Source organism: Salmo trutta, chromosome 19 (assembly GCF_901001165.1).
Source record: "Salmo trutta chromosome 19, fSalTru1.1, whole genome shotgun sequence".
In the NCBI taxonomy this organism is placed as follows: Eukaryota; Metazoa; Chordata; class Actinopteri; order Salmoniformes; family Salmonidae; genus Salmo; species Salmo trutta.
The window spans coordinates 18,364,449-18,652,806 of record NC_042975.1 but is presented as its reverse complement, the minus strand read 5'-3'; the positions used below and the strand labels follow the sequence as shown (position 1 = coordinate 18,652,806).

The 288,358-nt window shown below is 42.7% G+C and overlaps 7 protein-coding genes, 1 long non-coding RNA gene and 1 pseudogene across 19 annotated transcripts; 8 read left to right on the top strand and 1 right to left on the bottom strand.

Moving 5' to 3' along the window:
- The first annotated feature begins 9,474 nt into the window (after positions 1-9,474).
- On the top strand, positions 9,475-17,755 carry LOC115154093 (hepatocyte cell adhesion molecule). The gene is made up of 7 exons (XM_029699969.1): positions 9,475-9,719; positions 13,698-14,042; positions 14,628-14,909; positions 15,630-15,723; positions 16,090-16,184; positions 16,296-16,366; positions 16,628-17,755. Exons 1-7 carry the CDS (start codon positions 9,632-9,634, stop codon positions 16,970-16,972), a joined length of 1,320 nt encoding a protein of 439 aa, XP_029555829.1. The 5' UTR covers positions 9,475-9,631; the 3' UTR covers positions 16,973-17,755.
- LOC115154094 (uncharacterized) lies at positions 15,251-20,516 on the bottom strand. Of its 2 annotated transcripts, none has more exons than XR_003867817.1 (3): positions 20,418-20,516; positions 18,237-18,522; positions 15,251-15,790 (listed from the first exon to the last, which is right to left on the bottom strand). It is a non-coding gene; the product is annotated as an uncharacterized LOC115154094 (long non-coding RNA). The 2 variants fall into 2 exon arrangements; XR_003867816.1 differs by having other exon boundaries at positions 18,432-18,522.
- A 54-nt stretch (positions 20,517-20,570) lies between these two features.
- Positions 20,571-30,688, top strand: ccdc15 (coiled-coil domain containing 15). Its single transcript, XM_029699967.1, has 10 exons — positions 20,571-20,996; positions 21,085-21,234; positions 21,556-21,744; positions 22,435-22,551; positions 23,207-23,356; positions 23,728-23,847; positions 25,377-25,480; positions 27,395-27,589; positions 28,136-28,284; positions 29,682-30,688. The coding sequence occupies exons 1-10, from the start codon at positions 20,814-20,816 to the stop codon at positions 29,864-29,866; spliced, it is 1,542 nt and encodes a 513-aa protein (XP_029555827.1). The 5' UTR covers positions 20,571-20,813; the 3' UTR covers positions 29,867-30,688.
- Positions 30,689-32,800: 2,112 nt separating this feature from the next.
- LOC115154091 (glucose-6-phosphate exchanger SLC37A2-like) lies at positions 32,801-57,888 on the top strand. Of its 2 annotated transcripts, none has more exons than XM_029699966.1 (18): positions 32,801-33,476; positions 34,639-34,720; positions 36,156-36,246; positions 36,413-36,491; positions 36,582-36,717; positions 37,827-37,903; positions 38,272-38,438; positions 38,887-38,924; positions 39,287-39,400; positions 39,670-39,760; positions 39,929-39,991; positions 46,303-46,388; positions 46,922-46,970; positions 47,297-47,370; positions 47,753-47,831; positions 48,221-48,318; positions 49,310-49,374; positions 55,582-57,888. In XM_029699966.1, the coding sequence occupies exons 1-18, from the start codon at positions 33,421-33,423 to the stop codon at positions 55,595-55,597; spliced, it is 1,461 nt and encodes a 486-aa protein (XP_029555826.1). In that variant the 5' UTR covers positions 32,801-33,420; the 3' UTR covers positions 55,598-57,888. The 2 variants fall into 2 exon arrangements, with proteins under 2 accessions (XP_029555826.1, XP_029555825.1); XM_029699965.1 differs by having other exon boundaries at positions 32,802-33,476; positions 39,257-39,400.
- A 1,523-nt stretch (positions 57,889-59,411) lies between these two features.
- pde9ab (phosphodiesterase 9ab) lies at positions 59,412-75,647 on the top strand. 7 transcript variants are annotated; one of them, XM_029699961.1, is made up of 19 exons: positions 59,412-60,228; positions 60,702-60,797; positions 61,699-61,769; positions 62,316-62,393; positions 63,769-63,812; positions 63,928-63,982; positions 64,286-64,356; positions 64,529-64,616; positions 65,391-65,472; positions 65,558-65,632; positions 65,853-65,939; positions 66,118-66,222; positions 66,352-66,434; positions 69,905-70,061; positions 70,881-70,994; positions 71,205-71,309; positions 71,906-72,034; positions 72,693-72,788; positions 73,459-75,647. In XM_029699961.1, exons 2-19 carry the CDS (start codon positions 60,729-60,731, stop codon positions 73,507-73,509), a joined length of 1,560 nt encoding a protein of 519 aa, XP_029555821.1. In that variant the 5' UTR covers positions 59,412-60,228; positions 60,702-60,728; the 3' UTR covers positions 73,510-75,647. The 7 variants fall into 7 exon arrangements, with proteins under 7 accessions (XP_029555821.1, XP_029555819.1, XP_029555820.1 ...); XM_029699959.1 differs by having other exon boundaries at positions 60,679-60,797; XM_029699960.1 differs by having other exon boundaries at positions 59,412-60,232.
- An 18,242-nt stretch (positions 75,648-93,889) lies between these two features.
- LOC115155076 (out at first protein homolog) lies at positions 93,890-106,904 on the top strand (annotated as a pseudogene).
- Positions 106,905-115,508: 8,604 nt separating this feature from the next.
- pou2f3 (POU class 2 homeobox 3) lies at positions 115,509-128,209 on the top strand. Of its 2 annotated transcripts, XM_029699956.1 has the most exons (13): positions 115,509-115,664; positions 116,049-116,105; positions 120,094-120,128; positions 121,617-121,718; positions 122,065-122,176; positions 122,420-122,508; positions 122,880-123,056; positions 123,881-124,022; positions 125,742-125,875; positions 126,320-126,484; positions 126,752-126,791; positions 127,186-127,297; positions 127,539-128,209. In XM_029699956.1, the coding sequence occupies exons 2-13, from the start codon at positions 116,057-116,059 to the stop codon at positions 127,579-127,581; spliced, it is 1,200 nt and encodes a 399-aa protein (XP_029555816.1). In that variant the 5' UTR covers positions 115,509-115,664; positions 116,049-116,056; the 3' UTR covers positions 127,582-128,209. The 2 variants fall into 2 exon arrangements, with proteins under 2 accessions (XP_029555816.1, XP_029555815.1); XM_029699955.1 differs by lacking the exon at positions 115,509-115,664 and having other exon boundaries at positions 115,943-116,105.
- A 2,502-nt stretch (positions 128,210-130,711) lies between these two features.
- Positions 130,712-132,387, top strand: tlcd5b (TLC domain containing 5b). The gene is made up of 3 exons (XM_029699954.1): positions 130,712-130,822; positions 131,256-131,453; positions 131,591-132,387. The coding sequence occupies exons 2-3, from the start codon at positions 131,264-131,266 to the stop codon at positions 132,121-132,123; spliced, it is 723 nt and encodes a 240-aa protein (XP_029555814.1). The 5' UTR covers positions 130,712-130,822; positions 131,256-131,263; the 3' UTR covers positions 132,124-132,387.
- Positions 132,388-135,695: 3,308 nt separating this feature from the next.
- On the top strand, positions 135,696-238,399 carry arhgef12b (Rho guanine nucleotide exchange factor (GEF) 12b). 3 transcript variants are annotated; one of them, XM_029699952.1, is made up of 41 exons: positions 135,696-136,797; positions 178,806-178,826; positions 179,556-179,650; positions 186,929-186,988; positions 189,504-189,602; positions 191,994-192,043; positions 196,260-196,317; positions 196,653-196,852; positions 198,834-198,911; positions 201,765-201,884; positions 202,405-202,527; positions 202,817-202,942; positions 203,108-203,206; positions 203,353-203,463; positions 203,742-203,840; positions 204,286-204,328; positions 204,500-204,605; positions 205,285-205,422; positions 211,608-211,640; positions 213,298-213,412; positions 213,862-213,967; positions 214,871-215,104; positions 216,173-216,323; positions 221,545-221,580; positions 222,347-222,504; positions 223,323-223,469; positions 223,682-223,767; positions 224,008-224,133; positions 224,312-224,426; positions 226,096-226,196; positions 228,357-228,434; positions 228,606-228,681; positions 229,162-229,329; positions 230,069-230,156; positions 232,819-232,893; positions 233,039-233,133; positions 233,379-233,687; positions 233,853-234,170; positions 234,484-234,713; positions 235,863-235,935; positions 236,436-238,399. In XM_029699952.1, exons 1-41 carry the CDS (start codon positions 136,766-136,768, stop codon positions 236,444-236,446), a joined length of 4,587 nt encoding a protein of 1,528 aa, XP_029555812.1. In that variant the 5' UTR covers positions 135,696-136,765; the 3' UTR covers positions 236,447-238,399. The 3 variants fall into 3 exon arrangements, with proteins under 3 accessions (XP_029555812.1, XP_029555811.1, XP_029555813.1); XM_029699951.1 differs by having other exon boundaries at positions 233,853-234,224; XM_029699953.1 differs by lacking the exon at positions 186,929-186,988 and having other exon boundaries at positions 135,697-136,797; positions 233,853-234,224.
- Positions 238,400-288,358: the final 49,959 nt, after the last annotated feature.

Here is a 288,358-nt window from a genome sequence, read left to right as displayed (position 1 = left end):
GTGTGGATGGGACGTCATATAACGGGAACATCTAGCAATCCAAACGTGTGTTTGAATCTCATCACGGACAACTTTCACATTTGAACTAATTCGAAACTTTTCAACTACTTGCTACTTTTAAGCTACTTTGCAACTTCTTAGCATGTTAGCATACCCTTCCTCTAACCTTAACCCTTTTAGCAAGCCCTTCACCTAACTCCTCATTTTAACCCTAACCCCTATCTAACGTTAGCCAGCTAGCTTACGTTAGTGCCACAACAAATTGAAATTCATAACATATCATAAGTTTAGCAAATTTGTAACATATTGTACATTTGCAAATTCGTAACATATCATACATTCACATTTTTTTTTACATTTTAGTCATTTAGCAGACGCTCTTATCCAGAGCGACTTACAGTAGTGAATGCATACATTTCACACAATTTCATACATTTTTATTTTATTTTTTTCCTGTGCTGGCCCCCCGTGGGAAGCGAACCCACAACCCTGGTGTTGCAAACACCATGCTCTACCAACTGAGCTACAGGGAAGGCCAAAATGGATGATGGACATCCATCCACAAATTAATACATATCATACGAAACGTAACATATCATACTAAATGGTGTGTCTCAGATTTACATACAGAATAATACAAAATGCCCTGAGACCAGTTTGGTGCCAGAGGGGATAGATGGAGACAACCAAATAGAGTAACCCAGAGGTCATATTACACCCATCTATTTGTGAAATTTCAATTAATCTACCGAAGGTAAACTGCTAACAAAAATACCTATTGGATAAAGTATATCTCAATATAAGAATATGTTGATATCAATGAGGTGACTTTGCTGAATGATTTTATTTGATAAGGGGGAGGGGGTCTGCTCTTTTAATTACATTTAGTTAGCAGTTTTATAGTGTCAGAAGGATGATGAAAGGTGACGTAATAGGTGTTTGTGGAACACCCAATGATACCCCCTGCGCCTTACAATCAGTTTCTGCATCAGTGATTGATCAGTGAGAACAGTTGAGGCCCTTGCAGCTCCTAAGGAGAGAGAAACTGCAATATTAACACTTCTATACTTCCTCTGCCACCTCTGATCTTAATCTGTACTGCCATAATCATTTAGAGTTCTTAATGCAATGAGTACTTAAAGTGACATTAAAAGTTTGTCAGATGTTTTCAGACCTCTAATGTCATGGGACATGGTTTCATCTTGACATTACTTTACTTTTGAGGTGTGAAAAGATGGCGCAAACTTCCATTTATGAGTGAAATGTCCCTTTAAGGTAACCAAATAAAACAAGATTTTTTTTAACCTATATTATTCAGCAAATAAATGCCAATTTACCATGCTATCAATCCCCCTTCCATTCATCAAGAATGCTGTTGTCTGTTTTTAGTGAGAATGGATGTGGGGGCTAACAGAAGTGCTCTTCTTTATACAGATGATGGGCAAGTTGAGTTCCAAAATGTAAATGAGAACATCCAAAACAACAAAGGATGTTGTCCAAGCTGTTTAAAGGCAGTCAACTTAGTGAACGCAAACTTTTGACCCACTGGAATTGTGATACAGGGAATTATAATTGAAATAATCTGTCTGTAAACAATTGTTGGAAGAATTACTTGTCATGCACAAAGTAGATGTCCTAACTGACTTGCCAAAACTATAGTTTGTTAACAAGAAATTTGTGGAGTGGTTGAAAACGAGTTTTAATGACTCCAACCTAAGTGTATATAAACTTCCGACTTCCACTGTGAATCAGTACATGCATAATCGTATTTGCCATCACTTTTGAGAACAGTGTTTTCCCGCTAATTGATTGGATATTGGAACATCCACATTTAGGACAAGTTGACCAATATAATAGGTCAACTTTTATATGATGGGGTATAGTAGATTGACATACTGTAGGCTAGTGCTTTTGCTGTTAGTTAGGCTTACTCATCTTTTTGGCTGACGAAAAGTAGGCTAAATGTGGACAGTTCTAACATCAATATGCGCCTCGGAATTTGATAACAGATGCGGATGCGTCTACCTTCATTCACTTGTAGCCTACTTCTTAGCTGAAATGCCTGTGAGAAGGACCCCATCACGTGACTGGGCATTGGCTACATCTGAGAGAGCCATGTGAGTGAGAGGTGCTTCGGAGCAAGGCAGCCGGGAGAAGGGAATTATAATCTGCCTATTATACACTGCTCAAAAAATAAAGGGAACACTTAAACAACACAATGTAACTCCAAGTCAATTACACTTCTGTGAAATCAAACTGTCCACTTAGGAAGCAACACTGATTGACAATACATTTCACATGCTGTTGTGCAAATGGAATAGACAACAGGTGGAAATTATATGCGATTAGCAAGACACCCCCAATAAAGGAGTGGTTCTGCAGGTGGGGACCACAGACCACTTCTCAGTTCCTATGCTTCCTGGCTGATGTTTTGGTCACTTTTGAATGCTGGCGGTGCTTTCACTCTAGTGGTAGCATGAGACAGAGTCTACAACCCACACAAGTGGCTCAGGTAGTGCAGCTCATCCAGGATGGCACATCAATGTGAGCTGTGGCAAGAAGGTTTGCTGTGTCTGTCAGCGTAGTGTCCAGAGCATGGAGGCGCTACCAGGAGACAGGCCAGTACATCAGGAGACGTGGAGGAGGCCGTAGGAGGGCAACAACCCAGCAGCAGGACCGCTACCTCCGCCTTTGTGCAAGGAGGAGCAGGAGAAGCACTGCCAGAACCCTGCAAAATGACCTCCAGCAGGCCACAAATGTGCATGTGTCTGCTCAAACGGTCAGAAACAAACTCCATGAGGGTGGTATGAGGGCCCGACGTCCACAGGTGGGGGTTGTGCTTACAGCCCAACACCGTGCAGGACGTTTGGCATTTGCCAGAGAACACCAAGATTGGCAAATTCACCACCGGCGCCCTGTGCTCTTCACAGATGAAAGCAGGTTCACACTGAGCACATGTGACAGACATGACAGAGTCTGGAGACGCCGTGGAGAACGTTCTGCTGCCTGCAACATCCTCCTGCATTACCGGTTTGGCGGTGGGTCAGTCATGGTGTGGGGTGGCATTTCGTTGGGGGGCCGCACAGCCCTCCATGTGCTCGCCAGAGGTAGCCTGACTGCCATTAGGTACCGAGATGAGATCCTCAGACCCCTTGTGAGACCATATGCTGGTGCGGTTGGCCCTGGGTTCCACCTAATGCTAGACCTCATGTGGCTGGAGTGTGTCAGCAGTTCCTGCAAGAGGAAGGCATTGATGCTATGGACTGGCCCGCCCGTTCCCCAGACCTGAATCCAATTGAGCACATCTGGGACATCATGTCTTGCTCCATCCACCAACTTTGCACCACAGACTGTCCAGGAGTTGGCGGATGCTTTAGTCCAGGACTGGGAGGAGATCCCTCAGGAGACCATCCGCCACCTCATCAGGAGCATGCCCAGGCGTTGTAAGGAGGTCATACAGGCACGTGGAGGCCACACACACTACTGAGCCTCATTTTGACTTGTATTAAGGACATTACATCAAAGTTGGATCAGCCTGTAGTGTGGTTTTCCACTTTATTTTTGAGTGTGACTCTAAATCCAGACCTCCATGGGTTGATAAATTGGATTTCCATTGATTATTTTTGTGTGATTTTGTTGTCAGCAGATTCAATTATGTAAAGAAAAAAGTATTAAATAAGATTATTTCTTTCATTCAGATCTAGGATGTGTTGTTTAAGTGTTCCCTTTATTTTTTTGAGCAGTATATTTAGCCCAAGGGCACATCAGCCACTTTGGCCGCAAAAGGCATGTTTTTTTTTAGGCGGCATTACAGCTACACAAGGATGCCGCCGGGAAATTTGAGGCATGGTGAGATTATTATCAAGTGCTTGTCAAATTGTGAATATGTCAAGTCTACTCCTGCTCCCCCTCTCCAGCACTCGATGTACTACGCACACCTGGCAATCATCATGAGGCACATCTGAACTTCATCACTCCCTAATTACTTCCCCTTTATCTAGCACTCCGTTGTTTTAGGTAGTATTGTTTCCTGTTTTCATGTTTAGACAGTACTCCTGTTTTTGTATTCACTCCATGTTCGTTCCTGTGCAACCAGAGGGAAATAAATTCTAGATCACCTGTACTCCACACACAGAGACACGTACAAAGCTCTCCCTCGCCCTCCATTTGGTAAATCCGACCACAACTCTAACCTCCTGATTCCTACTTACAAGCAAAAATTAAAGCAGGAAGCACGGGTGACTCGGTTAATAAAAAAGTGGTCAGCTGAAGCAGATGCTAAACTACAGGAATGTTTTGCTATCACAGACTGGAACATGTTCTGGGATTCTTCCGATGGCATTGAGGAGTACACCACATCAGTTACTGGCTTTATCAATAAGTGCATCAAGGACGTCGTCCCCACAGTGACTGTACGTACATACCCCAACCAGAAGCCATGGATTACAGGCAACATTCGCACTAAGCTAAAGGGTAGAGCAGCCGCTTTCAAGGTGCGGGACTCTAACCTGGAAGCTTACAAGAAATCCTGCTATGCCCTGCGACAAACCATCAAACAGGCAAAGCGTCAATACAGGGCTAAGATTGAATCATACTACATCAGCTCCGACGCTTGTCTTATGTGGCAGGGCTTGCAAACTATTAAAGACTACAAAGGGAAGCACAGCCGTGAGCAGCCCAGTGACACGAGCCTCCAGATGAGCTAAATCACTTCTATGCTCGCTTCGAGGCAAGCAACACTGAGGCATGCATGAGAGCATCAGCTGTTCCGGACGATTGTGTGACCACGCTCTCCGTAGCCGACGTGAATAAGACCTTTAAACAGGTCAATATACACAAGGCTGCGGGGCCAGACGGATTACCCGGACGTGTGCTCCGGGCATGTGCTGACCAACTGGCAGGTGACTTCAATGACATTTTCAACATCTCCCTGATTGAGTCTGTAATACCAACATGTTTCAAGCAGATCACCATAGTCCCTGTGCCCAAGAACACAAAGGCAACCTGCCTAAATGACTACAGACCCGTAGCACTCACGTCCGTAGCCATGAAGTGCTTTGAAAGGTTGGTAATGGTTCACATCAACACCATTATCCCAGAAACCCTAGACCCACTCCAATTTGCATACAGCCCAAACAGATCCACAGATGATACAATCTCTATTGCACTCCACACTGCCCTTTCCCACCTGGACAAAAGGAACACTTATGTGAGAATGCTATTCATTGACTACAGCTCAGCGTTCAACACCATAGTACCCTCAAAGCTCATCACTAAGCTAAGGATCCTGGGACTAAACACCTCCCTCTGCAACTGGGTCCTGGACTTCCTGATGGGCCGCCTCCAGGTGGTGAGGGTAGGTAGCAACACATCTGCCACACTGATCCTCAACACTAGAGCTCCCCAGGGGTGTGTGCTCAGTCCCCTCCTGTACTCCCTGTTCACCCACGACTGCATGGCCAGGCATGACTCCAACACCATCATTAAGTTTGCAGATGACACAACAGTGATAGGCCTCATCACCGACAACAACGAGACAGCCTATAGGGAGGAGGTCAGAGACCTTGTCGGGTGGTGCCAGAATAACAACCTATCCCTCAACGTAACCACGACTAAGGAGATGATTGTGGACTACAGGAAAAGGAGGACCGAGCACGCCCACATTCTCCTCGACGGGCCTGTAGTGGAGCATGTTGAAAGCTTCAAGCTCCTTGGTGCCCACATCAACAACAAACTAGAATGGTCCAAACACACCAAGACAGTCGTGAAGAGGGTATGACAAAACCTATTCCCCCTCAGGAAATTAAAAAGTTTTGGCATGGGTCCTGAGATCCTCAAAACGTTCTACAGCTGCAACATCGAGAGCATCCTGACTGGTTGACGAGGGAAGGCGGGTGTGCGTGATGGATGGCAGGAGTGTGTGATGCAGGGCAACCTGGCCTCAAGCGCCAGGGGGAGGGAAGAGCGGGAGCAGACGTGACAGTATCCCACCCCCTCTTGGGGCGCCACCCGGCGTCCCACCTGGGCAAATCAGCCGAGACATGGGCAAGCCGGTTGGGGCCTGGAAGCCCGACGAACCGGCAGGAGCGTGAGAGCCTGGCGAGCCGGCTGAGGCATGGGAGCCTGAAGATCCGGCTGAGGCAAGATGCCTGTTGATCCCCCTGCAGAGAGGGAGACCTCTCCGGTGGAGAGTTACGTGGGAGCCGCCGAGCCAACCGAGGCAAGGAAACCTCTCGAGCCAGCCAGGGCGTGGAAGCCCGAAGGGCTGGCTTAGGCACCCCCGGTTCTATTGGCGCCGGAATCAACATCAACGTCACCAACAAAACAAAAGACAAAAAAATGTAAACTCATGGACCGGCTGGGCGAACATGAACTGACGATCCGGCTGAGGCCCAACGTGGCATGGGCGCAATCCGAGCCAACCGGGGCAAAGAAACCTCTCGAGCCAGCTAGGGCGTGGAAGCCCGACCAGCTGGCTAGGCACCCCCGGTTCCAACAGGTGGTGACCCAGAGCCGATGCCACCATACCAACCGGAACGCCAGTACTCCCCGATGCTTCATATGTATGGTGGCTGCATTCTGTCACATAAGTTGACGCTGGAGAGACGAAGCAGCTACGGGGAGTAAAACATTTAATAAATAACGGACATGGAACGAGACAGGAACAGCGTCAGCAAACTATTACTAAAGACAATAACAATACAATGCAGCCACGGGGAACAGAGCTGGGGAACTGACAAATATAGGGGAGGAAATAAACAGGTGATAAGTGAGTCCAGGTGAGTCCAATAACGCTGATGCACGTGACGAGGGAAGGCAGGTGTGCATGATGCAGGGCAACCTGGCGCCCTCAAGTGCCAGGGGTAGGGAAGAGCGGGAGCAGACATGACACTTAGAATGTATTAAAAATCCAAACATTTATCCCAACATTTGTATCACAATGAAACTGCATTAATAACTCTAAATTAAGCATATAGGACCAGTTTCTTTGTTAACCGATCAACACACAATAGCCGCATGTGCGCACTTCCTTTGAAATCATTTTGAGAAAATATACTTCATGCTATAAAATTATTGTAAAATAATGCCACGGAATTCTAAGCAATTATTATCTGCTAAATGAACTACTGAAGCCCACAGCCAAATGGCATAGCCATATCAGGTCCTAACATAAGCATTACATGGGCTTGCTCCTACCTATCTTTCCGATTTGGTCCTGCCGTACATACCTACACGTACGCTACGGTCACAAGACGCAGGCCTCCTTACTGTCCCTAGAATTTCTAAGCAAACAGCTGGAGGCAGGGCTTTCTCCTATAGAGCTCAATTTTTATGGAATGGTCTGCCTACCCATGTGAGAGACGCAGACTCGGTCTCAACCTTTAAGTCTTTATTGAAGACTCAACTCTTCAGTAGGTCCTTGAGTGTAGTCTGGCCCAAGAGTGTGAAGGTGAACAGAAAGGCACTGGAACAACGAACCACCCTTGCTGTTTCTGCCTGGCCGGTTCCCCTCTCTCCACTGGGATTCTCTGCCTCTAACCCTATTACAGGGGCTGAGTCACTGGCTTACTGGTGCTCTTCCATGCCGTCCCTAGGAGGGGTGCGTCACTTGAGTGGGTTGAGTCACTGACGTGATCTTCCTGTCCGGGTTGGCGCCCCCCCTTGGGTTGTGCCGTGGTGGAGATCTTTGTGGGCAAGTGTAGGTTGGTTAATACTCGGCCTTGTCTCAGGATGGTAAGTTGGTGGTTGAAGGTATCCCTCTAGTGGTGTGGGGGCTGTGTTTTGGCAAAGTGGGTGGGGTTATATCCTGCCTGTTTGGCCCTGTCTGGGGGTATCGTCGGATGGGGCCACAGTGTCTCCCGACCCCTCCTGTCTCAGCCTCCAGTATTTATGCTGCAGTAGTTTATGTGTCGGGGGGCTAGGGTCAGTCTGTTATATCTGGAGTATTTCTCCTGTCTTATCCAGTGTCCTGTGTGAATTTAAGTATGCTCTCGTTTATTCTCTCTCTCTTTCTTTCTCTCTCTCGGAGGACCTGAGCCCTAGGACCATGCCTTAGGACTACCTGGCCTGATGACTCCTTGCTGTCCCCAGTCCACCTGGCCATGCTGCTGTTCCAGTTTCAACTGTTCTGCCTGCGGCTATGGAAACCTGACCTTTTCACCAGACGTGCTACCTGTCCCAGACCTGCTGTTTTCAACTCTCTAGAGACAGCAGGAGTGGTAGAGATACTCTGAATGATCGGCTATGACAAGCCAACTGATATTTACTCCTGAGGTGATGACCTGTTGCACCCTCGACAACCACTGTGATTATTATTATATGACCCTGCTGGTCATCTATGAACATTTGAACATCTTGGCCATGTTCTGTTATAATCTCCACCCGGCACAGCCAGAAGAGGACTGGCCACCCCTCATAGCCTGATTCCTCTCCAGGTTTCTTCCTAGGTTCTTTCTAGGGAGTTTTTCCTAGCCACCGTGCTTCTACACCTGCATTGCTTGCTGTTGGGGTTTTAGGCTGGGTTTCTGTACAGCACTTTGAGATATCAGCTGATGTAATAAGAGCTTTATAAATAAATTTGATTTGATAAGGACAACTCATAGTATGCTATTCTGTTGTTCTGAAATAGATTACATTTCCTTCATATCCTGTTTCTTTAGACCTTTCTAAAATAAATAATGGATTTATTGTGATGGTGTAGGACATATTAAATTCATTTAATAGACTTTTTTTTAAATGTAGATGTTCCAAAGGTCTGCATCAGTGGCTTGTAGGCTATGCGTGGAAGCCAGGAGATGCTAAATGTGTTTGTGCTAATTAACGGTCAATTACAGTGAGACAGGCAGTTATCTTCTTGACAATCACAGGCTGACAAAACTTCATGACTGCCACAGCCCTAACCCTATTCCCTTTATAGTGCACTACTTTTTACCAAGGCCCAAATAGCACTATAGGGGAAAGGATGCCACTTAAGATGCAGACCTTACTCAGCAGGACCATTAGAGAAGGGCCCTCCTCTCTATGCCCCTAATACTGAGAACAGAGGAACAACAAGTGGCTTCAGACTGAGGCAAAGTATAAGCGTTCAGTGGCCAGCGTAAAACCTGAATAGCCTAGGTCTTGCCATGGCATTGTCAGCTCATTTTGGCCATTTCCATTCCAGAAGTGTATTTGAATAAGCTTAAGTGACGTTCTAAAGGGACATTCATGTATTCATTGCTGCACTTGGAATTTCACTCATGCTTAGAAGCTTACTATGCACGTTTTAAAAGTAGTCTAACTACAAATCCAGAATTGTGCAGAAAATTAACAAGATGTGTGCTTTATTTTTGGTACAATTGTTCTACTAAACACACACACACACACACACACACACACACACACACACACACACACACACACACACACACACACACACACACACACACACACACACACACACACACACACACACACACACACACACACACACACACACACACACTGCTGTTGTGTTGCTTTGTTGTGCAGTGCACCCAGTCCTAGTGGAGCCCTGCCTTGGAGGAATGTCTGTGTGCTCTCTCGGGGGACGTGCCCAGAGTGGACAAATCATGCTAATTGTCTGGGAGAGAAACAGAGCGTTAGACCCAAGATGAAGGCAGAGAGGGAGGATCTCTCCAAAGCCATAGCCGCTCCTCAACTTTTGCTGCTCTGGTGTCTTCTTGTCTCACCTCAGTCAGGTAAGGGAAACTTTCCCGTTTTTGGAAAACACATCTGTGCTGACTTAAAGGAATGTGTAGTGTTCACTTGCAAGGCTAAGACAATGTGGGTAGGAAGTATTTAGAGTGGAGTGGGCAAGTGTAAGTTGGTTTATGCATGTTTTCTGACTGACGTATTTGTTTGGCTGATAAGTTGGACACATACATTTTTGTGTTTTTCTTGTCCTACTAAATTATGCCTACTTTTGCTTGTAAATTTGTTCATGTAAATTCATCTATTCAATAAAAAAAGATGACTGTCAATCATTCAACAGCCCCTAATAAGACCCCTATTATGAATTTAAATGTCTCAGAATATTTATTGAATTAATTTGATTAGCATATATGCATAGGTACCATATAAATTACAAAAACAATTATATAAAACACAATTTCCACGTCAAACAAGCAAATAAACATTTCCTTGTTGTGTACTATATTCTGTGCTTATATTCTGAAAAAAACTTTATTTAAAACATTCAAACTGACTGCACAATGCCACACAGTATGTATTTTTATTACTATTGCTCAATTACTAGAAAGAAAATGAAACTCTGATGACACTCATAAAACTATACATACTCTGTGGATTTAAAAATAGATTGATGAAGATATATTATTTGGCAGAAAGCAGTCACAATGGGACCCAGATTCAATCCTGGAGTAAAATGTACTTTCAATGGACATTGAAAGTACATTGAGAACGGTTTTTAGTCCAGGACTGCTTAATCTGGGTTTGGGAAACCGGCAAATAGGGTTTAGACTTTAGAGAGTATAGGTGTTCGTTCTGTACAAAAAGCTGTTTAGTTCATATCAATGGTAATTGATCTCTGTAGAGCCCATGTGGAACCTATGCTACTCAGATGTCTTCCGGTTGGTTCAGCAGGTTAGCCAAAGCCCTCCACCAGTATTCACGGTGATGTCATTGAACCAAACTGCTCTGTGAGAATGGCACAATCAGAGGATTCTCCAAGATGAGAGGATCATGGTTAGAAGACAGATGTTGGTTGGTATGAGGTTGGAGAAGGACCTGAGCTCAGGCTATTGAGGTGTGACCTAGATACATAAATGGAAAGCTATACGACGAATTGATCATTTTGTACATATATAATTCTAATTGTATATGAGATATAGCAAAAAGGTGTGCAGACTCAAACATAGAAACATGATACTTGGTACTTTTAGAGGTGCGATTGTGTCATGTCATTGCGGTTGTGTTGTCATCAGCAGAATCACTGGGGCCCTCTGTCTTCGGGCTCAGCCAATCGGGGAGCTTGTGTTGCTCTGAGGCCTCTTTTCATGGGCTGCCAGGAAGGAAATTGGTCCAAACAATCCCCCCTTTTGTCAGCTCATCACAGCCATCCAAGAGGACTGCAAGCCGTTACCACGGCGATGCAGTGCTGCCACGCAGGCTCCATGCAGCACACTCTGCCCCGGCGGAGGAGGGGGCCCGGTGCCTACAGTCAAGTCATCAGCAGCCTGCCGCCCACAACAACAGCCAGCAGAGCTAGTTAGAGTCCATTGGCTCTCACTATAAGCCCGCTCTGATCACATACTGTAGGCCATCAAAAAGAAACCTCTGGTCAATCAACTCTGAAAGAATTTCTGCAAAATCTGTTGGCCATAAGTTAAACGGTTTGAGATATGCCTTGTAGTGAACTTATTGAACTAGCTAAGGGGCTAAGAGAAATCTTAGCATAACCCAGACAATGACCTGTTAACAATGTCATGCCTTCTAGCCACAAATGCTTGAATAGAAGCATGTCACTTAATCAAGGACGGTTTAGACACGACTGGGATGGTGGTATTGGTGGTGTAGAGATTGTGGACAGTCCAATATTTTTCTGAATACTAACCTTCACAGTGTAATGGAATTGGAAAGGTCCACAGAAGGCTGCTGAGGGGAGGACGACTCATAATACTGTCTGGAATAGACCGAATGGAATTGCATCAATGTCACAATCGTCTAAAGGAGTAGACCAAGGCGCAGCGTACTTAGCGTTCCACATGTTTAATAAATATGAAACTCACCAAAACAATACAGATGAAAACGAAGAGTGACGTTCTGGGCTGCTCACAGGCAGCTACACAAACACAAGATCCCACAAAGCACAGGTGGGAAAAGGCTGCCTAAGTATGATTCCTAATCAGAGACAACAATGGACAGCTGCCTCTGATTAGGAACCATACTCGGCCCAAAACAAAGAAATACAAAAACATAGAAAAAGGAACATAGAACACCCACCCTAGTCACACCCTGGCCTAACCAAAATAGAGAACAAAACCAGTACCCCCCCCAAAGGTGCGGACTCCGGACGCAAAACCTGACTCTAAAGGGGAGGGTCTGGGTGGGCCTTCCTTACGGCGGCGGCTCTGGTGCAAGACGTGGACCCCGCTCCACCTTCGGCTTGGCCCACTTAGGTGGCGCCTCTGGAGTGGGGACCCTCGCCGCTGACCCAGGACAGGCGGGCGACTCTGGCAGCTCCGGACAGGCGGGCGAATCTGGCAGCTCCGGACAGGCGGGACTTTCCGTAGGCCTGGCTCTGGGCGCAGGCACAGGACTCACCAGGCTGGGGAGACTTGCAGGAGGCCTGGCTCTGGGAGCAGGCACAGGATAGACCGGGTCCTGGAGACTCACTGGAGGTCTGGAGCGCACGGCCTGCACAACCCGTCCTGGCTCGATGCCCACTCTAGCATGGCACTTGCGGGGGGCTGGCCTATAGCGCACCGGGCTATGAGCGCGCACTGGAGACACCGTGCGCTTCACAGCATAACACGGTGCCTGACCAGTACCACGCTGCTTCCGGTAAGCACGGGGAGCTGGCTCAGGTCTCCAACCTGACTCTGCCACACTCCCCGTGTGCCCCGCCCCGGGCTTCCTTGCCAGCCGTGTTCCCTCATACCGTTGGTCCTTTTCTCCTGCTGCCTCCGCTCTTCTGAGTGCCTCTACCTGTTCCCATGGGAGGCGATCCCTTCCGACCAGAATCTCTTCCCAAGTGTAGGATCCCTTGCCGTCCAGGATGTCCTCCCATGTCCAGTCCTTTCTCTCCCTGGCCCAGGATCCTTGCTCCTCCTGGGCACGCTGCTTGGTCCTTCTTTGGTGGGATCTTCTGTCACGATCGTCTAAAGGAGTAGACCAAGGCACAGCATACTTAGAGTCCCACATGTTTAATAAATATGAAACTCACCAAAACAATACAGATGAAAACGAAGCGTGACATTCTGGGCTGCTCACAGGCAGCTACACAAACACAAGATCCCACAAAGCACAGGTGGGAAAAGGCTGCCTAAGTATGATTCCTAATCAGAGATAACGATAGACAGCTGCCTCTGATTAGGAACCATACTTGGCCCAAAACAAAGAAATACAAAAACATAGAAAAAGGAACATAGAACGCCCACCCTAGTCACACCCTGGCCTAACCAAAATAGAGAAGAAAACCCTCTCTATGGCCAGGGCGTGACAATCAAACACTTGGAAACCATGTGTTTGATGTATTTGATACCATTCCAGTAATTCCACTCCAGCCATTACAACGAGCCAGTCTTCCCCAATTAAGGCGCCACCAACCTCTGAGGGAAGTGGGCCAAGTGTCCTTGGGTACACGATCTGGGTAAAGCTTGTTTGTTGGATATGAAATGGCTATCATTTCAATCTGTGAGGTGACAGAGGGTCCCTGGTTCGAGCCCAGGTTAGGGCGAGAAAAGGGATGGAAGCAACACTGTTACACTAGGCCTATTTAAAAGACACTTGTAGCAAGCTGAAATGGCATTGCAGATAGGATACACCTGTACCCCATTGCAATGTAATGCATGTATCAGTTTATCCATGTCACACATGCGTGTAAGTGGTGGAACACGTTCCATTCGTATGAACTGAGACGTGTATAGAATAGAAATCTGCTAAATATACAGTATAACCTGAATAAATAGACTCTGTTCCATCTCCTCTGGGTCCAGGAAGTGTCAAGGGGGTCAACATCACCAGCCCTGGCTCTCTGATCCGGGGCACGTTGGGCGGGGAGGCACTCCTCTCTGTTCGCTACAGCAGCTCCAGCCCCGACGCGCCAGTCATCAAGTGGCAGCTGAAGAGGGACGACAAGCCCGTCACCGTGGTCCAGTCCATCGGCACCGAGATCATTGGGAACCTGAGGCCCGAGTACCGGGACCGCATCCTGGTGTTTGAGAATGGCACCCTCCTACTCCACAACCTCAAACTCTCTGATGAGGGCACCTATGAAGTGGAGATCTCCATCACGGATGATACTTTCACCGGAGAGGGGAGTATCGACCTGACTGTGGATGGTATGTGGTCCATAGTGTAAGCAAGAGCCTATCTCCTGATTCTGTAGCGCGAGGCAGCTTGATGTACAAGTAAACCCCTTGGACAGGATACTAGTCTATCACAGGGTCTTATCCCCCAATCCATCTCCGTAATGCAGAGATACATTGGGTTCAATTTTTAGAGTCTTTGGTATGACTTGACCCCCCAACCTTCCAATCTCAGGGAAGGCACTCGATCCACAAGGCAATTGAGATGGTTGATGCATATTTTAGTATAAGTTTACTTGTCCTTTATGACATGACCTGCTTGTAGGAACTGCTGGGATTGTCTGTGATAAAACCAAAAGATTTTTTTCCTTTTTGTTTATACAGTATTTCTCACACATTTGTATGACTGTAACATCGGATGAATTGTCAAAGAAAGTGCAGGGGACAATGGTCCAAAACATGTTGTTCTTGTAAAGTCATTGTTGCAATGAGGGTCACCTGAGAAGTTGTTAATGTACACCTGAGCAAATTTCTTAACCCATCATATCAGTATAACCTTTGACCCAGAAGGAAGAGACATGTCTTGACGTGTCTGACTACTATAATTATTCTCCATAGAGCCCATATCCAGACCTTACGTCCACATGGAGGTGTCCTCAGTACTGGAGCTCAGCGAGCACTTCACCCTCAACTGCTCCCATGACAACGGAACCAATGCCAAGTACAGCTGGCAGAAAGGAGGGAAACTGTTGACCAATGAGACGCGTCTGCAGCTGTCACCTGACCAGAAGCTCTTGACCATTGTGCGGGTGCTGATGGTGGATGATGACATCTACGGATGCGCGGTGGAGAACCCTATTGGGAGCATGAAGAGCCTGCCCATCAAACTCACTGTCTACAGTAGGCTACACAGTGGCACTATAGGCTTGAACCAGTGGCAATTCAAAGTCACAATCTTTAATCCGGTTTTAGGTCAAATGGCAACGTTGCCACATGCTTTGCTATAAAATTGAGGGATGAGGCTGGATAACTCCTGTAATAATCTCTGGCTATTTAACCCATGATATAGGCAACTTTAGAAAGTACTCACTAAATCAATTGAAATAATTTTCATAATGTCACCTCAGAGTGCTTTTCCCTTATAGTCCTACTTGTCACTGGTTCAAGCCTAGGGCGCACAACAAATACTTCACTGAAAAGCAAGTCCTTGTATGTGAGAGAAGGGGTGAAAAAAAGGCAAATGCAAGCAATAGATCGTTTTTATTTTACTAACTGTAGCCTAATGTACCAGCAGCAAAAAGATAATGAGTGGGAGGGAAGTTGATCACTGGCCATACATCCAGTACATGACTACATCACAGAGACATGAGTGTATGCGTAGGAGGACGGGGGAGGAAGTACATGCTGTAATTCTGCTTGAACATATTGTTAAGTAGTTCTACTGTGCTGTTTGTTTTCCTATGTGGATGCGTCCCAAATAGCACCCTATTCTCTATATAGTGCACTACTTTTGAACAGAGCCTCGGTGGCCCTGGTCAAAAGTGAACACTAAATATGGAAAAGGGTGCCATTTGGGACAAAGCCTATGACCCTGCTACCCTCCTGACCCTCCCCCAACAGGGAGGAGTTCCCTCTACATCATTCTCTCCACCGGGGGTATTTTCCTCCTTATCACCTTGGTTACGGTGTGCGCCTGCTGGGGGCCGTCCAAGAAGTAAGAACCAAACACACTTTTGTCTCACTCTCTACATGTTTCTGGATGCTTCGGTCTGTTCATGGTCCTATGGGTTGGGAATACAGCAAGAAGATTAGTAACATGGCAGAAGCATATTGATAGTCAAGTTCATTAATGAAATCCAGTTAACTTGATAATAATTATTGAATTATACAATTTAGTCAAATTTGTATTAAAATAATAATTACTATTTTATAGTACAATAATTGTACTGATATACTGTAGTGTTAAATAGACAAAATGCTAAATTTGACATGAACAATGTTGTTTTGAACAGTTTTATACTGTATAATTTAAGCACACAGTTGATTCTCACATACAGTATATTGTATGTTTATTGTGCAGAGAGCGGCAGAAACAGCAAATGAAGCCCAGAGGTTTGGCAGGACTGCCAAGGCATTTAATAGAACACCCTGATTATTCCCCAATCAATCATGCAGGTAAGGAACCTAATAATTACTTGTATTTATATTTCCTATTTATTCATAAGAATTATAAATTGTTGTGCTACACCAAAGGTCTTCATCCAATGAATGTTTCATCCTGTACAGTTGACGTTGTACCAAAAATGATGACTGAACATGAACGCAAGAATCCAGTGGCACTCTACATCCTCAAAGAGGTACCTCTTTTTAAATAACAAAAAAGCTGTCATCAGTATCTGACTCAAAACATAGCTAATAATACATTTGAATTTAATAAATCAATAAAAAGCCCAGAGACACTGTGGGGACTTGTAGGTTTTTATTTCTCAACCCTCATTCAGGTGTTAAGATGACTACAATATCTCAATGTAGAAAAAAATACAGCCAGTATGTATTGTTTGGAACCTGTTCAGAGCATTGTGTGTGTCTGAGTATTGACTTGGTTTCCCTCGTTGTAGGATTTCCCTCAGGGCGACCATGACTCACCCGGCAACATGGGCCTTGGCCTCTCCTCTGAACCACCCAGCAGCCCCCCCGGCTACAGCAGCTCCCTGTCTCCCTCCTCACGCTCCCCTGAACCCCCCGCCCACTCCTCTCGCAGGTACCCCCGCACCCCGATCAGCTCCCCCCCTTCGCATCACAACAAGGTGCAGGGCAAGTCTTCCACCCCCTCCCCACCCTGCACTCGAAGCTTTGGGTGCATGTTCCGCGCCCCAGTGGGCATACTGCCTGCCAGTCAGTTGGAAGAGCCCGCCCCCACACTGGAGAGCAAAGGTACCACTCTACAAGTCCTGGAGGGATGAAGTGTGTGCAGACTTATGTTTCAGCCCAGCAATAAGACATCTGGTCTAAATTGAAAACCGTGACTAGTTGAAAAAGGATCGTATTCATTAGTCACCAAAGGGAACAAAATGGCCTGAAACAGGGATGGACTAACTGGAATTTTCCAATAAGAAACATTCATTTTCTTTTTTCTTTGCAAAAAGTTATTTTGAGTGCCCTAATGAATATGGCACTGGTGTGGTGAAGCTGGGCCAGAGAAAAAGCTGCCACAGTGTGTCTCCTGTTGTCTACCCCTGGTCAACATGCTCTTCCCCCCTCCATGCCTTGGTGCTGTAGAGAGACATGTTTACATGGTGACTGTATGTATATATGTAAATAGATTTTATATGACGTTATAGTGCAATAATGTTTGTCTCAGAACCCAACACAGCACTTAATCATCTCAATAGGTTTGTCAATACACTGTCATCCTCCACAACTGTATGGGTCAGGTTTAGGTTTTAAGCTATGACACGTTAGTTAGCCTATTGTTTTTTCTTCAATTCTATTATGTCCTATTCTTAAGACCTGATCAAATGTATAAAACCTCTCTTTAAAGATACCCATTTATCCATATATTGGTACATTTTGTATTGTGTGGATGTTTGTAATTTAATTAATCATTTTCTTTGTTATTGGGTATCATAGCTGAATAATCATTCAATGTTTTTCCTTTGTATAGATTCATAGAATTATTAAGAAAATCAAAGGATACATTGTACATATCAGCAGAGATGTTCATTAAAGACGTGATGAGGAGGAAATATTGGTTGTCATTTATACATTTGTCTCACTCAAAGTTAAACTTTAGTGAATGTTTGAATGTTTCAAACACTTTATCCTCAATATTGTCAGTTTGCATCTTCAGGTGAGCATGCATTTTTGCCATTTATCTATGCAGAAATTAATTGGAAAAATAAGTTAGTGTAGCAGATGGCAATCTGTGAAACTCACTCCTTAGCCTGAAGTGCCTCCACTTGCGCTGCTGAATAGCTACTTTTTCAGTGGTGTGACTATATAAGACCCTTTGAGAGGGCGGTTACGTGTGATAGTGAGGCAGAGGTCCTGGGTTCGAGCCTCGGTATGAGTGAATCAGGAGGAAGCTGTACCCGCTAAACAAGCAGCGTGATGTCTTTTACAATGGTGCCGTGTTCCGGATCATCAGTTGGGCTCAGCTCAATGATGGGGTCGCTGTGGAGTGGGTTTGGGGGGTGAATGTAGCAGATGGCGATGTGTGATACTCACTCTTCAGCCAAAATGTCTCCACTTGTGCTGCCGAATAGCTAGCTTTTAGGTGGCGCAACAGGGTAAGATGCTAATGGAGGGTGGTCAGGGGTGTTAGCAAGGCAGAGGGCCTGGGTTCGAGCCTTGGTATGAGCGGAATCAGGAGGAAACGGTACTCGCTAAGCAAGCAGTGTGACTTCCTTAACATTAGCTTACGTGGGACTTCTTCAGACAGTGGTAGGCTGCACCCATCGTTGTCGACATCAATGCAATCTCTTCATCTCTCTCCACAGAGAATGTTTGTGCCCTGCAATAAAACAGAGGGGACATACTTTCAACAACGTACAGTACAAGCTTTATGTAATTGGTTCCTTTTTGTCAAATGCTCCTCATTCTGTTCTCACACACACACAGATAATTTGTTTGCTGATTCACAGTCATAGGACAATAGTACGCCTGTTCAGTGACCACTACAGCTGTGTAGTTGAGTCATGGAGAAGAAAGAAAGTGATTATTCTGCCTATCCCAACATCTACACTACCGTTCAAAAGTTTGGGGTCACTTAGAAATGTCCTTGTTTTTGAAAGAAAAGCAACTTGTTTTGTCCATTAAAATAACATCAAATTGATCACAATTACAGTGTAGACATTGTTAATGTTGTAAATGACTATTGTAGCTGGAAACGGCTTTTTAAAGGAATATCTACATAGGTGTACAGAGGCCCATTATCAGCATCCATCACCCCTGTGTTCCAGTGGCACGTTGTGTTAGCTAATCCATGTCTGTGTTCTTTTGCCCATCTTATTATTTTATTTTTATTGGTCAGTCTGAGATATGGCTTTTTCTTTGCAACTCTGCCTAGAAGGCCAGCATCCCAGTCGGCTCTTCACTGTTGACGTTGAGACTGGTGTTTTCCGGGTACTATTTAATGAAGCTGCCAGTTGAGGACTTGTGAGGCGTCTATTTCTCAAACTAGACACACTAATGTACTTGTCCTCTTGCTCAGTTGTGCATCAGGGCCTCCCACTCATCTTTCTATTCTGGTTAGGGCCAGTTTGCACTGTTCTGTGAAGGGAGTAGTACACAGCGTTGTACAAGATCTTCAGTTTCTTGGCTATTTCTCGCATGGAATAGCCTTCATTTCTCAGAACAAGAATAGACTGACGAGTTTCAGAAGAAAGTTCTTTGTTTCTGGCCATTTTGAGCCTGTAATCGAACCCACAAATGCTGATGCTCGATACTCAACTAGTCTAAAGAAGGCCAGTTTTATTGGTTCTTTAATCAGAACAACAGTTTTCAGCTGTGCTAACATAATTGCAAAAGGGTTTTCTAATGATCAATAAACCTTTTAAAACAATAAACTTGGATTAGCTAACACAACGTGCCATTGGAACACAGGAGTGATGGTTGCAGATAACGGGTCTCTTTACGCCTATGTAGATATTCCATAAAAAATGTGCCGTTTCCAGCTACAATAGTCATTTACAACATTAACAATGTCTACGCTGTATTTCTGATCAATTTGATGTTATTTTAATGGACATAAAATGTATACATTGGAGAGTAAAGACATTACAAAATTTGTCCACAGAACAGGGAAAGATTATTACATGCCTGTTGTTACGTGTTAACGTGTTGTTACTATGTTTTCTCACTCGAAAACTATGTCACTGTGTGCTTGGACTTTTCAGTGGGCCTAAATCAAACGGCCTATTTCCATAGATGGAAATTAGTTTATGTAATGTATTAGTATCTGACCAGTGCAGAGAGAGTAACACAGCTTAAGACTGTTGCGCAGAGCAGACCGTCTATGGTCACGACAGGTACACCAAAAGCTGGGCCTTGGGTACTGGCACATGCACTGCTTACATTCCCGCTCTCTCGGGAAAAGTGTCTTCACACACATAGGCAGCTGCGACAGCAGGTGAGAAGGTCGACTCGAGCCGTGGACCCAGCAGTGCAGACGAGCACAAGGTCAGCGATGTGTGTGTTCAAGCTTTGTCAATGGTTTATAACCTAATCAAAAGCCTGGCCTTTAGTCGTAACGGCAATATGTTGTCCACCACTATTTTGCTGCTTTATTACCACGTATCAAATAATTGCACCTCTTTTAATCGTGGAGGGCAGGGAATAGACAGGGAGAGGTTGAATACATCTGTTCAACAGATTCTAACAGCCTAAATATAATTTTAATCAACTCACTTTCATGCCTAGGGTGCTTCTGAGTATGAGGTTTTGAGCAGGCTAGACTGCGCATGTTTGAGTCAAACTACATTTTGATGGACACCTGGTACGACCATTCAGATCTCTCTAATCCAGAAGAAACCCAAATAAATGAAGTGGGCGGACCAAAAGTGGTCGCACTGTTATTACGTCACCAACAACAAGAAGCGTCTACTGTGGCAGTTGAGAAGCCAAACACTTTAGCATTTAAGAAAGGTTATGTTCACAGATACTAACAAATAATGTATAGCTTTCCAGACAATTAATACTAATTCCAAAGCTGTTGCACATCGTGAAACGTATTAGGTTGGTTGAAGAAGTAGCTAGCTAACGTTAACTCAGAAGTTAGCAAACGTTGCCTAGATAGCTAGCAACATGCCCTCTATTATCAATCCTAAAGTAAAGGGCACAACCAAAGTTTCAATTAGTGGGATAACAGTACATGCTCAAAGCAAACATTGTCATCGAAATAATGTATTGGCCGAGAGGAATCAGGCAGTTGCACCTGTGGGCGCCTGGGTGGAGAGTGGACAAGACTGCCAGGATGAGCATCCAAATGTAAGTGTAGCCGTACATCAGTTATTGTACTTGAACAGGTAGCTAGTTAGCATATTTACCTGTTGACTTATTCTTTCGTATGAGTCAGGTTCGTGCCCTGCTAACTGAGGAGCTACAGATGGAGATTCAACGGGAGAAAGAGGAGAGTCTTCGCCGTTTTCAGGGAGAAGTGCGCCGCCGCGTGGCACAACAGGCTCAAATCCGCAAGAAGTGGCAGCTTCAGAAGTCATGCGAGATGGTGACTAGGCTATATAATGTGGATAATTAACATATTGTATTACAATTGCTGTTCATGATGGAAGACAGTTAGTAGGCCAACATCATTATAAAAACAACAAAGCAATACAAATGGAAACAATACAGTTATCTTGGTTTCCAAGTATTGTAGCTAGCAACTGCATATGTAAATGACATGGACTATGGGTAAATGAGCACCACCTCTATCAAGAATGTCACAGGCTAGTGACACAAACTTGGGTATGCCATGCAGAGTCCTCAAACTCCTCATTTAATGACAGCATATTAGCCAGTTTAAAGCCTGCGTTGTTTGTCTTTACAGGCAGAGCAGGAGGGGAGAGTGTTCCAGCAGTCCAGCGATGCAGCGCAGAGATTGACCCCCAGGAAGAATCTGTTCCCCTACTCCCCACAGAGAGAGCTAGCCATCTGCAGCCCCAACTCCCGCTGGGTTCGAGCACAGGACCATGAGAGCAGCGACAGAGAAAACAGGACAGATCAGCAAACGCATCAGGTGGCTAAATTTATCTGTGATGATTGACATCTTCTCCAGAGCATCTTCTATTCTATGCATTAAATGGAAGTAAGAAAAACGACCACATATCTCGATCATTGCAAGGGAAAAAAACTTCTAAATACCAGTAGCCTTGCAAAATCTGTGCTTGTTACAGTAAAGGAAAAGCAAGTAGTATTCATTTAAAAAAAAAATAATAATCTGTTAAAAAAAACATTGAATGAAGCCACACAAGCACTGAGTGATATTGTTATTGATTCGCATCTATATCTAACGTGTGTCTATAGCTGCGTTTACACCGGCCTTTTGACCAATCAGATCAGATCTTTGGGGCAAAAGATTAGAATTGGGAAGCCTGTGTAAACACAACCTATGTCCATCATTGATCTCTGCAACAAAGGCTGCATTTACACAGGCATCCCAATTCTGATCTTTTTGCCACTAATTGGTCTTTTGACCAATTAGATCCTTTGCCTATAATTGGGCAAAAGATCAGAATTGGGGTGCCTGTGTAAACGCTGCCATATAAACCTAGGCTACCTACCTGTTTATCCTCAATAATGCCAACGGATTATTTAAACAGATGTTGAAGCCATTCTGCTCATATTAAGTCAGTGACATTGCCATTACTTCTGTCGTTAGCGCTATAGATAAAATAGGTAATCATATGGGTTGGTTCTGGTATTTCAGCTCAGCAAAGTCATGAGGCAGGTCAGACACAGACTGGCAGCCTGTCAGACGGTCCGTGATGGAGAAGTGATGTCAGAGCTCCCTGGGGGAATATGGAAGGTGTCTCCTATCAGAGATGTGAGTTTGTTTATACTGCCCCTTTCTAACAGACCAAAGTCAATTTTTACAAAAATGTCAGATAACCATAGAATTAGAATTAATTTATTCTACCTCTTATAGATTTGGCCAGCAGCATACTACCCTGCATCCCACTGCTGGCTTGCCACTGAAGCTAAGCAGGGTTTGTCCTGGTCTGTCCCTGGATGGGAGACCAGATGCTTCTGGAAGTGGTATTGGAGGGCTAGTATGAGGGACTCTTTCCTCTGGTCTAAAAAAATATATATATCCCAATGCCCCAGGGCAGTGATTGGGGACTTTGCCCTCTGTGGTCACTAAAGATCCCATGGCACTTATCGTAAGGGTGTTAACCCCGGTGTCCTGGCTAAATTCCCAATCTGTCTCCATACTGTACCATCATGGCTACCTAATCGTCCCCAGCTTCCAATTGGCTCATTCATCCCCCCTCTCCCCTGTAACTATTCCCCAAGTCTTTGCTGCAAATGAGAATGTGTTCTCAGTCAACTTACCTGGTAAAATAAAAATAAAATTTCATTCTGTTTCTTTGGCTATAACTTTATCATTTGGAACTCTCAATTGCAGGAATACTGTCTTTTCTGTAAAATTTGTCAACATTTTAGTACAAGGAATTATTGTGCTTTCTAACTCAAAACAGAAACCTGTATATCGGGTGACAAGAGAAGAAGAGGGTCATGAAGAGGAGGAGGAAGATATTCCTTTGATTGGGCAACATGACTTCCCTCTTCAGAACTTTGATCCTCACGAGGGTCACAGGATCAAGACTGTCACCTTTGACAACAATCCGGTCTGTCACCACAAGTGTTCTCTTTTTGATACTTCTCCAATTTCCAAACACTCCCATTTCCCCAAACCCCACACAGTCAATAGTCCTGTGACTCACATGCTTATCCTAACATTCCTTTAGTCAGGCTATAGCAAATTGTTTGTTTATCAATCTATATAGTTACCTTTCTAACTCCAACTAAACTACCCTAAAGGTTTAATCTTACATAATGCACAACGAAAGGTGCTCAACTCTTACTAAGTTCTGTAAATTATTCTTTGGGTGCTTTTGTCCAGGAGTCACCTGACTTTTATGAAAAAGACTGCTTTAAGGCCAAAACACATCTATTGTGACAGCTAATAATCAATCTTTCATACCTGTGTTTATTGCAGGTCTGTCAGAGGCTCTTTAGTGAGCCTTATCCTGAAGGTCATGGTAATGAGTTTAGTAGTGACCATAGAGCTACTCAAGTGCTGTGGCCCCAAGAAGACCAGGAGGAACTGAAGAGACAGGTGATTAAGGCCAGTTAGAACTACATTATAGGGTTTTAGTGTTTATGAATATACACCCTGGCCTTAGACGGCTATTAAATAAACTTTATCACTGACCATATTTACACACAGCCCTCCACCAAATCCCCCCTTTAGAGATCAACTAACACTGTATGACACATAATGATTCATGCAGCACGGTGGCCCAGTGTATTTTCAGCCCAAAAAGTACCACATATTTTCAAGACACTTTCAGCTAGTTAGCATTTAGTAAAATACACTACATGGCCAACAGTATGTGGACACCACTTCAAATGAATGTATTCAGCTATTTCAGCCACACCCCCTTGCTGACAGGTGTATAAAATCGAGCACACCGCCATGCAATCTCCATAGACAAACATTGGCTGTTGTTTGGATACCACCTTTCCAACAAGTCAGCCCTGAAGCTGCCCGGTCAACTGTAAGTGCTGTTATTGTGAGGTGGAAGCGTCTTGGAGCAACAACGGCTCAGCCACGAAATGGTAGGCCACACAAGCTTACAGAACCGCCGAGTGCTGAAGCACGTAGCACGTAAACATGGTCTGTCCTCGGTTGAAACACCCACTAACACGTTCCAAACTAACCCTGGAAGCAACGTCAACACAAGAACTGTTCGTTGGGAGCTTCATGAAATGGGTTTCCATGGCTGAGGAGCCGCACTCAAGCCTAAGATCACCATGCACAATGCCAAGCGTCAGCTGGAGTGGTGTAAATCACTCCGCCATTGGACTCTGGAGCAGTGGAAATGCGTTCTTTGGAGTGATGAATCGAATCACGCTTCACCATCTGGCAGTCCGACGGACGAATCTGGGTTTGGTGAATTCCAGGAGAACGCTACCTGCCCGAATGCATAGTGTCAACTGTAAAGTTTGGTGGGTGAGGAATATTGGTCGGGTTGTTTTTCATAGTTCAGGCTAGACCCCTTTAGTTCCAGAGAAGGGGAATCTTAACGCTACAGCACACAATGACATTCTAGACGATTCTGTGCTTCCATTTTTGGGGCAACAGTTTGGGGAAGGCCCTTCCCTGTTTCAGCATGACAATGCCCCCGTGCACAAAGCGAGGTCCATACAGAAATGGTTTGTCGAGATCGGTGTAGAAGAACTTGACTGGCCTGCACAGAGCCCTGACCTTTGGGATGAATTGGAACGCCGACTGCAAGTCAGACCTATTCACCCATCATCAGTGCCCGACCTCACTATTGCTCTTGTGGCTGAATGGAAGCAGGTCCCCGCAGCAATATTCCAACATCTAGTGGAAAGCCTTCCCAGAAGAGTGGAGGCTGTTATAGCAGCAAAGGGGGGACCAGCTCCATATGATTTTAGAATGAGATGTTCGACGAGCATACTTTTGGTCATGTAGTGAATTTGCTTTAAACTTTGGTCTCGGCTTTAATCGCATTAATGTGCTGGAACATTATTTTTCTCCATATGCACATTTTATAAAGAAATATACCCCTTGACACCATAAAACAACTTTACCTTAACTCTAACAATGTTTGTTTGTAGGGTCAGTCTCAGTTTCTGATGTACCGACGCCTATTCATGGACATTGAGAGAGAACAAGTGAAGGAGCATCAGAGACATAGGAAGCACCTGAGGAGAATCGGAAGGTGACTCGGCACAACCACAATAAACAAATGTAGTTCCCCCTCTGGATATACTGATTTTCAAAAAATTTCACTATTAGTAAACTGTGCTGTCACATTTGCATTCATATCAGGGTTGGGGTACATCTCATTTCAATGCAGTCAATTGAGATATTAAACTGAAATTCTAAATTTCCCTAGTTTTTCTCATTTGAATTTGTGTTCTTGTTGAATTGACTAATTTAAATGGAATGTAACCCAACCCTGATTCATTCTGTACCAGTCAAAAGTTTGGACACACCTACTCATTCAAGGGTTTTTTTTTTTTTTTTACTATTTTCTACATTGTAGAATAATAGTGAAGACCTCAAAACTATGAAATAACACATATGGAGTCGTGTAGTAACCAAAAAAGTGTTAAACAAATCAAATATATTTTATATTCTTCAAAGTTGCCACCCTTTGCCTTGATAACATCTTTGCACACGCTTGGCATTCTCTCAACCAGCTTCACCTGGAATCCTTTTCCAACAGTCTTCATGGAGTTCCGACATATAGTGAGCACATATGCTGAGCATTTCTTTGCTGCTTTTCCTTCACCCTGCAGCCCAAATCATCTCAATTGGGTTGTGGTCAGGTGATTGTGGAGGCCAGGTCATATGCTGCAGCACTCCATCACTCTCCTTCTTGGTCAAATAGCCCTTACACAGCATGGAGGTGTGTTGGGTCATTGTCCTGTTGAAAAACAATTGATAGTCCCACTAAGCGCAAACCAGATGGGATGGCGTATCGCTGCAAAATGCTGTGGTAGCCATGATGGTTAAGTGTGGCTTGAATTCTAAATAAACCACTGACAGTGTCACCGGCAAAGCACCATCACACCTCCTCCTCCATGCTTCACAGTGGAAACCACACATGCGGAGATCATCCATTCACCTGCTCTGTGTCTCACAAAGACACGGCAGTTGGAACCAAAAATCTCAGATTTGGACTCATCAGACCAAAGGACAGATTTCCACCGGTCTAATGTCCATTGCTCGTGTTTCTTGGCCCAATCAAGTCTCTTCTTCTTTTGGTGTCCTTTAGTAGGGGTTTCTTTGCAGCAATTCGTCCACGAAGGCCTGATTCATGCAGTCTCTGAACAGTTGATGTTGAGATGTGTCTGTTACGTGAACTCTGAAGCATTTATTTGGGCTGCATTTTCTAAGGCTTGTAACTCTAATGAACTTGTCCTCTGCAGCAAAGGTAACTCTGGGTCTTCCTTTCCTGTGGCGGTGCTCATGAGAGCCAGTTTCATCATAGCACTTGATGGTTTTTGCGAATGCACTTGAAGAAACTTGCAAAGTTCTTGAAATTGTCTACATTGACTGACCTTCATGTCTTAAAGTAATGATGGACTGTCGTTTCTCTTTGCTTATTTAAGCTGTTCTTGCCATAATATGGACTTGGTCTTTTGTATACCAACCCTACCTTGTCACAACACAATTGATTGGCTCAAACGTATTAACTTTCAACAACGCACACCTGTTAATTGAAATGCATTCCAGGTGACTACCTCCATGACGCTGGTTGAGAGAATGCCAAGAGTGTGCAAAGCTCTCAAGACAAAGGGTGGCTACTTTGAAGAATCTCAAATATAAAATATATTTTGATTTGTTTACTACATGATTCCATATGTGTTATTTCATAGTTTTGATGTCTTCACTATTATTATACAATGTAGAAAACGGTAAAAAAAATAAAAAACCCTTGAATGAGTAGGTGTGTCCAAACTTTTGACTGGTACTTTATAAACATTCATACTCCTTCAACATGGTCTCTTCAATGTAATGGATAAAATGTGTTGTTCTTAACAATGCAGACAGTGGCATTACATCCCATTGCAAAATAAGAACACATTTTAATGTAGTTTTGTCTGAATTTCCTTTTCAACTGTAGGATAAAAGCAGAAAAGGAACAGAAGAGGTTGGATGAGGAGAGGAAGTTGGAGAGACTGCGGCAGCTCGAGGAGGATAGACTGGAAATGGCTGAGAGGAAATTTCTAATTCTGGAGCGACTGAGGCTTGAGGAAGAGGAGAGGGCAGAGGTGTTAGAGAAGAAAGAGAGAGCAAAGAAAGATAAAGAAGCCACAAGGTAACTTTATTAATCAATACAATCTGAAATTAAATGGACTTAGATACAGCCCAGAAGGTTTTTGATAATTGTACAGTATCTGACATAGAATGGTCAATCTTCTGCCAATATATATATATATATATATATATATATATAATTGTTTTGTCCTTGAGCAACACATCATGTGCTCTACTCCTCCAAAAGTCACATTGGGAAATATGAAAGACCTTATTCTTTCTAGAAAATACCAGTGTAAAAAATTAAATTCTGATGTTTGCTCGTGATAATCATGGCAACCAATGTTTTTATACTTTAGATAACACATCTACATTCTAACCTTCTCCTGACCCCACTCCTAGACTGGAAAGCATGCTGAATGATTAATCTCCTTTGAAAGTACTTTTTAGTCCTGGAATAATCTTGGTCCAGGAAACTGGCCCTAAATATGTTTGTGCTGGTCAACTAGAGAATAAGGCCCTGTGTCCCAGCCTGTGTTATTGTGTGACACGTTGGGTACTTTGACAGAAAATGGAACAATACACATTGTTTTGTGTCTTGTGGTAGGTACATCGAGGCTCTGAGAGCTCAGATGAAGGAGAGGATAGTTCTGGAGAATACAGAGCTCCCTCCTCTCTGTTGCTGCGGAGACAGTTTCTGGGACTCCCATCCTGACACCTGCGCAAACAACTGTGTCTTCTACAACAACCCTAAAGGTACAAACGGTACCAAATGTCTCAACCACAAGCCAATAGGCTACCTCCAAAAGAACAGTATGGTATTTATTTGACCTGCTGCATGCCAAGATGGGTGACTTGCACCCTTGATGTATGTTTACGATATAGAGGATGTATCATTTCCCATATAATATTTTCATCAATTATTCAGTGGTTCCTAACATCAATGTTAGGAATGTTCACTTTTTAGTTTCTGGTAGTAACATGCCTCGAGGAGTAATTAACGCAACTCTGTCAAGGTCCCTCAACATGAAGCTACTGACGTTTATCAGTTACCCAATATAATTACCTCCTGTTCATTCAACATATCAAATTCCTTCCATATTTTCCCCGTTTTTGATTCTTCCCTATTTTGATTCTTCCATTATTTTGATTATTTCCTATTTTCCCTATTCTAGTCTACCTGGGTCATGTTCATTAGGGCACGCAATATAATAAAAAATGTACAAAGCTTTGTAACAAGATTGTAAATGGTCATGGTCAAAACATGTAGATTCACTGGTTGCAAAGATGGGGAGAGGTCTAGGCATAATAAAGAGATGCTCTGCTTTGTTGACACCACACTCCAAAAAGCAAGTTCTGCAGGCTCTAACCAGGGGTCTGATTATTGTCCAGTCGTGTGATCCAGTGCTGCAAGGAAAGACCTAGTTAAGCTGCAGCTGGCCCAGAACAGAGCGGCACATTTTGCTCTTTAATTATAATCAGAGAGCTGATATAAATACTATGCATGCCAATCTCTCTTGACTAAGAGTTGAGGAGAGACTGACTGCATCACTTCTTCTTTTTATAAGAAACAATGTGTTGAAAATCCCAAGTTGTTTACATAGTCAACTTACACACAGCTCTGACACACACACTTATCCCACCAGACATGCCACCAGGGGTCTTTTCATAGTCCCCAAATCCAGAACAAATTCAAGAAAACGCACAGTATTATATAGAGGCCTTATTGCATGGAACTTCCTTCCATCTCATATTGCTCAAATAAACAGCAAACCTGGTTTAAAAAATCAGATAAAGCAACATCTCGTGGCACAACGCCTCTCCCCTATTTGACCAAGAGTTTTTACGTGTGCCTTTTAAAAAATGTATGTAGTTCTGTTCTTGTCTAATGATGTTCTGTATTTTGTCATTCTGTATTATGTTTCATGTTTTGTGTGGACCCCAGGAAGAGTAGCTGCTGCTTTTGCAAGAGCTAATGGGGATCCTAATAAAATACCAAATACCAAAATGATAATTAGGGTTTCTTATTGGGCTAGTCCATTTTTCAGTCAGTTCTCTTACGTTTGGTTCCTGATGAACATGACCCAAAGGTTCAGAATGATGTGTTATGAATGGGATGGATGTGTTAATGATTGTGTTTGTCTTTCATCCAGCCTATGTCCAGGCTCTGCGGTCTGCTCTGTTGAGCTGTGATCTGAAGGACAGGAGCCACTCCACTCACCAGCGAGCCTCGGCTCGCCGGATTGCCTCCATGCACGCCCTTTCACCCAGGAAGGAAACCACAGCTCACAGGAAGTTAGCCACCTTGCAAAGGAACAAAAAAAAAGAGGACATTTGAATTTCAGCCCTCTGTTTTTAAAAAAAAAATCAATAATGACCTTTAAACGGTACCATGAAAGGACATGTCGTTTTGTCATGCTATTGATTTTAAATCAAACCTTGCCGTCTCACTCTCGAATACTTATCAGTTGTAATTCCTTGAAACGTGATGTCCTTTGTTTTGTATGGTTTTATTTTAATTATCTGTCTTTAGTTATGTTAAAGATGTACACTTGGTTTTACGCTATGCTTAATTGCTGAAAAATTGCTGATTTAAAACCTGACATTTTATCTTTTGAACCTCGGGATGATGCTTCAGTGGTGTTTGTTAGTCCTATAATATATTTTGGATGCAGCAGTGGGCATAATCACTGGTAGTGTCCTAATCCTTCCTATGACAGTATATATTATTCCATTCCTATGGAAAAGTGGGGGATGAAAATGGCAGCTGGTTTCATTTCCTATAAAATGGGGAAAGAGTGATTCTTGTCCTAGGCAACAGACCTATGATTCTTTTAAAATGTTTTATATCAATGTATTATTAATGTGTTACTCATTGCATTGTTTGGGTGATTTGTTACGGTTTCCTATTACGGTAAGATGTATTTATTTTTTAGTGTTCACCAAAACTGAATGAATGTATGATATATGATAAATGCTCATGTTTATTAATGAAAAAATTAGAAGCTAAACTTGTAGGATACAGTGCATTTGAGAAGTATTCAGACCCCTTGACTTTTTTCAAATTTTGTTACATTAAGGCCTTACTTTTTGTTACGTTACAAAGCAAAAAAGGTAGATTTCTTTTGCAATAACATTTTTTATGGAAATATTACATTTACATAAGTATTCAGACCCATTACTCAGTACTTTGTTTTGCAGCGATTACAGCCTCGAGTGACAAGCTTGACACACCTGTATTTGGGGAGTTTCTCCCATTCTTCTCTACAGATCTTCTCAAGCTCAGTCAGGTTGGATGGGGAGCTTCGCTTCACAGCTATTTTCAGGTCTCTCCAGAGATGTTCGATCGGGTTCAAATCCGGGTTCTGTCTGGGCCACTCAAGGACATTCAGAGACTTTTTCAGAAGTCACTCCTGCGTTGTCTTGGCTGTGTGCTTAGGGTCATTGTCCTGTTTGCAGGTGAACCTTTGCCCCAGTCTGAGGTCCTGAGCGCTCTGGAGCAGGTTTTCATCAAGGATCTCTCTGTACATTGCTCCATTCATCTTTCCTTCAATCTTGTTTCTCATAGTCTGAGAGTCCTTTAGGTGCCTTTTGGCAAACTCCAAGCGGGCTGTCATGCCTTTTACTGAGGAGTGACTTCAGTCTGGCAACTCTACCATAAAGGTCTGATTGGTGGAGTGCTGCAGAGATGGTTGCCCTTCTGGAAGGTTCTCCCATCTCCACAGAGGGACTCTGAAGCTCTGTCAGAGTGAGTAACCATCGGGTTCTTGGTCACCTCCCTGACCAAATCCGTTCTCCCCCGATTGCTCAGTTTGGGCAGGTTGCCAGCTCTAGGAAGAGTTGGTAGTACCAAACTTCATCCATTTAAGAATGATGGAGGCCTCTGTGTTCTTGGGGACCTTCAATGCTGCACAAATGTTTTGTACCCTTCCCCAGATCTGTGCCTCGACACAGTCCTGTCTCGGAGCTATACGGACAATTCCTTCGACCTCATGGCTTGGTTTTTGCTCTGACATGCACTGTCAACTGTGGGACCTTACATAGACAGGTGTGAGCCTTTCCAAACCATGTCCAATCAATTGAATTTACCACAGTTTGACTCCAAGTTGTAGAAACATCTCAAGGATGATCAATGGAAACAGGATGCACCTGAGCTCAATTTCGAGTTATAGCAAAGGGTCTGAATACTTATGTAAATAAGGCATTTCTGTTTTTTTTTTTTATATATACATTTGCCAAAATTTCTAAACACTTTATTTCTTGGTCATATTGGGGTATTGTTTGTAGATTGGTGAGGGGAAAAAATATATTTAATCAATTTCAGAATGAGGCTGTAATGTAACAATGTGGAAAAAGTCAAGGGGTCTGAATACTTTCCAAAAACTCCAAGGCATTCTTACCAGAAGATAAAAGCGAGTCTAACATCAATGCCACAACTAAGCCTGGTAAACGAGATCACATTAGCTATTGCTATTAGAGAGTGCACAGATTCTTCTGCTTTTTCACAAATTGCCTATGTGTGTAGTTCTACTTTGATGGTTAAGACGGCTAATAATTAAATGTTTTCTCTACACTTTATTTGAAATTCTGGTGTGTTTTTCCACTCTCTCTGTAACACAGTTCATAAACTCTAATCATGAGACTCATCATGACCACCCTCAAGGTGTTTGTGCATCAGTACCCTTTTCACAAACTGTAATAAATAATTTATTTTCACACTGTCCTTTTCAGCATAGCATATCTAGTTAGTTGTACAACTGAATGCGTTCAACCGAAAAGTGTTTTACGCATTTAATCCAACACCTCTGAAATCAGAGATGCCTTAATCGACATCATGTCATCCGCGGCCGGGGAGCAGGTGTTGTTAGGGGGGATAACTGCCTTGCTCAAGGGCAGAACGGCTGATTTTTTTTTTTTTCCACCTTGCCGGTGTTGTGCCGAAAATCTCCCCCAACATGACCCAAGAAACGTTTCAATTTGTAATTTTACAGAATACATATAAAAATATAGCAATTTTTACGTATTTTCATTTTCTGCTGTAAGTAGGTTATAACACATCAAGGAAGACAAACCATACTTCTCTGCTACTTGAAGAGTTAATGGACGAGATTGTTTTTTTTCATAGCCCGGTGCCCCGGGTGAGTGGAGATTACATTTCATGTACAATAGAATGGACTGAACAATACAAACTCTGCCCACCCAAGGCACCGGGCCACGTAAAACGAGCTCTCCCATTCAGTCATCGCTCCTTTAATTCTGTGACGTCAGACACGGGAATCACATGTCTACACACTTCGGAATATAGATTTTGTTGAGGCGTTTTGCCTAAGCTTGGAAAACATTAGGGAAGGACCGCCTTCCAACTATTATGGACACATTCTGTTAACATATTTCCATGTGCAACGGTAGAGAAGTGCATAGAGTATTTATAGGAACCGGCTTTTATAACGCTATCAGCGGACTCGAGCAAGTATGGAAATCGATGGGAATTCATTGTTTGTGGAGATTCACCCACATCATCATGAAGTAAGAATAGCAAAGCGACTGAAACGTTTTTGATCAGTGCTCGGAGTGTTTTTATTCTTTATCTTTTAAATTAATACATTTTAAATAAAAGAAAAATCGGTGTGTTTTTAATCAAAGACAATTGGAATTTTTTTTAAGCGAGACCCTGTGAGAAAAGAAGCTGTCCCATGTAACGAAACGTAATGGTTTAAGTTTGTTTTTAGCTAGTTTTAGAGATTTTTTTGTAGTCCTAGTTTTTGTACAAATACTATATCATCAATTGGGTGTATATAAGGCGCCCGATATAACTTTTGAAGCCATGTCTGAGAGAGAATTGTAAGCGGTTTTAACAAGTTTTACGAAGTTGTTTAGACTACTACACCAAAGATGAGGTCTTTGGCTCCCGGCATTAGACTGATCACGTCCTTCTCAAGAGACAGCTGGTAAGTTGACACTGTCTTTGAATTATATTGTGACACCCTTTATGTAAACAAAACTAAATGCATTGCATTTTACAGTATGTACTTTGTTGATGGGGGAGGGGAAACGGCGGTTTTGTCCTTAATCAGCTAGATATCAGTGATTGGCGAGAGATTTGGTGTCATTCTATCTATGCATTACTGACATACTGACATTCTAGAATGTTAGGAATTAGTCAACCATCTAGATTTGATTTGAGTGTTTCATTAGGTATAGTTAAACCCCATATTCAAATATGGATTTGCAAAAAGAAGCATTGACAATCATAGAATGTTACATGCAATCATCCTAGGTGAAGGCTCTTGGATTTGGTAGGCTGTTGGATTTCTGTAACTATTCTGCAATCAACAAAACGTTCTGCATTATTCCTGTCACTGATCTAGTATGCTCAAAGGGTTAAAGGTCACAGCAGGCTTTGTCTCAGGCACTACACTTCCTCCTGAATGGCTGAGTCTGAAATGGCACCCAATTCCCTATGTAGTGTACCAATTTTGACCACAGCACATGGTCAAAAGTAGGACACTAATATGGTGTAATTTGAGACGCATTCTATGTGTTGTGTACAATTAGCCTGGGGATGAGGAGGTTACACCAGGTTTTAAGTGAGGTGTTAACTGAATCTAACTCGTGGTAAAACCTGCCTTTCCACTCCAGGAAAAGTAAACAGTCAGTACAGAGCATGCACCGTGTGTGGGTTGTAGCTAGCTGCCTTCCTGTGCAGTGTGCACCTAGTGTCATGAGGCAGCCAGGTCCCTGTACTGCTCCCAGCACTGAAGAACTATTCTGAATACCCTGTTTTGTTTCCATGTCAGGTTCCCACAAAAAAAGCTAATGTGTACTGTCTACTGTACAGACAAGTCCATGTGAACGATGGTTTTGTGTTCTCCTCAGAACCCTCTCCAGGATGGTAGTTTGAAGCCTGCCTCTTGGTCTCTCTCCCCTCTCCCTCCCTCCTGGTCCTATGATGCTAACATCCCTGGAGACTTCTAGTCTAGACCATGTGAAAGAGACTGTCCTAAAAACTGTAGAGGGTGTGCTTTGACTTACAAACAGGACGAAGTTCATGGCATGATATTTGCTTTGGATAACATCAGAATGAGCTCTTCTTCTACTCTCTCTGTCCAGGTACCGAGGTTTCACCCTCTTCCTCACCTTCCTCTTCTATACCAGCTACCATCTCTCCCGGAAACCCATCAGCATCGTTAAGGTGATACACTGACTCCACAAACCTGTATTAAACGTTATTGAAATGTATGGCCACACTGTTCAGCTTTTTATTGTAACATCTTTAGGTGTTCTAGGCCACAAAGTCCCTAGAACACTCGAGCCACACTACAATAGTTAACACTATATACTGAACAAAAATATAAAAGCAACATGTAAAGTGTTGGTATCATGTTTCATGACCTGAAATAAAAGATCACAGAAATTTTCCATAAACACAAAGTTTATTTCTGTTGTGCACAAATTTGTTTACATCCCTGTTAGTGAGCATTTCTCCTTTGCCAAGATAATCAATCCACCTGACAGGTGTGGCATATCAAGAAGCTGATTAAACAGCATGATCATTACACAGGTGCATCTTGTGCTCGGGTCAATCTAAAATGTGCAGTTTTGCCACAGATGTCTCAAGTTTTGAGGGAGCATGCAATTGGCATGCTGACTGTATGAATGTCCACCAGAGCTGTTGCTAGGGCATTTAATGTTAATTTCTCTACCATAAGCCGCCTCCATCATCATTTTAGAGAATTTGTCAGTACTTCTAACCGGCCTCACAACCATGCCAGTCGCATCCGGCTTCTTTATCTGTGGGATCGTGAGACCTGACGAAAATTTCTGTCTGTAATAAAGCCCTTTTGTGGGGAAAAGCTCATTCTGACTGGCTGGGCTTTTATTTAACCATTATTTTACCAGGTAAGTTAACTGAGAACACATTCTCATTTACAGCAACACTCTGGGGAATAGTTACAGGATGAATGAGCCAATTGTAAGCTGGGGATGATTAGGTGGCTGTGATGGTATGAGGGCCAGATTGGGAATTTAGCCAGGACACCAGGTTATCACCCCTACTCTTACGATAAGTGCCATGGGATCTTTAATGACCTCAGAGACTCAGGACACCCGTTTAACATCCCATTTGAAAGACAGCACCCTACACCGGGAAGTGTCCCCAATCACTGCCCTGGGGCATTGGGATATGTTTTAGACCAGAGGAAAGAGTGCCTCCTACTGGCCCTCCAACACCACTTCCAGCAGCATCTGGTCTCCCATCCAGGGACTAACCAGGACCAACCCTGCTTAGCTTCAGAAGCAAGCCAGCAGTGGGATGTAGGGTGGTATGCTGCTGGCCATGCTGGGTCTATGCCCACCCATGGCTGTGCCTTTGCCAAGTCATGTGAAATCCATGTATTAGGGTCTAATTAATTTATTTCAATTTACTGATTTCCTTATATGAACTGTAACTCAGTCAAATATTTGAAATTGTTGTGTTTATGTTCAGTATAGTTTGTGAGAAAGGGATTTCATAGTTGTTTTTCTTTCGAGACGTTTAGTTCTTTGCCATCTTTATGCAGGTTGTCTTAAAGGCTGAGTGTTTTGTGTCCATGTGTGTAATCTCTGCTTATTGCTCCATGTATGTACAGAGTCAGCTGCACAGAAATTGTTCCACCCTCATTCGACCTCCAAACCTCAATGGAACTGACAATGAAACCTGGTGTGACTGGGCGCCCTTTGGTGAGTCCTCTGCTTGACTCGAGTTCTTTGTTCATTTTAAGAAGAAATAGAAATTCTTCCAAAGTTTTCCGAGTGCTTACAAAACTAATATCTAGAAAGCACATGTCAGTAGAATGGGACAGCAGATTTCATTTGGATATTTTCGGTGTCCTCTTGTTCTGTCCAGACAAGGACAACTACCAGACACTGTTTGGAGCCGTGGACAACTCCTTCCTGGTTGCTTATGCCATTGGCATGTTTTTCAGGTAGGCAGAATGATGTATTTGATTGTGTTTTGTATATGTGTGTTAACTCACTACAAGCAGTTGACCAGATGATGTTGTGCGGTTTGACAGTGGGATATTTGGAGAGCGTGTGCCCCTGCGCTACTACTTGACCATCGGTATGCTTCTCAGTGGTCTCTTCACGTGTCTGTTTGGCCTGGGCTTCTACTTGAACATCCACTCAATATGGTACTACGCCTTCGTCCAGGTACGGGTTAAATCTCCTCCAAAACCATTCAGTCATTTGCTCACACTCTGCAGCATAGTTACCAATTTTTTTATTTATTATATATACTTTTTTTTGCCATACACTACAATCCCTACCCTGACTGGAGTAAACTAACAGGTAACAATACTTCTACTGCTACTTACAGCCAGAGGTGTGGACTCGAGTCACATGACTTGGACTCGAGTCAGATTCGAGTCACAAATATGATGACTTGCAACTCGTCTTTGACTTTAACACCAATGACTCGTGACTTGACTTGGATTTGAGCCTTATGACTCGACCGGACTTGATACCCTCCCTAAGCCCAAATATAAAAAATGATGCTATTAAAAAAAGTGTGCAGCGCATCAACTCTTCATTTAACGGATTACAGTTTGAATCGGACAGCAGCCAATAAAATTGTGCCAGCTGAGAAAAAGTTGTGTGGCAGTGCAGTTGGCGGGTGAATTCAGATGGAGCCCTTGGAAAAATGATACCCAAAATTATTATTTTCCAATATAAAGATGACGCTGTATCAACAAAAAAACGGATTGCAACTTATAAAACATGCGGGAATAAAATTACAGACGGAGGCGCAACAATTTCCAACTTTTTTCAACATTTGAAGCTGCACAAAGAACGGTAAGTCGTGGCTAATATAACCGACAGCTATATAATTTATAACTTTACTAGTGTATCATGTAGACTAACGTAATGTTAAATCAATGAGCCTCCACACAGTCAGTCAGTGCGAGAACGTGATCATTGCACCCAAGATTGAGCTACAACTGGCTAGGCATTTCTTATTGCACAAGTCCAGGTAGCCCCTCTCTGTTTCAGTATCATATGACAGCGATAGTGTGAGGGAGGCTGAGAGAGGGTTTCAATGCCAGTACTTTTCTCAAGGCTGTTTGTGAGAATGTAATGTAGGAAACCAGCCCACCCCCTTTATTTATATTTGTATCTCTTTCTTTCTCTCTTTCTCATTGGGATACAAAAAGTATCTCTATCTCCCTCTCTTTTTCTCTCATTGGGTCGGGTGTAGGGACATATTTAATGTTGAAATAACAGAGAATTTGAAGAACTCAATCTCCCTCTTACTTTCATAGGCAATGAATGGACTGGTGCAGACGACGGGCTGGCCTGCAGTGGTGGCCTGCGTTGGGAACTGGTTCGGAAAAGGGAAGTGAGTGAGACATATCCTTACTGTAGACTGGTTCAGCAATGCTGACTACGCAGTATCAGTACCCTCTCTTGCATCTCGTGCAGGGTTTTTATCTGTTGCTCACGGTCAGTCACATGATGTGAATGTAAAAACAACTGTCCGATCAGCGCCTTTGGTTGAGCAGGTTTGATTGTAATGAGATTTTGGACATTCAAAATAGGAACAATTTACAGGCGTCCAGTTCCTAATTCAGCATTTGAATGCCAAAAGCTGTCCTCAGTATTTAGTAAGCTGTCTCACTGTTCAACGTCAAGATGTACAATGTTTCTCAAGGTAAATCCACCTCTCATTTCCATCCTATCTGTATGTGTCTGTCCCTCTCCCTCCAGACGAGGGTTCATCATGGGCGTCTGGAACTCCCACACCTCGGTAGGCAACATCCTGGGCTCGCTCATCGCTGGCGTCTTCGTATCCTCGGCCTGGGGCATGTCCTTCATCGTGCCTGGCATCATCATCGCCTCCACTGGCGTTCTCTGCTTCTTCTTCCTGGTGGAGAGTGAGTCTGACCTCTTGGCCCGTATTCTTAAAGCGTCTCAGAGTAGGATTGCTGATCTAGAAGTTTTGCCTTTTAGATTATAATGAATTGACAGAGGGGACCTGATCCTAGATCAGAGTTCCTACTTTGAGACGCTTTATGGATATGCCCAGACCTTGTTCAAAACATGCCAATAGTGCTGACTGTAATCCATTACAACCTATTGAAGCTTGATAGATCATAGTCAAAATGTTCATTGCCACTATAAAGTTATTATGGAGGATACATTTTTATTAAGCTAGTTTGAAAAAGGATCATGTTGTATTTATCAGAGTTTTCACTGCAGGCATTTCATCTTAAACCTAGACTGTTAACATTAAGACAAAATGTAAAATGAGAGTTGGCTTGTCCCAAGACTGTATTTTGACATGAAAATGTATTTGTGAGCAAAACTTTTTTTCTGTCACAGAACCAGAAGATGTCGGTTGCAGCCCTCCGCAACACCATGTAAGTACAACCAAAGAACACATTAAGTAATTGGTGCCCTTAGTAGTACAGAGAAGGGCTGCCTTGCTAAAGGCCACAAGGGCAGTGGGTGTAGGTTGCACCTGAGATATGATGCCTGGCCTGCTTCACTAACCTCTAGGCTACCAACTATGCCCAGTTTTTGACCTTATTTTTGGTTTGTGATGACCACCGTTTTGTCATTACATCATTTTCCTTTGTAAGAGTTGATATTATAGAGTAATAAAAGAAATGTCAGACTGATCTACTCAACCTTAAAACAGTCAATAGTTGCAGCCCTGGTTAGAACCATGCTAATTGCTGTGTATGGACAGGAGGACAATGAGAAGGAGCCTCTCTTACAGAACTCATCCAGTAATGAGATCTTCAGCAGTCCTGGCCAGTCCAACTCTATCTCTTCTGAGCCGGCAGAGGAGCACACCAAGGCCATCAGCTTCTGTGGGGCCCTCAGGATACCTGTGAGTGGGGATCACAATCTACTTGAATTTCAAGCCGTTTCAGTTGCTGAATCTCATCAAATGTTACACAAGTATTCCTCTGGCAAAACAGACACAGGCAATCAACATAATAATGGGTTGTATTTTATGTCACTGCTCCTAAGCCTTGAATTCCTGTTTCACCTCTGTTGTGACTCATTGTTGGTAATTACTCTCCAAACCCACATGAATGTTGTTGACTGTTGTTATGACAGTGGCTATGACTGTGTAATATGTGTGTTATCTTACAGGGCGTGATGGAGTTCTCTCTCTGTCTGCTGTTCGCTAAGCTCGTTAGCTACACCTTCCTCTACTGGCTTCCTCTCTACATTGCTAACGTTGGTACGTACGCAGTTTAGTTCCTGTTTGTTTACTGTTGTCATTTCACCTGAGGGTTCAAATGCTAACAATGTTTATAAGCTGATAATGATTTGCTTTGCATTGTGAGATGCGCTGTCAATTAATTTTGCATACTGTGTCACTTAAAATTCCCAATGTTTATTTCCTCAGCCCATTTTGACCCCAAGGAAGCTGGGGACATGTCAACACTATTTGATGTAGGAGGGATTGTTGGTAAGCCTTAACAGTTTTTTGGCGGACCTTATATGGCATTATCTAACCTTTTTTATAGCCCAAAAGTCTGTAAGATCATATGAGGAACCAGGAAGCTCTTCTCTGATTACCTTGATGTTTTGTATGCACTGTAGTTATAAGTGGTTTCTGCAGTCATAACAAGTAATGTCTGCAGTCATAACAAAACAGGCATAACAAGTAATGTCTGCAGTCATAACAAAACAGGCATAACAAGTAATGTCTGCAGTCATAACAAAACAGGCAAAACAAGTAATGTCTGCAGTCATAACAACACAGGCATAACAAGTAATGTCTGCAGTCATAACAAAACAGGCATAACAAGTAATGTCTGCAGTCATAACAAAACAGGCAAAACAAGTCATGTCTGCAGTCATAACAAAACAGGCAAAGCAAGTGATTTCTGCAGTCATAACAAAACAGGCATAACAAGTGATTTCTGCAGTCATAACAAAACAGGCATAACAAGTGATTTCTGCAGTCATAACAAAACAGGCATAACAAGTGATTTCTGCAGTCATAACAAAACAGGCAAAACAAGTGATTTCTGCAGTCATAACAAAACAGACCATATACAGTGCCTTGGAAAAGTATTCATACCCTTTGGATTTCTTCCGTTTATTGTGTTACAAAGTGGGATACAAATGGATTTAGTTGCATTTTTTTGTCAACAATCTACTCAAAATACTCTGTCAAAGTGGAACAATTCTAACATTATTCTAACAGAAAAATTTGACTCACTATGTGTGAAATATTAGGGGTTAACATGATTTTGGAATGACTAACCCTTCCTCTGTCCCCCATACTTACAGTTGAAGTCGGAAGTTTACATACACTTAGGTTGGAGTCATTAAAACTCGTTTTTCAACCACTCCACAAATTTCTTGTTAACAAACTATAGTTTTGGCAAGCCGGTTAGGACATCTACACTGCTCAAAAAAATAAAGGGAACACTTAAACAACACATCCTAGATCTGAATGAAAGAAATAATCTTATTAAATACTTTTTTCTTTACATAGTTGAATGTGCTGACAACAAAATCACACAAAAATAATCAATGGAAATCCAATTTATCAACCCATGGAGGTCTGGATTTGGAGTCACACTCAAAATTAAAGTGGAAAACCACACTACAGGCTGATCCAACTTTGATGTAATGTCCTTAAAACAAGTCAAAATGAGGCTCAGTAGTGTGTGTGGCCTCCACGTGCCTGTATGACCTCCCTACAACGCCTGGGCATGCTCCTGATGAGGTGGTGGATGGCCTCCTGAGGGATCTCCTCCCAGACCTGGACTAAAGCATCCGCCAACTCCTGGACAGTCTGTGGTGCAATGTGGCGTTGGTGGATGGAGCGAGACATGATGTCCCAGATGTGCTCAATTGGATTCAGGTCTGGGGAACGGGCGGGTCAGTCCATAGCATCAATGCCTTCCTCTTGCAGGAACTGCTGACACACTCCAGCCACATGAGGTCTAGCATTGTCTTGCATTAGGAGGAACCCAGGGCCAACCGCACCAGCATATGGTCTCACAAGGGGTCTGAGGATCTCATCTTGGTACCTAATGGCAGTCAGGCTACCTCTGGCGAGCACATGGAGGGCTGTGTGGCCCCCCAAAGAAATGCCACCCCACACCATGACTGACCCACCGCCAAACCGGTCATGCTGGAGGATGTTGCAGGCAGCAGAACGTTCTCCACGGCATCTCCAGACTCTGTCACGTTTGTCACGTCTGCTCAGTGTGAACCTGCTTTCATCTGTGAAGAGCACAGGGCGCCAGTGGCGAATTTGCCAATCTTGGTGTTCTCTGGCAAATGCCAAACGTCCTGCACGGTGTTGGGCTGTAAGCACAACCCCCACCTGTGGACGTCGGGCCCTCATACAACCCTCATGGAGTCTGTTTCTGACCGTTTGAGCAGACACATGCACATTTGTGGTCTGCTGGAGGTAATTTTGCAGGGCTCTGGCAGTGCTCCTCCTGCTCCTCCTTGCACAAAGGCAGAGGTAGCGGTCCTGCTGCTGGGTTGTTGCCCTCCTACGGCCTCCTCCACGTCTCCTGATGTACTGGCCTGTCTCCTGGTAGCGCCTCCATGCTCTGGACAGTACACTGACAGACACAGCAAACCTTCTTGCCACAGCTCGCATTGATGTGCCATCCTGGATGAGCTGCACTACCTGAGCCACTTGTGTGGGTTGTAGACTCTGTCTCATGCTACCACTAGAGTGAAAGCACCGCCAGCATTCAAAAGTGATCAAAACATCAGCCAGGAAGCATAGGAACTGAGAAGTGGTCTGTGGTCACCACCTGCTGAACCACTCCTTTATTGGGGGTGTCTTGCTTATTGCCTATAATTTCCACCTGTTGTCTATTCCATTTGCACAACAGCATGTGAAATTTATTGTCAATCAGTGTTGCTTCCTAAGTGGACAGTTTGATTTCACAGAAGTGTGATTGACTTGGAGTTACATTGTGTTGTTTAAGTGTTCCCTTTATTTTTTTGAGCAGTATACTTTGTGCATGACACAAGTAATTTTTTCAACAATTGTTTACAGACAGATAATTTCACTTATAATTCCTTTTTCAATTCCAGTGGGACAGAAGTTTACATACACTAAGTTGACTGTGCCTTTAAACAGCTTGGAAAATTCCAGAAAATGATGTCATGGCTTTAGAAGCTTCTGATAGGCTAATTGACATCATTTCTGTCAATTGGAGGTGTACCTGTGGATGTATTTCAAGGCCTACCTTCAAAATCAGTGCCTCTTTGCTTGACATCATGGGAAAATCAAATCAACCAAGACTTTAGAAAACAAATTGTAGACCTCCACAAGTCTGGTTCATCCTTGGGAGCAATTTCCAAATGCCTGAAGGTACCACGTTCATCTGTACAAACAATAGTACGCAAGTATGAACACCATGGGACCACGCAGCTGTCATTCCGCTTAGGAAGGAGACGCATTCTCTCTCCTAGAGATGAGTGTACTTTGGTGCGAAAAGTGCAAATCAATCCGAGAACAACATTAAAGGACCTTGTGAAGATGCTTGAGGAAACAGGTACAAAAGTATCTATATCCATAGTAAAAGGAGTCCTATATCGATATAACCTGAAAGGCCACTCGGCAAGGAAGAAGCCACTGCTCCAAAACCGCCATGAAAAAGCCAGACTACGGTTTGCAACTGCACATGGGGACAAAGATCGTACTTTTTGGAGAAATGTCTTCTGTTCTGATGAAACAAAAATGTAACTGTTTGGCCATAATGACCGTCGTTATGTTTGGAGGAAAAAGGGGGAGGCTTGCAGGCCGAAGAACGCCATCCCAACCGTGAAGCACAGGGGTGGCAGCATCATTTTGAGGGGTTGCTTTGCTGCAGGAGGGACTGGTGCACTTCACAAAATAGATGGCATCATGAGAAGGAAAATTATGTGGATATATTGAAGCAACATCTCAAGACATCAGTCAGGAAGTTAAAGCTTGGTTGCAAATGGGTCTTCCAAATGGAAAATGCGCCCAAGCATACTTCCAAAGTTGTGGCAAAATGGCTTAAGGACAACAAAGTCAAGGTATTGGCGTGGCCATCACAAATCCCTGACTTCTATAGACAATTTGTGGGCAGAACTGAAAAAGCGTGTGAGAGCAAGGAGGCCTACAAACCTGACTCAGTTACACCAGCCCTATCAGGAGGAATGGGCCAAAATTCACACAACTTATTGTGGGTATGTAAACTTCTGACCCACTGGGAATGTGATGAATGAAATTAAAAGCTGAAATAAATAATTATCTCTACTATTATTCTGACATTTCACATTCTTCAAATAAAGTGGTGATCCTAACTGACCTAAACAGGGCATTCTTACATGGATTAAATGTCAGGAATTGTGAAAAACTGAGTTTAAAAGAATTTGGCTAAGGTGTATGTAAACTTCCGACTTGAACTGTACTACATATGTAAGGTCCCTCAGTCAAGTATTGAATTTCAAGCACAGGTTCAAAAACAAAGACCAGGGAGCTTTTCGAATGCCTCATGAAAAAGGGCAGTGATTGGTAGATGGGTAACAATATGGCCAAGTTAATAAATATGCTGTGGATTATGTATTAAACTACCCAGACACATCAAAGATACAGTCGTCTTTCTGAACTGAGCTGCAGGACAGGAATGAAACTGCTCAGGGATGTTACCATGAGGTCATTGGGGATGTTAAGAGCTAGAGTTCAATGGCTGTGATGAGATAACTGAGGATGGATCAACAACATTGAATTGACTCAACAATAATGACCTAAAAAGGAAAATACAAATTACAGAATTAAAAAAATTACAAAACAATCTTGTATGCAACAAGGCACTAAATTAATAATGCTAAAAAACACAAAGGAATACACTTTTTAGCCTAATTCAAAGCCTTATGTTTGGGGGAAATCCAACACATCACTGAGTAACTGCCTCCTTATTGTCAAGCATGGTGGTGGCTGCATCATGGTATAGGTACGCTTGACATCGGCATATACCGGGTAATTTTTCAGGATAAAAAGAAACGGGATGGAGCTAAGCACAGGCAAAATCCTAGAGGAGAACCTGGTTAGTCTGCTTTCCAACACACTGGGAGAGGAATTCCCCTTTCAGCAGGACAATAACTTACCACACAAGGCCAAATCTACACTGGAGTTGCTTACCAAGAAGACCGTGAATGTTCCTGAAAATCTATGGAAAGTCTTAAAACTGTCTCTCTAGCCATGATCCCCAACATCTTGTCAGAGCTTGGATATTGCACAATCCAGGGGTAAAGCTAAGAGCTTTACACACAAGACGCATAGCTGTAATCGCAGACAAAGGTGTTTTAAAAAAATATATACATACATACATACATACATACATACATACATACATACATACATACTTCTTTCCCTCACTGTATGTATGTATGTATGTATGTATTTATTTGATCCCCTGCTGATTTTGTACGTTTGCCCACTGACAAAGAAATGATCAGTCTATAAATTTAATGGTAGGTTTATTTGAACAGTGAGAGACAGAATAACAACAAAAAAATCCAGAAAAACTCATGTCAAAAATGTTATAAATTGATTTGCATTTTAATGAGGGAAATAAGTATTTGACCCCCTCTCAATCAGAAAGATTTCTGGCTCCCAGGTGTCTTTTATACAGGTAACGAGCTGAGATTAGGAGCACACTCTTAAAGGGAGTGCTCCTAATCTCAGCTTGTTACCTGTATAAAAGACACCTGTCCACAGAAGTAATCAATCAATCAGATTCCAAACTCTCCACCATGGCCAAGACCAAAGAGCTCTCCAAGGATGTCAGGGACAAGATTGTAGACCTACACAAGGCTGGAATGGGCTACAAGACCATCGCCAAGCAGCTTGGTGAGAAGGTGACAACAGTTGGTGCGATTATTCGCAAATGGAAGAAACACAATAGAACTGCCAATCTCCCTCGGCCTGGGGCTCCATGCAAGATCTCACCTCGTGGAGTTGCAATGATCATGAGAACGGTGAGGAATCAGCCCAGAACTACACGGGAGGATCTTATCAATGATCTCAAGGCAGCTGGGACCATAGTCACCAAGAAAACAACTGGTAACACACTACGTCGTGAAGGACTGAAATCCTGCAGCGCCCGCAAGGTCCCCCTGCTCAAGAAAGCACATATACATGCCCGTCTGAAGTTTGCCAATGAACATCTGAATGATTCAGAGGACAACTGGTGAAAGTGTTGTGGTCAGATGAGACCAAAATGGAGCTCTTTGGCATGAACTCAACTCGCCGTGTTTGGTGGAGGAGGAATGCTGCCTATGACCCCAAGAATACCATCCCCACCGTTTTTCTGCTAAGGGGACAGGACAACTTCACCGCATCAAAGGGACGATGGACGGGGCCATGCACCGTTAAATCTTGGGTGAGAACCTCCTTCCCTCAGCCAGGGCATTGAAAATGGGTCGTGGATGGGTATTCCAGCTTGACAATGTTGTTATTCTGTCTCTCACTGTTCAAATAAACCTACCATTAAAATTATTGACTGATCACTTCTTTGTCAGTGGGCAAACGTACAAAATCAGCAGGGGATCAAATTATTTTTTCCCTCACTGTGTAGTAGTCTGCCAGAAGAGTTCTCATTAGAATTGGTCAGTTAATGGCTCCTACTGTATGGTGTCAGACCACTTTCCATAGTATTGATCATCAATGTAGCTCCCTAAATCCCATGGATGAATATTTTCAGATTATGTAGGACTGCTGTCTCCCCCTGTGTGTTAAGGGTGTGTGCTGTGTTTCTGCAGGGGGCATCGTGGCTGGACTGGTGTCGGACCAAACTGGGGGAAGAGCCTCTACCTGCTGTGTCATGTTAATCCTGGCTGCCCCTATGGTGAGTGTGCATTCACACATCACTGGCTTTTAACCATGTGTAACACCATGGCCATTTATAGTGTGTCTTTAGTATAGTACACTTATGACTCCTTAAATTGTAAATGTGGCATTCAAGGGAAATCTGTACATTCCAAACTTTAGAAAACCGGTGCTGGGCAAAATATACTGTAGATAAGGAAAGGCCTGCACAAATGCCTGAATCACAAATGTGGACTAGACACTTTATATTCACTTATGAAAAGAGGCAATTCTCTATGTCAAAGTTTTGATCACACAATCAGATATATGCAATGTAAATATGACTGCATGATGGAAACAGAAAAAGGAATTTGGCATTGAACGTCACTCGCTGCCCAAGCCTGAAAAACATTTTATGTTAGTCCGTGAGCTCCTTTACAGTAATGTGTCAATCCGTTTTTCAGCATAGCTCAATGTTTTCCTTTGGGTCTGCATGTGGGTTAGCAAATCCTTCAAGAGTGATACATTTTACCCACGATCCAGTCTAAATGTTTGTTTTTGTTTCTTTTTTAGCTGTTCCTGTACAACCACATTGGACAGTATAGCCTAGCGACCACAATCGGTAAGCGTTAAGTTATTATGTATGAAATTTGACTTTGAAGCCATGGAGCTATTTTGGTTTCAACGCCTCTTACTGAAAACTACATAAATTCTCCAATTTAACACATTGTACATTGTACTTTACTGTGTGTAGGTTGTGTGTTTGTAGCCTGTGGATTTCACATTTACGCTTTGTCATTTGGCAGACGCTTATCTACGACTTGCAATCAGTGCAACCAACATAACCACAATATCACTATGAAAAGCTTGTTAAAAATAGCCTTTGTCTGCTAGCTAGTGTACTGTACATGCCTGATCCACTTGTTTCTGTTTTCCTCTGCCTTGTAGGAATGCTGTTGGTGTGCGGAGCCCTGGTGAACGGTCCCTACGCCCTCATCACCACCGCTGTTTCTGCTGACCTGGTAAGCACATCCATCCCAGACTGCACTGCTGCATGCCTTTCTCACATGAAGTCCTCAGCTCTCCCGAAGTCACACAGAGGAGATAAGCCCATCATTGCCCCCTCTCACCCCAAATTCCCCATGTTCCCTGTTAGTCCAAGATACTGTTTAATGCGTCTTTCCTCGATTCCTTGCATTCTTGCATTCTATCTCCCTCGCCTCTTTCTCAAACCGTATTGGAGAAGAAGATCCGAAGGTCCCTCCCATCAGACCTTCACCTTCCATGCGTTTTGAGAAGAGGCGGAGGAGAGAGAACGCAAGGAATTGAGGAGAGACACATTTGGAAAAAGCCCAAGTCTTTTATGCTGAATGTTGATTCAAAATGAGGGTTTTCCTTTCATAGGGGACGCATGAGAGCCTGAGAGGAAATTCTAGAGCGTTGTCAACGGTCACTGCAATTATTGACGGCACGGGGTCAATAGGTATGTGGGGAATTTCTAGGACACACACGGGGTTTGGTACTCTTTGATCTTGTTTTTAGATTTGATGCTTGTAATGGTAGCTAGTAATGGGTTGGTGGTGCTAAGATGCCTTTGTGTGCCTGTGTCAATGCATGAAGGAAGGTTTTTATTTTAGGTCGCCTATGTTTTGAGAGATTAACTTCAATGCTCAGTCATTGTAGTGTTATGTGACAATTACAAATTGTATACAGTTTATGTACAAGGTCCATACAAAACTATTTTCCATTGTAAATCATGTAGTGTTCTAAAGGCAGACTTTGTATGATTGTTGTCCCAAATCAGATTGTATGTCCAGTCCTGGTTTCAGGTGCTTGGGTTCCCCTGACTCTTATTTTCTGACTGTCCTCTAGGTGCCGCCCTAGGTCCTCTGTTAGCAGGGCTGATCTCTCCGACGGGATGGAACAATGTCTTTTTCATGCTGGTCACTGCTGATATCCTCGCCTGTTTGGTTAGTTTTTAATCTTTGTTTTTATTAACATGTTTTATAAATCACTGCAATATTTTTGTCACATGTTCAAAGAAGGTGCTACACCTGTGGATTGTGTACAAAATGAATGAAACCCTTGATACCAAATGATACATGGCCAAAAGTATGTGGACACCCCTTCAAATTAGTGGATTCGTCTATTTCAGCCACGTGTATAAAATCGAGCACACAGCCATGCAATCTCCAGAGACAAACATTTGCAGTAGAATGGCTCGTACTGAAGAGCTCAGTGACTTTCAACGTGGCACCGTCATGGGATGCCACCTTTCCAACAAGTCAGTTTGTCAAATTTCTGCCCTGAAAGAGCAGAAACTGTAATTGCTGTTATTGTGAAGTGGAAATGTCAGGGAGCAACAACAGCTCAGCCACAAAGTGATAGACCACACAAGCTCACAGAACAGGACCGCCGAGTACTGAAGCATGTAGCGTTTAAAAATCGTCTATCCTCGGTTGCAACACTTCTACCGAATTCCAAACTGCCTCTGGAAGCAACGTCAGCACAATAACTGTTCATTGGGAGCTTCATGAGATGGGTTTCCATGGCCGAGCAGCCTCACACAAGCCTAAGATCACCATGTGTAAAGCCAAGCGTAGTCTGGAGTGGGGTAAAGCTCGCTGCCATTGGTCGCTGGAGCAGTGGAAACACGTTCTCTAGAGTGATGAAAGTTTCACCATCTGGCAGTCCGACGGACGAATTTGGGTTTGACAGATGCCAGGAGAACGCTAACTGCCCAAATGCATAGTGCCAACTGTAAAGTTTGATGGAGGAATAATGGTCCGGGACTGTTTTTTAAATTATGTTTTATATGTATGTATGTATGTATGTATGTATGTATGTATGTGTGTGTGTGTATATGTGTGTGTGTGTGTGTGTGTGTGTGTGTATATGTATGTGTGTAAAAACACGTATTTTAGTAAGCTGTGTTGAGTGTGCTGTCTCCCTGTTTTCCAGCTGCTGTCCAGGCTGGTGTATAAGGAGGTGAGGGGCTGGTGTGGACACAGCCCCAGACATAGAGGGTAAGCCGCTCACAACTACACCGCTGGGAATCATATAACCAATCAGGAAACCCAAAGCTGGTTTCCTTTTCTTATGATAAAGAGGCTGCTAAGTGCAATAAGTCATGTTAGTCATAAAATCATACCCATTTTATCCAAGAAGTGAACAAATACTGGCTACTTCACTTAAAAGGGGCAAAATGCAATTGAACTTGAGTGTGGACTAAAATGACTATTCCTTTAAATACAGGTCAAAGCCACAAATAGAGCTACTCCACAGGGAGTAGCATTAGCCTTTCCCTAGAGGTTAAGGGTGCTCATTATTCTACTCCAAAGTGGCCTCCAGGCTGCTGATTAATTAGCTAGCTTTAAGGGAAAAATCGCAATTGCACCTCAGGCTATTTTAAAAAATCAGAAGTTGTCATTCACGATTAACCTGGGACCTTGATTGCGTCTTGAGAGTTCAATATTTCCACCAGGTTCCCATAGGATTTGAGATGTGGTTGTCTTTAAATGGATGACTAGAGTTGGTGTTATTAGACACTGGATCAAATTTTATATATAGAAATGTCTTTGTTTTCCATGGAAAAATAGTCAAGACGTTGACAACGTTATAAATAATTTTAATTGAAATAATAATTCTGTCCTTCAAACTTTGCTTTCGTCAAGGAATCCTCCATTTGCAGCAATTACAGCCTTGCAGACCTTTTGGCATTCTAGTTGTCAATTTATTGAGGTCATCTGAAGAGATTTCACCCCATGCTTGCTGGAGCATGTCCCACAAGTTGGATTGGGTTGATGGGCACTTCTTACGTACCATACGGTCAAGCTGCTCCCACAACAGCTCAATAGAGTTGAGATCTGGTGACTGTGCTGGCCACTTCATTATAGATAGAATACCAGCTGACTGCTTCTACCCTAAATATTTCTTGCATAGTTTGGAGCTGTTCTTTGTAGGAGGAAATTGGCTCAAATTAAGCGCTGTCCACAGGGTATGGCATGGCGTTGAACAATTGAGTGATACCCTTCCTTCTTCAAGATCCCTTCTACCCTGTACAAATTTCCCACTTTACCACCACCAAAGCACCCCCAGACCATCACATTGCCTCCACCATGCTTGACAGATGGTGTCAAGCACTCTTCCAGCATCTTTTCATTTTTTCTGCGTCTCACGATTGTTTTTCTTTGTGATTCGAACACCTGTCCATAACTTTTTTTCCAATCTTCCTCTGTCCAGTGTCTGTGTTCTTTTGCCCATCTAGTCTTTCATTTTTATTGGCCAGTCTGAGATATGGCTTTTTCTTTGCAACTCTGCCTAGAAGGCCAGCATCCCAGAGTCGCCTCTTCACTGTTGACGTTGAGACTGGGGTTTTGCGGGTACTATTTAATGAAGCTGCCAGTTGAGGACTTGTGAGGTGTCTGTTTCTCAAACTAGAGACACTAATGTACTTGTCCTCTTGCTCAGTAGTGCACCGGGGCCTCTCACTCTTTTTATTTTGGTTAGAGACAGTTTGTGCTGTTCTGTGCGTTGTACGAGAGCGTTGTACAAGATCTTCAGTTTCTTGGCAATTTCTCGCATGGAATAGACAATTTCTCAGAACAAGAATAGACTAATGAGTTTCAGAAGAAAGTTATTTCTTTCTGGCCATTTTGAGCCTGTAATCAAACCCACAAATGCTTATTCTCCAGATACTCAACTAGTCTAAAGAAGGCCAGTTTTATTGCTCCTTTAATCAGCACAAACATTTTCAGCTGTGCTAACATAATTGCAAAAGGGTTTTCTAATGATCAATTAGCCTAAAAATGATAAACTTGGATTAGCTAACACATCGTGCCATTGGAACACAGGAGTGATGGTTGCTGATAATGGGCCTCTGTACGCCTATGTAGATATTCCATTAAAAAAATCTGCTGTTTCCAGCTACAATAGTCATTTACAACATTAACAATGTCTACACTGTATTTCTGATCAATTTTATGTTATTTTAATGGACAAAAAAAATACTTTTCAACAACAGGGACATTTCTAAGTGATCCCAAACTTATGAATGTGTGTGTGTGTGTGTGTGTGTGTGTGTGTGTGTGTAAACTCAGCAAAAAAAGAAAAGTCCTCTCACTTTCAACTGCGTTTATTTTCAGCAAACTTATCATGTGTAAATATTTGTATGAACATGACAAGATTCAACAACTGAGACATAAACTGAACAAGTTCCACAGACATGTGACTAACAGAAATGGAATAATGTGTCCCTGAACAAAGGGGGGGTCAAAATCAAAAGAAACAGTCAGTATCTGGTATGGCCACCAGCTGCATTAAGTACTGCAGTGCATCTCCTCCTCATGAACTGCACCAGATTTGCCAGTTCTTGCTGTGAGATGTTACTCCACTCTTCCACCAAGGCACCTGCAAGTTCCTGGACATTTCTGGGGGGAATTGGCCCACGCTCTCACCCTCCGATCCAACAGTTCCCAGACGCGCTCAATGGGATTGAGTTCCGGGCTCTTCGCTGGCCATGGCAGAACACTGACATTCCTGTCTTGCAGGAAATCACGCACAGAATGAGCAGTATGGCTGGTGGCATTGTCATGCTGGAGGATCATGTCAGGATGAGCCTGCAGGAAGGGTACCACATGAGGGAGGAGGATGTCTTCCCTGTAACACACAGTGTTGAGATTGCCTGCAATGACAACAAGCTCAGTCAGATGATGCTGTGACACACCGCCCCAGACCATGACGGACCCTCCACCTCCAAATCGATCCTGCTCCAGAGTACAGGCCTCGGTGTAACGCTCATTCCTTCCACGTTAAACACGAATCCGGCCATCATCCCTGTTGAGACAAAACCGTGACTCGTCAGTGAAGGGCACTTTTTGCCTGTCCTGTCTGGTTCAGCGACGGTGGTTGTGTGCCCATAGGCGACGCTGTTGCCGGTGATGTCTGGTGAGGACCTGCCTTACAACAGGCCTACAAGCCCTCAGTCCAGTCTCTCTCAGCCTATTGCGGACAGTCTAAGCACTGATGGAGGGATTGTGCATTCCTGGTGTAACTCGGGCAGTTGTTGTTGCCATCCTGTACCTGTCCCACAGGTGTGATGTTCGGATGTACCGATCCTGTGCAGGTGTTACACGTGGTCTGCCACTGTGAGGACAATCAGCTGTCCAGCCTGTCTCCCTGTAGCGCTGTCTTAGGCGTGTCACAGTACAGACATTGCAATTTATTGCCCTGGCCAAAGCTGCAGTCCTCATGTCTCCTTGTAGCATGCCTAAGGCACGTTCACGCAGATGAGCAGGGACCCTGAGCATCTTTTTCTTTTGGTGTTTTTCAGAGTCAGTAGAAAGGCCTCTTTTGTGTCCTAGGTTTTTAGAACTGTGACCTTAATTGCCTAACATCTGTAAGCTGTTAGTGTCAACGACCGTTCCACAGGTGAATGTTCATTAATGGTTCATTGAACATTGAACATGCATGGGAAACAGTGTTTTAAACCCTTTACAATGAAGATCTGTGAAGTTATTTGGATTTTTATGAATTATCTTTGAAAGACAGGGTCCTGAAAAAGGGATTTTAATTTTTTTGCTGTGTGTGTGTGTGTAGTTTTAAATGTATTTTATTCATCACATGCTTGGTTAACAACAGGTGTAGACTAACAGTGACATGCTTACATATAGGCCTTTCACAACAATGCAGAGAAAAAGAAAATTGAGAAATAATAGAAATGTAAATAATCCTAATAATAAATACAAAATGAGTAAAGAAACACTAGGAGCCAGTGCCGAGTCGATGTGCAGGGGTACGAAGTAATTGAGGTAGATATTGTATGTGCATATAGATAGGGGTGAAGTGACATAATAAACTGTATCAGCAGCGTATGTGATGAGTAAAAGAAGTTGGTGCAAAAAGGCTCAATGTAGATAGTCCGGGAAGCTATTGCATTAAAACCTCTTAAGGATTCCACCCTTTTTTCAATTTTCGCCTAAAATGACATACCTAAATCCTACTGCCTGTAGCTCAGGACCTGAAGCAAGGATATGCATATTCTTGATACCATTTGAAAGGAAACACTTTGAAGTTTGTGGAAATTAATGTAGGAGAATATAACACATTAGATCTGGTAAAGATGATAAAAATAATTGTAATACAAATAATTGTACCATCTTTGAAATGCAAGAGAAAGAGATATATTATTCCAGCCCAGTTGCAATTTAGATTTAGCAATGTATGTGCAAAGTTTTAGACTGATCCAATGAACCATTGCATATCTGTTCAAAATGTATCAAGACTGCCGAAATGTGCCTAATTGGTTTATTAATACGTTTAGGTTCATAATTGTGCACTGTCCTCAAACAACAGCATGGTAGTCTTTCAATGTAATTGCTACTGTAAATTGGACAGTACACTTAGATTAACAAGAATGTAAGCTTTCTGCCCATATCAGATATGTCTATGTCCTTGGAAATGTTCATGTTACTTACAACCTCATGCTAATCACATTAGCCTATGTTAGCTTAACACCGATCCTGTAGAGGTTTTAAGTACCTGGCTATGTTTTCAAAGGGCCAAAAAGATACATAGCTTCCTCAAAAAGACACACAGCTTCAATTTCTCAGGCACCAATTTTGCTAGGGCTGTCTGGGAGTGGTCTGAGTGGTGAGGGGAACACTGGATACTAGCTAATGGAATTTAGAATGCACTTCCTTATTGTTTTATTAACAAATTTACCACCTGGTGAGGTCACCAGGCAGGCCAAAACTCCATCACACCAAAACAGGCTGACATTTCAGGCAGTGTTTTTGAACAGCTCTTACACTAAATAAATAAAAAGAACACAGAAAATCTAGTTTTTGGCTGTTCCAAACTGACCCTCACATCCTGTGAAATAATGCTGCTTTCAAATAAAGCAAGACTCCATCCCCAACAACAATTGTGCACCTCATGGCTCTATGCTGCCCCACATTTATTCCACCCCCCAAACTAACTCGATAGCATTAGCCTCTCTCCAGCAAAATTGTGAATAGGCTAGGTACCAATGTTGACTTGTTAATTTTATCAATCAATCAAATGTATTTTTAAAGCCCTTCTTACATCAGCTGATGTCACGAAGTGCTGTACAGAAACACACAGGACACCGGATAAGGCAGGAGAAATACTCCAGATATAACAGACTGACCCTAGCCCCCCGACACAAACTATTGCAGCATAAATACTGGAGGCGGGAGGGGTCGGGAGACACTGTGGCCCCGTCCGACGATACTCCCGGACAGGGCCAAACAGGCAGGATATAATCCCACCCACTTTGCCAAAGCACAGCCCCCACACCACTAGAGGGATATCTCCAACTACCAACTTACCATCCTGAGACAAGGCCGAGTATAGCCCTTGAAAATCTCCCCCATGGCACAACTCAAAGGGTGGCGCCAACCCGGACAGGAAGATCACGTCAGTGACTCAACCCACTCAAGTGACGCACCCCTCCTAGAGAAGGCATGGAAGAGCACCAGTAAGCCAGTGACTCAGCCCCTGTAATAGGGTTTGAGGCAGAGAATCCCAGTGGAGAGAGGGTAACTGGCCAGGCAGAGACAGCAAGGGTAGTTTGTTGCTCCAGTGCCTTTTCGTTCACCTTCACACTCCTGGGCCAGACTACACTCAATCATAGGACCTACTGAAGAGATGAGTCTTCAATAAAGACTTGAAGGTTGAGACCGAGTCTGCGACTCTCACATGGGTAGGCAGACCATTCCATAAAAATGGAGCTCTATAGGAGAAAGCCCTGCCTCCAGCTGTTTGCTTAGAAATTCTAGGGACAGTAAGGAGGCCTGCGTCTTGTGACCGTAGCGTACGTGTAGGTATGTACGGCAGGACCAAATCGGAAAGATAGGTAGGAGCAAGCCAATGTAATGCTTTGTAGGTTAGCAGTAAAACCTTGAAATCAGCCCTTGCCTTAACAGGAAGCCAGTGTAGGGAGGCTAGAACTGGAGTAATATGATAAAAAATGTTGGTTCTCGTCAAGATTCTAGCAGCTGTGTTTAGCACTAACTGAAGTTTATTTATTTCTTTATTCAGGTAGCCAGATATACTCAGTTGAAGATTCTGTGGTTCCTTCACCGCCAGTCCTCAAATATGAAATGACATCGAATTAATCAGATCCAATGATCTGGTGCCTATGTTAATGACCGGAATAGGTTTGCATTCGGTCCATTCTGAAATAGGCTAATCTAACCTTGTGTTGGCAGGTTCAAAGAAATCTGAGTGGCCGCCTGGGACAAGAGACCGTATCACACCTGCGAGGAAGGGCGCAGGAAAAATGACCCAGTAATAATCCCTGAGGCACACCATGATTCATACGGTACTGGTCCTTTCATCCTTCAGCCTTAATGGATCCAGACCTCATCACCAGCGGATGAAAGGAGCTGAAAAAGGAGGAAGGGGCCATTGATATTCTGGGACCATCTGACAGAGAGAACATGTCCCTTCTTCAAGTGACCGCAAAGCTCTTTCTCTTTTAAACCCAAAAAATACACTTTAAAATTTTTTTTTTTATAGACTGTCTCTCTTATAGCCCCTCGGTGCTGTGTGCATCTTTCATGTTTTATCATTATAATTCTGTGCACGCTGTGCCTTTCCCCAATCTCCTCTCCAGTTGACATCACATACCAGTATTGGGCAAGTTGAATTCGGGGGAGCTCATTTTGCACAGCCGGGGGATGCCAAACTACATAAGCAGTAAAGGAGGAGTTTGCAAATGCAATCCAGGGCTGTGGAGGTGAATGTCATCACCAACAAAAACACAACAGATTAGGAAACATTTGCTGACCGATCAAAACATTTCTCAGACGGCACCATCACATTATTCCATTTGTCTCTGATGCAAATGGTTGTTGAAATGTTTATTGATCAATGATTAGAAGTTAGTTTGTATCCACCATGTGCACTCCGTTGTTTTGTTTTTGACTCCACCCCTCCTAGCCGGCCTCGTCGTGAATTTTGAGCAGGGTGTGTGATGATACTGATGGTTTGTCAGGGCTAATAGTTTTTACGGTTGTGGCTAGATAGAGTTCAAACTTCTTTGGCCCACAACCCCTTTAGATTTTTTTTTAACACCATCATTGATGTTTTTCCCCCCCCAGTTTGATTTAGTTAGCACCAAGTTTTTTTCACTCTGTTCTAATGAGTCCTGCGTGGCTTGTGGGCATTGTAGAGGAAAACATAGGTGTTCCTGAGAGTCTTATCTTTATGTGATGGGGTCATAATATTTTGTTGCTTAAACCATTAAAAAGATAGAGCCACATTTGTAGGAAGAAAACAGAAACCGCTCTGTTTATTACAACTAAAACTTGCAGCTTCTATGAACTAAGCAGGATTTCAGACTTCTCTTTCGACCCCTCATTGGGAAACGGTGGGCTAGATGGAGTTCAGCTACAGAGAGAAGTTTCTGTACATAGCAGGTTAGGATAATTCATTTAACAGCTTAGGAGAATGAAGTTAAGGTTAGGGAAAGGGTTGGGCTTAGCTAAAATGCAACGATTGTCAAAAACTGTTGTCCTCGACGTGACATGTAGATGGAGCTGTACTCCATCTAGTCACAATCGTAGGAACCATCTATCTCAACAAACCATCAGTATCATAACAGGGGCTTTTGACTTTTGCCGTCGGGCTCCTAAATTGCAAGTTGAGCGCCAACTCCTCCCACGCGACCAACAGCCAGGGGACCGGGCCATGCAAAACGAGCTCACCCAATGTTTTCACGTGTGACTTTGATTGTAAATGTATCCCTTTCAGTGGCACGCTACCTACTCTCCTATATATTTATTTGGCAGAAAAGTTAAATGTAATTTGGCTCTAAAACATTTAATATCAAATCCAAGATGCTGGAGTATAGAGCTGAATTTAAAAGTTTTAGCTCCATTGGCCTAGTAAATACCTAGGGGACCAGTGTCCACAAAAGGTTTTCTTTTTTTTCAATGAATTGGTGTTTCATTCTTTGTAGATATTTATTTTTTGTTGACATTTTAGTCATTTAGAAGACACTCTTATCCAGAGTGACTTACAGTAGTGAGTACATACATTTTCATACTTTTTTTGTACTGGTCCCCGATGGGAATCAAACCAACAACCCTGGCATTGCAAGCACCATCCTCTACCAACTGAGCATCCTCGCCAGTGGCCCATGTTATTAAGGTGATAATTGTACTTCAGGGACCCTCTGTTGCTTTGTTGTAGTCAGAGGCGTTGTTAGGGGGGGCGTAATCTTTTTTAATATAATTGAGGAGGGATGCAGATAGTTGTAGTGCCCCAAATAAAGTCAGATGTTATGCCATGCATAAGCTATGTAGAGGGCAGGCTGTATTATGTTACATGACTAATATTCCAAGTACATTTAGAAAAAATGTAAATGATGAGGTGTAGTGTATGTACATCAGATGTCTGATTTAAGCTGAATAAATCTGAGCATGACCAACTGTATTTCATTTCCTTAAAAGGGCATGTTTTACTTTTATTTATATACACTGCTCAAAAAAATAAAGGGAACACTTAAACAACACAATGTAACTCCAAGTCAATCACACTTCTGTGAAATCAAACTGTCCACTTAGGAAGCAACACTGATTGACAATAAATTTCACATGCTGTTGTGCAAATGGAATCGACAACAGGTGGAAATTATAGGCAATTAGCAAGACACCCCCAATAAAGGAGTGGTTCTGCAGGTGGGGACCACAGACCACTTCTCAGTTCCTATGCTTCCTGGCTGATGTTTTGGTCATTTTTGAATGCTGGCGGTGCTTTCACTCTAGTGGTAGCATGAGACGGAGTCTACAACCCACACAAGTGGCTCAGGTAGTGCAGCTCATCCAGGATGGCACATCAATGCGAGCTGTGGCAAGAAGGTTTGCTGTGTCTGTCAGCGTAGTGTCCAGAGCATGGAGGCGCTACCAGGAGACAGGCCAGTACATCAGGAGATGTGGAGGAGGCCGTAGGAGGGCAACAACCCAGCAGCAGGACCGCTACCTCCGCCTTTGTGCAAGGAGGAGCAGGAGAAGCACTGCCAGAGCCCTGCAAAATGACCTCCAGCAGGCCACAAATGTGCATGTGTCTGCTCAAACGGTCAGAAACAGACTCCATGAGGGTGGTATGAGGGCCCGACGTCCACAGGTGGGGGTTGTGCTTACAGCCCAACACCGTGCAGGACGTTTGGCATTTGCCAGAGAACACCAAGATTGGCAAATTCGCCACTGGTGCCCTGTGCTCTTCACAGATGAAAGCAGGTTCACACTGAGCACGTGACAGACGTGACAGAGTCTGGAGACGCCGTGGAGAACGTTCTGCTGCCTGCAACATCCTCCAGCATGACCGGTTTGGCGGTGGGTCAGTCATGGTGTGGGGTGGCATTTCTTTGGGGGGCCACACAGCCCTCCATGTGCTCGCCAGAGGTAGCCTGACTGCCATTAGGTACCGAGATGAGATCCTCAGACCCCTTGTGAGACCATATGCTGGTGCGGTTGGCCCTGGGTTCCTCCTAATGCAAGACAATGCTAGACCTCATGTGGCTGGAGTGTGTCAGCAGTTCCTGCAAGAGGAAGGCATTGATGCTATGGACTGACCCGCCCGTTCCCCAGACCTGAATCCAATTGAGCACATCTGGGACATCATGTCTCGCTCTATCCACCAACGCCACATTGCACCACAGACTGTCCAGGAGTTGGCGGATGCTTTAGTCCAGGTCTGGGAGGAGATCCCTCAGGAGGCCATCCACCACCTCATCAGGAGCATGCCCAGGCGTTGTAGGGAGGTCATACAGGCACGTGGAGGCCACACACACTACTGAGCCTCATTTTGACTTGTTTTAAGGACATTACATCAAAGTTGGATCAGCCTGTAGTGTGGTTTTCCACTTTAATTTTGAGTGTGACTCCAAATCCAGACCTCCATGGGTTGATAAATTGGATTTCCATTGATTATTTTTGTGTGATTTTGTTGTCAGCACATTCAACTATGTAAAGAAAAAAGTATTTAATAAGATTATTTCTTTCATTCAGATCTAGGATGTGTTGTTTAAGTGTTCCCTTTATTTTTTTGAGCAGTGTATATATATATATTTCTTATATATATATATTTCGTATTTCATGTAATGTGGAAAATTGGTAACGGCACAGAAACGGCTCATACTCGCTTATCTAAATCCCATATCCCTCCAAATCATATATTCTGGTACCACATCACCCATGTCTGCATTGCATACCAAAAGGTACCCTATTCCCTTTATAGTGCACTACTTTTGACCAGGGCCCATGGGACTCGTCAAAAGTAGTGTACAATATAGGTAAAAGGGTACCATTTGGGACGCACACATACTTCTAACACCATCTGGACCTTTCATTTCCACGACCCTAAGTGAACTATTAATTAATCAGAACAAGCCCACTTTGTTAATGATGTATGACGTGCACCATTCACCATTCAAATCTGAGGTAACCCCTTGAATAGGCATTACCTAATGAGACCATCAAAGCTAAACACATGCACATGATGTCAATGTTTGATTCTATTCCACCAACATGGTTGCATCACAAGTGTTTCCTTGATTCCTCTTTCTCCTCGAACTGTGTTGGAGGCGAGGAATCAATTAAATACTATTGAGATTTTACCACCATTATCTGAATTCAGAGTTTCCTGAAAGGAGTGGATGATGTGAGAGGGTCAGGGGATAGTCTACTTTGCCGTAGTAACGGTACCTTGGCAACTGCAGAGTTAATGGGTGATATTTAAGGGCTGGTGGCGGATCCCTCCCCCAGGTTTCAGACAGGTTGTATCCTTCGCTTTCTGGATCTGCCGCATATCAACAGGCAGGAGAGGTTTGCTTCTGACAGTGACTGACTCAAGTATGTAAGTCTAGTTTCATTAGATTCTTTGCAAGATGAATTAGCATTGAGATATTTTTTTACTTTATATTATTTTTTTTGCTACAGGAGTGTGTTTATATTTCAATGTGTTATGTAGCAACTGGTTGACAGGAAAATTATAGTATTTATCTATATTCGTCTATTAATTTATTGAAAGTATATGCAATTAATATTTTAAAATGATGATCAATAAGGTTACTTTTACTTGCTTTTCATGGTAATGATCCAGCATGAATGTAATACATGGAATGAATAAATAGCTGCTCTGAATTAATTTCATCCTAGACATCAACATTTGTATTTCCTTCTGTACCTGCATACTTATTCTCAACCCCACGGTACACCACAATGATATGAAATGTAGACAGGTGAGCGTGGTACCAACGATCCACATGAGTAAAGTACAACTGTCATTTGTGCCTTTCCCAGTTCCCATTTCATTTTTTTCACAGAGACGAGGAGCGAGGGACAAGGTCACTATGGGTACCAGCTCCTCCTCATACTCCCCCAAGACGGTCTACCTAGATGTGGATGGGAAAATGCAGAAGGTGAGTGAGACCAGAGATCTGTATATAATGACAAGATGCTCATATTCCAAAGGCGGGAAGGCAGGCGACAAGCTTAGGTCCAAAATAAGCCCATAGAAACACATTGGGCTTATTTTTTACAGATTTTGGCAAGAGTGAAACCTTTTGCCTCTTCCTCTCTGGTGAGACTGAGTGACACAACTTATGATCCTGGTACACCAGCTGCCATTATCAGTTCATTACAGCTGATATAATGCAAATAATATCAACAACAATGACATGCATGTTTTTAAGGAATTATATAACACTTTATAAGGAGGAGCTTTAAGTAGTGTAACTGAATCATAGGTATTGAAGGGATGGATGCTTGAGGTATTTCAATTATATTCATTTGCAATTGTCATGAGTGAGGATGGAAAGAAAGTTGAAGGAAAATGTGTTTTATGTTTGACGTTGATTGCATTAGCAAACATTTAGATACAGTAAATTACATTGTAGTAAATGTGAAGTAGTTTGATGGCTAGAGCTTACAACTCAAACCACTTGAACTCTCTGCCTTACATGTGACCACCTTGTGTTCATCTCCTGTGAAAGTATGGGGGCTTTGGTCAGGTCAAGAGGTGCCGAGATAAGACAGGTGATTCACAGGTGGTTGTGACACAAAGGCAGGTGTAACACCTGGAGTGAACATGCTCTCATCATTATTGATATTCATTCTATTGATTTCAGTTGTTAGGAGTTCATGGTTATAAGGATAATCATTACTTGAGTAGTATTATTTATCTTCAGTATCCCTGAAATACTTTGTATGTGCAAATACAGTACCAAGACACTATTAAGTATGACGATCGGCAGTTTGATCTACATCAGTACTATTTGTATCGATATATTGTATCTTTAATGTTCTTGCCTCTGTTTTTAGGTGATTTTCAGTCGATACTGCAGCCCCTGTGACATCCGAGAACTGCTGTGTTCTTCCTCTAACATAGCCAGGTCAGTGGCACCTCACTGCCCTTTTTCACTCAAACACATACACGTGTTTGCTACAGCAGGAGCCAGTTTGCTACAGCAGGAAAATAATCATGCAGCAACAGAAAATGTGGATTATAATTAATGGACATTTTTTTGGGGTTGATACATTTTTTGTAAGGGGAAATCAAGTCTAAAATTTCAAAGTGGAAATTACAAATGTCAGAAGCCTATTTAATCCTCAAAAACATTACAAGTTTTACATTTCCTGTATTGCAGGAAAGTTCTCCTGCATCAGGGTGCTCAAATTAAGATCCTACATCTGTACACTCTTATGTCCTGCACTTATCAACAACGTTAAATCAATATGCCAACTGTCTAACATTACTTACTATTCTAAAACTCTTGAGTTTGCTTTATGGATCTCCTCGCCTTTGAAGCTTGCATTGTCTGTCCTCAGCTTCAAAGCGTTTTTTTACTTACCATTTCCCTTTTCCCCACTTAACATGATGCAGCATACAATACTTTTATGTATTTAATAATTTGTGTAATACTTTGATTTGTCCTCAGAAATACTGCTATAAGTCTGGTGAACTCAGAGGGAGCGCTGATCTCCATTGATCCCACAATGCCTACCAACACCCCAAAGTAATGACATGTGTTTTTGGAAACACTGTATTTTTTACAGTCCGCTGTTTGACCTGGTATTTATTCAGACAATACATTGTGAATAGGTAATAAGCTTATATTAGTCATTGGTTTGGTGTAGACATAGTAGCAGAAAGTATACATTATTACCATATAATTTCCTACAATATATACACTACAGTGCAAAAGTTTGGGGTCACTTAGAAATGTCCTTGTTTTGAAAGAAAGGTTTGAGAAACAGGTGCCTCACAAGTCCTCAACTGGCAGATTCATTAAATAGTACCCGCAAAACACCAGTCTCAACGTCAACAGTGAAGAGGCGACTCCGGGATGCTGGCCTTCTAGACAGAGTTCCTGTGTCTGTGTTCTTTTGCCCATCTTAATCTTTTCTTTTTATTGGCCAGTCTGAGATGGCTTTTTCTTTGCAACTCTGCCTAGAAGGCCAGCATCCCGGAGTCGCCTCTTCACCGTTGATGTTGAGACTGGTGTTTTGCGGGTACTATTTAATGAAGCTGCCAGTTGAGGACTTGTGAGGCGTCTGTTTCTCAAACTAGACACTCTAATGTACTTGTCCTCTTGCTTGCTCAGTTGTGCACCGGGGCCTCCAACTCCTCTTTCTATTCTGGTTAGAGCCAGTTTGCGCTGTTCTGTGAAGGGAGTAGTACACAGCGTTGTACAAGATCTTTAGTTTCTTGGCAATTTCTCGCATGGAATAGCCTTCATTTCTCAGAACAAGAATAGACTGACGAGTTTCTGAAGAAAGTTCTTTGTTTCTGGTCATTTTGAGCCTGTAATTGAACCCACAAATACTGACGCTCCAGATACTCAACTAGTCTAAAGAAGGCCAGTTTTATTGCTTCTTTAATCAGAACAACAGTTTTCAGCTGCGCTAACATAATTGCAGAAGGGTTTTCTAATGATAAATTAGCCTTTTAAAATGATACATTTGGATTAGCTAACACAATGTGCCATTGGAACACAGGAGTGATGGTTGCTGATAATGGGCCTCTGTACACCTATGTATATATTCCATAAAAAAAGTGGTGTTTCCAGCTACAATAGTCATTTGCAACATTAACAATGTCTACACTGTATTTCTGATCAATTTGATGTTATTTTAATGGACAAAAAAATTTGCTTTTTTTTCCACAAACAAGGACATTTCTAAGTGACCCCAAACTTTTGAACGGTAGTGTATATTTTTTCAAATGTAAAAACCAAAATATTAGCTGGAACAATACTTTAAAATAATATTGTGACACTGTTGGTAAATGTTTTTCCAGATGGTTCAAACTAAATCACTTTAATTGGAGGGTGGGATACTAGCTGGTGGTTACTGAAATCTGCCATCTGTTGTTGTTTTGTCTCATCGCAGCTCCCAGTACAAAGTAATGCCTCAGTCGACTGGTCAGGTGGGAGGTACGCTACAATACGAAGCATTTGTGAATTCTATCATTTTCACAGTCACATACAGTAATGGTAAATAGATAATACACAAGTCAGAACCACCGATACATATTTTTCCTCCTTTCAGACAAAGAAGACATGTTCCAGAATGTTTTGTCTCAGGTGGCAGAGCAATTTAGCAGGTGATATACAAGTATTACATTTTTTATATTTTAGTCATTTAGCAGATACTCTTATCCAGAGTGTTTTGTTTAGTTTAGTTAATTTGATTAATTTAGAAATGATATCTGAGAAAATATCTGTGGCCATCGCACCAATTTCTGGTTTTGTCTCTCTTTTCATTCATCTGTTCAGTCTAATGTGTTGATTTGATTGATTTTACTTGTAAGTAAAAAAAAATAATACATACGTGTCCACTGTTGCCTAGGCTCACACAGATTTCTGCTCAATTAAAGGAGTTATGTTTTCCACCATTTCCGTTTCAGGGCTTTTAGAATCAATGAGTTGAAGACAGAGGTGACCAATAGGCTTGCTATGTTGGAGAAGAGAGTGGAGTGTGAGTGATGGCGTTACTGTATTAACGTTGGCACCACTGGCTTTAGTTTGTGAGAATATTCACACCTACACTGTATATACTTTTATAAGCATTATAAAAATGGAATATATAAAAATAATATCAGTTTTGTTGTGAAATATTTATTACTGTATACATTGACTCTCTGTTGCAGTAGAGGGGCTTAAAATGGTGGAGATTGAGAAGTGCAAGAACGACCTGAGGAAATTACGGGATGAGATGACCTCAAAGGGAGGAGGAAGGTCAGACAACTGCAAATAAACCAAATTATCATATCAGATAGTAGTAATAATAATAATGAATTAAACAGAATCCAGTGGAATATGTCTACATTTACAACATTGAAGTTTAAAAGGTCAATGTTGGTGAGGTCAATGTTGAAAAGATTATATAGAAGACACTCTTTAATCCATGTTGATACATTCAAAAGGCCTTTTAAGGGCCCAAAGTAACATATTGTTCAGTACATTTCCCTTTAAGGGGCCATCTGCAATTGCTACATCCATTTTTGGATTGTTAAATTAATGATATCCATTGATTCTTGAAGAATATAACTTATAAATGCCTCATGAGCTAAGTTCAACTGTCCTACCCTATCAGATCCCAAAATATAAGCATGTTTTAATACCTTTTTTGTAAACAATGTAATTGTAAACAAACACTGTATAGCCTCAAAACATGGTTCAAACGATAATTGTTTCCTCGGGGATAGTCAGCTTTGTCTATGAATTTGAGTGGTTACCATTCTCCAGCCCAATCCTCAGCTCTTTCCAAAACAGAGGCGGGGTAGACGCTTTTGTTATTCTTTGAACTGCAGACTGTCTCATTAATACTGTATGTGTAGTCTATTATGATTAAAATAAGAGCCTCTTAAAATTGACTAAGCCATATGTTGCCCTTAAATCAGTGTTGATTGAAGGCCCATTACATGAAAGAACCTTGAATATGTTCTTATATATTCTTAACTTCTAGGCTACCACCCTTCTGTTTTCCCCAATATTGCTTCTTATTATTAGAGTGACTTGTGGTTGCAAATATAGCTTCACAGAGGACGGCAAGAAACTGTCCCCAAGACGAGACGTTCCAAATTACCCAAAGGTAAACAGTTGAAGCATAATAACCAGTACACCTTTTGTTAATGCTGAATAAATGACTTACATTACTCTTTGCACTATGTCTACAGTACACTCTATCCCAGGAGACCATAGAAGCTCTGAAGAAACCTACATTTGACGTTTGGCATTGGGAGCACAATGAGGTTGGGGATATTTCATGTAGTCTAATTTGGGCAAATATGCATTGCATGTATGTATGAATGATAGATGTATTTTTATCTGACAAATGATTATTCTTGCTTTGATACTTTTTCCAAGGCAATCTATAAAGATAGCTAATCACTGTCTTAGTCCCAATTGCTCTGTGTAGTATTAAACATATTCTGATAGTACTCATTACTGTATCATGTTTCCAATGTGGAGATGTTAAGCTGTCTGGAGTACATGTATCATGATCTGGGCCTGGTGAAGGAGTTTAATATGAACCCCATCACACTGAAACGATGGCTGGTGAGTTAGATCCACACTTGTGAAACCCCTATCTTTACCCAAGTAGTCATTAGCCTCGATTTCCATTCTTTATCTCATGAAAGAAAAAATATACACTTATGAGCTGATTCAAAATATGCACACTATTAAAAAAGGCTTGATTTCTTGTTTGTAAGATGTTTGTTGCTTTGTGTTTCAGCTGGGAATCCAGGAGAATTACCGCAACAACCCGTTCCATAATTTCCGCCACTGCTTCTGTGTCAGTCAGATGATGTATGGAATGATTCACCTGTGCAACTTACAAGTGAGAACACACCTCATATTGTGTGTGTGTGTGTGTGTGTGTGTGTGTGTGTGTGTGTGTGTGTGTGTGTGTGTGTGTGTGTGTGTGTGTGTGTGTGTGTGTCACTCTGACTCTAGCTGTGTTTCTCAGGAGAGGCTCACCATGACTGACATGTGCATCCTCATGACAGCTGCCGTGTGTCACGACCTAGATCACCCAGGCTACAACAACACGTAGGTCACATTACATATACCTTTATATATATATATATATACAGTTGAAGTCGAAAGTTTACATACACTTAGGTTGGAGTCATTAAAACTAGTTTTTCAACCACTGGCTTTAGAAGCTTCTGATAGGCTAATTGACATAATTTGAGTCAATTGGAGGTGTACCTGTGGATGTATTTCAAGGCCTACCTTCCAACTCAGTGCCTCTTTGCTTGACATCATGGGGAAATCAAAAGAAATCAGCCAAGATCTCAGAAAAAATGTTGACCTCCACAAGTCTGGTTCATCCTTGGGAGCAATTTCCAAACGCCTGAGGTACCACGTTCATCTGTACAAACAATAGTACCCAAGTAGAAACACCATGGGACCATGGAGCCGTCATACCGCTCAGGAAGGAGATGCATTCTGTCTCCTGGAGATGAACGCACTTTGGTTATGAAAAGTGCAAATCAATCCCAGAACAACAGCAAAGGAAGTTGTGAATATGCTGGAGGAAACGGATACAAAAGTATCTATATCAACAGTAAAACGAGTCCTATATCGACATAACCTGAAAGACCTCTCAACAAGGAAGAAGCCACTGCTCCAAAACCACCATAAAAAAACAGACTACGGTTTGCAACTGCACAAGGGGACAAAGATCGTACTTTTTGGAGAACTGTCCTCTGGTCTGATGAAACAGAAATATAACTGTTTGGCCATAAAGACCATCGTTATGTTTGGAGGAAAAAGGGGGAGGCTTGCAAACCGAAGAACACCATCCCAACTGTGAAGCATGGGGGTGGCAGCATCATGTTGTGGGGGTGCTTTGCTGCAGGAGGGACTGGTGCACTTCACAAAATAGATGGCATCATGAGGTAGGACAATTATCAGTCAGGGAGTTAAAGCTTGGTCGCAAATGGGTCTTCCAAATGGACCATGACCCCAAGCATACTTCCAAAGTTGTGGCAAAATGGCTTAAGGACAACATAGTCAAGGTATCTGAGAGGCCATCACAAGCCCTGACCTCAATCCTTTAGAAAATTTGTGGGCAGAACTGAAAAAGCGTGTGAGAGTGTAACAGTGTAGGTTCCGTCCCTCTCTTCGCCCCAACCCGGGCTCGAACCAGGGACCCTTGCACACATCAAGAACTGACACCAACGAAGCATTGTTACCCATCACGCCACAAAAGCCACGGCCCTTGCAACGCAAGGGGAAACCCTACTTCAAGTCTCAGAGCGAGTGACGTCACTGATTGAAACGCTATTAGCGCGCACCACCGCTAACTAACTAGCCATTTCACATCGGTTACACTCACCCCCCTTTTGACCTCCTCCTTTTCCGCAGCAACCAATGATCCGGGTCACGGCACCAATGTAACAGTGTAGGTTCCGTCCCTCTCTTCGCCCCAACCTGGGCTCGAACCAGGGACCCTTGCACACATCAAGAACTGACACCCACGAAGCATCGTTACCCATCGCGCCACAAAAGCCGCGGCCCTTGCAACGCAAGGGGAAACCCTACTTCAAATCTCAGAGCGAGTGACGTCACTGATTGAAACGCTATTAGCGCGCACCACCGCTAACTAACTAGCCATTTCACATGGGTTACAAGAGCAAGGAGGCCTACAAACCTTACTCAGTTACACCAGCTCTGTCAGGAGGAATGGGCCAGAATTCACCCAGCTGATTGTGGGAAGCTTGTGGAAGGTTACCTGAAACGTTTGACCCAAGTTAAACAATTTAAAGGTATGTAAACTTCTGACCCACTGGGAATGTGATGAAAGAAATAAATGCTGAAATAAATAATTCACTCTACTATTATTCTGACATTTCACATTCTTAAAATAAAGTGGCGATCCTAACTGACCTAAGACAGGGAATTTTTACTAGGATTATATGTCAGGAATTGTGAAAAACGGAGTAAAATTTTTTGGGCTAGGGAGTATGTTAACTTCCGACTTCAACTGTATGTATGTATGTATGTATGTATGTATGTATGTATGTATGTATGTATGTATGTATGTATGTATGTATGTATGTATGTATGTATGTATACACACACACACACACACACACACATTTTTTGGTTACTACATGTACTAGTAACCAAAAAATTGTTAAACAAATCAAAATATATTTGAGATTCTTCAAGTACCCACCCTTCGCCTTGATGCCAGCTTTGAACACTCTTGGCATTCTCTCAACCAGCTTCATGATGTTGTCACCTGGAATGCATTTCAATTAACAGGTGTGCCTTGTTTAAAAGTTCATTTGTGGAATTTCTTTCCTTCTTAATGCGTTTGAGCCAATCAGTTGTGTTGTGAGAAGGTAGGGGTGGTATACAGAAGATAGCCCTATTTGGTCAACGACCAAGTCCATATAATGGCAACATCAGCTCAAATAAGCAAAGACAAACGTCAGTCCATCATTACTTTAAGACATGAAGGTCAGTCAATTCGGAAAATGTGCAGTCGCAAAAACCACCAAGTTCTATGATGAAACTGGCTCTCATGAGGACCACCAAAGGAAAGGAAAACCCTGAGTTACCTCTGCTGCAGAGGATAAGTTCTTGGATAAGTTCTTCATTTTTGCAAATGTATAAAAAAATCCATACAGAAATATCTAATTTACATAAGTATTCACAACCCTGAGTCAAAACATGTTAGAGTCACCTTTGGCAGCAATTACAGCTGTGAGTCTGTCTATATTTGCACATTTATTCTTTTTTAATTTCTTGAATTATGTCGAGGCTCAGATCTGGGGAAGGGTGCCAGAAAATGTCTGCAACATTGAAGGTCCCCAAGAACGCAGTGGCCTCCATCATTCTTAAATGGAAGAAGTTTGGAACCACCAAGACTCTTCCAAGAGCTGGCAGCCCGGTCAAACTGAGAAATCAGGGGAAAAGGGCCTTCTTCAGGGAGGTGACCAAGAATCCGATGGTCACTCTGACAGAGCTCTAGAGTTCCTCTGTGGAGATGGAAGAACCTTCCAGGAGGACAACCATCTCTGCAGCACTCCACCAATCAGGCCTTTATGGTAGAGTGGCCAGACGGAAGCCACTCCTCAGAAAAAGGCACATGACAGCCCGCTTGAAGTTTGTCAAAAGGCACCTAAAGACTCTGACTATGAGAAATAAGATTCTCGGGTCTGACGAACTCTTTGGCCTGAATGTCAAGCGCCATGCTGTGGGGATGTTTTTCAGCGGCTGGGACTGGGAGACTAGTCAGGATAGAGGCAAAGATGAACGGAGCAAAGTGCAGAAAGATCCTGGATGAAAACTTACCCCAGAGTGCTCAGGACCTCAAACTGGAGCGAAGGTTCACCTAACAGGACAACGATCCTAAGCACACAGTCAAGACAACGCAGGAGTGGCTTCGGGACAAGTCTCTGAATGTCCTTGAATGGCCCAGCTAGAGCCCAGACTTGAAACCGATTTAACATATCTGGAGAGACCTGAAAATTCTTGTGTGCTAATGCTATGTCCTGTGACAGGTACCAGATAAACGCTCACACAGAGCTGGCGGTGCGCTACAACGACATCTCACCCTTGGAGAACCACCACTGTGCCGTGGCCTTCCAGATCATCTCCATGCCAGAGTGTAACATCTTCGCCAACATAGAAACGGAGGCCTTCAAACACCTCAGACAGGTGAGGCACCAGGTTTCTTACAGCAATTTGAATAACAAAGCATTTGTGAAGTAGCATGTATTATAGTTTAGAAGCTAAAAATGGGGTTTAGTCATGTTAGGTTAAATATACACTGAGTGAACAAAACATTAGGAACACCTTCCTATTATTGAGTTGTACCCCCTTTTGCACTCAGAACAGCCTCAATTCATCAGGCATGGACTGTTCAAGTTGTTGAAAGCATTCCACAGGGATGCTGGCCCATGTTGACTCCAATGCTTCCCACAGTTGTGTCATGTTGGCTGGATGTCCTTTGGGTGGTGGATCATTCTTGATACACACTGGAAACGGTGGAGCATGAAAACCCCAGCCACGTTGCACTTCTTGACACACTCAAACCAGTGCACATGGCATCTACTACCATACCCCGTTCAAAGGCACTTAAATCTTTTGTCTTGCATTCACCCTCTGAATAGCACACATACACAATCCTTGTCTCAATTGTCTCAAGGCTTAAAAATCCTTCTTTAACCTGTCTCCTCCCCTTCCTCTATACTGATTTGTAGTGGATTTAACAAGTGACTTCACTAAGTGATCATAGCTTTCATCTGGATTCACCTGGTCAGTCTATGTCATGGAAAGAGCAGGTGTTCCTAATGTTTTGTACACTCAGTGTATAGCCTACCATGAATAGAAACCAACATTATTGTAAAATAAATGGTATTACACATCACCACCTAAACATAGGGATAGTTTCGCACAGAGGATGGCTTTGGTTTGTGATTTTGGCCAGGATTGGTTTCTAGTATAGTATAATGATATTATTTGCGACCTTGGCAGGCTATCATCACTCTCATCTTAGCCACAGATATGGCCAGACACGGTGAGATACTGGACTCCTTCAAGCAGAACGTGGACAACTTTGACTTCACCAACCAAAAGCATGTGACATGTGTATGTATGCATTATTTACGTAAGGTTGTCACGGTTGATATACAGCATGTGTCAAATATATTGCACAGACTTTGGGGGAAGCCCAAACCCAGGTCTAGCAATGGACAACCCAGCACCTTAACCTTAATGCCAAGACGTCTGAACCTCTTTACAAGGTTGTTAGGTGTTACATCCGTTATGTTTGAGGATTGTTGTTGCGTCTCTGTGCAGCTAAAGCTGGTGCTGATCAAGTGCTGTGACATCTCCAATGAGGTGAGACCCACGGAGGTGGCCGAGCCCTGGCTAGACTGCCTGCTGGAGGAATACTTTATGCAGGTGAGTTACTGCTTTTTTGAAAATGATTGTCAATTAACTCACCATTATTTTAAATAATAACCGTAATTGTGAAGAAAAAGTATAGTCTTGACTAATCTCGGACACAGAACAAAAATTGTGCAAATTAAGTTCTGGGGGGAGACAAAACTAGCAAAGTCTCCACCCCTCCAAATGAAAACTCTCAGCCATTTTCGGGCAAATCTATGGGCCAAATGTCCCCTCCCTTCCAAAATGTGAGAGCCTGTGCAATTCAGATTTGTCCAAATGATTAGTGAGAAAACAGTTGTGTACCGGAACAAAGTTCTCATTAGTCGTTGAATCCCACAGTCTATTGACAGATGCTACTACCATTTATGGTACATGTATTTGTCCACGAGAGATGTCCACGAGTCTTGACCAACCTTCAATGTTGCAAGGAAGTATTTTCACCTTAAAGATATTTACATTTCTCATCTCATGAAATCACACAAATCCTTGGTTTAAGGCAAACTATATATGCATTTTCCAATGGGTGTGGGGAGGTGTGCCCCTTTCTTTCCAATGAGGAAAGAAGCAAATGTTCTGTATAGGCTTTCATTATCTGTTTTTGTGTTCAGAGTGACAGAGAGAAATCTGAGGGTCTCCCAGTAGCTTCGTTCATGGATCGGGACAAAGTGACCAAACCCACCGCTCAGATCGGCTTCATCAAATTTGTCCTCATTCCCATGTTTGAGACTGTTATGAAGGTGTGTTTCTGTTTCCGAGTGAGCCTGTGACTGAGATCCAGAGTGAGATTCAACAACCCAAAATGTCTGCCAACAAAAATGTATGCTATAACACTGTGGGGGGGTTTCCTGGACAGGGGTTCAAACTTTAGAACCCAGTTCCTACATTTGAATATAAAACTAGATTTTATCAAACAAAACTATGCTACATTTTATCTCTGGGACCTCAGGATGACAAATCAGAGCAAGATTACTGAATGTAAGTACATTATTTACCTTCAGAGGTGAATGTATCAAACCAGTTGCCGTGATACAAGTTTTTTGTTGTTGTTGTGCACTCTCCTCAAACAATAGCATAGTATTTTTTCACTGTAATAGCAACTGTAAATTGGACAGTACAGTTAGATTAACAAGAATTTAAGCTTTCTGCCCATGTAAGACATGTCTATGTCCTAGGAAATGTTCTTGTTAGTTACAACATCATGCTAATCACATTAGCGCACATTAGCTCAACCGTCCTGAATAGGTGTTAATCTATGGATGTAAATCAGTGGCGGCAGGTGACAAAAAAAATGTAGGATAATGGATGAAAACTATTTTGGGACAAAAAGCTAATGGGATGACAATCTTTCATGTTCTGAGCCACTCTTAAATGACTACATCTAAATGTGTGTCCTAGCTCTTCCCCCAGATTGAGGAGATTATGGTGCAGCCTTTGCGGGATTCTCGAGACCACTATGAAGAACTTAAACAGATTGACGATGCCATGACTGAGGTAAAACCCTTCTCCTCACACCTTGTTGACCTCAAAAATTGAGGTCAATCTCATTTGCATTGTATGTTCAAAATAAATGGAACAAACATGGAATACATTATGGCTGACTCATTATACAGACTCTTGAGGAAAAAAAACAATAGAGAACATGGGCTTTTGTAGTTAAAATTGTGTGTTTAATTATTTTCCTGAATTGACTGAAGTTAAGCTGAATGTGTCATGCCCATTAAAAATGGGGGCCCTTTTTTAATTTGTTTGCTGAAAAGATCAAATAAATGTTTCTTCAATGCATAATTAACTCAAAGATATCGAATTTGGCCATCAGTTCCTCCTTGAAAAAATTAAGTGCATGACACCTCATCATTGCTTTCCTTTTATTGTGTGTAGATGCGGTATGTCCTGTTACAAGGCACTACTACAGCAGGGTAGTACTGATAATAACTAGCTCAGGGGTGAAGTTTCCCCTATGTGCAGATCGAGACTCAGCTTCCTCAATCCTAACCTTAGCACTAGTGAGGAAACTTTTAAACTGACCCAAGATCAGCGTCTAGGGGTAACTTCACCCAATAACTGTGGCCTTGGTCCTTAGACTATCTACCAGCTTTATTACTCTATAAAATCCCTCCGCCGCCGTCTTGTGTTAACATAAAGGTGTCTTTTGTTCTACAAGGCACAGAAGAAAAAAACTGAGAGCAAGTCATTAGGAGGAAAGAAGAAATAAACTTTTCCTGCAAACTCATTGGTGCCTTGTAAGTTTAAACGTTAGATAGATGTGACGTGCCCTCCTCTTTCACTCTCTGACCAAACTTTATCCCACTAATGATGTAGTTTACATTTATCCCAATATGAACAGGATATTTAGAGGGGACCTGATCCTAAATGAACACTTCTACTCTGAGACATGCAGCCCATGTAGCATTGGTAGGCCCTAGACTGGCTTCAATAGTAAGTGTCATGTGCCATCTAGTGGTCATACCAGTGTTACCATACGGTTTATTAGGCTTCAGATTAAATAAATGTATGAACTTCACAGGCTGGTGAAAGTGCACAGGGATTTTGATGCTGCTTTCCAAGAAATATCGAGGGTCTTATTCTGCTGACATGATGATCGATGCTTGACTCCTGTTTGACAAATAAACATTCTCGCTCTTATCCATAATAATCTTGTCATGTAAACGCAGGTGCCAAGACCAGAGTAGGCACGTTTGCTATTTAACGGAACAGTTTTTTTGACAAAACTATCGGTAGAGTTTCAAAACACAATGGAAACACATTGAACTTCAGGTTTTTATTCGGCACATGAAAACTTAAGCAAAAAAATGGCTTTTTGTGTCACCACGGAAAGCCAAAACCCCTGTTCATGCAAACCTGGTGATTAGAAGGTCCTGTGTAGATTGTATTTTCAACCAGAAACTATCAGGAAATAACACTGATATATGTTTCCAATGAGGAAACTGTGTTTGATTAATCAGCTGTTGTACAATATGATACAAAACACACGAAAAAATGTAATTTGGACTGCACTGGGCCTTTAAATCAACTCATATTACATAGCAGTATTGCCGATTTATCATATGATTGATATTGTTATGACATTCTATAAAAGGTAAAGCTTTTATACTAACTATTTTAGAATGCATATTGACATGGCTGTTCTATTGTAGAGAAGTGTGTGTGTAATAGGTCCACCTCACCCCACCCCTCTCTTTTGAAACCTAGTTCTGTGTGACCTTTGGTACTATCTCCAGCAGATGCATTTTATGCAATCTTTTCCTCTTATCCTGTTCTCCTCATTTGACCCTTGACCTGATGTAGAAATAATCCAGGATCACAACTCTGGAGGCTGATATCTGTTGTGTCCCAATCATGTACTTTCCTCCTCCTTGAATTGCATGTGTTGATATGTCAGCGGTGGCTGGTGTCAGTTTAAATCGAAGGACATGTTCACTGTAATGGCTAACATTGCATTCAAGCCATTGCTATGAGCCGTCCTCCCTTTACCAGCCTCCACTGTTAAACGTATTATATGTATATTAATCTGCCTTTGAATAAGATCCCATTGATGGATGGCTATGTAGATAATGCCTCACTTTACAATGTAGATCTTCTGTTGTTTATAATGATAGTCTTATCACACAATGACCCTCGTTCCCAATTAACTGGTTATGCCCACCTCTATGTTTTCTGGCTTTAGAGACCTCGGATGGTGTTTCCATTCTGAGGGGGAAGCAAGGCGTCTGCCTGAGCAACCGTCTTGGCTTGGTTTTGGCCATAGAAAGGGAGACTCATCCCCTAATACCACAACTTCCTGTAGTTATATAGTTATGTAGCCAGCCCAGGCAAGTAGGGTGAAGAAAAATACAAATTAACCAATCAGCACTTTCCCTCTCTCCTTAGCCACTCCCAACATAAAGTGAGAAGAGGAGAGAAGACGGCAGTGATATTGTTTGGCCTTAGGGGTGGCAAAACTGGTGCTGGTTTTGTTTCTTCTTGTTATTTTTGCACAAGGTTTTCTTTTGGTAGAGAAGGATGAAACATTTAGGGACAAATATGAAGAGATTGTGTCTTCTAAATTAGTATGTGAGGTAGGTTAAATCATAGTATTTATAATATAGATAGTATTTACATAGGGCTTTTCATTGTATGGGGCTAACGTACTGTACCTCAGCCACCTTATGGGCATTTTAAAGACAAAGTTAGAGATTAGGGACATATAGCAGGTCGGCAGTATTTTAACCGGTTTTGTAGAAATCACTACATGATTTACAGTGAAAGGACAAATACATTTCTACCAGTATATATTTTGACACGTGCATGTATGACTTTGCATATCAAATAAAATAGCAAGATGTGTCTTTATTTTAATGTTACTTTTAGATACACTTGCATCTCCTGAGAAACTGGAGAGGTCAGTGTGTGACAGCTATTACACTAAAATGTATTTCTCCACCTGCTGGTTATTTGGGACACCTTTTCCTTTCTGAGACCTACTGAGACTTTTTTGTCACACTAGTTTTCCTCTTTAAAAGAAGTCATCCATCATCATTATCAACCTGGTCTCTCATACATACTGTACACACAAACACCAAGAAGCAACAGCCAGCTAAAAACAGTCACAATGCGGAGTGATACAACATCACAACTTTATATATCAGGGATCAGCAACTAGATTAAGCTGCAGGATGTTTTTTTTCTTGAGAGATGTTCAGGGGGCCAGAACATAATTACAAATAATTATATAGACTGCAAATTGACCGCAAGAAGCCCAAACAATATAATATTTGACTAAAACATCATTTCAAACCTTGCTTAAATTTGAATACCATCACATAAATCCAATCAAAATCAAATTAAATGGTATTTGTCACATGCTTTGTAAACAACAGGTGTAGACTAACAATGCACAAAGAAAGTAAAATAGAGAAATAAAAAATAACACTAAATAGTAAAAGTTATAAGAATATACAATGAGTAACGATAACTTGGCTTTACACTAGTGTTTTCATGATACCAACCTTGTATTAACGATACAATACCAGGCCAAAGAAATAATACACTTAATACACTTAATAATATGCTATGAGTAATGATTACTTCGCTATATCTCTTTATTTTGCGTATGAATACTTCGTAACAGATTTCCAAAATTAAAATGGCTGGTAGTTGATTTGCTGGTGTTTTTAGTCTTTTATGTCCAACAATTAATTATTGTTTTTTTAAACCCTTTATTTATTTTATTGTATTTTTTGCACAGAAAACTTGGGGTGCCACATAAAATTACCCGCTAGTTGGGGAATCCTGCTCTATATGATGATGATAATTGCACTACTATGAAGAATCTGTGAAACAGATTTCAGGTTGTTCTGTCGCCATCCTGGTTGGCCTTGCTGACCTCGTCGATGTGGAAGACTGAGCCATTGAAGGCGGAAGCCAGGCGCTGGGCCTGGCGGTGCAGTATCTTCTTCGCCTTGCTGTCAGCACCAAGATGACCGGCTCTGAGGGCTGGGCCGTCTGGAGGTGCCTCCCCAGGTGGATCGTAATCCTCAGAGCGCTGGCTGGGGAACACCTTTGTCACACTCTCCATCTCCCTGAGTAAGTCGTCTCGCTGCCAGGAAGGCCAGCAGAAGCCCCAGCAAGGATCAACGCTCGCACATTATCTATGGAAAAACCAGAAACGGGCAGATAAGATATTTGACCATCATTCCATACACCTAAAGCTGAGTTCACAGAGACCATCTGAGTAAATCTAGGACAATCTCAACTAGCTGGTTTAGATTTTGGAACACTGAAACCTGTTCACAGACAAAATCCAAAACTGATCAATCCACATGTTCAATCTTTCTAAACTAAGAAAATCTCAGTTTTAGAACTTTGAAACTGGATTGTGTCAGATTTTCTGTTTTTGTTTTACCATTTCTCAGATGGTCTTCCTTGTTCACCACCGCAACCACCCAAGCCATAGACTGTTCCCTCTGCTTCTGCACAGCAAACGGTGCATCAAGTCTGACACCAAAAGGCTCCTGAACAGTTTATATCCCTAAGCCATAAGACTGCTAAATAGCTAACACAATAGCTTACAAAATGGCTACACGGACCGAGTTTACCCGAATTTTGCAGTCTCTATGCACATTCAAAGGGCCCTACACACTTACACACTGACACTCCAACACCCATACAATCACTCACTCCATCATTTCCTCACACACATATAATATGCACATACATATATACACATACATATATACTTACTGTACACACACCCACTCGCATACAGTTGAAGTCGGAAGTTTACATACACTTTAGCCTAATACATTTAAACTCAGTTTTTCACAATTCCTGGCATTTAATCCAAAAAATGTCCCTGTTTTAGGTCAGTTAGGATCACCACTTTATTTTAACAATGTGAAATGTCAGAATAATATTAGAGAGAATGATTTATTTCAGGTTTTATTTCTTTCATCACATTCCCAGTGGGTCAAACGTTTACATACACTCAATTAGTATTTGGTAGCATTGCCTTTAAATTCTTGAACTTAGGTCAAATGTTTCGGGTAGCCTTCCACAAGCTTCCCATAATAAGTTGGGTGAATTTTGGCCCATTCCTCCTGACAGAGCTGGTGTAACTGAGTCAGGTTTGTAGGCCCCCTTGCTCGCACACACTTTTTCAGTTCTGCCCACAAATTTTCGATGTGATTGAGGTCAGGGCTTTGTGATGGCCACTCCAATACCTTGAATTTGTTGTCCTTGAGCCATTTTGCCACAACTTTGGAAGTATGCATTTTCCATTTGGAAGACCCATTTGTGACCAAGCTTTTACTTCCTGACTGATGTCTTGAGATGTTGCTTCAATATAGCCACATAAGTTTCCTTCCTCCATGATGCCATCTATTTTGTGAAGTGCACCAACCCTCTGCAGCAAAGCACCCCCACAACATGATGCTGCCACCCTCGTGCTTCACGGTTGGGATGGTTTTCTTCGGTTTGCAAGCTTCCCCCTTTTTCCTCCAAACATAGCTATGGTCATTATGGCCAAACAGTTCTATTTTTGTTTCATCAGACCAGAGGACATTTCTCCAAAAAGTACGATCTTTGTCCCCATGTGCAGTTGCAAACCGTAGTCTGGCTTTTTTATGGCGGTTTTGGAGCAGTGGCTTCTTCCTTGCTGAGCGGCCTTTCAGGTTATGTCGATATAGGACTTGTTTTACTGTGGATATAGATACTTTGTACCTGTTTCCTCCAGCATCTTCACAAGGTCCTTTGCTGTTGTTCTGTGATTGAGTTGCACTTTTCGCACCAAAGTGCGTTCATCTCCAGGAGACAGAGATGCTCCTTCCTGAGTGGTATGATGGCTGCGTGGTCCCATGGTGTTTATACTTCTGTACTATTGTTTGTACAGATGCAAGTGGTACCTTCAGACATTTGGAAATTGCTCCCAAGGATGAACCAGACTTGTGGAGGTCTACAATTTTTTTTCTGAGGTCTTGGCTGATTTCTTTGATTTCCCCATGATGTCAAGCAAAGAGGTGCTGAGTTTGAAGGTAGGCCTTGAAATACATCTACAGGTTTGACTCAAATGATGTCAATTATCCTATCAGAAGCTTCTAAAGCCATGACATAATTGTGGAATTTTCTAAGCTGTTTAAAGGCACAGTCAACTTAGTGTATGTAAACTTATGACCCATTGGAATTGTGATCCAGGGAGTTATAAGTGAAATAATCTCTCTGTAAATAATTGTTGGAAAAATGACTTGTGTCATGCACAAAGTAGATGTTCTAACCGACTTGCCAAAACTATTGTTTGTTAACAATACATTTGTGGAGTGGTTGAAAAACGAGTTTTAATGACTCCAACCTAAGTGTATGTAAACTTCCGACTTCACCTGTACAATCATCATATACGCTGCTGCTACTCTGTTTATCATAAATCCTGATGCCGAGTTACCCCTATACATACATACACTATATACACAAAAGTATGTGGACACCCCTACAAATTCTTCTATTTCAGCCACACCCGTTGCTGACAGGTGTATAAAATTGAGCACATAGCTTTGCAATCTCCATAGAAAAAAAAGGGCAGTAGAATGTCCTTACTGAAGAGTTCAGTGACTTTCAACGTCATAGGATGCCACATTTTGTCCAATTTCTGCCCTGCTAGAGCTTCCCCGGTCAACTGTAAGTGATGTTATTGTGAAGTGAAAATACCTAGGAGCAACAATGGCTCAGCTGCGAGGTAGTAAGCCACACAAAGTCACAGAACGGGACCGGCGTGTGCTGAAGCGCATGGCACATAAAAATTGTCTGTCCTTGGTTGGAACAATCACTACTGAGTTCCAAACTGCCTCTGGAAGCAATGTCAGCACAATAACTGTTCGTCGGGAGCTTCATGTAATGGGTTCCCATGGCCAAGCAGTCGCACACAAGCTGGAGTGGTGTAAAGCTTGCTACCATTGGACTCTGGAGCAGTGGAATCGCATTCTTTTTTATTTTTTTTTATTTCACCTTTATTTAACCAGGTAGGAAAGTTGAGAACAAGTTCTCATTTACAATTGTGACATGGCCAAGATAAAGCAAAGCAGTTCGACACATACAACAACACAGAGTTACACATGGAGTAAAACAAACATAGTCAATAATACAGTAGAAAAATAAGTCTATATACAATGTGAGCAAATAAGGTGAGATAAGGAAGGTAAAGGCAAAATAGGCCATGGTGGCAAAGTAAATACATTATACCAAGTAAAACACTGGAATGGTAGATTTGAAGTGGAAGAAAGTGCAAAGTAGAAATATACTGCTCAAAAAAATAAAGGGAACACTAAAATAACACATCCTAGATCTGAATGAATGAAATAATCTTATTAAATACTTTTTTCTTTACATAGTTGAATGTGCTGACAACAAAATCACACAAAAATAATCAATGGAAATCCAATTTATCAACCCATGGAGGTCTGGATTTGGAGTCACACTCAAAATTAAAGTGGAAAACCACACTACAGGCTGATCCAACTTTGATGTAATGTCCTTAAAACAAGTCAAAATGAGGCTCAGTAGTGTCCACGTGCCTGTATGACCTCCCTACAACGCCTGGGCATGCTCCTGATGAGGTGGCGGATGGTCTCCTGAGGGATCTCCTCCCAGACCTGGACTAAAGCATCCGCCAACTCCTGGACAGTCTGTGGTGCAACGTGGCGTTGGTGGATGGAGCGAGACATGATGTCCCAGATGTGCTCAATTGGATTCAGGTCTGGGGAACGGGCGGGCCAGTCCATATCATCAATGCCTTCCTCTTGCAGGAACTGCTGACACACTCTAGCCACATGAGGTCTAGCATTGTCTTGCATTAGGAGGAACCCAGGGCCAACCGCCCCACATATGGTCTCACAAGGGGTCTGAGGATCTCATCTCGGTACCTAATGGCAGTCAGGCTACCTCTGACGAGCACATGGAGGGCTGTGTGGCCCCCCAAAGAAATGCCACCCCACACCATGACTGACCCACCGCCAAACCGGTCATGCTGGAGGATGTTGCAGGCAGCAGAACGTTCTCCACGGCGTCTCCAGACTCTGTCACGTCTGTCACGTGCTCAGTGTGAACCTGCTTTCATCTGTGAAGAGCACAGGGCGCCAGTGGCGAATTTGCCAATCTTGGTGTTCTCTGGCAAATGCCAAACGTCCTGCACGGTGTTGGGCTGTAAGCACAACCCCCACCTGTGGATGTTGGGCCCTCATACCACCCTCATGGTGTCTGTTTCTGACCGTTTGAGCAGACACATGCACATTTGTGGCCTGCTGGAGGTCATTTTGCAGGGCTCTGGCAGTGCTCCTCCTGCTCCTCCTTGCACAAAGGCGGAGGTAGCGGTCCTGCTGCTTGGTTGTTGCCCTCCTACGGCCTCCTCCACATCTCCTGATGTACTGGCCTGTCTCCTGGTAGCGCCTCCATGCTCTGGACACTACGCTGACAGACACAGCAAACCTTCTTGCCATAGCTTCCATTGATGTGCCATCCTGGATGAGCTGCACTACCTGAGCCACTTGTGTGGGTTGTAGACTCCGTCTCATGCTACGACTAGAGTGAAAGCGCCGCCAGCAATCAAAAGTGACCAAAACATTAGCCAGGGAGCATAGGAACAGAGAAGTGGTCTGTGGTCACCACCTGCAGAACCACTCCTTTATTTGGGGTGTCTTGCTAATTGCCTATAATTTCCACCTGTTGTCTATTCCATTTGCACAACAGCATGTGAAATTTATTGTCAATCAGTGTTGCTTCCTAAGTGGACAGTTTGATTTCACAGAAGTGTGATTGACTTGGAGTTACATTGTGTTGTTTAAGTGTTGAGCAGTGTAGAAATAATGGGGTGCAAAGGAGCAAAATAAATAAATAAATACAGTAGGGGAAGAGGTAGTTGTTTAGGCTAAATTATAGATGGGCTATGTGCAGTGATCTGTGAGCTGCTCTGACAGTTGGTGCTTAAAGCTAGTGAGGAAGATAAGTGTTTCCAGTTTCAGAGAATTTTGTAGTTCGTTCCAGTCATTGGCAGCAGAGAACTGGAAGGAGAGACGGCCAAAGGAGGAATTGGCTTTGGGTGTGACCAGAGAGATATACCTGCTGGAGCGCGTGCTACAGGTGGGTGCTGCTATGGTGACCGGTGAGCTGAGATATGGGGGGACTTTACCTAGCAGGGTCTTGTAGATGACCTGGAGCCAGTGGGTTTGGCAACGAGTATGAAGCGAAGGCCTGCCAACGAGAGCGTACAGGTCGCAGTGGTGTGTAGTATATGGGGCTTTGGTGACAAAACAGATGGCACTGTGATAGACTGCATCCAGTTTATTGAGTAGGGTATTGGAGGCTATTTTGTAAATGACATCGCCGAAGTCGAGGATCGGTAGGATGGTCAGTTTTACGAGGGTATGTTTGGCAGCAGGAGTGATGGATGCTTTGTTGTGAAATAGGAAGCCAATTCTAGATTTAACTTTGGATTGGAGATGTTTGATGTGAGTCTGGAAGGAGAGTTTACAGTCTAACCAGACACCTAGGTATTTGTAGTTGTCCACATATTCTAAGTCAGAACCATCCAGAGTAGTGATGCTGGACGGGCGGGCAGGTGTGGGCAGCGATCGGTTGAAGAGCATGCATTTAGTTTTACTTATATTTAAGAGCAGTTGGAGGCCACGGAAGGAGAGTTGTATGGCATTGAAGCTCGTCTGGAGGGTTGTTAACACAATGTCCAAAGAAGGGTCAGAAGTATACAGAATGGTATCGTCTGCATAGAGGTGGATCAGAGACTCACCAGCAGCAAGAGCGACATCATTGATGTATACAGAGAAAAGAGTTTGCCCAAGAATTGAACCTTGTGGCACCCCCATAGAGACTGCCAGAGGCCCAGACAACAGGCCATCCGATTTGACACGTTGAACTCTATCAGAGAAGTAGTTGGAGAACCAGGCAAGGCAATCATTTCAGAAACCAAGGCTCTGGAGTGATGAATCACGCTTCACCATCTGGCAGCCCGACTGACAAATCTGCGTTTGCGGATGCCAGGAGAACGCTATCTGCCCGAATGCATTGTGCCAACTATGAAGTTTGGTAGAGGAAAAATAATGGTCTGGGGCTGTTTCCATGGTTTGAGATAGGCCCCTTAGTTCCAGTGAAGGGAAATCTTAACGCTACAGCATACAATCACATTCTAGACAATTCTGTGCTTCCAACTTTGTGGCAACAGTTCGGGTACGCTTTTTCCTGTCTCAGCATGATAATGCCCCCGTGCACAAAGCGAGGTCCATACAGAAATGGTTTGTCGAGATCGGTGTGGAAGAACTTGATTAGCCTGCACAGTGCCCTGACCTCAACCCCATCAAACACTTTTGGGATTAATTGGAACGCCGCCTGCGAGCCTGGCCTAATCTCCCAACATCAGTGCCCAACCTCATGTAATGCTTTTGTGGCTGAATGGAAGCAAGTCCCCGCAGCAATGTTCCAACATCTAGTGTAAAGCCTTCCTAGAAGAGTGGAGGCTGATATAGCAGCGAAGGGGGACCAACTCCATATTAATGCCCATGATTTTGGAATGAGATGTTTGACGATCAGGTGTCTGTATACTTTTGGTAATGTAGTGTATCTACCTTTATCGATCCAGTATCCCAGCACATTGTAAATATGGTACTGGAACTGACCCTGCATACAGTATGCCTACTTACTTTATCGTGTTCTTATATCTTGTGTGTTTTTTGTTCTACCTTGTTATTTTTAGTATTACATTGTTATTGAATACTGCATTGTTGTGGTTAGAGCTAGCAAGAAAGGCATTTCACTGTACTTGTGCATGTGACATTAAAACTAGAATTCTACTGTGGAAATTTACACTGCACATTTTATGAATGGAAAACTCAAGTTATCGTATTCATTTTTTGTTTTCAATTTGTGTAATCCATTAATTCTAACTCTAAATTCTAACTCTAAATAAAGCTTGTTTTTTTGTGACCAATTTTGTATTATTAGACTTTCCGTCAAGTGTGCAGGTACAGTACATGATTATTGGATTTTATCATCAATGTAACTTATCATCAGCATAAACATCATCGTTTCCTTAATCATTCATTATACAAGTTATACTGCTTTAATTGTATAAAGGCCTAGAGGTTGCAGAAAACAATCCATGTTCATGTTAAAGAATCCATAAGAAACCATAGTAACTACCTGGTAATAAGCAGGCTATGAAAGAGAAAGAGAAAAAGAAAGAAGAGAAAGAAAGAGGAGGCCAGAAGTTTCAAATTGCTAAAAGCTATTCTGATCCATATTCATCCTCTTGGGAATCCCTTTCATTAGAGATTCCTCAACCTTCTTTCTATGGTTTTCATATTTCAATTTTGACTATATTGCATAAGAGGCATATTATTTTGGCATTGAACTTTTGCCCATTTCCTCCCTGCTTGACAAGTGAGAAGCCAAGCAGTCGCTTGACTGAACCATGATGGGGGTTTGGATGTCTCAACTCTCTGACTTGATTTACGACTCAAATTCCACTCAGTTCAGCATCGCACATACGGAAGGTAAAACGTCTACAGTAAAATGTCCTCATAACTTCTCTCTCCCCATCTCTTTCACTTCTACCTCTACCCTTAAAACTGACTCTAAAAGAAGATTGAGGAAATTAAGTAACCTACTGCAAGCTCACAGACACAGTATCAGGTTACTTTCAGCAAAACCCCCTGGATAGCTAATCTGTTTGGTCAACAAAGCAGTGACAAATCACTCCTCAATCCTTCTGCTCACCTCCCTTGAAATACCACACTACCTGAAATTAAATGTATTTCAACTGCAATATAAATAACAGTTTTGTCACAATTAAAAAAGCAAATGCTTGAACTCTCCAATGAGTTCAGGGAATTTGAGTAGCCGTGTCTCTGTTACGCTCAGCCAAATATTGATGACTGAAGTTCAGATCAGGTGACACATTCTTGTTGTTCCCTTATTTGGGAATGGTGTTCCCCCAATGAAGTGTGTGTGTGTGTGTGTGTGTGTGTGTGTGTGTGTGTGTGTGTGTGTGTGTGTGTGTGTGTGTGCCCATTTGATGGGAAGTTTTGAAAGATTTCAAAAAGGTAATAGATAGTATAATCAAATAAAATATTGTTTGTCACATGCTTTGTAAACAACAGGTGTAGACTAACAATGAAATGCGTATTTACTGGCCCTGCCAAACAATGCAGAGAGAAAAAGAATAAAAAGATAATACCTTCATTGTAGAATAATCAAACAAATTGAGATATTTACCAATGTACTTACAAAGTTTGCAAGATCATTGCATTTTAAACTCAATGAGGAAAATGTTGTGATGCAATAAAAGTATTTAAAAAATGAAAGACTAACAATCACTCTTCACATCTGCTGCGGTCGATAGCTGATGTACGGTGAACGTACTGGAACCAAATAGTTGCTTTGCATCACCCAGGTGCCAAGACTAACTGAAAAATAGGTAGCAAAATTATCACTGGTCAGTTACCCCAATACAATACATTTCTTTAAAAAAAAGACTGGTTTATTGAGAACACACCGGGAAAAACAACCTCTTCCAATTCAAGGCCTCGCTGCTAACCTAGCAAATTTGCAGTCTACTGCACTCAAGGCTTGCCTAGCCTCCATCAGAGGAGAGACCCAGAGAGCCCGTACATGGAAAATTAATGTTGGATTTTTAAAAAAAATGCAATGAATACAACATGCTGACAAAAACACGCACAGCTTCTACGATGCTGTCAAGTCCTTCAAAGAAAAAACATAAACCCGGTGAGATCCGTAGATGGACCCACACTCATCAAAGAAAAACATCTGATATTAAAAAGATGGGCTGAGCGCTTCAGTACCCTTCTCAAAAAGAGAAATTCAACAGAGCACTCAAAAAGCTGCCCAACAATCCCTACTGTCCATCAACTGGACTCTCCCCCCTGTTTCTCTGAGGTTCTACAGACCATTAATGGTCTTAAAAAAAACAAAAGCCCAGGCCCAGACGGACTCCCTGCTGAGATCTACAAGCATGCAGGATACCTCCTCCCTCACTTGCCGCCTTCACCTACTCGACAAACACCATCTGGTCTTCTTAAGCCATACCTCAGGAGTGGAAGGATACCAACATTGTCACCATTTTCAAATGAAAGGTGCAAAACAGACTGTGGAAAAAGCAGAGGAGTCTCTCGTCTCAGTTGCTGGCAAAGCATGTCATCCTGTTCCTCACCGTAGTCACTCTCAATCAATTAATCAAATGTATTTGTAAACGCCCTTTTTACATCAGCAGATGCTAAGCTACAGGACTGTTTTGCTAGCACAGACTGGAATATGTTCTGGGACTCCACCAATGGAATTGAGGAGAACAGGACATCTGTTATTGGCTTCATAAATAAGTGCATTGATGATGTCGTCCCCACAATGACCATACGTACATACCCCAACCAGAAGCCATGGATTACAGGCAGCATCTGCACTGAGCAAAAGGCTAGAGCTGCCGCTTTCATGGAGCGAGACTCTAACCCGGAAGCTTATAAGAAATCCCGCTATGCCCCCAAACGAACCAGCAAAGCGTCAATACAGGACTTAGATCGAGTCGTACTACACTGGCTCTGACCCTCGTCGGATGTGGCAGGGCCTGCAAACCATTACAGAGTACAAAGGGAAGCACAGCCAACAGCTGTCCAGTGACACGAGCCTACCAGATGAGCTAAACTACCTTTATGCTCGCTTCGAGGCAAATAACACTGAAACATGCATGATAGCACCAGCTGTACCGGAAGACTGTGTGATCACGCTCTTCGCAGCCAATGTGAGTAAGACCTTTAGACAGGTTAACATTCACAAGGCCGCAGGGCCAGACGGATTACCAGGACGTGTACTGCGAGCATGCACTGACCAACTAGCAAGTGTCTTCACTGACATTTTCAACCTCTCCCGGTCCGAGTCTGTAATACCAACATGTTTTAAGCAGACCACCATTGTGCCTGTGCCCAAGAACACTATGGTAACCTGCCTAAATGACTACCGACCCGTAGCACTCAAAACTGTAGCCATGAAGTGCTTTGAAAGGCTGGTCATGGCTCACATCAACACCATCATCCCAGAAACCCTAGACCCACTCCAATTTGCATACCGCCCAAACAGATACACAGATGATGCTATTGCATGATGCTATTGCATGATGCTATTGCACTCCACACTGCCCTTTCCCACCTGGACAAAAGGATCACCTATGTGAGAACGCTATTCATTGACTACAGCTCAGCGTTCAACACCATAGTGCCCTCAAAGCTCATCAATAAGCTAAGGACCCTGGGATTAAACACCTCCCTCTGCAACTGGATCCTGGACTTCCCCAGGTGGTAAGGGTAGGTAACAACACATCCGCCACGCTGATCCTAAACACAGGGGCCTCTCAGGGGTGCTTGCTCAGCCCCTCCTGTACTCCCTGTTCACTCATGACTGCACGGCTAGGCACGACACCAACACCATCATTAAATTAGCAGATGACACAACAGTGGCAGGCCTGATCACCGACAACAACGAGACAGCCTATAGGGAGGAGGTCAGAGACCTGGCCGTGTGGTGCCAGGACAACAACCTCTCCCTCAACGTGATCAAGTCAAAGGAGATGATTGTGGACTATAGAAAAAAGAGGACCGAGCACACCCCCATTCTCATCGACGGGGCTGCAGTGGATCAGGTTGAGAGCTTCAAGTTCCTTGGTGTCCACATCACCAACAAACTGACATGGTCGAAGCACACCATGACAATCGTGAAGCGGGCATGACAAAACCTATTCGCCCTCAGGAAACTGAAAAGATTTGGCATGGGTCCTCAGATCCTCAAAAGGTTCTACAGCTACACCATCGAGAGCATCCTGACTGGTTGCATCACTGCCTGGTATGGCAACTGCTCGGCCTCTGACCGCAAGGCACGACAGAGGGTAGTGCGAACGGCCCAGTACATCACTGGGGCCAAGCTTCCTGCGATCCAGGACCTCTATACCAGGCCGTGTCAGAGGAAGACCCTAAAAATTGTCAAAGACTCCAGCCACCCTAGTCATGAACTGTTTTATCTGCTACCGCATGGAAAGCGGTACCGGAACACCAAATCTAGGTCCAAGAGGCTTCTAAACAGCTTCTACCCCCAAGCCATAAGACTCCTGAACATCTAGTCAAATGGCTACCCAGACCATTTTCATTGCCCCCCCCCCCCCCTTTACACCATCGCTACTCTCTGTTGTCTTCTATGCATTGTCACTTTAATAACTCTATCTACATGTACATACTACCTCAACTAACCGGTGCCCCTGCACATTGACTCTGTATCCGTACCCCCCTGCATATAGTCTCACTATTGTTATTTTATTGCTGCTCTTTAATTACTTGTTACTCAGCTCGTGCACAGGCAGCAGCAGGCCAGCAGCAATTTCAGCATATTGCAAATCATTGTTGGCTGACTGCAGCAGCAGTAGTATGGGTTCGACGAGCCAAACCCAATGAATATAGTTGTTCACGAATGTTTTATCTTGAACAGAACTTACAACATCAATCAACATGTCTCAATCAAAATTGTACAGCTAGAAGAACAGAAAAGATTGGGAATCTGTACCTGAACAAATGTCAAATCATATTTTTCACTGAGATGGCCAGTCAATTTGTGTAACGTTATTATGTATTCTACGTAATTACGCAGTTTTACGTTATCACGCAATGACATCACAACGTCATTTAGCAACTTTTAGCAACAAATCAACCTGCCTCTGGCAATTTACCCTGAAAATTAGTTGGCAACACTGGTTAGATGTCAATGTCATCACTCAGCATAATGCCTTTCCCTCAGTCAGAGCCTGCAGAATAGCACAGAGAAAATATGAATATTTTGAACTTCTTCCGAAAGAGTGGCAAAAAAAGCAAGCAGGTTGAGGAAGCAGTGAATGAGGTGGAGAGGGCAGAACAGACAGAAAGTCAAAGTGCGGCAACAGCAGTAGAGTTAGCCACAGGTTTGTGGAAGGTTGGTGGTAGCTAGCCTCCCTCAGCATAAGGGTTGGCTAATGCTTCTAACTCAAGGCCATCAGACTGTTAAACAGCCATCACTAACATTGAGTGGCTGCTGCCAACATACTGACTCAACTCCAGCCACTTTAATAATGGAAAAATGTATGTAATCAATTTATCACTAGCCACTTTATATAATGTTTACATACCCTACATTACTCATCCCATATGTATATACTGTACGCTATCCCATCTACTGCAGCTTGCCATCTTGATGTAATTAAATGTATCACTAGCCACTTTAAACAATGCCACTTTATATAATGTTCTCATACCCTACATTACTCATCTCATATGTATATACTGTACTCTATACCATCTACTGCATCTTGCCATCTTGATGTAAGGTATCACTAGCCACTTTAAACAATGCCGCTTTATATGTTTCATTACTCATCTCATATGTATATACTGTACTCTTACCATCTACTGCATCTTGCCTATGCCGTTCGGCCATCACTCATTAATATATTTTTATGTACATATTCGTAATCATTCCTTTACACTTGTGTGTATAAGGTAGTTGTTGTGGAATTGTTAGGTTATATTAATTGTTAGATATTACTGCATGGTCGGAACTAGAAGCACAAGCATTTCGCTACACTTGCATTAACATCTGCTAACCATGTGTATGTGACAAATACATTTGATTTGATTTGATGCTAATAAGTGAGCGTTAGCGATCAGCATCCTTAATCTATTTGGTGTCAGTGAGAGTTATTTAACAGTATATTAAGTGAATGGGCAAGCTAAAGATGTTGATATAAGTCATGATATTAGGAAAAGTGTTTCCAGCGAGTGTATTTGATGGGGTTCATTTCTGTAGCTAGCTTGGCTGGCTAGCCACTTTGGTATCTACTGGCAGGCTAGCTAGCTGAGACTGAAGAGATGAGAACGTTTTTCTGACTGAAGCACATCTTCTGACAGTGACACAATGCCGCCTGTGGACTGACGCTGAACTTTACTACACCATTATATATAACCCTGTTTAAAATTAGCAATGATGAGGTGGTAGAACTGACAAAATGAAATGAGTCATAGAGGTCTTATAACCTATTCCATTGTACAGGTAAACATGTTTGGCTCATGTCTGATATTTTCATTTAGGCTATGTATCTTTTTGTAAAATATATATATACACTGCTCAAAAAAATAAAGGGAACACTTAAACAACACAATGTAACTCCAAGTCAATCACACTTCTGTGAATTCAAACTGTCCACTTAGGAAGCAACACTGATTGACAATAAATTTCACATGCTGTTGTGCAAATGGAATAGACAACAGGTGGAAATTATAGGCAATTAGCACTCCCAATAAAGGAGTGGTTCTGCAGGTGGGGACCACAGACCACTTCTCAGTTCCTATGCTTCCTGGCTGATGTTTTGGTCACTTTTGAATGCTGGCGGTGCTTTCACTCTAGTGGTAGCATGAGACGGAGTCTACAACCCACACAAGTGGCTCAGGTAGTGCAGCTCATCCAGGATGGCACATCAATGCGAGCTGTGGCAAGAAGGTTTGCTGTGTCTGTCAGCGTAGTGTCCAGAGCATGGAGGCACTACCAGGAGACAGGCCAGTACATCAGGAGACGTGGAGGAGGCCGTAGGAGGGCAACAACCCAGCAGCAGGACCGCTACCTCCGCCTTTGTGCAAGGAGGAGCAGGAGGAGTGGGTCAGTCATGGTGTGGGGTGGCATTTCTTTTGGGGGCCGCACAGCCCTCCATGTGCTCGCCAGAGGTAGCCTGACTGCCATTAGGTACCGAGATGAGATCCTCAGACCCCTTGTGAGACCCTATGCTGGTGCGGTTGGCCCTGGGTTCCTCCTATTGCAAGACAATGCTAGACCTCATGTGGTTGGAGTGTGTCAGCAGTTCCTGCAAGAGGAAAGCATTGATGCTATGGACTGGCCCGCCCGTTCCCCAGACCTGAATCCAATTGAGCACATCTGGGACATCATGTCTCGCTCCATCCACCAACGCCACGTTGCACCACAGACTGTCCAGGAGTTGGCGGATGCTTTAGTCCAGGTCTGGGAGGTGATCCCTCAGGAGACCATCCGCCACCTCATCAGGAGCATGCCCAGGCGTTGTAGGGAGGTCATACAGGCACGTGGAGGCCACACACACTACTGAGCCTCATTTTGACTTGTTTTAAGGACATTACATCAAAGTTGGATCAGCCTGTAGTGTGGTTTTCCACTTTAATTTTGAGTGTGACTCCAAATCCAGACCTCCATGGGTTGATAAAGTGGATTTCCATTGATTATTTTTGTGTGATTTTGTTGTCAGCACATTGAACTATGTAAAGAAAAAAGTATTTAATAAGAATATTTCTTTCATTCAGATCTAGGATGTGTTGTTTAAGTGTTCCCTTTTTTTTAGCAGTATATATAGAATTGTAGCTGCCCATGATTAAATTGGTGAAATAATGTTATTGTACTTTTGTTTTGTTAGTCTTTTTATTCACTCAGCTACTTACTTTTTCTATTGTTGTTGCATTGTTGAGTGGTTCACCTGCAAGTGAGCATTTCATTGCACTGTGTACTCCATGTATATTATGTGTATATGACAAATAAACAAACTTGAACTTACAAGGGAAGGGGGAGGGCAGTCAGAAAGAGAAGATAAAAGATGGCCAGCTTTGTAGTTAGATTGTAGATTAACAAAACATTAAATACATAAGCCTGATGCACTTTCCTGCAGTCAAATGACCTAGTGGCCTCATGGGTGGAATGTTCTTAATATTATTCAAAATTTCATAATTAAAACATTTTAAACAATTAAATGCAGAAAATTCAGTGTTTATGTCAAACTATGTTGTTGTATTTCAGTTTTCTGTGATGTACAGTACCAGTCAAAAGTTTGAACACACCTACTCATTCAAGGGTTTTTATTTATTTATTAGAATAATAGTGAAGATATCAACACTATCAAATAACACATATGGAATCATGTAGTAACCAAAAAAGTGTTAAACAAATCAAAATACATTTTAGATTTGAGATTCTTTAAAATAGCCACCCTTTGCCTTGATGACAGCTTTGCACACTCTTGGCATTCTCTCAACCAGCTTCACCTGGAATGCTTTTCCAACAGTTTTGAAGGAGTTCCCACATATGCTGAGCACTTGTTGGCTGCTTTTCCTTCACTCTGCAGTCTAACTCATCCCAAACCATATAATTGGGTTGAGGTCGGGTGATTGTGGAGGCCAGGTCATCGGATGCAGCACTACATCACTCTCCTTCTTGGTCAAATAGCCCTTACACAGTCTGAAGGTGTGTTGGGTCATTATCCTGTTGAAAATCATTTGTTTTTCAACAGGATAATGACCCAACACACCTTCAGACTGTGTAAGGGCTATTTGACCAAGAAGGAGAGTGATGTAGTGCTGCATCCGATGACCTGGCCTCCACAATCACCCGACCTCAACCAGATGGGATGGCATATCGCTGCAGAATGCTGTGGTAGCCATGCTGGTTAAGTGTGCCTTGAATTCTATATAAATCACTGACAGTGTCACCAGCAAAGCACACCCACACCATCACACCTCCTCCATGATTTACGGTGGGAACCACACATGTGGAGATCATCCGTTCACCTACGCTGCGTCTCACAATGACACGGCGGTTGGAACCAAAAATGTCAAATTTGGACTCATCAGACCAAAGGACAGATTTCCACCAGTCTAATGTCCATTGCTCATGTTTCTTGGCCCAAGCAAGCCTCTTCTTCTTTTGGTGTCCTTTAGTAGGGGTTTCTTTGCAGCAATTCGACCATGAAGGCCTGATTCATGCAGTCTTCTAAACAGTTGATGTTGAGATGTGTCTGTTACTGTCAGAAGGTGGGTGTAGCTGGTGCATGAAGTCAGGCGCAGGAGAGCAGAATGAGTGAGCAACGTACTTTACTCAAAATAAAGGCACAAGGTAACAATACACTTGACCAACAATAAACGGTAATCAATTACGCACGGGTGAAAACAGCACCCGTCGAAAACCAGCCATAACGTATCGAATGAACATAGAAACAATCACGCACAAAAACATGGGGGAAACAGAGGGTTAAATACATGAGCATGTAATTGGGGAATGAAACCAGGTGTGTAGAAAACAAAGACAAAAGAAATGGATAATGAAAGGTGGATCAGCGATGGCTAGAAGACCGGTGACGTCGACCGTCGAACGCCGCCCGAACAAGTAGAGGGACCGACTTCGGCGGAAGTCGTGACAGTTACTTGAACTCTGTGAAGCATTTATTTGGGCTGCAATTTCTGAGGCTGGTAACTCTAATGAACTTCTCTGTAGGAACGGTAACCTCATGTGAGCAAGTTTCATCATAGCACTTGATGCTTTTTAGCGACTTCACTTGAAGAAACTTTCAAAGTTCTTGAAATTTTCCGGATTGACTGACCTTCATGTCTTAAAGTAATGATGGACTGTCGTTTCTCTTTGCTTATTTGAGCTGTTCTTGCCATAATATGGACTCGGTCTTTTACCAAATAGGGCTTTCTTCTATATACCAACCCTAACTTGTCACAACACAACTGATTGGCTCAAAAGCATTAAGAAGGAAATACATTCCAGAAATTAACTTTTAACAAGGCACACCGGTTAATTGAAATGCATTCCAGCTGACTACCTCGTAAAGCTGGTTGAGAGAATGCCAAGAGTGTGCAAAGCTCTCAAGACAAAGGGTGGATGATTTGTTTAACACTTTTTTTGGTTACTGCATGATTCCATATGTGTTATTTGATAGTGTTTATATCTTCACTATTATTCCACAATGTAGAAAATTTTAAAAAATTAAGAAAAACCATGGAATGAGAAGGTGTGTCCAAACTTTGTCTGGTACTGTATAGAAAGTGTAATATTGGAATTCAAACTCAAAATTGAATACTTTTTATACTCTATATCTGGCATGGTACAGGTGTCTTCTCTTTTTAAGCCCATAACCATGTGTGTGAGGTGTACACTTGTTTCAATGTACTTTTGTTTAAGACTATCAGGAAACAGTCTCTGTGACCCTGATTTAGTCCACTTCAGTAATGAAGTTGTGTTACGTTCGTCGTAAGAATGAGACCAAGGTGCAGCGTGGTAAGCGTACATCTTACTTTTAATAGATGAACACCAAACAAAACAAAGAAAAATACAAAACGAACGTAAAGTTCTGCAGGCTTCACAGTAGCTATACAAAAACAAGATCCCACAAAAACCCAGTGGGAAAAGGCTGCCTAAATATGATCCCCAATCAGAGACAACGAATGACAGCTGCCTCTGATTGGGAACCATATCAGGCCAACATAGAAATACAAAAACATAGATATACATAATCTAGAATGCCCACCCAAATCACACCCTGACCTAACCAAATAGAGAAATAAAAAGGCTGTCTACGGTCAGGGTGTGACAGTACCCCCCCAAAGGTGCGGACTCCGGCCGCAAAACCTGACTCAATAGGGTAGGGTCCGGGTGGGCATCAAGCCTCGGTGGCGGCTCCGGTGCGGGACGTAGACCCCGCACTGCTCGCGGATCCGCCATCCTCGGTGGCGACTTTATTTCGGGGGTCATCGCCGAAAGCTCCGGACCGTGGATCGTTGCCGGAGGACCCGGACTGTGGATCGTTGCTGGAAGCTCCGGAACGTGGATCGTCGCCGGAGGAAATGGACCGTGGATCGTCGCCGGAGGGACCGGACCGTAGATCGTCTCCGGAGGCTCCAAACTGGGAACCCCCGCTGGCGGCTCCGGTCCGCGGACCGCCGCTGGAGGCTCCGGACTGCGGACCACCGCTGGAGGCTCTGGACCATCGCTGGAGGCTCCGGACTGCGGACGGTCGCTGGAGGCTCCGGACTGCGGACCGTCACTGGAGGCTCCAGACTGGGGACCGTAGCTGGAGGCTCCGAACTGGGGACCGTCGCTGGAGGCTCCGGACAGGGGACCCTCACTGCAGGCTTTGTGCCGGGGATCATCACTACAGGCTCCGGGCCATGGATCATCACTGGAGGCTTCGTGCCATGGATTATCACTGGAGGCTCCGGTCCATGGATTATCACCGGAGGCTTCGTGCCATGGATCATCACTACAGGCTCCGGGCCATGGATCATCACTGGAGGCTTCGTGCCATGGATCATCACTGGAGGCTTCGGACCATGGATCATCACTAGAGACTTCGTACGTGGAGTCGGAACAGGTCTCGGGGAGACTGACTGAGGAGACGTACTGGCAGCCAGGTGCGTGGAGCTGCGACAGGGCTTACCAGGCTGGAGAGACGCACTGGAGGCCGGGTGTGTGGAGCAGGCACAGGATATACTGGGCCGTGGAGGCGCACTGGAAGTCTGGAGCATAGGGCTGGCACAACCTGTCCTGGCTGGATGCTCACTTAAGCCCGGCAAGTGCGGGGCGCTGGCACAGGATGCACTGGGCTGTGAAGGCGCACTGGCGACACAGTGCGTAGAGCCGGCGCAGGATATCCTGGACTGAGGAGGCGTACTGGAGACCAGGAGTGCTGATCCGGCACAACCCGTCCTGGCTGAATGCCCACTCTAGCATGGCAAATGCGGGGCGCAGGCACAGAGCACACCGGGCTATGAATGCGCACTGGAGATACAGTGCACATCACTGCATAACACGGTGCCTGACTGGTCACACGCTCCCCAGGGTAAGCACGGGGAGTTGGCTCAGGTCTAAACCCTGACTCCGCCAATCTCCCCGTGTGCCCCCCCCCCCAAAAAAAACATTTTGGAGCTGCCTCTCGGGCTTCCGTCGTCGCCGTTCCTCCCTCGCTGCTTCCACCTTTTCCCATGGGAGGCGATCCCTTCCGGCCTGGATCTCCTCCCACGTCCAGGATCCTTTGCCATCCAGGATGTCCTCCCATGTCCACTCCTCCTGGCCACGCTGCTTGGTCCGTTTTTGGTGGAATCTTCTTTTACGTTCGTCGTAAGAATGAGACCACGGTGCAGCGTGGTAAGCGTACATCTTACTTTTAATAGATGAACACCGAACAAAACAAAGAAAACTACAAAATGAACGTAAAGTTCTGCAGGCTTCACAGTAGCTATACAAAAACAAGATCCCACAAAAACCCAGTGGGAAAAGGCTGCCTAAATATGATCCCCAATCAGAGACAACGAATGACAGCTGCCTCTGATTGGGAACCATATCAGGCCAACATAGAAATACAAAAACATAGATATACATAATCTAGAATGCCCACCCAAATCACACCCTTACCTAACCAAATAGAGAAATAAAATGGGCGTGACAAGTTGTGTGTCCTCAAATGTTAAGTAATCTAAACATCTCACATTAGCTTGTAGAACTGATGAAATGAAATGAATCATAGAGGTCTTATAACTTATTCCATTCTACAGGTACATTTTTTGGTTCATGTCTCTAAAAATTAATATAGGTTAGGGGCTATGTAGCTTCTTATTTGTCATGTTTGGAGTTGTGTTGTTACCTGCCTATGTGGCATCGAAATGAGTCAGAAACATGTATTCTACAATCAAAATTGACTACAGTGTAAATATTGTCTCATTTACATTGATACATTTAAATTGATGGTCCCTAACTAGCCAGTGGAGCACTTAGAACAGCAGCAGCCAGGGGCAAATGTTAAGAGAAAGGATGATTTAAGGGACCCAGACACAGGCCCACAAAAATGTATGCTATCCCAGTATCGCCTTGACCATTTTGGATTGCAAAACTAAAGAGACACACCAGACAAGACACAGAGACAGCAACAGAAGAATATGATATGATGAGACACCAGAAGAACAAAACAGGCCGTAACAGAAGAGGATAGACAAAGGAGACAGTGTCAAACAAGAACCTGAGATGCAACAGACAAGACACATAGAAAGTGACAGAAGAGGGCAGATGGAAAGAGAACAGATGTGGGTTGAGCACACAGTAGACTGTATCACTTCAAGCTGTGCTATAGATTCTAATTCGTTTTATTTATTTGCACAAATTGTAAGAGGTGAAATACAGGCAGTGAAAAAGTAAAATATGGTTTACAAAGAATTTGCAGGTGAGGTGAAAAAGCCTGTGAAATGACTATTCAAAAAAATTACTACAGGGCCTCCCGAGTGCATCGCCGTGCTAGCGGCATCACTATAGATCCTGGTTCGATACCGGGTTGAGGCAGCGTACAATTGGCCCAGCGTCGTCCGGGTTAGGGGAGGGTTTGACCGGCCGGGTTGTCCTTGTCCCATCGCGCTCTAGCGACTCCTGTGATGGGCGGGTGCATGCATGCAGACACGGTCGCCAGGTGTATGGTGTTTCCTCCGACACATTGGTGCGGCTGGCTTCTGGGTTAAGTGAGCATTGTGTCAAGAAGCAGTGCTGCTTGGTAGGGTCGTGTTTCGGAGGACGCATGTCTCTCTTGTTAAAGGTTAATGTAGGCAAAACTATGCTCAGAACTTGAAACCAACATGTTGAAGTAGGCTGCCTGATTTCCTCAAGCTTAGAACAGAGGGGAAATGAATAACTTTTTAGTTTACATTAAGTTGCTGTTAAACATGTGTAATAACACTGTAATTACAAAACATGTCTTACCAAATCATACCAATTTCATGTTTTTTTTTGGGGGGGGGGGACAATTTTAAGTTGACCTCTCCTTTGCTTGGCATGATCTGTGTCCTAGAAAGGTTTGATCAAGCTCAATATTTACTTTCCCTACGCTTAGGATAACAATTGGGCAATTTGGTCTAAGAAAAGATCATTCATTGGGGTATTGGATTAGAATAGAATATAATTCTTTCAGCACGCCCATGATTGATGGACTTACTGAAATATATTATTGTGCTAATGTAACAGTGTAGGTTCCGTCCCTCTCTTCGCCCCGACCCGGGCTCGAACCAGGGACCCTTGCACACATCAACAACTGACACCCCACGAAGCACCGTTACCCATCGCGCCACAAAAGCCGCGGCCCTTGCAAGGGGAAACCCTACTTCAAGTCTCAGAGCGAGTGACGTCACTGATTGAAACGCTATTAGCGCGCACCACCGCTAACTAACTAGCCATTTCACATCGGTTGCACTAACTATTCTATTGGATCAGTTAGTTAATTTGTTCTGTAACAGATCGTGTCCTTGTCGCCTCTCGGGGGGTAGTGTTTGGGGAATGATATTTCTTTAAGTTTTGGGAGCCCGCAATTGTCACCTATATGCCTACAGTGCACTTGCTTGGCTATGCAAACACATTGCTCCGACCAAACGTCACGCCAAACGTTCTTGTATGGTACGTGCTATCTGGAATCCTTGGGACGTCCCTATTCTAACCCATACCCTAAGTTTATCCATAGCCCTTGCCTAACCCTAACCTCAACCATTTAAAAATGCTGCTTCAATGGGGTTGGGACGTCCCAATTGGATTCTGGACAGCATGGACCTTTCTCTTGTAGCGAACGAATAAGCAGTGGAAGAATTCAGTTTGAGTCGTCAGGCAAACAACTCACTGAGCGCAGTAGCAGTCACTGCTTCGTCTGTGAAGTCGTGACAGGGACGGGATCGTAAACTCAAAAGAGGACCTCAACTTTTCATCAACCAGGCTTGCACAATTCAAGTTTACTTGAATTCGTCTGAACGAAGAGCGCAAATTTTATGGTAAAGATTATGCGCAAAAACTTTATCTTCACAGATACTTCAGAAACGCTACAATGTATCATAATATAGAACGTACTAGGTTGGCTACACAACGCTGAGATGGTAGCCCACCCACCTTTGCAGAGATTTCATAGCAGTGATTTAAATCTGTGGATCATAGATTGAACTTCATGCAGCCTTTTCGGTCCGGGACGTTTCGTTTACTTGAAAAAATGTGCGACCGATTTCAAGATTATTTACACCTATGGTAGTCGACAGATTTTTTTAAATAGTTAAACTTCACATTTTTCAATGATTTTGGGAATTTATTCGAGGGAGATATCGGCAGTGGCACCAGTTCTGATTTCTCTACTAGTGGTAAATCATTTTGGGTCGCTTGTGATTTGTTCAGAATTAAAAGTACGAGTGCGTTTAAGTGATGGACAAATTGCAGAGGAGATTTTGGTAGCAGACAGTGAGAAGGATTCCATAACAGTCGAGTTCAAGCAAGGAGATGGTACTCATATTACTGCAGTATTTGATTTCAAACGGGTGAGTGAATTCAATATTTTAAAATGTAAATATTTACAACAGTTTCAAAACACTGTAATATGCTGCATATTATGTTACTACCAATGAACAACCACACAGACACCATTACATTACTATTATATATATATATCCTGGACATTATATTATAATTGCCTATCCATTTTCTATAGACCTATATCTATTTATCTATATGCTGCTTTATTGCATACAGTATGTATAAAGACAAATATTTTCATATGAAATAGCTAAGAAAAACAGTCCTCTTGGACAGACTTAAAATTCTATCCTAATTGTTATTGTCTGTTAACATAGACACATATTTTTTTTTAGGATTGACCATTATTACAATCAATCAATCAGATGTATTTTATAAAGCCTTTTTTACGATAGCAGTTGTCACAAAGTGATATACAGATACCCAACCTAAAACCCCAAAGAGCAAGCAATGCAGATGTACACACACAGTGGCTAGGAAAAACTCCCTAGAAAGGCGGGAACCTACCAAAAAACCTAGAGAGGAACCAGTCCTCTTCTGGCTGTGCCAGGTGAAGATTATAAGAGTATGGCCATTTAGGCCAGATCGTTCTTCAAGGCATTTAAACATTTATAGATGACCAGCAGGGTTGAATAATAACCACAGCGGTTATAGAGGGTGCCACAGTTTAACACCGTAGGAGTAAATATCAGTTGGCTTTTCATCGGTGAGCATTTAGAGGTCGAGACAGCAGGTCAGAGAGAGAGAGAAAGTCGAAACAGAATGTCCAGGACAAAGTACCACGTCCGGTGAAAAAGGTCAGTGTTCCATAATTGACAGACAGGAGTCATCAGGTCAGAAACAGCCGGTCCGGAACAAGGTAGTAACATAGCCGCACAAAAAACAGCAGAACTGGATCGGCGGCACAACCGGGTGGACTGGGGACAGGGACAGCCAGGAGTTGTCAGGCCAGGTAGCGCCGAGGCATGGTCCTAGGGGTTAGGTTCTCCCGGAGGGGAGACACAGAGAGAGAGAGACACCCAGGAGCATTCAAGGGAGCATGCCTAAGATCACACAGGACACCAGATAGAACAGGGGAATTTGAGATCACACATCGCACCAGATAGGACAGACTGACCCTAGCCCCCTGGCACATAGGCTATTGCAGCATAGATACTGGGGACTACATGTGTTTTTCAACAAGGATATGTGGTGAACTATCCCTGATTGAGCAGGCATTTGATATTACCCTGGCTAAGGAACTCCCTACAGTGGCCCAGGTTATCCTGACATTACACACATTTAAAATCGGATTGACGTGAAGAGCAATCAGGAAGTCATAAAACTGTTGTCCCCCATTGGCTCTACTCAGACTGTTGAAAAACTTTCTTAAAGTCCCAGCTGGCTTATCTGGTTACAGTTAACAGGCACACGCTGCAGAGGGGCAGCACATATTTTCTTCTGTCTGGATCAAGTCAATTTAGATGGTAGCCCTCCCTCCATGCATGTGCTTCAGGTCTACTCCTGTCGGCATTACGCAGATTTATGGAAAGATGGAATCGGTCTGATGGCAAGCTGCCAGACTGGAGTAACTGTACAGACAGGCGAGCCAGTTCATCTTGTAAAGGAAAATCTTGAAAAGGTGCGTTGCATAAAAGGAAGGGGTTATTTATCTTCCTATGGTGTGTCATGGGGGTAAAGAAAGGGGAAAGAGTCTAACTAGAAAATAACATCAATATTATGCAAGAAGTAACTGGGCTGTGCAAGCTTCAGATAATCCAACATTTTTCAAGTCCTATTTGCGTCTTTGTTGTTTGTTTCTGGTTCCTCCCCTATGTCTGCGTATAAAAAGGGGATTAACATTTTTTGGCAACCGAAAATACTCCTGCCTTTCAGACCTTAATGTCAATACCATGACATTCGCTATCACAGACTGGAACATGTTCCGGGATTCTTCCAATGGCATTGAGGAGTACACCACATCAGTCACTGGCTTTATCAATAAATGCATCGAGGACGTCGTCCCCACAGTGACTGTACGTACATACCTCAACCAGAAGCCATGGATTACAGGCAACATTCGCACTGAGCTGAAGGGTAGAGCTGCCGATTTCAAGGTGTGGGACTCTAACCTGGAAGCTTACAAGAAATCCTGCTATGCCCTGCGACGAACCATCAAACAGGCAAAGCGTCAATACAGGGCTAAGATTGAATCAAACTACACCGGCTCTGACGCTCGTCTTATGTGGCAGGGCTTGCAAACTATTACAGACTACAAAGGGAAGCACAGCCGCGAGCTGCCCAGTGACACGAGCTAAATCACTGCTATGCTCGCTTCGAGGCAAGCAACACTGAGGCATGCATGAGAGCACCAGCTGTTCCGGACGACTGTGTGATCACACTCTCCATAGCCGACGTGAGTAAGACCTTTAAACAGGTCAACATACACAAGGCTGCAGGGCCAGATGGATTACCAAGACGTGTGATCCGGGCATGTGCTGACCAACTGGCAGGTGTCTTCACTGACATTTTCAACATGTCCCTGATTGAGTCTGTAATACCAACATGTTTCAAGCAGACCACCATAGTCCCTGTGCCCAAGAACACAGAGGCAACCTGCCTAAATGACTACAGACCTGTAGCACTCACGTCCGTAGCCATGAAGTGCTTTGAAAGGTTGGTAATGGCTCACATCAACATCATTATCCCAGAAACCCTAGACCCACTCCAATTTGCATACCGCCCAAACAGATCCACAGATGATGCCATCTCTATTGCACTCCACACTGCCCTTTCCCACCTGGACAAAAGGAACATTTATGTGAGAATGCTATTCATTGACTACAGCTCAGCGTTCAACACCATAGTACCCTCAAAGCTCATCACTAAGCTAAGGATCCTGGTACTAAACACCTCCCTCTGCAACTGGATCCTGGACTTCCTGACGGGCCGCCCCCAGGTGGTGAGGGTAGGTAGCAACACATCTGCCACGCTGATCCTCAACACTGGAGCTCCCTAGGGGTGCGTGCCCAGTCCCCTCCTGTACTCCATGTTCACCCACGACTGCATGGCCAGGCACAACTCCAACACCATCATTAAGTTTGCAGACAACACAACAGTGGTAGGCCTGATCACCAACAACGACGAGACAGCCTATAGGGAGGAGGTCAGAGACCTGACCGGGTGGTGCCAGAATAACAACAACGTAACCAAGAATAAGGAGATGATTGTGGACTACAGGAAAAGGAGGACCGAGCACACCCCCATTCTCATCGACGGAGCTGTAGTGGAGCAGGTTGAGAGCTTCAAGTTCCTTGGTGTACACATCAACAACAACTAGAATGATCCAAACACACCAAGACAGTCGTGAAGAGGGCACGACAACGCCTATTTCCCCTCAGTAAACTAAAAAGATTTGGCATGGGTCCTGAGATCCTCAAAAGGTTCTACAGCTGCAACATCGAGAGCATCCAGACTGGTTGCATCACTGCCTGGTACAGCAATTGCTCGGCCTCTGACTGCAAGGCACTACAGAGGGTAGTGCGTACGGCCCAGTGCATCACTGGGGTCAAGCTGCCTGCCATCCAGGACCTCTACACCAAGCGGTCTCAGAGGAAGGCCCTAAAAATTGTCAAAGACCCCAGCCACCCCAGTCATAGACTGTTCTTTCTACTACCGCATGGCAAGCAGTGCCAAGTCTAGGACAAAAAGGCTTCTCAACAGTTTTTACCCCAAGCCATAAGACTCCTGAACAGGTAATCAAATGGCTACCCGGACTATTTGCATTGTGTGCCCCCCCCAACCCCACTTTTTACGCTGCTGCTACTCTCTGTTTATCATATATGCATAGTCACTTTAACTATACATTCATGTACAAACTACCTCAATTGGGCCGACCAACCAGTGCTCCCGCATATTGGCTAACCGGGCTATCTGCATTGTGTCCCACCACCCGCCAACCCCTCTTTTACGCTACTGCTACTCTCTGTTCATCATATATGCATAGTCACTTTAACCATATCTAGATGTACATACTACCTCAATCAGCCTGTCTGTATGTAGCCTCGCTACTTTTATAGCCTCGCTACTGTATATAGCCTGACTTTTTACTCTTGTTTTATTTCTTTATCTACCTATTGTTCACCTAACACCTTTTTTGCACTATTGGTTAGAGCCTGTAAATAAGCATTTCACTGTAAGGTCTACACCTGTTGTGTTTGGCGCATGTGACAAATAAACTTTGATTTGATTTGAAGACATTTATTTTTTCACTGGACAGTGAGCAATCTGTGTCCAGTTGTTTGAGGCCTGCCCAAATGCTCCCATCCCCTCCCCCACTCTGTGTACCCCATACATCTGCTTCTCTTGATGTTCTGCCATCACAGTGGGGGAAACAAGAGTCCCCCCTCCTCCTTCTTCTTGTCTTTTTTTAACTCAAGCACTCCACAGTTTCCCATTCTCTGCATCTCCACCTTAAGGACCAACCGGAGTGTTGTTTGAGTCATGATACTTGGTTGACTCAGAGGGAAGTCAACCCAACGGGCCTGGTAAACGAAGAGAAGAAAAGGACTTGTTCCTTGTTCAGATAACCTAGTCTTCCTTTTGTCTGCTCAGTCGACTGGAATGTTTGCCTCGGCTTTGAGTTCTACTGGGGTTTTTTAACAGTTGGGATAGCCATTGAGATGGAAATGAAGTCAGAGGAGCATTGGGACGGATGAGAGTACTAGGGTAGGATTCAGGTCTCATGGTGCCAGTGAAGGTCAGGGCAGGTCAGGTTAGCCCTCATAACAGACATAACACTTGATATAGTAGTAAGTTATGGGCTATCCTTATGCCACACGCCTAGTGGAGTTTTGGCAGCACTTTTACATGAAGGTGCCCTTACACCACACCTTTGTGACGTTTCTGTTGAAATGGATTTAGCTGAGAACAATAGCAATGCAAAGTTTGATCTTAGGGGATACTTTCACATAAGTAACAAGCATTGTAACAACCAGATTTGATATAGGTTAAAGATCCGTACTGCGGTCTGCTAGTTGAGTATGGCTGATATATTGTATCACCATATGTGAATGTATACAGTATCCGGTTTACATTTCATATTTATCTCATCTCTTTTTTTTTCAGGATGTGAGGATTGTGCGAGCTCTGATCCTGGGGGAGCCGGAGCGTGGCCAGAACCAATACCAGGTGCTGTGCTTCATCTCACGGCTCAATCACCACCAGATCATCCACACTGAGTCCATGGCCCGCCACAGACAAGTGAGCTGCTGTAACAAACCACCACCTTCCCTCATAATCTGGGCCATCATTCCCATATAGGGTATAGGAGATAACAAGGGACAGGTTTTGGATGTGGAGGAACAGTACCAATGTTGTTATTATAAGAGACATTGTGTCACAATAACATGTTATACAGATGTCGGATCTTAACTTGATCCTTCTTTTGTTGCAGAGAATTTCCCTGCTGCATCAGGAAATTCGAATGCGCCTTGTGAGTCTTTGAGATCAGGGCTTGCTATCAAAATAATTGTCTCTCTCGATCGCTCAAACACTAGGCCTAAGTCCTATTACTGCAACATTCAAATGTACAAAAATGTATCTAAAATGCAGCCATACACATCAACAACTGTTGTTTTATATAGCTTAATAACACAAGATCGATATTGGCAACACTAGGCTATGACATACAAGTGTCCAGTGTATCCTAAGGTAAACATTTTGTTCAATTGTGGTCTGGGGTGGTCTAGCGGTTAGGGCCGCTGCCTTCAGAGCGCACATATAGGCCTTCCGTATCGCTGTTGTGGTCTGGGGTGGTCTAGCGGTTAGGGCCGCTGCCTTCAGAGCGCACATATAGGCCTTCCGTATCGCTGTTGTGGTCTGGGGTGGTCTAGCGGTTAGGGCCGCTGCCTTCAGAGCGCACATATAGGCCTTCCGTATCGCTGTTGTGGTCTGGGGTGGTCTAGCGGTTAGGGCCGCTGCCTTCAGAGCGCACATATAGGCCTTCCGTATCGCTGTTGATTCACTTCCGGCCCTTCTTCGCCCTTCTGGCACAAATAACTCAATCCCCCCCGATTGACTTGATTTAGTTACACATTTCAAATGTCTTGATAAGAAATGACCATACTAGACACTTTTGAATAACATACATAGGAAGCGAATAAAATGATAACAGTAGGCTACACCAATATTAGTTTCCATTCGTACAAAGTGTCAGGTAATTGCCATAGTAGTTGCCGTGTTAAACAATGTTCACGTTTTATAGTTATGTCTATGTATAATTTGTCAATATAGTTCTGGTCTTTGGTGTGGATTGAAAGCTTGTATATAATGTGTCTTTAATATTTCATTTCGTAAAGCTGTCAAGATGTTTATGCATTTGAGCCTATCCATAGACAATTTCGTTGAGCTGAGATACTTTTCTTTGATATGTAAATTATCAGACTATTCATTTTACTTCTTGAAAACATTGAAATAAATGCAACTAACTTGTGGGCTAAATGTAGGCTCAGGCTGGTCACTGGAGCTGCAGCGTGCTGCTTAGACAAGCACTGAAAATACTAGGAAGAATACTGATGATGCATAGGCGAGTCGTTTTAATTATTTTCCTCAAACCATAGCCCTAACCTTAACCAATCGGAATTAACGCCTAAACTTTGAGTTGTTTCGGTTTTAACCTTGTAACCACATGGAATTAGCCGTGTAACCATGTGGAATTAATGTGTCAAAAATAGACATCCATGAGTCAAAGGGCAGTGGGCCGGATTCAAACCCATGCCGACTCTGACATATGTGTGGCGGGGTCAGTGGCTGTAAACACTGGACCACATAGGCACTGAGGAAACCAATCATTTATTTTGCCTAGTGCTTGCCTTCAACAAATCATAAAACAATTGATTAAAAAAAAAATCCTGAATGAAAATACAAATATGTAAATGTATAATAATCCAGATATGAATTAATACGAGACGTGCCATAGCCTTCATAAGGTATAAAGTAGGTACGGTGTGCATTGTATACAAACACCGCTTCCAGTTGCCCCTTGGCGCCGATTCTAAATATTTCTTCATATATATTCAAATCCTCCTGCTGCAGGACTATTTTCCTCCTGCGACGAAAGGGGTCAAGTTAAGATCCGACATCTGTTGGGCTAGTTTCCCTGACACAGATTAAGCCTCATCCTGGACTTTCAATAAAGTATCTTCATTGAGCATGTTTCTTCGTCGAGGACTACCAACCCATCATGTAGAAATGTAATTGTAGTAGGCAATTCAAATGTTTCTTACTGCACAATGTTATGTGAATTGTACATTTTTCTTTCTTTCTTTTTTACATGTACCACCAATCTGTTTTAACCCTAACATAAAAGTAGTGGTTCCATTGCTCAATTTATTATACTAGCACTACTAGTCCTTCTTTATAATATGGAGCTGTTCTGTGTTGGGATTCTACAGAAGAACCCCAACTTGGTCCGCAGGGCAGAGGAGAGGTGTGGAACACATCCACATGGACATGGTGGTGAACATGAGTCGTGCAGGGCACCTCAACACACTCATCCACAACGTGTGTAAGGAGGCACACGGGGGGTTTTATACCCGGACAGGCGACACCAATCATTGGCTGGATGAAGGTAAGTTTGTCTTCCATTCAGATGCTCTGTAAGTGTTTGGGTGTAAAGAAAGGAACCTCTTCATTCTATCTATCCTAGCTTTCATTTCCATTGTGTTGTCTAAGGTTCCCTATGCTTTTGGATGGATGTCTGCACAGCCATAGAGTTCATTGCCATACATTTCAACAGACATTCCTTTATCGAAAGTCTCAAAGTCACAATTTTTCTCTCTCTCCAGGAATAGAGGCCATTGAATTTGAGCCCCTGCCCTAAACAGCAAACGCCCCTGGTCTGCAGCGATGCCCCTCCACTCTGGATCTGTGACAGCCCTGTGTCTGCAGCTATTGCCTGCGTCTGGGGTGGCTCCCATGCCTGCTCAAATACTGCCGCAGCCGCTTGGGCGTGGCTGGAAGGGCCAACCCCTATATGTGTGGCATCAGGAGCTGCAGCAAGGGCTACCGCTTCGACTACTACGTCCCCCATAGACAGCTCTACCCATGGGACGAGGAGACCTAAAGCAGCCTGTTTGGCTCCTGGTTCTTTCCTAGAAGGCATTTAGCCTACAGTGCATGTCTAGACTGATCAAGTCAGGGGATTCACGTACAGTTGAAGTTGGAAGTTTACATACACCTTAGCCAAATACATTTAACCTCAGTTTTTCACAATTCCTGACATTTAATTCTTGTAAAGATTCCCGGTCTTAGGTCAGTTAGGATCACCACTTTATTTTAAGAATGTTAAAATACAGAATAATAGTGGAGAGAATTATATTTATTTCAGCTTTTATTTCTTTCATCACATTCCAATGGGTCAGAAGTGTACATACACTCAATTAGTATTTGGTAGCATTGCCTTTAAATTGTTTAACTTGGGTCAAACGTTTCGGGTAGCCTTCCACAAGCTTCCCACAATAAGTTGGGTGAATTTTGGCCCATTCCTCCTGACAGAGCTGGTGTAACTGAGTCAGGTTTTTAGGTCTCCTTGCTCGCACACGCTTTTTCAGGTCTGCCCACAAATTTTCTATAGGATTGAGGTCAGGGCTTTGTGATGGCCTCTTCAATACCTTGACTTTGTTGTCCTTAAGCCATTTTGCCACAACTTTGGAAGTATGCTTGGGGTCATTGTCCATTTAGAAGACCAATTTGCGACCAAGCTTTAACTTCCTGACTGTTGTCTTGAGATGTTGCTTCAATATATCCACATCATTTCCCCTCCTCATGATGCCATCTATTTTGTGAAGTGCACCAGTCCCTCCTGTAGCAAAGCACCCCCACAACATGATGCTGCCACCCACATGCTTCACGGTTGGGATGGTGTTCTTCAGCTTGCAAGCGTCCCCCTTTTTCCTCTAAACATAACGACGGTCATTATGGCCAAACAGTTCTATTTTTGTTTCATCAGACCAGAGGACATTTCTCCAAAAAGTACGATCTTTGTCCCCATGTGCAGTTGCAAACCGTAGTCTGGCTTTTCTTATGGGGGTTTTGGAGCAGTGGCTTCTTTCTTGCTGAGCGACCTTTCAGGTTATGTCGATATAGGACTCGTTTTACTGTGGATATAGATACTTTCACAAGGTCCTTTGCTGTTGTTCTGGGATTGATTTGCACTTTTCACACCAAAGTATGTTCATCTTTAGGAGACAGAACGCGTCTCCTTCCTGAGCGGTATGACGGCTGCGTGGTCCCATGGTATTTATAGTTGCGTACTATTGTTTGTACAGATGAACGTGGTACCTTCAGGCGTTTGGAAATTGCTCCCAAGGATGAGCCAGACTTGTGGAGGTCTACAATTCTTTTTCTGAGGTCTTGGCTAATATCTTTTGATTTTCCCATGATGTCAAGCAAAGAGGCACTGAGTTTGAAGGTAGGCCTTGAAATACATCCACAGGTACACCTCCAATTGACTCAAATGATGTCAATTAGCTTATCAGAAGCTTCTAAAGCCATGACATCATTTTCTGGAATTTTCCAAGCTGTTTAAAGGCACAGTCAACTTAGTGTATGTAAACTTCTGACCCACTGGAATTGTGATACAGTGAATTATAAGTGAAATAATCTGTCTGTAAACAATTGGTGGAAAAATGACTTGTGTCATGCACAAAGTAGATGTCCTAACCGACTTGCCAAAACTATAGTTTATTAACAATACATTTGTGGAGTGGTTGAAAAACGAGTTTTAATGACTCCAACCTTAGTGTATGTAAACTTCCAACTTCAACTGTATGTGGCCTTGGAGTGAAGAAACAGACCTGCCTATTGCCGACATGTCTAACCGTGGAGTTAGAAATGTTCATTTACATCATTTCTTGTTGTGGGACAGAGGAGTGTCTCTTGACTTACCACCAAGGTGTTTTGACCAAAGATGGTGGATAAATGAAGATGTCTTACTGAGGCAGTTTACCATTGGAAAAAATGGTCAAGGTTCCTGTCTGTGTAAGTGTGTGTTCCCTCTCTCACGTGAGCATGCTTTCCTGCGTGAAACCAGTGGTTCTGGTCTACTTGTTGTCCCCTCCCCGCTCTCCCCACCCGCCCGACCAGAACATTTTTGCCAGTGAGATGTCTCGCCTCTGGGGCACCCCCTCTGCGGGGAAGGGGCAATAAGTAGAGTAGCCCCACCCGACCCGAAAAAATGAGGGAGTGGGGTGTCTCGTTTTCTCTACTGTCTCTGTTTTGACTTGGTGCCATCTGTTAAAGTGCTGTTCAGTGCCACCTAAGGGTGAGACTGTGAATGGAGGATCTGCTCAGAGAAAACAGACACTCTTTTATATAACACTTTGTTTTTACTTAACTGATCCAATTTTTATTTAATTTAGTGATATTCTGTTAAAAAAATTGGATATTGAAACAGTCCAGTGTGTAACCAATATTCACACTCTTACCTTGGACTATACTCTCTTTGAAAAAAGGACTCCAAAAGGGTTTTTCGACTGTCCCCATAGGAGAACCCTTTTTAGTTCCAGGTAGAACCCTTTTGGGTTGCGTGTAGAACCCTCTGTAGAAAGGGTTCTACATGGAACCCCAAAAGGTTTCCATTTGGAACAGAAAAGGGTTCTTCAAAAGGTGCTGCTATGGGGACAGCCAAATAACTATTTTAGGTTCTAGATAGCATCTTTTTTTCTGAGTGTAGTGACCAATATTTGGCTGGCTGGAAGGCTTTTGCCATTGCTGTCAAATGCATCAGCATGTAGCCTAATATCTGCCTTGCAACTTCAAATGCAGAAACTGACTTAAGTCAGGTTTATATTATAGATATAAGGAATAAAGTTGAGTTCACAGATTAACTGTGAGTACTGTTCTCTCATATTCGTGGTGGTATGAGATATTCATCAGGCAGCTTACATGTGGGAACCTTTCGCATGCAGTTATTTTTAAGCCTTTTTTATCCCTCTTTGATCAACAATATTTTCTCAGGTTTACCATCTTGTTGTGATAGACTGAAGAAAGAAACTAGTGGACTGAACTTTCTGTCGTCCTTATTGTGCCCTTATATGTCCAAAGTGCCAGTGATTAAGCTTGTACTGGATATTGCTGTTCCACATGTTATTAGTACATTATGCTAATTTTGTCCATCTATCTCGATGAGGGATTAGATTGTACAAACAAAAGTTACCTAATGCATACACACAGTAACAAAACATAAAACTTTATTTTTGAAATATGTAAACCATTGGTTGATGGTAAGTGCCTTACCTTTTCACTGTGTTATTTGATTTTAAAGTAATTCTATGGTTTAAAATGTTTTATGAAAAAAAAATGCAGTTGAAGCTCACAATGTTTTCTAAAAGTGTGTCTAACTTTGACAAATTAAAATCCTAAATTGTCTTCATACTAATGCTTCTTCTATTGGGTATTGTCGTGTCTTTGGGCACCATTAACTGAAGACATGTTTATCAAAATAACTCCCTGTTATTATTATTACGCGATTAAACTGATTAATCGTTTAATTGTAATTAACTAGGAGATCGGGGCACCAAGGAAAATATTCAGATTACAAAGTTAGAATTTTCCTAATATAACTTTCCTATATTATAACAATATATATTATATTATAGTATCTGACCGATTATCTTCTGGTTTAAATGATGTATTTTACCTCGCGTCCGTCTCATTCCAAACGTCGTAAATTGTTGTATCTGCACAAACCCAGTCTTTACTAAATCATCCATACATCAACTGTCTTAAAATCATTTATTTACTAAACAAAGTAATTCACATAAAGCATACAAACAGTAGTTATCGTCACAAAGAATTGGTAGAGTAATGTGCCCTAGTGGGCTAAACCGGCATGGCGGCTTGTTAAACCAACAAGGGGGGGTCAGCTGAGAAGACCCTACAGAGTTGATAAATATTAACAATTGATATGCTAGTCCTTTGCACATGAACGCTCACTTATTCGGGAACAATTGCAATCAATATATATTTACGCTCAGTGTGTCGTCGGGATCCTTGTTGGAGAGTTTTTGTCCTGTTGGAGAGTTTTGTCCGCGTTCTCTCTCCCTCGGTTAGAATGGATCTTTCAAAGCAACATTCATTAATGTCGTTATAGAATGAATGTTTCGTCGGTCTTCGCATTCAATGATACCGAATTCTAGCTGCAGACTAGTACTTAATATCAAAGACTTGTTCTTATTCTGTATCGATAGTTTAACCACGTGGTATGGTAAAGTTCAGTAGAGGAATGTATGGTCAAACCTATTGGCCAACTCACAATGGAGTGGAGGCCTGGTCTGAAGAAAGTAACCCTGGGTGGATGTTTTATTCGGAATGACAGAAAAAGGCTGTCTCATGATGCCAGGTCTTGTCTGTGTCCCTGGGGGCGTGCCGATGACTGAGTTAAGCTTTGAACAGAAATACAATTCTATCACATTAACATCAGTACATAGCCTCTCAACATATTCCAAATAGCTTTAATCTTGTTAAATCATTATATACAACCATTTAGATGCAAGTCCCATAGCTAAGGCTATTATATAAACCTTAGTATGGTAATATGGTACTATTGTCTCCAATGGGTATCACAAAATTGTACCAAGCGGACCAGTTCGTAGCTGGATTCTTCACCGATCTTTTATACCTTCTTGTAACGCCCTGGCCATAGAGAGGGGTTTTTGTTCTTTATTTTGGTTAGGCCAGGGTGTTACATTGGGTGGGCGTTCTATGTTCCTTTTTCTATGTTTTTGTATTTCTTTGTTTTGGGCCGTGTGTGGCTCCCAATCAGGCACAGCTGAAGCTCGTTGTTGCTGATTGGGAGTCACACATAAGGAGCATGTTTTTCCTTTGGGTTTTGTGGGTAATTGTTTCTGTTGAGTGTTTTGCACCTGTCAGGACTGTTTGGCTGTCAGTTTTCTAATTTCTTGTTTTTGTATAGTGTTCACGTTGTTCAATTAAAATCATGATGAACACTAACTCCGCTGCACCTTGGTCTACTTCCACAGACAGCCGTTACACTTCTCCAGAACATAAATGTCGTTCGGTTCCCCAATTCTGTGAGTTGGAAGAATTTCCTTTGTCTCTCTATGAAACCCCTCTCTGTCTCAACTGGACCATGTGGCAGGACATTCTCCTTTAGAATTTTACGACCGCCTTCACAGGGTCTGGGTAGGGAGAGGTAGGTAGGGGGATGGTGCAAGGGGGAGGGGGTCAACTGTGCTCCCTGTTCCCAGAGAGAGGGCAACGTCATGACAGTATCATATTGCAAAGCTCATTAGATTTGTGGGTATATAAACATCATAATGCGCCATCTAAAACCATGCTTTGGAAAACACTCCCCGTCTTCCAACTTGTCTTCATGGTAAAGATGCTGGTGCTTCCACACATTTGGGGTTCCTGAGTTAATTAAGCAATTAAAACATTCCATCATGCTTAGGGTCATGTATAAAAATACCATGGCTAGAAGAAGAGATCTCAGTGACTTTAAAATAGTAGTCTAATGTGTGTCTCAGTCACCAACACAATTGAACACTTATTGTCACGACTTCAGCTGAAGTCGGTTCCTCTCCTTGTTCGGGCGTCGCTCGGCGGTCGGCGTCGCCGGTCCACTAGCCATCGCCGATCCACTTTTCATTTTCCATTTGTTTTGTCTTTGTTTCTACACACCTGTTTTTCATTCCCCTAATTATTGTTCATGTATTTAACCCTCTGTTTCCCCCATGGTGTTGTGCGGGATTGTTTATTGTCATGTTCGGTAATGTTGGTGACTGGTTATTTCGACGGGTGCTGTTTCTTGCCCGTGCGTAAAAGTTGATGTTCGTGAGTCTGTGTTTGGGCAAGTGTATTGTTTTACCTTGCACCATTCATTATTCTGAGTAAAGTTACGTTGCTCCCAATTCTCTGCTCTCCTGCACCTGACTGCATACACCAGCTACACCCACCATTCTGACACTTATGGTAGGTTCTCGAGCGGTGTCTGAGACATAGTGTTTTCTACCGCCATCAACAAAACACAAATTATGGAGTTTGTTGTGGAAGAATGGTGTTGCATCCCTCTAATAGATTTCCAGACACTTATAGAATCTATGCCAGGGCACATTGAAGCTGTTCTGGCTCATGGTGGCCCAACACCCTATTGAGACACTTTATGTTGGTGTTTCCTTTATTTTGGCAGTTACCTGTATGTTCCATCCATATAATGCACAAACATCCATTGTGGAGTTTAACTGCCCTCTGGTGATGACTGGACTGAAGGTTGCCTGACTAAATACATTTCGGAGAGTTAACAGCTACATAATAGCTTTAGCCTGTAGCTCAGTTAAATATAAACTATGCTGTTAAACTGACTTAAACAAACATTTCATATCTAGCAGTTTGATTAAAAACACCATTTGACCAGATTTGCCTACAACCACATTTTGTGGTCCACATATAGAAGTCATTTTGTGGGAGAAAACTCATTCTGATTGGCTGGGCCTGGCTCCCCAGTGGGTGGGTCGGGCTTCCAAGTGCACTCCCAGGCCCACCCATGGCTGCGCCAGTGGTGTAAAGTACTTAAGTAAAACTACTTAGGTCGTTTTTTTGGGGTACATGTACTTTACTTTCCTATTATTATATTTTACTACTTTTATCTTTACTTCAATACATTCCTAATGAAAATATTGTACTTTTTACTCCATACATTGTCCATGACACCCAAAAGTACTCGTTATATTTTGAATGCTTAGCAGAACATGGAAATTGTAGTTTTTGTAGGCTCAGGCTGATCACTGGAGCCGGAGCGCGCTGCTTAGACAAGCACTGAGAATACTAGGAAGAATACTGATGATGCAAACCGTAGGCGAGTCATTTTTTATTATTTACCCCAACTATAGCCCTAACCTTAACCACTTGGAATTAATGCCTAAACTGTAAACCTTTGAGTTGTTTCTGTTTTAGCCCTGTAACCACATGGAATTAATGCTTCAAAAATAGACATCTGTGAGTCAAAGAGCAGTGGGCTGAATTCAAACCCATGCCGACTCTAACCTATGTGTGCCGGGGTCAGTGGCTGTAAAACCTGGACCGCATAGGCACTGAGGAAACCAATCATTTATTCTGCCTAGTGCTTGCCTCCAGGACCTCCACATCCAGCTTCTTCACGTGCGGAATCATCTGCTACCAGCCACCCGGACAGCTAATGAAAAGCACCATTTGACCAGATTTACATTTTGTGGTCCACATATAGAAAAACACATTTCTTCCCCTCCCCAGTGGGTGGGCCTGGCTCCCAAGTGGGTGGGAAGTGGGTGGGAAGTGGGTGGGAAGCCCACCCACACCCATGGTTGCGCCCCTTCCCAGTCATGTGAAATCCATAGATTAGGGCCTAATTAATTTATTTAAATTGACTGATTTCCTTATATCAACTGTAGCTCGGTAAAATTGCTGAACTTGTTGCATGTTGCGTACTGTCTACCTGTGCCCTAAAAACGTACTTCCTGTTTCCTAACAATATTTTTGTTTGATCAGTGTCTATGAACTTGAAGTGGACAACAAGAATATATTAGTCTAAATAATACATTTTGCATCACTTGTCTTTCTATCATAGACTCACGGTTTTACTTTTCAATCGTAATTATTGGTTGTGCCGAAATAGGCTTTTATTTATTTATTTTATTTTGGAATTGACCATATATGGTAAATTCGCCTATGGTATGTGCATGCACATGTGTGTGTTTGTCTTTCTGTGGGAACAAAGGGTGAAGGAGCGTATCCAATGGCATGAAAGACAGTTGAAGATGCTGTTTCAACAAGCCAACCAAAGAGAGGAGTAATCAGCTGTTTACTCAGTCATCTGTGCCATTCTCCCTCTGGACATAAATATTATCTTTATGTGTCTTAAGTTTGACCAACTTCATTTGCATAAAGGTCTTTGTGTCCCATGCCTTCTTTTCTTTATGCTTAGATGTCATTCAGGCAGACAGACCTGTGGTTGTTGCATCATCTCAAAACATGCTAGCACAATGTTTTGTAGTGAATAGAAACAGATGAGAATGCACTTGAACCAAACCTGTCATCATGGTTTATACATTAATAAAATGTTATAAATGCTTATGAATTGTAATGCTTGTAAATGCACATGTTTATAAAGGTTTACAAATAATGAAATACAAATGTATTGATTATTAAATAAAGCTGATTCATGAAAGGTACTATAAGTTTTGGCCCCATTTTGGCGGTCTGCCCATTTTGTCTGCCCATTGGTAGATTTCAATCTTGTTCCACAGTAACAAATAACTATGATGTAAAGCTTATTATTCTCTCCACAATTTGTCCTGATTTGATGCTAAGTTATTATCGCAACATGCTGTCCGCTTATTCATTTCTTTATACAAACACATACACTGAAAAGCAACTTTTCGAAGTTCGCAGTCAACCCATTGTTGTTTTATGCAAAAATAAAACGAGACTGGATAGGACACACCAGAGACGTATGCAAATGCCTCTCTATCTGCCTGTGTGGGGTACTGAAAAAGGTGCATTTTCCTCCACACCCACTTAGGTAAATGCAGATGACCACTAGTAGATATTATACATTTCCATCCCAATACCAGCATCTTTATAGAGACAAAAGGGACATATTCACATAGTACTATCTAAACCAGTCAGTGGAACAATTGTTAAATCCAGGTAAGTAATTTATATATATATTTTTTTTTAATAAAACATTTATAAATTACCTGTTCACGTTTTAAATTCTTATATTCAATGTAATTAATATAAAGTAAAACAATTTAAGCCATTTCACCAAACTTTGTGAGTGTCTGTTGACTTGATCCATTTGGTTTTGAGTGAGTTCAGATAGGGAGGAGAGCTGGAGCAACTGTGCTGAATACTGAATGGGGATACCCTCCAACTTATGAATATTATAACAGCAATCACATGTGGGAGAAAATTTGAAAGTACGCCGCATTAGAATAACCTCAAGATCATTTTACTGGTAGAGCTGAGTGCTGCATTGTTCCAGCGAAGTTACAGTCCTTTAGGAAAATCAGCAGTATTTATCATTTACAGATATTAAGATGAGCACAGACGGAGTGGAACACTCAGAGGCTCACCATGAACAAGCAGGTAAGGATGTTTCACCTTTCAATGTCTACTTTTAATTTGTCAGTTTGTCGTTATCTCTTGTCAGGCATATCAGAAAAAATTATGATGACATATATCTTGGAAAAGGATGTTTACTTTTCTCCATCGCTCCTGCTAAATGTATTTCTTGGTGATAGTGGTGTTAAAAACAAAATATACTTACAGAAAGACATTTCTGCTTATTCTTATGTTAAGATTACCCTACAAACATTTCATTTCAACATTTCTTTATTTGATAGCTTTTAGTAGCACAATATGATTTTGTTATTATTTACTACTTTTTAATTATGTAATATCTCTGAGGAATCATTGTGTGCTTAGTATCCCTGGATCTGTGGTACATACTTACATACAGATTTGTATTGAAAAATAGATAATTTTGCTTTTTTAATTGAAATGATTAACTGAAACAGACACATTTACTGAAACAGAACACCCCCAATAACATTGAATATTATACACTAATTGTTGACAGTAAATGTTTTAGTGTGTGTGCTTTTCTTACTCAAATGTTGTCATGGATTTTGGATGCAAGAGTATGTGGAGCCTCCAGGCTGAGCATGACAGTTTCACATTGCTATGGTTGTTTATTATTTCGGAAGTTCTGGTGTGTCTGGACATTTGTTTTGATAGCTATAGGCTGTATTTATCAATAACACTGTAAATGTGTCTCAACATTTCTTGTACAGTCCTTTGCTGATAAGTGGGCCATTAGGGTGTGTTGATTACCACAGTGTGAATAGTGAATTACTATTTCTCTGTATAATCTTTCTGATTGATAGTACCTTATCAACAGCCAACATCTCCCACCAAAAACAACTGGAATAAGTGTTTCTGAGAGTGTTTCTAAAATTGGATGTGTTGATTCTGTTGGTTGGCGGCTCTACCAGGATGTAATGTGTGTACCTCAAGCTGTTTGCAGAGAAGTTGTCACAGCCCCAGGTGATATGGACGAGGTGGTAAAATACAGAACAAACTAAATGAAAATGTGGAACTTGGATTCAGATAGAGCAGCATAGTGTATAGAAGTTATTTTCTTTGGACAAAATCTGACAAAATAGGCATTTAAAGTTCCATCATGCATTTGCCTCAGCTATCATTCAAGCAAATCACTTGTAAAAAGTCCAAATACATTACATATCCAAGTTAGCTGGACTTAAAATTGGGAGAATTTGAAAACATTCTGAATAAAAACTTTGGCAAATCTAGGAATTAATGTCAGTAGAACTTTCCTGCCCCAGAGTTGAGTAAACTTGAAGTCAGAGTGCAGCAGCAGCTGGGTGCCTTAACCTTTTATGTTGAATCAACTTCACCTCAAAGGATCCTCTAACGATCACACCAGATATGATTTCATATAATCTAACACTAATAGCCACAACACTATAAAAGACCATCAGGTCAGAGAGGAAATTATCACAATAATTTTACCCTGATAGCAATGATATCATGCATCTTTTCACACAGCTTGCGGTTCATTGTTTTATTGTGTTATTTTTCAACACAAATTAACCAAAATTAAACTAACAACTTGACTCCCTAATTGAAAAGTGAATTAAAAGTCTGCATGAAATATAGGTCAGAAAGAAAATTCTGTATATGTTCCCGAGTGGCGCAGCGGTCTAAGGCACTGCATCTCAGTGCTAGAGGTGTCACTACAGAGCCTGGTTCGATTCCAGGCTGTATCACAACTGACCGTGATTGGGAGTCCCATTGGGCGGTGCACAATTGGCCCAGTGTCGTCCGGGTTTAGCTGTGGTAGGCCTTCCCTTTGAGAAGATGTCCCCTAAGCTAATTGATATTGTATGATATATTACAACCTTAATCTTTTGGTGACATTCTTTCCAGAAACTGAATTAAGAGTCTATTTACTGAGTTATCAATATATTTTTATTGTATAATTACAATGATTAATTGCAGAAAGTGGCTTTCCAGATATCGCTCTCAGAGGTGCATTTGATTTCCATAGCAGTGTATCCTGGATGGACGGTGTTGACACTTGACTCAGAAACTGGCAGTCCCATGGCGTTCAGTTTAGACTGAAAACCTGTCTGAGTAGTCATCAAGAGCATGCAACCAGGCAGACTATTCTGAGTGTCAACTCCTTCCATCATCTAGAATATGCTGCTGTGCAAATCAAATACACTTTTGAAAGCACTATCCAGAGAGCCACTAAAGGTTTATGGTCTCTTCAGGATAAGGGTTAGAATAATGCAGGCAGTGGCCTGGGCTGGTCTAAGGGTCTAAAGGGCCTTACACATTTCATGCAAACAGAGCGATGGAGTGCCATATACGGTCCGTAAAAAAATTATAGCCACAGAAAAGTACATAGAACTACATGAAATTAAAAAAAACGATTACGCATTCCTGCGCCTGTCTCCCAACCCTTTATACCAACGTGACAGAATAATCGACCATTAAGGAAGACAGCGGGAATGGCCCGTCTGACAACGCTGCTACTGGTCCATCCGGCGCTGCCGCAACTTCGGCAGCCACAACGGGTCCGTCCGACGACGCAACTTCAGCAGCTGTAACTGGCCCATCCGACGCCGCTACAACCGGTCAGTCCGACGCCACTGCTACTGGTCCATCCGACGCTGCCACAACTTTGGCAGCGGCAACTGGCCCGTCCGACGACAACGCAACTTCGGCAGCTTCATCAGGTCCTGAACGACCCGCACTGCGTTCCTGTGATCGTCCTCGAGGCCGGTGTCATTGCGCTGCTAGTGCAACGCATCGGGGGGGGGGGGGGGGGGTTCTGTCACAGATCCCTCCGGAACCTTCATTACGCACACCTGACCACTATTCCCAGTGATTAATAATTGTATAAGTGTGTCCTTGGTATACCATCATCCCCAGCCTTCCGATGTTAAAATGCGATTGAACTGACATAAGGGTACTTGGATGCTGCCAGACAATTCTGTATAATACGATAGTACAATAATAATAATAATAATACAGTACACATAGAGTTCAAAGTTTTGTTCTATCCTGTGTTGCAAATGCTATCCCAGTTCAATTATAGTTCTGGGTTTAGAGTTAGTCAATGTGTGTAGTGCACCTGGGGGTCTGTAAACATTACAATGGAAAGGCCTGAAAAGGTTGTCAAGGCTACGCAGCTGATTTGCATGGCACCATAATTTCCATACTGGAAGTTTGGCCTGGGGGTGGGGGGGAGATTTCCATACTGTGGGTCGAGCAGGCACATCACTCTCCGCAAACTCCCAGAGGTCCTATTTGAAATTCAAATGAGGGAAGATTACCTGACACAGCAGACCTTTGAACTCTCTTTCTCGTATGGCATCGTTGTGTTGTAGGGAGGGTGCCAGTATCTTAAAGGGTTAATGTGATCATAACCTTTGTAATCATGCGCTCCATATGGTGGTGAATCATCCATATGGCTGTGTTGGATTTTTTTACACTATAGCCCTGATGAGGATATATATGGTCAGTGCCAAGAAACTGTCTAAATAAACTACATCTTGTGTATTTTTATCCTACAAATTGAGGACACACTTGTGAGGCACAAGGGCTTCTCAGTTTCAGTGGGCATGGCGTCTCAATATGTGGTTTGCCTGTAACACTTTATAATAACTTTCGTGAAATAAAATGCATAAACTATCTATAAACTATTACATCATTTGTAAACATGTATTAACAATTATAAGTATTATGAGCGTTACAATTTATAATAATTTATAAAATGTATGATAATTTAGCAACTATTTATAAACATTTACAAGCATTTATGCCTTATTCATGAAAGTTATTATAAAGTGTTAGCAATTTGCCTATTATTGAGTTGTGTATCTTAATTATCAAAAATCATCCATAATGTTATCCAGAGCGCTACTTCAGGTGTAGGCCTATTTTAATAAACAGAAAACCACAAAGTGGCCCTAATATGCTTGGGGATAGGTATGACATTGTAATTTATGACTGTTTAATCATTTATATTTACTTTCTCCTGCAGACAACGAACAAAATGGAATTGACTTCACCAGACAAGTGAGTATAGAAAACACATGTCATTTTAACTTCAGATTAGCTATCCATAAGTGGGAATGAATTGAACTGTGAGCAACTTTTTTTTCTTTTTTCTTTAATCTTTATTTAATTAGGCAAGTCAGTTAAGAACAAATTCTTAGAGAATAGATAGTAGGACATTACAGGAAAACTATGTTTATCATTTATTTTATATTTAAAAAAAAGGTTTTTACTTCATACCATATGGGTTCCCTTGTGGCACAGCAGTCTAACGCGCTGCATCGCAGTGCTAGAGGCGTCACTACAGACCCTGGCTCGATTGCAGGATGTGTCACAACCGGCTGTGATTGAGAGTCCCATAGGGCGGCGCACAATTGGCCCGGCGTCGCCCGGTTTAGGGTATGGCCGGGGGAAGGCCGTCATTGTAAATAAGATTGGTCTTGTACATGTAACAGAAATATTGATTGTGATGTCTGTCAATACTGAAAGTAATGTTCTCTAGTCTGTGGAAATCATGTAATAAGAACATCTAGTGTCATATTACATGAACTCAATACCACTTATTGTGAGTGTGCTGGACAGTTCCACTAAGATCATGACATCTTTTCACACTACTCTTTATATACCTCAAAATGTCCACCTATTATTAAAACCTATTATCTTAGTTTAGTTATTCCTAAACTATGTCTATCCATTTGGCAATGGGAGATTGTTAAAGGGAGGTTTATTGTTTTAGTCCTGGGGGTTATTTGCATACTACACTGCCTGAGGGGAGGGTGTTTATCAGAGTTCGTATCTTGTTTAACAAGTCCTGCAGCCTAACCCAACCGGTCAAGGAGCACACATACGCACACACACAGTTTCCCAACTCCAGTCCTCAAGTACCCCTAAAAGTATGCATTTTTATTGTAGCTTCTGATTTAACTTGTCAACTAATCATCAAGCCCTCAATTAATTAAATCAGGTGTGTTTGTCCGGGGCTACAACAAAAATGTGTGCTGTTGGAGGGACTGGAGGACTGGAGTTGGGCTGTTGGGGGAACTGGAGGACTGGAGTTGGGCTGTTGGGGATACTGGAGGACTGGAGTTGGGCTCTTGGGGTTACTGGAGGACTGGAGTTGGGCTGTAGGGGGTACACGAGGACTGGAATTAGGCTGTTGGGGGAACTGGAGGACTGGAGTTGGGCTGTTGGGGGAACTGGAGGACTGGAGTTGGGCTGTTGGGGGAACTGGAGGACTGGAGTTGGGCTGTTGGGGGAACTGGAGGACTGGAGTTGGGCTGTTGGGGGTACTGGAGGATCAGAGTTGGAATAACATTGATACTGTAGATGACAAGATAGAACAACCAGGCTGACATTTGGTCTATGTCAATTGGTCACACAATTGATATCCACATTTCCAGTGAAAACGACAAGACTGTGTTTATGTACTGTTATTCTTCTAAAGACAATTGCAACATCAAAAAGTAGGAATAGAAAAGTGAGTAATATTGTGATGTGATTGGTTTCCAGATCAAGACAGAGGTCCTCAATGACTCTCCCCATTCTGTCTTATCACACAAGACATGTCACCTGACACAAGGAGCCCCAATATCTGGTGGCCAGCTATCAGGGGTAGGTTACTCATCTTCTGTCTCAATATATCAGAGGCCTTTAAGTTCATCATTAATACAATTATATGAATGGGGGGGACCTGATCCTAGATCAGCACTCCTACCCTAATATGTTTGATATGTACAGCCCCTGGCCCCATGTTTAATGTCATGTTAAGCTATAATTATTTATCATTTTCTAAGAATGGGAGAAAACTCTCATTCCGTAATGAGGGCATTTGGATGGTTGTTTTTTGGTTTAGATCCAGGTCTCTCCTGCGAAAGAGATTGTATCTCAACAACTCAACTGGATAAATAAAGGTTAAATAAATGACAAATCTAAGATTGTATTTATGTTGTTTCAACAGGAGCTCTCCTCCCTGCACACCATGCAGCAGTTGGTGCTTATGCCAGGCTCTCACCACCTCTCACCCCCATCCTCCTTCCTCCTCTCACAGACACAACACACGGGGCACCAAGGTACACATGGACAATGAAATGAAAGGGTTGCAATATTCTGGAAACTTTCCCAAAAGTCACAGGTTTTTTAGCTACACCAGTTTGAGGACTCCCGAAATCAGGAGAGAATAAGCAGAGAGAGAATCCTCCAACTGGGAATCCTTCAAACAGGATTTCTGAAAAATGTAGGAAGTGTGAAAGTTACAATATCTATGATACTTCTCTAAATAAATTGAATGAATTAGTATTTTTTCCCCCGTGTAGCACTTCTGCAGCAGAACCTCCTCAGCTTTCCCACCCAGAGCCAGTCAGGCCTCCTCCAGCACCAGCCTGGGTTAGCATTGACACCTCAGGTAAAAATCCCACTTCTTACACCAGCTGACATGATTAGCTATACGGATGAGGCAGAGAAATGTAAGTAAAGTTATCAATAGGGCAACACTACAGGTCATGCATCCGGGTCCTTGAACTTGATAACAGAATTAACCCTTTACAGGACAGACCATGAGAGGGATAAGGATTTATCATAGAACTTCCAATGATAGTCAAATATATTAATATGAGGAATTATGAAGAGAGAAATTTGCATAAGACACAAACATATTCCATTTTTGCATGTACAAGGTTTCTAACAGTGCTATAATTTTCACATGGCTAAACATATACACACTTACTTTCGTCACCCATTTAACAGTATTCCTACTCACCACTGTGTTCCCTAAAGGCCATGAGTCGGTCGGGCCTGACGTCGTCGTCCATGGAAGGCCACCTGGACATGTCCCACCTGCAGGTCCCCAAACACATGGCCCCCCCCCAGCAGGATGAGGCCAGTGACCTGGAGGAGCTGGAACAGTTTGCCAAGGCCTTCAAACAGAGACGCATCAAACTGGGCTTCACCCAGGTAGCGAGGGCCACTGGCTCAAAATACAATACAACTTTATTATTTTTGCCATTTTATGTTTTTTTCCCAACCCCCCAGACACCAGAAATACTGATACACTAACAAAAGTGTCTAGATGCCACAGAACAGCGCCCCTTGAACGGGTTAGGGGTTAAATGTCTTGCATAAGGGCACAATGGCAATATGTGGCACCTAATATTGTGATTCTCAATCCCACCAGATATTTTCCTGTCAGTCCTGGGATTTGAAATGGCAACCTTTCAGTTACTGGCATGCCTCTCTAACCTTGAAGCTACCGCCACTGGCTCTGATTACTGATATGCCACCTAACTTCTGTACTTGGTGTATTTGCTCATTCTGATATCATTTAACTGTTGAAACACACATAGTGCAAAGCACTAACGGTTCTGGGGCCCCTGTGAATGTGAAGTATGAAATAATTTTTACATAACAAATTTTTGCTATCGTTCTTTTTTTACATCCGTTATTAGACAGTGGCAACGATGATGATTATGAACATGGTCTTTTGCCTGCTAATGCCTGCAATACAGTGAAGAAAACGATATGACAACAATAACGTCTAATGTAACTGGCCCCTCTAACAGTACAACCAGCCCCAGCTTGGCCCCCCCAGTTGAAATGGTCTAGAACCGCCACTGGCGCAAAGGCAGGAGTGAAGTGACTTAACATTTCTGTAGTCAACACACTTGAAGGAGATTAATAATGTAATACAGGTATTGAATTCATGACGTAGATTGAAACGAGATTATAATTTGGAAGTTTGCCGTAATCAGATTCAAATATGTTCACTGTGTGTGTATCAGGGTGATGTAGGCCTGGCTATGGGGAAGCTGTATGGGAATGACTTCAGTCAGACCACCATCTCCCGCTTCGAGGCCCTCAACCTAAGCTTCAAGAACATGTGCAAGCTGAAGCCTCTACTTGAGAAGTGGCTGAGTGACGCAGGTACTATACAGTATAACAATACACTGAGTATACCAAACATTAGTAACACCTTCCTAATATTGAGTTGCACCTCCGCTTTTGCCCTCAGAACAGCCTCAATTTGTTGGGGCATGGGATGCTGGCCCATGTTGACTCCAATGCTTCCCACAGTTGTGTCAGTTGGCTGGATGTCCTTTGGGTGGTGGACCATTCTTGATACACATGGGAAACTGTTGAGCATGAAAAACCCAGCAGCGATGCAGTTCTTGACACACTCAAACCTGTGTGCCTGACACCTACTACCATACCCCGTTCAAAGGCACTTTAATCTTTTGTCTTGCCCATTCACCCTCTGAACGGCATGCATACACAATCCATGTCTCAATTGTCTCAAAGCAAAAAAATCATTATTTAACCTCTCTCATCTCATTCATCTGCACTGATTGAAGTGGATTTAATAAGGCATCATAGCTTTCACCTGGATTAAGTTGGTCGGTCAGTCTATGTCATGGAAAGAGCAGGTGTTCCTAATGTTTTGTACACTCAATGTATATTTTGTAGATGGTTTGGTATTTCTCAGTCATTTACATGATGTGCCATTGCATGTCTTTATCAAATCAAAGTTTATTTGTCACATGCGCCAAACACAACAGGTGTAGACCTTACAATGAAATGCTTATTTACAGGCTCTAACCAATAGTGCAAAAAAGGTGTTAGGTGAACAATAGGTAAGTAAAGAAATAAAACAACAGTAAAAAGACAGGCTATATACAGTAGCGAGGCTATAAAAGTAGCGAGGCTACATACAGACACCGGTTAGTCAGGCTGATTGAGGTAGTATGTACATGTAGATATGGTTAAAGTGACTATGCATATATGATGAACAGAGAGTAGCAGTAGCGTAAAAGAGGGGTTGGCCGGGTGGTGGGTGGTGGGACACAATGCAGATAGCCCGGTTAGCCAATGTGCGGGAGCACTGGTTGGTCGGCCCAATTGAGGTAGTATGTACATGAATGTATAGTTAAAATGACTATGCATATATTATAAACAGAGAGGTGCAGCAGCATAAAAGAGGGGTTGGGGGGGGGGGCACACAATGCAAATAGTCCGGGTAGCCATTTGATTACCTGTTCAAGAGTCTTATAGCTTGGGGGTAAAAACTGTTGAGAAGCCTTTTTGTCCTAGACTTGGCACTTCGGTACCGCTTGCCATGCGGTAGTAGAGAGAACACTCTATGACTGGGGTGGCTGGGGTCTTTGACAATTTTTAGGGCCTTCCTTTGACACCGCCTGGTGTAGAGGTCCTGGATGGCAGGCAGCTTAGCCCCAGTGATGTACTGGGCCGTATGCACTACCCTCTGTAGTGCCTTGCGGTCAGAGGCCGAGCAATTGCCGTACCAGGCAGTGATGCAAACTGTCAGGATGCTCTCAAACTGTCAGGATGTTGCAGCTGTAGAACCTTTCAAGGATCTCAGGACCCATGCCAAATCTTTTTAGTTTCCTGAGGGGGAATAGGCTTTGTCGTGCCCTCTTCACGACTGTCTTGGTGTGTTTGGACCATTCTAGTTTGTTGATGTGGACACCGAGGAACTTGAAGCTCTCAACCTGCTCCACTCTCAACCTTCTCCACTTTACACACTATTTCTATGTCAAGAGGATATTCATTTTGTTATATTGGCTGGAAATGTATTTTAGAGGAAATGTATGTTGGTAAATCATGTTCATGCTCTTTCCAAATCAGAGAATTGCCCCTCTGACTCTATGAGCAACGCTGTCTCTCTACCCCCCCTAATGGAAGGCTATGGAAGGAAAAGAAAAAAGAGGACAAGCATCGAAACCAACATAAAGCTCACCCTGGAGAAACGCTTCCTTGACGTGAGTTAACTCTGTTTGTCCTCTAATATTGTCCCCTGCATTTCCAATCATAAATGCTGAAAATAATGTAGGAACTGTTGATATAAGTCGTATTTAAAAGCACTTTCCATGCTTTCCAGGGAGCAAAACAATCCACCATAATGCACATTGTTGTGGCACTTGAGTGACTACATAGCAGCCATTTTGAGTTAGCTGCAATGCTGACACATATGTTATGGCTTATTTTAAGACATTATAAAGGCTCATGCATGCTTATAACAAGTCATAAGCATTATGTCGGCAGGCTTTACAGTGTTAGCTACCAACGTTACTTTTTAGAACCCCAAGCCCAACTTGGAGGAGATGACACTGATTTCAGAGCAGCTACATATTATATGGCTTATTACAAGACACTATAAAGACTCATGCATGCTTATAGCACCTAATACCAATATTTCCATTCAGAACCCCAAGCCTAACTCGGAGGAGATCATGCTGATCTCAGAGCAGCTGTCTATGGAGAAGGAGGTGGTGCGGGTGTGGTTCTGTAACCGCAGACAGAAGCAGAAGAGGATTTACTGCCCCGTGTCCACCTCACCAATGAAATCACACAACTTCAACTCCAGAATGGTTAGCCTTAAATCTCTCAGTTATAACGTTTTGGGTTAAATTACGTATGTTTCTTCCTGATGGTGAAATGGCCAGCTCTGAATACGTACAGTAGCTCTCTATTTTCAAGTCAGTTTGAAAGTATACTTTCAAACAATGTTCATTGTTATGATAAGAGTTGTGTAATGAAAGAGTAGTGTGATAGTAATGCATAGTTACGCTACAACACATTTTCAGTGCATTGTCTTGTGTTTTGTCTCACCAGCCATCATGTAACTGTTGTTTCAGGCATCCACGTCCAGATCATACAGCCCTCCTGCTTCAGGAGGCAAGTGTAACCATATGTACTTGATATAATCTGCATTTAAGACTACTCCATACAGTCTGTAGTACTTAAGACCTGTATTTAAGACTATTTCACATAGTCTGTAGTACTTAAGACCTGTATTTAAGACTATTTCACATAGTCTGTAGTACTTCAGACCTGTATTTAAGACTACTCCATGGGGTCTGTAGTACTTAAGATCTGTATTTAAGACTACTTCATTTAGTCTGTAGTACTTAAGACCTGTATTTAAGAAAAAGTAAATGGCATAGAGACATTTTCTGTGAAATCGACACTGTGTGAGAAATCAAACCTATGAAACTAACTGTATGAAGTGTCAAGCTTTCTTGTGAAATCAGTATGCATGTTAAATTGAGTGTATTCCTCTGTGCTCTAGTGTCATCGAGTTCCTCTCCCAATAGTCCTAGTCGTGGGCCTTCGCCCGGAACACTCCGGTCTGGCTCCGCTGCTCTGACTTCTCAGGTCAACCAGTCCTTCAGCTCACCAGGGTAAGGGACACTTGCTCACCACAGCCAAGGACATGTGAACAGTGTCTATATCCCAAATAGCACCCCATTACCTATATAGTGCACTACTTTTGACCTGAGCCCTATGGGCCCTGGACAAAAGTAGTGCACTACATGGGGAATAGGGTGCCATTTGGGAGATACACAGAAGATTAGTCTAACACTGTATTGGCAACATGGTATTGTACAAATGAGAGATGAACCTGTTATCTTTGCGTTACAGGTCATGGTATCGCACATGGAACCCTACGTCCTATCACCACTGAGAAAGCCTGCCTGTTGTGGAAGAGAACTAAAACTATTGATGTCAATTAATGGAAAAAGAAATAGATACAAACCAGCAGACACACGTGAAGACCTTTTAAAATTCAATTGAGAAACTGTCTGCATTTGGAATCAAATGTGAAATGTCATAATCAATATTTATAGCATCAGTTTAGGGCACCTCTGAGGTCATATGCAGCACAAACTGAATTTGAGCCTACATTATCTATAAGAGCAAATTGGAAGCAAAAAAAAAAAAAAAAGTCAGGGACGGATTCTGTTAAACCTGCCGTTAGAAAATGTTGACGCAGCAACTGTTAAACTACTGCCCACGCACAAGTGGCTAATACAGAAAACTGGATCAATATGACCTAAATATGGTCTACCTGGTATTTTACAGTACTGTACTCTAACGTTTTGACTTTAGAGTCCAAATCACTGCAATTTCATTTGACCACCGGAAAATAAGACACAGTATGTCTGTATGCCACTATGTAGCCTATGCAGCTGTATGAGTTGGATTGAATTTAACTGCCCATGTATGTTTACAGTGCAGTTAATTTGGCCAGTTCAGGTGTGAGAATAAATGTGCGAAGGTGTATATATTAAAATGTCAGACAGCAATCTAAATAATGATGTTGCCTATTGTTTGTATTTTTATACAGTTGAAGTCGGAAGTTTACATACACCTTAGCCAAATACATTTAAACTCAGTTTTTCACAATTCCTGACATTTAATCCTAGTAAATATTCCCTGTCTTAGGTCAGTTAGGATCACCACTTTATTTTAAGAATGTGAAATGTCAGAATAATAGTAGAGAGAATGATTTATTTCAGCTTTTATTTCTTTCATCACATTCCCAGTGGGTCAAAAGTTTACATACACTCATTTAGTATTTGGTAGCATTGCCTTTAAATTCTTTAACTTGGGTCAAACGTTTCGTGTAGCCTTCCACAGGGCTTGGTGATGGCCACTCCAATACCTTGACTTTGTTGTCCTTAAGCCATTTTGCCACAACTTTGGAAGTATGCTTGGGGTCATTGTACATTTGAAAGACCCATTTGCAACCAAGCTTTAACTTCCTGACTGATGTCTTGAGATGTTGCTTCAATATATCCACATAATTTTCCTGCCTCATGATGCCATCTATTTTGTGTAGTGCACCAGTCCCTCCTGCAGCAAAGCACCCTCACAACATGATGCTGCCACCCTCGTGCTTCACGGTTGGGATGGTGTTCTTCAGCTTGCAAGCCTCCCCCTTTTTCCTCTAAACATAACGACGGTCATTTTGGCCAAACAGTTCTATTTTTGTTTCATCAGACCAGAGGACATTCCTCCAAAAAGTACGATCTTTGTCCCCATGTGCAATTGCAAACCGTGGTCTGTCTTTTTTATGGCGGTTTTGGAACAGTGGCTTCTTCCTTGCTGAGCGGCCTTTCAGGTTATGTCGATATAGGACTAATTTTACTGTGGATATAGATACTTTGTACCTGTTTCTTCCAGCATCTTCACAAGGTCCTTTACTGTTGTTCTGGGATTGATTTGCACTTTTCACATCAAAGTACGTTCATCTCTAGGAGACAGAACACAGTATGACGGCTGCGTGGTCCCATGGTGTTTATACTTGCGTACTATTGTTCGTACAGATGAATGTGGTACCTTCAGGCATTTGGAAATTGCTCCTGAGGATGAACCAGACTTGCAGGGGTCTACAATTTTTTTGAGGTCTTGGCTAATTTCTTTTGATTTTCCCATGATGTCAAGCAAAGAGGCACTGAGTTTGAAGGTAGGCAGTCAACTTAGTGAATGCAAACTTCTGACCCACTGGAATTGTGATACAGTGAATTATAAGTGAAATAATCTGTCTGTAAACAATTTTTGGAAAAATTACTTGTGTCATGCACAAAGTAGATGTCCTAACCGACTTGCCAAAACTATAGTTTGTTAACAAGACATTTGTGGAGTGGTTGAAAAACAAGTTTTAATGACTCCAACCTCAGTGTATGTAAACTTCCAACTTCAACTGTATATCATGTTTGCTTAAATATATTTAGGTTGTGAAATGAGTCGAAATGATAGAGGGAAAAGAGCTTTGGAAAAAAGAATAAAGATTTTTAAATCAGCACTAGTATTTTTTAAGGAATGTTTCAGAAGCGTATCACGTTTTGCCATCTGCAATGTGTTTCAGTGTGATCTACCAATGGTCCAATGCATACATTGTTACATTTTGTTATTTTCATGAAACACACACTCAACAGTAGTAATTGTCATTACTACTGCATGAAGACAAAGATGTAAGATGTCATTCACCTCAAATGACCTGGAGTACTTTAGGGCAATAACCAGAGACAACCTAGTCCAAAGATGTAAGATGTCATTCACCTCAAATGACCTGGAGTACTTTGGGGCAATAACCAGAGACAACCTAGTCCTGACTGTCCTGCCACAGTCAGATTATGGTTAATCTGGATGCGAGATAAAGCTGCCTGTTTGCTTCTGTCTGCTTCACACACAGCTCTAAGTGTCATTAACTAACAGTCCTGAGGGAAAATGTGGTAGCCTGTCTATCGTCATGTCATTGAGCATGTAGAAGCCTAATCAAACATGGAAACACCAGTTCCCTAGAATGTGTTATGATGCTGGTAGACCCTGCACACTTGTGTCTCACTTTTAATTCCCAGGCTTGTAATGCCTGTCACCTAGAAATCCAGACTGAATTCAGCTCTGTTGCTAGTTTGTTACGCTCCACTACTAAAACATGATTCAGTCTAGATTTTGAGGCTACCTGTCTTCCTAGGCTAGTCTATATTCACTACAATGTCCTATATTTCACTACATTCTCATACCATCAAAGTTTCATTCATAGAGACTGTTGCATGTAGTCTGTTGAGGAGACAGTAAATGTAGGACTGCATATCTCTTGCTTGTTCTACAGCCAGGGTAGCTGGAGGGAATCGACTAATCTCATAAGAGGCTAAAGCTGCTTGAGAACCAGGGGCAAGGGATGTAGACTAGCTAGGGGACTAATTTATTGTAGTAGGCTTGCTTGACGTTTTATTGCAGTGAAAAAGTTAATATGCGCTCCGTTTCAAATGTGCCAGGCCTTTTTCGAATGACTTTCGAGGCAGATCTGAAAGGTCATTGCAACACCAATGGAGGCTGAAGATGGCAGACATTTGTTGGAGTTGATATTTCAGATCTGAATACCAGGTTAGGACGCATCTGGAGAGTAGAAGATAAAGGTATGTAGGCTATAGTTGTATGCTAGCATTTTGGCTATGATCTTCTTGATTGTTACTAGCCTATTATTATGGCTACTAGGCCCAAGTATTACATTCTTTTGTTGTTTGACCGTATTCTTAAGAAAGCCTAGGTTTTGGACCAAAAAAGTGTGACATATGGTACATGTTTTGAAATGTCATAGCCTAAGCATTGAACTAATAAGCATGTTCTCTGACTACAATTTACACATTGTAGCCCTAGTTACTTAACAAAATGTAACAATGACTGTAAAATATGAACACTAAATATTTTAATTATGTGATATGAATATTATGTAGCTTAGGCTATTGGGGGATAAAACTAGAGCGGAGATTATACTAGTGTATGCCTAGATATTGCATTGCCTCTGTTTGACATAGTAATGTCAAGTTGACTCTGGTTTCCCTTGTACAGGGACAACAATGCTACTTTTGGAGGTGTGCTGCTGCCTGATTGGCTGGATTTCACTCTACTTTGCATTCTGTTACCTGAATGGCCAGCGGGGTAAGGAGTGGAACTGCAGGCTGGTGACACTGACACATGGGATCCTCATAGTATGTCTTACTGCATACATTAGCTTCATCGATGGGCCCTGGCCTTTAACACATGCAGGTGAGGTATGGATGTGTGTTACCGCAAAGTATGCAGGTGTATTAAGTTTTGATTTATTTCAGTATACATGGCAACTATTTGAATTGCAGCATGAGATTGACCTTGACTAACTGACCTTGTCCCGTTTGTGACCTCAGGTACAGAGAACACCCCGCTCCAGATCCTGGCCCTGGTGGTTAGTCTGGGCTACTTCCTATTCGACTTTGGCTGGTGCATCTGCGTCCGTACCGAGGGCCCTGTCATGCTGGCCCACCACACCATGAGCATCGCAGGCATCCTGTTGGCGCTGGGCCTGGGCAAGTCGGCAGTGGAGACATGTGCCGTGATTTTCGGCAGCGAGATCACCAACCCCTTGCTGCAGGCCCGCTGGTTCCTCCGGCAGGTGGGCCGCTACGACAGCCTGTGGGGGGACGCGGTGGACCTGCTCTTTATCCTGCTCTTTGCCCTGGTGCGTGTAGGCGTGGGTGGCATGATGCTCTACTGTGAGCTCACCTCTCCCCGGCCCAGCCTCATCATGAAGGGAGGGGGCCTGGCCATGTACACACTGGCCTGGGTCTTCATGGTGGACATTGCCAAGTTTGCCTGCAAGAAAAGCAGGACAAAGTACAAGAGGTGGCATGAGATGTGCAAGTTGGTAGAGGTGAATGGACATACAGGGAAGACTGAGTGAAGAGTGAGGTGAGGTGGAGGTATTTAATCTGAGACACATTGGGCGACCGTCAGCTGCAGTCCCGACATTGTGTTCCAGGGATCACCTGCTGGGTGGTTGTGAGCGGAGGGCATCTAACCAGGTTCAATATGTAAAATCTGGGATGGAGGTCTGAGATTGGCTCAGGGGTGTGAAACTATCAGATCCTTATGGCTCTTTCCCCACACGTAAACAGAAGTGAAATGCAAATAAGCTGCTGTAGCCTGGGCAGTGTGTTCCAATGCATATTTAACTACAAAATGTTTTTCAAATATTTTGGCAGTCAGTAGCAGTCTCCCTGGTGTATATCAGCTTTTACCCTTGGTGGCTGAACTACAGTACAAGTTGGATGCTGCTCTGCGATATTGCGTCCGTCCATTTACTGATGGTGAACTGATGAGTTTGATGTCTGATGAACAATTGATCAACATTTGTACAAATGCTGCTCTACCTCATTTTGACTTTAATTGTGGAACTCCCTCACAGGGAGTGTTTGACATCAGTGTTTGATGTCGGTGGCACTGAAGAGGTTTGAATACAAACTCTAGCACACATCTTTTATTGTAATCTCATAGGAATGCTAAAAGAAGGGAAAATCTAGTCTACCTCAGTGAAGTTTGTTAATACCTTGTCAATGTGTTTTAGTTTTGACAAATTAGATATTGCACATTTCAAACTATTTCTAATTTAAACTGACAAACAAATCATGCTATTATCAGACTCTACCAACTGTAGCTCAGTTGGTAGAGCATGGTGTTTGCAACGCATGGTGTGTGCAACGCCAGGGTTGTGGGTTTGATTCCCACGGGGGCCCAGCACAGAAAAAAATAAATAATAATGTATGAAATGAAATGTATGCATTCACTACTGTCAGTCGCTCTGGATAAGAGCGTCTGCTAAACGACTAAAATGTAATGGTATTCAATATGGTGTAATGGACCATGTTGTTGTGCTTGAACTAGATTTTTGTGTGTGCAGCTTAAAGTTAAAAAGTTGATCCTTGCATCACAGTTTACATGGAATGTTACTGATTGTTCAATAACCTTGATCAGTAACCAAAACTAAGCTGTACTTCGATCATATGCTGGTCTGGTCAATATTGTACAATATTTAAAATGTGACTGCCGAGGCAAGTCTCACTAATATACTGCTATTGCAACTATTTTTTAATTGGTGCTGCAATACATTATATGTCCTCTGGGTGACAGTATACGCTAATGTTATGTTTCCAAGAGCATCATGAGATAGTGTGCCCCCAAGATTGAAATTGCACTGAGGGAAATTCCTCTACATTACAGTAGGCCCCTACCTATCAGTGTCACATGATGCAAGTGAAGTGGTCAAGTGTTCACTCCTTGAAAACTGTTATTGTTTGTCTGCAGGTACATTTTCTATATTAAACACAATGATTTAGGGAATCTCTTTTTGTACAGATTATTCTATTGATAATGATATTTGGAAGTATCAATGGAGGTATTGGGCCTATTTTGGCATCAAAACCTACAATAACCAACTGCATTTGATGCACCACCTTGGTTATTTTATGACTAAATAATGAATAAGACTGTAACAACCAATAACTAATCCTGATTGATTTTCATTTGTGATGAGATAATTTATGTTATTATAGTATGTTATGCAGCCGGATAAAGTGCTTTAAGCAGGTAGGCCTAGGCTATACCATGATTAATTACCAAGTGCTTAGATTGTCCATGCTATGGGCTAAAGATGTGGAAAGTCTGATACATTACCAGACATAACATCCTCTGCTCATGGATAAGGGAGACAAAGGAGGGAATACTATTAGTTATTTTCAGTGTATAGAATACACCACAAAACAGACTGTCATGCAGAATATATGATGCTATAAATGATTAACAAAGAATTTGTGGCTCAAATTGTGGCTGTAGCCTAAAGCACTTCAGACTTGAGTCATTTAGGCCTAATACTTATATAGCCTATGGTATCTATCTCTATATATATACAGTTGAAGTCGGAAGTTTACATACACCTTAGCCAAGTACATTTAAACTCAGATTTTCACAATTCCTGACATTTAATCCTAGTAAAAAGTCCCTGTCTTAGGTCAGTTAGGATCACCACCTTATTTTAAGAATGTGAAATGTCAGAATAATAGTAGAGAGAATGATTTATTTCAGCTTTTATTTCTTTCATCACATTCCCAGTGGGTCAGAAGTTTACATACACTCAATTAGTAGTTGGTAGCATTGCCTTTAAATTCTTTAACTTGGGTCAAACGTTTCGTGTAGCCTTCCACAAGCTTCCCACAATAAGTTGGGTGAATTTTGGCCCATTCCTCCTGACAGAGCTGGTGTAACTGAGTCAGGTTTGTAGGCCTCCTTGCTCGCACACACTTTCTCAGTTCTGCCAACAAATTTTCTATAGGATTGAGGTCAGGGCTTTGTGATGGCCACTCCAATACCTTGACTTTGTTGTCCTTATGCCATTTTGCCACAACTTTTGAAGTATGCTTGGGGTCATTGTCTATTTGGAAGACCCATTTGCAACCAAGCTTTAACTTCCTGACTGATGTCTTGAGATGTTGCTTCAATATATCCACATAATTTTCCTTCTCGTGATGCCATCTATTTTGTGAAGTGCACCAGTCCCTCCTGCAGCAAAGCACCCTCACAACATGATGCTGCCACCCCTGTGCTTCACGGTTGGGATGGTGTTCTTTGGCTTGCAAGCCTCCCCCTTTTTCCTCCAAACATAACGACGGTCATTATGGCCAAACAGTTCTATTTTTTTACACCAGACCAGAGGACATTTCTCCAAACAGTATGATCTTTGTCCCCATGTGCAGTTGCAAACCGTAGTCTGGCTTTTTTTATGGCGGTTTTGGAGCAGTGGCTTCTTCCTTGCTGAGCGGCCTTTCAAGTTATGTCGATATAGGACTCGTTTTACTGTGGATATAGATACTTTTGTAACTGTTTCCTCCAGCATCTTCACAAGGTCCTTTGCTGTTGTTCTGGGATTGATTTGCACTTTTCACACCAAAGTACGTTCATCTCTAGGAGACAGAACACGGTATGATGGCTGCGTGTTCCCATGGTGTTTATACTGGCGTACTATTGTTTGTACAGATAAACCTGGTACCTTCAGGCGTCTTGAAATTGCTTCCAAGGATGAACCAGACTTGTCGAGGTCTACAATGAATTATAAGTGAAATAAAAAGTCTGTAAACAATTGTTGGAAAAATTACTTGTGTCATGCACAAAGTAGATATCCTAACCGACTTGCCAAAACTATAGTTTGTTAACAAGAAATGTGTGGAGTGGTTGAAAAACTAGTTTTAATGACTCCAACCTAAGTGTATGTAAACTTCTGACTTCAACTGTAATCCTGAATAACCTCAAAATTGATAGCTGAATAAACATTTATTTCATTTATCCGTTGGAATCATGTGCAATAAATTGGCCATCTACTGGTCTGTATTTTAGCATTTTCTTTAGAATCATGACGATCCCATTTGCTGGCCAGCCAAACTAGCTGCTGACAACGTTTTGAAAGTTCTATTCCGAAAATGTACTCTGTCGTTTGGGTTTCAATGCATGTAATTCCATGAAAAGTATTCAAATAGGAACTAGGCTTCAGAAAACGGAATTTGTCGAGATCCGTGTGTTGCTTTCAAAAGTTGCTGTTACGAATGATGTGTTCGGACAGAGGAAAGGAGCTTTTTTTCCCTGTTGGGGGGTGGGGGTGGGAAAGCGTTTCCTTTTTCCATCCGCACTACAGTACAGTAAAGAACGAGAGGCCTGTACGAAAGTGAAGATCACTCATGTAAATTAACGGGGGATTCGGAAAACCTTTAGAACGCGGCGAGGATCATTGTTGTCAAAGTTGAGGAAATTATTCGGGGCATGAAGGACGAAATTCGTCTGGGGTAACATTAGGGGCGAATTGTGAATGTTACCATGAAAACATTTCGGAAGGAAAAATAAGGAACACTCGAGAGAAGCCAAGCTTCATTTGAGATAACTTAATTAAAGGAAAACTATGACCAGGAGTCTTCTCGGCGATCAAGGACGAGTCTTGTCAAGATATTGTTCAAAGGAGTAACTTTGTGGAGTGGTATTTCTCATGGAAACAAATAGGTTGCCAGTCTGCTAATATTTTCCCTGTGGTCCATTGACAAAGACTATTGCTGACAGCGGCAGGCGATGCCCAGGCTACAATGTGTTCGCATTTAATGTTTCTCCTGAAGATATTGAGAGGTTAACTTTTTATTTCCTCGGAACATTTCACCACATTCAGTGTTATCAATGTAACTGCGTTATTTCATGCACGCCCCGGTAATGGTTTTAAAGAAGAACATGTTTATACTTACCTCTGATTTCTCTTTCTGGACACATTTTTTACATCAATAGCTGGAATAAACAAAATAAGCCAACGAATTCAAGTCTACACTGTGGAATAGCCCATGTATATTTTCTCATTTTAATGGATTCAAATCATTTTCATCGTTGTGGAACGCTCTTGAACGGACATTGAAAAAGTCAAGACGTAGTCATTCTCCAAAATACAGAGGTTGTCATTTTGGTGAAAATGCTAGTTGGATAAAAAAGCCTACGTCGGGGGAAAAACACATAACGGAAGCCCAATGAGCGGCATACAGTCAACACTCCCTGAAAGGTAAATCATATCTAATAACCACGATGTAAGAATGGTAGCTCAACTCCTATACGGCGTCGCAATCAATGTCATTTCACTTTTGCAGTTGTATTTGTCCCTCCCTTCTCAAGGCTATGTATTGGTATTTTAATGTGGCCAGCAGTATATTGTCATGTAGCCTAGCTATGCACAAAATGTGATCTGGCCATGTCATGTTTTCAGGCCAGAGGTGGAATACAAAGCAGCATCAACGAGTTAGCCAGCTAACTTTGATAAATAAAACACTATTGATTTTCTGGTTTATTAAGGAAGCTAAACTTAGATATGTGTTTTTGGTTGTTGAATCAATTAGACCATGTCCATTTAATGCTCATCTTAAACAATAAATAGTTATTTCAGAATGTTCTGGGAAGCTAGCTGGCTAAGTTATAGCCCATTCATAGATGCGAACTACCATCTGTCTTAAAACTGGTAAAATAGTGTACAGTAAGTTAATATTTTGCATTTGTGAAATTATTTTTGATGTGATATGAAAGTAGAGGGTTTTTTCTAATCTTTCTAGAACCCTACCGGAATTGAGAATTGATTCACGTTTAGATGGCTGTTTTGGTTGCGAGAGACAATTCGCCTTTAAACAGAACATGTAAGGTCCTTGGACTACAAGGAGTGACGTTAGTCTCCTTTAGTCCATTATTGGGCTAGCTAAGTCATTGATCTTGCTTTGTAGTATACCCCACGGGACCAAATCATTTGTTGTTTGTTATCAAACCCCTCTTTCCCCGTTTCTAATGTGATTAGATTAGTCTGATTTGCTCCATATGTAATAGGATATACTCCGTGTGGGGCATCTCCCCTCTGAAACGTCTCCTATTCAAGTATTGCTGCCTTAGTACCAGGAACATTATTGCATGTCTTGTTAATCCTAGAAATGTCATATACCAAATATGATATGGGTATTCTATGTGCTGTCCTCCAGTGAAAGTGGATAGCAAAGCACAGGGATTTGAGTGGTGACAGTAGCCTGTGCTATTTTTATTTAACTAGGCAAGTCAGTTAAGAACAAATTCTTATTTTCAATGACGGCCTAGGAACAGTGGGTTAACTGCCTTGTTCAGGGGCAGAACGACAGATTTTTACCTTGTCAGCTCAGGTATTCGATCTTACAACCTTCCAGTTACTAGTCCAATGCTCTAACCACTAGGCTACCTGCCACCCCAATGGATGAAGAGGACTTCCTTTGCCTTTGGATAACCTGATAACCTGGAATCTGTGCCCAACTCAGTTTGGTGTGGTTGTGTAAAGATTGCTATGTAGTATCACTGGTTTCACAGGGACTTAAAACTGGCTTTGGGAGGTTGGGAACCAGCTGAATTATCCATGTTGAGTCTTGTATTGGAGTGTATTCAACATTAAGTCACCTGTTTATTGAGGGGGAGAGGACATTAACAGGTGCTACTGTGGCAAGAGCTCAAAACCAAACCTGAAAACTATAAACAAATATATATATATATTTTATTGTCACATACAGGTGCAGTGAAATGTGTTGTTTTACAGGGTCAGCCATAGTATGGCGCCCTTGGAGCAAAATACGGTTAAGTGCTTTGGTCAAGGGCACATTGACAGATTTTTCAAGTTGTTGACTCGGGTATTCAAACAAACAACCTTTCGGTTACTGACCCAATGCTCTAACTGCTAGTCTACCTGACCCAATGCTCCAACTGCTAGGCTACCAATAAAATACAGAAACTACAATACAGAAACAATACAATACAGAAACTACACTCTATCATGTGGAATAAAGAGTCATGCAGCTCTGTCTAATATATTCCTATTTGAAACATGAATAGTCTGCCCCATCGAATAAACCCACCAACATATCTGGACAACAACAAAACATGCTATAGGAGAGTAGACAGCCCTTTGCTCCTTTGCTCTTGACATCGTATTTGTGTCATGACAAGGAATTTTGGAATGAAATGGAGTCTTCTTAAACCCAAAAGCATTTGGATTTTTAGAACTGTTGTAAAGGCTTTCCATTGGTGCCAGTCTTGAATGCTTCGGCTGGCCTTCCTTTCATTGCACTTTCCTAGCCTAAATGTCAGGGAATGGAAAATACATTTCTTTCAGCAGTTTTGTTTCCAGCACATTCACAGTACTTCATGTATTTGTACCATTTTGACACTCCACTGTCTCTGCACTCTTCTTAGGAAAGACAAAAGCTAGAGGCACTCATGATTGGCCTCAAAAGTCAAATAGTGTTTTGATGTCTTTAACCTCTATAATCTGTATACAGATAACAAGATTAATCTATTATCTTTTTGCACAGTTGTTGTGCAACCACTGCCTCCTTCACATTGTTTTGCTTGCATCTGATGTTTTTGTATCACCAAGCCAACCCCATTTTTATTTCCAGGACTGTAGCTTCTGGTTTCATGATCATGTCATGTGGCTTTCCAGAGGTCAAGGTACTCAGGCTTGCAAAACTACCGGAATGTTCAGTCATTTAGGTAATTAATGCTGAAACCCTCATATTAAACACCAATTGTATTCCCTAAGTTTATGGTTTATATTTAGGATCATGTTTTACAGCTTTGGTATTCTATTTTTTTATAGAATATATATATATATGGGACATGGCATTATCACGTTTTTTTATATATATATATATATATATATAAAAAAACGTGATAATGCCATGTCCCAGGCCCCAAGAACCTGCTTCAAGCTGATTGGCTAATTTAAAAAATATGGGCTATTCTGTGGGAAAGTCACCTGAGCATGAAAATCTTTAGTTTACTATACTACATTTGAGAAACATTTCAGATGATAACAAATGTGTTATGATACTGTAGCTTTTGATCAATACATCTTTAAGATTTGAATGTCTATTTCAGACTGTGACATCCATAACGGAGGTTGTAACATCCATAACAGTAGTTTTCCTCCCTAAAGTAATAATGGGAATGACAATCTTTTTAAAACGATAATTTTTGTGTTCAGCCAAGCCTTTCCTTCGAAATGGTTAACTATGTTTTTGATCTAAGACAAACTCACAGACTTTTGCTAATATGTTCAGTCTTCTCAAAAAGCTTATCCATTTCATGTAACATCCATAGCACCTCTTATTTGCTTTATTTCTCCAACATGCTAATATTTAGAAGTCCGCTTTTTTGGATATACACTCCCCCCAAGGGGTACTATAGACACACACATCAAAAGTTTAATTTATATTTTGTTTGTCCATTCTATGAGACAAGTTGTGATTTTGCGTGCAAATGTAACATCTATAATGCTGGAATCGCCCAAATGCATTGACCTTTACTAGTGGAATATTATCAACATTCTAAACGATCCAACCATGCCCCCTACAAAATGCTGTGGGTTATGCACATTTTCAGGGGTTTGCCTATAGCCAAAAGCCCTTTGTGTTGGCAGTGGCGCCGGTATATCCTACCTCTGGTGCCCACCTGCATAATGGCATGCTAGTGGGTGGAGTTCCTTCACAGTGCCCAGGCAGATGAGTTCCTCCACCTCCCAGCACAACCCTGCATTAAGCAGGGACTTTTGCAGGCTCCCAAGAAAACATGCACTACCCAGGGCCGGATACAGCCATGAGCTGATAGGCCAAGCCAGGAAGCAGGGTCATCATGATCATCATCTCCTCTGTATGCTTAGCCCATCGCCTCTGCTTAAGGAGAGAGCACCAGCATAGTGGAGCAGCACCACTCCGGCTTTGTTGGAGTCCCTCCCTATTATTGTGAAGTGTTTACTTCTTTGGGCCCCTTTTGGTTGTCCTCCTAGACTGCTATTTCTCCAGAGGGTCCGCAACAGAAGGAGCATGAGCGTTTTATTTCCATTTCATTTTGGTTGAAAGCAGCAAATCAAACATGTAGGTTAGTGAAGATTAAAATATGGTTTCGGACAGCACATAAGTGATACAGCAATTCAACTGAATTTCCCACACCCTGCATGCAACGCACTAAGTCTTATTTTACGTCTAGAGATCCTCGCTGTATTTGACTGATCTTTTCATTAAGATATTGATCACACTAACACAGACCAAATGGATTGCCCTTTGTCAGTTGAATATCGGAGCACTATTGGCATGTATAGTTTGTTTCATTGCCAGAAAACCTCTTCTGGTTGTATGTCTATGACTGACTCCCACAGAGGGCCAGGGTGTTCAGGGCCTGTTGGAAGTATCATGCTTGAATGACTGATGAAGGCTGGGATATGCGACTGGGTCTCTTTGCTCTTTGTCACTGAGTTTAGCTGATCTGGGTATTTTCACCCACCCTCACGGGAAGTGGTGACATCACTGATAAACAATGTCTGTCAGCCCGGCCAGGCCACCAGCCCTTCTTGACAGAGCCGCTGGCCAGAGCGGTGCAGAATGGGTATGAGCTGAGCCTCCCTGTCATTCTACGCCCTTGACAAATTACAGCATCAAGGGCCCTGTTTGTTTGAGCAGAGGTTCTGTTACAATGTTTTGACTATGTTAGAACATGTTTGGTTCTGTTACATTGTTTTACTATGTTGAAACATGTTCGGTTCTGTGACAGTGTTATAACTATGTTAGAACATGTTTGGTTCTGTTACATTGTTTTACTATGTTGGAACATGTTCGGTTCTGTGACAGTGTTATAACTATGTTAGAACATGTTTGTTCTGAATGTAATTTAGTCATGTCTACTTTTCTGTAATCATGCAAAGTTGCTGCTGAGTTCAGTTGAATTGACCAGTTATGTTTATCTCACTCTTATGAGAAATGATCACTTTTTATTTCATATGAATGACTGTCTAGAGATACCAATATCTTAACATCTGTAGTATATTCCTACACATGGAGGAAGTCAGACAGATGTAGACAGACTTGCCTAGTTAAATAAAGGTTAAATTAAAAAATGAAGTAGTGGTTGCACATGTTGAAATATATCAACACAGTGACCAATAATACCTCACAATTAAGTGGCTTTATGTTTTTGCTGATTATAGGGAAATCATATACAGTAGCGGTGCATGGGTAAAATCACTGGGGACCCCCCCCCCCCCCACACCCAATGTGTTGTGATAATTGCGTGGTTTGCTCTATAACCTGTTAACTCATATGCCTCGCGACTGGGATATATAGGCCTAAAGGCCGAAACAAGAAGAAGACAGTGGCACACCTTTGTTTTATCACAAAACCGGATAGCAACCTCTGTCCAGTGCAGTCCACAAAGAATATTGCATATACAGTAACAGACAGTTACATGACCTACAGCATGGTCAGGCAAGTTAATGTTTCCAACATTTTCAGACCACTAAACAACTATTGATTTAGAACCACAGCGTTACCGCAAGTCGCAAAGAAAACAGGAGCTGCCTCCACTATTCCAGCACCATTTCAACGCCAAGATTTCAACATCATCAAATCACCTCTGCTTAGTCTAATACAGTGACAACTAATTGATACCAAAAGCAATTTAGTCCAATCCATGTAAACTAAATATGATGTGGCTGTCCATTGTTCTGATTTCTGTGTTCTGATTTCTGTGTGTGTGTGTGTGTGTGTGTGTGTGTGTGTGTGTGTGTGTTTGTGTGCGTGTGTATGTTCGTGCAAATAGAAAAATGTTGACTCACTGTACTTCTAGAGAAACAGCAATGCCATCCTCCTCTCTTTCATGTTGACGATCATTCTGTCATACAGTACACACTTTTATATTTTTGTTGTCATAGGCTACCTGACTATAATGCTTGCTCGCTAGCCTAACTTCCATTCATGTGTAACAATAGCTCGTTAGCATTAGCCTTCTACATCTAGCTACATGTTGAACTTCCATCCTCTCAGGCCAGGGGCACAACAATGTATGAATTAATGGTTGGATCAGAATCGTCGTTATAATCACTGGCCAGTACAGAGAATGAACTAAAACCATACGTCCAAATCCCTATCTCCATCCATGGCTAATTTAGGAAAGGGATCATTTTAGCTAGCTGGCTACCTAGCCACCGGAGGACAACAACACAACGATATGCAAAGATTCAAGTTTTTCTGTCAATGACGTATGCTCTTAATGGGATTTGATAGGAGTGACACCAAATCAAAGCTGGCTACACTTTACACATTTCTTTGGTGCACCAGGACCATTCACAGTTGAGCTCGCTCAGTTTAGCTCATCTCTGATTGGAACATTCTTTATACTTTTTTTGTTAAGGGAGGCCAGATGCTCGCTGGTTTCCCTTGCCTTCAATGCTACGGACGGCAACAATGTCATACTTGTTTAGACCAGACAGCTTCAGATAGATGACCTACACGCAGAGACAGAGGGGTGCTGTTTCCCTCGCTTGGATGCTTTCTCCTGTGAGATACATTCAGCCTCTTGCGAATTGGAAGGAAAATTATGAAACACAGAGAGACAAAAAATACATTATTTAATAATAAATAAATAAAATATTGGTCAATGTTTTGAGGAAGCCTGGCTTCCCTTGGCATCCATGAATACACACCACTCATCAAATAAGTGATACAGGAAGTTTGTTACAAATGGGCATCTGAAATGTAACCTATCATACACACAGTGTTTTTCCAGTGGTGGTTTATTTAATAACCTTTTTTTTCTTCATTTCTTGACGCCAGGCTGGCGAAAAGCCTTTGTCATTTTAACACCTGCCTGAAATGGAATGGGGGTAAATGTTTTTTTTTTTATGTCTCAAACAAAAGTTTGGGTGTCTGGTGCCGTGATGGTGGACCCTCCTTGTGCTGAGATGATTATCAGCAGATAAGACTGTGCACAGGTGTGTATTGTCATCCTCAGTGGAGACCTAAGATTCACTTGCTGGCTGTATGAGCTAGGCCAAGGAACAACTTAGATAAAATCAGCCTTGTAAGTCTTTTGGGTTTTGGAGTGAAGATACTATGAGTTACTGTTAAATATTGTTACTCATAGGAATGAGTGGTTTGGGATGGATTACCATTTCTTGGAAGGAAAACTTTTTCACTCATATTGTAATTAATTATAGGTCATACAGTGGCTTGCGAAAGTATTCACCCCTTGGCATTTTTCCTATTTTGTTGTCTTACAACCTGGAATTAAAATGAATTTTGGGGGGGTTTGTATCATTTTATTTACACAACATGTCTACTACCACTTTGAAGATTACAAAATATTTTTTATTGTGAAACAAACAGAAATTAGATGAAAACTGAAAACTTGAGCGTGCATAACTAACTATTCACCCCCCCCCCCAAAGTCAATACTTTGTAGAGCCACCTTTTGCAGCAATTACAGCTGCAAGTCTCTTGGGGTACGTCTCTATAAGCTTGGCACATCTAGCCACTGGGAGTTCCGCTGGTGTACAGCAATCTTTAAGTCATACCACAGATTCTCAATTGGATTGAGGTCTGGGCTTTGATTAGGCCATTCCAAGACATTTAAATGTTTCCCCTTAAACCACTCGATTGTTGCTTTAGCAGTAAGCTTAGGGTCATTGTCCTGCTGGTAGGTGAGCCTCCATCCCAGTCTCAAATCTCTGGAAGATTGAAACAGGTTTCCCTCAAGAATGTCTCTGTATTTAGTGCCATCCATCATTCCTTCAATTCTGACCAGTTTCCCAATCCCTGCCGATGCTGCCACTCCCATGCTTCACTGTGGGGATGGTGTTCTCGGGATGATGAGAGGTGTTGGGTTTGCGCCAGACATAGCTTTAGTCTCATTTTAGTCTCATCTGACCAGAGTACCTTCCATATGTTTGGGGAGTCTCGCACTTGCCTTTTGGTGAACACCAAACGTGTTTGCTTATTTTGTTCTTAAGCAATAGTTTTTTTCTGGCCACTCTTCCGTAAAGCCCAGCTCTGTGGAGTGTACGGTTTAAAGTGGTCCTATGGACAGATACTTTGGTTATCTTTGGTCTCTTTGTTGCCGCTCTGATTAATGCCCTCCTTGCCTGGTCCATGAGTTTTGGTGGGTGGCCCTCTCTTGGCAGGTTTGTAGTGGTGCCATATTATTTCAATTTTTTAATAATGGATTTAATGGTGCTCCGTGGGATGTTCAAAGTTTCAGATATTTTTTTATAACCCAACCCTGATCTGTACTTTTCCACAACTTCGTCCCTGACCTGTTTGGAGAGCTCCTTGGTCTTCATGGTGCTGCTTGCTTGGCCTTTTAGAACAGGTGTATATATACTGAGATCATGTGACAGATCATGTGACACTTAGATTGCACACAGGTGGACTTTATTAACGTCTGGCAGCGTAGCCTAGTGGTTAGAGCGTTGGACTAGTAACCAAAAGGTTGCAAGGTCAGAAATCTGAGCTGACAAGGAACAAATCTGTTGTTCTGCCCCTGAACAAGGCAGTTAACCCACTGTTCCTAGGTCATCATTGAAAATAAGAATTTGTTCTTAACTGACTTGCCTAGTAAAATTAAGAAGAGTAGTTAAATGTGGCCATGTGTCAATGCTTCTACAGGACCAAAACATTAAGTAGATCTCACAAAACCTTGCATGCCTTGTCAGGCAGTGAGCACCCTCAGCAGGGTCGGAAGCATCCTGTTTTCAGGGGAAATAGAAAGAGAGCCTGTGACACGACTACCGCTTTTGGACGTTAACCTCTCTGGGATATGTGGGACGCTAGCATCCAACCTCGACAACAGCCAGTGAATTTGCAGGGCGCCAAATTCAAACAACAGAAATCTCATAAATGAAATTCCTCAAACATACAAGTATTATACACCATTTTAAAGATAAACTTCTTGTTAATCCAACCACAGTGTCCGATTTCAAAAAGGCTTTACGGCTAAAGCAAACCATGCTATTATCTGAGGACAGCACCCCAGCAAACATACACATGAAATCATAATTCAACCCACCAGGAACAACACAAAAGTCAGAAGTAACATAATGCATGCCTTACCTTTGAAGATCTTCTTCTGTTAGCACTTCAATATGTCCATTAAACATCACAAATGGTCCTTTTGTTCAATAAATTCTGTCGTTATATATCCAAAATGTCCATTTATTTGGCGCGTATGATTCAGAAAATACACCGGTTCCAACTCGCGCAACATGACTACAAAATATCTCAGAAGTTACCTGTAATCTTTGTCCAAACATTTCAAACAACTTTCCTAATACAACGTTAGGTATTTTTTTACGTAAATAATTGATCAAATTTAAGACGTGATAAACTGCGTTCAATACCGGAGGAAAACAAAGTGGAGCGTGCTTTCAGGTCACGCGCCTCTATCAAACAATACACTTCCCTCGACCCTCGTTCTGAACAGGGCTACTTCTTCATTACTCAAAGGAAAAACATCAACCAATTTCTAAAGACTGTTGACATCCAGTGGAAGCGATAGGAACTACAAGCAACTGCCTTAGAATTCTAGATTCCTCAACAAAAAAAAATCCTGGTTGGTTTGTCCTCGGGGTATCGCCTGCCAAATAAGTTCTGTTATACTCACAGACATCATTCAAACAGTTTTAGAAACTTCAGTGTTTTCTATCCAAATCTACCAATTATATGCATATCCTAGCTTCTAGGCCTGAGTAGCAGGCAGTTTAGCTTGGGCATGCTTTTCATCCAAAATTCCGAATGCTGCCCCCTATCCTAGTGAAGTTAACAAGGCGACACTCCATCTTAGCTCCTCCTCCACTTTTACTAGATTGGTTGAACAGTGCAGAAGAGAACCCCCCTACATTTTTTTTCTTTTTCTCGTCAGGACCAGAAAGAAACGCCGCTCAGTCTACGTTAGGTTAGGCTGTTAATAAAGGGGATCCCTTTTCCAACCAAGGGTCACAGTCCATTTTACACTGAGGCGATAGTCAGAAATTGGTTAATTTTAAGCTTTGCACGATTACTAGCGCTAAACTTTTCAACTGCCACTCTGTTACATCATTGAGGTCCATAAAGATAGCAGTGGTGTGCTGGCTGAGCGAAGCGCTTTTTCAACACTGGCTTTACTCTGTTCGGTAGGCTGACGATCACCAGCCTTAGTCTGTATGTTTCAATGTGCTCATTGGCAGAGGTTTAGTGGGTGAACCTACAGAAAAAGCACTGATAGCCTACATCTCACCACTACAATCACTGCTTTGCTGTATGGGCCCTTCTTATTAATGAAATCAATGAATTGCCTGTTTAGTGTGTGTCTGTATGGATCACAAAGGCTGTGTTTACACAGCCACCCTAAAAACCCAAATCTGTTTTTCTTTCTATTTTCAATCTTTTTTTCTGATTGTCCACACTCAGTTTTACATGTGACCCATATCAGATTTGCACATTCACATTGATGTAGCCTCTGAAGTAGCACACAGATGAAATGCTCAATTCCTGTCACTCTTTCTTTCAATTTTGGGCTGTCATGTTAACAGCAGGTCATGTGCAAGAAAATCAGAGTGTCCAGACAGAGATCACATAGGATCAGGTTTGTATCAGGATTCAGATCCACATATGGTGGTATAAATCTGACATCAAAAAATCAGATTCAATGTGTTTTTTTGCTGTTTACACATTAGGGAAAATATCCGTTGGATATCATATATGCAAATGATCTTCAAAAGATCTGAATTGGGCTTCCTGTGTAAATGCAGCCTTAGACCTGTCAACTTTGACTGACATACGGACTTGCCTTGCTGGACTACACCTATCAGGCTAGCATTTACGCTGGCACACTAGCTATTTTCATTAGTGTTTGTTTGATTGGACCTATTGATTCTTGAAGAACTTAGAAATGCCTCATGAGCTTAGTTCAGTTGTCGTACCCCATCAAAACCAAAAATATAAGTTGTATCACTCCAATGTTTGTAAACAAAGTAATAGTAAACAAACACTATATAGCCTTCAAAACATGGCAAAACTACAATTTTTATATCAAGGATGGTCAGTCCTTGCATCCATAGCTCTATCTATGAATTTGAGTGTGGTTACCGTAATTTCCGGACTATTAAGCGCACCTGAATATAAGCCACACCCACTGAATTAAAAAAAATATATATTTTGAACATAAATAAGCAGCACATGTCTATAAGCCGCAGGTGCCTACCGGTACATTGAAACAAATGAACTTTACACAGGCTTTAACGAAACACGGCTTGTAACAAAAATAAATAGGCTTTAACGAAACACGGCTTGTAACAATTTTTTTTAATTTGCAGTAAGCTTTAGTTGTCTTTTTGCACTGAGTCAATTCCTCACGCTGCTGTTTCCAATGTCTTATCATCGACTCATTAAGACCAAGGTCCCGTGCAGCAGCTCTATTTCCTTTTCCAACAGCCAGATCAATCGCCTTCAACTTGAAAGCTGCATCATATGCATTTCTCCGTGTCTCTGCCATGATGAGGGTGACAAAATGACTACCGTAATCAGAATGATGGGAAGTTTGAGAGCGCTCGATTTAATCTGAACATTAAACAAAAAAGTTGTTTGACCTTAACCCGTTCGGCAATTTCATTGGTGTAATGAAAGCTTCATGCCCCCAAAAAACTGAGCACGTCACAGAATGTGTTTTTTTTTTTGAAAAAAAAATTGAAAGAGGGAAAAATCCATATATTAGCCGCGTCATTGTTTAAGCCGCGAGGTTCAAAGCCTGGGAAAAAAGTTGTGGCTTATAGTCCGGAATTTACGGTGCATTTCTCCAACCCTATCCCTCAGCTTTTTACTGCAAAAAGTGTAGACACTTGTTTTTTCAAGTGTCTACACGAACAGCTACAACCTGAAGTAATTATGTCCTTAGGTTATTGTTTGCCCTCTGAGTATCGTGACCAGCTGTCTCTTTCCCTCTCTTTCTCCCTCTCTCTCTTTTCACCCTTCACTTTCCTCTACTTTCAGCATGTCTTGGCTTGAACTACAGACAGCTTTTTCCAGATGAGAACCACACCCAATGGAGTCAGGGATTGAATAACCAGGTAGTCCATTTGGACTGATATAGGCACTGCCAAGGTCTTTTCCACATAACTCAAGCAGTATTATGCAGAGATAGACAGTCCTCAACTTCATGGAGCTGGATGTTTTCCTTCAAGCAGAGATAGTCAAACATGACTTTCATCGACATTCAGTTTCTACATTTTATTTATGTCTGTTTACATTGCTGCAGTTGCTCGTCCAGTTTCCGTGTGCCTCAGATTTCCCTGACTGCAGCTGAATTTGTCCTCGAGCCAGAGGCCAGGCTTTATCCTGCCAGAGTCTAGGAAAAAAATAAAATATCTAGTTGCTACGGGACTAAGAAACGTTGGCTCCACGGAACAGAGAGTGACACGATGTCATGGCTTTCTGAGCAGTGTCAACTCAGGGATTGTTGGGGTCTGTGCTGATACCTTGGCAGTGGCACAGGCCCTTCTCGACATGCCTTCCAACTGCTCTAAATCCCTACCAAGCAATCTCTCACTCTCACACACACACACACACACACACACACACACACACACACACACACACACACACTTTTTTCTCATACAGCTCTGCCCAGCTGTTTCTACACTCTGCTGTCCAGTTGCCACATGTGATGCAGCAGCAAGTCACATGGCTCTCAGAGAACATTATACTTCTGTTCTTACTTTTCATCATGTCTGTGGTATTTTGTGACGACAGTCACTTTACTCTCTTGATGCTTTTGGTTATTGCCACTGCTTCAGAATTCAGTACATTAGCTTATTAAATTAGAAGGGACATGGCCACAGAGTATCAAAACTGGTTATGGTACATGGGAAAGAAAGTATAATTGCTTCCAATTCCTATACTTGATTGTAGTTTCTTTTCCGTGGAGCCTCTGAAACAACAGCGAAATAAGCATTATCTGTATACACAATAAAAGGCTTTGAAGCAGTTTGCCACCTTAGTGAAAGTAGCTAATAACAGAGCTAAAATCTAGCTACTTGATGTACAGTGGCAAGAAAAAGTATGTGAACTCTTTGGAAATAGCTGGATTTTTGCATAAATTGGTCATAAAATGTGATCTGATCTTCATCAAGGTCACAACAATAGACAAACACAGTCTGCTTAAACTAATAACACACAAACAATTATACATTTTCATTTCTTTATTGAACACACCGTGTAAACATTCACAGTGCAGGGTGGAAAAATATGTGAACCCTTGGATGTAATAACTGGTGGACCCTCCTTTGGCAGCAATAACCTCAACGAAATGTTTTCTGTAGTTGTGGATCAGACCTGCACAATGGTCAGGAGGAATTTTGGACCATTCCTCTTTACAAAACTGTTTCAGTTCAGCAATATTCTTGGGATGTCTGGTGTGAACTGCTCTCTTGAGGTCATGCCACAGCATCTCAATCAGGTTGAGGTCAGGACTCTGACTGGGCCACTCCAGAAGGCGTATTTTCTTCTGTTGTTGATTTGTTGATTTACTTCTGTGTTTTGGGTCGTTGTCCTGTTGCTTCAACCAACTTCTGTTGAGGTTCAATTGGTGGACAGATAGCCTAACATTCTCCTGCAAAATGTCTTGATAAACTTTGGAATTCATTTTCCCGTCGATGATAGCAAGCTGTCCATGCCCAGAGGCAGCAAAGCAGCCCCAAACCATGATGCTCCCTCCACCATACTTCACAGTTGGGATGAAGTTTTGATGTTGGTGTGCTGTGCATTTTTCCCCCCACACATAGTGTGTTCCTTCCTTCCAAACAACTCAACTGTAGTTTCATCTGCCCACAGAATATTTTGCCAGTAGTGCTGTGGAACATCCGGGTGTACTTTTGCAAACTTCAGACGTGCAGCAATGTTTTTTTTTGGACAGCAGTGGCTTCTTCCGTGGTGTCCTCCCATAAACACCATTCTTGTTTAGTGTTTTACGTATCGTAGACTCGTCAACAGAGATGTTAGCATGTTCCAGAGATATCTGTAAGTCTTTAGCTGACACTAGGATTCTTCTTAACCTCATTGAGCATTCTGCACTGTTCTCTTGCAGTCATCTTTGCAGGACGACCACTCCTACCACTCCTAGGGAGAGTAGCAACATTGCTGAACTTTCTCCATTTATAGACAGTTTGTCTTACCGTGGACTGATGAACATCAAGGCTTTTAGAGATATTTTTGTTTTGTAACCCTTTCCAGCTTTATGCAAGTCAACAATTCTTAATCTTAGGTCTTCTGAGATGTTCGAGGCAATCTTCTTTTGTTCGAGGCATGGTTCACATCAGACAATGCTTCTTGTGATAGCAAACTCAAATTTTGTGAGTGTTTTTTATAGGGCAAGGCAGCTCTAACCAACATCTCCAGTCTCGTCTTGTTGATTGGACTCCAGGTTAGCTCCTGACTCCAATTAGCTTTTAGAGAAGTCATTAGCCTAGGGGTTCACATACTTTTTCCAACCTACACTGCGAATGTTTAAATGATGTATTCAATATAGACAAGAAAAATACAATAATTTGTGTGTTATTAGTTTAAGCACACTTTGTTTTTCTATTGTTGTGACTTAGGTGAAGATCAGATCAAATTTGATGACCAATTTATGCAGAAATCCAGGTATATTCTAAAGGGATCACATACTTTTTCTTGCCACTGTATGTTACTTGATGTAATAGGAGATAGAAACTTTGTGGATCAACAACATGCAAAAAGTCTCCAGTATTTGTGGTCAGTGGGAGCCATGGAGCTGTGTTGCGTGTGTGTGGGGCCTGCTTGGTGCTCAGTTCCCACAGGAAGTGGCAGAGAGAGAGACAGAGGGAGAAAAAGAGAAAGACCCCTCTTGAAAAGGGAGGAACAGGCTCCTCTCTCTCTCTGTCTGTCTGTCCTCTCGCTTGGTGTGTATGCGTGTGTGCGTGCTCATGTGTGTGTGTGTGTGTGTGCGCACGCTTGTATTAGTGTGTGTGCGAGGAGCAGTGCAGTCCAGCACAGCTCCTCGTGCCCCACACACGTGACGGAGCGCTCAACTTTCCCAGCTGCATCAGTCACCATGGAAACTAACAGTAATATTCGGCAGCTTTCCCATCCTCCCCCTCCCCCCTCTTCCCTCCCTCCCTCCCTCCCTCCCTCCCTCCCTCCCTCCCTCCCTCCCTCCCTCCCTCCCTCCCTCCCTCTGCCAACAGTGAAGAGGGAGGAAAATGACTTCCTCAGGATAGCCTGACTGGCGACTCTCACAGGGACCCCCACCAGCCCACTGCTTGTCTACACTTATTGAGAATGCTCGCTATCACTTCACAGGCCACTCATGTCTAACTGACTGTTTTCTCACCACCGACTCCATTCACATATCTTTTACCTTGTTTTTGTTGTCTGTGGGTCCAGTTGTTTCCTCTAATAGAAAGTTGTCCCATGTTATCTAGCCCTTAATTTAGCACAGGCTAGGTCCATTAGGTGCTTTAGGCACACTGTAGAACTTCGGTCCAACTTTTAACGAACTACAACTTTTGACGCTGAATGAATCCTTCATAAACTCCAATATAGATGTTTTAAACATCATCATAAGTAAATGACATGCCATATAGTGTGTGGCAAAAGTGTTATGCCACATTTGGCAAAGCACAAGATGCTTTGACATTTTATATCTCCCTTCCAGTATGGAGCTATTGTTTTTTTTTCTCCGCAGCCCTAGCCATACGATAACCTTCAACTAGTTTCACATGAGCAATTGGTCATTCGAAAAATGCAAGTGGTCTTTTTCTTGAAGCATAACCAAACATATGCATTGTATCCATCACTAGCAACACAGCACTCTGTCCTTTGATATTGTTGTCTTCAATAGCTTGATTTCATAGCAGCTACAACAGAAATGCAGATTATTTCTTTCCTTAGAATTCTCCAGTAATTGGGTAAGACATCAAGCACATCATGTTGCTGGGGAAAAACGATTACCTGAATGTTACAGTCCAGGATGGCTCTTATGTTGCCCAATATTGTGTTGGCCTGAAGTGAGTAGGATTGATTGCAGCCCACCTCAGAGACAGCTGCTCTGAAGTGAAGCCAGGATCAGTGTGTCTGGAGAGAGAAGGTGAGATAGATGTGCCAATCTAAACATTCCAGAGAAGTGTTATAGCTGCTGAATTCTCATGGATTTATGTATAGTGTTTAACATGAGTTGTGTCCTCGATGAGAAGGTCAGTGTTGAGCAAAAAAATAGATGTGTTTGGAAACTGTGACCGCAAAGAAATCTGCACCAGTTGGGTATATTTCATCTATTTTTCATGTTCAATAAGCCGCCATATTTGTTGCACAAATAGTGTGCACATTTTCTTTTGCTTTTCAAAACTAGCCATCATTCACGAGTCGGTGACTTATGCCATTCATTTCATCTAGATTTTTTTTTTTTTTAAATCACTTGCTTAGAGCTTCAGATCCCATTAAACCCCGCAGCCACAATTAAGCTATTTTATTTATGTAACATAGGAATTGCATGAGTAAGCGAAGGAAATAGGCCGTATGCATCAAGGTGAGTTGGCTTGGCGTACATGTGGCACACCAGGGAGAGAGAAAAAGATAGAGAGTCGGGGTGGGGACCGCTGCTGCTACTGCTGTCTCCCATGTAGCCCTGCTTTAGGCAGTGCACCTGGACCTGCAGGCCTCTAGTTCCTGTTCCGGTCTCCCCCACATGCCTTGCTTTCTCAAGCCCACTGGAGCGAGTCTCAACAGGAGGCAGAGTCGTAGCCACCCCGCCGCTATCGTCACACACTCTCACATGCACAATGCACACACCTACACACAAGATTCATACACAATCCGATTCATACACACAGACACTCATTACATACACACACACTCAAACACGTTATGCACACAAAGACACAACCCATGCAAGCCCACCCTGCCAGGCTCTGGATGACCCCAGCTGGCAACATCTGGCCTGGCTGCAGATAAGAGAGGTGGGGTCGCTAGATACACCCCTTCACGCCTTTATCACTGCCATCAAATCACAGTCGGCCAACTTCCTGCGCTAACGGACCATTACCAAATCACCAGAGCTGCCTGTGTGTGTGTGTGTGTGTGAGAGAGTGAGAGAGGTTAGTTAGTGGGTGTGTTTGTGGAAGAGAGAGGGGGAGGGTTGGCGTTTGTGGAAGTGTGATCACACGCCATTGTCTGCACAGACAGTTTGACAAGTTGACATCTTGGTCAGGTGCAGGTAGATAGAGTAGGTCTCCTAGTCAGGAGTGGTGCATACTCCACAGCCTGGGTGAAAGGGATGCACTTTTTGTTAGTATATGTTGCAAGAAAAGTCTTGTCTACATCACCAATGCATCACTGTCAGCAGCAGTAGCTTGGGGGTAAGTGTGCCTGAATGCAAAGCAATGCACCTTTTGACCCTTGCAGCTGACTGGACTGAAAAACCAAAGTTGCAAAACAGCTGTGCAACTTTTCTTGTTCTCTAGACTTTTGAAGTGCAAAATTTAAATAGCTTTTTTTGCTAAACAGTATCACAGGTTTGATATTGTCATTCAATTAAAAAAATGTAAATGTAGAGTTTTTCATTATAATTATTTTGCATAGTGAGTCACTCATACACTGGCAAACCCCACCTGATATTCTGTCAGTATCAAGGATAATTTTAGTCTGATAAAGAACGGTATCCTGTATTTTCCTTTAGTAAAAGGCAGGATGCCTTTCAGCAAAGCTCCTGTGTGTTCATGCGTTTGGGGTGCTGTTTGTCGGCCTAGGTGTGGTATTCTCCCACACATGCATAGACAGCAGCTGTGTGGAGGACCATTGAAATGTTTGCACACTCGCTCTTAGTTACCCTACCACAAAGACAACTGCTGAGCAAAGGGATTTTCGTTTTGTTCTCCCTAAACAAAGTAGGAAAAAATGTAGAGCCCAACTAGTTATAGTGAGAATGTTTGTTCCTAAATGGACTCAGTAGAGGAGATGTCTTTGTCAGGCCAAGAAACCACTTGAAATTCTACAGCTGTTAGATGTGAAATGGAGTTGTTTGTACAATGGAGGACTCTTCCTACCTCTCAGTTCTTAAACAGGTGTGAAGTCCAGACATGAACTTCTGTGACAATGAGAAACAAGCTCAGGTTCTGCTGATCTTCTGTGAACTAACATGCCATGTTGATAAATGTTTTTGACTTAGTTTTGTAGGGAAAACATGAGTCACCTGGGGAAAAAGGGCTGCAATGACTGGAACCTGGGCCTCTTGCTATCTCCAGCCCTCTGTGTAGTTCAGCCTGTACTCTGCTGTGATCATCCCAGAGGGCGTCCGACTATCTCCAGCCCTCTGTGTAGTTCAGCCTGTACTCTGCTGTGATCATCCCAGAGGGCGTCCGACTATCTCCAGCCCTCTGTGTAGTTCAGCCTGTACTCTGCTGTGATCATCCCAGAGGGATTGTCAGGTATTTTTGGTATCTGAGACATGACTATTGTTGTAAACAAAAAATGGTCCTCTTGATAACTGTATGGTTATAAATAGCCCAGAGAGGAGACACTCCCTGAACACTGATGAAGGGGCAGGCAGGCAGTCAGATTTTAGCTATGATGCTAATCCTAGTCATACAGTGGTTGAGCTAGCTCAGTCGGTTTTATGTTGTTGTGGAACGGACTCACCTGACCTTTTTGTTACATATCCTAGTTGCAGTGGTGGAAAAAGTACCCACATTTTTATTTTACCTTTATTTAACTATGCAAGTTGGTTAAGAACAAATTCTTATTTTCAAACAGTGGGTTAACTGCCTTGTTCAGGGGCAGAATGACATTTTTTTACCTTGTCAGCTCAGGGATTCGAACTTGCAACCTTTCGGTTACTAGTCCAACGCTCTAACCACTAGGCTACCTGCTGTATTTGTCACATGCACCGAATACAAACAGGTATAGACCTTACAGTGAAACGCTTGCTTACAAGCCCTTAACCAACAATGCAGTTTTAAGAAAATACCCCCCAAAAAAGTAAGAGATAAGAAGAACAAATATTTAAAAAGCCGCAGTAAATATCAATAGCGGGACTATATACAGGGGGTACCGGTACAGAGTCGATGTGCGGGGGCACTGGTGTCGAGGTAATTGAGGTAATATGTACATTTAGGTAGAGTTATTAAAGTGACTATGCATAGATAATAACAGAGAGTAGCAGCAGCGCAGAAGAGCGGTGGGGGGCAATGCAAATAGTCTGGGTAGCCATTTTATTAGATGTTCAGGAGTCTTATGGCTTGGGGGTAGAAGCTGTTTAGAATAGAGGTCGACCGATTATGATTTTTCAATACCGATACCGATTATTGGAGGACCAAAAAAGCCGATACCGATTAATCAGACGATTTTTATAGATATATTTGTAATAATGACAATTACAACAATACTGAATGAACAATGAACACTTTTTTTATTACGGAAAAAAAAAACATGTATGAAATGTATGCATTCACTACTGTAAGTCGCTCTGGATAAGAGCGTCTGCTAAATGACTAAAATGTAAATGTAACTTAATATAATACATAAATAAAATCTATTTAGTCCCAAATAAATAATGAAACATGTTCAATTTGGTGACTTCTAGTTTAGAAGCCTCTTGGACCTAGGCTTGGCGCTCCGGTACAGTTTGCCGTGTGGTAGCAGAGAGAACAGTCTAGGACTAGGGTCTTCCTCTGACACAGCCTGGTATAGAGGTCCTGGATGGCAGGAAGCTTGGCCCCGGGGATGTACTGGGCCGTACGCACTACCCTCTGTAATGCCTTGCGGTCGGAGGCTGAGCAGTTGCCATACCAGGCAGTGATGCAACCAGTCAGGATGCTCTCGATGGTGCAGCTGTAGAACCTTTTGAGGATCTGAGGACCATGCCAAATCTTTTCAGTCTCCTGAGGGGGAATAGGTTTTGTCGCACCCTCTTCACGACTGTCTTGGTGAGCTTGGACTATGTTAGTTTGTTGGCGATGTGGACTCCAAGGAACTTGAAGCTCTCAACCTGTTCCACTACAGCCCCGTCAATGAGAATGGGAGCGTGCTCAGTCCTCCTTTTCCTGTAGTCCACAATAATCTTCTTTGTCTTGTTCACATTGAGGGAGAGGCTGTTGTCCTTGCACCATACGGTCAGGTCTCTGACTTCCTCCCTATAGGCTGTCTCATCATTGTCGGTGATCAGGCCTACCACTGTTGTGTCATCTGCAAACTTAATGATGGTGTTGGAGTCGTGCCTAGCCGTGCAGTCATGTGTGAACAGGGAGTACAGGAGGGGACTGAGCACGCACCCCTGAGGGGCCCCTGTGTTGAGGATCAGCGTGGCGGATGTGTTGTTACCTACCTTTACCACCTGGGGGCGGCCCGTCAGGAAGTCCAGGATCCAGTTGCAGAGGGAGTGGTTTAGTCCCAGAGTCCTTAGCTTAGTGATGAGCTTTGAGGGCAGTACGGTGTTGAACGCTGAGCTGTAGCCAATGAATAGCATTCTCATATAGGTGTTCCTTTTGTGCAGGTGTGAAAGGGCAGTGTGGAGTGCAATAGAAATTGCCATACGTGAGTAAAAGTAAAGATATCTTAATAGAAAATGACTCAAGTAAAAGTGAAAGTCACCCAGTAAAATACTACTTGAGTAAAAGTCTAAAAGTATTTGGTTTTATATATATTTAAGAATCAAAAGTAAATGTAATTGCTAAAATATACTTAAGTATCAAAAGTTAAGTATAAATTGTTTAACATTTATTATATTAAGCAAACCAGAGGGCACCATTTTCTTGTTTTAAAAAAAATTACGGATAGCCAGGGGCACACTCCAACACAACAGCCAGATCAGAGGCAGTAGGGATGACCAGGGATGTTTTCTTGATAAGTGCATGAATTGGATGTCCTGCTAAGCATTCAAAATGTAATGAGTACTTTTGGGTCTCAGGGAAATGTATGGAGTAAAAAGTACATTATTTCCTTTAGGAATGTAGTGAAGTAAAAGTTACCCCACAAAAACTAAATAAGTAGCATTTTAAAGTATCTTTACTTAAGTAATTTACACCACTGCCTATTTGGTAGGATACTCAACCTTATATAACCTTAGCAAGGTTCATGAACTTAGGCTACAGTAGTTACAAGGGTTTTTGTGGGATGCTCGAGAGACTACAATAGGAGGAAATGCAGCTAGCGATACTGTCTAACTTTATTTCAGACTGAGGCAGAAGTGTCTTAGGCCCGTTGGTGCCTAATTGTCAATCATGAAATCTTGGCTAAGTCAGTGACCAATTAAATTATTTTGATATTATAAGGCTCAAAGTAGGAGAACCAATTAAAGTGATACTGCGTTATTCTGGCAATAAAGCCTTTTTTCTATTTACCCAGAGTCACACTGGATAAGACAGGATACTGGATAAGACAGGAGAAATACTCCAGATATAACAGACTGACCCTAGCCCCCCGACACATAAACTACTGCAGCATAAACACTGAAGGCTGAGACAGGAGGGTCAGGAGACACTGTGTCCCCATCCGAAGATACCCCCGGACAGGGCCAAACTGGCAGGATATAACCCCACCCACTTTGCCAAAGCACAGCCCCCACACCACTAGAGGGATTTCTTCAACCACCAACTTACCATCCTGAGACAAGGCCGAGTATAGCCCACAAAGATCTCCGTCACGGCACAACCCAAGGGGGAGGCGCCAACCCAGACAGAAAGACCACGTCAGTGACTCAAACCACTCAAGTGATGCACCCCTCCTAGGGACGGCATGGAAGAGCACCAGTAAGCCAGTGACTCAGCCCCTGTAATAGGGTTCGAGGCAGAGAATCCCAGTGGAGAGAGGGGAACCGGCCAGGCAGAGACAGCGATAGCAAGGGCGGTTCGTAGCTCCAGTGCGTTTCCGTTCACTTTCACACTCCTGGGCCACACTACGCTCAATAATAGGACCTACTGAAGAGATGAGTCTTCAATAAAGACTTAAAGGTTGAGACCGAGTCTGCGTCTCTCACATGAGTAGGCAGACCATTGCATAAAAATTTAGCTCTATAGGAGAAAGCCCTGCTTCCAGCTGTTTGCATAGAAATTCTAGGGACAATTAGGAGGCCTGCATCGTGACCGTAGCGTAAGTGTAGGTATGTACGGCAGGACCAAGTAGGAAAGATAGGTAGGAGCTGTATTTAGCACTAACTCAAGTTTATTTAGTGCTTATCTGGGTAGCCAGAAAGTAGAGCATTGCGGTAGTCTAACCTAGAAGTAACAAAAGCATGGATACATTTTTCTGCATCATTTTTGGACAGAAAATTTCAGATTTTTGCCATGTTACGTAAATGGAAAAAAGCTGTCCTTGAAACAGTCTTGATATGTTTGTCAAAAGAGAGATCAGGGTCCAGAGTAACGCCGAGGTCCTTCACAGTTTTATTTGAGACAACTGTACAACCATCAAGATTAATTGTCAGATTCAACAGAAGATCTCTTTGTTTCTTTCTTCATCCACTTCCTTATGTCTGAAACACAGTCTTCCAGCGAGGGCAATTTTGCGGCTTCACCATGTTTCATTGAAATGTACAGCTGTGTGTCATCCGCATAGCAGTGAAAGTTAACATTATGTTTTTGAATGACACCCCCAAGAGGTTAAATATATAGTGAAAACAATAGTGGTCCTAAAACGGAACCTTGAGGAACGCTGAAATTTACAGTTGATTTGTCAGAGTACAAATCATTCACAGAGACAAACTGATATCTTTCCGACAGATAAGATCTAAACCAGGCCAGAACTTGTCCGTGTAGACCAATTTGGGTTTCCAATCTCTCCAAAAGAATGTGGTGATCGATGGTATCAAAAGCAGCACTAAGGTCTAGGAGCACGAGGACAGATGCAGAGCCTCGGTCTGACGCCATTAAAAGGTAATTTACCACCTTCACAATTGCAGTCTCAGTGCTATGACGGGGTCTAAAACCAGACAGAAGCGTTTCGTATACATTGTCTTCAGGAAGGCAGTGAGTTGCTGTGCAACAGCTTTTTCAAAAACAATTGAGAGGAATGGGAGATTCGATATAGGCCGATAGTTTTTTATATTTTCTGAGTCAAGGTTTGGCTTTTTCAAGAGAGGCTTTATTACTGCCACTTTTAGTGAGTTTGGTACAAATCCGGTGGATACAGAGCTGTTTATTATGTTCAACATAGGAGGGCCAAGCACAGGAAGCAGCTCTTTCAGTAGTTTAGTTGGAATAGGGTCCAGTATGCAGCTTGAAGGTTTAGAGGCCATGATTATTTTCATCATATTGTCAAGCGATATAGTACTAAAACACTTGAGTGTCTCCCTTGATCCTAGGTCCTGGCAGAGTTGTGCAGACTCAGGACAACTGAGCTTTGGAGGAATACGCAGATTTAAAGAGAAGTCCGTAATTTGCTTTCTAATGATCATGATCTTTTCCTTAAAGAAGTTCATGAATTTATTACTGCTGAAGTGAAAGCCATCCTCTCTTGGGGAATGCTGCTTTTTAGTTAGCTTTGCGACAGTATCAAAAATACATTTGGGATTGTTCCTATTTTCCTCAATTAGGTTGGTAAAATAGGATGATCGAGCAGCAGTGAGGGCTCTTCGATACAAACTTCCAGTTTGGTGTGGCGCCATTTCCGTTCCAATTTTCTGGAAGCTTGCTTCAGAGCTCGGGTATTTTCTGTATACCAGGGAGCTAGCTTCTTATGACAAATGTTTTTAGTTTTTAGGGGTGCAACTGCATCTAGGGTATTGCGCAAGGTTAAACTGAGTTCCTCAGTTAGGCGGTTAACTGATTTTTGTCCTCTGAAGTACTTGGGTAGGCAGAGGGTGTCTGGAAGGGCATCAAGGAATCTTTGGGTTGTCTTGAGAATTTATAGCACGACTTTTGTTGCTCCTTGGTTGGGGTCTGAGCAGATTATTTGTTGCGATTGCAAATGTAATAAAATGATGGTCCGATAGTCCAGGATTATGAGGAAAAACATTAAGATCCACAACATTTATTCCATGGGACAAAACTAGGTTCAGAGTATGACTGTGGCAGTGAGTAGGTCCGGAGACATGTTGGACAAAACCCACTGAGTCGATGATGGCTCCGAAAGCCTTTTGGAGTGGGTCTGTGGACTTTTCCATGTGAATATTAAAGTCACCAAAAATTTGAATATTATTTGCTATGACTACAAGGTCCGATAGGAATTCTAGGAACTCAGTGAGGAACGCTGCATATGGCCCAGGATGCCTGTGAACAGTGCTATAAAAAGTGATTGAGTAGGCTGCATAGATTTCATGACTAGAATCTCAAAAGACGAAAAGTCGTTTTTTTTTTGTAAATTGAAATTTACTATCGTAAATGTTAGCGACACCTCCGCCTTTGCGGGATGCGCGGGGGATGTGGTCACTAGTGTAACCAGGAGGTGAGGCCTCATTTAACACAGTAAATTCATCAGGCGTAAGCCATGTTTCAGTCAGTCCAATCACATGTTTCGGCTGTAAAAGCATGCGGACGCCTTAACTTCCTTCATACTGCAAACGTTGACATAAAAATGGTATCCATGACTTCATCTGACTCTGGGTAAGTAGGAAAAGTCCCAGAATCTCACAGTATCCCTTTAACTCTTTTTCCCTGTTCTCCCTGTAGCCTTGGTATGTATTTTCTCAATGGCAGGCAGTCTTCAATTGAAGACACTTTCAGAGACATATCCTGGCCTTCGCTGCTCAGCCACCACAGAGGTTCTGTAGACAATAACGATCCGGTGTTTTGCGTTTGGCAAGAGCTCTCAGGAGCATGTCCCAGTGCTGTTTATAATAAATCTGCAATTAACTGGGCTCGAAGTACCACTGAGCAGACTTACTGTTTCAAGAGTTTTGTACTTCACTGCACCCTCCAGTAGTATAGCAGGCAAGACATGACACACACACTGACCGTGAAATGGCTTAGTTATGGTCCATAGGCGCTATCAAATTGAAGTTTTGTATTGTTCCTCAGCTTTTTGGAATATGCACAGGCACAGCGTAGGCATACTATTGCGAACACATACCAGAGTTTTACTGAACCCCTCAGGGTTTAGTTGAACCTATCAAAGTTTGTTTTCTTGTGTACTCTTCACGGAAGACTAGTCAATTTGGTTCAAACTGCCTTATTGGGTCGGCGGAGACTGAAATAATTAAACCGATGTAATTGGAGCATGTCAGGGGTATTGATTTGTGTAGCGACGTGGAGAATTGTCTCCTCAGCTGCCAAAGCTGTGACACTGACTCCACTATTGTCATTAGGCTACCACAGCCAGGGAGCGAGGACATGGCTCGCCACCTCTCATTCTAGTTATGACACGAGGGGCCGGCGCTATTGATCTCTCTCTAACGGCATTGACTTGGAGATGAGCGCTGATTTGGATTGATTGGATTGTTCTTGCCATTCTCTCCACCACCTGATGTGGTTGGATTCCTGCTCAAATTTATTTTGGAACATTTAACTCAATGTTCTACTATAAGTGCAATTTGATCTATATCAGAGATGGCTAACTTTGATGGGGGTGGGGGTTGCAAAAAATCTAAATTCATCATGAGGGGCCGCAGTTGCTCGCGGGTCTGCAGGAACTACTCACATCCATAACACATTGCGAGCAAAACATTTTAGTGGCCCCCTTCTTGACAGCGGAGACAATAACAAAAACATTTTTTTTGTTAAGTTTGTTCAATTCTACAGATTTTGCCATGGAGCGGAGAGGAAAATTTGATGTTTTACAACAAATTTCCTGCAATTTTACACATTTTGCCATAGGGTGGAGAGAAATGTTTGTAGTTTTATGATATCTGAGTGAGACTGACTAACAAAATCAATGGGGGCCCCCAGCTGGTAATTCAACCATGATAGCAAGTTTAGATAGCTAGCCACTAAATCATTTAGCAATCTAAAAAATGTTAGCTGACATGGGCTAATTGACTGACAATCAGTGGCTAACATAAAAAGAGAAAAACTTAGTGTATTATGCTATTCATTTTTTGGGACTAGTTATCAACTGCTCCCCAATGACATATCGTGTTTCAGAACAAAGAGTGGATCGTTTTTTCAATACAGACAACTTGAAGTTGCAAATGACTCTTTATAGTAGACTATCAAATCAAATTTGACTTGTCACATGGTTCGTAAACAACAGGTGTAGACTAACAGTGAAATGCTTACTTACAGGCCCTTTCCAACAACGCAGAGAAAAAAATAATTATAATAGAACAATAATAACACGAGGAATAAATACACAATGAGTAACGATAACTTGGCTGTATACACAAGGGTACCAGTACAGAGTCCATGTGCAGGGGTTCGAGGCCGTTGAGGTAGATATGCACATATAGGTAGGGATAAAGAGGCTATGCAACAGGATAGATAATGAACAGCAGCAGCAGCATATGTGATGAGTCAAAAGAGTTAGTGCATTAAGAGTCAATGCAGATAATTAAGTAGTTAACCAATACCTACCCGGACTAACTATTTATCAGGCTTATGGCCTGGGGTTAGAAGCTGTTCAGGGTCCTCTTGGCTCCAGACTTGGTGCATTTGTACCACTTGCCGTGCGGTAGCAGAGAGAACAGTCTATGACTTGGGTGGCTGGAGTCTTTGATCATTTTTAGGACCTTCCTCTGACACCGCCTGCTATTGAGGTCCTAGATGGCAGGGAGCTTGGCCCTAGTGATGTACTGGGCCTTATGCACTAACCTCTGTACCACCTTGCGGTCAGATGCAAAGCAGTTGCCATACCAAGCGGTGATGCAGCCAGTCAAGATGCTCTTAATGGTGCAGCTGTAGAACTGTTTGAGGATCTGATGGCCCATGCTGCATTTTTTCAGCCTTCTGAGGGGGAAGAAACGTTATGGTGCTCTTGACTGTGTTGGTGTGTGTGGACCATGATAATTCCTTAGTGCTCCACTACAACCTGCTTCACTACAACTAGCTATGTTAGAAAAACACACTCAACCCTCTTATGCTGTGCTTAATTCACACTGCGGGCTAATGAACTATTAAAGAGCTAAGTTATTCTCACTGAGCTGCCCTAAGCTTGGAGGTTAATCCAAGGTTATTGTATTACAAACCTCCATTTAATCACTGGAATCTGAGGCATGTGTGTCATTCCCTCCACCTTTTGCGAGTGTAGAGGTGTGCCTGTGTGTACGTGTGTGCTTGTGTGTCTCTTTGTGTCTTGTCTCTGTGCTGTATGTGTGCTCGACACAGATGGGGGTACACTGTATTCTGTTTGGGTGGACAGGCCCATATATGTGGTGCCACCATGGTCGACCAATGGAATCAGACCTGTGGCAGGTTGAACAGCAGCCTGGTCTATGGCAGACACCGTAGGGGCTGTCCACACTATAGGGGCTTGTACAAGCTTAGCTCACCACCAGTCTGGTGTGAAAGACACACACACAAAGAGTTGCTGGCAGACAACCCACACATACATACACATACACACACACACTGGCAGACAACACACACACACACACACACACACACACACACACACACACACACACACACACACACACACACACACACACACACACACACACACACACACAGAGAGTGTAGTTGGCAGACAGAGGCGGTGTTGTGTCAGCTCAGCTGCTGGTGAATCATCTGTTTGCCCAAGCCTCCCTCCCTGCTCCCCTGACTGCAGCATGTCTCCATCCAGCCCCACCCCTCACCTCCCCATGACCAGAGCACTGCTGCAGTGCAGCTAGTGTAGTCCTGACCTGACCCACACACTCAAGTGTTGTCGGTCTCAATACCATTTTGTTATTCTGTTTGAGCAAACGAACACAGCATTAGCCATGGCAAAATGCATAGAAGTGCAGGAAAGTGGCTTAAAAAAGCATAAATGTCACCACTAAGATGGGGGCCTCTTAAATTGTAACAAAATGATTGCTGCTCTGACAGGCTTCAGTGCTTATTGTAATACCCCTTGCCACGCCCCCTGCCACGCCCACCACCTAAGCCCCATTTGATCCAGAAAAAACCTTGTGATGTAGTAGTAAAAAACAAATAGGTGGGGAAACCCAAATCACTGTTCGAGGTGAATAAACTAAAGGCGTCAGTGTGCTCGCATACTCCCCTAAAAGACCTTCACTTGAAAAACAAGAAAAAAGCGACAATAGTACTGTTTGTCCACTTTGAGACACTGTAGCCAGTATACACATCCTCAAAATAGTCCAAATGTATCTAAGATAACTGAAGCAATCTGTCATACATTTTTATGTTTTTACCGAGGAGGTCTTAGTCGTGCAATTTTGCATCCAACTAGGATGTTTGGTGCAGTATTTCTCACGAGAAAAAATGTGCATGAGGACGAGTCGTCTCATTAAATGACAACAGGGACTTAATTGAAGAATCCCTACTGTTGACCAATCGCCAACAAGGAGGAATAGGCTTCAGCGACCGACTTCGGCTTGCCTCGAGAAAAAATGTAGTGTGCCCGAACAGCCGAAAAAACTCCTTGCCAAAGTCCAAAACGAACAAAAACGTCACAAAATGTTGTCATAATATAGGCAAAAACTGTTCCGAACTGCTACCTATATTTTCCATGTATTTTTTTGCGATAGGTTGGTAAACGTTTGCACAAAAGGTAAAAAGGTGCATAAACGGCTACACCACTGATTGTACAACATGGATATGTGTGCCAGTGTTTCGTATGTTTATTCTGTGGTTGCTGGGAGGCCATTAAAAGTGCCTGGCCAGTGGAGAGAGAGATTGAGTGAGAGACTGGCTGTGCCTCAGGTCCTGTGGTGGGTGGGGGAGAGGAGAGGAGAGGAGAGGGGGAGGGGTAAAGTAGGGTCCTCTCTCCACTTTCTCCAGGCCCTACATGATACAGATGGAAACGGACTTTGTCCCAAATGGCACCCTATTCCCAATAGGTGCACTACTTTTGACTAGATTCCTATGAGCCCTGGTTAACACTAGATAAGCCTTGCTTATTTGGACCCCCCTTCATGCCAATGAGGAGTCATTTTGCCTCAACATTCTAACAGTCTAATAAATCAATTTCATATATACTATCGGAAAAATAATACTTTGGTTGGGTTTATGAAGGTGTTGGGTAACATTAAAAGAACACAGTAGCATTTACATGAGTTTATGTTACTGTAGGCTATCTGTTGCTGCATGCTCACGTGTGGAGCACATGGAAAGGTGGTTATTCTTGGAAAAAGTGATATTTTGAAGGTTATGGGGCAATGGTAAGTGTTTTGGAAACCTCAGAATCAGCTCTTTGTGATACTATATAGGAATTAAAACATCTTACCTGCATGTGACTCTGTAGAAGGATTGGCAAAAGTCACTTTCTGGTGCTCTGGGGAAAGAAATTACATGTTCCCTTAAAGCTGCTTATAAACACATTCTGTTTGTGATGAAATTCTAACAGCTTACATGTGTTAAATAGACATATTTAGGAAAAGTCAAGGACGGAGGGGGGGCATTTCTTAAGAAATGGCAGAGATATTTCCATTTAAAATTCATATTGGGTCAAAATGATCCCCTTGACCTTTTTTATGTTAAAAGTAGTGCACTACAAAGGGAATAGAGTACCATTTGGGACACAAACAAGTAGCACCTCACTGCAATGCATTTTCATAGTTTTATTGTAAAGCCGGGAGAGCTACCCAGCTTGGAGTTGTGAATATGTGTGCACACAATTTGGGGTAATGGTATTATAATTTTAGGGTCAAATGTATTTCTCTAAATGTTTGTGTGTGTCTTTGTTTGTTTACAGTTATGGCCATAAGTCCTATCAACATCTGGTAGACCTCTAAAGCCTGGGAGATTAACCCATCCAAGCAGTGTCACGGGGGCTTTGTTACCTTGACGTGACACACACGCACACACACGCACGCACGCACGCACGCACACACACACACACACACACACACACACACACACACACACACAGCCAAACTGTGTCAGTTTACTTCAGCTGCTCCACACGTAGTGGATAGGGGGAGAGGGAAGGGTCTACACAGCCCCGTTTATTCAGAACAACCCATATTTTATACACTGAGTGTACAAAACATTAAGAACACCTGCTCTTTCCATGACATAGACTGACCAGCTGAATCCAGGTGAAGCTATGATCCCTTATTGATGTCACTTGTTAAATCCTCTTCAGTCAGTGTAGATGAGTGGGAGGCAGGTTAAAGGAGTATTTTTAAGCCTTGAGACAGTTGCGACATGGATTGTGTATGTGTGTCATTCAGACGGTGAATGGGCAGTTCAAAGTGCCTTTGAACTGGGTATGGCAGTAGGTACCAGGTGCACCAGTTTGAGTGAGTCAAGAACTGCAACGCTGTTTTGTTACGCTCAACAGTTTCCAGTGTGTATCAAGAATGGTCCACCACCCAAAGGACATCCAGACAACTTGACACAACTGTTATGGAAGCATTGGAGTCAACATGGGCCAGCATCCCTATGGAACGCTTTTGACACCTTGTAGAGTCCATGTCCCGACGTATTGAGGCTGTTCTGAGGGCAGAAGGGGGTGCAACTCAATATACTACAGTCCCACATATCAGGTTGTTTATACTGACTCCATGGGTTTGTGTGACAGAATGAGGAATGGGTTGAATTAATTCCATTTCAATCAAGCATAATCAGACACTCACATTCTTGAATTTTGCATAGGAAAAAACTTTTCTATAATTTCTAGAATCAAGTATGCATAGATGTAGGAAATGATATAATGATTTATTATGACATGGCATCAGACCCACAGTTGGCAGGTAATTGGTTTTGGACAATTCCTGGTTACTGTACATAACTGGATCTATTTAGTGCTAGTTACTTACACTGAGGAGCAGATAGCCCCTCAGCCTCACTAGCCATACACAAGCTCCCTTCCCCGCATAGCTATACATTACCAAATGGAGAGAGGGAGAGATAGAGAGGGGGGGATTTCTTTGTCTCTGCACAGATGGATCAGACATGACAGCTTAAGTGATACAAATCAAACTTTATTTGTCACATGCGCCGAATACAACAAATGTTGACTTTACCGTGAAATGCTTACTGACAAGCCCTTAACCAACAATGCAGTTCAACAAGAGTTAAGAAAAGATTTACCAAGTAGACTAAAATAAAAAGTAATAATAAATAAGAATAACAATAACGAGGCTATATACATGGGGCGCTGGTACCGAGTCAGTGTGCAGGGGTACAGGCTAGTTGAGGTAATTTGTACATGTGGGTGGGGGTGAAGTGACTATGCATAGATAATAAACAGCAAGTAGCAGCAGTGTACAAAAGGGGGGGGGGGTGTCAATGTAAATTGTCCTGTGGTGATTTTATGAATTGTCCAGCAGTCTTATAGTGCCCTCTTTGTAGTGCCCTCTTCACGACTGTCTTGGTATGTTTGGAACATGATAGTTCTTTGGTGATGTGGACACCAAGGAACTTGAAACTTTCGACCCGCTCCACTAAAGCCCCGTTGATGTTAATGGGGGCCTGTTCGGCCTGCCTTTTCCTTTAGTCCACGATCATCTCCTTAGTCTTGCTCACATTGAGGGAGCGGTTGTTGTCCTGGCACCGCACTGCCAGTTCTCTGACCTCCTCCCTATAGGCCGTCTCATCGTTGTAGGTGATCAGGCCTACCACTGTTGTGTCGTCAGCAAACTTAATGATGGTGTTGGAGTCGTGTTTGGCCACCCAGTCGTGGGGGAACAGGGAGTACAGGAGGGGACTAAGTACACACCCCTGAGGGGCCCAGTGTTAAGGATAAGCAAGGCAGACGTGTTGTTGCCTACTCTTACCACCTCGGGGCGGCCCGTCAGGAAGTCCAGAATCCAGTTGCAGAGGGAGGTGTTTAGTCCCAGAGTGTTGAACGCTGAGCTGTAGTCGATGAACAGCATTCTCACATAGGTGTTCCTTTTGTCCAGGTGAGAAAGGGCAGTGTGCAGTGCGATTGAGATTGCATCATCTGTGGATCTGTTGGTGCGGTATGCGAATTGGAGTGGGTCTAGGGTGTCCTGTAGGATGCTGTTGAGGTGATCCATGACCAGCCTTTTGAAGCACTTCATGGCTACCGACGTGAGTGCCACGGGGCGGTAATCATTTAGGCAGGTTACCTTCACTTCCTTAGGCATGGAGACTATGGTGTTCTGCTTGAAACATGTTGGCATTACAGACTGTCAGGGAGAGGTTGAAAATGTCAGTGAAGACACTTGTCAGTTGGTCCGCGCATGCTTTGAGTACACGTCCTGGTAATCCGTCTGGCCCAGCGGCTTTGTGAATGTTGACCTGTTTAAAGGTTTTGTTCACATCGGCTACTGAGAGCGTTATCACACAGTCATCCAGAACAGCTGGTGCTCTCGTGCATGCTTCAGTGTTGCTTGCCTCGAAGCGAGCATAAAAGACATTTAGCTTGTCTGGTAGGCTTACGTCACTGGGCAGCTCGCGTCTGGTTTTCCCTTTGTAGTCCGTAATAGTTTTGAAGCACTGCCCCATCCGACGAGCGTCAGAGCCGGTGTGGTAGAATTCAATCTTAATCCTGTATTGACACTTTGCTTGTTTGATGGTTCGTCTGAGGGCATAGCGGGATTTCTTATAAACCCCAGATTAGTCACCGGCTCCTGGAAAGCGGCAGCTCTAGCCTTTAGCTCGATGCGGATGTTGCCTGTAATCCATGGCTTCTGGTTGGGATATGTACGTACAGTCACTGTGGGGATGACGTTGTCGATGCACTTATTGATGAAGCCGATGACTGAGGTGGTGTACTCCTCAATGCCATTGGATGAACATATTCCAGTCTGTGATAGCAAAACAGTCCTGTAGTGTAGCATCTTCGTCATCTGACCACTTCCGTATTGAGCGAGTCACTGGTACTTCCTGCTTTAGTTTTTGCTTGGAATCAGGAATCAGTAGGATAGAATTATGGTCAGATTTGCCAAATGTGGTGCGAGGGAGAGCTTTGTATGCATCTCTGTGTGTGGAGTAAAGGTGGCCAAGGATTCTTTTCCTCTGGTTGCACATGTGACATGTTAGTAAAAATATCTAAAACTGATTTAAGTTTGCCTGCATTAAAGTCCCCGGCCACTAAGGGCGCCGCATCTGGGTGAGCATTTTCTGTTTTGCTTTTGGCCTTATAGAGTTGGTTGAGAGCCGTTTTAGTGCCAGCTTCGTTCTGTGGTGGTAAATAGACAGCTACGAATAATGTAGATGAGAACTCTTTTGGTTGATAGTGTGGTCTACAGCTTATCATAAGGTACTCTACCTCAGGCGAGCAATATCTTGAGACTTCTTTAATATTAGACATCGTGCACCAGCTGTTATTGACAAATAGACACACACCCCCACGCCTCGTCTTACCAGAGGTAGCGTCTCTGTTCTTCCGGTGCTTGGAAAATCCCGCTAGCTCTATATTGTCCGTATCATCGTTCAGCCAGGTCTCGGTGAAACATAAGATGTTACAGTTTTTAATGTCCCGTTGGTAGGATAATATTTATCATAGGTCATCAATTTTATTATCCAATGATTGCACATTAGCAAGAAGAACGGGTGGCAGTGGGAGTTTACTCGCTCGCATACAGATCTTCAGATGGATGCCCGATCTGCAGCCAATTTTCCTGCGTCTTTTCTTAACGCAAAAGGTGGGGATCTGGGCCTGTTCCAGTGAAAGCAGGATATGCTTCTCGTCGGACTCGTTAAAGGAAAAAGTTTCTTCCATTCCGCGGTGAGTAATCACTGTTCTGATGTGCAGAAGTTATTTTCGGTCATAAGAGATGGTAGCAGCAACATTATGTACACAATAAGTTAAAAATAAGTTACACAAAACGCAAAAAAACTAACAAAATAGCACAATCGTTTGGGAGAATGTAAAACGTCAGCCATGTTCTTCACCACCATCTTTCAAACATCCCCTCTTCTACTACTAGGCATACTCACTCCCCTGTCCCAAATTGCACCATTTTTCCTTTATTGGGCTCTGGTCAATAATAGTGCACTATATAGGGAACAGGATGCCATTTGGGATGTCTCACCTTCTCTACCCTCTCACTACATTCTCTATCCCCCTCTAGCCTCTCCTACCATCTCAACCCTCCATTCTCTCTCTCTCTCTCTCTCTCTCTCTCTCTCTCTCACTCACTAGTACTTTGACCAGGGGAGCAGTCGGTCTGCAGTGCTTTGAAGAGTTCACTGCCGTCAGTAGCCTCAGAACTGCCTGGCATCGACATGCATCTCTCTGCCTGGCATCAACATGCCTTTTTCTGTCTGGCGTCAACATGCATCTCTCTGCCTGGCATCAACATGCATCTCTCTGCCTGGCATCAACATGCCTTTTTCTGTCTGGCGTCAACATGCATCTCTCTGCCTGGCGTCAACATGCATCTCTCTGCCTGGCATCAACATGCCTTTTTCTGCCTGGCATCAACATGCATCGACATGCCTCTGCCTGGAGCTTCTCTTTAAACTAATTTTAACTATTTTCCACCCTAAACGCAACATGCAACAATTTCAAAGATTTTACTGAGATACAGTTCATTTAAGGAAATCAGTCAATTGAAATACATTTGTTAGTCCCTAATCTATGGATTTCACATGACTGGGCAGGGGTGCAGCCATGGGTGGGCATAGGCCCACCAACTTGGCAGCCAGGCCCACCCACTGGGGAGCCAGGCCCAGCCAATCACAATGATTTTTTCCCCCACAAAAGTGCTTTATTACAGACAGAAATACCCCTCCCTTCAGACGATCCCGCAGGTGAAGAAGCCAGATGTGGATGTCCTGGCTGGCGTGGTTACACGTGGTCCGCTGTTGTGTTTCTTCTCCTCCCCAAGCTTATGACCTGCCTTAAAAAATGACATTCATTTATTCATAAAAGCACCGTTTAAATGTCCCGGCACTACAAAAACGACTTATTCTCAAGCATTTCTCCCCCAAACCTATTGTGTTGGTCGCTGTGTCACTGTAGGCTAGCCTACAGCCTAGATATGTGGAAACAAGACCAGGCCTTGCCTTCCCTGCCTGCCTGAAGGGATCAAACATGGTGGATATGGAGGTGCTGGCTTGTCTCTCTCAGGGGCTTGCTGGTTGTCTGTTCTTCTAGGGGATTTATCATTCTCTCTCCCCCCTCCACACCCCCAGCCGTCCCTGGCTACGCTAATAAAACGTGAACAGACAGTGTAGCGTGAAGAAATGTACATCCCCAAGCCGCATCAGGATGCAGACTCTCTGATCAGGCTTATTGGGGCAGAAAGAGAGGGGAGTGCCTGCTCCCTCCCTTCAGGCCCTGGAGAATGAGGGATGGTGAAAGAGGGGGTGCAGGGATAAGGGAGTTGCCGCTGTGTGTGAGTGTGTGTGGTCTGTTCTGACCTATGTTGAGTGGGACTAGAGGGTCTTCAGATACCCTTTCAAGGCCAATAACTTGAATTTCCCTAGATACAGTTAGCATTCCTGTGCACGCCACACAAAATAAACACCATTGTTTTGAATAAGAGTACGGCTCCCATTGAAGAAATGATTTCACAGTACTCTGTTCCAATGTTGTTGTTGAATTCTTCAAGTGTATTATAATCTTACCACTGTGTATGCAGTACCACAAATGGAGTTGTAGTAAGTATTTTGGCAATAACATCCCAATAGTCTCAATGTACAATATATCATCTTTACAGACTATCCTTATTGATATTTATAAACCGGGTGGTTTGAGCCCTGAATGCTGATTAGCTGAAAGCAATATATCAGACCATATACCATGGTATGACAAAACAAATATTTGTACTGCTCTAATTATGTTGGTAACCAGTTTATAATAGCAATAAGGAACCTCTGGGCTTTGAGGTATATGGCCAATATACCACAGCTAATGGGTGTATCCTCAGCCGTGGTATATTGGTCAAATACCACACTTCCTCGGGCCTTATTGCTTAATTACAGAACAGCGATAAATGTACAGTAATTCATTAGTATATTGACAGCCTTGAGTTAAATCGGCTTTTGGGTTTCAGTGGCAGACTTCCTGTGCTACTACGATGCATTTACATTTTGATATAATACATTTGATTTATGCAATGCTTCTCCAGTAGCTCAAAGCATCACCTTCACCTGAGTGCTACAGTCCCAGTCCATTCATTTGTTAATACGCTTACCTTGCAGTAATACAGTTCAGCAATTGATCGTGATGAAGTGTGTCTGTCTAGGTACTGGAGTTAGAATAATATACATATACAGTTATGGAGAAAGGAGGGTTTACTGGGCTAACTTTGATAAATGACGGTCATACTAATCTGATTATGATATTGTGCTCCCTCAGGTCTTTGCCTGGAGGTAGCTTTTCTCTGAACGTAGACAGGTATGCCTGGCATGTACTCTGGGCTACTCTCACTCTAGACGCTTGTAATAATGATTTGTACTCTGTACTTTTCCAGAACTCAATCTCTCTCGCTTTCCTTGTTTACTCAATTGAATTCAAAGGGCTTTATTGGCATGGGAAACATATGTTTACATTGCCAAAGCAAGTGAAATAGATTATTAAAAAAAGTGAAGAAAACAAATGTCATAATTATTACAGTGTTGTAACGATGTGCAAATAATTTAAGTACAAAAGGGAAAATAAAAACATACATTTGGGTTGAATTTACAATGGTGTTTATTCTTCACTTGTTGCCCTTTTCTTGTGGCAACAGGTCACACATCTTCCTGCTGTGATGGCACACTGTGGTATTTCACCTAATAGATATGGGAGTTTATAAAAATTGGATTTGTTTTCAAATTTTTTGTGGGTCTGTGTAATCTGAGAGAAATATGTGTCTCTAATATGGTCATACATTTGGCAGGAGGTTAGGAAGTGCAGCTCAGTTTCCACCTCATTTTGTGGGCAGTGTGCACATAGTCTGTCTTCTCTTGAGAGCCAGGTCTTCCTACGGCAGGCTATGCTCACTGAGTCTGTACATAGTTAAAGCTTTCCTTCATTTTGGGTCAGTCAAAGTGGTCAGGTATTCTGCCACTACTCTCTGTTTAGGGCCAAATAGCATTCCAGTTTGTTCTTTTTTTTGTTACTTACTTGACACATTGGAAATAATGATCTTTTTGTTTTCTCATGATTTGGTTGGGTCTAATTGTGTTGCTGTCCTCCAGTTCCAGCTTGCTTAGGGGATTCTTCTGTAGGTTAATCTCTTTGTAGGTGATGGCTTTGTTATGGAAGTTTTTGGAATCACTTCCTTTTAGGTCTCTCTCTCTCTCTCTCTCTCTCTCTGTGTTGTAAATTCACCACTGTGTATCTCTTCAAATGCTATATTCTGTGGAGGCAGTATGTTCGAGACTAGTTGTCTTATCTCACAAGCCCAGGTTCACCTGTCTTGTGAGCAGAGTTCTAGCCTCGCAAGCTGCCTGATCCCAAAAGCTTCCATGAATGTTTGCTGCACGAATATCATGATAGAGCAGCGGTAATCATTCTGGTATTTACGAGCCTGGCAGAGTTCACCTCAAATCCACTTCAATTAGTTTTATGGTTAGGGCTGAGGGCAGGTCAAATGTGATGTTTCTACTTGAGGAGGCAAACTGGATGTTCTTTCTAAATGCCACTCCTCCTCAAAATGGGACCTCATATGGAACGGAGAGTGAAATGAAAGAAGTAGCCAGAACTGGTGATTGACGACAAGCTTCTCTCTGAAAAACGTGTGCTTTGGATCCAACACAAGGGAAAAGGGTTAAGCATCTCTGGCCCTGTAGCCTGTCTACGCCGAAAGGGACCAGGCCAGTTCCCAAAGACGTCCCGTCCTGCTGCTGCAGTGCTGTTGCTCTCTATGCACTTTATCAGTTTCCCCCCTCTTCTCGGGATTGTTTTGAAGCTCTTCCATAGACCTGACTGGCCAGGCCCCTTGGGCAAACCTGTTACCTCAGTCACACTTCCCAAAAAGCTTAATTTAGCTTAGCAGGCACCACTGAGTGAGAGCACTTTCTGGCACTCCGTTTGTTATCGTAACAGTTTTAGACTCCACTGCAGTGAAGCGTTAAAGCGTTTACATGTGTCTCAGACCGGTGAGATAGACATGTTTGAGGTGATACATGTGGGGCTGGCACAAAATGAACTTCCTTGAGTACATCCCTCCGTAGAACTCTGGTACTGTTTTCTGTTCTTTCCTCTACCTGGTTCACTTGTGTCAGGTCAGTAACATCAAAGAGGATGGGAAGTGTTCTCTGTCTTAGTAATAAGCGTCTTTGGTGACATTGCTCATAGGAAAAACGTATAAGTGGATTCAGGAGGGAGGCAATGGGATGTGACAATCACAGAACTTTAATGTTACATGCAGTGGCTCAAGTGGCTCATCAGTGATGATGTTTTGCTTGCCATTTAAAACTTTCTTTAGGCTGCCATTGCTGCACTGCCAAAGCTATAGCGTTTATAATTTCCCCATTGTCCATTTCTGAGTGGTCTCTTGCTATAAGTTGTGAGCTTGGCCTGGTAGACAAAAAGTAGACAATAAATGGAGTATTGATAAAGATGATTTAATTTAAGGAATTTGTTTTATAACATGATCAAAATGAACTCTGAATAAATGAAAACCTACTTGCGGCAGGACTTAACTCTGTTAAAGCTAACAGCTAATTGTTAAAGGCTAGCAATCGATTTCACTACACTTGAATCTTTGTGTTTCCCATTGATCTGCCTTGTAAGCTAACAAGCGCATTGTGCATTAGGCCTCTTTTTCTCCATTCTGTCTGCCTTTAAGTATCTAAATATCAGCTAAATCCCTTTCTTACCCAAAGCTATCTGCACTAGCTGCTTAGCCACCACCCAGTGAGACTGATGTCTGTCCTCGCCCAGACAGTATATCCTCTGGCCTGCCTCCTAATCTCCCCAGGACACATCAGAGGAGAACCAGTTTAATAACTTCTCCTGTTCCCAGACAGTGTAGTAGTGAATCCCATGTCTCTCTATTTGGCAGGGGTTCAATATGACTCGGTTGATGTAAGATTTTTTTATTGAATGATGTTAATTTACTTCAACAACTGTGCTATTTGGTTGAATTAAATAATTACCATTTCAACTATTAAGAAGTGTTTCTTAAATCTGGATACCACTGGATGTCATAAGGTGAATGCACCAATTTGTAAGTCGCTCTGGATAAGAGCGTCTGCTAAATGACGTAAATGTAAATCCAAGGTGGTAGCAGTGGAAAGGTGTATCACAGTGTTTTTGGTAAGTGTTATATATTAGGGATTTTGGCCATGGTTAGACAAAGCTATGTTTTTTCTGTGTCAAAAGAGATTTCCAAGTACGAGCTCTGCAGCCTAGGTACTAACACAGGATTCTCCAAATCCTGCCCCCTCCTGCCTTCTCTGAAAGATACCCACTCCCACTCATCCCCCTCCTCTTTTCCTCTCCAATCTCCCCTCTCATCCCCCCTTCTCCCACATTCAGGAAATGGGAGGCCTGCCAGAAGCGCTCTCTGTTTCCGGGAATCTGTCTCACAATGCCGCAATGTAGTAAGCTGGCTTTGACGTGAGCGCCATTGTTCAAAGTGCAGGCCCCATTGTCTGAGGGAAGGAACAGCAACAAAAACAAAAACCACCCGCGGAAGAAGGGTGGAGATAGAGGGACCTGTGCTATTTATATGAAGAACCCAGCCACCTTCTATCTCTCAGACTTAGGCATTTGGGTAGGGATCTGCATGTTTGATATGCCAACCAGTGGAACAACTTGGACCAAGAAAGTGCCTGAGGACATGGGGCTTATGTTGGCATCGCCACACCACCGCCCTTTTGATTAGGAAATTAATTCAAGTGGGTCTAGTGTTCCATCATTTCTGGTCCCTCCGAGTAATGGTGGTGGTTGTGATCCTGTGATGTGTAAGCAGATGGTGAAAGATGTACCTATGATAGTGCAGTCTAGTGGTTAGCAGCATGTCATGAGACAGACGGCAAGGTGGGTTTAGAGGTGGGGGGGTTAGAAGCTGGCTGTCTCTGACTGATGATGTCACTCAGTACACAGAAACATGCAAATGACAAGGAAGACCAGAGCATGTTTTCATTAAGCGCCTCAGAGTAGGAGTGCTGATCTAGGATCAGTTTTGTCTTTTAGATCATAATGAATAAGGTTACCCCGGAAGTGTTGATTTATATACTTATTTTTTTATAAAATATATGTTTCTTTTGTAATTTTCTTGACGTAGCATGCAATGACAATAAAAACGTGGTAGCAAATGGAGAATATAAGGTTGAACATGGGGCTGGTTTCAGATACCCAGATTAAGCATATTCCTGGACCAAAAAGCACTTTCAATAGATTCTCTCTTCAACATGTTTTAGTCCAGGTACAGGCCTGGGAAACCAGACTATTTTTGCTAGAACATTAAACTTGTTGCTTGAGTTAACACTTCTGGAGTATAATGAATACTCAGGGAGAAAATGTTGTAGATTCACGTGCAGAGCGGGAGGTGTTTATCGCAGATGGCAGGAATCGTGGTCACAGGCAGGAAATGGTCATACACAGGTAGGCAAACAGGCAGGTGAATCAAAACTAGGACTGAAAGCTATAACTGGTTCTCACAAATGAGCTAGGAAAAGGCTAAGTAGAGTCAAAACGCACAATACCTCACAAAGGCACAAACAGAATGAACTTAACTAAATAAGGAGCTGATGAGACCAGGTGAGAAACTAACACAGGTGAAATCAATGAACAAAAATGAAAGACAGGTCTACGTTCAAGAACACAACGAAACAGAACACAAAGGTTGACTAAGAAAATAAATACAGAACCGTACATAGAGCTACAATACATTTTACCTCACAGGGGTCAAATTTCATACAGTTTGTGAAACTTAACCTGTCTTGAAAAAATTATTCAAAGTGGAATTAGGTTTTTAGAAATGTTTAAAAATTAACAAAAAATGTAAAACTAAAATGTATTGAATCAATAAGTATTCACCCCTTTGTTATGGCAAGCCTAAATAAGTTCAGGAGTAAAAATGTGCTTAACAAGTCACATACGTTGCATGGACTCACTCTGTGTACAATAATAGTGTTTAACATGATTTTTGAATGACTACCTCGTCTCTGTTCCCCGCACATACAATTATCTGTAAGGTCCCTCAGTCGAGCAGTGAATTTCAAACACAGATCAACCACAAAGGCCAGGGAGGTTTTCCAATGCCTTGCAAATAAGTTATTAATTATACTTTGGATGGTGCACTGTGTCAATACACCTACAGTAGTCACTACAAAAATACAGGCATCCTTCCTAACTCAGTTGCCAGAGAGGAAGGAAACCACTCAGGGATTTCACCATGAGGCCAATGGTAACTTTAAAACAGATACAGAGTTTAACGGGTGTGATAGGAAAAAGGATGGGTCAACAACATTGTAGTTACTCCACAATACTAACCTAAATGACAGAGTGAAAAGAAAAAAAATATTCCAAAACATGCATCCTGTTTGCAATAAGGCACTAAAGTAAAATGTACTTTATTTAATGAATGCAAAGCATTATGTTTGGGGCAAATCCAACACAACACATCACTGAGTACCAGTCTTCATATTTTCAAGCATGGTGGTGGCTACATCATGTTATGGGTATGCTTGTCATTGGCGAGGACTAGGGAGGTTTTTTTTAGGATAAAAACAAACAGAATAGAACTAAGCACAGGCAAAATCCTAGAGGAAAACCTGCTTTCCAACCAACATTATGAGACAAATTCACCTTTCAGCAGGACAATAACCTAAAACACATGGCCAAATCTACACTGGAGTTGCTTACCAAGATGACATTGAATGTTCTTGAGTGACCTAGTTACAGTTTTGACTTAAATCGGGTTGAAAATCTATGGAAAGAAAATGGCTGTCTAGCCATGATCAACAACCAACTTGACAGAGCTTGAAGAATTATTGAAAGAATAATGTCCAAATATTGTAAATTCCAGGTGTATGAAGCTCTTAAAGACGTACCCAGAAATACTCACAGCTGTAATCACTGCCGAAGGTTATTCTAACATGTATTGACTCAGGGGTGTGAATACTAATGTATTTCTTTATTTCTTTTTCAATAAATTTGCTAAAATGTCTAAAAACATGTTTTCACATTGTCATTATGGGGTATTGTGTGTAGATGGGTAAGAAAAAAAAAGATTTTGAATCCATTTGGAGTTCAGGCTGTAACACAACAAAATGTGGAATAAGTTAAGGGGTATGAAGGCACTGTACACTTAGAACAGGGCTTTACCAATGACTAATAGTATTCTAATCCTTTCTCGTCTTTGTTTTCACAGGTTTTCCAAAAAAGCAACCAGGTCAGAGTTTTTTTCCTTGCTTCGTAAATCTTTGTCCACATTGTCAATCACAAAGGACTACAATCATGACATCCAGATGAACATCACCATATAACTAGAATGTCTTACCACAAAATAAATGATATGCTCCTACGAGTTGGGTCACCTGGTATGCGTCCTAAATGGAACCCTATTCACGATTTAGTGTACTATTTTTGACCTGGCCCTGGTTAAAAGTAGTGTATTAAATAAGGAACAGGGTTCCATTTCAGATGTTGCCCTGTATTTGAGTTGATTTAGCCTGATATTATGAGGCTTTTGGAGCCCATACCGTGCCTGGCACCCTGATAAGCATGTTAAGATGACACCTCATGTATCTAGAATCTGAAGGTGCAGTCTTTTTCCTAAGCCGTAGGGATTTGGCTCTCTATTTCGTCTGGTAAAGGGTCTAAGTCCCAGGTGTCTAAGATACAGTATGTCTGAGAGAGTATTGTAACAGATAATATTACGTGAAAGTATAATATAATGGGGTCGTTCCATGAATAGAGTGACATTTTAAGTATACATTTTGCACCAATATTGAAATTTAAAAGCCTGGTTAAAAACCTGCACAGACGTGTGAAATCTGGTGTCCTGTGTGTGTGTGTGTGTGTGTGTGTGTGTGTGTGTGTGTGTGTGTGTGTGTGTGTGTGTGTGTGTGTGTGTGTGTGTGTGTGTCTCACCATGCCATCTGTGTTTGTGTGTTCCCAGGACCCCTAGCATTCTCAGCAAGGACCACCCCCCAGACAAGAAACCCAAGAGTGACAAAAACACAGTCCCACCTGTGCATGAGTTTGACCCTACAGGTAAGTGTGCACGCACAAGCATACACACACACACACACAAACAACATAGGACCTGCACACACAAACAAACAGAAAACAGGACTTGTGCACACTTGCAACATACACTCATTGAACAAACTGTGCAAGCACAAAATATAATACACACCTCAATCCATTTCAATGTCTAATCTAATTTTCCACTTGGTTGGTGCAGTGTATTACTGTCGGTCAGTTACTGGTGATAACTGTAATAATCATTTGACACAATATTAGCTACTGACCAAATAAACTAAATTCTATGAGAATAGTAATTAAACAGCTCCTTACGTAGTTGAATGGAGTGGAAAGAGTTTCTGTTAGTGGCGAATCCTAACTTCATAGCGACCATTAATGCACATTGGGGTTGTTTCAAAATGAAAGGAAACTCTTTCACTGTATACTGTATTGTCTGATATAAGCTCAAGCCAATCACTGTTATTAGACCATTTCAGACTGTAAACGTGTCATTGATCCTGTTATAGGTAGCACTCCACTTCACTCACTCACACACATTAGATAATTGAACTTAAATTATGCAGCGTGTCGATGTGATAAGTGCTGCGGTGACATGCTATAGCCTAGGTGGGAGCTACTAGACACCAAACGGAAGAAAACAAACCGAAGCAGGGTGGGACTACCTGGACGTGTCCAATAGGAAACGTTTGTTTTTGTTTTCCGTTGCAAAACGTTTTGCTACGCTGTGCGCTAACCCTGGGAACGGAAAATGTTTTGCAACAAAAACAATAGTTTCTTATTGGCCAAGTTCACGTAGTCCCTCCCTCTTTTTTTTCATTTGCTACCTAATGAATAGGACCCTGTTATTAAAGCTCCACTCTGGAGACTAGGGGTTAATGTTTGGTCTGGGGTGGGGGGGTCAAATGGGAGCACTGTGGCTCCCCAGCTGACAACCAGATTAACAGCCAGCACCAGGCTGATGCTTATCTTCTGTTAGGCTGGAGAAACAGGAGCGGCAGCAGGATGAAACACAAACACACACATGTGCATACACACATTCAAACACACACAGTCAAAATAATACTTGCACACTTGCACACACGTCATGGCTGCTGGAGTCTGAGGATGAAACACACACACACACACACACACACACACACACACACACACACACACACACACACACAGGTTAATAGTGCGCTTTGAGCCCTAGTCATGTGATGAGGTAGTCTACTCTTCAGACAGGCACAGCACCAAAATCCCTCCCATTTGGGTGCTAGCGGTCTAGTCTGTGTTTTATGAATGTGCAATGAGCATATACAGATACAGGCATCCTTCCTAACTCAGTTGCCTGAGAGGAAGAAACCGCTCAGGGATTTCACCATGAGGCCAATGGTGACTTTAAAACAGTTACAGAGTTTAATGGCTGTGATAGGAGAAAACTGAGGCTGGATCCTCAACATTGTAGTTACTCCACAATACTAATTGAATTGACAGAGTGAAAAGAAGGATGCCTTTACAGAATGCAAATATTTCAAAACCTGTGTTAATTTTCTATAATGCCTCTTACCAGATGTTGGGCATTATTAGTGGATGTGCACTGCATTGTGCATGGTTAATTTGTAACAAAAAGGACATTTTCGTAGACCGACTTGAAAGCCAGATCAGTGACTATTGCAAAAAAGCAGGTTGAACTATTTTGATAAAATAATGAAATTATGAATGGGTCTTATGGTTGTGGAAGACTTATATTTAGCTTAGGTATAATGTTACAAGCTTTGAATTCATTATATTATTCCTGACTGTTTGAAATGCAGTGTATTGACCTTTAATTGCGCAACAATGGTTATTTAACCTTTTTAGTTTTTTATCGATATATTTATCGTGAATTGGCCATAAGTTAAAAAAAATCGAGTTATGATTTTTAGGCCATATCGCCCAGCCCTAGTTGCAGGCCTGATAAACAACAATGACGAGTCAGCCTATAGAGAGGAGGTACAGTGCATTTGAAAAGTATTCAGACCCCTTGACTTTTTCCACATTTTGTTAGGTTACAGCGTTATTATAAAATGTATTATTCTCATCAATCTACACAAAATACTATATTTTTGCAAATGTATAACAAATTTAAACTGATACCTTATTTACATACGGTTTTCACACCCTTTGCTACAAGACTCAAAATTGAGCTCAGGTGCATCCTGTTTCCATTGATCATCCTTGAGATGTTTCTACAACTTGATTGGAGTCCACCTGTGGTAAATTCAATTGATTGGACATGATTTGGAAAGGCACACACCTGTCTATGTAAGGTCCCACACAGCTGACAGTGCATGTCAGAGCAAAAACCAAGCCATGAGGTTGATGACAGGATTGTGTCGAGGCACAAACCTGGGGAAGGGTACCAAAGAATGCCTGCAGCATTGAAGGTCCCCAAAAACACAGTGGCCTTCCTCATTCTTAAATGGAAGAAGTTTGGAACCACCAAAACTCTTCCTAGAGCTGGCTGTGCGGCCAAAGTTAGAAATCGGTTGAGAAGGGCCTTGGTCAGGGAGGTGACCAAGAACCTGATGGTCACTTTGACAGAGCTCCAGAGTTTCTTTGTGAAGATGGGAGAACCTTCCAGAAGGACAACCATCTCTGCAGCCCTCCACCAATCAAGCCTTTATGGTAGAGTGGCCAGACGGAAGCCACTCCTCAGTAACAGGCACATTACAGCCCGCTTGGAGTTTGCCAAAAGGCACCTAAAGCGCTCTCAGACCATGATAAACAAGATCCTCTGGTCTGATGAAACCAAGATTGAACTCTTTGGCCTGAATGCCAAGCATCCCATCTGGAGGGAACCTGGCACCATTCCTACGGTGAAGCATGGTGGTGGCAGCATCATGCTGCGAGGATGTTTTTCAGCAGCAGTGACTGGGAGACTAGTCAAGATCGAGGGAAAGATGAACGGAGCAAAGTACAGAGAGATCCTTGATGAAAACCTGCTCCAGAGCGGTCAGGACCTCAGACTGGGATGAAGGTTCACCTTCCAACAGGACAATGACCCTAAGCACACAGCCAAGACAACGCAGGAGTGGCTTCAGGACACGTCCTTGAGTGGCCCAGCCAGAGCCCGGACTTGAAACCGATCGTACATCTCTGGAGAGACCTGAAAATAGCTGTGCAGCGACACTCCTCATCCAACCTGACAGAGCTTGAGAGGATCTGCAGAGAAGAATGGGAGAAACTCCCCAAATACAGGTGTGCCAAGCTTGTAGCGTCATACCTAAGAAGACTCGAGGCTGTAATTGCTGCCAAAGGTTCTTCAACAAAGTACTGAGAAAGGGGTCGGAATACTTATGTAAATGTGATAGTTTTCTTTCTACAAACCTATTTTTGCTTTGTCATTATGGGGTATTGTGTGTAAATTGATGAGGGCATAAAACGATTTAATCCATTTTAGAATAAGGTTGTAACGTAACAAAATGTGGAAAAAGTGAAGGGGTGTGAATACTTTCCGAATGCACTGTATATACACAGCAATGTTCTAACTTCTATTGGAAAGCCTTCCTAGAAGAGGGGAGGCTGTTATAGCAGCAAATAGGAGACCAACTACATATTAATGCCCATGATTTTGAAATAGAAATGTTTGACGAGCAAGTGTCCACATACTTTTGGTCATGTAGTGTATATCTCACTGTTTCTTAACCTATCATTCAATAGCTCAACCTGTGCTGGTCCATGATATGTTGCTGACCGGTTTCTGAGACTTTAATCTGGGAGTTCTACAGAGTTAGTTTTAATGTTAGCTGTCCTGCAAGGAGGAAAGAACATGGCTTGCTGGTCGCTGGTACAAAAAAGGTTAAGAAACATTTATCTTTATGCCTTCATTTTCTTTGTCTGAGAGACATTTTAGGCTTGGCTTTCCTCAGAATCCTTCTTCTTTTGAATTCTGCTTGTTTTTTTTTCATTCTTAACCTCAGTTACCTTTATTTCAGTTTAGTTGTTTTCAAGGAAGCGTTATCTACATGTCCATACATAAATACATACAGTACCAGTCAAAAGTTAGGACACACCTATTCATTCAAGGGTTTTTCTTTATTTGACTATTTTCTACATTGTAGAATACTAGTGAAGACATCAAAACTATGAAATAACACATATGGAATCATGTAGTAACCAAAAAAGTGTTAAACAAATCAAAATATATTTTAGATTCTTCAAAGTAGCCACGCTTTGCCTTGATGACAGCTTTGCACACTCCTGGCATTCTCTCAACCTACTTCACCTGGAATGCTTTTCCGACAGTTTTGAAGGAGTTCCCACATATGCTGAGCACTTGTTGGCTGCTTTTCCTTCACTCTGAGGTCGAACTCATCCCAAACCATCTCAATTGGGTTGTTGTCAGGTGGATGTGGAGTCCAGGTCATCTGATGCAGCACCATCACTCCCCTTCTTGGTCAAATAGACCTTACACAGCCTGGAGGTGTGTTTTGGGTCATTGTCCTGTTGAAAAACAAATGATAGTCCCACTAAGCGCAAACCAGATGGGATGGCGTGTCGCTGCAGAATGCTGTGGTAGCCATGCTGGTTAAGTGTGCCTTGAATTCTAAATAAATCACTGACAGTGTCACCAGCAAAGCACACACACACACACCATCACACCTCCTCCTCCATGCTTCACGGTGGGAACCACACATGCTGAGATCATCGGTTCACATACTCTGCGTCTCACAGAGACATGGCGGTTGGAACCAAAAATTTTACATTTGGACTCATCAGACTCAAGGATAGATTTCCACCGGTTTAATGTCCATTACTCGTGTTTCTTGGCCAAAGCAAGTCTCTTCTTATTATTGGGGTCCTTTAGTAGTGGTTTCTTTGCAGCAATTTGACCATGAAGGCCTGATTCACACAGTCTCCTCTAAACAGTTGATGTTGAGATGTGTCTGTTACTTGAACTCTGTGAAGCATTTATTTGGGCTGCAATCTGAGGTGCAGTTAACCTCTCTAGGGTCGGCGGGACGAAATCGTCCCACCTACGTAACAGCCAGTGGAATCCTGTGGCGCATTATTCAAATACCTTAGAAATGCTATTACTTCAATTTCTCAAACATATGACTATTTTACACCATTTTAAAGACAAGGCTCTCGTTAATCTAACCACACTGTCCGATTTCAAAAAGGCTTTACAACGAAAGCAAAACATTAGATTATGTCAGCAGAGTACCCAGCCAGAAATAATCAGACACCCATTTTTCAAGCTAGCATATAATGTCACAAAAACCCAAACCACAGCTAAATGCAGCACTAACCTTTGATGATCTTCATCAGATGACACACCTAGGACATTATGTTATACAATGCATGCATGTTTTGTTCAATCAAGTTCATATTTATATCAAAAACCAGCTTTTTACATTAGCATGTGACGTTCAGAACTAGCATACCCCCCGCAAACTTCCGGTGAATTTACAAAAAATTTACTAAATTACTCACGATAAACGTTCACAAAAAGCATAACAATTATTTTAAGAATTATAGATACAGAACTCCTCTATGCACTCGATATGTCCGATTTTAAAATAGCTTTTCGGTGAAAGCACATTTTGCAATATTCTGAGTAGATAGCCCGGCATCACAGGGCTAGCTATTTAGACACCCAGCAAGTTTAGCACTCACCAATGTCAGATTTACTATAAGAAAAATGTTATTACCTTTGGTGTTCTTCATCAGAATGCACTCCCAGGACTTCTACTTCAATAACAAATGTTGGTTTGGTCCCAAATAATCCATAGTTATATCCAAATATCCTCTGTTTTGTTCGTGCGTTCAAGACACTATCCGAATGGTAAAGAAGGGTGACGAGCACGACGCATTTCGTGACAAAATTTTTGTAAATATTCCATTACCGTACTTCGAAGCATGTCAACCGCTGTTTAAAATCAATTTTTATGCCATTTTTCTCGTAAAAAAGCGATAATATTCCGACCGGGAATCTGTGATTAGGTTAAAAGACGAAAGAAAATAAAAGCATGGGGTCGACTCGTTCACGCGCCTCAGCCCATTGTCCTCTGATAGAGCACTTGCCAAAAGTGCTAATGTGTTTCAGCCTGGGGCTGGAATTACATCATTCAGCTTTTTCCCGCCTTCTGAGAGCCTATGGGAGCTGTAGGAAGTGTCACGTTACAGCAAAGATCCTCAGTCTTCAATAAACAGAGTCAAGAAGCTCAAGGAATGGTCAGACAGGCCACTTCCTGTAAGGAATCTTCTCAGGTCTTTGCCTGCCATATGAGTTCTGTTATACTCACAGACACCATTCAAACAGTTTTAGAAACTTTAGGGTGTTTTCTATCCAAAGCCAATAATTATATGCATATTCTAGTTACTGGGCAGGAGTAGTAACCAGATTAAATCGGGTACGTTTTTTATCCGGCCGTGCAAATACTGCCCCCTATCCCCAACAGGTTAACTCGAATGAACGTATCCTCTGCAGCAGAGGTAATTCTGGGTCTTCCTTTCCTGTGACGGTCCTCATGAGAGCCAGTTTCATCATAGCGCTTGATGGTTTTTGCTACTACAGTTGAATAAACTTTCTTCAAGTTCTTGACATTTTCTTGATTGACTGACCTTCATGTCTTAAAGCAATGATGGACTGTCATTTCTCTTCACTTATTTGAGTTGTTCTTGCCATAATATGGACTTGGTCTTTTACCAAATAGGGCTATCTTCTGTATACCACCCCTACCTTGTCACAACACAACTGATTGGCTCAAACACATTAAGAAGGGAAGAAATTCCACAAATTAACTTTTAACAAGGCACACCTGTTAATTGAAATGCATTCCAGGTGATTACCTCATGAAGCTGGTTGAGAGAATGCCAAGAGTGTGCAAAGCTGTTATCAAGGCAAAGGGTGACTACTTTGAAGAATCTCAAATATAAAATAACACTTTTTTGGTTACTACATGATTCCATATGTGTTATTTCATAGTTTTGATGTCTTCACTATTATTCTGCAATGTAGAAAATAGTCTAAATAAAGAAAAACGCTTCAATGAGTAGGTGTGTCCAAACTTTTGACTGGTACTGTACATACATTCAATAAAACAATTACTAATTGCAACAAAATTCAGACTGACTCCTCACACACTGTAAGGTAAGGTGTATAGTCACACTGGTACAGAAGACTCACTCTTTTTTTTGCCATGTTTTTTTCTCCTCCCAATGTTTTAGATTTTCTTGTCTTTTGCTCTGTTTTCTCCTCTGTGTGTCCTGGTTGTGTTTTTACGTTACCATGTGAACTGTGTCGTGCTGTACTAGACGTGCCTGTGCAGCGGTCTGGCTGTGTAGTAGCCGAGGGAAGCCCCTCCGAACCCTGTGGTAAGATGGTCTTAATGGCTGTGTCTCAATAGTCTCTAAGTGTCCTCTTTTTCTTGTCTCCTTTCCTTCATTTGATCTGAGGGAACAGGACAGTGGACAGGTGGAAACCCGATTCACCAGCACTAGGCTTTTTTTCCACCATAATAGCACCTATCCCGTCTGTTAAGTTCAGTGCAAACAAAGGGAGGCAAGTGGAAGTTGCCGTTTTAGACTATTGAGATGCACCCCGTTAGTGTGTGGGGGCTGTTTTGTGTTGCGACGTCCCCAGTTCTTCTGGCATGTTCACGAACGTACTAACACGAGTCCTACACCCCTTCGTTCTCCTTTTATTCATTTTTATTGAACTCACCATTGTCTCTCATTGCCCTGGCAGTGAACTTTCCCGCAGTGTTGAGAAACATTGTCTGGATGTTTTAGTGTTACCTGGCCAGAGCAGCGAGAAGGAAGATGTTTGGGTTGATGACGGAATGCTACCAGGAGAGGTTGAGGGGAGAAAGTTGGAGAAAACGCACCTGTTTAACTATACTACATTTTTAAGTGGCAGTTCAGCCGAATGACCTATTTATTTACATTGTCAAGGTTGGAGAGACTGAAATCCATGCTTTGGTGTTGTGAAGCTAGCTACTGCCACCAACTGTTAATGTTGGTGGCAGTAAATCAATGTCCCCCAGTTAGCATGCTTTCAATTTCATGCCCAGATCATTTTTTAAAGGGATTGTGTAGCCCAATAACTTTGAAGTGACTTTGATGTGATTTGGGCATGACATTGAATTTACTTAGTTTTTTAATACAGCAGGATTTTTTCTGGATTAAAATGGGGCTTAGGTGAGGGGTTTGGCTGGGGTGTGGCAGTGGGCCTGGGCCAATAGCGAGGTCATCGACCCCTTTTTTTGGAGGCCCTCTTGCTCGCAGAGACAAAATGTTGATGTTTTAAAGCGAATTTCCTGCAATTCCACAGATTTTGCTATGGCTATTGCCGTGTTCTTATGCTATCTAAGTGACTTAACAAAGTCAATGGGGGCCCCCATGTCATGACAAAAATACTCCTGAATGCATAATTTTCTACAATTGTAGATTCTCCCTGACTGTTTTGCTTTTATTTTGGTGATTGTTAGTAAAAAAAATGTATTATTTATTTAAAAATACATAGCTCATATAAGTTTTCTACATACGTTATATTAAGTTTACACTGAAAATGTTTTTCCATGCCAAAAATTATTTCCCCCAAAAAGGCGGCCCGAAAAAAACACTTACACAGCCCATCCATTACTTTTCTATGTTGAGAAAAACGCTGTACAATATCAGTTAGTGTCAGTGGCTAGTTTAACAAAACCAAAGCAATGACTGCAGTCTCCTTGTTCAGAGACTGCTTTCAAGGTAAGGAAACAAATATGTGGATAAAAAATGTGGCTGAAATGTCCATTTAAAGTGCTTCAAAGTGAGACAAAACCATATTTTCTCACACATTTGCAATAATTTGAGTAATACGTTGATGATTACATCTGTTGCTGGGTTGCAACATTAGCCATTATTTGACATTGCACAATTTCTTACTGTACCTCCTGCAACCTAGCCTCGTATGAACCATCCTGATCTCGAGAGCTTATATTCTGTTTCGCTTCACAGATAACGAATCAGAATGTAAGCTTGCGAGATCAGGATGGTTTGTACGAGAGGCTACCTGCAACCCGGACTACTGGTTTAATCTGCTTTTTCGTTTGGCTTTGTTTACAGTATGCACTCACTGTTTATAATGATGATATGGGTTTGGATTAACTATTGTGTTAGTGCAACTCACCTGCAAGTTTACTGGTGTGGTGAATCAATGTCAATTTACGAATGTGAATCCGTGTCTCTCTATTTGAAAGTCAAACAACTCACAATCTGTGTTCAAACAAACATGACAAAGGGTGCTGTTGCCACTTGTGTCCTGATATCAATGTTCCACAAACAACATGTCTTTATGTGAGCATCAAACTGGGTTCCTAGAGGGTCATGTGTTATGCTTTTGTTTGTCTCTTTTTGTGCATAGACTGCCTTCAAGTTCAGGGAACAAATATCTAATATGCAATTTTGCAGAACTATCCCTTTAACAAATGCATCCATGTATTAAAGGCTTTTGAAGAAGAGAGTGAAGTACTTTCACAACTGGGGCGTAGTATTAAGTATTTGAAACCAGGTAATACCCTGAGGTATCAATCATTCATTGCTGCCACTCAATAGAAGCTTCAAAAGCCTCAGGTTTCATCATCATCATTTTATAACAACGACTAGCCACAAAACAGACCTGATCTATTGAGTGAGTGCCTCCATCACCAAGGAGACACATTGCCTTATACCTGTATATAGGAAAACAGTTTGACACCCACATTGCATATTGTGCCCCATCACGCACCCCCTGTCACTGACCTTGATTCCTTTAACTGTGCCAACCCGAGTGTATGTGTGTGTGTTGTTTGTGTGTGTGATAGTGGGTAACACAATATTTATTTATCTTCTGTCTGTCTATGTGTAGGGCTTGTCCAGCGTTGTGTGATCATCCAGAAAGATGAGAATGGCTTCGGGTTGACAGTGAGCGGAGACAACCCTGTATTTGTGCAGTTGGTCAAAGAGGGTAAGGCCTTTTCCATCCTATTCTAATCTACACCTTCCTGTTCTTTAGTCAAGTCAATTATGATGAGGTATGGTGTGGCTTAATTGGTAAAGCATGGCGCTTGCAACAGCAGGGTCACTGGTGCGATTCCCACTGGGGCCACCCATATGAAAATGAATGTACAGCTGAAGTCAGAAGTTTACATACACATAGGTTGGAGTCATTAAAACTTGTTTTTCAACCACTCCACAAATTTCTTGATAACAAACTATCGTTTTGGCAAGTCGGTTAGGACATCTACTTTGTACATGACACAAGTAATTTTCCCAAAAATTGTTCACAAATAGATTATTTCACTTATAATTCACTGTATCACAATTCCAGTGGGTCAGAGGTTTACATACACTGCATGTACCTTTAAACAGCTTTGGAAATTCAAGAAAATGATGTCATGGCTCTAGAAGCTTCTAATAGGCTAATTGACATCATTTGAGTCAATTGGAGGTGTACCTGTGGATGTATTTCAAGGCCTACCTTCAAACTCAGTGCCTCTTCGCTTGACATCATGAGAAAATCAAAAGAAATCAGGCAAGACTTCAGAAAAAAATTTGTAGACCTCCACAAGTCTGGTTCATCTTTGGGAGCAATTTCCAAACGCCTGAAGGTACCAGGTTCATCTGTACAAACAATAGTACGCAAGTATAAACACCATGGGACCACGCTGCTGTCACACCGCTCAGGAAGGAGACGTGTTCTGTCTCCTTGAGATGATTGGTGCGAAAAGTGCAAATCAATCCCAGAACAACAGCAAAGGACCTTGTGAACATTCTGGAGGAAACGGGTATAAAAGTATCTATATCCACAGTAAAACGAGTCCTACATCGACATAACCTGAAAGGCCGCTCAGCAAGGAAGAAGCCATTGCTCCAAAAACCAGACTACGGTTTGCAACTGCACATGGGGACAAAGATCGTACTTTTTGGAGAAATGTCCTCTGGTCTGATGAAACAAAATAGAACTGTTTGGCCATAATGACCATCGTTATGTTTGGAGGAAAAAGGGGGCGGCTTGCAAGCCGACGAACACCATCCCCACGGGACTGGCAGCATCATGTTGTGGGGGTGCTTTGCTGCAGGGGTACTGGAGCACTTCACAAAATAGATGGCTTCATGAGGAAGGAAAAGGATGTGGATATATTGAAGCAACATCTCAAGACATCAGTCAGGAAGTTAAAGTTTGGTCGCAAATGGGTCTTCCAAATGGACATTTGCCCCAAGCATACTTCCAAAGTTGTGGCAAAATGGCTTAAGGACAACAAAGTCAAGGTATTGGAGTGGCCATCACAAAGCCCTGACCTCAATCCTATAGAAAATTTGTGGGCAGAACTGAAAAAGCGTGTCCTCCTTCTCTGTCAGGAGGATTGTGTCAGAATTCACCCAACTTATTGTGGCAAGCTTGTGGAAGGCTACCCAAAACATTTGACCCAAGTTAAACAATTTAAAGGCAATGCTACCAAATAGTAATTGAGTGTATGTAAACTTCTGACACACTGGGAATGTAATGAAAGAAATAAAAGCTGAAATAATAATTATCTCTACTATTATTCTGACATTTCACATTCTTAAAATAAAGTGGTGATCCTAACTGACCTAAGACAGGGAATTTCTACTAGGATTATATAAGGCTCGGGCGTCGTGAGTGAGGAATCAAAACGCAGGAAGCAGCGAACACAGGGTAGTGGCTTTTTGATGGGTGAAGAGGCGAACACACACAAGCCACCCCAAACAGCGAATAGCGCGCACACAAAACAAAGTGCCCCAAACACAGGGGAAAACACATGCGGCGCAAAACTAACGCACAAGCGTAAACACAAGCACACAAACAGGAATGACAATCCCGCACAATGAGAAGGCGGACCAGCTAATACTTATAGCCCCGCTAATCACCCCCACTATGAACAGGTGCACACAATCACAAAAGGGGGGAAAACAAAAAAGAGAATCAGTGGCAGCTAATAGGCCGGTGACGATGACCGCCGAGCGCCACCCGAGCAGGAGGGGGCGCCACCGTCGGTGGGAATCGTGACAGATTCAATGTCAGGAGTTGTGCAAAACTGAGTTTAAATGTATTTGGCTAAGGTGTATGTAAACTTCTGACTTCACCTGTATATTTATTATATGTCAAGTTAATTTAATTGTATATCTTGGGGGTGTAAACCTCTGACGTTAGCGCAATATGTTCAATTGGGAGCATAGCACAATGTAAATATCTATTCATACAGTCTTGATACCCAAGGCAAGGATACAATATATTGGATTTATCTCTGGAGGTGTCATAATACAGTTAGATACAGTAATATCTCTAACCTTTTATCATTCTCACTCCCTTTGCCTGTCCTGTCCTCTTCCGCAGATGGCGCTGCCATGCGAGCGGGTGTCCAGACGGGTGATAGGATCATCAAGGTGAGGCTCATTCCCTCTCTGGGGCCCATAACACTCTTCCTAGACATTACCCGTAGCCTAATCTCTCGTGGACAGATGCATGTAACATAAATGGTAGTAGCATCTGTCGCAGACCTGGGTTCAAATACAATGTCAAATATCTGAATTGCTTTCACATACGGTACATTTGAAGTAAGTATTCAGATATATTTTATTTGAAAAGACAATATTTGTAATTCAATACTTGGAAAGTTCAATTCTTGGAAAGTATTCAATACTTGGAAAGTATTTGAAAATACTCATACAGTTGAAGTCGGAAGTTTACATGTACTTAGGTTGGAGTCATTAAAACTGGTTTTTCAACCACTCCACAAATTTCTTGTTAACAAACTATAGTTTTGGCAAGATGGTTAGGACACCTACTTTGTGCATGACACAAGTCATTTTTCCAACAATTGTTTACAGACTTTTTATTTCACTTATAATTCACTGTATCACAATTCCAGTGGGTCAGAAGTTTACATACACTAAGTTGACTGTGCCTTTAAACAGCTTGGAAAATTCCAGAAAATGATGTCATGGCTTTAGAAGCTTCTGATAGGCTAATTGACATCATTTGAGTCAATTGGAGGTGTACCTGTGGATGTATTTCAAGGCCTACCTTCTTTTTTAAATACCAGATACTCAAATCTATATGTATTTGAACCCAGGTCTGATCTGTCGACAGACTGTGGGATGGGACGACTAACGAGGAACTTTGTTTCGGTACTCAGATTTTTCATCTCTGATCATTTGGACAAATCATGATTTTGCTGGTGTTCGCATCTTTCAAATTTTGGAAGGGGAGGGGACATTTGGCCCATAGATTTGCCCGAAACTGGCTGAAAGTTTTCATTTGGAGGGGTGGAGACTTTGCTAGTTGTGTATTACGTTTTCTAACACGTCTCCCCCCACGTCTCCTGGGATTACCCTTAGTTTCAGATCTATGATCAGTTTATCTTCCCAAGAATCTTACCTCATGCATTTTAACCAAAATGCAAAACTGAAACTAGATCAGTGTGAAGGGGGCAACTTCATCCTGCCACTATCTCTAAAACAGAGACCAATCTGGGTGAAGTTTTCCTAAGTTACCATTCTAGAATCAGTCTCCCCTCCCCAATCCTTACCTTAAAGGGGCAATCCGCAATTGAAACAATAACAAACCCTGATCCCTGCCTCTGTTTCGGTAAAAATCTGAGGGATGGGGCTGGAGAAATGTAACCACTCTCAAATTCATACAGAGCTATGGATGCAAGATATAGTTTTAACCATGTTTTGAGGCTATGTAGTGTTTGTTTACATTATTTATTTATTTATTTTTACAAAAATACAAAAAACATGCTTATATTTAGGATCTGATGGAGGTACGACTGTTAAACTAATGAGACATTTATAAGTTATATTCCTTAAGAATCAATGGGTATAGATAATACTTTTTTTAGTCCAGAAATGTGTATTTGTTATGGATCCCTATTAGCTGAGTTCTGTAAAATTAAGGCAGTTCTATACAATTAAAAACATTGCATTACATTTCACATCAGATTTCACAACACATTAAGTGTGTGCCCTCAGGCCACTAGTCTACTACCACATATCTAAAACACAAAATCCATGCGTACGTGTGTGTATAGTGCGTATGTTATCATGTGTGTCTGTAGCAACTGGTGATTGCCCCTTAGTGGGGAAAATGCTAAACTGACGAAAGATCAGTGTTTAGGAAAAACATAATTCTGTCTCAGACAAGAGAACCCTGCAGGCTACTGCAGTAGGTCATAGGTCATGGGTTTGGCCCCCTCCATACTTTACCACTGCCCTCTGCTGGGATGCTGAGTAGCTACACCATATAATGGCAATGCATTCCAATGGGTCATTGGAAAGGGCAGGATGGCTTAGTGCTGTGCATAGTGTCAGTGAAGAAAATGAATTGTTAGTTTGTGGGGGTGAACCTAAACTTTCACTTCAGTAACATTTTCAATTAGTCATGCATTGATGTTGGTATTGATGTTAGGATTCATAGCAGGGCCAGACGGGTTACCAGGATGTGTACTCAGAGCATGCGCTGACCAGCTGGCAAGTGTCTTCACTGACATTTTCAACCTCTCCCTGACACAGTCCGTAATACCTACATGTTTCAAGTAGACCACCATAGTCCCTGTGCCGAAGAAGCCAAAGTAACCTGTCTAAATGACTGCCACCCCGTATCACTCACATCTGTAGCCATGAAATGCCTTGAATGGCTGGTCATGGCTCACATCAACACCATCATCCCAGACACCCTGGAGCCACTCCAATTTGCCTACCGCCCCAACAGATCCAGAGAGGATGCAATCTCTATTGCACTCCACACTGCCCTCTCCCACCTGGACAAGAGGAACACCTATGTGAGAATGCTGTTCAGTGACTACAGCTCAGCGTTCAACACCATAGTGCCATCCAAGCTCACCACTAAGCTAAGGTCCCTGGGACTGAACACCTCCCTCTGCAATTGGATCCTGGACTTCCTGATGAGCTGCCCCCAGGTGGTGAGGGTAGACAACAACACATTCTCAATGCTGACCCTCAACATGGGGGCCTCTCAGGGGTATGTGCTTAGTGCCCTCCTTTACTCCCTGTTCACCCATGACGGCATGGACGCACACAACCCAAACACTATCTTTAAGTTTGTCGACAACACAACGTTGGTAGGCCTGATCACCGACAACGATGAGACAGCCTATAGGGAGGAGGTCAATAACAACATCTTCTCCCTCAACGTCAATAAAACAAAGGAGCTGATGGTGGACTACAGGAAATGGAGGGTCGAGCACGCCCCCATTCACATCGACGGGTCTGTAGTGGAGCAGGTCAAGAGCTTCAAGATCCTGGATGTCCACATCACTAAGACTCTATCATGGTCCACACACAGCAACACAGTGGTGAAGAGGGCAGGACAATGCCTCTCCCCCTCAGTTGGCTGAAAAGATCCGCAATCAATTCTACAGCTACACCATTGAGAGCATCTTGACTGACTGCATCACCATTCGATATGGCAACTGCTTGGCGTCCGACCGCAAGGCGCTACAGAGGGTAATGCGTACGGCCCAGTACATCACTGGGAAAGAGAGCTCTGCTATCCAGGACCTCTATACAAGGCGGTGTCAGAGTAAGCAGGAACAAATTGGCAAAGGCTCCAGCCACCCAAGCCACGGACTGTTCTCTCTGCTAACGCACAGCAAGTGGTACCAATGCACCAAGTCTGGAACCAACAAGCTTCTACACCCAAGCCATAAGACTTCTAAACAAGAGTGGCTACAAATGGCTACCCGGACTACCTGCACTAACTATTTTTCTACTGTTTTATTGACTGTATGTTTGTTTTACTCCATGTGTAACTCTGTGTTGTTGTATGTGTCGAACTGCTTTGCTTTATCTTGGCCAGGTTGCAATTGTAAATGAGAACTTGTTCTCAACTTGCCTACCTGGTTAAATAAAGGTGAAATATATATATATTTTTTTTTTAACGTTTTTTTGCACTAACTCTCTTGCACTGACCCTATGCACACAGCCTGGACTCACACACACGCACGCGCACACGCACACACATACTACATACGCCCAAACACACATAACATGCACACACATGCATACTATACTGACTCCACACACACACTTTCAAACTCACCACATGCGCTGCTGCTACTGTCTATTATCTATCCTTCTGCCTAGTCACTTTACCCCTACCTATATGTACATAGCTACCTCAATTACCTCGTACCCATGCACATCGACTCTGTACTTGTATTCCCTGTATATAGCCATGTTATTTTCTACTCCCTATGTATAGCTATGTTATTTTTACTTGTTATTTTTATTCGTTATTCTCTGTATATTTATTAATTGTGTCACTTTCTATTTTTTATTCCATTTTTTGTCTTTAACTCTGTATTGTTGAAAAAGGACCTGTAAGTAAGCTGTTAGTCTACACCTGTTGTCTACGATTTGAATGAACATTTAGAAATAAATAAGGTATTTCTTGGCTTGGATAGAGTTGTTATGTACACATGCTCCTGTTGAACATGAACTAATATGGGGCTTCCCATTTGCATTGTTTTTGTCATTTTTGCTACTTTTTAGACTGAACGCATAGTCCTCTTATAGAAAGTGTTGTATTTCATTTGAATGACGTTGATTTGAGGGGTAGTTTATGTTTTTGTTGCAGGTTAACGGGACCTTAGTAACACATTCAAACCATGTAGAAGTCGTCAAGCTAATAAAATGTAAGTTCCAGTGGCAGTTTTATATCCAATTATTCGTAGACATGAAAAATCACAGGCTCTTCAAGAGACTTACTTTCTTAAAGCCAACCTGTAGTAGGCTATATGCACTCATAATGCATTATAAGACTTGTCATAAGGATGTATAATGTCTTATCATCTCATGAGTCTGACCATACTGTATAATAAGCTAGCCATTGTGAGTGAAAAGTTTTCAGTCAATTTAAGTTGAAAGTTGGCTACATAGAGAGACATTACATGGAGATATATTTTTTATAATAAGAATTAAAACTCATACACGTAATAGAGCTGTGACCCCTATTGTCTCTATGTGTCAGCGGGCTCCTATGTGGCCCTCACAGTGCTGGGGAGGCCCCCGGGGCTGGCCCAGATCTCGCTGTCGGAGGGCGAGGGGGGAGACCTGTCCTCTTTCCTCTCCTCGCCCCACTCTCCTGGACCAACGGGGGGAACAGGGGAGCGCTGCGTCACCTCCTCCACCAGCCCCCAGGACCACATCACCTCCACGCTGCCCCTCTGGGTACGACAGATGGCCAATTGGTTCTCTGTCTGCAACTGAAATGGCATCCTATTTACTATATAGTATACCACTCTATAGAATAAGTAGTGTACTCTATAGGATAAGTAGTGTACTCTATAGGGAGTGGGGTGCCATTTCAGACACTCTCTTTTTAAATACAGTACCAGCCAAAAGTTTGGACACACCTACTCATTCCACGGTTTTTATTTATTTTTACTATTATCTACATTGCAGAAAAATAGTGAAGACTTTAAAACTATGAAATAACACATATGGAATCATGTAGTAACCAAAAAAGTGTTAAACAAATCAAAATATATTTAATATTTGAGATTCTTCAAAGTAGCCACCCTTTGCCTTGATGACATCTTTCCACACTCGTTCCATTCTCTCAACCAGCTTCATGAGGTAGTCACCTGGAATGCATTTCCGTTAACTTTTAACTTTTGTTAAAAGTTCATTTGTGGAATTTATTTCCTTAATGCATTTGAGCCAATCAGTTGTGTTGTGACAAGGTAGGGGTGGTATACAGAAGATAGCCCTATTTGGTAAAAGACTGAGTCCATATTATGTCAAGAACAGTGAAGACATAAGCAAAGATAAATGACAGTCCATCATTACTTTAAGTCAATCCAGAAAAGGTAAAGAACTTTGAAAGTTTCTTCAAGTGCAGTCGCAAAAATCATCAAGTGCTATGATGAAACTGGCACTCATGAGGACCACCACAGGAAAGGAAGACCCAGCCTCAGAAATTGCAGCCCAAATAAATGCTTCACAGAGTTCAAGTAACAGACATATCTCAACATCAACTGTTCAGAGGAGACTGTGTGAATCAGGCCTTCATGGTTGAATTGCTGTAAAGAAACCACTACTAAAGGACACCAATAAGAAGAAGAGACTTGCTTGGGCCAAGAAACACGAGCAAAGGACATTAGTGGAAATCTGTCCTTTGGTCTGATGATTCCAAATTTGAGATTTTTGGTTCCAACCGCTGTGTCTTTGTGAGATGCAGAGTAGGTGAACGGATGATCTCTGCATGTGTGGTTCCCACCGTGAAGCATGGAGGAGGAGGGTGATGGTGCTTTACTGGTGACACTGTCTGTGATTTATTTAGAAGGCACAGTTAACCAGCTTAGCTACCACAGCATTCTGCAGCGACACGCCATCCCATCTGGTTTGCGCTTAGTGGGACTATAATTTGTTTTTCAACAGGACAACGACCCAACACACCTCCAGGCTGTGTAAGATCTATTTAACCAAGAAGGAGAGTGATGAAGTGCTGCATCAAATGACCTGGCCTCCACAATCACCAGACCTGGACCCAATTGAAATTGTTTGGGATGAGTTGGACCTCAGAGTGAAGGAAAAGCAGCCAACAAGTGCTCAGCATATGTGGGAACTCCTTTGAGACTGTTGGTTGAGAGAGTGCCAAGAGTGTGCAAAGCTGTCATCAAGGCAAGGGTGTCTACTTTGAAGTATCCCAAATACAAAATCTATTTTGATTTGTTTAACACTTTTTTGTTACTACATTATTCCATATGTGTTATTTCATAGTTTTGATGTCTTCACTATTATTCTACAATGTAGAAAATAGTCAAATAAAGAAAAAGCCTTGAATAACTAGGTGTGTCCTAACTTTTGACTGGTACTGTATGTCTCTCTTTTTCTCTTGGTCCCTCTGTCTCCCTCTCTGTCCATATCTGTCCCTCTCTATCTTCTCTCTCTCTTTCTGTTTTTCCTGTCGCCCTTGCTCTCCTCTCTCCCGCTCTCTCTCCACAGTTCCACTTCTGTTCTTCACTGCCCCTTCTCCTTCCCACCTTAGTATCCACACTCACTCTGCCTCTTTCACTTTCTCTTCTCACTAGTTTCCTCTATTTCCAGTTAAACCTATGCTAAAGCTGCCATTCTCCCTCTGCTGCACGTCAGTGAAGTCCCAAGCGAACACAGTTCTTATTATTCATTTTTGGGGTTGGTCCCTCAGGAGGAGAATAACGCCCTTCACAGCCAGAAGGTGGACATCTTACAGAAGATGCTGACCAAGGAGCAGGAGGATTTACAGGCAAGACACACACACACACACACACACACACAAACACAGTGTCACCATACTGAATGTTTCTACATGAGGAGATGAGATTGTCATTCAGTCGAACTTTGTTTCTTTGATTTGAAAGAGTGAATGCAGGTTTTTCTATGCAGCTACATTCATAAATCATCTCAGACAGAGTAGGAGTGCTGATCGAGAATTAGGTCCTTGTACATGTGATCCTATTCATTACCAAAATGTACAACTAGATCAGCACTCCTACTCTTAGACGCTATATGAATACAGGCCCAGATGAAATTAAAATCATTCACACATTAAATTGTCATCAAATGCTCATCATTGAACTGGATCATCCATAAATGCTTTAGCTTAATGATGTTATTACACATTTCTGCACATTAACTATGTTAATTTGCAGCATGCTTCAGTTCAATCGAGTACTGGCTTAACTGAATAACAACAAAGACAGACTACAATATGGAATTGTATTGAATAGTTTGAGGTAGGCCTCGTCTCAGAGGAATGCTCCTCAGAGCCAGATGGTGTGGACAGGTTGCTCTATGCTGGGCAGCTGCCATTGAACCCACCCCACTGGGAGAACGGGGATCCGATGACGGACCTTCAGTTAGTGGTGGTGGGGAGGTAGAAGGTCGTTGGAAGACTGTTGCAGCAAGTGGGAGACACAAGGTTTGCGTTGACATATATAGTGTGCTCCAAAAGTATTGGGACAGTGACACATTTTCTGTTGTTTTGGCTCTGGACTCCAGCACTTTGAAATGATACAATGACTATGAGGTCAAGCCTGAATGAATCGTGAATAAGGATGAGTGAGAAAGTTAGACACACGAATATCATACCCCCCCCAAAATGCTAACCTCCCCTATTATTGTAATGGTGAGATGTTAGCATGTCTTGGGGCTATAGTATTTGTGCATCTGTAACTTGCTCACTCATAATTATTCACTATTCATTCAGGATTATCTGTAATAATGGTAGCCTCCATATTAATGTAGAAGTGTTTAGAAACATATTCTATTTTTATATATAATAAAAGTGACTCCAAAATGACACAATACATTATTTACCATTAATTTATATTGGGCAGAGAATAATCGGAAACTCAACCAAAACAAACAAATGCATCCAACAAATTTGTAGTCACAAGCTTGATGTAGTCATTGCGTGCTATGATTATAGGACCAAATACCTAACTATTTACCACTTTAATACACATATAAGTGAATCTGTCACAGTACTTTTGGTCCCCTAAAATGGGGGAACTATGAACAAACAGTGCTGTAATTTCTAAACGGTTCACTCAATATGGATTCAAAAAAATACCCTCAAATTAAAGCTGACAGTCTGCACTTTAACCTCATAGTCATTGTATCATTTGAAATCCAAAGTGCTGGAGGGCAGAGCCAAAACAACAACACGTGTGACGGTCCCAATACCTTTGGAGCGCACTGTAAATACTCCCCTAGATTCATTCCCATTGGTTGAAAAAAAGGAAAGTGATAATAGCACGTTAGCCCATAGGTTAATCAGCAACATGGGGGGAATTACCTTAGTGTTCAATGCTCATAGACTGAAGTTAATAGTATAGGAGGAGAGACGTGACGCTAAGCTAATGAGGTAACATTATCAAATCAATTCAAATCAAATGTATTTATAAAACCCTTTTTACATCAGCAGATGTTACAAAGTGCTTATACAGAAACCCAGCCTAAAACCCCAAACAGCAAGCAATGCGGATGTAGAAGCAGGAACCTAGGGAGAAAACTAGAGAGGAACAAGGCTCTGAGGGGTGGCCAGTCCTCTTTTGGCTGTACCCTGTAAATATCTGCTATGCTGATGAGTGAGATAGGAAGCGATGTGAACTGAATGAAAAGTGACGATCCATTCAGACCAGCCTTACTGACTGATCTTTCGTAAACTACATTTCCTAGCAGCATTCATAGCAGTGGCATCATTCCAATTTAGCGTGGAATACTCACTGAGTTTCCTGGAAAGCATTGAATGAAGGCAAAGTTAATTAATTGTCATTAGTGTGTTTGTGTTTAAGTCCCCTGTGGGGCCTCTATTGATGCCTGCTTTGTCTCTCTGGGGAGTGTGAGCGCCTGCCTCCCATTTCAATGCTAAACAGGTTAGCTGTCAAAACTTTAAAGTAGCTTTTAGTGGTGTAGCTAGAGTCTTGTGGGTCGTGTCTATTAGGACACACCGTAACAAGACGTTTTGCAACAGAATGTGAGATGAGAGTTGCTTATTGGATGACTTTGGGTAGTACCTCCCCAGAACTCAAGCAGGTTTCTTCTGTTTTGTGACAAAGGAACACGGCCCTGTAGCAGTGGTGGGTGGGTGAGGGAGGAATGGAAGGAGGGATGGGAAAAATAAACAAGTTCTTCCACAATCCTCAAGTCTTTCGTGAGCCATTTCTTCTCTTCCTCTGGGTCGTGTTCCTCAGGCACTAAATGGAAGAAAATGAACTGAACAGGGAGAGGCAACCAGAACATTAAGAAATGCTTGTTTTTGTTTTCTGTTACAAAACGTTTTGCTACCATGTGCCCTAATGAATACGACCCCGTACCATCGAAGCCAATCATTCTTACCACTAAACAGATACTCTACCATGGTAACCACTCAAACACTGACTACATCTCACCCTCCTCTTAGTTTCACTTCCTCCTATGACTGACCATGAAATAGAACTAGGACCATGCCAACTGGACACATACACAGACATGCACGCAGACTCGTACACAAACACACGTGCACACACACACCTCCCTTCCAGCCTCCATCCTGTGTCCTCTCCTAAAATGTGCGCTGTGTCTTGTGTGTCACATTATGTCATCTCATGTCCAGGCTATGAAGGAGGTGTACAGCAGGAACCCCACAGCGAAACTACTGAAGGACATCCAGGAGGCCAAGAAACACATTCCTCTGCTGCAGAGCCAGCTCAGCAAGGCCACAGGCACACCTCAGGTATACACACACATACGTATGTATAGCAGGGTTTCCCAAACTCAGTCCTCGGGACCCCAAAGGGTGCACATTTTGTTTTTTTTGCCATAGCACAGCTGATTCAAATGATCTACTAATCATCAAGCTTAGGAGCACACACAAACACTCTCTCATAGACACACACAGTCTCTCCTGCTCTCACTGTTTCTCTCACTCTCTCTCATTGTCTCTCTCTCACTGTCTCTCTCTCACTCACTGTCTTGCTCACTCTCACTGTCTGTCTCTCTCTCGCTGTCTCTCTCTCTCTCGCTGTCTCTCACTCTCACTGTCTCTATCTCTCTCACTCTCTCTCACTGTCTCTCTCTCTCACTGTCTCTCTGTCTGTCTCTGTCTGTCTCTTGTTTCTCACTGTCTTTCTCTCTCTCAATTCAATTCAGGTCAAGGGCTTTATTGGCATGGGACACACACTCTCAAAGGGACAGCCCAGTTACTGTCTGGCCTGTCACATATTTATAGTAGGCATGATTCTGTGTGTTTTCAGGATGGCTCCCTCTCCCCCATGGACGGTGAGGTGGAGGAGGGGGGCATTGAGGCAGCCGATGGAGAGCAGACCCCCTCCTCGCGGGGAGAAAGCGGCAGCGACGGGCCCTGGACCAATAACGCTGTGAGTCAACCTGGCCAACTAGCCTGTCTGTTATTATCACCACCAGACCGTCTTTCCATGACAGTTATATGTGAACTGGCATTCTCAACAGAATACCACTGTACTGGAACCAGGGTTGGGGTGTTTTCCATTTCAATTCAGTCAAATCAGGAAGAAACTGAAATTCCAATTCCTATTTTCCTCAATGCTTTTGTTTGAGAAAATTGGAATGGAAAGTGTGGAATCAATACCACAATGCCCATTCAAAATCATGTAATATGTGACTGGTGAGTGGGTCTTTCTATGTCAGGTGTTTCCCAGTCCCCTCCCTGAGAATCCGTGCCAAAGAGAGACGCCCTGCCACAGCCCAAAGACCACTCCCCGAGAGAGCCTGAACTCCTGCCCCTCCCCTGACACAGAGGACACGGCGGACCTGGTGAGACTCACACACACTCACACACACACTCACACACACACACACACACACACACACTGTATGTTTGTTGTTTGCAATAGCCCAGTGAGTGAGTGTGTGTGTGCATGTGAGTCCCATCATTGCACTAACATCTTGTCTCTGTGTGTGTGTGTTCATGTGAATCAGAACTGTAACTTCCAGTCCAGTGTGGGCAGCCCCTTCTCCCGTCTCAACCCCCAGATAATCGGAGCAGAGGACGACTACTTTGACACAGAGCAGGAACAGGTACTGCTGGACTACTGCAAGACAACTGTCTGTCTGTCTGATTGGCTGACTGGGTATCTCTATTTCTCTCCTGTCTGTTTCTGTCTTATTTTCTCAATGTCTCTCTCTTACTCAACTTTACCTTTCTGTTGATCTCTCTCTCTCAGATCAACGGTCAGTGTAGTTGTTTTCAGAGTATAGAGCTGCTCAAGTCTCGGCCTGCTCACTTGGCCGCCTTCCTCCATCACGTGGTCTCTCAGTTTGACCCTGCACCTCTGGCAAGTCAACCACACACAGACACACACTCTTACACTCATTCACACCATTCATAAAGTACATCCATAGTGGCTACTGCTTGATCTCTAGGCATGCAACATTACGGTAACTGTCCCAAAATTCACAAGTTTTCCAGAAATGTGGGCACATTTTGCAGCCCCTAATGAACGCTGATATTTTCTAATTAGGGTACAGCAGTTACTCTTTAGCACTTTGGTGGTTTGACCCCAGAATGCTTTGGTCAGTAGTTTAGACCTAACTGCCTGTGATTCTCTACCAGCTGTGCTACCTTTACGCTGACCTGTACAAGCAGACCAACTCCAAAGAGACCAGACGGATCTTCATGGATTTCCATACTTTCTTTATGGACCGAGCAGCGGTAAGACACACACTTGTGCACACATGTTATGTACAAGCACACATGCATTCACACACACACATATGCGCAAGTTCAGGGGCACACACACACACACACACACACACACACACACAAAGAAGACTAATATTTGGCTCAGCTAAAGTATTTTAAATGGGATTTGACAGGGGCGCATATGTGTATAGAAAATATAGGTGACACCAGTGTGTGTGTCTGTCTCTGGGGCATCTTGTGAGTGTGTCTGGACAGTTCCTTCACAAGTGGTTCTTCTGCTGGAAGAAGTCTGTCTGTTGGGTTTTACTCTCCTTTCAGATAATTAGGATCATTTTAAATGTACACTATGTGGTGCGGTGGGTGAAGGAGAGGAAAGGGTATTGTTGTGGTTGTATTGCAGAAGGTCTCTCTTCTAACTTGTTTTTAGCTGAGGACTCTTTTTTTCCACTTGCAGAATCTGAAAGTAGCTGTGCCTGAGTCTATGGCCTCTGAACTAGGTGAGTTATTACTTACTCCTCTCATGTGTTGTATTAGTTTAGCAACAGTTTTAGCAATGCAGTAGTGTATTGTCTAGTGTAATTGATTAGAATGTTTCCAAAAAAGGGAGACTGCTTCAAACTGAGTGCGTGTGTGTGCATGTTGGCAAACATGCTGTTGTGTGTTCCCAGAGCGGCGGAGACCTGAGCTGATCCCAGAGGAAGTGCACAGACCTTACATACAGCTGCTACAGGACACACTGCTACCAGACATCCAGAGGAACCTAGAGGACTTCAGGTCAGACACACACACATTCAGACAGAAACACTCATACGTACACAGACACACTCGCACGGTCTCACACACATACCATACACGCACACCACAAACACACACGTGCACAAACTCACACTTCTCAAAGATGATGTGCACATAATGATGCTTTGATGTTGTATTTCCTCATGGATTAATCATACACGTGCGTGTGTGTATCTGTCTGTGTATGTGTATCTGTCTGTGTATGTGGATCTGTCTGTGTGTGTATTTGTCTGTGTCTGTGTATGTGGATCTGTCTGTGTGTGTGTCTGCCTGTGCCTGTGCATCTGTGTGTGTGTGTGTGTGTGTGTGTGTGCGTGTGTGTGCGTGTGTCTGTGTGTGTGTCTGCCTGTGTCTGTGCATCCATGTGTGTGTGTGTGTGTGTGTGTGTATGTCTGCCTGTGTCTGTGCGTCTGTGTGTGTGTGTGTGTGTGTGTGTGTGTGTGTGTGTGTGTGTGTGTGTGTGTGTGTGTGTGTGTGTCTGCCTGTGTGTGTGTGTATGTGTGTGTGTGTATGTCTGCCTGTGTCTGTGCGTCTGTGTGTGTGTGTGTGTGTGTGTGTGTGTGTGTGTGTGTGTGTGTGTGTGTGTGTGTGTGTCTGCCTGTGTGTGTGTGTATGTGTGTGTGTGTGTGTGTGTGTGTGTGTGAGTGTGTGTCTACAGGCAGAAGCGCAGCATGGGTCTGACCCTGGCAGAAGGGGAGCTGGCTAAGCTGGACACAGAGAGGGTGAGAGACCGCGTGTCGCTGGAGAGAGAACGCTCCTGTGCCGAACACATCATCTCCAAGATAGAGGACGTTCTGTAAGTCCCTGCAATATATGCACACTAGGGTTGGGCGATATTATGATAACATTGTGTATCGACGATGATTGACAGCGATCGTCGATGGTGATGAGAGAGTGATGTGACAGACAATGGTTTAGCCTATTTGAACTTGACTGGTACTGCGCAGTAAAAAACGGAGCGTCTCAGCCCACAACAGCACACAAGTGACATTCCCAGCAATTTGCCCATTCTTTGTTATAGCCTATTTCAATAAATATGTTATATACAGAACGCAAGAGGGGAATGTAGGCCAGACAGAGCGGAGAATTGCACCAAAGCAGTGCAAAAATGCATTAGGCAATAACCGGGATGGGCAACCCCCCCCCCCTCCCAGAAGTAAAAAAACATATATTTTTAGGAACTGTGTGGGTCTCAACTTACTGTTGTGAGTTAGAATAGTGGAATACACAAGGTGCAATTTGGCTGTGCATCAGCAATTCTTCTCTTGTTACGTCAGTCACTTATAGTCAAGTCAATTAGCCCATGTCAGCAATTTTTTTTTAGATTCCTAAGCTAGTTTTGCGGCGTTATCATGGTTGAATTTCCGGCTGGGGAGCCCCCATTGATTTTATTAGTCAGTAAAACAGATCATTTTCATCTCTGCCCCATGGCAAAATTAGTAGAATTTCACGAAATGTGTTATACAATTGCGAAATCTTCTCTCTGCCACTATGGCAAAGTGTGTAGAATTGCATAAACTTAACTCTAAAATGTAAAAATGTTCTCTCCGCTGTCAAGAGGGGGGGCCACTAAAATGTGTGTGGGAGGGGGGGGTGAGTTCTGATTTTTTTGTGGCCCTATCAAAGTTGCCCATCCCTGGACACTATCTTTTGTCTAGCTGTTTAAAAAAAACGTTGCCTATATTCCCTTTCATCTCCATTCGATTGGCTACGAATAAGACTGAAGGCTATGCTTCATTATTTTATGCAGGGCTTTCTCCATATCAAACAATGAATGTTACAGAGTTACATCTCATTATTTGAATAGCCTAAAAACTTAAGGTACACCACATGACCAAAATTATATGGACACCTGCTTGTCGAACATCTCATTCCAAAATTATGGGCATTAATATGGAGTTGGACCCCCCTTTGCTGCTATAACAGCCTCCTCTCTTCTGGGAAGGCTTTCCACAAGTAGTTGGAACATTGCTGCAGGGACTTGCTTCCATTCAGCCACAAGAGCATTAGTAATGTTGGGAGATAAGGCCTGGCTCGCAGTCGGCGTTCCAATTCATCCAAAAGGTATTCGATGGGGTTGAGCTCAGGGCTCTGAGCAGGCCAGTCAAGTTCTTCCACACCGATCACGACAAACCATTTCTGTATGGACCTCGATTTGTGCATGGGGGCATTGTCATGCTGAAACAGGGAAGGGTCTTCCCCAAACTGTTGCCACAAAGTTGGAAGCACAGAATCGTCTAGAATGTGATTGTATTCTGTAGCGTTAAGATTTCCCTTCACTTTAGCTAAGGGGCCTAGCCTGATCCATGAAAAGCAGGCCCAGACCATTATTACTCCTCCACCAAACTTTAGAGTTGGCCCTATGCATTCGAGCACCCGCCAAACCCAGATTCCGTCAGACTGCCAGATGGTAAAGCGTGATTCATCTCGCCAGAGAACGCTTTTCCACTGCTCCAGGGTCCAATGGTGGCGAGCTTTACACCATTCCAGCCAAAGCTTGGCATTGTGCATGGTGATCTTTGGCTTGTGTGCGGCAGCTCGGCCATGGAAGCCCATTTCATGAAGCTCCCGACAAGCAGTTCTTGTGCTGATGTTGCTTCCAGAGACAGTTTGGAACTCGATAGTGAGTTTTGCAACCGAGGACAGACAATTTTTGTGCGCTACGCGCTTCAGCACTCGGTGGTCCCGTTCTGGGAGCTTGTGTGGCCTACCACTTCACAGCTGAGCCGTTGTTGCTCCTAGACGTATCCACTTCACAAAAACATGTCTTACAGTTTTTTGATTTTTGATTTAACCTTTATTTAACTAGGCAAGTCAGTTAAGAACAAATTCTTGTTTTCAATGACTGCCTAGGAACAGTGGGTTAACTGCCTTTTTCACGGGCAGAACGACAGATTTTGACCTTGTCAGCTCGGGGATTCAATCTTGCAACCTTCCGGTTACTAGTCCAATGCGCTAACCACTAGGCTTGACCGGGGCAGCGCTAGCAGAGAAGAAATTAGACAAACTTACTTGTTGGAAAGGTGGCATCCTATGACAATGCCACATTGAAAGTCACTGAGCTTTTCAGGACGGGCCATTCTACTGCCAATGTTTGTCTATGGAGGTTGCATGGCTGTGTGCTCAATTTTATACACCTGTCAGAAATGTGTGACTGAAATAGCCGAATCTACTAATTTGAAGGGGTGTCCACATACTTTTGGCCATGTAGTGTAGCAAGAGAACTAATAATAAGAGAGAACAAACAATATCAATAGCCTGTAGAAAAATTCTAATGACAAGTTTCATCAGGTTTAAGGTTATTATGAAAGAAATGATCCATGCGGGACGGGAAAATTATAGTATTATTTTAAGAGGCAAATACAGCAATTATTATCCAGTTCTGAAGACGGTAAACTGCTTCTATCCAGCCCATGATGTAGTCCTATAACCTAGCTCACTATGTAAGACAGCCTGTTCCTCATCAGACTGTCACTGCTCCATCATGTGTGCTGCCGCATCAGACACACACACACAAGCCAGCATCATCAAGATTATTGAGTGACAACATGACACGAGTCAGGTCTCTGTTTTCCACTTCGAGATAGACAGGAGGCAAGTGTAGTGCACGATGCACGTTCTTTCTCTCTCGTTCTCTCTCTAGCACACACACACATTCTTTGTCACTCACGTACACACACATGCCATCAATCACAGGAAGCTGATGTTATCAGTGCCATAAGGATTATCTAGTCTGGTAATGTTATAAGTTGTAGGTTAGAGGTTAGAGGTGAAAGGTGAAAGGAGTGTTGGGTCGTTCAACCTCAGAAAGCACAAGAAGAGGATTTCAACACCCAACAACACTGTTTCTGTAACAGATACAAATAACTTTTCTAAAACATTATTTTGTTGAAATATAATTTGGTCTCTGAGAAATTAAGCTAATCAATTGCACCCAAATTGGCAATTTTAATTTACAGGATTCAGATATTATTCAATAAGTATAATGAGGAAGAAATTAGGAAGCCCAAAAAATTGGCAAACCGCCACCACTGATTTTTGGGGGATATCCTGATAGACGAAATACATAATACAAAAATAAAAACAACTTTGTTTAAACTTGGGAACTGACGTGCTGCGCAGCCTGCTCAACTTGGGTGCCGGTGAGTTTTACACAGGAGGGGGAGAGAAAGAGTAGCAATACAGACTCGTGCTAGTTAGACAAATGTATAGATTTCAGAGGTTATCCGTCATCGCATCTGGTAGTGCCTGTCTTGACTGCATCAAATCGATGTAAAGATGCTAGCTAATATATCCAGCTATGTTAGCCAGCTACCTAGCTAGCTATAAGTAATTGAGCCTATTTTTCTGCACTTCCTGCCTTTGTCTACAACAACTCCATTCAGATTAAACAACAGCCTACTTGATAGTTTATTTTAGTTATAGCATACCACCCTGCATCCCACTGCTGGCTTGCCTCTGAAGCTGAGCAGGGTTGGTCCTGGATTGGAGACTAGATGCTGCTGGAAGTGGTGTTGGAGGACCAGAAGGAGGCACTCTTTTTCCTCTGGTCTAAAAACATAAAAAATCTCAATGCCATAGGGCAGTGATTGGGGACATTGCCCTGTGTAGGGTGCCGTCTTTTGGATGGGACGTTAAATAGGTCACTAAAGATCCCATGGCACTTATCGTAAGAGTAGGGGTGTTAACCCCGGTTTCCTGGCTAAAATTCCCAATCTGGCCCTCATACCATCATGGCCACCTAATCATCCCCAGCTTCCAATCGGCTCATTCATCCTCCCTCCTCTCCCCTGTAACTATTCCCCAGGTCGTTGCTGTAAATGAGAATGTGGTTTCAGTCAACCTACCTGATAAAATAAGGGTTAAATAAAAAGTCATTGTAATTCCATGTTGCATTGATTAGAGATCTCCCACATTGCTTGGTACACATGGAGCCACTGACTGTAGACAGTGCCACTTTGAATGGCCGACAATAACAACAAACGTGTGAAGCCTGTGAAGGGTACTATGGTATGTCATTTTATGGGGCACACATCATACAAATTAATTTAAAAGTTTAGACTTATGATAAAAATAAATCTGAATACTCTCGCAATTATTTGAATACTAACGTCTGTTGGGATATTAAAATATTAGAATAACCGTGCCCGTCCTTAGGTGTCATGGCTTACTGAAATGACATGGAACCACTCTGTTGTTCCACTTACCGTGTGTGTAGAAGAAATTGTACCACATACACATGCCATTTCTGGGAATTATTTCCAGGTCAGTGAGTGCTTGCGTGTCTCTGCTCTCTGGGCCTCAAACACGGCAAACTGTACAGATTACAGGGATTAAGATAGATACAAGTTAGATATTATTACTCTGTCTCTCTCAAACACACACACACACACACACACAGAGACAGACAGACAGACAGACAGACAGACAGACAGACAGACAGACAGACAGACAGACAGACAGACAGACAGACAGACAGACAGAGACACACTCGTACTTTCAAGACCACTGATATCATCTCACTCTCCCAAGACCGTCTCTCTTACCTGCACTCACCTGTTGTTGATGCCAGTGTGAAGGTTTAAGCCGTTTCGGGATAGACTGTAGCTACTAGTTACCAATGTTTTGACATTTGCATGCACATGCAGATTTTGGCCTTTTGAAATTGCCTTGTGAATATTTCGGCCTTTTAGAGTTTTGTTTGATAACATAAAAAAACCTAAGCATCACAGAGATCCTAAATTATTCCTACACTGAACAAAAAAAATAACCCAACATGTAAAGTGTTGGTTTCATAACCTGAAATAAAAGATACCAGAAATGTTCCATATGCACAAAAAGCTTATTCCCTGTTAGTGAGCACTTCTCCTTTGCCAAGGTAATCCATGCACCTGACAGGTGTGGCATATCAATACGCTGATTAAATAACACGATCATTACACAGGTGCACCTTGTGTTGGGGGCAATAAAAGGCCACTCTAAAATGTGCATGTTTGTCACACAACACCATGCCACAGATGTCTCAAGTTTTGAGGGAGAATGCAATTGGCATGCTGACTGCATGAATGTCTACCAGAGCTGTTGCCAGAGAATTTATTGATAATTTCTCTACCATAAGCCGCCTTCAACGTTGTTTTAGAGAATTTCGTAGAAACACCCCACACAACTGCAGACCATGTGTATGGCTTTGTGTGGGTGAGTGGTTTGCTGATGTTAACGTTGTGAACAGAGTGCCGAATGGTGGCGGTGGGGTTATGGTATGGGCAGGCATAAATTACGGACAATGAACACAAATGTATTTTATCTATGGCAATTTGAATGCACAGAGATACCGTGATGAGATCCTGAGGCTCATTGTCGTGCCATTCATCCGCCGCCATCACCTCATGTTTCAGCATGATAATGCACAGCCCCATGTCGCAAGGATTTGTACACAATTCCTGGAAGCTGAAAATGCATTGAAATAGAGGACTTTTTCACACTCAAACATTTTTATATATGTATGGGTAGCTACCAATGTGTAGCACCCACCTGGATGATGCACGGCAGCCATTTTGTGCCAGAAAGCTCGCCAGTCATGGGCTTTTTCTCAACTAATCTTTCTTCGATTCTTCACATCCTCTCTCTCATCCTTCTCAAAATCCATTGGAGAAAAAGGTCCGAAGAAAGGGACCTTAGATCTTCTCCTCCAATACAGTTGAGAAGGAGGCGAGGAGATAATGTGAGGAATCACATAATGACTAATTGAGATATTAGACATGGGCTAATAGAATTGCATTACCATTATACAAGCAGACTACACATTTGTCTATTTGAAGTAGAAGTGAAACTGCTTATTGTTGTGTGTGTGTGTGTGTGTGTGTCTGTGTGTGTGTGTGTGTGTGTGTGTGTGTGTGTGTGTGTGTGTGTGTGTGTGTGTGTGTGTGTGTGTGTGTGTGTGTGTGTGTGACTTAACCCTATTATGTGTTTCTCTTCTTCCAGGCTTACGTCACAGCCCACAGAAGAGGAGAAGTGGTAAGGGGGGATTTTTTATCTAAAGCAGGGGTTGGCAACTAGATTTTTGTCAGTGGATGGTTGGGGGGAGGCAACGTAATTATAATCATTTGTACACTGCATATTGACCACAACTAAGCTCAATAAGAGATTGTATTTGAAAATGATTATTTCGTACATGAGATACAGATTTCCTGTTTTGCTTGAGGGCCCCAAAAAATCCCTGCAGGCCACCTGTTGCCGACCCCTGATGTTAAAGTAACTAACCACATGATGTCAGAATATGACGAGGATAGGTCTGTTCTCATACTAGAGTTTAGAAAGTTTGCTGGGGAAGTAGCGTGTTGATTGTTGAATGAATTCAAGTGAGTGTGTGTTGTCATACAGTTTTTGTGTATGAGTTCAATTACTTGTGAAGGTCGAGGTGAAACACCCACACTATCTGGGCCTGTATTCACAAAACCTGTCGGAGTAGGAGTGCTGATCTAAGATAATTTCCCCTTTTGGAAGATGATGTTAATTATTATATTGACAGGGGGGACCTGATCCTAGATCACCACACTTACTATCAGATGCTTTGTGTATACAGCCCTGATCGGAAGTCCACGCGTATTGGAATTATGTTCTCTTGGTTTAATACTCTAAACCATTTCTTTCCACTATTTTCAGTCGCATGTAGTTAGCACACAGATTATATGAAAGTGGTTCATATCCCATATGGCTAACCGGCGTTCTGTTCTGACTAAGGGGTCAGTGTGCTAGGACAGATGGTGTGTGTGTGTGTGTGTGTGTGTGTGTGTGTGTGTGTGTGTGTGTGTGTGTGTGTGTGTGTGTGTGTGTGTGTGTGTGTGTGTGTGTGTGTGTGTGTGTGTGTGTGTGCGTGTGTGCGTGTGTGCGTGTGTGTGCACAATGTTGTGTGGTCTATTTGGGGAATGGCTTACGTTGTGGCTGCATATTTCTAATACGTGAATTCCATCAGCATGTTGTTTCTATCCATGCTGTGAGAAGAGCTGTTGAAGTGACATAGGTTACTGAATATGTGTCCCAACTGGCACCCTATTCTCTATATTATGCACTACTTTTGCCCAAATTGGGTGCCATTTAGGACGCATCCTGTCTGCCATTACGTCATAGCGTAATGACTTGCCTAGTTAAATAAAAGGTTAAATACAAGTTAAAAAAATAGTGTGATCTGCCTCCATCTGTTGGAGGTCTGTGGTACTACACACTTTGAGTTGGGCCAGGGTGGTGTTCATTAGTACCAAATGGAAGAAAACAGACCGAAGTGGGGAGGGACTACCTGGTCTTGTGAAAAAAATATTTTTGTTTTTAGTTGCAAAACGTTTTCCTTTACGCGCCCTAATTAACACGACCCTGTTCTGACAATATGAATGGTATTGAAGAATAGGGCGATTAGTAAAAACTGATTCGGTCAGTTTCCTAACCTTTTAATTCGATTATCCCCACATGTGCTTCTAGTGATTGATAACATGTGTCCTATTAGAATTACTGTTTTCAAAGAGCCTTGGGAGACATTTATGTATCATGACTAAACCATTTTTATAAGTATAATAATATCATCAATATGATGATTTAGATCATTTTATATTAAGATAAAGTGGGCTGTACTGGGTTAATGGTAATATAAACAATTAATGAATAGTGTATTGTGTTGCAGCACTACTATGCAGTATGTCATCCTCACCTATATGAAACACCTGGGGGTGAAAGTAAAGGAACCACGTAGCCTAGAGCCCAAACGAGTCCGCATCAACTTCCTGCCCAAGATCAAGGTACAACACACACACTCACACACACACTGTACACAACCAGCTTGACGCATCGATTATGTATTTGAGCACAATACCGTGGTCCTTTACAGCTTGTAGGAACTTCTAATTTGATGTAGCATAAATTATTCCGTTTCTTCACACAGGGGCACTGTTTTACTTCTTGGTGTGAGTTTTTTCTTGGTAACAAGCATGGTGACATGGTGTCTCACTTGTTAGCAGCTTTCCAGGGTAGCGTTCAGTAGGGCACAATATTGTGCAACTTCCAGATAAAAATATAGCATAAAACAAACATGCCTCTTTGACATGTAGAATATGTATAATAAGGAATCACAGCAGCTCTATTCATGACATGTCTATCTTCAACGTTCAACAACATTTGCCTACTGAAAGTGACCCAGTTTTAAATTCTCTGACTGGGCAGTTTGTATGTGTTTTGTTCTGTGGAGCAGAAGAGCACCAAAACTGAGAAAGAGGGGGAGGAGAAGGTGAAGAAGCCTCGCTTTCCCAGCATCCTCGGCCCTCCTCGGCGGCCCAGCCGCGTGGACTCAGCTTCAAGTAAGTGTGGAAGACTACAAATGGATGTAGTACACTTAACAGTTCCCTCCTAGTGTGCCAGTTTGGAACGCAAAAAAAACGGTAATGGTTAGTTTGAGATGTGTAACAGGCTCTGTAGTGACACATTTTTTTTATATACAAAAATAACAACACACATCCCTATGTGCCAATATCCACACTAGCATTTACCTAATATGCATGTCCAATACATCACCAGTAGTATGCAGGTGTGGATATTTGAACTTAGTTCAAGGGAATGTATAGCCCTGGTATTGCACTGAGGACAGAAGCTAGTGGTGTTGTGTTCAGGCTCAGACACATTACATCTCACATCCAGCGCTGTAAGGAGATTGTGGACTTCCGCAACAGGAAGTGCCTGTCTGGAGTTGTGTGGGCCAGCTCCCCATTACGTTGTGCTGCTCCCGCCATAGATATACACATATTAGACTTGCAGACACACTCATTTACATGTTCAAAGAGCCTTGGGAGACATGTATGTATCATGACTAAAACATTTTTACAGGTATAATAAGTATTGCAGTTAATCAGTGTGATTATTTTTTAAATTATGATTTCATATTGAGATAAATACGTCTGTACTTCCATACTGCTCTTTTTCATTTGATCAGATGTCCATTTAGAAATGAGGAAGATATGGACCCTTTTGTCATAACATTGCTACGTTGCCATTCTCAACCAATTGGCCAATCTAGTAGATCTATATCTGTATTGTATCAGCCAAGCCACTCACTGTGGTTTGTCTCAAGCCCCCTCCCTCTTCATAGCTGCTGCTCCTTCTTTCTCCCTGAGCTCTGGGTTTGGAGATAGTGGGGCTGTGCATGGCTGTGTGAGCTACTGACTCTCGTTTGGCTTATATCTGTGTGTGTGTGTGTGTGTGTGTAGTCAGTAAGGCCATGGAGTTGAACAAGCATCGGGGCCCCCAGAAACAGCTCTCCCAGCCCGCCCTCAGCGTCTTCGAGCACCCAGAATTCTCGGCAGGCGGCATCCGTGCCCGAAGCCAATTCAGCGATCCAGGCTCTGACGCGGCCACCCACCCCTTGGCCTACATCGCATCCCCCCCCCACAGTGCCCCAGCCAGCCAGGGCTCCGACCTGACGGGACGCGACTCTGACTTGGGTAAGGACCCCTCGTCTCTCCCCCAACCTATGCCTTTCCTCCTCACTGTTTCTTCCTATCTGCCTTTTCCTTTCCACTTCTCTCAAATAATGATAGAAGGTAAAGAATTGTGTCATACAGTATAGCGCTTTAGTGCTTTTCCAAGTACTCAAATAGCTATATATTTGAGGGGTGGACTCACCTCATTCAGTATAACCAATTCTCTTTTCTCACTCTCTCTCGCTCTCTCTTTCTGTCTTCATGTCTTCCCTCCAAGCTGGCTTCCTCGCTTTCTTTCCTCCTCACGTTGTCTGTTTGCTTTTGTTCTGTCATCCACTTCCCTCCTCTCAGACATGTTTTCTCCTTGGCCTTTTGTTGTCAGGACTCTTTTACACTGGCTTAGCCTGGCTTACAGTGGCCCAGCCTTCTGGAAAATAATTGCTTTCTTTGGCTTTTTCTTGTTGATTCCTAATTGGGGGGAGGCCTTTTTTTCAGAACGTCGTCTAGTCTTTGTCGGCATATGATCTGTCGAAACGACCCCTCTCTATTTTCTTTTTGAAACATCTGCTGTGTGTAGTGCGGATATTATTTTTGCACTGCTTTTAGACTATAGCGTATCTCTAGTCTTGAGCTTGTTCCACCGCACGATAAGACATCTGTTGACTAACGCACTTCTCTTCCATGGAGATCTTGTTTGACCTTTAGAATTAAGAAACGTACGTGAGCCTTCGCCATATTGCTTAGGACCATATTGCCTCTGGTTAGACGTAGAATATAACTTTATTAATTCACATAGAGAGGGACATTCACCCTGCTAAACTGTAATTGAACTTCATTAATCCACCTGGAGAGGGACATTAGCCCATTAACCTTGGATTGTTCTAATGTAAGAGCCTCCCTCTGGGGCCGTATGTATCAAGTGTCTTAGATTAGAAGTGCTGATTTAGGATCGGTCTTGTCTTTTAGATCACAACGAAAATAAGATTACATGGACAGTTGGGACCTGGTCATAGATCAGCACTCCTACTCTGAGATGCTTTTTACTTACAACCCCTGACCTCTCCTCCTATTTTGTTCTCTCCTCTCCAGGACTCACTCCCTCTGCCCTGCCCAGACTGAGCACAGACGGGCTCCACTCGGGCGACACCCTGGACGGGATGGTCCACCTAACCAGCACCCACTTTGACTTCAGCCCCTGCACCCTGGACCAATTACAGGAGGAGGAGCGTGAAAGTGACAGGTAAGGGCGGGAACAGGTAAGGGCGGGAACAGGTAAGGGCGGGAACAGATTTATGGTGTCAGGGGTCGTATTCGAACCCATGCAGACTCTGTTAGACCACACAGGCCACAGAGGCGGTACACTTTGATAGTGTCCCTCTTGTTATAACAATCTTCAGTGGAATATACACAGCTAGGTGTTGATTAGACCTTGCTAAATATACAACTTAATATGAAGCGGTGTATAAACATAGGGGTGTGGAATCATGGTCAGTGGACCTTCCTAGACAGTTGAAGTTATAAACTTCTGGCGCCAACAGAGATGGCCGCCTCGCTTCGCATTCCTAGGAAACTATGCAGTATTTTGTTTTTTTATGTATTATTTCTTACATTGTTACCCCAGGAAATCTTAAGTTTTATTACATACAGCCGGGAGGAGCTATTGGATATAAGAGCAACGTCAATTCACCAACATTACGACCAGGAATACGACTTTCCCAAAGCGGATCCTCTGTTTGGTCCACCACCCAGGACAATGGATCAGATCCCAGCAGGCGACCCAAATCAACGGCGCCACAGAAGGGGCAGACGGAGCGGTCTTCTGGTCAGGCTCTGTAGACGGACACATCGCGCACCGTTCCCGAGTATACTACTCGCCAATGTCCATTCTCTTGACAACAAGGTAGACGAAATCCGAGCGAGGGTTGCCTTCCAGAGAGACATCAGAGATTGTAACGTTCTTTGTTTCACGGAAACATGGCTCACTCAGGATACGTTATCAGAGTCGGTACAGCCACCTGGTTTCTTCACGCATCGCGCCGACAGAAACAAATATCTCTCTGGTAAGAAGAAGGGCGGGGGTGTATGCCTTATGATTAACGAGACATGGTGTGATCATAACAACATACAGGAACTCACGTCCTTTTGTTCACCTGACCTAGAATTCCTTACAATCAAATGCCGACCGAATTATCTACCAAGAGAATTCTCTTCGATTAGAACCAGTCGTGTATATCCCCCCCAAGCAGACACATCGATGGCCCTGAAAGAACTTCATTGGACTCTATGTAAACTGGAAACCACATATCCTGAGGCTGCATTTATTGTAGCTGGGGATTTTAACAAGGCTAATCTGAAAACAAGGCTCCCTAAATTTTATCAGCATATCGAATGCACGACCCGGGCTGGCAAAACCCTGAATCATTGTTATTCTAACTTCCGTGACGCATACAAAGCCCTCCCCTGCCCTCCTTTCGGAAAATCTGACCACGACTCCATTTTGTTGCTCCCAGCCTATAGACAGAAACTAAAACAGGAAACGCCCGTGCTCAGGTCTGTTCAATGCTGGTCCAACCAATCGGATTCCACGCTTCAAGATTGCTTCGATCACGTGGACTGGGATATGTTCTGGATAGCCTCAGACAACAACATTGATGAATACGCTGATTCGATGAGCGAGTTTATTAGCAAGTGCATTGGTGATGTTGTACCCACAGCGACTATTAAAACCTTGCCCAACCAGAAACCGTGGATTGATGGCAGCATTCGCGCAAAACTGAAAGCGCGAACCACGGCTTTTAATTAGGGCGACCAGAAACATGACCAAATAGAAACAGTGTAGCTATTCCCTCCGCAAGGCAATCAAACAAGCTAAGCATCAGTATAGAGACAAAGTAGAGTCGCAATTCAACGGCTCAGACACGAGAGGTATGTGGCAGGGTCTACAGTCAATCACGGACTACAAAAATAAAACCAGCCGTCGCGGACCACGATGTCTTGCTCCCAGACAAACTAAACAACTTCTTTGCTCGCTTTGAGGACAATGCAGTGCCACCGACATGGCCCGCTACGAAAACCTGTGGGCTCTCCTTCACTGCAGCCAACGTGAGTAAAACATTTAAACGTGTTAACCCTCGCAGGGCTGCCGGCCCAGACAGCATCCCTAGCCGCGTCCTCAGAGCATGCGCAGACCAGCTGGCTGGTGTGTTTACAGACATATTCAATCAATCCTTATCCCAGTCTGCTGTTCCCACATGCTTCAAGAGGGCCACCATTGTTCCTGTTCCCAAGAAAGCTAAGGTAACTGAGCTAAATGACTATCACCCTGTAGCACTCACTTCCGTCATCATGAAGTGCTTTGAGAGACTAGTCAAAGACCATATCACCTCCACCCTACCTAACACCCTAGACCCACTCCAATTTGCTTACCGCCCCAATGGGTCCACAGACGACGCAATCGCAATCACACTACACACTGCCCTAACCCATCTGGACAAGAGGAATACCTATGTAAGAATGTTATTCATCGACTACTCAGCATTTAACACCATAGTACTTTCCAAACTCGTCATTAAGCTCGAGACCCTGGGTCTCGACCCCGCCCTGTGCAACTGGGTCCTGGACTTCCTGACGGGCCGCCCCCAGGTGGTGAAGGTAGGAAACAACATCTCCTCCCCGCTGATCCTCAACACTGGGGCCCCACAAGGGTGCGTTCTCAGCCCTCTCCTGTTCACCCATGACTGCGTGGCCATGCACGCCTCCAACTCAATCATCAAGTTTGCAGACGACACTACAGTGGTAGGCTTGATTACCAACAATGACGAGACGGCCTACAGGGAGGAGGTGAGGGCCCTCGGAGTGTGGTGTCAGGAAAATAACCTCACACTCAATGTCAACAAAAGAAAGGAGATGATCGTGGACTTCAGGAAACAGCAGAGGGAGCGGCCCCCTATCCACATTGACGGGACAGTAGTGGAGAAGGTGGAAAGTTTTAAGTTCCTCGGCGTTCACATCACGGACAAACTGAAATGGTCCACCCACACCGACAGCGTGGTGAAGAAGGCGCAGCTGGAGGCTGAAGAAATTCAGCTTGTCACCAAAAACACTCACAAACTTTTACAGATGCACAATCGAGAGCATCCTGTCGGGCTGTATCACCGCCTGGTACGGCAACTGCTCCGCCCACAACCGTAAGGCTCTCCCGAGGGTAGTGAGGTCTGCACAACGCATCACCGGGGGCAAACTACCTGCCCTCCAGGACACCTATACCACCCGATGTCACAGGAAGGCCAAAAAGATCATCAAGGACAACAACCACCCGAGCCACTGCCTGTTCACCCCGCTATCATCCAGAAGGCGAGGTCAGTACAGGTGCATCAAAGCTGGGACCGAGAGACTGAAAAACAGCTTCTATCTCAAGGCCATCAGACTGTTAAACAGCCATCACTAACATTGAGTGGCTACTGCCAACATACTGACTCAACTCTAGCCACTTTAATAATAAAAAATTGGATGTAATAAATGTATCACTAGCCACTTTAAACAATGCCACTTTATATCATGTTTACATACCCTACATTACTCATCTCATATGTATATACTGTACTCTATACCATCTACTGCATCTTGCGTTTGCCGTTTGGCCATCGCTCATCCATATATTTTTATGTACATATTCTTATTCAATCCTTTACACTTGTGTGTATAAGGTACTTGTTGTGAAATTGTTCGATTACTTGTTAGATATTACTGCATGGTCAGAACTAGAAGCACAAGCATTTCGCTACACTCACATTAACACCTGCATGTGACAAATACAATTTGATTTGATTTGACCTAATTCAGGCTGTGGCCATTGTCGTTCTAAATTCAGGCTACGAGGCCATTGAGGACAATTTACTTAATCAACCTATTTTACATTCATTTGTTTAGCAAGTGTTACATTTTAAAACTAAACTATGAGGTAAGCAAGAACATTCATCGAATGTAAACTGAGTGTACAAAACATTAGGAGCACCTTCCTATTATTGAGTTGCACCCCTTTGCGACCTCAGAACAATACATTGGGGAATGGACTCTACAAGGTGTTGAAAGCGTTCCATAGGGATGCTGGCCCATGTTGACTCCAATGCTTCCCACAGTTGTGTCAAGTTGGCTGGATGTCCTTTGGGTGGTGGATCATTCTTGATACACTCTGGAAACTTTTGAGCATGAAAAACCTAGCAGCGTTGCAGTTCTACACTCAAACCGGTGCGCCTGGCACCTACTACCATACCCCGTTCAAAGGCACTAAAATCTTTTGTCTTGCCCATTCACCCTCTGAATGGCACAACTACACAATCCATGTCTCAATTGTCTCAAGGCTTAAAAATCCATGTTTAACTTGCCTCCTCCCCTTCATCTACACTGATTGAAGTGCATTTAACAAGTGACATCAATAAGGGATCATAGCTTCACCTGGATTCACCTGGTCAGTCTATGTCATGGAAAGAGCAGGTGTTCTTAATGTTTTGTACACTTAGTGTATTTTACAATCGGTGGATAAAAAGGGAACGAAACAGTTATTGTATGATTATCATTTCTGATCATCTCTGTGCTTGCAGCAGCGTTTACCCCCCTCAAAAATCCTATTGTTTACATAGTGACGTTATAGTGACTATGACTTGGTAACAGCACCTCTCCATGTAATGTGCTAGTAATATACAGCGTAGAAATACAGAGGGCAGATCTTCTGTAATCAAATGGGATGGTTTCAGCAATACATACTGAATATTCTACTCTGCTCAAGGGTTGAGATACTCTGATATATACCATTCCTTCACCTCAAATGGCTTATCTAATCCGAGTCAGGACTGTCCTCTGGGTCAACACAAATCTACACTAAGTCTGCCTCCCAAATGGTACCCAATTCCCTTTGGGCTCTGGTCGAAAATAGTGCACTAAATAGGGAATAGGGTGGCATCTGGGATGCAACCTAAATCTTATGCTGAGCGAGATTGCATGATCACTGAAATATTGTTCCGAATAGGGAGCAAGCTTTCCCGGGAAAAGCCTTCCAAGGCAGAATGTTTCGCTGCCGTGTTGGTTCACTGCCAAGCTCACCCGTTCTCATCCAACACAACCAGTCGACCGCAAAGTCTGCAGTCTCACAGTCTCATACGGCCATACTGTTGGGATACATAGCCCTTCCCAGCCATAATGCTCAAGGCCTCGGAGCCATATCTGTTCTGGTGCTGCTGCTACAGCACTCCGCTGCTGAATCGCTTTCTTTGTCTCTCCGATCATTCATGACCTCATTGAAACTCATTGAAAGAAAGATCCTCTTATGGTGTATTACTTGGAGATGGGGAGTTCTCCAACTCATGCCTTAGGTTCTCTGCTCAGATAGATGTGGAGGATTGAAAGGAGGGATTTGGTGAATGGCAGAAAGTGTGTTGACAGAGACTGTGATCTTCTATCCCCAGGGCTCAAGAGGGAGGAACGCCCAAACCAGCCCGGAGGTGAGTCTTTCTCTACTCTTATTTTTATTCTCTATTTCATCTGATGTTGTTACAGACCTGGGTTCAAATACTATTTGAAATTGAGCTGTTCTGGAGCACCATATTGGCAGGGTTTGCAGTTTAAAGACTGTTCTATTGGTCAATTTAGCCAGGCAAGCTCAATCAAGTACGGATAAATAATTTCAAATACTATTTGAACACAGGTCCAGTTGTTGTTTTTTTGTCTCTGTAGTCATATGAATGGCATGAATGATAACTGATTTTCCCCAGTTGTTCGGTAGTACCAGCTATTCAAAAAGTTTGTGTTGCCCACATAATTGAATCAATTGTGATTGATTAAACACGATTAACATGATTAAACTTGAACTTAACTTTGGCAAAACCTTTGAATAGAATTGATTGAGTTACTGGTCCCCCTCTCTCTACCCATTATTACAGGGTTGACATCTGCATCTGCATCAATCGCATCTGCATCAATCGTAGAGTTTCGCTTTAGTGTTGTTTAAGTGGGCCCAGGGCCGTGTTCATTAAGCACCAGGTCTCTCTTGTAAAAGAGGTCTTCTGATCTCAACGGGACTTCCTGGATAAATAAAAGTTAAATTAAACCAAATTTAAGAAAATTAACTGAAACAGGGTTGGACTATCTGAACATTTGTCCAATAAGAAACACTCTTTTTAATTTTCCATTGCAAAACATTTTTCCACTGCATGCCCTAATGAACACAATCCAGGTGTCATCATCAGAGACTTATTGTTTTCATGTCAGGATGGACGGGTTAGGCTGTGGGGATGTGCCGAGTGAGGACGACCAGGGGAACGAGATCGAGTGCGAGCAGGACCCTCCCAACTGGCAAGCGCTGGTTAGCCGAGAGGTCCTGGCGGGCCTGACGCCACAGGAGATCAAAAGACAGGAAGTCATCAACGGTGAGGCCGGTGGCCATTTTGGCTCCACATACTGTACAGTCTGGGGATCAATCATACAGATAGATAGCTGTTGAATATTCAAAGTAGTTTCATGCTTTGAGATGGCAAATATGATGCGCTGTATTAGAATTTGTCCTTTAGATTTTTATACCGCCCCAGCCTTACCTAAACCTTATTGATTATTTGAGTCTGTCTATGACCAAGTCTACTGTGTCCATTCAAGTCAAGTGGTGAACTCTTTCATCATGATTATCAGTGATGGTGAGTCCACTAGCTAAATAAACCACAACAAGTCGCAAAAGTTTGTGTGACGTTTTCGTAGAAAAGTCTCCAAATTCTATGTTGCGTAGATCCTGATATACCAGGAAATCTGCAATCCCAAATGAAAATCTTGGTTCCACCTCATTGTCTTACTTCAGGTAGCGTGACAGCCGTCTGCGGGCGCGTTAGAATGGCACCATCTGTCGGAAGACAATGGGTTCCACCTGTCTTATGACGGTCTGACCATAGAGATACGATAGAGCAGCGTTTCCCAAACTCGGTCCTCAGGACCCCAAGGGGTGCACGTTTAGGTTTTTGCCCAAACACTACACAGCTGATTCAAAGTATCAAAGCTAGATGAGTTTATTATTTGAATCAGCTGTGTAGTGTTTGGGCAAAAACCAATACGTGCAACCCTTGGGGTCCCGAGGACCGAGTTTGGGAAACCCTCTACTAGTGGCTGATGTCATAGACCTGCATAGCTTTGGAATGGGCTGATAATGGCAGCTATCTTGTTCTGTTTAATTCTGTGGGTCTGAATGTGTGCGTCTCCACAGAGCTCTTCTACACAGAGCGAGCACACCTGAGGATGTTGAAGGTGCTGGATAACGTGTTCTGCCAGAAACTAACCCGAGAAAGCATCCTGCCTCCTGGAGACATTAAACACATCTTCACTAACCTAGAGGAGATTGTCCAGCTACACGGTACGCTGTGTGTGTGTGTGTCTGTGTCTCTGTGTGTGTGCAATGCTAGCTATACTCACCACGGGGCTTCCTCTTCAAAGCTACAGTCAAACTCCTCTCTCAGGGATAATTCTAATTTACACAACTAGAATTTTAACTTCCTAAATCATTGAAATTCACCTATTCTCAAACAAATGACCTCTTTTCCCTGACTTTTCTCTTCCTCCCTACAGTGTGGATAACGGAACAGATGACGGTCATTCGGAAGAAGAACGAGACGTCAGTGATAGACCTGATAGGAGATGATCTACTAGCTTGGGTAAGAGAAGACTATTCCCTTTATAGTGCACTACTTTTGACCAGAGCCCTATGGGCATTTTGGGATCTATTTTCAGTCACTGCAGGAGACGGGGAGTATTACATCCAAAAGCCATTGCTAACATTGCTGTGTGCACGTGTGTGTGTGTGTCTGTGTCCTTTTCTGTGTCCCTGTGTTTCCATGTCCCCCTGTGCGTATGTGTGTGCGCATGTTACCATGTCCCTGTGTGCATGTGTGTAGTTTAGTGATGACGAGGAGGAGAAGATCAAGCGGGCGGTGGGTACCTTCTGCAGTAACCAGCCCTTTGCCCTGGAACTCATCAAGACCCGGCAGAAGAAAGACCAGCGCTTCACCTCCTTCATGCAGGTACGACATACTATACTATACTATACTATACTATACTATACTATACTATTCTACTGTTCATGGGTTGCATCTCTAAAGGAAAAAAACTGGCTTTCGTCATTGTGATGTCGTAAGATTGACCATTTGATCTGGAGTGAGTGACTAGTACTGACTCGGGTGTGTCTCTCTCATCCTGTAGGAGGCTGAGAGCAACCGTCTGTGTCGCAGGCTGCAGCTGAAGGATATCATTCCAGTGGAGATGCAGAGGCTGACCAAGTATCCACTACTGCTGGAGAGCATAGCCAAGTACACAGGTACAGTAGACAACACCACTATAAAACACAGTCTATCCACACAACTAATAAAGTTTGAGACATTGGCCTGAAAATAATTTGGATTACGTTTCATCTCTCTCTGTGTCCATCTGTTGGGAGATAAGTATTGCATTTCTTTGTAATGGTTGATTAAAGAGGGATGTATTTCCAAGCCAAATTATCTTTTAATGTTTTATAAAATGACTGAACTAAAGGAAAGCAGATTTAGCTACTCAAACCTTTACAACCAAAGATTGTAAAATCTGTCAAAAATTGCATGAAGATTAGGCTATAAATAATCTTGGTTTACCCAGAACTAAAATATGTTTACGTAGTCTCTCCACGAGAGATTAGGCTGTAAATAATCTTGGTTTACCCAGAACTAAGATATGTTTACGTAGTCTCTCCACGAGAGATTAGGCTGTAAATAATCTTGGTTTACCCAGAACTAAGATATGTTTACGTAGTCTCTCCACGAGAGATTAGGCTGTAAATAATCTTGGTTTACCCAGAACTAAGATATGGTTACGTAGTCTCTCCACGAGAGATTAGGCTGTAAATAATCTTGGTTTACCCAGAACTAAGATATGTTTACGTAGTCTCTCCACGAGAGATTAGGCTGTAAATAATCTTGGTTTACCCAGAACTAAGATATGGTTACGTAGTCTCTCCACGAGAGATTAGGCTATAAATAATCTTGGTTTACCCAGAACTAAGATATGGTTACGTAGTCTCTCCACGAGAGATTAGGCTGTAAATAATCTTGGTTTACCCAGAACTAAGATATGGTTACGTAGTCTCTCCACGAGAGATTAGGCTGTAAATAATCTTGGTTTACCCAGAACTAAGATATGGTTACGTAGTCTCTCCACGAGAGATTAGGCTGTAAATAATCTTGGTTTACCCAGAACTAAGATATGGTTACGTAGTCTCTCCACGAGAGATTAGGCTGTAAATAATCTTGGTTTACCCAGAACTAAGATATGGTTACGTAGTCTCTCCACGAGAGATTAGGCTGTAAATAATCTTGGTTTACCCAGAACTAAGATATGGTTACGTAGTCTCTCCACGAGAGATTAGGCTGTAAATAATCTTGGTTTACCCAGAACTAAGATATGGTTACGTAGTCTCTCCACGAGAGATTAGGCTGTAAATAATCTTGGTTTACCCAGAACTAAGATATGGTTACGTAGTCTTTCCACGAGAGATTAGGCTGTAAATAATCTTGGTTTACCCAGAACTAAGATATGGTTACGTAGTCTCTCCACGAGAGATTAGGCTGTAAATAATCTTGGTTTACCCAGAACTAAGATATGGTTACGTAGTCTCTCCACGAGAGATTAGGCTGTAAATAATCTTGGTTTACCCAGAACTAAGATATGGTTACGTAGTCTCTCCACGAGAGATTAGGCTGTAAATAATCTTGGTTTACCCAGAACTAAGATATGGTTACGTAGTCTCTCCACGAGAGATTAGGCTGTAAATAATCTTGGTTTACCCAGAACTAAGATATGGTTACGTAGTCTCTCCACGAGAGATTAGGCTGTAAATGAATCCGTCATCATCATCATGCCTTCACATTCTCGTGCACGTGGGTTTTTGTTGTGCACTTATTTGGTCCACTCCATGAGACTGATATCATCTGCTTGTTTGTTTTTTTGCCTGACAGAGGATGCAGAGGAGAGGGACAAAGTGAAGAGGGCCGGGGAGTGCTGCAGGACGATCCTCAACTATGTCAACCAGACAGTGAAAGAGGCAGAGAACAAACAGGTAACTGTCTATGGAGAGGACACCCAATGGGACTAGACACATGGTGAACACATGCACACATCTGGCTACACCAACAGTTGTCATGGTGCAGCCACGTTTCAATTGAAAACTGTGGGACACTTGCAAGCTAAATTAAGCGAAACCAGTTCAGATTCAATGGGATTCAAACACTTCCTACCTTAATATGGCTGTCTACAGTGGCTTGCAAAAGTATTCACCCCCCTTGGCATTTTCCCTATTTTGTTGCCTTACAACCTGGAATTAAAATAGATTTTTGGGGGGGTTGTATCATTTGATTTACACAACATGCCTACCACTTTGAAGATGCAAAATATTTTTTATTGTAAAACAAACAAGAAATAAGTGCATAACTTTTCACCCCCCAAAGTCAATACTTTGTAGAGACACCTTTTGCAGCAATTACAGCTGCAAGTCTCTTGGGGTATATCTCTATAAGCTTGGCACATCTAGCCACTGGGATTTTTGCCCATTCTTCAAGGCAAACTACTCCAGCTCCTTCAAGTTGGATGGGTCCCTCTGATGTAGAGCAATTTTAATTCATACCACAGATTCTCAATTGAATTGAGGTCTGGGCTTTGACTAGGCCATTCCAAGACATTTAAATGTTTCCCCTTAAACCACTCGAGTGTTGCTTTAACAGTATGCTTAGGACCATTGTCCTGCTGGAAGGTGAACCGCTGTCCCAGTCTCAAATCTCTGGAAGACTGAAACGGGTTTCCCTCAAGAATTTCCCAGTATTTAGCACCATCCTTCAATTCTGATCAGTTTCCCAGTCCCTGCCGATGAAAAACATCCCCACAGCATGATGCTGCCACCACCATGCTTCACTGTGGGGTTGGTGTTCTAAGGGTGATGAGAGGTGTTGGGTTTGCGCCAGACATAGCATTTTCCTTGATGGCCAAAAATCTCAATTTTAGTCTCATCTGACCAGAGTACCTTCTTCCATATGTTTGAGGAGTCTACCACATGCCTTTTGGAAAACACCAAACGTGTTGCTTATTTTTTTCTTTAAGCAATGGCTTTTTTCTGGCCACTCTTCTATAAAGCCCAGCTCTGTGGAGTGTACGGCTTAAAGTGGTCCTATGAACAGATACTCCAATCTCCGCTGTGGAGGTTTGTAACTCCTTCAGGGTTATCTTTGGTCTCTTTGTTGCCTCTCTGATTAATGCCCTCCTTGCCTGGTCCGTGAGTTTTGGTGGGCGGCCCTCTCTTGGCAGGTTTGTTGTGGTGCCATATAATTTTAAATATATACTGAGATCAGGTGACGGATCATGTGACACTTATTTAAATAAAGTCCACCTGTGTGCATTTACATTTACATTTAAGTCATTTAGCAGACGCTCTTATCCAGAGCGACTTACAAATTGGAATCTAAACATGCACCTTCTGAAGGTAATTGGTTGCACCAGATCTTATTTAGGGGCTTCATAGCAAAGGGGCTTATAACATATGCACGCACCACTTTTAGGTTTAAACATTTTATTTTTTTTTATTTTTTCATTTCATTTCACCAATTTGGACTATTTTGTGTATGTCCATTACATGAAATCCAAATAAAAATAAATTTAAATCACAGGTTTTAATGCAACCATTTAGGAAAAACACCAAGGGGATGAATACTTTTGCAAGGCACTGTATTTAAGTTGACCAGTTCCTCTGCTAAGCTATGTGATTGGCTTTTCTTTGCTGTTTTTATTGCTGCTGCTGTAACTATTGCTGCCACCTGCTATGTATTGTCTGTTTTCTGCTAGCCTAGCACAACCCCAGCCTCCACCTATTTGGTTCTGCTTGTTTCCCCATCAGGGGATTGATATATCTCACTCACTGCCTGTATTGTAATAGTAATAAGGGACACATGACCCTGGCAGTCAGCTCCCATGAAGGAGCAGAGCCAAACACCAATACCAAATATTTTGTCATCTATTTTTGTTTCTTAAATGGTTAAAGGAATATGTGAGTTTCCTGTCTGAACTCTATTAATGCAAAAAGTAGTAAACAGTGCAACTCTTATGCCTGCCACCTTTCTACCAGAATATATCAGCTAAGGGACTGAATAGCATTTAGATCCTATTAAATGAGTGTTCTAACTGTATACTGCCTAGCCAGTGCTGGTAAGTGTGTGTGCTCCTCTCCCTACAGAGGTTAGAGGACTACCAGAGACGCCTGGACCTGTCCTCACTCAAACAGAGTGAGAACCCAATGATCTCAGAGTTCAAGGTGAGACTACTTGTGTCTCCATTTATTTACATGCATTTACCGTTATTTGACCAGGGAAGTTAATTGGACATATTCTCATTGACAAGAACCCCCATTGGCTTAAAGCTGTAGAAAGGTGCCTGTTCTGACGTGTGTGCGTGCATGTGCGTATGTGCATGTGCGTGTGTGTAGAGTCTAGACCTGACCAAGAAGAAGATGGTGCACGAGGGACCTCTCTCCTGGAAGGTCAACAAAGACAAGACCATCGGTACGTACCCATAATTCAACAGAATGTGTTTTAGCGGTGTAGAAATGTTGATCATGTAGAGAATAATTTATAATTTTTTACCTTTAGGACAATTGCTATTTCCATTTTTAGCTTAGCCCTTTGGTACGCTAGAGTTGTCCTCATCCAATGCTGAAAAGCTAAGTAGACTACAACATACAATAGAAGACTGAGAAGAAGACCCAGGGTTCACATGCTATAGTAGTTTTAGCCCACATGAGGACTAGCTTGTCCTGTTGATTGTAAGTGCTTTTCTGTGTGTTGTAAACCATCTTCTCTCTATACCAAATGCCAGGACTGAGAGATGCAAAACGTTCCCCATGCCATACCAATGAATCAACAAAACTTGAGTCATGTTGTCATGAATTTCAATTGTGTTTATCCATGTATTTCAGTGTCTGTGACTGCCATTTTGTTATAAAAAAAAAAAGTGTTAACTTGAACTTCCTCCTGTGCCCTCAGAGCTGTACACGCTGCTCCTGGAGGATATCCTGGTGCTGCTGCAGAAGCAGGACGAGCGGTTGGTCCTCAAGTGCCACAGCAAGAACTTGGCGGGCACCGCCGACACCAAGCACATCTTCAGCCCCATCATCAACCTCAACACCGTGCTGGTGCGCTCGGTAGCCACCGGTGTGTCCATTCAGTTCAGTTCTAACAATAACAAAGCGTTTTCCCTAGTTTATGTTTCAGTAAAACGCTAAGGGATGGGGCTTGAGAAATGTAACCACCTTCAAATTCATAGACAGAGCTATGGATGCAAGGACTGACAATCCATTGTATCAACATTATAGTTTTAACCACAAACTTTATTTTGGGTTTTGAAGGGGTACGACAGTTTAACTAAGCTCATGAGGCATTTATAAGTTATATTCTTGAAGAATCAATCAAATGTATGTAGCAACTGCTTATTTCCCTTTTAAGGGGGTTATTTAGTGTGAAATGTTTTTAAAAAAAAATCAGATATAAATAGTTATTGCTCTATTTGTTACTTTTCCATCTGTCACGTTCTGAATGTTGCATCCCACTGAAAAGGCTCCTGGAATCATATCTTATCAAATTGCTTCAAGCAACATATTTGTGGTAGCCTGGTCCCAGATCTGCTTGTGCAGTCTTGCCAACCACCATGTTTGGCATGACAGTGACTATTGGCGTAAGCATTTTGGAACCTGCCTGATCTTGCAATAGCTCACATTCTGTTTTACTGACGTGACCAGGCTAAATTGGAGTTGGCAATACAGCTCAAACAGATCTGGGACCAGGCTATATCTAGTGGACTTTGGAGAGGAAAGACAACATAGTAAAGACAACATAGAAGACTGTCAATATAATAAACTGTATGCTCTAATGATATTGCCTCTTCTCCTGTCAGACAACAAGTCCTTCTTTGTGCTGTCTATGTCCGACAACGGAGCCCAGATCTACGAGCTGATGGCCCAGACCGTGTCCGAGCAAAGAACGTAAGTCTGTCTGCTCATTTTCATCCCAAAGTAACTTTATTCAAGCATCCCATTTAGTTGTTACCTGGCTGGAACTTGGATTGCAAAATTCTGGACACTTTCCAAAAGTTCCCAGGTTTTCCAGAAATCCCAGGTGAAGGATTCCAGGGGAGAATAAGCAGGGACAGAATCCTCCAACCAAGATTTCAGAAAAATCTGGATTTGCTTGGTCCCTCCAAGCTAAGTTGCTCTCAAAGAGATACATTGCCTTCAGAAAGTATACCCACCCCTTTGTTTTCTCCACATTTTGTTGTCACAGCCTGAATTTCAATTGGATTAAATGTAGATTTTCTGTCACTGATCTACACACAATACCCCTTGAAATGAATAACAATTCAATTAAATGTATTCAGTCAATAAGTATTCCCAGGTTTTCCTGAGGGCACACACTTAATGTGTTGTGAAATCTTTTCTGAATGTATTGTAATGTTTTTAAAATGGTATAATTGCCTTAATTTTGCTGGACCCCTTGGCAGAAGCGAATGGGGATCCATAATAAATAGAAATATTCAACCCCTTTGTTATGGCAGGCCTAAATAAGTTCACAAGTAAAAATGTGCTTAACAAGTCACATAATTTGGTTAAAATGATCTCTGTACCCTACACATACAATGATCTGTAAGGTCCCTCAATCGAGTATGTGATTTTCAAGCTCTGATTCAAGCACAAAAAACAGGAAGATTTTTAAATGCCTCGCAAAGAGGGGCACCTATTGGTTGATGCTGAATATCCCTTTGAGCATGGTGAAGTTTTTAATTACACTTTGGTTGGTGTATCAATACACTACAAAGATACAGGCGTCCTTCCTAACTCAGTTGACGGAGAGGAAGAAAACTGCTCATGGAGGAGAAGTACATTACAGTGTCTAGTTTGAGAAACAGACGCCTCACAAATCCTCAACTGGCAGCTCCATTAAATAGAACCCGCAAAACACCAGTCTCAACGTCAACAGTGAAGAGGCGACTCCGGGATGCTGGGCTTCTCAGTTGTGCACTGGGGGCCCCCACTCCTCTTTCTATTCTGGTTAGAGATAGTTTGTGCTGTTCTGTGAAAGAAGTAGTACACAGCGTTGTACGAGATCTTCAGTTTCTTGGCAATTTCTCGCATGGAATAGCCTTTATTTCTCAGAACAAGAATAGACTGACGAGTTTCAGAAGAAAGTTATTTGTTTCTGGCCATTTTGAGCCTGTAATCGAACCCACAAATGCTGATGCTCCAGATACTCAATAGTCTAAACAAGGCCAGTTTTTTTGCTTCTTTAATCAGAACAACAGTTTTCAGCTGTGCTAACATAATTGCAAAAGGGTTTTCTAATCATCAATTATCCTTTTAAAATGATAAACTTGGATTAGCTAACACAACGTGCCATTGGAACACAGGAGTGATGGTTGATTATAATGGGCCTCTGTTTGCCTATGTAGATATTCCATTAAAAAAAATGTTTTAAATCAGCTGTTTCCAGCTACAATAGTCATTTACAACATTAACAATGTCTACACTGTATTTCTGATCAATTTGATGTTATTTTAATGGACAGAAAATGTGCTTTTCTTTTAAAAACAAGGACATTTCTAAGTGAACCCAAACTTTTGAATGGTAGTGTGAGTATGTATGTAATATATATATGACAAAACACATCACGACAAGAGAGACAACACTACATAAAGAGAGACCTAAGACAACAACATACTGTAACAAGGCAGCAACACATTACAACACAGCATGGTAGAAACAGAACATGACAACATGGTAGCAGCACAAAACATGGTACAAACATTTTTGGGCACAGACAACAGCACAAAGAGCAAGAAGGTAGAGGCAACAATACATCACGCAAAGCAGCCACAACTGACAGTAAGAGTGTCCATGATTGAGTCTTTGAATGAAGAGATTGAGATAAAACGTTCCAGTTTGAGTGTTTGTTGCAGCTTGTTCCAGTCGCTAGCTGCAGCAAAGTGAAAAGAGGAGCGACCCAGGGATGTGTGTGCATTGTGGACCTTTAATACTAACCTAAATGAAAGAGTGAAAAGAATGAAGCCTGTACAGAATAAAAATATTCCAAAACATGCATGCATCCTGTTTGCGATAAGGCACTTAAATAATACTGTAAAAAATGTGGCAAAGAAATACAATTTTGGGAATACAGCACATTATAGTTTTAACTTAAATTAGCTTGAAAATCTATATCAAAACTTGAAAGTAGCTTCATAGCATGATCAACAACCAACTTGACAGAGCTTGAAGAATTTAAAAAAGAATAATGGCCAAATATTTTACAATCCAGGTGTGCAAATCTCTTAGAGACATACCCAAAAAGAATCACAGCTGTAATCGCTGCCAAAGGTGTTTCTAACCTGTATTGTCTCAGGGTGGTGAATAGTTATCTAATCAAGATTTAATATTTTTTCATACATTTTTTATACGTTTTGTGTAGCTTGTTGGCCAAAAATAAAAATTAAATCAATTTTAGTCCCACTTTGTAACAACAAAATGTGGAAAAAGTAAATTGGTGTGAAAACTTTCTGAAGGCACTGTAGATGGTGCACTTCCCAGAAAGACGGGATGGGCTCTCTTTCTATTTCTATGGTTGGTCTGTTTCTCATTAACTTCTTCCATCCACTAGGTGGCAGTGTCTGATAACGCAGAGCGCAGAAACCATGAAGACGAAAACACACATCATACCTTTACTTCAGACCGAGTGAGTTCACTGGCCTTGTTGGCTTTTTATATATATTTTATATGTACTTTTATACACTCTGCTTTCCAATTGAAAAAAAGCACATCGCTCTAGTTTCTCATTTACGTTTGTGTGTGCGTGCATGCGTTTGGCATGTGTGTTGCAGTGTGGAGCGAGACGCAGTGGAGATTATCAGCACGGGGATGCCCAAACTGAACAAAGACCCTGAGCGCACCTCCATGGGATGTACCCAGTCCCCAGGTATCAATAACTAGACATTTAATACATTTTCAAAAATCTCATCAAATCAAATGTTATTGGTGACATACACATATTTAGCAGATGTTATTGCGGGTGTAGCGAAAAGCTTGTGTTCCTAGCTCCAACATTGTAGTAGTATCTAACAATTCAAAAAAAACATCTACCCTATGAAAGCTATGTGAGTTTGACTATTCTTCATGCAGCTGTAACACACCTTCATTACCCAATGTGTCTGTGTCCCCTAGAAAAAGACGTAATTTCCTTGCCGGGTCTGCAACCCACACCCACATCGACCAACCCATTTGATGGTGTCAAATCAGACGATGAGGAAGAAGAGGACTCGCCACTGCCAGACAGAAGAGAAGAACAAGAAGAGGAGGAGGAAGTGGAGGAGGTAGATGAGGAGGAAGTTGAAGCGTTTCTGGATGGAGAGCTGGCAGACAGACTGCCCTTCCTCCAGGAGAGGACACGCCGGGGCATCGCCATCGGCGAGGAGGAGCCCGATGACGCCTTTGGCATGCCCCCCTCCAGAGCCGAGGAGGCCCTAAGAACCTGTGAGTTCACTGCCTTAGCCTTAGACCAATATGTCACATAGAGTGATAGAATGACACATTGAATGGCACACTAAATGTTTTGCAACGGAAACCGAAAATGAGTGTTTCTTCGTAGCCTAATGAACATGACCCTGTAGCCACGCTGACTCTCTCTCCTTATCCCAGTGGCAGCCCTGAGGCAGGTCCTTCTCAACCACATGACGAGCAGAGCAGAGGGCAGCGACAAGGACAAAGAGAAGGGGAAAGAAAAGGAGCAGAGGAAGGGCCGAGCCCCTGGGGGCCGCCTGCTGAGGACCACGTCCCTGAGGGGCCCCGAGGACAACAACAGTACCTCGGCCCCGAGCAGCGTAGCAGTACCCTCTACTGGCTCTTCGGAGAACGGCGCCTCGGAGAAGACCGAGGCAGGAGGGGAGGAGGGGGCCCCGGGGTCCAATGAACTCCCGTCTGGGGACACAGGTTTCTTTGAGACTTCCGAGGACTACGGTGAGCCAACTGGGACATTCAAGGCAGAAAAGCGGCAGGGGATTCACCCCTTAGGTTAAGTAGAATTTCACTTAGTCATGAATTGATGTCAATAGGAGACCAAGTTCTAATTCTACTTAAGTGGAAGTTAGGATATCCTGTTGCTTTTATAGCATGTTGTTCCTATATCTGATGTTTTATAATAAATCATCTTAATGCATGTTTGAGGTTCTTTCTTTTTAATTGTGAAAGTTAAAGTACTCAGGTGGGCATAACTTACCCATTTCCAACTCTCTCCCTCCCCCTCCTCATTTCTCTTTCCCTCCCTCCCCAGGCAGTTACATGGTCCTGGAGGGCTACGGGGCCTCGGGGGAGAGCAGCACGGACAATGACGGTCAGGCGGGTGGCGAGGGCGGCGGGGGGGGTGGGGCCCAATGGGGCCCGGACATCGACCTGAAGAAGCTGCTCTCCTCATCCTCGCAGACAGGGGGTGCCGGCCCCAACCTCAGCCGCCAGGTCATGACCCACATCCGCCTGCTCCAGGCCAACCTGCAGCACCTGAAGGTACACAATTAACCCCCCTTTAAGTAACATAAAGTTTCTCCCCCTAGATCAGACCTGGGTTCAAATACTATTTGAAATCATTACCTCGGGATTTTGGCAATGATGCCCTTTATCTACTTCCCCACAGTTCGATGAACTTGTGGATACCGTTTTTATATCTCTGTGTCCAGTATGAAGGAAGTTAGAGGTAGTTTCACGTGCCAATGCTAATCAGTCTTAGCACAATAACTGGCAGTCTATGGTTATCTGCTTGCATGGCGCTAGTTAGCAACTTAATTCAAACAGCACGCAGAGAAATAAAAATGGTATCCACGAGTTCATCTGACTCTGGGGAAGTAGTTAAAGTGCCTCATTGCCAAAATCCCAAAGTATCCCTTTAAAAGACTTTACGTGGTTGATTGAGTATGCCTGACTTAGACCAATTAGAATAGTCCCAAAATGGCAAACCACGCCCATTTAGCACTTCAGGCAGGCTAGAGTAAGCGCTTAAAAGTGCACTATGCAGAAATTGCTGCGCCATTTCCTGGTTCCTAATATTCTAATAGTTCGCCTAATTTCAGTTTGTGACAAAACAAGCAAGTATAGTGTAGAGAATAATTGTACCATCTAAACCGTTGTGAAATTTTCAGCTGTTTAACCTAGTGTACAAAACTGAAAGTAAAAGACGAAACTTGAGAATGTGAAGCATAGAAATGGCGCACATAGAACAGATCTACCGCGTCTTAGACTTGCTTTCAATGAGAATGACATATCTATAACTCATATTTCTATGTGAATTTGGTCAGATCGCCCAAAAAGTGACATATTGCAGCTTTAAAGTATTTGAAAGATTTCAGATAAATCAGACTTGGCTTCAAATGCTAAGGTCAGTTTTTTGTTCTTAGCTGATCTTTGATGTGTGCCTCAGGGCATCTTCGGCCCAGAACTCACAGTTTGAGTGAAATGTATGAGAAGGGCTTTATAGGTAAAGTTATTCAATGTCTATCATGCAGTCGCTCACGCGGCATGATCAAGACATCTGTTTGTCAATCTGCCCGTTTGCCCATACTATTATATTTTTTTACTGTATGGGGCCATCCACCCATACACTAATTTTCTCCATCTGTATGTTCAACCAGAGCTAAGTTTCTGTCAACAATCTGCTTTCAGGAAGTGGAGACCAAGTATAATGAACTGCGCCAAAGGCTGACTGAAACAGCTACTGACACAGAGGAGACCAAAGGTACTGTGAATTATTGATACTGCATCCCATATGACACTCTGTACTCTTTATCAGTAAAGTATCAGGGTGCGTCCCAAATGGCACCTTCTTCCCTATAAATTGCACTACTTTTGAGAGCTCTATGGGCCCTGGTCAAAAGTAGTGCAATTTATAGGGAAGAAGGTGCCATTTGGGACGCACCCTGATACTTTACCGATCATGAACAGATACAACAGTAGTTCACATGCACAGGATGCTTGAAAGGGCTTTGGAGTACATACGCGTAGATATATCTTGTGCTCCACCGATACATAGTTATTTCTGCAAGCATTGAAGTTTGAGTAAACCGCACACACGGGACAATAAACAGAATACGTATCACAACTTCAAACCAGATGTGTTGTTGGTTATCATAAGTATACGTTTTGTGGTCAGATATCAAAGAGAAAAACACGATGAGGAAAGCAAAATCAAAATATGTGTTCATTATTTCTCTTTTTGTTGTCTCTCTCGCTTTTCAGATAATAGTTAGTGATGACAGAGCCCCTTCCCCTCCACCACAGGAGGACAAAGGAGGGACACGGAGGGGGACACCTCTTCCTGTCTACTGGAGGCCCACCACCTCAGCCCCCCACCCCTCCCATACTGCTGTGGCCCACAGTGGAGACTGGAACGATCAGGGGACCCCCCCCGGCACAAATGGCAATCAGGGAAAAGAACGCCACAACTCACACAGCGTTCTCACTAGGACCATTCCACCCCAAAACGCGCCACTTTGGAAATTAACACAAGTGCTGCTCAAAGTGTACTGGCTACCACCACCATCAGGGTATTAGTAGATAGGGATTGAAGTTATTTTTCAACCCCCGCATCTTCTTTCTCCTCCTGTGGATAAGAGTGTCATCTTCCCATTGCTCACGTGCATTCAGCATTTGGAACGCACCACTTTCAATATATCCATTGGGGGTCAGAAACACAACTGTACGTGATGCTATAGTCCAACTTAAAGCACTGCTATGTTGTGGTTAATGGTTTGGACCTGGATGACCACCATGACAAAGGCTTAGCAGAGTGAGAAGTGTGCAGAAGATGCGGGGTGGAGAGGGTGGTGAATATACATACCTCTTCAGTTGGAATCATTTCATGATTGATCAAATTCCACTAGAACAAAAAATGGCAAGTTTAATCAGTGTTTTTTCTAAACGTAATACTATGTTAAGTGAACCCCCCCATCATGCCTACAACACTGAAAGCCTTGATAGATTTTCATTAGATATCTTAAGACATCCTGAAGTAATTCTTTAATCACTTAGGGGTGAATCCTATTGTAACTTCCACTTAAGTCAAATGTTCCCTTAAGTTAGGATTCTCCCTTTAATAGGTCCTCAAGTGATTTAGTGGATCTCAAGAAAAAAGGACTAGATCAGTCTGCTAGACTGGTCCACTTTGCTAAGCCGCATCCTTAGCATGAAGCCTTGGTCTTGTTCACAGCAGATGGTGAAAGAATAAATTGACAAAGACCATTTTCTCGAGAGATATTTCAGTGATACACTGTCGGTGGTGAGGTGATAACAGTATACCGGTAGGGGCTCCATTTGTTCACCTTTTGGTGTGGCTGTATCTCCTCTGGCTTGAGTTGTGGCTCTTGGGAAGCACGTGGTGTGATATAGCAAAATACAAGAGGACAGTCTGTCATTAGAGTTATTGACTTCCCTCTGAAGTCATGTAGTATTCATCCATTCCTAATTGATAGGGACCCTCCTGGGTCAGGGAACACCCCCAGCTCTTTGCCCAGTTTCTGTATACCTTCAATTTTTCTGTTTTTGGAACTCTAAACTCTCTACGTTACTGTACATCGTCCTTTGTGTACGAGCTACTGAGGAAGCCTTAACTCATAAATAAGCTTCTGGGGTGAGAGCACAGGACCTGTGTAATTTTATGGTTGGATTGAGAAAAGACTGGCACAACAAATATATAACTTTCACCAGCCGGAAGACTTGGCTTGGATTCTTGGATGAAAAGGACTTCTATGGACTATTTTAAATGTAAAAAAAATGACTAACAGTTATGAAAAACACTGCATCTCTTAAAATAAGAGCAATCTTTAAAAAAAAAAAAAAATCTCTCCTGCTTTCTACATTATACAATCATGTATTACTTTGACAGAAACTACTAAAACCAGGAGAGAATAAGACTGCAACGTATCCCTAAAATATTAAATGTAATCTGTCTTTTTATTATTTTTGTCTAGACGTTATATTTTTATTATATTATTGTGAGCACTATTATTATGGTCTCTGGCTCTGTTGAAAACGTAAATAGTTATTTTAGGTGAGAGATTTAAATTTGACTGATCTATTGTTTTAAAATGAAAGGAAAGTTCATCTTCCTGTGTAAAGGGAGGGAAATATGAGTTTGGAATATCGGCCAAAACTACACAACTTAAAATGTTCAAATATCATTAAAGAAGCTTGCTGGAAACACTGATGGTGGAGCGTTATTCTCTGTGCTTGGATGTGAAAATACTGCTGTATATTTTGGTATATCTTCTTGTTACGAATGTTTATGTTTCATTTAATGAGCATTCTAGGGAGTTTTTCCTAGCCACTGTACTTCTACATCTGCATTGCTTGCTCTTTGGGGTTTTAAGATGGGTATCTGTATGGTATGGTCAAGGTTAATTTTTGAACAGTCTGGCATGGACGTGTTGGCCATGGTTTGACCTGTAATCTTTCTGTCATACAGAAGATAGTGTCAAAATCGAAGGAAAACCGAGAGAAGTAAAGCACTGGCACAGGTTAGAGTTGTACCCTGTCCACTATAGAATTTATGTTGGCGATGCGCTTGTAGAGTTTATCCATAGAGATGTATAGATGACCCTAGTGCCCAAAAGCCTGTTTCAGCATGGACAGCACCATAGAGGACTGAAACCATTTGAACAAGTCAACTGGGTGAGACTTCCCATGAGTTAAGGATCACATAATTCCATCCAGATCATGAGGAGGGATCAGCCACTGAATTATACTTGTGAGCAAACATTCCATAACTGCAGGTGGCAGTAAATCACCAACCTTGGCTTTATACCTGTTTTATAACTGTTCAAATAACACAATTCAGGTGGCAGTATGCACCCTTTCAGTTTGTTTACCAAGTCATATAAGGACATTCTAATATGTATTGGGTCAGGGGGTGAATACTTATCTTATCAGCTGATTTCAATCTGAATTGTAAAATGTTGGTACTGTCAACAAGGACTGCCGCTGACTGGATGTTTTTTATTTGTCACATGATTCTCGGGAAACCCTAGACACTGTCGTGTGTGAAAAGCCCAGGAGGACGGCCATTTCTGAGATACTGGATCCGTCCGGCGTGCCTGACACCAACAATCATACCACACTCAAGGTCACTTAGGTCACTGGTTTGGCCCCTTCTAACATTCATTTGAACAGTAACTGAATGCCTCGATGCCTGTCTGCCGGCTTTATATAGCAAGCCACGGCCACTTGACTCAATGTCTGTAGGAGCGATCCATTTTTGTGAACGGGATGGTGTACCTAATAAACTGGCCGGTGTATTAGGTACACCATCCAGAGTTTAGATACCTGCTATGCTGATTTTGTTTTAGATTAAAAAAAAATATTTTACCTTTTTTTAACTAGGCAAGTCAGTAAAGAACAAATTCTTATTTACAATGACGGCCTAACCCGGCCAAACCCTAACAACGCTGGGCCAATTGTGCCGCGCTGATGGTACTCTCAAACGTCCGGTTATGATACAGCCTGAAATTTAACCATATCTACATGTACATACTACCTCAATCAGCTTGACTAACCGGTGTCTGTCTGCTCCCGCACATTGGCTAACCGGGCTATCTGCATTGTGTCCCACCCACCACCCGCCAACCCCTCTTGTACGCTACTGCTACTCTCTGTTCATCATATAGTCACTTTAACCATATCTACATGTACATACTACCTCAATCAGCCCGACTAACCGGTGTCTGTATGTAGCCTCGCTACTTTTATAGCCTCGCTACTTTTATAGCATGTCTTTATACTGTTGTTTTATTTCTTTATCTACCTATTGTTCACCTAATACCTTTTTTGCACTATTGGTTAGAGCCTGTAAGTAAGCATTTCACTGTAAGGTCTACTACACCTGTTGTATTCAGCGCACATGACAAATAAAATTTGATTTGATTTGAACATAAACACTACAGTATGGATACACACTATGCTGTGAGATAGGAAGCGATGTGAATTATATTAAATTTACTAGATTAATTTTAAAATGACAAGCCATTCAGACCATCCTTCCTGATTGAACCAACATAAACTGCATTTCAATCGAGTACAGGTTTAACCAAATGACAGAATGCAATATGGAATTTTATTGAAAAATATTTTTGCAGGAATCTCCTTGCGAATGATTTTGCCGAAGATTGTATCTCCGACGGCCTGGGCAACCTGAGCTCCGATTTGACACACTGAACACTATCAGAGAAGTAGTTGGTAAACCAGGCGAGGCAATCATTTGAGAAACCAAGGCTGTCGAGTCTGCCAATAAGAATGTGGTGATTGACAGAGTCGAAAGCCTTGGCCAGGTTGATGAATACGGCTGCACAGTAATGTCTCTTATCGATGACGGTTATGATGTCGTTTAGGACCTTGAGCGTGGCTGAGGTGCACCCATGACCAGCTCTGAAACCAGATTGCATAGCGGAAAATATTTGAAATGGTCGGTAATCTGTTTGTTAACTTGGCTTTCAAAGACCTTAGAAAGACAGGGTAGGATAGATGTAGGTCTGTAACAGTTTGGGTCTAGAGTGTCACCCCCTTTGAAGAGGGGGATGACCGCGGCAGCTTTCCAATCTTTGGGAATCTCAGACGATACGAAAGAGGTTGAACAGGCTAGTAATAGGGGTTGCAACAATTTCAGCAGATAATTTTAGAAAGAGAGGGTCCAGATTGTCTAGCCCGGCTGATTTGTATGGGTCCAGATTTTGCAGCTGTTTGAGAACATCAGCTATCTGGATTTGGGTGAAAGAGAAATGGTGGGGGCTTTGGCGGGATGCTGTTGAGGGTGCTGGAAAGTTGACCGGGGTAGGGGTAGCCAGGTGGAAAGCATGGCCAGCCGTAGAGAAATGCTTATTGAAATTCTCAATTATAGTGGATTTATAAGTGGTAACAGCGTTTCCTAGCCTCAGTGCAGTGGGCAGCTGGGAGGAGCTGTTATTCTCCATGGACTTTACAGTGTCCCAGAACTTTTTTGAGTTAGTACTACAGGATGCAAATTTCTGTTTGAAAAAGCTAGCCTTAGCTTTTCTAACTGCCTGTGTATATTTGTTCCTAACTTCCCTGAAAAGTTGCATATCACGGGGGCTATTCGATGCTAATGCAGAATGCCACAAGATGTTTTTGTGCTGGTCAAGGGCAGACAGGTCTGGAGTGAACCAAGGACTATATCTATTCCTAGTTCAATTTTTTTGGAGTGGGGCATGCTTACTAAGATGGTCAAGAAGGCACTTTTAAAGAATAGCCAGGCATCATCTACTGACGGGATGAGGTCAATGTCATTCCAGGATACCCCGGCCAGGTCGATTAGAAAGGCCTGCTTGCAGAAGTGTTTTAGGGAGCGTTTGACAGTGATGAGGGGTGGTCGTTTGGTCGCAGACCCATTACGGATGCAGGCAATGAGGCAGTGATCGCTGAGATCTTGATTGAAAACAGCAGAGGTGTATTTGGAGGGCAAGTTAGTTAGGATGACATCTACGAGGGTGCCCGTGTTAACGGATTTGGGGTTGTACCTGGTAGGTTCATTGATAATTTGTGTGAGATTGAGGGCATCAAATTTAGATTGTAGGATGGCCAGGGTGTTAAGCATGTCCCAGTTTAGGTCACCTAGTAGCATGAGCTCAGAAGATAGATGGGGGGCAATCAATTCACATATAGTATCGAGGGCACAGCTGGGGGCAGAGGGAGGTCTATAGCAAGCGGCAACAGTGAGAGACTTGTTTCTTGAAAGATGAATTTTTAGAAGTAGAAGCTTGAATTGTTTGGGTACAGACTTGGATAGATATGGGGGAAAAAATATATAAAATAATAATATGTCCGTTATGCTCTGGTTTGAGTTACGTTGTTCGAACTGACGAGAGTTTTTCCGAGCTAAAGGTTAGCTGATGACCGCTAGCAATGTTTTGCTGACTGATAGCTGGTAGGTAGTTAGCTGGCTAGCTTCAGTTGAGGGATTCCAGATCCGAACTAAATAGAAATACTTTAGAAAAAAACAGAAAAAAACAGATCCACGCCACATTGGGTGAGGCGGGTTGCAGGAGAGTATTTAGAAGTTTAGGTTTAGGAAAATATTTTTAAAAGATGTAAAAAGATATATACAAGGGACACGACTGGACAAAGATGTCTGACTGCTACGCCATCTTGGAAATGAAGAAAATAGAAAATATATTTTGATTTGTCTAACACTTTTTTGGTTACTACATGATTCCATATGTGTTATTTCATAGTTTTTCTTCACTATTATTCTACAATGTAGAAAATAGTAAAAATAAAGAAAAATCCTGGAATGAGTAGCTGTTTCCAAACTTTTGACTGGTACTGTACAGTTGAAGTCGAAAGTTTACATAAACTGAGTTTAAATGTATTTGGCTAAGGTGTTTCACAATTACTGACATTTAATCCTAGTAAAAGTTCCCTGTCTTTGGTCAGTTAGGATCACCACTTTATTTAAGAATGTGAAATGTCAGAATAATATTAGAGAGAATGATTTATTTCAGCTTTTATTTCTTTCATCACATTCCCAGTGGGTCAGAAGTTCACATACACTCAATTAGTATTTGGTAGCATTGCCTTTAAATTGTTTAACTTGGGTCAAACGTTTTGGGTAGCCTTCCACAAGCTTCCCACAGTAAGTTGGGTGAATTTTGGCACTTTCCTCCTGACAGAGCTGGTGTAACTGAGTCAGGTTTGTAGGCCTCCTTGCTCGCACACACTTTTTCAGGTCTGCCCACAAATGTTCTATAGGATTGAGGTCAGGGCTTTGTGATGGCCACTCCAATACCTTGACTTCGTTGTCCTTAAGCCATTTTACCACAACTTTGGAAGTATGCTTGGTGTCATTGTCCATTTGGAAGACCCATTTGCGACCAAGCTTTAACTTCCTGTAACGCCCTGGCCATAGAGAGGGGTATTTTGTTCTTTATTTTGGTTAGGCCAGGGTGTTACATTGGGTGGGCGTTCTATGTTCTGATTCTATGTTTTTGTATTTCTTTGTTTTGGGCCGTGTGTGGCTCCCAATCAGGCACAGCTGAAGTTCGTTGTTGTTGATTGGGAGTCACACATAAGTCCATGTTTTTCCGTTGGGGATTTGTGGGTAATTGTTTCTGTCACTGTGTTTCACCTGACAGGACTGTTTGGCTGTCAGTTTCCTTGTTTTGTTTTTGTATAGTGTTCTTGCTTAATTAAATATGATGAACACTAACTCTGCTGCGTTTTGGTCCACTCTCTCTCACGGCAGTCGTTACACTTCCTGACTGATGTCTTGAGATGTTGCTTCAACATATGCACATCATTTTCCTGCCTCATGATGCCATCTATTTTGTTAAGTGCACCAGTCCCTCCTGCAGCGAAGCACCCCAACGTCTTGATGCTGCCACCCCCGTGCTTCACGGTTGGGATGGTGTTCTTCAGCTTGCAAGCATCCCCCTTTTTCCTCCAAACATAACGATGGTCATTATGGCCAAACAGTTCTATTTTTGTTTCATCAGACCAGAGGACATTTCTCCAAAAAGTACAATCTTTGTCCCCATGTGCAGTTGCAAACCATAGTCTGGCTTTTTTATGGCGGTTTTGGAGCAGTGGCTTCTTCCTTGCTCTGAGCAGCTTTCAGGTTATGTTGATATAGGACTCGTTTAACTGTGGATATAGATGCTTTTGTACCTGTTTCCTCCAACATCTTCACAGGGTCCTTTGCTGTTGTTCTGGGATTGAGTTGCGCTTTTCGCACCAAAGTACGTTCATCTCTAGGAGACGGAACGCATCTCCTTCCTGGGGGGTATGACGGCTGCGTGGTCCCATTGTGTTTATACTTGCATACTATTGTTTGTTCAGATGAACGTGGTACCTTCAGGCGTTTGGAAATTGCTCCCAAGAATGAACCAGACTTGTGGAGGTCTACATTTTTTTCTGAGGTCTTGGCTGATTTATTTTGATGTCAAGCAAAGAGGCACTGAGTTTGTAGGTAGGCCTTGAAATACATCCACAGGTACACCTCCAATTGACTCAAATGATGTTAATGAGCCTATCAGAAGCTTCTAAAGCCACAACATCATTTTCTGGAATTTTCCAAGCTGTTTAAAGCCACAGTCAACTTAGTATATGTAAACTTCTGACCCACTGGAATTGTGATACAGTGAATTATAAGTGAAATAATCTGTCTGTAAGCAATTGTTGGAATAATTATTTGTGTCATGCACAAAGTAGATGTCCTAACCGACTTGCCAAAATTATAGTTTGTTAACAAGAAATTTGTGATGTGGTTGAAAAAACGAGTTTTAATGACTCCAACCTAAGTGTATGTAAACTTTCGACTTCAACTGTATATATTTAATCAATTTTAGAATAAGGCTGTAACGTAACAAAATGTGGAAAGAGTAAAGGGGTCTGAATACTTTCCGAAGGCACTGTATGCGAAGAATAGAACAAAAGTGCCATTATGCTTTAATGGAAAGTGTTATATGGAATGTTTATTAATGCAAGGTGCGCAGAGCGCAAGATTAGTTTAAAGTGTTTGGTTGAAATGAGACGTCTGTATGTATGTTTACCCAGCCGAATGCAGGAAGATAAGGGCACCTGCCCAGAATCCCGGCCCAATGCTGAACTCCAGAGTGCCCCGCATTGTTACGCTGATGTGTTTAGATGAAATCCTGTGTATGCTTGTACGTAGAACTAAACCACCAATGCTGTAATGCGATTTGTAGGATATGAGACATTTGCTTTGCTTCGAACCCAGTCATGCATGCGGTACTACAGGGATGGGGACACAAGCCAAAAGAGTGTCTGACCCAATGCCGGGTATAATAATGAATTACCGCCAGCGCTATAAACATGAGGGTAATTGGACACTCGCCAACTATTGATAGCTATGGTAAAGGGACCATTGCTGAGAGGACGGCAAATAGATTGCGCCTAACATATGAGGTGTAGCAAAGCATGACCAGTGACCTAGATGCTGGAGAGTGAGTTTGGAATTATACCTAGTGCGGCTGCGGTAGTTGCAGCTGCGGTAGTTGCAGCTCCAGTTCTGAATGAAAGACAAGTGTAGCGTAGAGGGGAACGATAACCCCTTTTTATTTCCTAAGAAAGGAGTGAAGTGAAACATATGTACCCCCACACATTGACTCAGTGCTGGTATATAGCCTTGCTATTGTTATGTAATTTTCTTGTGTTACTTTTTGATTTTATTTTATTTTGTAAATATTTTCTTAACTCTATTTCTTCAACTGCGCTGTTGGTTAAGGGCTTGTAAGTAAGCATTTCACGGTAAGGTCTACACCTGTTGTATTCGGTGCATGTGACAAATAGCATTTGATTTGATTTGAATAGGAGGGATGAACAGCTAATGTTGAGGAGCAGTTCGGGGTCCAGCGTGAATATATAATCGTAAAGCATGAGAATCGATTAAGTGTAAGTGCGAGCTATTATGATAGTATCCCAGGAACCCAATTTAGAATGCATAAGAGTGAGGCTAGTGATTAGGTTGATAAGACCAGATCAGGAAACATCAATGGTGCAGCTGTAGAACCTTTTGATACTCTGAGGACCCATGCCAAATATTTTCAGTCTCCTGACGGGGAATTGGTTTTGTCGTGCCCTCTTCGACTGTCTTGGTGTGCTTGGTGATGTGGACACCAAGGAACTTAAAGCTCTCAAACTGCTCCACTGCAGCCCCGTCGATGAGAATGGGGGCGTGCTCGGTCCTCTTTTTCCTGTAGTCCACAATCATCTCCTTTGTCTTGATCACATTGAGGGAGAAGTTTTTGTCCTGGCACCACACGGCCAGGTGTCTGACCTCCTCCCTATAGGCTGTCTCGTCATTGTCGATGATCAGGCCTACCACTGTTGTGTCCTCGGCAAACGTAATGATGGTGTTGGAGTCGTGCCTGGCCATGCAGCCATAAGTGAACAGGGAGTACAGGAGGGGACTGATCACGCACCCCTGAGGGGGTCCCCATGTTGAGGATCGGCGTGGTGGATGTGTTGTTACCTACCCTTACCACCTGGAGGGGGCCCGTCAGGAAGTCCAGGATCCAGTTGCAGAGGGAGGTGTTTAGTCCCAGGGTCCTTAGCTTAGTGATTGGGGTTGAACGCTGAGCTGTAGTCAATGAATAGCATTCTCACATAGGTGTTCCTTTTGTCCAGGTGGGAAAGGGCAGTGTGGAGTGGGGCGGTATGCAAATTGGAGTGGGTCTAGGGTTTCTGGGATAATGGTGTTGATGTGAGCCATGACCAGCCTTTCAAAGCACTTCATGGCTACAGAAGTGAGTGCTATGGGTTTGCAGTTATTTAGGCAGGTTACCTTAGTGTTCTTGGGCGCAGGGACTATGATGGTCTACTTGAAACATGTTGGTATTAAAGACTCAGACTGGGAGAGGTGAAGACACTTGCGAGTTGGTCAGCGCATGCTCGGAGCACACGTCCTGGTAATCTGTCTGTGAGCACACGTCCTGGTAATCTGTCTGCCTTGTGAATGTTGACCTGTTTAAAGGTCTTACTCACATCGGCTGCAGAGAGCGTGATCACGCAGTTGTCCGGAACAGCTGATGCTCTCATGCATGTTTCAGTGTTACTTGCCTCAAAGCGAGCATAGAAGTTATTAGCTCGTCTGGTAGGCTCGTGTCACTGGGCAGCTCGCAGCTGTGCTTCCCTTTGTAGTCTGTAATAGTTTGCAAGCCCTGCCACATAAGACGAGCGTCGGAGCCGGTGTAGTATGATTCAATCTTAGCCCTGTATTGACGTTTGGCCTGTTTGATGGTTCGTCGCAGGGCATAGCAGGATTTCTTATAAGCTTCTGGGTTAGAGTCCCGCTCCTTGAAAGCGGCAGCTCGAGCCTTTAGCTCAGTGCGAAAGTTGCCTGTAATCCATGGCTTCTGGTTGGGGTAAGTACATACAGTCACTGTGGGGATGACGTCCTCAATGCATTTAATTGATAAACCCAGTGACTGACGTGGTGTACTCCTCAATGCAATCTGACCTCTTTTTTTATAGACAGGGTCACTGGTGCTTCCTGCTTTAATTTTAGCTTGTAAGCAGGAATCAGGAGGATAGAATTATGTTTTTTTTTGCCAAATGGAGATTTGCCAAATGGAGGGCGACAGAGAGCTTTGTACACATCTCTGTGTGTGAAGTAAGGGTTGTCTAGATTGTTTCACATTTAACATGCTGATAGAAATAAGGTAAAACTGATTTAAGTTTCCCTGCATTAAAGTCCCCGGCCACTAGGATGAGCGTTTTCCTGTTTGCTTATGGCGGTATACAGCTCATTGAGTGCGGTTTTAGTGCCGGGCATCGGTCTGTGGTGGTATGTAGACAGCTACTAAAAATGCATATGAAAACTCTCTAGGTAGATAGTGTGGTCTACAGCTTATCATGAGATACTCTACCTCAGGCGAGCAAAACTTTGAGACTTCCAGCTATTGTTTACATATATGCATAGGCCCCCGCCCCATGTCTTACTGGAAGCTGCTGTTCTATCCTGTCGATAGAGTGTATAACCTCCCAGCTGTATGTTCTTAATGTCATCGTTCGGCCATGATTCGGTGAAAGATAAGATATTACAGTTTTTAATGTCCCGTTGGTAGGATATATGTGCTTTCAGTTCGTCCCATTTATTTTCCAGCGATTTAACATTAGCCAGCAGGACGAAGACAAAGGCAGATTAGTCACTCGTTGCCTGATCCTCACAAGGCACCCTGATCTTTTTCCACAAAATCTCAGTTTCCTTCTCCAGCGAATGACGGGGATCTGGGTCTTGTTGGGTGTCTGTAGCATATCCCTGCTGTCCGACTCATTGAAGAAAAACTCTTCTTCTAATCTGAGGTGAGTAATCGCAGTTCTGATGTCCAGAAGCTCTTTTCGGTCATAAGAGACGGTAGCAGCAACATTATGTACAAAACAAGTTACGAACAATGCAAAAAAATGAACAAAATAGCATGGTTGGTTAAGAGCCGATAAGACAGCAGCCATCCCCTCCATAGCCATCATGATGAACAATCTCTGGAGAGACCTGGAAATAGCTGTGCAGCGACACTCCTCATCCAATCTGACAGAGCTTGAGAGGATCAACAAAGAAGAATGGGAGAAACTCCCCAAATACAGGTGTGCCAAGCTTGTAGCACCATACCCAAGAAGACTCGAAGCTGTATTCGCTGCCAAAGGTGCTTCAACAAAGTACTGAGTAAAGGGTCTGAATAGTTATGTATATGTAATAATTTTTTTACATTTTTTAATACATTTGCAAAAATGTTTAAAAAAAACAGCTTTTGCTTTGTCATTATGGGGTATTGTGTGTAGATTGATGGGGGAGGGAAAAACTATTTAATACATTTTTGAATAAGGCTGTAACAAAATGTGTATAAAGTCAAGTGGTCTGAATACTTTCCGAATGCACTGTATGCCCATTGGTTGAAAGAAATGGAAATGATTATTGCATGAGTGAGTCCATAGGTTATTCAGCAAGTGTGGTGGAATTGACTTAGTGTGCCATGCTCATAGGCTTCAGTTAATAGGTGAATGACATTCTGCGCTTGCTGCTAGAAAAGAGGAGAGACATGACGCTGAGGTAACATTATTAAGACTACCATATAAATACCTAATATGGTAATGAGGTCAAATTATTATTAACGATACCATATAAAAACCTGCTCTGCTGAAGGGGTCACATAATAAACACTACCGTATGGATACCTGCTATGCCCGTGAGAAGCGATGTGAGTTACATGTATATTGTGCTTACTAGATTAATTTAAAAGTGACAAGAGTTTCAGACCAGCCTTCCCGATTGAACCTTCGTAAACTACATTTGTTTTCCTAGACATACATATTTTCAATCAATCAACAAATCTCATTTATTTTACAAAGCCCTTCTTATATAATCACTTACACTATATATACAAAAGTATGTGGACATCCCTTAAAATTAGTGGATTCGGCTATTTCAGCCACACCCGTTGCTGACAGGTGTATAAAATCGAACACACAGCCATGCAATCTCCATTGACAAACATGGGCCTTACTGAAGAGCTCAGTGACTTTCTACGTGGCACTGCCATAGGATTTTTAATTACATGTTTTAATTTAACTAGGCAAGTCAATAAGAACAAATTCTTATTTACAATGACAGCCTACAACGGCCAAACCCAGATGACGCTTGGCCAATGGGACTCCCAATCACAGCCAGATGTGATGCAGCCTGGATTCAAACCAGGGACTGCAGTTACACCTCTTGCACTGAGATGCAGTGCCTTAGACCACTGCGCCACTCGGGAGCCCGAAGGATGCCACCTTTCCAACAAGTCAGTTTATCAAATGTATGTCCTGCTAGAGCTGCCCCGGTCAACTGTTAGTGCTCTTATTGTGAAGTGGAAACATCTAGGAGCAACTGCTCAGCGCGAAGTGGTAGGCCCCACAAGCTCCCAGAACGGGAGTGCAGAGTGCTGAAGCGCGTAAAAATTGTCTGTCCTCAGTTGCAACACTCACTACCGAGTTCCAAACTGCCTCTGGAAGCAACGTCAGCACAATAACTGTCGGAAGCTTCATGAAATGGGTTTCCTTGGCCCAGAATCCGCACACAAGCTTAAGATCACCATGTGCAATGCCAAGCTGCGGCTGGAGTGGTGTAAAGTTTGCCACCATTGGACTCTTGAGCAGTGTAAACACGTTCTCTAGAGTGATGAATCAAGCTTCACCACGTGGCAGTCCTAAGGACAAATCTGGGTTTGGTGGATGCCAGGAGAACGCTATCTGCCCACATGCATAGTGCCAACTGTAAAGTTTGGTGGAGGAGGAATATTGGTCTGGGGTAGTTTTTCATGGTATGGGCTAGAGCCCTTAGTTCCAGTGAAGGGAAATCTTAACGCCACAGAACACAATGACATTCTAGACGATTCTGTGATTCCAACTTTGTGGCAACAGTTTGGGGAAAGCTCTTTCCTGTTTCAGCATGACAATGCCCCAGGCGAGGTCCATAAAGAAATGGTTTGTCAAGATTGGTGGGGGAGAACTTGACTGGCCTGCGCAGAGCCCTGACCTCAACCCCATCGAACACCTTTGGGATGAATTGGAATGCCGAATGCGAGCTAGGTCTGCCAACCTCATGGGTCAGATTATCCTGGAAAGCTCCTCCCTTGGTATTGCGACAAACTTGCTGGTCAACACCTGGTACGGAAAGGTCCCTGGGACGAAAAACGGTGAGAAGACCTTCATAAATGGAGAAGACTTTCATAAATGGATTTTAATTTGATGAAAAAAAACCGTAAATGTCTTTTCAATTGTTAACTACGTTATATGAAACACCTACAGATTTGAACAGACAGACAAGAAATACTTATTTTTTGTATTTGTGGCACAAATCCAATGCAAGTCAATATCCTCTATATTAGCTTTTGATGTGCTTCATGTCCAAATAATCTTAAAGAAACGAGCTACACAGTACATTTTACACACTTCAGGATGATTGACATAAAATGTGAAAACTGGGGATATTGACATTGGATTTAGCTTTAAATACAAAAAAGTAGCCTTTGGAGACAGTGGCCAGGTAAAAAAACAAAACAAAGCAAGGATTGCTACCTTTTCCATAAACTGCTGTCATAATTGATAAATTGGGCTACTTATAACTCTCTCTCCTGTTCAGACCAGTACATGAGCACCTTTACTGAATTTGGCTGCCTGCCCATCACCAGCATGTACCACACCGCGGCAGGATGGAGCACCTTTAGGTTTGCGAAAACCACTCACACCAACATGAAGGCTATTCCATATTTAGCATTACCTGCTGAAACTGGATAGAAGTTGTCCTTAAGCACTAGGCCTAAATTAAATCCGGGCCGTGGAAGATCCATATTGTAGCACGGAAGATCGACATTGGTTGACATTTAAAGGAAATTTGTGATTAACCTGGCATCTGCAGCGTTTACTTTGAATGCAATCTCCGTGACCGCGGTAACATTGCCTTTAAATGGTGCATAGCCAAAAAGAGGCGATCGGACTGAATTGAATCCTAACTCCTAGCTCTAACTCCCCTAGCTCCACAATGAAATAGGGTGCAGGCCAGGCAGCAGGCTGTTAGCCAGCCTGCCAACTTAGTGGAGTCTGCCACTAGCACAGTTAGTGTAGTCAGCTCAGCTATCCCCATTGAGACCGTGTCTGTGCCTCGACCTAGGTTGGGCAAAATTAAACATGGCGGTGTTCGCCTTAGCAATCTCACTAGAATAAAGACCTCCTCCATTCCTGCTATTATTGAAAGAGATTGTGATACCTCACATCTCAAAATAGGGCTACTTAATGTTAGATCCCTCACTTCCAAGGCAGTTATAGTCAATGAACTAATCACTGATCATAATCTTGATGTGATTGGCCTGACTGAAACATGGCTTACGCCTGATGAATATACTGTGTTAAATGAGGCCTCACCTCCTGGTTACACTAGTGACCATATCCCCCACGCATCCTGCAAAGGTGGAGGTGTTGCTAAGATTTACAATAGCAAATTTCAATTTACAAAAAACCCCCCGACGTTTTCGTCTTTTGAGCTTCTAGTCATGAAATCTATGCAGCCTACTCAATTACTTTTTATAGTTACTGTTTACAGGCCCCCTGGGCCATTTACAGCGTTCCTCACTGAGTTCCCTGAATTCCTATCGGACCTTGTAGTCATAGCAGATAATATTCACATTTTTGGTGACTTTAATATTCACATGGAAAAGTCCACAGACCCACTCCAAAAGGCTTTCGGCGCCATCATTGACTCAGTGGGTTTTGTCCAACATTTTATTACGTTTGCAATCACAACAAATAGTCTGATCAGACCCCACCCAAGGTTCATCAAAAGTTGTGCTATAAATTCTCAGACAACCCAAAGATTCCTTGATGCCCTTCCAGACTCCCTCTGCCTACCCAGGGACGTCAGAGGACAAGAATCAGTTAACCACCTAACTGAGGAACTCAATTTAACCTTGCGCAATACCCTAGATGCAGTTGCACCCCTAAAAACAAAAAACATTTGTCATAAGAAACTAGCTCCCTGGTATACAGAAAATACCCGAACTCTGAAGCAAGCTTCCAGAAAATTGGAACGGAAATGGCGCCACACCAAATTGCTGCTCAATCATCCTATTTCTCCAACTTAATTGAGGAAAATAGGAACAATCCAAAATTGATTTTTGATACTGTCGCAAAGCTAACTAAAAAGCAGCATTCCCCAAGAGATGGCTTTCACTTCAGCAGTAATAAATTCATGAACTTCTTTGAGGAAAAGATCATGATCATTAGAAAGCAAATTACGGACTCCTCTTTAAATCTGCATATTCCTCAGTTGTCCTGAGTCTGCACAACTCTGCCAGGACATAGGATCAAGAGAGACACTCAAGTGTTTTAGTACTATATCGCTTGACACAATGATGAAAATAATCATGGCCTTTAAACCTTCAAGCTGCATACTGGACCCTATTCCAACTAAACTACTGAAAGAGCTGCTTCCTGTGCTTGGCCCTCCTATGTTGAACATAATACATGTCTCTCTATCCACCGGATGTGTACCAAACTCACTAAAAGTGGCAGTAATAAAGCCTCTCTTGAAAAAGCCAAACCTTGACCCAGAAAATATAAAAAAAACGAATCAGCCTATATCGAATCTCCCATTCCTCTCAAAAAATGTTGAAAAAGCTGTTGCGCAGCAACTCACTGCCTTCCTGAAGTCAAACAATGTATATGAAATGCTTCAGTCTGGTTTTAGACCCCATCATAGCACTGAGACTGCACTTGTGAAGGTGGTGAATGACCTTTTAATGGCATCAGACCAAGGCTCTGTATCTGTCCTCGTGCTCCTAGACCATAGTGCTGCTTTTGATGCCATCGATCACCACATTCTTTTGGAGAGATTGGAAACCCAAATTGGTCTACATGGACAAGTTCTGGCCTGGTTTAGATCTTATCTGTCGGAAAGATATCAGTTTGTCTCTGTGGATGGTTTGTCCTCTGACAAATCAACTGTAAATTTCGGTGTTCCTCAAGGTTCCGTTTTAGGACCACTATTGTTTTCACTATATATTTTCCTCTTGGGGATGTCATTCGAAAACATAATGTTAACTTTCACTGCTATGCGGATGACACACAGCTGTACATTTCAATGAAACATGGTGAAGCTCCCAAAATTGCCCTCGCTGGAAGCCTTTGTTTCAGACATAAGGAAGTGGATGGCTGCAAACGTTCTACTTTTAAACTCGGACAAAACAGAGATGTTTGTTCTAGGTCCCAAGAAAGAAAGATCTTCTGTTGAATCTGACAATTAATCTTGATGGTTGTACAGTCGTCTCAAATAAAACTGTGAAGGACCTCGGCGTTACTCTGGACCCTGATCTCTCTTTTGACGAACATATCAAGACTGTTTCAAGGACAGCTTTTTTCCACCTATGTAACATTGCAAAAATCAGAAATGTTCTGTCCAAAAATTATGCAGAAAAATTCATCGATGCTTTTGTTACTTCTATGTTAGACTACTGCAATGCTCTACTTTCCGGCTACCCAGATAAATCCCCAAATAAACTTCAGTTAGTGCTAAATACTGCTGCTAGAATCCTGACTAGAACCCAAAAATTTGATCATATTACTCCAGTGCTAGCCTCCCTACACTGGCTTCCTGTTAAGGCAAGGGCTAATTTCAAGGTTTTACTGCTAATCTACAAAACATTACATGGGCTTGCTCCTACCTATCTTTCCGATTTGGTCCTGCCGTACATACCTACACGTACGCTATGGTCACAAGACGCAGGCCTCCTAATTGTCCCTAGAATTTCTAAGCAAACAGCTGGAGGCAGGGCTTTCTCCTACAAAGCTCCATTTTTATGGAATGGTCTGCCTACTCATGTGAGAGACGCAGACTCGGTCTCAACCTTTAAGTCTTTATTGAAGACTCATCTCTTCAGTAGGTCCTATGATTGAGTGTAGTCTGGCCCAGGAGTGTGAAGGTGAACAGAAAGGCACTGGAGCAACGAACCTGTCTCTGCCTGGCCGGTTCCCCTCTCTCCACTGGGATTCTCTGCCTCGAACCCTATTACAGGGGCTGAGTCACTGGCTTACTGGTGCTCTTCCATGCCGTCCCTAGGAGGGGTGCGTCACTTGAGTGGGTTGAGTCACTGACATGGTCTTCATGTCTGGGTTGGCGCCCCCACTTGGGTTGTGCCGTGGCGGAGATCTTTTGTGGGCTATACTCGGCCTTGTCTCAGGATGGTAAGTTGGTGGTGGAAGATGTCCCTCTAGTGGTGTGGGGGCTGTGCTTTGGCAAAGTGGGTGGGGTTATATCCTGCCTGTTTGGCCCTGTCCGGGGGTATTATCGGATGGGGCCATAGTGTCTCCTGACCCCTCCTGTCTCAGCCTCCAGTATTTATGCTGCAGTAGTTTGTGTCAGGGGGCTAGGTTCAGTCTGTTATATCTGGAGTATATCTCCTGTCTTATCCAGTGTCCTGTGTGAATTTAAGTATTCTCTCTCTAATTCTTTCTCTCTCTCTCAGGGGACCTAAGCCCTAGGACCATGCCTCAGGACTACCTGGCATGATGACTCCTTGCTGTCCCCTAGTCCACCTGGCCGTGCTGCTGCTCCAGTTTCAACTGTTCTGCCTGCGGCTATGGAACCCTGACCTATTCACCGGACGTGCTACCTGTCCCAGACCTGCTGTCCCAGACCTGCTGGAACCCTGACCTGTTCACCGGACGTGCTACCTGTCCCAGACCTGCTGTCCCAGACCTGCTGGAACCCTGACCTGTTCACCGTACGTGCTACCTGTCCCAGACCTGCTGTCCCAGACCTGCTGGAACCCTGACCTGTTCACCAGACATGCTACCTGTCCCAGACCTTCTGTTTTCAACTCTCTAGAGACAGCAGAAGTGGTAGAGATGCTCTCAAAGATCGGCTATGAAAAAGCCAACTGGCACTTACTCTTCAGTTGCTGACGTGTTGCACCCTCGACAACTACTATGATTATTATTATTTGACCATGCTGGTCATTTATGAACATTTGAACATCTTGGCCATGTGCTGTTATAATCTCCACACGGCACAGCCAGAAGAGGACTGGCCACCCCTCATAGTCTGGTTCCTCTCTAGGTTTCTTCCTAGGTTTTGGCCTTTCTAGGGAGTTTTTCCTAGCAACCGTGCTTCTACACCTGCATTGCTTGCTGTTTGGGGTTTTAGGCTGGCTTTCTGTACAGCACTTTGAGATATCAGCTGATGTAAGAAGGGCTATATAAATAAATTTGATTAGACTGGCAACATAGAGCGCTGGAGGGAGGGAGGGAGGTCAGCGGGGGCATGACAGTATCGTGTTAAATATTAGCCACTATTGGTAGCCACCATCAGTTATACCAACATACATTTATAACTGTCACTTTAATGTTAGTTTCCTTACATTTTGCTTCATTCCATTACATCGTTTACCTTTCTTTCCTTTGTCACATTTGTGTGGTTGTTTCTGAGGATTGCTAGCAATAGCGGATCATATTAGACTAACGTATTACAAGTTGTGCCATAATTTTGAACATGTAACCTATTTGAATCATTATGGAATGCAGACCATATGTAGCAGTTTAAACCTGGAGCCTGGCACACAGTTCATGGCAACTGGACAGTTGTCATCACAGTTCCAATCAGTGAGGATTATTAGGGTAGATACCTATTCTACACTTTTCTCACCTTTCAATATTTCATGGATTGAACAATTGAATATGGCAATTTTCAGGATGAAACTGACCAATATATGGATTCACCAATATATTTCATGCGTAAAGGCTCTCGAAAACTGTTTTTTTTATTCATAAATACTTTCCCGAACCATAAATAATATATATAGAGTATTTTTAAATCTACCAAATGGTGCTGAAAAGGAGATTAATATATATTCTACTGAGTCTGTCGAGAATTTGAATTAAAAGTACACTGTATTTAAAGAGATAAATGTACTGAAAACCCTATTGAATGAAAACTCCATGAGAAATCTGTCAGCAAGTGGGAGGGTTTTCAGTTTATTCAGCACAAGGGAGCCACACCTGAAAACCCATTACGCACCTGCATAAGGTAAGTCTGAATACCAACTATTGGGAAGCGCTTAAATCAAAACATCTGAATCTTGCCCCATGGTGAATAAACTCAGACTTACCTTCTCACCTTTTTATTGATTTATTTCACCTTTATTTAACCAGCTAGGCTAGTTGAGAACAAGTTCTCATTTGCAACTGCAACCTGGCCAAGATAAAGCATGGCAGTTTGACATATACAACAACACAGAGTTACACATGGAATAAACAAAACATACAGTCAATAGTACAGTAGAAAAAAAAGAAAACAAAAAGTCTATATACAGTGAGTGCAAATGAGGTATGATAAGGGAGTTAAGGCAATAAATAGGCCATGGTGGCGAAGTAATTACAATATAGCAATTAAATACTAGAATGGTAGATGTGCAGAAGATGAATGTGCAAGTATAGATACTGGGGTGCAAAGGAGCAAGATAAATAAATAAATACAGTATGGGGGTGAGGTAGTTGGATGGGCTGTTTACTGATTGGCTATGTACAGGTGCAGTGATCTGTGAGCTGCTCTGACAGCTGATGCTTAAAGCTAGTGAGGGAGATATGAGTCTCCAGTTTCAGTGATTTTTGCAGTTCGTTCCAGTCATTGGCAGCAGAGAACTGGAAGGAAAGGCGGCCAAAGGATAAATTGGCTTTGGGGGTGACCAGTGAGATATACCTGCTGGAGCGCGTGCTACGAGTGGGTGCTGCTATGGTGACCAGTGAGCTGAGATAAGGCGGGGCTTTACCTAGCAGAGACTTGTAGATGACCTGGAGCCAGTGGGTTTGGCGACGAGAGTGAAGCGAGGGCCAGCCAACAAGAGCGTACAGGTCGCTGTGGTGGGTAGTATATGGGGCTTTGGTGACAAAACGGATGGCACTGTGATAGACTGCATTCATTTTGTTCAGTAGAGTGTTGGAGGCTATTTTGTAAATTACACTGCCAAAGTAGAGGATCGGTAGGATGGTCAGTTTTACGAGGGTATGTTTGGCAGCATGAGTGAAGGATGCTTTGTTGCGAAATAGGAAGCCGATTCTAGATTTCATTTTGGATTGGAGATGCTTAATATGAGTCTGGAAGGAGAGTTTACAGTCTAACCAGACACCTAGGTATTTGTAGTTATCCACATATTCAAAGTCAGAGCCATCCAGAGTAGTGATGCTGGACGGGCGGGCAGGTGCAGGCAGTGATCGGTTGAAGAGCATGCATTTAGTTTTACTTGCATTTAAGAGCAGTTGGAGGCCACGGAAGGAGAGTTGTATGGCATTGAAGCTCGTCTGTAGGTTAGTTAACACAGTGTCCAACGAAGGGCCAGAAGTATACAGAATGGTGTCATCTGCGTAGAGGTGGATCAGAGAATCACCAGCACCTACAGTGTGTATAACATTCTCCTGGGCCTGGACCCCATGGACTTCGTCCCTCCTTACATCTGTGAGAGAGCAGTGCAAGAGGAGACTGGAGAGGCAGCCAACTTCTTCAGTGCCCTGCAGACACTGGCTCATGAACAGCTGCAGTAGAGATGATTTCTAAATAAAGAGTTCGTTGAGCAATGTAGCTTGTCATAAGTTAACAATACTACCAAAGGGCCTCCCGGGTGGCACAGTGGTCTAAGGCACTGCATCACCAGAGATTCTGGGTTGGAGTCCAGGCTCTGTCGCAGCTGGCCGCGACCGGGAGGTCTATGGGGCGACGCACAATTGGCCCAGTGTCGTGTGGGTTAGGGAGGGTTAGACCGGCAGGGATGTCCTTGTCTCATCGCGCACTAGCGACTCCTGTGGCGGGCCTGGCACAGTGTACGTTGATCAGGTCGCCAGGTGTTTCCTCCGACACATTGGTGCGACTGGCTTCCGTGTTGGATGTGCATTGTGTCAAGAAGCAGTGTGGCTAGGTTGGGTTGTGTTTCGGAGAACGCATGGCTCTCGACCTTCGCCTCTCCTGAGTCTGTACGGGAGTTGCAGCGATGAGACAAGACTGTAACTACTACCAATTGCATACCACGAAATTGGGGAGAAAAAAGGGCTAATAAAAATTGAAAAAATACTACCAAAGCCTGCTTCAGATCTGTATGTGCTTTGAGCCAACTCTTCTATCTGCTGTCAATACATCTGACACACATCTGGAACCAGACTACTAGTATTAAATATATATATATATATATATATATATATATATATATATATACTGCTCAAAAAAATAAAGGGAACACTTAAACAACACAATGTAACTCCAAGTCAATCACACTTCTGTGAAATCAAACTGTCCACTTAGGAAGCAACACTGATTGACAATAAATTTCACATGCTGTTGTGCAAATGGAATAGACAACAGGTGGAAAGTATAGGCAATTAGCAAGACACCCCTAATAAAGGAGTGGTTTTGCAGGTGGTAACCACAGACCACTTCTCAGTTCCTATGCTTCCTGGCTGATGTTTTGGTCACTTTTGAATGCTGGCGGTGCTTTCACTCTAGCGGTAGCATGAGACGGAGTCTACAACCCACACAAATGGCTCAGGTAGTGCAGCTCATCCAGGATGGCACAGCAATGCAAGCTGTGGCAAGAAGGTTCGCTGTGTCTGTCAGCGTAGTGTCCAGAGCATGGAGGCGCTACCAGGAGACAGGCCAGTACATCAGGAGATGTGGAGAAGGCCGTAGGAGGGCAACAACCCAGCAGCAGGACCGCTACCTCCGCCTTTGTGCAAGGAGGAGCACTGCCAGAGCCCTGCAAAATGACCTCCAGCAGGCCACAAATGTGCATGTGTCTGCTCAAATGGTCAGAAACAGACTCCATGAGGGTGGTATGAGGGCCCGACGTCCACAGGTGGGGGTTGTGCTTACAGCCCAACACCGTGCAGGACGTTTGGCATTTGCCAGAGCACACCAAGATTGGCAAATTCGCCACTGGCGCCCTGTGCTCTTCACAGATGAAAGCAGGTTCACACTGAGCACGTGACAGACGTGACACTCTGGAGACGCCGTGGAGAACGTTCTGCTGCCTGCAACATCCTCCAGCATGACCGGTTTGGCGGTGGGTCAGTCATGGTGTGGGGTGGCATTTCTTTGGGGGGCCGCACAGCCCTCCATGTGCTCGCCAGAGGTAGCCTGACTGCCATTAGGTACCGAGATGAGATCCTCAGACCCCTTGTGAGACCATATGCTGGTGCGGTTGGCCCTGGGTTCCTCCTAATGCAAGACAATGCTAGACCTCATGTGGCTGGAGTGTGTCAGCAGTTCCTGCAAGAGGAAGGCATTGATGCTATGGACTGGCCCGCCCGTTCCCCAGACCTGAATCCAATTGAGCATATCTGGGACATCATGTCTCGCTCCATCCACCAACGCCACGTTGCACCACAGACTGTCCAGGAGTTGGCGGATGCTTTAGTCCAGGTCTGGGAGGAGATCCCTCAGGAGACCATCCGCCACCTCATCAGGAATATGACCAGGCGTTGTAGGGAGGTCATACAGGCACGTGGAGGCCACACACACTACTGAGCCTCATTTTGACTTGTTTTAAGGACATTACATCAAAGTTGGATCAGCCTGTAGTGTGATTTTCCACTTTAATTTTGAGTGTGACTCCAAATCCAGACCTCCATGGGTTGATAAATTGGATTTCCATTGATTATTTTTGTGTGATTTTGTTGTCAGCACATTCAACTATGTAAAGATAAAAGTATTTAATAAGATTATTTCATTCATTCAGATCTAGGATGAATGAAGAGCAGTGTATATATATATATATATATATATACACTACTATAGTATATGTACTAGTATAGTACTAGTGTTCATGTTTGATACTATTATTGGAAGGGAGAGGTAGAGATGAGATACTTATTTTGCATTCCTTCAGTGCATTATTAAAGTGGACTGTAGTGGAGTATCAGTACTTGTTTGTGTGCTTAGTGACACTTAAATAAAAGTAGAACACATTAAATATAACTTGTATTTTCCCAGATTTCCTGCTCTCTTATTCAAAGTGTTTAGATGCATATATTAAACGTATTATTGCGCTTTAAATTTCACAACAGTAGCACATATTAACTTCTAAGCATTAAAGAGTTATTGGTTTCATTACACTATAAGACCACAATCTGTCACAGAAGTTGTCATGGAGAGAAGACCAAGGCGCAGCGGGTATGTGGATACTCATGGTTTTAATTTCAAAAGAGTAAAGTATTCACTGACAAAACAATAAAGATGACAACAGCAACAGTTTTACAGGCTATATAAACGCAGTGCAAAAACAACTACCCACAACCCCCAAAGAAAAACACACACCACTATATAGAACTCCCAATCAAAGGCAACTCAACACACCTGCCTTCAATTGGGAGTCTAATCACCAACACAAACCCCTTAACATACAAAAAACCTGCCACATCCTGACCCAAAACTGATACCATACCTCCCTCTGCTGGTCAGGACGTGACACAATCCATGCTTTGGTTTTGTTTACCTGGCCACTCCAAAGGCTTACATTTTAGCATTTGTGGCCCAAAACCAATGTAAGTCAATATATTTTTTTTATTTGCGTTTCATATCCAAAACATCCTAAAGTGTCAACCCAAAAAATGTCTAGATCAATTAAGTTGCTTGGTGGTTTGGACATGAAGCACAAAAAAATGTTCTCTGTAATGAAATAAGCAATTTTTTTGTGAAAAGTATATAACTGAGAATGTTTGTTTACAATAGGTCAGGCTAGCCAGGAAACTCAAGTTGCAAGATATGAAATAAAACTTTTAAAAAAGGAATCTATAACAATACACAAACCTAGTGTGGGTAGATACAATTATCATCTGATCTCAATGTGCCTCAGTCAAAAATGATTGAACTACATAGGACATTTGGGTGCCATACATAGGAGCCGTTTACCAGAATCGCTGCAAGTGTTATTACCCTCAGAATGAAGATGTGAGAGCAGTATGATATTCATCTGAAATGCAGTGGGAAAAGGCAGCACATGAGAATGTTTAAAACTTTATCAAGTGATAAATAATGAAGCCAGCTCGGAACTAGCCTCTTACTAACCATTCACGATGGTTCGTACAAGGCTAGATCAGAACTCCTGATCCCTAGTCCAACACCAAAGTTAGAGCGTCCTCGTGTCCTGACTGTGATTGCATCTACTGCATAATAATGCCTCACTGCATAGGAATGAAGCCAAAACAAAACATTCCCTGAATCTACTTTACTTTAAGTTCAAACTCAAGGATTTTCAACCCACTACACAAGCACAACATCCCATCACTCATAGGTGTAGTCATCCACCCATTTGAGTATCCTTACATACTGTAACCTTACATACTGGAAAGAAAGGGGATGCCGTATAGAGGAGACTAGGATGTTTAATGGCTTTTACCTATACTTAAAATATTTTGTTCCATCGTATTTCATGCACATTTAGCAAAGTTCTGGAAATAGTTTTTGTGTGAAGTTAAATCCCACTAAGATGTTGATGGAACTTGATGGTGTCCTACATTTTGCCTGAGATCCCTGGAGGATGTAAGCTTAGAGTGATGTGCAGGATGGAAACTGGCATCTTCTAGCCAGCCCAAGGCTGAACAAAGGAATTTGGCCAGTAACAGACACTGTGACTTTATGGGGACACTTACAGTGAAGGGCTTCCAAAGAAAATCAACTCCTATGACAATGTTCCACTAAGTTTGGACTCATTTTGTGCACTTTTCCTGGGTAACAATGCCCTGAATATTTCCCTTTACCGACAAATGTGGTGAGAAGCCATGTAGAGAATGTATTTATTTAACCAGGTAGGCAAGTTGAGAACAAGTTCTCATTTACAATTGCGACCTGGCCAAGATAAAGCAAAGCAGTTCGACAACATACAAAAACACAGAGTTACACATGGAGTAAAACATACAATCAATGATACAGTAGACAAAAATGACTATATACACAATGTGAGCAAATGATGTGAGATAAGGGATAAGGGAGGTAAAGGCAAAAAAAAAAGGCCATGGTGGCAAAGTAAATAAAGTATAGCAAGTAAAACACTGGAATAGTAGAATTATAATTTGAAGAAAGTTCAAAGTTAAAATATAAATAATATGGTGCAAAGGAGCAAAATAATAAATAAATACAGTAGGGGAAGAGGTAGTAGTTTGGGCAAAATTATAGATGGGCTATGTACAGGTGCAGTGATCTGGGAGCTGCTCTGATAGCTGGTGCTTAAAGCTAGTGAGGGAGATAAGTGTTTCCAGTATGGAGAGGTACTGTTACGCACGCCTCTAGAAAAAGGGAACGCAACACCCTGCTACAACTTAACTCTCCGTGGTGTGAAAGAGGTATGGAAGTGTAGGTGTGAGCAAGGATGACACAAAGGCAGAAAATACCGTTTACTGTGAATGTATTCCTTCACGCGGTAAGTTTGGGGAAAAGGGGCTGGACGGAACCAAAGCAAAGAAAGTAAATATCAAAGCCCCCTCTCCTACCTTACCTGCCTACCCACTACTTACCTAACTAGCACCACCTGGTGCACTAACCAAAATACAGGGGATGGTCCGCCCAGGTCTTTCCTAGTGTGCATAGACAATAAATTACTACGGATATATGTATGCCCGCGGGCCTCTTGCCTAAGCACTCCCTAGGTGCCTTCCCCTTCCCCCTGGGAACAAAGGAAACAGAATAACAAACAATTTTTCAACTAACCTGAGAAAACTAACTCAGGACATTAAAGAAGCTCTCTCTGAGCAACAAACTAACACAGAAAATTACAATCAGCTCTCACAGCAACAACTACACAGTACATACCAAATGTCTTAGCAACAACCATCATGCTATAACTCTCAGCCATTATCTGTGTCTCCCAGCAAATATCTCTCTGCCATCATCTGTGTCTCTCTTTCTTTCAACAGAACACTGGCTTATATAGCTTTAGGTGGGGTTGTTAATTGGAGACAGCTGCGTCCTGACGAGGGGGCGGGGTCAGCTCTCCAATCAGCAATGGGGCCGACCAATCAGCTGCTTGGAGAATTTCAGGAAGCCATTACCTGAAACACACTCACAAATATACAAACTACAACACAGAAACTGGGGAACGTAACAGGTACTGACCTTATTAACAGTTCACATTGGCACACGTCATTAATCCTCATAAAATGTAATCTCTAAGTCTCTTTCATGAGTCTTGGAACCATCATAACCACACTTCCTTAAAACTTGATTACATGCTACACATTACAGAAAACCACTACATCTTGCCTGCTGTTCAAATACTGTCTCTCTAGCTCAGAGTCTCAGAGGTCCAGTGGTAATGTGTTGCCATACGGAGACACACCATGAAGAGCTCCAACATCTGTTCAGCTCTGCTCTCAGCAGGACAATGCTCTGCTTTAATAAAACAAACTATCAGAACTCCAACTCCAAAAAATATATTGACATAAACTAAGGTTAAAAAGTTTGCAGTCACTTAGAAATGTCCTTGTTTTTAAAAGAAAAGCATTTTTTTTGTCCATTAACATCAAATTGATCAGAAATACAGTGTAGACATTGTTAATGTTGTAAATGACTATTGAAGCTGGAAACGACTGATTTTGTATGGAATATCTACATAGGCGTACAGAGGCCCATTATCAGCAACCATCACTCCTGTGTTCCAATGGCATGTTGTGTTAGCTAATCCAAGTTTATCATTTTAAAAGGCTAATTGATCATTAGAAACCTCTTATGGTTTGCTCTGGCAAACAAATAGCAGAGACTGAGGACACCATCCAACCTGGAACTGAGACAGACCAGATACAACGTCAATTAGCACTGAGGTGTGAAGTGTCAAAGCCCAACAAATGGCAGGAGTCTCACAGGCTACCCCACCCAAATCCAAAGGGCTTTGAAGCCCTCTCCCGCTGTTCAGAGACCATCCACTAGCATTTTCTACAAGAAATCTTGCTCTATAATTAAAAGCTTCTCCCATGTGGGTGTGACACTTACTCCCATTGCCTGCTGCACTGCTGCTTGGATTCCACCTGGCGATCTGTTCACTGCCCTGGCCTGTCTCCCCCTGTCTGGTACAGGTACCCCCACCACACTCCTCCCTCTCTCCTGAGCTTTCGCTCGCCTCCAGCACCCAGGCACTGTTGGGGCGAGTGACTCTTGACTTACAATGGCTAGCCCCAAGACGTTATATTTTTTTATTGTGCATTTTGCTATTTGCCTCATGACTCCTGCATGCTTTGTTGACTATGAACTTTGTTTACCCAACTGTGGAACAGACTGTTTGTTCCCACACTCGGGACTCTGACTCTCTATTGGTTACACAGACTTTTGGCCTCACATCCTATTCTAACCACCTCTCGCTGGCTTTGTATTCATGTCACCTGATGAAATTGCTGTACAATATGATCTTGTTGCCATCTAATGCACATTAAAATATCATAATCAACACTGCAGAGCTCTCCCGCCGTGCCTTGATTGTATTACTGTTGATGATATCTGGAAATGTGCATGAACACCCTGGCCCATCTACTGTTGCTAGCCCCAATTCTGACTTGTGCTCTGATATCTGCTTCACTGATTTCTGCTCTTGTAAAAGTCTGGGTTTTCTGCACGTTAACACTAGAAGCTTATTACCTAAAATGGATCAACTGAAAGTGTGGGATCACAGCTCCAATCCAGATGTGTTGGTCATTACTGAGACTTTCTTAAGGAAAAGTGTTTTGAATACTGATGTTAATCCTTTCTGGTTATAAACTTTTTCAGCAAGACAGATCTTCCAAAGGTGGGGGAGTGGCAATCTTTACCAAAGATCACCTTCAGCGCTTGGTTGTCTCCACCAAGTCTGTCCCCAAACAATTTGATTTGCTGGTTTTAAGCATTAAAAACTTTTAAATAGCTCTTTGTTGACTGTTGCTGGGTGCGATCATCCTCCATCAGCACCGGCCTGTACCCTACCTGTCTTAAGTTCTCTCCTGGCCCCTTACACTAAGTCGAATTTGTCCTGCTAGTTGAGCCAAACTGGGACATGCTTAAACCACCTGACCAAGTCCCAAAGCAATGGGACTCCCTAAATCTTTCTCAGATTATTACAAATCCCACAAGGTATGACTCCAAACACCCAGAAAAGGCTACTCTCCTCGATGTTATCCTCACAAATAATCTTGATAGGTATCAGTCGGGTGTTTTCTGTAATGACCTTAGTGATCACTGTTTTACAGCCTGTGTTCGTAATGGCTGCTCAGTGAAACGACCTGTCCTGATTTGTCATAGACGCTTGGTGAAAAACTAACAAGAATTCCTTCATGACCCAGCCTCTGTAAATTGGTATAGAATCAGTGGTATTGTTAACAAACACGCCCCCATAAAGAAAATGAGAATTAAAAACAGGTTCAGCCCTTGGTTCGATTGTGATCTTGCAGAGTTACTCCACAAGAATTCCATTTGGTGAAAGGCTCGGCACACGCATACTCAGGCTGACTGGCTCTCGTTCAGGCAAATGAGAAATAAGTGCACTCAGGCTATCCGGAAGGACAAAGTTAGTTACTTTAAGGGGCAGTTCTCTCTCTGTGGGTCTAAGGTTGCTGCCCCTATCATCACCAAGCCTATCTCTGACCTTTTACCCTGTCTCTCCTCTCTGGGGAGGTTCCCATTGCTTGGAAGGCAGCCACGGTTCATCCTTTATTTAAAGGGGGAGATCAAGCTGATCCTAACTGTTATAGGCCTATTTCTATTTTGCCCTGTTTATCCAAAGTGTTGGAAAAACGTGTCAAAAATCAACTGACTGGCTTTCTTGATGTCTATAGTATTCTCTCTGGTATGCAATCTGGTTTCCGCTCAGGTTATGGATGTATCCCTGCCAGTGGTGTAAAGTTCAGTAAAAGTACTTTAAAAGTACTACTTAAGTATTTTGGGGGGGGTATATGTACTTTACTATTTATATTTTTATAACCTTTACTTTTACTTCCCTACATTCCAAAAGAAAATATTATACTTTTTACTCCATACATTTACCCTGACAACCCAAAGTACTCGTTACATTTTGAATGCTTAGCCGGACAGGAAAATTGTGAAATTCAAGCATTTATCAAGAGAACACGTGGTCATCCCTACTGCCTATGATCTGGCAGACTCACTAAACACAAATACATATTTTGTAAATAATGTCTTTGTGTTAAAGTGTGCCCCTGGCACACTTTTACTTGAGTTACATTCTATGAAGGTATCTATACTTTTACTCGAGTATAACATTTTACATTTACATTTTAGTCATTTAGCAGACGCTCTTATCCAGAGCGACTTACAGTAGTGAATGCATACATTTCATACATTTTTTCCCCCGTACCAGTCCCCTGTGGGAAACGAACCCACAACCCTGGCGTTGCAAACACCATGCTCTACCAACTGAGCCACACAGGACAGCCACCACTGCAACCTTAAAGGTCCTGAATGATGTCACCATTGCCCTTGATTCTAAGCAATGTTGTGCTGCTATTTTTATTGACTTGGCCAAAGCTTTTGATATGGTAGACCATTCCATTCTTGTGGGCCAGCTAAGGAGTATTGGTGTCTCTGAGGGGTCTTTGACCTGGTATGCTAACTACCTGTCTCAAAGAGTTCAGTGTACAGTATAAAGTTAGAACATCTGCTGTCTCAGCCACTGCCTGTCACCAAGGGTATACCCCAAGGCTCAATCCTAGGCCCCACGCTCTTCTCAATTTACATCAACAACGTAGCTCAGGCAGTAGGAAGCTCTCTCATCCATTTATATGCGGATGAAACAGTCTTATGTTCAGCTGGCCCCTCCCTGGATTTTTTTGTTAAACGCTCTACAACAAAGCTTTCTTGGTATCCAACAAGCTTTCTCTGCCCTTAACCTTGTTCTGAACACCTCCAAAACAAAGGTCATGTTGTTTGGTACGAAGAATGCCCCTCTCCCCACAGGTGAGATTACTACCTCTGAGGGTTTAGAGCTTGAGGTAGTCACCTCATACAAGTGCTTGGGAGTATGGCTAGACGGTACACTGTCCTTCTCTCAGCACATATCAAAGCTGCAGGCTGAAGTTAAATCTAGACTTGGTTTCCTCTATCGTAATCTCTCCTCTTTCACCCCAGCTGCCAAACTAACCCTGATTCAGATGACCATCCTACCCATGCTAGATTAATAAAACGTAATTCATAGATCGGCAGGTAAGGGTGCTCTCGACCAGCTAGATATACTTTACCATTCTGCCATCAGATTTACCACCAATGCTCCTTATAGGACACATCACTGCAATCTATACTCCTCTGTAAACTGGTAATCTCCGTCGCAAAACCCACTGGTTGATGCTTATTTATAAAACCCTCTTAGGCCTCACTCCCCCCTATCTGAGATATCTACTACAGCCCTCATGCTCCACATACAACACCCATTCTGCCAGTCACAGTCTGTTAAGGTCCCCAAAGTACACACATCCCTGGGTCGCTCATCATTTCAGTCAGTTCACTGCAGCTAGCGACTGGAATGAGCTGCAACAAACACTCAAACTGGACAGTTTTATCTCAATCTCTTCATTCAAAGACTCAATCATTGACACTCTTACTGTCAGTTGTGGCTGCTTTGCGCGATATATTGTTGTCTCTACCTTCTTTCCCTTCGTGCTGTTGTTGAAGACAATGTTTGTACCCTGTTTTGTGCTGCTGCCATGTTGTGTTGCTACCATGTTGTGTTGCTACCATGCTATGTTGCTGTCTTAGGTCTCTCTTTATGTAGTGTTGTGTTGTCACTCTTGCTGTGATGTGTGTTTTGTCCTATAATTTTATTTCATGTATTTATATTTTTAATCTCAGCCGCCATCCCCGCAGGAGGCCTTTTGCCTTTTGGTAGGCCGTCATTGCAAATAACAATTTGTCTTAACTGACTTGCCTAGTGAAATAAAAAGGTTAAATAAAAAACATTTAGAATTGTTTTTTTTTTAAAATGTGCCAACATGAAAGAGGAGAATGGCATTGGCGTTCAACTAGCCTACAAGTAGGGTAAGTCAACATTTTTTGTTTTACTCGCTCGAGCATGCATGCACGCACCCACACACAGGAATCAATACCATGAACAGACACATGATATTTAGCATCTTTTATGTTTGTTTTCAGTGTATTAAAGAGTGGTTTAAAGTACTTAAGTAAAAATACCTTAAAGTACTACTAAAGTAGTTTTTGGGGTATCTGTACTTTACTTTACTTTACTATTCATCTTTTTGACACCTTTTACTTTTACTTCACTATATTCCAACATTTACTCCATACATTTTCCCTGACACCCAAAAGTACTCATTACATTATAAATGCTTATCATGACAAGAAAACTGCCCAATTCATGCAGTCATCCCAACTCCCCCTGATCTGGTGGACTCACTAAACACAAATGCTTTGTTTGTCTGAGTGATGGAGTTGGCCCTGGCTATCTGTAAATAGCACCACTCTAGCACCACTCCCATTCCCCAGGCATTCTCATTTCTTGACTTCTGTAACCGTAAAAGCCTTGGTTTAATGCATGTTAACATTAGAAGCCTCCTCTCTAAGTTTGTTTTATTCACTGCTTTAGCACACTCCGCCAACCCTGATGTCCTAGCCGTGTCTGAATCCTGGCTTAGGAGGGCCACCAAAAATCCTGAAATTTCCATCCCCAACTACAACATTTTCCAACAAGATAGAATTACCAAATGGGGCGGAGTTGCAATCTACTGCAGAGATAGCCTGCAGAGTTCTTTCATACTATCCAGGTCTGTGCCCAAACAATTTGAGCTTCTACTTTTAAAAATCCACCTTTCCAGAAACAAGTCTCTCACCGTTTCCGCTTCTTATAGACCCCACTCAGCCCCCAGCTGTGCCCTTGACACCATATGTGAATTGATTGCCCCCATCTATCTTCAGAGTTCGTACTGTTAGGTGACCTAAACTGGGATATGCTTAACACCCAGGTCGTCCTACAATCTAAGCTAGATGCCCTCAATCTCACACAAATTATCAAGGAACCTAGCAGGTACCACCCTAAATCCGTAACCATGGGCACCCTCTTAGATATCATCCTGAACAACTTGCCTTCTAAATACACCTCTGCTGTCTTTAACCAGGATCTCAGTGATCACTGCCTCATTGCCTGCATCCGTTATGGGTCCATGGTCAAACGACCACCCCTCATCACTGTCAAACGCTCCCTAAAACACTTCAGCGAGCAGGCCTTTCTAGGATGCCTGGTTGCTCTTTAAATGTGCTTTCCTCACCATCTTAAATAAGCATGCCCCATTCAAAGAATATAGAACTAAGAACAGATATAGCCCTTGGTTCACCCAAGACTTGACTGCCTTTGACCAGCACAAAAACATCCTGTGGCGTTCTGCATTAGCATCAAATAGCCCCCGCGATATGCAACTTTTCAGGAAAGTTAGGAACCAATATACACAGTCAGTTACGAAAGCTAAGGCTAGCTTTTTCAAACAGACATTTGCATCCTGTAGCTCTAATTCCAAAAGGTTTTGAGACACTGTAAAGTCCATGGAGAGTAAGAGCACCTCCTCCCAGCTGCCCCCTGCACTGAAGCTAGGAAACACTATCAACACTGATAAATCTACGATAATTGATCATTTGAATAAGCATTTTTCTATGGCTGGCCATGCTTTCCACATGGCTACCTCTACCCCGGCCAACAGCTCTGCACCCCCTGCAGCAACTTGCCCTGGGCTAATAATGTAAGAAATAACACACAAAAAAATCGAAATACTGCAAAGTTGCTTAGGAGCTAGAAGGAGAGCTGCCATGTCTGACGGCGCCGTCTTGAGGTATGCTGCCGGTGATATAACTGTTCGTTACATGCAATATTTGCTTTGTGGACTTCACCGGGCAGATGTTGCTCTCCAGTTTTGTGATGAATCAAACATACAGTTGAAGTCGAAAGTTTACATACACTAAGGTTGGAGTCAATAAAACTCATTTTTCAACCACTCCACAAATTTCTTGTTAACAATCTGTAGTTTTGGAAAATCGGTTAGGACATCTACTTTGTGCATGACACAAGTCATTTTTCCAACAATTGTTTACAGACAGATTATTTCACTTATAATTCACTGTATCACAATTCCAATGGGTCAGAAGTTTACATACACTAAGTTGACAGTGCCTTTAAACAGCTTGGAAAATTCCAGAAAATGATGTTGTGGCTTTAGAAGCTTCTGATAGGCTCGTTAACATCATTTGAGTCAATTGGAGGTGTACCTGTGGATGTATTTCCCATGCTTGACATCATGGGAAAATCAAAAGAAATCAATCAAGACCTCAGAAAAAAATTGTAGACCTCCACAAGTCTGGTTCATCCTTGGGAGCAATTTTCAAATGCTTGAAGGTAGTACTTTCATCTGTACAAACAATAGTACGCAAGTATAAACACCATGGGACCACGCAGCCATCATACCCCACAGGAAGGAGATGCGTTCTGTCTCCTAGAGATTAACGTACTTTGGTGCGAAACTTGCAAATCAATCCCAGAACAACAGCAAAGGACCTTGTGAAGATGCTGGAGGAAACAGGTACAAAGTATCTATATCCACAGTAAAACGAGTCCTATATCGACATAACCTGAAAGGCCGCTCAGCAAGGAAGAAGCCACTGCTCCAAAATCGCCATAAAAAAAGCCAGACTACGGTTTGTAACTGCACATGGGGACAAAGATCGTACTTTTTGGAGAAATGTCCTCTGGTCTGATGAAACAAAAATAGAACTGTTTGGCCACAATAACCATCGTTATGTTTGGAGGAAAAAGGGGGAGGCTTGCAAGCCGAAGAACACCATTCCAACCGTGAAGCACAGGGGGTGGCAGCATCATGTTGTGGGGGTGCTTTGCTGTGGGAGGGACTGGTGCACTTCACAAAATAGATGGCATCATGAGGCAGGAAAATGATGTGGATATATTGAAGCAACATCACAAGACATCAGTCAGGAAGTTAAAGCTTGGTCGCAAATGGGTCTTCCAAATGGACAATGACTCCAAGCATACTTCCAAAGTTTTGGCAAAATGGCTTAAGGACAACAAAGTCAAGGTATTGGAGTGGCCATCACAAAGCCCTGAACTCAATCCCATAGAAAATTTGTGGGCAGAACTGAAAAAGCGTGTGCGAGCAAGGAGGCCTACAAACCTGACTCAGTTACACCAGCTCTGTCAGGAGGAAAGTGCCAAAATTCACCCAACTTATTGTGGGAAGCTTGTTGAAGGCTACCCGAAACGTTTGACTCAAGTTAAACAATTTAAAGGCAATGCTACCAAATACTAATTGAGTGTATGCAAACTTCTGACCCACTGGGAATGTGATGAAAAAAATAAAAGCTGAAATAAATCACTCTATACTATTATTCTGACATTTCACATTCTTAAAATAAAGTGGTGATCCTAACTGACCTAAGACAGGGCATGTTTACTAGGATTAAATGTCAGGAATTGTGAAAAACTGAGTTTAAATGTATTTGGCTAAGGTGTATGTAAACTTCCGAATTCAACTGTATGTGTTGTTGAATTTTTCCCGTCAACTTTTTGTTGGCCTTATTGTATATCACGGTGGCATGTGAAAGAATGAGTTATAGAGCAAACAACGCAATTATCACAACAGGTTGTAAAATGGCTGTTTTACTACCTTGGCTTGGCTTCCTCAGTGATTTCACCCACCCACACACCGCTACTGAACTATATGGAGAATAGGGTGCCATTTGGGATGTAGCCACTGAGTCTTCTGGGATGTAGTTAAGAATATAGGGCAGCGGTTTTGTGGGGTGTATCTCCCTTTACTGAGGGACCCCCAGCATTGGTGCTGCACGACAGCTACATAAGACGACAGCTACATCTTCAGAAAACGTCTACCATTTCTCAAGGGTGTTTCTTTTGCAGCCACTGTCCCAGTCTGCCTAACTGACTTGTCTTGCATCAATCCACCTCGTCTGTCTGCTTATTTTAGCTCATTTCCCAAAATGGCAAAATGAGAAGAAGTCTACGGAGAGCTGGTGGTGCTTTGCAACAAGATCGATATGGCGCTGGTGGCAACAATAATCCATTGGATTTGAAAAAGATTGGAGCCATTGAATATTGGATTGTGCATTTGGAATGGCTTGCCTGTCTGTTGTTTTTGTTGCCGTTTTTCATGCCTGCTCTGCTTCGCTGGCATCTCATTATTGGGACTGGCTGCAAGAGGGATGGATATTCATAACTCTGGAGGTTGAGCCAGCCATCAGCGAGAGTGCAGGTGTAGAGCTGATATGAGTTTCAGTGTGTCGGGCTCATTCATCTCCACTGTTTCTCCATTACAGACTGATGAAAACCTGGGGGGCCCGACAGGGACAAGAGCAGTAAGGAACAAATGGGGAATCGATATCCCGTTTTCCCAGCATTACAACTGAAAAAGTGTTTTACAAAATGTAAAAGCTCCACACCAACGAACATCCCTGCAGGGCCATCTTATTCGGATCAGTTGTGAAACAGTGATTCATTTCATTTGTCTGGTTAGCTTGTCTTGATTCCATTCCAACCATTACTATGAGCCGTCCTCCCTAATTAAGGTGGCACCGGCCAACTGTGCTTGATTCTACAAAACTATAATTTTAATAACATCTAGAATTGTTATTAGGGCTCAATGTGAATATCTGAATAGTCAATGACTGTATGCTACTTTCTACGACTGGTGTTAATACAGGGGCAAAGGACAATCGAGGTGTGTAATCTTAACATGGTCAAGGTTTAAAGTCCTACTCCAGTCTCCTTTTGAGCTCATTTATAACATGATTTACTCAACAAAAGGCACATCTCAATAGGTGGTCCAGGTATCCTCATGACATGGCACAAGTGGCTGGGGGGTGGGGGGCCTTTCCTCTGTTGTTCTCTATTGCTCCTCTATTGTTCCTAAAGCAAGGGGGAGGCGGTGAGATCACAAATCCCCATTAGACCTCCTTGAATGCCCTACTCGTTGAAGTTTGCAGTTGGGTCCATAAAACACTATTTGCTCAGAATATATTTCTTTACCTTTAGTGTGTGTATTTACCGTATTTATACTTGCCATATCTTAGCACGACTTTAAATCAAATTAAACAAATACAATTTTATTTGTCACATGAGCCGAATACAACAGGTGCAGACTATTGTGAAATGCTTACTCACAAGCCCTTTCCCAACAATGCAGAGCTAAAAAGTACGAAAAAATTAAAACTTTTTTTTTTTGCTAAGTACAAAAAAAATCCCTGTCTTAGGTTAGTTAGGATCACCACTTTATTTTAAGAATGTGAAATGTCAGAATAATAGTAGAGAGAATGATTTACTTCAGCTTTTATTTCTTTCATCACATTCCCAGTGGGTCAGAAGTTTACATACACTCAATTAGTATTTGGAAGCATTGCCTAGAACCTTAAATTGGTTCTTCGGCTGTCCCCATAGGAGAATCCTTTGAAGAACCCTTTTTGGTTCCAAGTAGAAGCCATTTGGGTTCCATGTAGAACACTTTCTATGAATAGAATATGTTTCTAAACTCTTTTACATTAATAGGGATGATACCATGATTACGGATAATCCTGAATGAATCATGAATAATGATGAGTAAGAAAGTTAGGAGGCACTAATATCATACCCCCCAAAAATGCTAACCTCCCCTGTTATTTTAATGGTAGGGTTTTATATTTGTGCATCTAACTTTCTCACTCATCATTATTTGCGATTAATTCAGAATTATCCGTAATCATGGTATCATCTACAGTCGTGACCAAACGTTTTGAGAATGACACAAATATTAACTTCCACAAACTTTGCTGCTTCATTGTCTTTAGATATTTTTGTCAGATGTTACTATGGAATACTGAAGTATAATTACAAGCATTTCATAAGTGTCAAAGGCTTTTTATTGACAATTACATGAAGTTGATGCAAAGAGTCAATATTTGCAGTGTTGACACTTCTTTTTCAAGACCTCTGCCATCTGCCTTGGCATGCTGTCAAGTAACTTCTGGGCCACATCCTGACAGATGGCAGCCCATCTTGCATAATCAATGCTTGGAGTTTGTCAGAATTTGTGGGATTTTGTTTGTCCACCCGCCTCTTGAGGATTGACCACAAGTTCTCAATGGGATTAAGGTCTGGGGAGTTTCCTGGCAGGTGTAGACCTTAGTGAAATGCTTACTTACAAGCTCTAACCAATAGTGCAAAAAAGGTATTAGGTGAACAATAGGTAGGTAAAGAATTAAAACAACAGTAAAAAGACAGGCTATATGCAGTAGCGAGGCTATAAAAGTAGCGAGGCTACATACAGACACCGGTTAGTCGGGCTGATTGAGGTAGTATGTACATGTAGATATGGTTAAAGTGACTATATGATGAACAGAGAGTAGCAGTAGCGTACAAGAGGGGTTGGCGGGTGGTGGGTGGGACACAATGCAGATAGCCCGGTTAGCCAATGTGCGGGAGCACTGGTTGGTCGGCCCAATTGAGGTAGTATGTACATGGATGTATAGTTAAAGTGACTATGCATATATGATAAACAAAGAGTAACAGCAGCGTAAAAAGAGGGGTTGGGGGGCACACAATGCAAATAGTCCGTGTAGCCATTTGCTTACCTGTTCAGGAGTCCATGGCTTGGGGATAAAAACTGTTGAGAAGCCTTTTTGTCCTAGACTTGGCACTCCGGTACCGCTTGCCATGCGGTAGTAGAGAGAACAGTCTATGGCTGGGGTCTTCCTGACACCGCCTGGTGTGAGGTCCAGAATGGCAGGCAGCTTAGCCCCAGTGATGTACTGGGCCATACGCACTACCATCTGCAGTGCCTTGCGGTCAGAGGCCGAGCAATTGCCGTACCAGGCCGTGATGCAACCAGTCAGGATGCTCTCGATGTTGCAGCTGTAGAACCTTTTGAGGATCTCAAGACCCATGCCAAATCTTTTTAGTTTCCTGAGGGGGAATAGGCTTTGTCGTGCCCTCTCCACGACTGTCTTGGTGTGTTTGGACCACTCTAGTTTGTTGTTGATGTGGACACCAAGGAACTTGAAGCGCTCAACCTGCTCCACTACAGCCCCTTCGATGAGAATGGGGACGTGCTCGGTCCTCCTTTTCCTGTAGTCCACAATCATCTCCTTAGTCTTGGTTACGGTGAGGGACAGGTTGTTATTCTGGCACCACCCGGCAAGGTCTCTGACCTCCTCCCTATATGCTGTCCCGTTGGTGTCGGTGATCAGGCATACCATCGTTGTGCCGCAAACTTAATGATGGTGTTGGAGTCGTGCCTGGCCATGCAGTCGTGGGTGAACAGGGAGTACAGGAGGGGACTGAGCACGCACCCGTGGGGAGCTCCAGTGTTGGGGATCAGCGTGGCAGATGTGTTGCTACCTACCCTCACCACCTGGGGGCAGCCCTTCAGGAAGTCCAGGATCCAGTTGCAGAGGGAGGTGTTTAGTCCCAGGATCCTTAGCTTAGTGATGAGCTTTGAGGTACTATGGTGTTGAACGCTGAGCTGTAGTCAATGAATAGCATTCTCACATAAGTGTTCCTTTTGTCCAGGTGGGAAAGGGCAGTGTGGAGTGCAATAGAGATTGCATCATATGTGGATCTGTTTGGGCAGTATGCAAATTGGAGTGGGTCTAGGGTTTCTGGGATAATGGTGTTGATGTGAGCCATTACCAACCTTTCAAAGCACTTCATGGCTACGGACGTGAGTGCTACGGCTCTGTAGTCATTTAGGCAGGTTGCCTTTGTGTTCTTGGGCACAGAGACTATGGTGGTCTGCTTGAAACTTGTTTGTATTACAGACTCAATCAGGGACATGTTGAAAATGTCAGTGAAGACACCTGCCAGTTGGTCAGCACATGCCCGGAGCACACGTCCTGGTAATCCGTCTGGCCCCGTAGCCTTGTGTATGTTGACCTGTTTAAAGGTCTTACTCACGTCGGCTACGGAGAGCATGATCACACAGTCGTTTGGAACAGCTGATGCTCTCATGCATGCCTCAGTGTTGTTTGCCTCGAAGTGAGCATAGAAGGGATTTAGCTCATCTGGTACGCTCGTGTCACTAGGCAGCTCACGGCTGTGCTTCCCTTTGTAGTCTGTAATAATTTGCAAGCCCTGCCACATAAGACCAGCGTCGGAGCCGGTGTAGTATGATTCAATGTTAGCCCTGTATTGACGCTTTGCCTGTTTGATGGTTCGTCGCAGGGCATAGCAGGATTTCTTGGTAGCTTCTGGGTTAGAGTCCCACACCTTGAAAGCGGAAGCTCTACCCTTTAGCTCAGTGCAAATGTTGCTTGTAATCCATGGCTTCTGGTTGGGGTATGTACGTACAGTCACTGTGGGGACGACGTCCTTGATGCACTTATTGATAAAGCCAGTGACTGATGTGGTGTACTCCTCAATGCCATCGGAAGAATCCCAGAACATGTTCCAGTCTGTGATAGCAAAACAGTCCTGTAGTTTAACATCTGCTTCATCTGACCACTTTTTTTTAGACCGAGTCACTGGTGCTTCCTGCTTTAATTTTTGCTTGTAAGCAGGAATCAGGAGGATAGATATATACAAATACATACAAATATGCACATTTGTTGGATGAATTGTGATTATGGTTAATTGTTTACCTAGCTAGCTCGCTAGCTAACATTACATGTATGACCTTATTATTCGTATCTCAGGAACATTTGTTTGGCTAGCTATAGCCTAATATTAGCTAGCTAACATTGAACCTGGTTGGTTGGCTAAGTTACCTGCAGATTCATGCAAGGTATTAACTCATGAGGTGTGATTATGTTTAATTGTTTACCTAACTAGCTAGCGACATGTCTTAACAAAATACTCCACTATGCAAGTAACCAGTTCGGGTGCGTTCGTAAATTCAGTCTGGCCATCTAACGTTACTTGTCAGTGTGCCAGAGAGCGCAGAATAACTGATACATTTACGAAGTCATCGACGCTCAGGATAACATGAAAACAGCCTAACCAGCACTGCTAGGGCGAGTAAAATGGTCAGAGTGAGGTGTTCTCTCATTATGTGTCTGGAAATAGCTTGCAAGTTAGCCAGTTAGCTTGGGTGCTTGACTGCCATCGTCGTGAGGTCAGAACGTAAGAATCAATCATCAATCGGCTAGAGCGTCCGGTGTGCGCTCTGAACACAAAACGCTCTGAATTTATGAACAAACAATCTGACAGCACAGTTGCAGTCATCAACCTATTATGTTTCTAAACACTTCTACAATGTACAGTCGTGGCCAAAAGTTGAGAATGACACAAATATACATTTTCAAAGTTTGCTGCCTCAGTTTGTATGATGGCCCTTTGCATATACTCCAGAATGTTATGAAGAGTGATCAGATGAATTGCAATTAATTGAAAAGCCCCTCTTTGCCATGCAAATGAACTGAATCCCCCAAACATTTCCACTGCATTTCAGCCCTGCCACAAAAGGACCAGCTGACATCATGTCAGTGATTCTCTCGTTAACACAGGTGTGAGTGTTGACGAGGACAAGGCTGGAGATCACTCTGTCATGCTGATTGAGTTCGAATAACAGACTGGAAGCTTCAAAAGGAGGGTGGTGCTTGGAATCATTGTTCTTCCTCTGTCAACCATGGTTACCTGCAAGGAAACACGTGCCGTCATCAGTGCTTTGCACAAAAAGGGCTTCACAGGCAACGATATTGCTGCCAGTAAGATTGCACCTAAATCAACCATTTATCGTATCATCAAGAACTTCAAGGAGAGCGGTTCAATTGCTGTGAAGAAGGCTTCAGGGCGCCCAAGAAAGTCCAGCAAGCGCCAGGACCATTTCCTAAAGTTGATTCAGCTGCGGGATCGGGGCACCACCAGTACAGAGCTTGCTCAGGAATGGCAGCAGGCAGGTGTGAGTGCATCTGCACGCACAGTGAGGCAAAGACGTTTGGAGGATGGCCTGGTGTCAAGAAGGGCAGCATAGAAGCCACTTCTCTCCAGGAAAAACATCAGGGACAGACTGATATTCTGCAAAAGGTACAGGGATTGGACTGCTGAGGACTGGGGTAAAGTCATTTTCTCTGATGAATCCCCTTTCCGATTGTTTGGGGCATCCGGAAAAAAGCTTGTCTGGAGAAGACAAGGTGAGCGCTACCATCAGTCCTGTGTCATGCCAACAGTAAAGCATCCTGAGACCATTCATGTGTGGGGTTGCTTCTCAGCCAAGGGAGTGGGCTCACTCACATTGTTGCCTAACACAGCCATGAATTAAGAATGGTACCAACACATCCTCCGAGAGCCACTTCTCCCAAGCATCCAGGAACAGTTTTGTGACGATCAATGCCTTTTCCAGCTCGAGGAACAAAACATTGATATTTTGGGTCCATGGCCAGGAAACTCCCCAGACCTTAATCCCATTGAGAACTTGTGGTCAATCCTCAAGAGGCGGGTGGACAAACAAAAACCCACAAATTCTGAAATGTAGACATGAAGTTCATTTCTTTGCCACTTTTTGCAGTTTTACTTTAGTGCCTTATTGCAAACAGGATGCATGCTTTGGAATATTTTTATTCTGTATAGGCTTCCTTCTTTTCACTCTGTCATTTAGGTTAGTACTGTGGAATAACTACAATGTTGTTGATCCATCCTCAGTTTTCTCCTGTCACAGCCATTAAACTCTGTAACTGTTTTAAATCACCATTGGCCTCATGGTGAAATCCCTAAGCGGTTTCCTTCCTCTCCGGAAACGGGGTGTATTGATACACCATCCAAAGTGTAATTAATAACTTCACCATGCTCAAAGGGATATTCAATGTCTGCTTTTTTAAAACTTTTCTACCAATAGGTGCTCTTCTTTGCGAAGAATTGGAAAGCCTCCCTGGTTTTTGTGGTTGAATCTGTGTTTGAAATTCCCTGCTCGACTGAGGGACCTTACAGATAATTGTATATTTTTTTATTATATTTAACATTAATTTAACAAGGCTAGTCAGTTAAGAACAAATTCTTATTTACAATGACGGCCAAACCCGGACAATGCTGGGCCAATTGTGCACCACCCTATGGGACTCCCAATCACGGCCCGGTTGTGATACAGCCTGCATTCAAACCAGGGTAACAATAGTGACACCTCTAGCACTGAGATGCGGTGCCTTAGACCGCTGCGCCACTCGGGCTGCCCTCGAGATGAGGTAGTCGTTGAAAAATAATGTTAAACACGATTATTGCACACAGTAAGTCCATGCAACTTATTATCGGACTTGGTAAGCACCTTTTTACTCCTGAACTTGTTTAGACTTGCCATAACAAAGGGGTTGAATATTTACTGACTCAAGACATTTCAGCTTTTCGTTTTAAATAGATTTCTAAACATTTCTAAAACGTAATTCCACTTTGACATTGTAATGTATTGGGTGTAGGCCAGTGACACAACATCTCAATACAGGCTGTAACACAACATAATGTGGAAAAAGTCAAGGTGTGTGAATACTTTCTAAAGGGACTGTACTGTAGGTAGGGGTAAAAGTGACTAGGCAATCAGACAAGATAACAGAGTAGCAGCACCGCATGTGAGGAATGGGAGTGTGTGTGTGTTGTCAATATGCATGTTTGTGTGTGTTTTGTGTGTGTGTTGGAATGTCAGTGTAGTATATGCGAGTGTGTGAGTAGAGTCAATTGAGTGTGCATAGAGTCAGTGAAAGAGAGTCAGTGCAATAAAAAGGGGGTCAATGTAAATAGTCCAGGGAGCCATTTGAATAATTGTCAGCACGCTTATGGCTTGGGGGGATAGAAGCTGTTCAGGAGCCTTTTGGTCCAAGACTTGGCGCTCCAGTACTGGTTGCCGTGCGGTAGCAGAAAGAACAGTCTATTTCTTGGGTGGCTGGAGTCTTTCACAATTTTGAGGGACATGCACTGACATCACCTGTCACGAAGGTCCTGGATGGCAGGAAGCTCTGCCCAAGTGATGTACTGTGCTCAGTGGCGGATTTAGGTATAGGTGACATGGGTAGTCGCCCAGGGTGGCATCTTGCCGGGGCGGCACGGGGCGCCCGCACAAAAACATTCAGAAAGGTGACATTTGTGCGATCGGTTTTCTATCGCTCATTTACACGTCACGTCAATGATATCATGTCACCGTGTGGGACTGTGGGTCAATTAACCTTGTCGAAGTAGGCGCCCTGATTCTAGTTTGTGAGCTAGGCAGGCTACTGCCTGGGAAAGTCTCCCAAGTCTCCTTCGCGTGAAATCATTAAGAATAATGTAAAATCAGTCTGCACACCACCAAGGTGAACTGGTTTAGTCTTGACTCTTGGTTGACAGTATTGGGGGATGGGTAATGTATTGATGCTCGAGTGCCAAATCAACACAAATTTGTTTCTATTTGTCTTTGTTACTTCTTTTTGATATTTATGAGTTTTATTTTGTATGTAGTTTTACATTTTATGATTATTTATTTGTGTTGTTCCAAATGTCTGAATAAAAATTGGCGGGGGGTTCGCCCAGGGAGCAATACAAGCTAGAACCGCCACTGACTGGGCTGTACGCATTGCGATCGAATGCTGAGCATTGCCATACCAAGCGGTGATGCAGCCAGTCAAGATGCTCTCAATGGCGCAGCGCTAGACCTATTTGAGAATCTGCGGGCCCATGCCATATCTTTCAGCCTCCTGAGGGGGGAGAGGCGTTGTCGTGCCCTCATCACAACGTTTTATGATAATACGGTTTTAAGACGAATAGACCGTTACTCATGACTGGAATTAACGTCTGACAGGACACACCATAACAAATATCGACAGAGCGCAGCGCCTCTGACCACAGCAACTCTGGCCATCGTTTTCTTTAAATTTCCCCGACAATTCTAGATCAGGGTTGCCCTAACCTTGGGCGAGGTAGGCCGTCATTGTAAATAATGATTTGTTCTTAACTGACTTGCCTACTTAAATAAAGGTTAAATAACAAAATAAAAGAACAACTAATCATGTCCCCAAACACGTACCGTGCTGAAGGTTCACTCCAACCCTAATCTAGCACACATGATTCTTATAATTAGCTGGTTGAGAAACTGAATCAGGTTAGTTACTACAACGGTTGGAACGAAAACCTACAGGACGGTAGCTCTGCAGCAACAGTTTGGCCAGCCCTGATCTAGAATCACCACAGCTCGTCGACACCCACAAAGGTGAGCTACTGCATAGGGCCGTGCATGGCCAACATGCGTTATGGTGTGTGCCCTTATTAAGGGTGAGATCAAAATGACCGTGTGCCTAAGTTCCCTTGAATACACTGTCAGTCCTTTCAATTTGTATCTTCTTTAAGTTATTTATATGCAGCTAATGTTTCGAAAAACCAATTTGTCCTCTATTCCCTGACAGGATCCCGCCGTGAAAACAGCAGGAGGTGAGATTTTCAATTAAAGCAACAGAAGCTTAGGTGACTAAAGGCCACTCTCGTCCCCCTCCCTCTACTCCCACGGCTTATCATATGCAAACAACTTGTGATGTGAGAACTCTGATGAGTTCCCAAAACACGACACAGATAAAGTGTTTGTTTCCAGACTCATACTTAGCACCTGAAATTAGCTGGGCCAATGGTCAAAAGTAGTGCACTACATTAGGAATAAGGTGCCATTTGGGATGCAATCTTAAAGTCTGCATCCACATATACAGTAGGTCTAGGTGCTGAAAAAGGAAGGAAATTATTAATAGCATTTCCATTCTTGGTGTCTCTATTTGTATGATGAGCCATAAAATCAGTGGGCGCTCTGCTATTTTTTCAGCACAGCAAATCCTTTTGGACCTTTGAGGGAGGAAATGCAGTCTCTGCTACTGATACAGTCTATACTTTAATAAAATCCTGCCCATTCATTTTGCAGCATTGTCCCCATTTTATTTCTATGGTTGTCCCACATCATGATCATACACCCATGCTGTGGCCATGACCTACGGGTCTCTGACACTAGAGATCCAGGAGCCCTTTGAAATAATCCATGATGGGCGATAGTAAGACAGCACACCTCCAGACCCGCATGGAGAAAGTGTCTCAGCATTGCTAATAGGATCAAAGGCATTTTATACACTCTCCTTTCCTGTCACACTCTTATGTTTTAATCATGAAGCGGGAGAGGGGAATATAATGTTACACTGTATGAAATGGCAGGAAAAAAAGAAGACCTTTAGAAAGTGCTGTGATGCTGAACATGAAGTAATGTTTTTGCCTGTGGATGCCAAAGACATACACTTTTTGATTTGACAATTTAAAATACATAAAGAAGCCACACCAGGCAACTAATACATGTACCAAAATTGACGAGGATTATATACACTAAAAGTAAAATACTTGTTTCCATTGTGGTCCTCTATTGGTAAGCAAGTGGCTGCAGGGCAAAGCAAGTGACATGGGCACTCTGTGCCAAACATTCAATCATACACAATGTCCACATATTTACATATATACAAAAAATATATATATACACATAAGAAATCCCTACACTAGCGCAGATTGGCTTTACACTTGGCTATGAGGCTATCTCAACATTAACCAAGCCTTGCGGGAGTGTTTGAACCTAAGAATGTCAGAAACAGTTTTTATTTCAGCCGGGCGTTTGTTCTACTCCACCACTGCCGTATATATAAACGTGTTCTGGCCAGTACCACTCTTGAATCGACATGGCACAATCTGTGGCACTGCCTCTCGTGGTTTAGGAATGAGAGTTCCTAACAGTAGTAAAATAGTTATTTAGATACTGGGGGAGTGTAACATACACTATTTTATGGGCCAATCCCAGCTTCAGCTGAATTACTATTTTATCAAGTGATAGCCACTGTAGTTCACTACGCGGAAAAGGGCTATCATGAGCCAAGGACTAAGATTCAGAATGGCCTTTAACGTGGAGAGCTGTGATTCTTTGTTGAATCTCTCATGACGCAGGATCATTCAAATGGTAATTGTGCGATCTGTGGCTGGATCATTGTGGGACACTAACAGACACAGACACAGACACAGACACAGACACAGACAGACAGACAGACAGACAGACAGACAGACAGACAGACAGACAGACAGACAGACAGACAGACAGACAGACAGACAGACAGACAGACAGACAGACAGACAGACAGACAGACAGACAGACAGACAGACAGACAGACAGACAGGAGAGAGAGATTAATTTGAGGTGATCGAGTGGGTGAGGAGATGTGAGCCCAAGAACAAGCACAAAGAGAATTCAGTTATTCACTTAAGATGTGTGTGTGGTTGGAATACAGTACACTGAATGTCCTTGACGTACAGAACTGTATAATTCATTCTTATTTGTTTGAAAGGGCTGTCACTGCTTTAACCAAAACAAACCAATGTAGAGTGGGTGTCTGTGCGTGTTTATGTTCACATTTATTTCTATGCGCATGAAACAAATGTCCTGTAGATATCCATTGGCCATCTAAATGAACAGGTAATGCACCTCCCTCTGAAAATAAATGAATTCCTTCAAGTTGCATTGCCCTGCAATTTCACATAGAAAATAGAATAGAAAATGGGTCTGGTGTCTGGCCAGCTCACCTGAATCAAGACAAATGCGGTCTGTATTCAGAAACCTTTATTTTACCTTTGACGAAAACCAAGGCAACTTAAATACTTTACCTTCATTTCTGCTAAAATCATTTTTCATTTAAAGAGCCGTAAAGCAATGGGGCGTGAAGGACATGATCATTACGTTTGAATACCCCACTGCTCAGCTCTCTTGGAGCATGCAGCATAGTCACTCACGCTAGCTTTAATTAGAGCTCTCCTTAACATCTTTCTTTTCTACAGCTCGGGCCTCTGTGGAGCGGGGTCTCGCTGTCAGTCCAATCTATCATGCACTAGATCGGATTCTAGTCTGTTCACTTCACTGTACTTATTCAACAATGGGCACGGTGTAGTCGGTTTCATTTCTGTGCATCTTCTCACCCAAACATGGCTATTATTAGCGTTTCAGCAGCGAACCCTATTGTATTTGTTGGCATTATTATTCTTAGAGCTAGAGACTTTGCAAAAGGTAAAGGTCCAAAGGATACACCCTCTTAAGCAATGCCATGTTAATGAGCCACATGGTGAAGCTATAACAAGCAACTGAAAGTGCACACCCCTCATCCCGTGAGACCTAGAGTCCTGAAATTCGGTACATAGGTCCCTCTCCTCACAAGGTACAAATTTGCCTCAAGGACTCATAAGGTCCGCAATTATGAATTTTCCACCATTTTGAGGGGTCATGTTTTGGAGGACGCATGACCCGACCTTCGCGTCTCCCTAGCCTGTTGGGAAGTTGCAGTGATGAGGCAAGATCGTAACTACCAATTGGATATCACAAAATTAGGGAGAAAAGGGGGGTACATTAAAAAAAAATAATAATAAGTAGTCAACATCATAATTTTTTTCTCCAAAATACATCAAAGGCATTTTGCAGGATTTCTTGTTACTCAATTAGTCCATGTCAGCTAAAATGCTTTAGTAAGTTAGTCTAGCGGCCAGATTTCTAAACTTGTAGTAATCATGGTCAAATTACCGCCCGGGGACCCCATTGATTTTGTTAGATAGTCTCACTCAGATATCATATTAAAAACTGTAAACATTTCTCTCCACCCTGTGTCAAATTGCAAAATCTTCTTTCATGGCAAACTATGTAGAATTGCAGCAAACTTGCTTTATAACAGCAACATTTTCTCTCTACACCCCATGGCAAAATGTGTAGAATTGCACGGAATTTACGCTAAAACTACAAAAAATAAAATGTATCAGATGTGGTGGCGCAACTGCGGCTCCCCATGATGAGTTCAGATTTTTTGTGACCCCAACCCCCATCAAAGTTGTCCATCCTTGATCTATACCCATAATGAACTGTACCTCTCAAACAAGGTGTACACACAGCCTGTCTGGTTCCCATCTGTAACTAATCTGCTAATATTTACTGGATAATAGGTGAAATGTCTAACGTTTTCCTGAAAATCGGGACATGCTTACCTAGGGAAATCTAAGTAAACATCTATTGAAACCAGGACATGTTACTTTTCTTCTTCGGGATCGGTGTCCCTATCACGGGACGGTTGAGCTAACATAAGCTAATGTGATTAGCATGAGGTTGTAAGTAACAAGAACATTTCCCAGGACATAGACATATCTGATATTGGCAGAAAGCTTAAATTCTTGTTAATCTAAATTCTTAATTCTTGTTAATCTAAACTGTCCAATTTACAGTGAAAGAATACCATGCTATTGTTTGAGGAGAGTGCATAATTTTGAACATGAAAAGTTATTAATAAACATATTAGGCACATTTGGGCAGTCTTGACACAACATTTTTAACAGAAATGCAATGGTACATTGGATCAGTCTAAAATTTTGCACATACACTGCTGCCATCTAGTGGACAACATCTAAATTGTACATGGGCTGGAACAATTTATTATGGCCTTTCTCTTGCATTTTAAAGATGGTAGAAAAAATACAAAAGAACAGTTTTTTTCTTTGTATTATCTTTTACCAGATCTATTCTGTGATATTCACCTACATTCCTTTCACATTTCCACAACGTGCAAAGTGTTTCCTTTCAAATGGTACCAAGAATATGCATATCCTTGCTTCAGGGCATGAGTCAGTTAGATTTGGGTATGTCATTTTAAGTGAAAATTGAAAAAAGGGGGTATCCTTAAGAGGGTTTACTTTCACTTTTTTATTTCCTTCTTTACATGTTATGAGAATCTATCATCTGAGGCTGCAGCAATATCCCTTGACTGTACCTGAAACGATACAAGATCACCGGTGAAGTGCAACCAGTGGAACGGAAGAAGATTTCCTCATTACCGGCATAATTTGTAATTGTTATCTATGTGGGACTGATACCAGTGTGGAAGAGCTGGTCACTTTTGAAGGACTTTGTGAATGATTACCTTGACAATAGGACGATTGAATATTATTGTCTTGCAGACAAGTGAAGGATGTTTGAAATTATTTTCATTGCGAGTTTCCTCCTAATACAGGATATGGGGTGGTGTTTCCATTTCTAACACAGAGATGTGTCAGCAGGATGAGGGACACTGGGTGTCAATACATTTCTAGCCCTCTCTCTACACTATGCCACAGTAGTCAATCAAAGTAGTTGTTAGGTTTGTACGTATGCACCATTCACATCAAGGGCAGATATTTCATTAAGGGCTATTCCTTTTAACCAGAGTGAAATGTTGGGGATATGGAGAGATGTTAATTGGTATAATTGGGGTGAGAATGTTGAGTATCAACATGCGAGAGTACCTAGTTCTGCAGTACCTTCCTTCATTTGGAATTACCAATGACACTAATCATCGACCACCTTACCGAGTTACTACACATGCCCATGTTGGGTGGTTATGTTTTAATAGGTTACAGAACTTGTCTCAACTGCACCAGGACGCGTTTGTCAAAGTAGGACAGAGTAAGTGTGATCAGACAACAGATCTATCTATCTGCCTGTGACAGTGCTAAGGTATGTCTAATGTCTGTTGATTAACTCTCAATAATGGCACTATGACTACTTTTTATGCCAATACCTTTGGTAATATCATCAATAATGGTATGATAGCTCACAACGGGACTTACTTTATCTGTGGATACTATGCCTATTCCTGGTTACCGAAGTTGTGGCAAGGGTCGTGTTATTTGGGATATGTTGTACCCCATGTAAGACATTCATAAAATGTGGGATTACAGAAACAGAGATTCTTTGTGATTGCTTTTCCCCCTTATAGTATTTCTAAAATAGCATGGGAAGTTATTAATATGGCTAACTCTTTGGAAATCCTAGCAAATAGAACTACTGAGAGTCTTGAGTTAATTACGGCCGAGATGGTTGCCATTCGGACTGTGGCGATGCAAAATCGTTTGGCCCTTGATTATCTTGTCTTCACAAGGGGGTAGATGTGCTGTTATTGGTGCTGAATGCTGTACTTACATTCCTGATAATTCTGAATAAATAACTGGCCTAATACAAAAATCAGGACTGAGGGCACTAAATATCATGATTACAATCCAGATGATTTAGGCTCAGTCATGTGGTTGTCTTCCACATTCGGTATATGGGGAAGTTTTTTGGTGAGCATAATACTTCCAATAGTGGGAGTTGTGGTTATTTTTCTCATCCTCATCCAGGCCATCAAGCGTGCTATTGCCCGATGTTTGTCTGCTAAAATCCGACGGTCCAACTCATCCCAAACCATTTCAATTAGGTTGAGGTCGGGCCATTGTGGAGGCCAGGTGATCTGAAGCAGCACTCCATCACTCTCCTTCTTGGTCAAATAGCCCTTACACAGCCTGGAAGTGTGTTGAAAAACAAATTATAGTCCCACTAAGTGCAAACCAGATGAGACGGCATATCGCTGCAGAATGCTGTGGTTGCCATGCTGGTTAAGTGTGCCTTGAATTCTAAATAAATCACTGACAGTGTCACCAGCAAAGCACCCCCACACCTCCTCCTCCATGCTTCACAGTGGGAACCACACATGCAGAGATAATCCATTCACCTACTCTGCGTCTCACAAAGACACGGCGGTTGGAACCAAAAATCTCAAATTTGGACTCATCAGACCAAAGGACAGATTTCCACCGGTCTAATGTCCATCACTTGTGTTTCTTGGCCCAAGCAAGTCTCTTCTTCTTGGTGTCCATGAAGTCCATGAAGTCCTGATTCACGCAGTCTCCTCTGAAAAGTTGATGTTATGTGTCTGTTACTTGAGTCTGTGAAGCATTTATTTGGGCTGAAATCTAAGGTGCAGTTAACTCTAATGAACTTATGTTCTGCAGCAGAGGTAACTCTGGGTCTTCCTTTCCTGTGGCGGTGCTCACGAGAGCCAGATTCATCATGGCGCTTGATGGTTTTTGCGACTGCACTTGAAGAAACTTTCAAAGTTCTTGACATTTCCCGGATTGACTGACTTCATGTCTTAAAGTAATGATGGACTGTCATTTCGCTTTGCTTATTTGAGCAGTTATTGCCATAATATGGACTTGGTATTTTTCAAGTAGGGCTATCTTCTGTATACCACCCTACCTTGTCACAACACAACTGATTGGCTCAAACGCATTAAGAAGGAAAGAAATTCCACAAATTCCCTTTTAACAAGGCACACCTGTTAATTTAAATGCATTCCAGGTGACTATCTCATGAAGCTGGTTCAGAGA

Bases quoted from the DNA above. Each gene is read 5' to 3' on its own strand.
- tlcd5b (XM_029699954.1), top strand. From the start codon at position 131,264: ATGCTACTTTTGGAGGTGTGCTGCTGCCTGATTGGCTGGATTTCACTC. The intron at 131,454-131,590 runs GTGAGGTATGGA...TTGTGACCTCAG, and splicing joins CTGGCCTTTAACACATGCAG to GTACAGAGAACACCCCGCTC.
- arhgef12b (XM_029699951.1), top strand. From the start codon at position 136,766: ATGAGCGGCATACAGTCAACACTCCCTGAAAG. The intron at 196,853-198,833 runs GTACGACAGATG...TTGGTCCCTCAG, and splicing joins CCTCCACGCTGCCCCTCTGG to GAGGAGAATAACGCCCTTCA. The intron at 216,324-221,544 runs GTAAGGGCGGGA...TTCTATCCCCAG, and splicing joins GAGGAGCGTGAAAGTGACAG to GGCTCAAGAGGGAGGAACGC.
- pou2f3 (XM_029699956.1), top strand. From the start codon at position 116,057: ATGAGCACAGACGGAGTGGAACACTCAGAGGCTCACCATGAACAAGCA. The intron at 122,177-122,419 runs GTACACATGGAC...TCCCCCGTGTAG, and splicing joins ACAACACACGGGGCACCAAG to CACTTCTGCAGCAGAACCTC. The intron at 125,876-126,319 runs GTGAGTTAACTC...ATTTCCATTCAG, and splicing joins TGGAGAAACGCTTCCTTGAC to AACCCCAAGCCTAACTCGGA.
- pde9ab (XM_029699961.1), top strand. From the start codon at position 60,729: ATGGGTACCAGCTCCTCCTCATACTCCCCCAAGACGGTCTACCTAGAT. The intron at 62,394-63,768 runs GTAATGACATGT...GTCTCATCGCAG, and splicing joins ATGCCTACCAACACCCCAAA to CTCCCAGTACAAAGTAATGC. The intron at 65,940-66,117 runs GTGAGTTAGATC...TTTGTGTTTCAG, and splicing joins TCACACTGAAACGATGGCTG to CTGGGAATCCAGGAGAATTA.
- ccdc15 (XM_029699967.1), top strand. From the start codon at position 20,814: ATGCCCTCTATTATCAATCCTAAAGTAAAGGGCACAACCAAAGTTTCA. The intron at 21,235-21,555 runs GTGACTAGGCTA...TTGTCTTTACAG, and splicing joins TTCAGAAGTCATGCGAGATG to GCAGAGCAGGAGGGGAGAGT. The intron at 22,552-23,206 runs GTGAGTTTGTTT...AACTCAAAACAG, and splicing joins AGGTGTCTCCTATCAGAGAT to AAACCTGTATATCGGGTGAC.
- LOC115154093 (XM_029699969.1), top strand. From the start codon at position 9,632: ATGAAGGCAGAGAGGGAGGATCTCTCCAAAGCCATAGCCGCTCCTCAA. The intron at 9,720-13,697 runs GTAAGGGAAACT...CTCTGGGTCCAG, and splicing joins TCTTGTCTCACCTCAGTCAG to GAAGTGTCAAGGGGGTCAAC. The intron at 16,367-16,627 runs GTACCTCTTTTT...CCCTCGTTGTAG, and splicing joins CACTCTACATCCTCAAAGAG to GATTTCCCTCAGGGCGACCA.
- LOC115154091 (XM_029699965.1), top strand. From the start codon at position 33,421: ATGAGGTCTTTGGCTCCCGGCATTAGACTGATCACGTCCTTCTCAAGA. The intron at 39,401-39,669 runs GTGAGTGGGGAT...GTTATCTTACAG, and splicing joins GTGGGGCCCTCAGGATACCT to GGCGTGATGGAGTTCTCTCT. The intron at 47,371-47,752 runs GTAAGCACATCC...TTCCTTTCATAG, and splicing joins CCGCTGTTTCTGCTGACCTG to GGGACGCATGAGAGCCTGAG.